Below are 226223 nucleotides of genomic sequence, written 5' to 3'. Positions count from 1 at the left end.
AATTCATTTTTAAATTGTAGCTTTTATTTGACTTAAAATTACGTAAAATTAAAACATATGCATTGTAAGTATTGTGATTCTCAAAATGAGTTTTTTGCCTGGTCTAAATTGCTCGAACGACAGTTCTTGATATTATACAATTGACGCCCCAATGCAATGTCGACCTGAGAAAGGTGAGCATCTACTCAGAGGTTGACAACACGAAATAGAGCATTGTTGATCATCAAAAAGTATAGCCACAATAAACAAAAATGTGGTGTACGACATTGCGGTATGAATGGAAGAAATGTTGTATTTTTGAAAATAATATACAGGATATCCTTGTGAGTATGTATTGCAAATTTCACAAGGACAAAGCCAACCAACGGTCATTATTTTACAGCTGTTTCATGCATTATCAGATTACATTCAACATATATATATATAGTTGCCCTCTGTGTTAGTACCGACCATGTGAACTGTTTCCCCCGAGGCCGTCGGTCGAAGGAAACAGCTGACATGGCAGGCACCAAAACGGAAGGGAAACTATATATTTTGACTTACTTGATAAGACATGAAACAACTGTTTTGTTATATGTAATCATTATGTACAGTGCTGTAGAAATAAACAAGAACATAAACCAACACACGCTTACTCTGTTTATCAAAAGTGTCATTGTATATCATGTCATGGTTTAATTTTGTGGTACAGTATTATCACTGGAATATCCGATATGGAATGGACACTTCAAGATGGCGGTTGTATGACAACAAATAAGGTAGGTGTCGGATAAAAAAAGTAGTTTCTCCAGAAATAAGTAGCGGAGTGTTTCACATTATCGCTTGATTTTGCAGAATGTGGCTGCCATCTTGAAGTATCCACTCCATATCGACCAATACAACGTTGTTATGGAGAATAAATAGTTAGTATCTTACAATACCATATTGATTTTGGTTCGAGATTATAACATTTCCCATTTGTCCGGAATATACCATAGAGATTAATTTCATACATAATGGACATAAATATATAAGGATTGAATACATTTATCGATATTTTCATGGGGTACCACTATAGGTCTTGAGACATATTCATCATGAACTTTGCAGTTTCAAGACATATTGAAGTTTAGACTCCCATATACATATATAAATGCATTCAATCATTTTTATGTGGTCTTAAACTTCTAATTATTGAAAAATGCAAATCTGGTATTATAGGCATTATTTAAAGTAACAAAACAGTTATTTTAAAGCTTTTTGTATTTCTTAACACAAGGAATTGTTAACCTAAATTCACTTATTATACGAATGAGTGAGATCACCTATGGCGATGATTGCCCCATTCGAGAAGGTGATATTTGTTATTTGAGTAGGTTTCATTACTTAATATAATATTAAATGGTAAAACGACGCCTCATGTCATATTGCTACATGAATATGCTGGGCAATGACCACCCGGCTCTGCAATAACAGTCGATTTGTCATACCTATCACTTAATAAGCCATATATTCATATACTGTACTTGACATGCTTAATATCATATTAACATACGAATAAAACTCAAATTGGCTTATCTAAGAATCTAATTCGGTCTAGTTTAATTTACTATTTGGCAAACTGAAATCCTGTGATCCAAGATATGGAACTCGTGACATTTGTGGGTAGTGTATAAAATAGGTAGCTAATATGAACATATTCCGGATCAGTCAACCAAACTAGAACAACATTATGGTGTAAAAAGGTATGAACGGAGTTCGGTCAGAATACATGGAATAACGATTAAATCTCCAGGTAAAACATATTATAAAGCAAAAATCCATAACTGGATCAGCTAGCGAGATGTCGGGTACAGTTCACCAATAATCAACTTCGTAGAAGTAATCAAACCGGTCCATTATGACTCCGGAGCACTGTATTAGATACTAATATCAACACGGATTACGGAGAAATCTTAAAGTTCAATTCATTTTTTTCTTTTGATTAAAGCTAAATTTGACACAACTTTTAATCTATGTTCATGTACCTGTAGTTCTGGGGAGTATTTAGACAATATTAAGAGGCCTTATACAAGCTGTATAGGCAGTTCAGTGGTGCACGGTTAACACCAGTTTTCAGTGCTTTTGTGATCAGGGCATGCCTTCCGTCCTTTTTTCAAATGAAAAAAAAATAGTGAACAAAATAGCGAACATTGACTGATAAAACCAGAAGGGACGAACTGTCTTAGCATCAATTTCTGAGATTGCTGTCGAGATTGAGCTTTGAAAAAGTCATAGAAATGGTTTTATATTAGTTTTAGCTTATGCTTTGTAGCCAATGTAATTTGATGAGACATTCATATGACTATACGGTCAGGCCACCTTAACAATCAAATCGCCGTCTAATTATGACAAAATGAAATAATACGAACTTTTAATCGGATTTTCTATATAATGGATTTTATTTATACTCCGGTCCGGAAAATGTCGGTCCTAGCCAGCCATTACAACATCACCGGAAGTCTTGTGAAGTAGGAACGTGCAGTCACACGTTCTTTGAACACGTGAAATGAGAGAGCTAGTCAGGTAATTAGCTTTCCTATCACATACAGTTAATGTACGCTCGGCTCATGTCCATTCTCTGGCTGACGGTGACTTCCGTTCGCTCAGATCATAGCCATATTAGTCAATGATTGAAATGGATTTCTTTCTAATAGCCAAATTCGATTGGAATATAAGAGCAATGGCGTCATCACTATAAGTGATGGCTACAATATTGATGGAGGTCATTTAGACAAAATGGCTGCGAAATACAGGTCTATTCCAGCTAATAAATTATATATTCACAAAAAAAAACGAAGCATAAAATATATTAGTTATGGAAAAACTGAAAAATAAATAAACACATAAATAAAATGCAATGGCGTCTCGAGAAAAAATACTTTAGCTTTGCTCTGTAGTCTCTAACACAGACTGACAAACCAATCCTTGGCATGTAATTCTAATTTATTGAAATGGTACAGGTAATATGAAATTTGAAGCCTGAACTAAAAAGGCTGTTTAATATCGAGCATTTAATGTTAATTATCAATCAATAATAATGAATAACCACCATAAAATTATATATTGATTAAACTATCTTAAAAGTCTTCTAATTGAACATCTTCGGTGCCAGGAGTTAATGATGTAAAGCGTCCTGATGTTTGTTCACCCCCAGGTACGTACCTAGACCGTATTTGCTGGGTATCGTGAAAATTACATTTGGCCTTCTCATTTAAATCATTTTCAACATTTTATTTCAAAAGTAAATTGAAATAGGATCAAATAACAGGCAATGTCAATATAAGTTCTCTCCTAAGTTACAAAATATATAAGTAAAGAATAGTTTCAGAATAAAGAAGATATAATATATCTCTTGAATCTCTCCTCATTTGATTGGTTCTGCCAGAAGTTTGGTGGGAATCTTGTCCAATCAACAAGACTATTAGAACAGACACCACATTTTGTATGTGCGCGTCCATTTTATTTCTTTTCATATTGTATATTTATACTAGAATATGTTTCAGTGAATAATAGCTCAAAATTGTCCATAATTGCGCAAATCTTAATACATGCAAGAACCGCAGCAAACGGGGCCTATGTACCAATGGCTAAGGTTTTGGCCAAAAGCCTGTAAACTGATATTGCTAATAGGACTCGACTAGTGGGAATAACCTAAATGTCGACTTTTAACAACCAAATTAACCACCTACAGTACCAAATGTTGACAGCTAACACAATTAATACATTTTAATTGTTATAGTCCAATCTGACTGAAATACATATCCTCATTATCACTACGTTTAATTAGAGGATCTGACAACATCCCAGTAGTGGTCACGTTCAAGTGACCTTTTGGATATGACGCTGCCAGAATCTTGTCTGGGGGACGAAACAGTTTCAAAAAACTGTCAGGCTTATTTTCATGTACGTAGTCATCTCGCCAAAAGTGCACAACAAAGCTAATTGTTTACGTATACTGGGACGAAATGGTAATTTGAAGAAAATATATTTGATCTGATGTACAGATGGTATAAAGGTTATCCGAACATGAACCCTTATGGGATGTAGTCAGATCTTCTATTGAAGGGAGTGATTATAAATAATTATAGTCCAAATAATGGTTGGAGATTTCTTGGCTTTAGTATTCTCTTTCCCAAGGTGTAGACAAGGTTCGCTATAGTTTACGTTGGGAAACACATTTTCTGGCATTATTTATAAAAATCACATAGAAAATGGGTCGAATTTGATTAAGAGTTATCAGACTAAAACAATCATCGAATTGTATTTCTTGATATTTTTGCTTGTTATTTGCGTATAGACCTAAAACTAGTTGAATCGCACGATTTGATGTTAATGTGCGAAGGAAACATCTTTCTCGACATTCCATGGGTTACTATCACTGTCGTAAGATCAACAGTGAAAGTAACCCCTGGGATATCGAGAATGAGGATATGATTATCAGAGAAGAATTTCTAATATCAGATGAATTATCACAGAAAATGACAATGTTGACGACACCTTTATTGAATATCTGCGGAAATTAAGCAATGCCAATGAAATGAAAATGAGAATCAATACAAATCTGATGACGTAATTAGCATAATGTCATAACTCGATGACGCACTAGATTCTATATGTTTCGTGTTGACGTCACCAATGCTGCGTACCATTGTTTGAATTATAACATTTTTATTTTACTTTGTTTGAAATTATGTCATGCCAATATCTATATCTTTGAATGCTCTTTGAAAAAAAATCATGTTGGCTTGCCATTTGAAAAACCCATTACATTTCAGAGATTCATAATCCATCAAAATACCTGTTTTGTTGCATGGACTAGTATTTTTCAACGCGTGTTTGTCTCTTAAAAATCATAGGATACATGTTGCTATGGCTACAAGCATTGGAATTTCCCATGATGTTTATATTTGTAATAGGTAAAGGTAAATTAAGTGAAAATGATTAAGCCTTATCAAAATAAACAGAGCTTCGTACTCATAAACCCTTACCTATAATGTACAGACACTAATACTAAACAATCCACAGCAGACTGATGACGTCATCGCAGAATATCACAGACACTGGTAGTATAATGCTATAATCAAAATCACAACCTTCCACGAACGAGAGGCACAGTTAGGTGCTCATAATTATATAATAAATGTGGAATGGCGCCTGGGGGCGGAGTACGTCACAAGTTCTTTGTCCGCTATAGCGCTCCAATTGACTGACCCTCGAGACGACCGGGGCCCTGCTGCAATGGGTGGAGGTGTCAGAGTAGCGCTTGCACGAATGGTCCCTCTCCGTTTGTTGTGTTGCTGATACAGAAGATAATCCGAGTCCGTATTGGACAATATGGATGACGCCGTAGTACTTTTCTTTATTGGAATCTCCATGTCCAATTCACCTGAGGCTACCTTAATAGCTAGTTCTCGTGCACGTGCATCTAGCTGTGCTGCATGCCAGTAATACGCTAGACACACAAATATGACAATACTTACAGCGGCCACGGGACTGGCGATAAGAAGGGGGACAGGGAGGCCATCGTTTTCACCCTCGGGATGAATTATTACGTTCGTCACGTGAGGTCGTGACGTCACAATGACACGCGATTGGTTGTTCACGTTTAATGCGTGTGACAAAATCGTCACGTTCTGTAATGCCGAAGACGTTGATATATTTCTAAACTCTGTGGATACATTTGTCGCTGAAAGCGCTTCGCTCACTGTGAAATTGTCTCCATTCATAGTTTGATCAGCAATCAGCGACTTTGTAAACACCATTTAGAATAAATCCTTCAAATAACGATAGATTCGTAAACCGTTGATGGCAAAACATTCAGCGCTAGATCCAATTAATACAGACTATCTCCTTCAAACATTCAAAATGCGTTAAATCCAAAAGGTCCATCAAATAATGTTAAATTTGTACACAGCTGGCGATAATTCCAAATCCATGCTGATGTTTCAAATAGCGTTAGATTCGTACACAGCTGCTGATAATTCCTTCACACAAACCATTGACGCCAAATTCTACTTATGGCACGATTCATGAACAATTGATGACAAATGATTTTGAAATATTAGTAGTTTCATAAGCCATTGAAGACAACTCCTTCAACTGACGGTAGATTTGTTAATAAATAATGAAATATCCTTCAAATAACGTAGGTTAAATTAGTAAACCATTGATGGGAAATCCTTCAAATAACGTTGACATTTGTTAATGGAATCCTAGCTTCTTATTTTCTGGTAATCTTGAAGAATGATCCTGATTCTGAGACTATACATTTCATTACATACCTTTTAGTCCGATATCCGCCCCTCGTGTTAAAATCACTGTTTGTTGTGCGCGTGAGCCACTGTTGTGTGGACAAGTGACGTCTCAGATGTATGATAATCCAACTTAATATCCATGTGATTAAGCGATACAATCCCGGAAAAAACTATTTACGGAAGAGGTTAAGCACGTGACGATAAATCCTCATGGCAAACACGTGATGATAAAACTAATTATGTGAAAGCCGGTAAAGTGTGATAATGTCTCAATGTTTTTTAGGCACAACTGTATGCTCTGGCGCGTGCATGTTTGTGGTGGGTCTGTTTACCGGAACACGGACATTTCGTTTCACACTGGAATATTAAAGCGCGCAGCACACGGAAATCATCAACCAATCGTACAACGGCCACAAACACCAGTAAAGGTCAGAGTTGAAAGAGGGCGGCAATATCGGACATCATTTACATGAAAAGCTTGACGGAAAATAATCTAAGTGAGCAGATACATATGGTGGTACTTGCTTCAGTAGCTACTGCCCAGCTTCTGTCCCGGGCTGCCGAGATAAGAATTAAAGGCTCGTTAGTTTAGAATAATTAGCTTCACTCACGATAACGACACAGACAGGTAGAGTTACAATGTTTCACACCAATCCGATCGCTGCCATGGCTGTTTTGCTGTCCCAAGCTATGCCAGACTGTTTCCGTGTAGGTAACCGGAGAACTCGGTATATAGCTGCTAACCATTACAAACTACAGTTTATATTGCTTTGATTACAGCCACTACTGATGAGAATAGGTATAATATAAAACTCCTGAACAAACAGGAAAATCAAACGCATTAAGTGCAAGTTGGTCTTAGTTAAAACATTCGAGGTTTACATATATCCCGCTATATCATTATAAGATATAAGTCTCATACATAATATACATGTACCTTTTCGCTGTCAGTTCCTTTGGAGACCTGTTGTCGGGACTGTCATTACGGTACCTACAGCGACTATGGAAAAAAGAAACTTCTTAGCTTAAAATTCTCCATTACATGAGTTCAGAAAAACATTTCAAGTTAAGGAACATTCCTTAATTTCTGCAAAACTTTCCTGAGAATGATATGAAATTGAATATACATGAAACTGGGCCAATTGGTTGTCACAAGCTAACTGCCCGAATACCACTGCCTAACATTAGAAATGTACATTGCACGAATGTAGTTTTTGAACAGTGTATGCAGAAACGGTATATATGTAGTTCATGACCATTAACCTGTTTCCATGTTGTGATACCCACCCCTTTGATAAAGTTGTTTGTTTGTTTGATTAATTAACGTCCTATTAACAGCTATGGTCGTGTAAGGACGGCCTCCCATGTATGTGGTGTGTAGTGTGTATGTTGTGCAAAGTGCATGTTTTAGGAGACTGCGGTATATTCATGTTGTGTCTTCTTGTATAGTGGAACTGTTGCCCTTTTTTTAGTGTTATATCACTGAAGCATGCCGCCGAAGACACCAAGCAACACACCCCACCCGATCACATTATACTGACAACGGGTGAACCAGTCGTCACACTCCCTGTATGCTGAGCGCTAAGCTGGAGCAGAAACTACCACTTTTATAGACTTTGGTGTGTCTCGGCCAGGGGACAGAACCTAGAGCCTTCCTCACAGGGGCGAACGCTCAACTCAAGGCCAAAAGTGAGGCAGTGCCAAGGGAGGTTTTAGGAAAGATAAAGTCAGTTAGGAAGAAGAGAAAAGAAAAGATTCTAAATTTAGTCGCCTTTTACGATCATGCAATAGGGGCAGCAGGTACAATTCTAACGCTTACCTGCAGGGCTGTGATAAAGTTGTCAAACGCCATAAAATCTCTCTAAACTGGAGGCAGAAGTACGGATTAATTAAATTTTCTCAACTTCTGTTCTCGATATGTGTTATCTCGACTTCCGTTCTCGATGTGTGAACTGTTATCTCGACTTCTGTTCTCGATGTAGTGTTATCTCGACTTCTGTTCTCGATGCATGTTATGTCGACTTCTGTTCTCGAAGTATGTAAGCTCGACTTTTCATCTCGATAAATACACAAAATCACATGTTCATACTGTTATCTCGGTTTTTGTTCTCGGCAAACGGACGAAGTGACACTTAAACTGTATCGCTATCTCGATTTTCGTTCTCAAATACCATCTTACTGTACTTAAATTCAATATATGTTCTCTACAAACGGACAAGAATATCGGGTACTGAACGTTACCTCGAATACACCACAAATGTTACACGACATTGTTATTAACACTTTCCAATCTCCATCCTAATTATCGTGATTGCTTACACCTGCGTATGTCAACCACTAAGCCTAGTCTATACGTAGCATTTGCTAAGCATTCCGAAATGTATCAAACAAACATAATTTCATCATCATAAGGAAAGAGATAAGACAGGATATCGAAATAAAGTCTTTAAAAGAAAAAGAGAAGTAAAGAACTTTTTTTTGGAAAAGCATACTAAATAATGATTTTTGCAGAGTCTGAGTAAATAGAAACTGCAGAAATTACAATTTCTGAATTTCACCAGCACGATTTCCCTATACAAACATCTACTGCATATACTGTACCAGGCTCTACTTGTCATTAAGTAGCCTAGAAAATCTGCATCAACAGAGTTTGCTGGCTCTCACACGTTTTAAAGCTGACAATGCAAGTTAAAATTATTAACATGATTTTTTTTAAATAAGTATACTTGTTTTCCAAGAATCGTTTATGAGACATTCCCCGGTTGAGGACAGCCATTTTTGTTTTACATTCCGACGACTCACCGACCCCTATATAAAGCTCGTGAATCGACACACGTGCGCTCATTCATGTACCTATACACCTAGCAGTCCACAGGGTATATCACCTACAAATAGGTAAACAAAACCCTCACCTGTAAAACTATATGGGACTTTTTTTTAGCAAGAAAACATGTCAACTCCTCTAAGTTGTCATGTAGATGTAAGACATGCATGGCGTAGGAAGTTGAAACCTAATGGGGGGGGGGGGGGGGGGGGGGCAATGGTCCTCAATACTTTGTAACCCCCCTGGTGCCCAACGCCCACAGGAGGAGATTAATTCAACACAAATATACTAATTAAATATATATATTTTTTACATATAACATTACATATAATCCTTGTATACATCTAGAGGCAGTGGCGTAACTAACTGGAAATTAATAAATACGGAAATTAGCCAAATTGGCGTGCGAGCGCCGAAGACGCGACATTTTTGGTGTTTGGGGTCTGGAAACCCGGGGAAAATATTAAGATTTATACCGACTGAGAAGAGTTTTACGATGTAATTTGATGATTATGCGAGCGCCGTAGGCGCGAGAAAATCCTGAGTTTGGGGGTTCGGGGGTCTCCCTAGGAAAAAATTACGATTTAGAATGACTGAGATGAGTTTTACGAATCATTTTAATGAATTTGTGAGCGCCGAAGGCGCAATATTTTTGTTGTTTGGGGGTCCGGGGGTCTCCCTACAAACATACGGAGTGGATTACCAGTACACCAACAAACATACGGAGTTGATTACCAGTACACCAACAAACATACGAAGTGGATTACCAGTACACCAACAAACATACGGAGTGGATTACCGGTACATCAACAAACATACGGAGTGGATTACCGGTACATCAGCAAATAAACGGAGTGGATTACCAGTACACCAACAAACATACGGAGTGGATTACCAGTACACCAACAAACATATGGAGTGGATTACCAGTACACCAACAAACATACGGAGTGAATTACCAGTACACCAACAAACATACGGAGTGGATTACCGGTACATCAGCAAATAAACGGAGTGGATTACCAGTACATACAAACATACTGAGTGGATTACCGGTATACACAAACATAAGAGTGAATTACCGGTACACACAAATATGCGGAATGGATTACCGGAACATACAAACATACGGAGTGGATTACCGGTACACACAAACATAAGAGTGAATAACCGGTACACACAAATATGCGGAATGGATTACCGGAAGATACAAATAAACGGATTGGATTACCAGTACACCAACAAACATACTGAGTGGATTACCGGTATACACAAACATAAGAGTGAATTACCGGTACACACAAATATGCGGAATGGATTACCGGAACATACAAACATACGGAGTGGATTACCGGTACACACAAACATAAGAGTGAATAACCGGTACACACAAATAAACGGAGTGGATTACCGGATTATACAGACATACGGAATGGATTACCGGTACATACAATATAAGAGTGAACTACCGGTACACACAAATATGCGGAATGGATTACCGGATTATACAGACATACGGTGTGGATTACCAGAACATACAAATATACGGAGTGGATTATCGGTACAAACAAACATAAAGAGTGAATTACCGGTACACACAAATATGTGGAATGAATTACCGGTACACAAAAACATAAAGAGTGAATTACCGGTACATACAAATATGCGGAATGGATTACCGGAACATACAGACATACGGAACGGATTACCAGAACATACAAATATACGAAGTGGATTATCGGTAAAAACAAACATATTAAGTGGAATACCAGTACGTACAAATATACTGAATGGATTACCGATACACCAACAAACAAACGGAGTGAATTACCGGCGCATAAACAATATACGGAGTGAATTACCGATTAAAACAAACATATGGAGTGGATTACCGGTACATACAAACATAAGGAGTAAATTATCGGTACACCAACAAACATACGGATGAAATTACCGGTACATAAAACATACGGAGTGGATTACTGGTACTGGTGCAAACAACCATATTGTGTGGAATACCGGTGCATAAAAACAAACTGTGTGGATTACCGGTACATACAGACATACAGAGTGGATTACCGGTACATGAAAAAATATGGAGTGGATTACCGTTACATTAAAAAGAATAGGAGTGGATTACTGGTACACAGACAAACGAATGGAGTGGAGCACCTGTACATTAAAGAACAAGCATACGGAGTGGATTATCGGTACACACACAAACATACGAAGTGGATTATTGATGCACAACAAACATAGTGGATTACCGCTACAGAAACAATATACGGAGTGGATTACCGTTCACCAACAAACATACGGAGTGGATTACCAGTGCACCAACAAACATACGGAGTGGATTATCAGTACACCAACAAACATACGGAGTGGATTACCAGTACACCAACAAACATATGGAGTGGATTACCAGTACACCAAAAAACATACGGAGTGAATTTCCAGTACACTAACAAACATACGGAATGGATTACCAGTACACCAACAAACATACGGAGTGGATTACCAGTGCACCAACAAACATACGGAATGGATTACCAGAACATCAACAAACATAAGGAATGGATTACCGTACACCAACAAACATATGGAGTGGATTACCAGTACACCAAAAAACATACGGAGTGAATTACCAGTACATCAACAAACATAAGGAATGGATTACCGTACACCAACAAACATATGGAGTGGATTACCGTACACCAACAAACATACGGAGTGGATTACCAGTACACCAAAAAACATACGGAGTGGATTTCCAGTACACTAACAAACTACGGAGTGGATTACCAGTACACCAACAAACATACGGATTGAATAACAGGTATATAAACAATATACGGAGTGGATTACCGGTACACACACAAAGATATGAAGTTGATTAAGGTATGTTACGGATTCGGTTAATATACGATATATTTCGGTGAAATTAAATTGAATTATTTTTATTAACGCCATAATTTTTTTTTTGTAAAATTGACAACCGCATTTTTGATCATGTCGGTTACAATCGTTGAAGTGGACAAGCAATAAAATATTCTTCTTAAATCAGCTCGTGTGTCAGTGTCATTTTCTTTCAAATTCCATGTCATCACAATGTATTATACTACAGCCCCTATATATGAACTCATTGATGAACATTACGACTGGTACTATATTCACCATTGTAAGAAATAGGGCCCAGAGAAATGATTAAAATATTTCTTGATATATTAAATCGAGCAGCGTTGTCAGGACAATTGAATTCTCGTGAAATCGGCGTCTCAATATGTGACCATACAGAAGAGTTTTAAATGGAATTTATCAAACCATAAATTCAATATGTTACTAATCCTTTCAAAATCAAAGAAGCGAGTAATTCGATAGCTACGAGAGTTAATTAAACACGGAGAAAACCGGTAATCACATTGACGGATGACACACGAACTCCCAATTGTTTATACAGGCCAATCGATATCCCCTTATCCGAGTCTGCTACTTTTTCTTTATTTTATCAATATCAATTAAGTGAACGAAATAAGCGCTTCCCTGGACAACACCGTTTAAAGTTACGTCAGCTACGCGGATTTGAAAACCTAAACGTCAACTAATTAAATTATACAGTGTAATTGTAATTTTTGATGTTGTTTTTTTAATGAATTTATTCTTACAAATCAACCTGGGCGTCGATTATCAATGCATGTTGACGCTCTTGATGCCTCGATCATTGTATGCTGACGTTATTTACGCTTTGATCTTTGCATGTTGGCGATCTTTACGAATTGATCTTTGTGTCTTGGCCCTCTAAATACATTTTGATCTTCGTATCGACGATATTTACGCCTTGATCGTTACATCTTGACGATCTTAACATTTGATCATTGCATCTTGATGATTTTTACGAATTGATCTTTGTATCTTGATGAACTGATTTTTGTATCTTGATAATCTTTCCACTTTGATCGTTGTATTTTGATGATCTTTATGAACCAATTTTTGTTGTATCTTGGCGATCTTTCCACTTTGATTATTGTATTTGACGATCTTTACGAACTGATTTTTGTATCTTGACGATCTTTCCACTTTGATTATTGTATTTGACGATCTTTACGAACTGATATTTGTATCTTGGCGATCTTTCCACTTTGATTATTGTATTTGACGATCTTTACGAACTGATTTTTGTATCTTGACGATCTTTCCACTTTGATTATTGTATTTTGACGATCTTTACGAACTGATATTTGTATCTTGACGATCTTTCCACTTTGATTATTGTATTTTGACGATCTTTACGAACTGATATTTGTATCTTGACGATCTTTCCACTTTGATTATTGTATTTTGACGATCTTTACGAACTGATATTTGTATCTTGACGATCTTTCCACTTTGATTATTGTATTTGACGATCTTTACGAACTGATTTTTGTATCTTGACGATCTTTCCACTTTGATTATTGTATTTGACGATCTTTACGAACTGATTTTTGTATCTTGACGATCTTTCCACTTTGATTATTGTATTTGACGATCTTTACGAACTGATTTTTGTATCTTGACGATCTTTCCACTTTGATTATTGTATTTGACGATCTTTACGAACTGATTTTTGTGTCTTGACGATCTTTCCACTTTGACCGTTGTATTTTTACGATCTTTACGAACTGATTTTTGTATCTTGACGATCTTTCCACTTTGATTATTGTATTTTGGCGATCTTTACGAACTGATTTTTGTGTCTTGACGATCTTTCCACTTTGACCGTTGTATTTTTACGATCTTTACGAACTGATTTTTGTATCTTGACGATCTTTCCACTTTGATTATTGTATTTTGACGATCTTTACGAACTGATATTTGTATCTTGACGATCTTTCCACTTTGATTATTGTATTTTGACGATCTTTACGAACTGATATTTGTATCTTGACGATCTTTCCACTTTGATCGTTGTATTTTGACGATCTTTACGAACTGATTTTTGTATCTTGACTTTCTTTACATTTTGATCTTTGTATCTTGACGCTCTTTAAGCTTTGATCTTTGTATCCTAACTCTCTCTTTACGTTTTGATGTTTGTATCTTGACGATCAAAAAACGATCATTGAACTTTGATCTTCGTATCTTGAATCAATCTATTTACGCTTTGATTATTGCATCATGACTTTCTATACACTTTTAACGCTGTATCTAGACCCTCTTGGCGATCATTACGAACTGATCTTTGTATCTTTACGCTTTGATCATTGTATCACGACACAATTTCCGTTTCGATCATCTTGACGCTTTATACATTTTGGTCATTATATCTTGGCATCCAATAACATGTTCATACTTTTTGAAGAGCTTCAAACCCGAACAAATCAGAAATTAAATTCTGTATAGGAAGAAGATAGGAAAGATTATGTTTAGTTTAAAGATAGTTTTAAGGAATAAATTACACTTTTGAAAGGTATTGGCGACAGACGCTTACAAAAATTACAAACATTTCCACCATTGATTACATTGGTGTCTTTAGTTACAAAATACGACTATTAATGATTCATTTATCTTACTTCTCTCGTGTAAAGTATTTGCTAACGACTTGCCTAGACACACATTAGCCATGACTTGGGTGGATACAGTTAAGTGCTTGTCTCGCTAAAGCTGTACTAATTAGAAACAATGGTAACTAGGCATTGCATTATTATCGAACGAGACACATTCATAATGTCAAACATCAGAATGTACTCCCGGCCGGAACAGTACAGAGCACAGGCGTGATAAAGAATGTGAAATATCGATATCATAATACCGTAGTATCAAAGAGTTATCGCTGTTGTAAACTGTTTTTATAACGAGAGCCTCGATTCTACATGGGAAGGAATTGGTGGAATTAATTGAATGTATCGGGTATTTATTGACAGCGACAATACATCTACAGCTAGTGTACACAATACAGACAAGGTATACGTAATACAGCAAATAGGTACAGAATACAGCAAAGGTATACAACATACAGCAAAGGCGTGCAAAATACAGCAAATGCGTATACACTATATATTAAGCGTACAGTATACAGCAAATGCGTATGCAATATATCTTCGGTGTGTAGATTACAGCAAAGGGGCACACAAGACATCTACGGTATACAAAATAGCACCAACGTTCACACGATGACTTCGACGAATACAAGGTAACAGCGGCGTATAACGATGGTGTTCAGCGATAACGCCAAGTGATCAGCGACGGCGAACACAGGATAGTGACGACGAACACAGGACAGCGACGGCGAACACAGGACAGCGACGGCGAACACAGGACAGCGACGGCGAACACAGGACAGTGACGACTAACACAGGGCAGCAACGACGAACATAGGACAGCGACGGTGAACACAGGACAGCGACGGCGAAAACAGGACAGCGACGGCGAACACAGGATAGCGACGGCGACCACAGGGCAGCGACACAGAACACAGGGCATGCAGCGACACAGAACACAGAACAGCGACACAGAACACAGGACAGCGACACAGAACACAGGACAGGAACGGTGAACACAGGACAGCGACGGCGAACAAAGGACAGCGACGGCGAACACAGGACAGCGACGGCGACCACAGGACAGCGACACAGAACACAGGGCAGCGACGACGAACATAGGACAGCGACGGCGAACACAGGACAGCGACGGCGAACACAGCACAGCGACGACGAACACAGAACACAGACAGCGACGGCGAACACAGCACAGCGACGACGAACACAGAACACAGCACAGCGACGGCGAACACAGAACACAGGCGACCGACGACGAACACAGGACAGCGACGGCGAACACAGAACATAGGACAGCGACGGCGAACACAGGACAGCGAATACAGAACATAGGACAGCGACGGCGAACACAGGACAGTGACGACGTACACAGGGCACCGACGACGAACACAGAAAAGCGACGGCATACACAGGACAGCGACGGCGTACACAATGCAGCGACTGAGAACACAGGCCACCGAAGGCGAACACAGAACAGCGACGGCGTACACAGGCCACCGACGACGAACACAGAACAGCTACGTAGTGTACACAAGGCAGCGACTGCGTATACATGGCAGCGACTGCGTACACAAGGCAGCTACTGCGTATACATGGCAGCGACTGCGTACACAAGACAGCTACTGCGTATACATGGCAGCGACTGCGTACACAAGAAGGTATATATAACGCTATTTGCGTCCAAGATATCGAAGACGTTTTGAAATGATGTGAGTTAACTCTGGTATTGATTTTTTTCCCATTTTGACAAATCAGTGAGCGAAATTCTCAAAATAGAACGAAACACTTACACGTTGTAAATAAAATTTTATGTAGACGTATTTGCTTATCGCCAGGTCCACAGAAAAAAACCCAGAGGAACAACACATGCAGCATCGACCGATCCCGAAATTCTGTTCGCGCATTTGTGCGTAACGCATGTACATGTATACTGTGACGTCATTCAATGCAGATATTTAAGGTTCCCACGAGACGGACTGGTACAGACTTTACCGTCATAATTCAAATCATGATTTCATCACGTGCTATATTCTTTTAAGTGTCTATTTGATAATCAAAAGTAATTCATTTTAAATCAGAAATGTTTAAAAGCATGGTGTAACTCTGACAGCTTTTAATTTCTTTTCCGACTCTGCGCCAAATAATTGTCCCACGATGGAAAACTTTTACATGTCAGCATGTTCACTTGACGAATGATTTGACAATCACGCGCATCATTTGTGTCCATTAAAGATATGTCGAATATATCATCGTGCCCTTCTAGTCGTTAGGAAGCATACATGAAAACAGAATCTGAAAGAATTTGTGTTATTTAAAACAGAGAATACCAACAATGCTCGCTTCAGGTGTTTATTCATTACCGTGAAAGGCCGATACCATCAGATGGCACATACATTTCGGATAATTTTCAAGTTTGGTTTCAAACTATGTTAAATGTATTCGTGTGGTACAGTGCAAAACCTAAACGTTGCCAAGTTTTAAAAAAGAAATCGTTTTAAGTTTTATCATCATAAATGCTCTATATGTTGAGTTGAATGCTTCTTGAGCTAGTTCTTTTGCTGTTATCATCACATATGATTTACATGTCACAGAAGTAATAATCTTAGTACATAACTGTATATAGGTACATAGTAGATGTAAATGTATATGTAATGTATATAAGATGCACGCTGCTGTATATGTGTATATCATTTTAAAAGTAAAAATCAATTACATCGTAAAGTGATTTGCAGATAAGGAAAGGAAAGAAGGAAGGAATTCCGTGACATTAATTGACCCTATCTTCGTTCCTAAATTAAAAGATCCCATTTCTAATTTATGCATTGATATGTTTAACGATATTTTCACTCGAAATACCAACTCACATTATGTAGACCAGTATATACAATGTACCAGGCATGGGGCACCTGTTGCTGTGAACTGTGTATTAGGCCTGTGTAATTCAGCTTAAACATGCTGCCTGGTGATAAGCAATGCTAAATGATATTAAATCAAATCTCGATCACTAATATTTAGTACACGTTTGTGTCTAACAGCGGTAGGGTGTTTGGTGTCTTCGGCGGCATGCTTCAGTGAGATAGCACTATAAAAAGGACAAGAGTTCCTCTATCACAAGAAGACACAACACGAACTTACCGCAGTCTCCCAAAAACATGCACACATCACATCACATACACAGGAGGCCGCCTTCAAATGACCATAGCTGTAAACAGGACTTTATTTTAATAAAAAAAATACCTAACAGCACTTTTGGAATAATCTTTGTAAGCTTATAGCCATTTTACGATAATTTAATCCCGCTAAAGTGTTATTTTCTCGTTTGTTGATAAAATTGCGAAAAAATTGACCCGCGAAAATAACCAGCTACAGTATGCGGTATAAACAGAAATTAAGGAAGAATATTTGGGAATTGATTTATATCCTTTGAGTTTCAAACGTGTGTAGAGCCAATTTTACAGTATCATACATGTACAACATGAGAGTGATCTTACATGGTATCTTCATGAATGCTGCGTTTGGTTAAATGGAATAGCGCGCTGTCGCGCAATAAGAAATGATTGTCACTTAACATGCCGCCATCGACAGGATTAGAGTAACTCTTTCATGTTTCTGAAGCATGTTATGTCCACCACAAAGTACTTAGACGACGCTGTTTAGCCTTTTACATTTTACATGTTTTTTTTCTTTCTTTCAGGTTGTCAGAGAAAGAATTATGAAGCGATATAACAACGCTAAAAAAGTGGATAATGTAATATTATATCAAAGTAAGTGAAAGTGTCATTAGCTTTATTCAAACAACTTCGCTTAATATTCCATTAGCAAGACGCTTTGAATGAAACTAAACTAGACATAGCTGTCGCACAGAGAATAACAGCACTTTGTGTATATACCGGGCTTCGACACGCAAACATGGAATACATAATCTCAGAATAATGATAGAAATAAACAAAGTACCATCAAAATTAAACGACAGGGGTAGTTATCAGGGGTTTGTTACAGTGAGGTTCGGCGTATATTTAATGTAAAAACGTTCCGTACCATCATATTAATAAAGGGTCGTTTACCAACGATTGCCAGTAATTGAAATATATTGACCGCCGCAGACTGTTTCAATTTGCATTAGTTGTAGGTTATATATCAACCAAAAAACTAAAGGTACACTAACCTAGTATCGCCAACCGCCTACCATACAGCCCAACAAATACTGTCTAGTATCGTCTCCACTCTGGTGGTATCTCGTCCTACCATCCAGACAACAAATACTGTCTAGTATCGTCTCCACTCTGGTAGTATCCTCTCCTACCATACAGCCCAACGAATACTGTCTAGTATCGTCCCCACTCTGTTGGTAACCCCTCCTACCATCCAGACAACAAATACTGTCTAGTAACGTCTCCACTCTGGTGGTATCTCCTCCTACCATCCAGACAACAAATACTGTCTAGTATCGTCCCCACTCTGATGGTATCTCCTCCTACCATCCAGACAACAAATACTGTCTAGTATCGTCTCCACTCTGGTGGTATCTCCTCCTACCATCCAGACAACAAATACTGTCTAGTATCGTCCCCACTCTGATGGTATCCCCTCCTACCATCCAGACAACAAATACTGTCTAGTATCGTCTCCACTCTGTTGGTATCCCCTCCTACCATCCAGACAACAAATACTGTCTAGTATCGTCTCCACTCTGTTGGTATCTCCTCCTACCATCCAGACAACAAATACTGTCTAGTATCGTCTCCACTCTGGTGGTATCTCCTCCTACCATCCAGACAACAAATACTGTCTAGTATCGTCTCCACTCTGGTGGTATATCCTTCCTACCATCCAGACAACAAATACTGTCTAGTATCGTCCCCACTCTGTTGGTATCTCCTCCTACCATCCAGACAACAAATACTGTCTAGTATCGTCTCCACTCTGTTGGTATCTCCTCCTACCATCCAGACAACAAATACTGTCTAGTATCGTCCCCACTCTGATGGTATCTCCTCCTACCATCCAGACAACAAATACTGTCTAGTATCGTCCCCACTCTGATGGTATCTCCTCCTACCATCCAGACAACAAATACTGTCTAGTATCGTCCCCACTCTGGTGGTATCTGTTGGTATCTCCTCCTACCATCCAGACAACAAATACTGTCTAGTATCGTCTCCACTCTGTTGGTATCTCCTCCTACCATCCAGACAACAAATACTGTCTAGTATCGTCCCCACTCTGATGGTATCTCCTCCTACCATCCAGACAACAAATACTGTCTAGTATCAACAAATACTGTCTAGTATCATCCCCACTCTGGTAGTATCCGCTCCTACCATCCAGACAACAAATACTTTCTAGTATCGGTTCCACTTTGATGGTATCCCCTTCTACCATCCAGACAACAAATTCTGTCTAAAATTGTTTCCATTCTGGTTAATTTTGGTTCAGGAAAAAAATCTGCAATGCAATAGTGTGATGGAGCCATTATAGCAGAATATAGGACCTACATGTACATAATTAGATTACAGTGAAACCTCCATAATCTGAATACTATCGTATCCTGCCAAACTGTCTAGATAGAGAATTTTCCAGAAGCTGGATTCTGTTTGCTTAGTTAATAATCAAATCCAGTGACTGATCTGGATTTTGAGTTTTCCAGACGATCAGCTTCCATATGATTGCAGATTCATTTTGCAATACATAGTAACTGCAGATCAAGAAGACAATCTAGCTGTTTCTATATCCTGTTAGTGTTCCAAAGTTAACACTAGATCTCCATATTTATTGTGTACTGGTAACATTGGCTAGTCAAGATAAATAACAATCACAAAAGTTATTCAGTTTTCATGATTTTAATGAGTATTTATTCAATATTTGAAATAAATCTGAAGTATGAGCTAAAGAGATTTGTAAACCAATTAACGATATATAATATCACAGGCATTAGATGGGACATCACAAGAAGTAAGAATAGTACAAGACATTAGCATTATGCGCCACAGTCTATACTTCTTATTAAACAATAAAATCATTTATTTTTAGAGTTATCTCCCTTAGACAATTTTCTTTTAGATTCATTTTTCCCCTTGTTTCTTACATTTTCATCAAGTTTGTGATCAAATTCTTTACCATCAGTCATGTCCTTTCCCTGAAGGCTCCTCACAGAATATTTCTTCCTTTCTTTAGAGTTTTTAATTTTTGGTGTAGAGTTTTTGTCAGGTGATTGGCTATATACCAATACATTTTTATTTACAATAACAGGTGTCTTCGGCTCCATTTTAAAGATAAAGGGAATATGGAGTCTATAGCCACCTAGCATTACTATGGTAATGATCAGAATAATGACGATGGCGGCAAACATTATTGGTTGCCAATGAAATGGAATCTCTTTGAAGAAAAGTCCAAAACTCCGACCCACACTTTCAAATATAAGTTCCATGGGATAAATTATACAGCGAGTGACTGTTGATGTTATCACCTGCAAAAAAATTATTTTCACTTGTAAGTTATAATTATATAATTAGGAGATATTGCATTACATGAACAGTCCTAGTCGAAGTCACAATACCCAGTAATGGCAAGTTTCAACTAAATCGCACGAGCAAAATGTTTTCAAGATGGCGGCCATCTTGGATTTCTGATCAACCCAAAAAATATATAAAAACACATTGGTTGGGCACTGTCACCATTTCAGGATCATATCAGGCAAGTTTCAGCTAGATCCCACCGGTTGAACAGAAGTTGAAAATGTGAACAGCTTATTAGGTCTAAAAAGGCAAATAAGTCAAGGATCATCTAAGGATATGTAGCCAACAATATGGAAGAAGAAAGGGAGAAAAAAAAAGCTTTAAAATTTTGAAATCTAAACCAATTACCAACTAAAAAACCTTACCAATACGGGAGACACTTCCCATAAAGGATCTACCATTGCCATCTTGTAGTACTTCTCACATGGGTTGGTCTGCCACGATATTAAACTGACAAGCCAGATACGTATACTCTGTAGAAACGATACTTGCTTGGGCATGCACTCATCAGGAACACCCTGGAGGGAACAAATTTGTTATTATAAACAAAGTCTGAAACTTATTACAATGCACTTATTGAAATTCCACTGCAGAAGTTTCATTATTTTCAGGTGAGGAGGGCGACGGAGGTACAATTGCAATTTCAAGGGGTACTTTTCTTTATTATCTGTATGTTATCTAACGTAATTTAGCCCAAATCAGGTGGTACTACAACCAGGTTTAACTGGCAAAAAGTACTAGGTACCCCCTAATATTGAAAACCCTGCCATTGTCGACCCAATAAGCACCCAGGGCATTTAAAAATGAAGGATCAAATTTGGATAAATTTTTCACAAAATTATTGCCTATGAACAGAGTAAGCCATTAATCAATTTACAAAAGGAACCTAATAAAGAACCAAGTACACAGTTTTCATATATACCCTAAGTCTGTATTTAAGACAATGTAGGTGAAATGGAGGCCTAATAAAGGGAGAGGGGTACCTATAGGGTTGAATACAATTAATAATATTAGTGCTAAATCTTCCTACAAATATATCGTAATATTTTGGAGTACAATCTATTGTGATTGGTAACATATACAGTTGTACAGACTTGATTAAATTGATTTCACAGGCAATTCAAAGGAATGCTAAAATCGCTAAAAATGGTTTTCCAGTGAAATTTAGAAGAAATTAATTCATATTATAGGAATCCTAAAACATCCTCCCGGCTGGCTATATTCGTATGCGTGTCGACATTTCCAAGCAGCCTTGCTTTCATAGAGTTGGACAAATTCATTTTTAGAAATTTGCTAAATCTACACAGGGTTTATTCCATAATTTCAAAATTGGCAGAACTTGACCTTCATTTTGGTAATAAGGACTAGTACATGTACGTTTGTTTAGTTGAAGGCCAATGAACGCAATTAGACCGTTTTCTACATCCGACTATTCATTTTAAAGAATATACACTGGTAGATCTATGTGAATTGTGGGATGTAATTTATTACTAATTCTGTGCTTGATAAAATATTATGGAGGAATAGCTGATGTTATATGTTTTAATAGAAAAATGCTTATCATACATTAAAGGGTAAATCATGTTTCCAATTTTGAATCTCTTTAACTAAATATTCCAAGTTTTGATAATAGAATGAGACATTTTGTAGAAAAAAAGAGATCACTTTCAATTTCATTTACAAACTTTAAATATTTCATACTCCAAAGGCTGGTAATTGTGACCAGTTAAAAAATTGATAAAAAAAATACTTATAAAATGTATACACTTACTTCTTGCAAATTTGCCATTTTCTTAGCAATTTCTATCTGGTACAGTCGAACAAACTCCCATGGTAAGCTCCCTAGGAAAGCAAAAATTACCAGAATTCCAAATATTTTTCTGTTTGTCAAGTTACTGATCTGTGCATATAGTGTAGATCTGTGAGGATCTCGATCACGCTGTTCAAATCTACCGCCATTCCTCTGTATTACTGCCTGGCCTGGAGGACTAGTCTGTACAGTAGTTCTTTCCTGGTTTTTATTTGATGGTTTCCTCGATATTACACAGGTAAATAGTATAAAACCTAACACAATAATACCAGCTACTGCCGAGGTTGTCTCCCTTGGAACGAGAGGACACAGATAAGTAACAAGGAATAAATAGAACACTTGAAGATCTTCGTGGAAAACTTGAAGAAGGTGGCTGGGAAAAGATTGTTGTGGCTGTTGATCCTGTCGGAAACACCCAAATACATTTGTTACTTCAGATAGGACAGACCTAGGTGTCTGCAGCTCTTGATTGCTCTTTACCCAGGCAGCAACTGGAGTCAAAGTGAAATCATTGTTAAATTTAGGTGTTAGACAAAATATCATTTGGTTTTGGCTTCTTTTCTTCTTTGCTATTTCTGAACATCATAAGTACTGTAAAATTCGATTCAGTGGGGTATCCCTACAAAATACTTAAAATGAAATCAAAGATAAAGGGAGATAATCCAAAATATGTCAATTCTATGGTCAAGTGCCCTAAATTCGTCAGGGAACAGTTTTCGTCATGTTTTCAATTTTGCTTATATCTCATGAACTATCGCATGATTTCATAAAGAGTGTCGTCTCAGACTCGTCTGCCAAAGCAGATTTGATTTAAAAGGAAAATTTGTCTTGCTTAAAAAAGGTTGTGTGCTATAACCAAGTGATTTTGTAAAACATATGTAGCAAAAATTAATATACCCCAAAATGAAGGTATTTTCTTAAGTCCATTTTAAATGAAAATTTAAAACCCTACCGTCAGCGTTTGACTGTCCATGTGCACTGATCAGCAGAATGTCAACAATGTACCGGAAATCACTTGTCTGATCATGTGATTCATAACCAAGATTTTGGGTTATTATAAGTTATTTTGGCGAATCAACATACCCGAAATTTTCGGTGCAGTACTGTTGAAAAGAAATTTTCAGCTTAAACACGGTCTCGCAAACGCCTGCTGCTCAACATTTATTTGGAATTACCTGGATTTTCATAATAAGCCAAACAGCCCCCTGACGAAAAACCAAATGTACAATGTAGGTCCCTAGTATTGTGTCGGCCATCACCGAGCGACCGGCAGGTAGAAATAATCCGTATCGCCAATTAGATAAATAACAAATTGATAGACAACTTGTTCTACAAGTAAGACAAAATATTATGTATTCGTGTTTATAAAATTGGTACATTTTATTTCTTGCTGGTTTGTTGATATACAGAAGATTTGATTACCCTGACGAATATTGGTCCTTCCAGGGTATATACTGATATACTTAGCCATATCCCTAAAATGTATGAACGCGCAACAACTTCGCCTACATTATTTGTATTGCATTTCCCTAACAAATGTGCAGCACTTCATGTTAATCTGTTGGTAACGAGTGTGCATGTTGTACTGTGTTAAAACCAGAATCTGCTGTTAGGCCTAACGTTTCTGCAAAACGGACCGGGCTGGATTATTCTAATCATTCAGCTATTTTTGAAAATAACTTTTAATAATGTATTACCTGTCCTTGTGAAACAATACACCGCAATAACGACCAGTGTTATTATCATACACGTACACGTATAAAAATTCCGCCGCTTCCTCGTTTCTGTCGGGTTTCTAATTGCCGCCATTTTGTTGAAGTGATGTCTTGCTTTTAATTTCTATAATGTCATTTTAATATATAAAATTTATTTTCAAACTATCTTATTATATTTTTTGTGTCAAAAATATCACCTAAAATACATTATAAGGTTAACTACATGCATAATATTATTTATTTTGCTCAGATTTTATCAACTTTTAGAATAAATACCGGGACTATTATGTACGAAATCCAAAGTGCAAAATAAAAAGTGAAAGTAAATATTCCACAGGTGACAGGTAAATTTTCCTCACGTGATTTCTTTGCGAAGGTGAGAAAATCTTATTTTTAACAAGGTAATTACGTTATATTGCTATTTTTATCTTTGTTTGTCAACATGAAATTGTTGTTTTACTTCGATTTTAATCTATTAATTGAGACATGTAACCAGAGACGGATTGTCAGTAGTAACGACATGTAGTAACGACATTAGGATTCATTTAGACTAGTGCACAGGTACATGTAGTTACCTGTGTACAGTACATATATATAATCACAACTACTCGAGCGACAATTCGCTGATACTTCGATGATTGCAGCCTCTTTGAAAGCGTAAACACCTATGGGGAGGCATTGATGGTGTATTTAATCTTTGTGGTGATAAGCTTAGGTTTTCCCCCCCTCCTACACCGACTTTTGAGCTCCGGCAGCATGGGTATGGTTACTTATAATGTTATTTACAATTGTTAAAAGTATCACTATTGACAAATTAAGAAAAAAAATGAAAGAAAAAAGAACTCTATCAGCTTAATGAGATTATCTTTATATTCCAGTCATAAGGACTGATTGGATAAGTATCATTTTAAAATATTGATGTCTAATGAATACTGGGTACCCTATGTATGTACATACTAGTTGTTAGCTTTATAGTTACATTATCATATTGATCTAACTATAGGGTTGGATTAATAAAATTAAATTTATTGTGGAACTTGACGTGTTAGAAAAAAATAACATGCGTTTTCTCAAAAGTATGGAGCTACATGTATATATAACCTTAAAGATGCTCCACCGCCGACAGCGCTTAAATAATATTCATCATTTGAACAATTATTGGTGTTTAATCGTGTATAGATATGTCTAATTAACACAAAAAATAATATAAAATAACTGATTTTACCTTTGGTGCATGCGCAATCAGTCCTTCATTCTATATAGGATATAGTGCCATGGATTTTTTTCGGGATGCAAATAATTATTTTTTTATATTTTTAACTGAAAAGTAAAATTAGAAGCTCAAACTTTTCAATGGTGGTAATGGTGTAAAGTAAGTAACTTTTGTAACCGAAGAAAAATACTAAATAGTCTGTTCCTGCTTTTGATAGAGAAAAAATACCTTTTGTCAGCGGTGGAGCATCTTTAAGTCAAGGACGTATATGAGAAGGATAAGTCACACTGAGTTTTGGGCAAAGACAGCGCAGGCGCTTTTGTGTTTGTGCACTGACCGTGACGTTGGGCGACGACTGATTTCCTTTGATATCCGCCGCCGCAGCCTTTGATGTAGCATGGGGGTGCGAGGGTTACCGTCTTACTTTCTGAAGCGTGCTGCCATTTCATGAGCGGTCGTATTTTTTTAACGATAGTTTAAGACATTTCTTCTAAATCTTCCGTCTTTAAAGCAAGTTATAAACGTTGTGAAATTTAATTTACTTTACATTGGCGTTTCGTTTGACTCGATAAGACAAGTATTTGTTGAGAAAAACGGTTTTTATTCCCGGTTCATAAGCGTCTCGCGTGGTGTTTAGTAGTGTAAAGAGACAGACACGAATCCTTCACACTTATAAAGCATCTTTAAGTTAAAAGACGTTTTTTTTGCATTATCTCTAATTTTTACTTACCGTAAGTATAAAACAATATTTTCGACTTTAGCAGAAATCTTTTTAGCTTAAGCTGAAAAAAGTGATATTGCAGGGCTTGAATTTCAGGATGTATTACTTGCATTTTGCAAGTAGACATACCAGAATAGCAAGTGAAAAAAATATGCGCTTAACGATACTTGTTTTAGCTAGTGGACTTTGTCAGGGACAACTGTAAAAATGACATAATAATTGTGAAAAATTGTTCTCATGCAAAATATGGGGATGCAGTTTTTACTATAATGTTGTTGATACAACCATTCACATCTACTATCATTAGAACAGGTTGATTTATTTTTTAAGTAAATCAAAATTTAATTGTGCCTTTTTTTACTTAAAATTGTCCCTATAATATAAAAATGTATTTAGGGATTTCCCTCTTGTTTTAACTTTGGGAGTCCAAGGGACTCTTAGGTTTGAAGTTTGCGAGTCACTTATAAAAACTTTGAAGCCTTTTTTGCTAAAATTTATTGTAGATCTTATAACACTTTCTATGTTGTACCAGAAAATATATCTTGTACTGTAGTTACTGTATATGCTTTTGATAAAAATAGACAATTATTGCTTCTACTTCATCTAATTGACCATCCTTGATACTCCAGGGGTTCCGATCACTAGCGATCTCTACACCCCTGGACTATCTCATAGTGAAATTGAAGGCAGTTCAGCCGAAAACATTTGACCAATCACAGGCCAGCAAAGATTTCCTTTGAAGACTACAGAGAGAGCGATGACTAATATCAAAGCCACACAGTCGACCACAGTGTACCGTTATACGCTCTTTTGATGTACATCAAATGACTAAATTACCTGTTCTATTCTGTTGCCTCCAGTTTTACTATGAGATAGTCCACGGGTGTAGTGATCGTAAGTGATCGGAAGCCCTGGAATATCGAGGATGCTTATTGACCTGTAATTTTCATTTTAAATTCCTTCCACATTGAGTCCAAAGGACTTCCATCATTTAATTTTTCATTTTTGTGTGTCAGAGATGCAGAAAATCTGCATCCAGGAAATCCCTGTGTATTGTATTTATAATAACAACTTATGCAGTAATTATAACATTATAATGTATTGCTTATAACAGTGTATTGTATTACTTAAAAGAATGTAATGAATGTCTTGTATTGCTAGGTACATATATGTAATGGCCAAAGTATTTCTGTAAATTCTGACATTTCTCCTCTTCTCAAGTCATCTCCACAAAGAATTATACATTTATGATGAACTTATCAATTAAATCAATAGGTACAACTACAAAATTTAGTCTACAACAAGCTTATCTACTTGTCTAAATAAGGCATATTGATACATACATTTTAGTGTATTTAGTATATACAAATGTATGTTAATTTGTTTTTAGAATAGTTACGATTACATGTAGATTTCTCTCATAAATAAGTTACATATAAACTGCATGTGTGATGATAACTTTGTTTGCTATTCTAAGTTCACCAAATAAAGGATGTGCTTAATTCCGAATCCCTAAATGTGTCCCAGCACTCATGTAGAGCACTGAGGGAAGTTACAACTATACATGATTTCGATGGGGTATATATAGGTCTATAAGTTCATGTTGAATGATAAATATATATATCAATTTTATTCAAAGTTACATCAAAACCTGACCACTAGTACATGATACCTATAGCTACAAGGCATACACAAATGTCTGGTCAATTATATAATTAACATATGACTACACGCATATGCTGCACTTGTATACATATTTTAAATCTGATCAAATTTCTAAATTTGAACATGTTATGTTACATTTGTGTCCATGTTATAAAATATAACAAATTAGTTATAATTTGGTAATATATTATAAAATTTCTAATTAGAACATTTCAATAGAATACTTCAAGTAATGACATGTATACTTATTAATTTTCTAAATGTATTGAAAAATTCAAGTTTTTATTAATTTATATATGTTGGCACTTTATTAATACAGATTTTAATACAAATATATTAAATTCATGTACAAAATTGTGTTTTAATGTATATTAATATTAGATTTATCATTTTAATAGAATTTTTATTTCAGCCTATATTTTGTTACAAGTTTTGGTCAATGAACTGGTATGTGAGACGTCCCTCCTGTTAAATGACCCTACAAGCTGTGGTTAGTGTACTGGTGAGATGTCCTTCCTGTTATCTGACTCTTCAAGCTATGTGGTCAGTGTACTGGTGAGACGTCCCTCCTGTTATCTGACGCTACAAGCTGTGGTCGGTGTACTGGTGAGACGTCCCTCCTGTTATCTGACCCTACAAGCTATGTGGTCAGTGTACTGGTGAGACGTCCCTCCTGTTATCTGACCATACAAGCTTTGTGGTCAGTGTACTTCTATTACACTGACCACATAAACAGAGTGTTAACTTAAAAAAGTCAATTTTTCCCTGACCCTTATGTTTAAGGAAGTTATTCAGCCTTCAGTCATGGCTAGTTGTATGAATAATACATGTGTATACCTTCCTACTATGAGAGCATGGAGATTGTGACTATGCATATACTCTATAGCTATTCTGATACTGGCCTCGATTGGCTCGTTGTTAGACCAATGCATATACAATGTATGTTCTTACTGCGTTTAGCTGGTGTGTGTGCTGTTGAACAGGTGATTTCTTTTTTTCATTGTTTATTCGAAATAGTGATTGTTTTATGTATATGTTTATGTATTATTTTATTTTTGCAAAGTAATATCTTTGAGTTTGATTTAGTATTTAACATTTAAAGGTTTTATGGTAGATAAATTTCACAATTGTCAATGAAGACTTTTTCTTCATTACTTGTTCAAAAACTTACATTTCAGATGATACAGCATGACATAGGAAAAGTGAAAAACAAAATTCTATTCACCTTGACCTCTGTATCCTGACCTTGACCTTACCAATCCTCATCATGTCCGACCAGATAATGGCAGAAAGTTCTCCAGTTCGGATCCACAACAGTTTTGGCTGACCTGTTTATCTTGGTCGGACTGGACGATAATACGAGCCTCATACCGGTCAATAAAACGGTCAGTATAATTTTAACATTCAGCAGGATTTAAGTTCAATTTAATTCTACAAAGATGTTGTGAGGAGATATTTGTTGATTGTTCTTATCAGCCTTAACTAATGGGAGAAAGTGTTTCCCCTTATGTTGAATATAATTTCAGATTTTATTTTGTATTGAAGACTTATTAAGCAACCCCATGCCCACAAGTGCACTTCCTCTTTGTAGACCCCATTTTCTTCAAATTAAATGCAGAGCCAAATTGACAAATTACAAAATTATTTATGGCTGGCATTGTACAATAATTATTTGATAATCAAATTTCATATTGGTTCTATTAATTAAGCACTCCTTTATTTTTTTCTATTTTTTAAGCACCCTGGTCAAATACGATATACATGTGTATATATATATCTTTTCAACTCATTCACCTCTGAAATTTTTATAATGAACTGTTCTTTCTTTAATTTTGGAATTGTATGTAATTAATTGTATTTGTAAGGGTAAAATGTGATATATTTGGACCCAATTATTAAGTTTATGAACATTTTGTTTCTGCTGCTTAACTCATGATGATATTTATAAATGATGGCTGTGATTAATTATAATGATACCTTACAATTATGATTAGGTTTGACGGGAAATGGTTTCATCTGGATGTCAAAATTGTAATGTTAAGATGTAGTGATTAAAAAAACGAATTTACATTTGATCTTTCAGGTAGTTTATCAATCAACATTTTAAAACTAATTGATAACAATATCATTAATTACGCGGAGTTTACTTGATCACGAAATCTCCCACCCCCATTGCGTAATATTTTGTATTAAAAGACTGAAAGTGTATCTATCGCGAAAATAACGACACAACTGAAGTTTTATACATGCAGATCGCGAAAATAAGCACTTGAGAAAATATTCTTGTTTAACAGTTAGAAAAGAACTGGTATCAAATGATGTCACTTATCGCCTGCCCATCTAAATCCAGTCCTTCTTAAAGAATTAAAGTAATTCTTTGAAAGAAGATACCTTCCTCAAATTTCACATTAAAATTGTCCTTGCTGGGAATAATTTTCCTGATAAAGGTTTTCTAGTGCCTTTGACACAAATAAAATAATAAAGGACACCTAAAGTAGAGTAATGGGAGTCTTTAAGGGCCTTATTGTGAAAGGTAATTAAAATGAAAATTTACATCCATATAAAATGAACTACATGCAACAATTAGCATTTGATTTATTTTAATGCCATTACAGTATAAGATATATATACAGTAACAATAATTTTAGCAATATGAACTCCCAAATATGGAACTTTCAAATTTCAAATCTAGGAGTCCCAGGAACAATCAAAGTCAAAACTAGAGATACCTTGTCCTTGGATCCTAGATGTAGATTATATTTTATGTAATCTAAAACAACATTCCAGGCATACATGTGTAACAGGGCCAGAGTAGTGTGCTGCCATTTTGGAACCAACCAAAACAGCAATATAGCCGATTGTTGGCCACCATCAATATTAACAATTATGGATGTACATGTGTAGTTAGTTTTGTTTTCAAATGTTAAAATGGAAAAGTGAAAGAAGAAAAGGCAGAGGAAAGGACTTGTCTATTAGTTATATTCAGAATAAAAAAATGTTTGTCAAACTTAAGTTCATTGTCAAACTTTGGTTCAAACTTTGGTTGTCAAACTTTGATTGTCAAACTTAGGTTTATTGTCAACAATTTGATGTATGTACTACATGAACAGTTATTTTTGTTGAAGACTAAAATGTCTTTGCGATCTCATTGATAAAATTGTTTTGTTTATCTGAGACAGGATGCTGGGACTAATATAGATTTAGACGAACTCTACACAGAATACTATGAACCACAGGTCCTGACTGCTTTATCAGCCACCACTATGATGCATTTCTTTCCTTTTTCCCTCGCCAAGACATGGAATATCCCTCCATTAACCTACAGGAAGCTTTCTACTGTAGTACTACAGATTCATCATCGCAACAGAGTCGCTTTCTCAAACGAACACAAGGGAAGCAACTCCGGACCCCAATCGGTGACTCCCGCTAATATCACACGCCTCATGTCTATACGTTGGCCCCAAGGTGGAGGCAGGACTGCAGCCAAACAGAAAATCTGCATCCAGGAAATCCCTGTGTATTGTATTTATAATAACAACTTATGCAGTAATTATAACATTATAATGTATTGCTTATAACAGTGTATTGTATTACTTAAAAGAATGTAATGAATGTCTTGTATTGCTAGGTACATATATGTAATGGCCAAAGTATTTCTGAAATTCTGACATTTCTCCTCTTCTCAAGTCATCTCCACAAAGAATTATACATTTATGATGAACTTATCAATTAAATCAATAGGTACAACTACAAAATTTAGTCTACAACAAGCTTATCTACTTGTCTAAATAAGGCATATTGATACATACATTTAGTGTATTTAGTATATACACATGTATGTTAATTTGTTTTTAGAATAGTTACGATTACATGTAGATTTCTCTCATAAATAAGTTACATATAAACTGCATGTGTGATGATAACTTTGTTTGCTATTCTAAGTTCACCAAATAAAGGATGTGCTTAATTCCGAATCCCTAAATGTGTCCCAGCACTCATGTAGAGCACTGAGGGAAGTTACAACTATACATGATTTCGATGGGGTATATATAGGTCTATAAGTTCATGTTGAATGATAAATATATATCAATTTTATTCAAAGTTACATCAAAACCTGACCACTAGTACATGATACCTATAGCTACAAGGCATACACAAATGTCTGGTCAATTATAATTAACATATGACTACACGCATATGCTGCACTTGTATACATATTTTAAATCTGATCAAATTTCTTAATTTGAACATGTTATGTTACATTTGTGTCCATGTTATAAAATATAACAAATTAGTTATAATTTGGTAATATATTATAAAATTTCTAAATTAGAACATTTCAATAGAATACTTCAAGTAATGACATGTATACTTATTAATTTTCTAAATGTATTGAAAAATTCAAGTTTTTATTAATTTATATATGTTGGCACTTTATTAATACAGATTTTAATACAAATATATTAAATTCATGTACAAAATTTGTTTTAAATGTATATTAATATTAGATTTATCATTTTAATAGAATTTTTATTTCAGCCTATATTTTGTTACAAGTTTTGGTCAATGAACTGGTATGTGAGACGTCCCTCCTGTTAAATGACCCTACAAGCTGTGGTTAGTGTACTGGTGAGATGTCCTTCCTGTTATCTGACTCTTCAAGCTATGTGGTCAGTGTACTGGTGAGACGTCCCTCCTGTTATCTGACGCTACAAGCTGTGGTCGGTGTACTGGTGAGACGTCCCTCCTGTTATCTGACCCTACAAGCTATGTGGTCAGTGTACTGGTGAGACGTCCCTCCTGTTATCTGACCATACAAGCTTTGTGGTCAGTGTACTTCTATTACACTGACCACATAAACAGAGTGTTAACTTAAAAAAGTCAATTTTTCCCTGACCCTTATGTTTAAGGAAGTTATTCAGCCTTCAGTCATGGCTAGTTGTATGAATAATACATGTGTATACCTTCCTACTATGAGAGCATGGAGATTGTGACTATGCATATACTCTATAGCTATTCTGATACTGGCCTCGATTGGCTCGTTGTTAGACCAATGCATATATGTTCTTACTGCGTTCAGCTGGTGTGTGTGCTGTTGAACAGGTGATTGCTTTTTTCATTGTTTATTCGAAATTGTGATTGTTTTATGTATATGTTTATGTATTATTTTTTTTTTGCAAAGTAATATCTTTGAGTTGATTTAGTATTTAACACTTAAAGGTTTTATGGTAGATAAATTTCACAATTGTCAATGAAGACTTTTTCTTCATTACTTGTTCAAAACTTACATTTCAGATGATACAGCATGACATAGGAAAAGTGAAAAACAAAATTCTATTCACCTTGACCTCTGTATCCTGACCTTGACCTTACCAATCCTCATCATGTCCGACCAGATAATGGCAGAAAGTTCTCCAGTTCGGATCCACAACAGTTTGGCTGACCTGTTTATCTTGGTCGGACTGGACGATAATACGAGCCTCATACCGGTCAATAAAACGGTCAGTATAATTTTAACATTCAGCAGGATTTAAGTTCAATTTAATTCTACAAAGATGTTGTGAGGAGATATTTGTTGATTGTTCTTATCAGCCTTAACTAATGGGAGAAAGTGTTTCCCCTTATGTTGAATATATTTTCAGATTTTATTTTGTATTGAATACTGTATTCGACCTATTAAGCAACCCCATGTCCACAAGTGCGCTTTCTCTTTGTAGACCCCATTTTCTTCAAATTAAATGCTGAGCCAAATTGACAAATTGCAAAATGATTAATGGCTGACATTGTACAATAATTATTTGAAAAGCTAAATCAAATTTCATATTGGTTCTATTAATTAAGCACTCCTTTATTTTTTTCTTTTTAAACCCTGGTTGCTTATTTGGTCAAATACGATATACATGTGTATATATATATCTTTTCAACTCATTGACCCCTGAAATTTTATAATGAACTGTTCTTTCTTTAATTTTGGAATTGTATGTAATTAATTGTATATGTAAGGGTAAATGTGATATATTTGGACCCAATTATTAAGTTTATGAACATTTTGTTTCTCCTGCTTAACTCATAATGATATTTATAAATGATGGCTGTGATTAATTATAATGATACCTTACAATTATGATTAGGTTTTACGGGAAATGGTTTCATCAGGATGTCAAAATTGTAATGTTAAGATGTAGTGATTAAAAAACGAATTACCATTTGATCTTTCGGGTAGTTATCAATCAACATTTTATAACTAATTGATAACAATATCATTAATTACGCGGAGGTTACTTGATCACGAAAATTTCCCACCCCCTTGCGTAATATTTTGTATTAAAAGACTGAAAGTGTATCTATCGCGAAAATAACGACACAACTGAAGTTTTATACATGCAGATCGCGAAAATAAGCACTTGAGAAAATATTCTTGTTTACAGTTAGAAAAGAACTGGTATTAAAATGATGTCACTTATCGCCTGCCCATCTAAATCCAGTCCTTCTTAAAGAATTAAAGTAATTCTTTGAAAGAAGATACCTTCCTCAAATTTCACATTAAAATTGTCCTTGCTGGGAATAATTTTCCTGATAAAGGTTTTCTAGTGCCTTTGACACAAATAAATAATAAAGGATACCTAAAATAGAGTAATGGGAGTCTTTAAGGGCCTTATTGTGAAAGGTAATTAAAATGAAAATTTACATCCATATAAAATGAACTACATGCAACAATTAGCATTTTGATTTATTTTAATGCCATTACAGTATAAGATATATACAGTAACAATAATTTTAGCAATATGAACTCCCACATATGGAACTTTCAAATTTCAAATCTAGGAGTCCCAGGAACAATCAAAGTCAAAACTAGAGATACCTTGTCCTTGGATCCTAGATGTAGATGATATTTTATGTAATCTAAAACAACATTCCAGGCATACATGTGTAACAGGGCCAGAGTAGCGTGCCGCCATTTTGGAACCAACCCAAACAGCAATATAGCCGATTGTTGGCCACCATCAATATTATTAATCATGGATGTACATGTGTAGTTAGTTTTGTTTTCAAATGTTAAAATGGAAAAGTGAAAGAAGAAAAGGCAGAGGAAAGGACTTGTCTATTTGTCTAGTAGTTATATTCAGAATAAAAAAATGTTTGTCAAACTTAAGTTTATTGTCAAACTTTGGTCAAACTTTGGTTGTCAAACTTTGATTGTCAAGCTTAGGTTTATTGTCAACAATTTGATGTATGTACTACATGAACAGTTATTTTTGTTGAAGACTAAAATGTCTTGCGATCTCATTGATAAAATTGTTTTGTTATCTGAGATAGGATGCTGGGACTAATATAGATTTAGACGAACTCTACACAGAACACTACGAACCGCAGGTCCTGACTGCTCTATCAGCCACCACTATGATGCATTTCTTTCCTTTCCCTCGCCAAGACATGGAATATCCCTCCATTAACCTACAGGAAGCTTTCTACTGTAGTACTACAGATTCATCATCGCAACAGAGTCGCTTTCTCAAACGAACACAAGGGAAGCAACTCCGGACCCAATCGGTGACTCCCGCTAATATCACACGCCTCATGTCTATACGTTGGCCCCAAGGTGGAGGCAGGACTGCCGCCAACAATACTCACAGTCAATTCTCATTTAGTAACTTAGATTTTCCTGTTTCTGAGGAAGTCATCAAGTCCATAACTACATTTTGTTTCCCAGGTAACTATTTAGATAGTGTCCAAAATTTTGGTTACCAAGGTAACTATTACTGTCAAATTTTTTTCGTTACAACTATCAGAATTTTAATTTGTTACTACAGTAAATATTATCTGTCATGGATTTTATTTACCATGGTAACTAATGCTGTCAGAAATTTGGTTACCACTGTAATTATTACTGTCAGAAATTTTGGTTACCATTGTAATTCCTATTGTCAAAAAATTTGGTTACCAAGGTAATTACTGTCAGAAATTTTGAATTTTGGTTGCCAATGTACAATTTATTGTAACTGATACTGTCAGAAATTTTGGTTACCAAGTTAGATACTGTCAAAATTATGAGTTTCTGAGAATTTTTTTTTCCTAGCTAGGTTACTATTTAGATACCATGTTTTCAAAGTATATGTGTTAACACCAATTACACTCAATATTGTTACAGATAATATGAAGATCTATGCGGCTGAACCAGAGAATTTTGCACACTTTTTAGTTCTGACAGACATGTCCGGGGACAAAAGCTACGCTACATGTATGACCTTTTGTCGAACTTTCATCGTAGAAAAGGTAACTTTCAACTGTTTCTGAAGTCTCAAGATTATGTTCTGCATATGTTTAATAGAAGTATTCTGAACAATCAACAATTATCTAACAATTCTCTCACAGTCAATTTCTCAATATGATTGTGCCTAAGATAACTTGCTCGCAGATACTAGCGCTCCTAGCGGCAGTGTATTCACACAACTTTGATTTTACCGGGAATTTTAAATAGCAAATTTTTGATCTATTTTATTGGCGAGGGTTATGGTCGTAGAAATCACTCGAGCGGAACTAATCTCTACCACCTGGCACAGGTAATGCCCACATGATCACTGTTTTTTTAGTGCGATTACTGTTAGTTTTTTTTAACTTTTTACTCAACAAAAAGAGACTTTGCGCACCATCATCAACTTAAACTTCAATCAATATATTCCTCTATGCTGGTATTGCTATTTATGATTAAAATGTTTAATTATATGATATTAGCCTTTTCAGTAATTACTATGTTAATACATTTATTGTTTTCCTTATGTTTTAACAGAATGTCAGCATGCATGTATCATTATCAACTGGAAACAGCCTTTGTGTGAACAAAAGAAGTATTTTTCAACTGTGGAAGGCTTAATATTGTAAATGATTTTCTCCGAAAATAATTACTATCATCATCTTCAAATTCCTAATTCTGAATTAACTGTAATATGAATTCCTGATATTTGTTCATGTACATGCTTGAGATTATCGTTCAAAACACACTCGTGTGAAAATCAATTAAACATTATTTGTATAACACAGGTCTCTTATGTTTCTCCCCCCGCCTTGACTATCAATGTTCCCTGATCACTCTGAAAGTATTGATTTTACCTTTTTTTTGGTCACCACATGAACTGCCTTTAAATCAATCACACCAATGAAACATACATATGTTTCTGCAAGATCAGAATATCTACATGCATGGTAGTATTGAGTGCTCTAGTCACAGCTCTAACCGACTGAACTAACCTGTCATCGATAATCGACCCAGAACAAACACCACAACCGTTGGATTATTTAGTTGGGTGCCAATTCTGAACTGATCCGCAACAAATATTTATCTGGTTATTTTATCTCCCTTCCTTTTTTCATTTAGAAACTTACCTGGTGGAAAAGAATATTTTGTCTTACAAATCTTGATTGTTGCAAGCTAAACTACGTATTTTAATTACTTATTGTGCCAATTTAAGTAAATATATTCTTTATAGATATTTCAGTTTTCAGGTTACGGTGACCAATAAAAGAAAACAAAACACAATGCGGTACTTTTTTTTTGCATTGAAATTGTCACCTTCATACATCGTTTTGGGACTCCCTGGACATTGTTTTCCCCATTTTTGTTGATGTGCAAAATATACTGATATGTAGATTATTATAAGCAAGCCCTAAAAATGATTTACTATTTTGCCAATAACACTGTTATGATATCAGAAATATCTGATGGTCCATGAATTTTAAACAATGATCAGAAAGATAAAAAATGTGATATTCTCAAGACGTAAATGTACAAAATTAGAGCATATCATGTTAGTGGTAGCGTTTTTAAAGTTGGCTGGATAAAGTGGTTCATCTTAAACTTAGATTCACTTGGCGGGTTTGTTGTTGTTGTTATATCCCTCACTGTGGAATCTTCATCTCCAAGTTTCCATACTTCTCCACCACAAAGGACATCCTGTCATTGTAAGTAAATGAGAGAGAAACATTGTATGTAGTTGAATATTACAGAATTATCTGACCTTGCAGGCAGGTATTTTTACACTCTGAGCTTCTCAGTTGTAACTAACCTATAACAGACCTCGGATGACTGATAGGAGAGCGTCCATTGCATAACTATTAAAGGAACTATAGTATAATTTATTTAGAGTGGATGTCTCTGGGACCTGCATATTTGGTCAATATAACCAGGTTTCTGGATTATGCAGGTTTTAATTACTATAAGTTAAGAAGGAAAAAATGTAATACAATTACTCCAGAATATACAGGGAGCTTGATTTGAGAATGGCCAGTTTTGACAATTTTTGGAAGTAATATCATGTGTTTATGACCTCAACATCATATTTTATAAGATTTAAATGATGTGAGGTTTGAGTGTCTATTTCATTACACATTATTTGCATATTTAGGCAACTACATATTACCTCATCCTCTTTGTACTTCTATCTACTGAAGGTGGATGTACTGTATACAACACAATGAGCACTCAGGGCACTTAAAAAATAGAAATGATAAAAAGGTGCTTAATAAAACCAAATTTTTGGCTAACAAAAATTCGCAACATTATTGCATACATTGTGGAGTAAGCATTAATTAATTTGCATTTACTGTATTCCACCCAATAAGCGCCCAGTGCGTTTAAAAAATTGAAAAAAAAATGAAAAAGTGCTAATAAGACACTATTACGTATCTATACGGTTTTGTGTAGTTTTGGTCTTTATTTATGCTTGGGCAATTGAAATTGAGGCATCAAAAAGAGGAAGGGGGCGCTTATAGGGACATGGGGGCTTATAGGATCGAATACGCTATGTGTAAACTTCTCCGCAATATTTACACATTTGCATAAAAATTGTTGAAAACAATTTACGCACTTATACATACCAGTAAACTTCTTCAATATTTAATTTTTGTAAAACTTCTGGAAAATATTTTTTTTCCACAATAGGGGGTGTTATTCAACTCTCATGGTGTCAAATAAATAATGCAGCTATTGATTAACAATTTGTTTTTACCACAGAAAAAGCTTTTACTGCCGAATTTGGTAGATTTAACGAATCTGAAACAGATTTTTTACAGTCTGACCCAGTTATTAGAAATTCCTGGGGACTGTGAAATCCTTTCGTATTATGCAGGTTATGTACTAAGTGGGTTAACGTTTGTACAGCAAGCACAGAAAGTGAAACAATATGAGACTTTGGTCAGTGATATATTGTTTTAATGAATTAATGTTGTTCATCCTCTGTGCGGATTATCTACTCTATATTCATAATTACGGTACATGTGTCAAAAACACACCTGGTTTTACATGTGTCAAAAACACACCTGGTTTTGTCACTTCGCATTACAGTATGTGGGTTTAAAATAACACAAATAGTGCCCAGGGAGCTCGAATATCATTTCGTGTCAGTTTTTGAATTAATTGATTCATACTAAATAATGGGTAATAAAAACAAGGATATTTAATGCAATTTGCAGGGTATTTCGCTTCCATTCATATCAAATAGGATTTTGTACTATTCAAGTTTGAATTAAGTGGGTTTGACTGTAGTTCCTGCATAAAGGTATCTTAAATTTCTATCTACCCTTCTTAATTTACTGACTCCTGTGATCTGTTACAGTTTGGTATCCCTTGTGGATAAAAAGCCGGATGACATGTTGGCCTATATCAAAGAGATCTCACATACTGTAACCTTGACCCCTGTGCCCCCAGCTGGTCCTGTGGCTGTTGTAAGTTTGTTCAAATACCTTATTCAACTGAATTGTCACTTATAATCTTTTGAATTTTACAGAACATTTTCACCAATGTATTATTTTTTAAATGAATGCATAATTACTACTTGGCATGAAAGTGTTTGTGTAAAACTTGAATAAAAAAAACCCGAGGTATTTTGTTGTATTTGCTTGAAATGTCAAGGAGAACAGGTACTTTTTGCCTTTTACACAATGTTTATGTACCACCAATAACGATATTTTACCTGTAAAATAAATGTCACATTTCAGGAAATCCGCCTCCAAGATCAGCAGCCATTTACAATCTATCCTCCGGAGAAAGCAGACAAGCCAGTGATTGATATACCTCTTCATTTAGTATTCATTTGTTTCCATGACGACCAAATACTTCAGGTGCTGGCCGCTCTGTTTATGGAGGAGAGAATTGTTTTTCTATCGTCCAGTTATGCCTTACTGACCACGATATCAGAGGTGAAATTTTATTTCATAATTATAATCAATTCAAAACTACTTTTAATAATAATAATCAATGCCTATGCGAAGTAAAATTGGTCTCTTTTAGACAAGTGGTCTTTATACACAGGTCAAATTGTATGAAAGTGGTCTTCATAAGCAGGTTGTCTTTGTACAGAGGTGGTCACTAAGGCCAGTTTGACTGTATTTTTTTACACTATGTAACAATGTGCAGTATTTTATAATAAACATAAACAATGCCTATGCGAGGGATCGAGCTAGGAACCTCAGGATGTTACTAGTCTTACGCTCAACTGATCGAGCTAAAGGATCAGTTTTCTCATGCTGGGACGTATTTGTGGCTTGTATTCATAAGGGTTACACTATGGTAAAAGAAAATTTATACTTTGGCCACACCAATTTAAAAAATAGTTCTTCGGGATTTCGGGGGAAAAAAGTGGGACGAGAGGGTGATTTTATTTTTTTTTAATTTTCCAAAAAAAATGGGGCGAGCAGTATCAAAAATGAGAATATGATGTATACAAACATAAACTCAAGGTCAAATCCATTATATTTAGTTTCATGTAGGCAAATTCACTATATTTGTGTTTTATGTACATGCAGATTGTAGCATTTTATGTTTTGAGAATCAAAAGAAAAGATATAAATAACATCTTTGGCCTCTGTGCTATTGAATCGTCTGAAAGACTAAATTGTTGTCTGAACAATGTTGTAAAAGTTCATGTGCAAAGATTTAAAGAGAACAAAGGTAAAAACCAATATAATGATAAATAACAACAATAATACCTGATTGACATGCCTTGGCATTAAAAAACAAACAAAATCTTAATTAACAAATTCAAATACATTTATACTGTAAATCAACAGTGTTTTTATTTCTCATCCAGATGGAACTCGAAAAACACTGTTGGAGAATCATGAATATTGATGATCTACAATGTTAGGAACCTGTAAAATTTTGCCACAGCAAATAGAACAAAGGTGTACATTTGCGTACATGAAAATGCTTTTTTTTTTGTGTGTAAATTTACATGCAAATGTAATAATTGGAATGTTTTAGAGTCACACAAAATCAAATGTAAATATATCAATTATTAAAAACCACAGTGTAGATATAGTCCTGACTAGTTATTTGAGCATTATCAGACTTTATCACATGCAAAACTATAGAACCATTCAATATCATCATATTAATTTCAATTGCATTAATTCTTGTTTTAGTTTCTGTGACCTTGCTATCGTTTTTGAACAAAAAATAGACACAAAAAGATTCTAAAGTTGGAAGGAGATTTATTCCATGTATTTCTATTGTTGGCATGATTAATGATGATATGAAGTAAAAGCGCTAAAAAAAATTGATGCCAATATTCAGAAAAAGAAAATAGGTTCGTAATTTTAAGCATTAGAATTATCTATGAAGCATGTAATTTTACGTCTACTACATTGATCACATTTTCGTCATTTGCGTTTATAAAAAATCGAACAAATCTTTAAACGTCTTAGGTACAGCTAGGGAACAACAACATCTCTGTCAAATGTTCTCACAGTTGCAACATAAACACCTGCCGTTTTTTCATTCGTTTTTTCTTAATCTGGTTCCCTTTTGTGCTTAATCTTTCGTTTTCCTACCGATTCAAGCGCTCAAATGATAAGGATTTCAACATATCGAAAGCAAAAACCAAAAAAATTGGCCTTTCATTGGCTGAAATAGGGGCGGGAATTTAAAAAAAAAATTTTTCTAACTTTTGCATTTTAGGGGCGGGAAATCCCGAAGAACTAGGTTTCAAATTGGTGTGGCTTTTGCATCTATATTAGAAAACACTATGACTTATCAAATAAAATCTTTGAGTTAAATTAATCATGACAATGCTAAATTTAATTGAATATCATATTGAATTACTATTAATTAAGAATTCTATATTATAATTATATAACTTATTACTTGTTTAATAACCCACCCATATGACAATGATAAATAGTTTTCATTAACATTGAAATGATGTCCTTACACAATAATAGGGTGTGATACACATTATAACAGTGTATGTTATTGCTCCTAACACTCATTTTTGAGCATCTGTTTGCAGAAAGACATCCATTAATTCCTTAACCAATTGTGTTTGTCTGTTCAGAGTTTTCTCAACTTTTTGTTGCCGTTCCGATGGCGTTTTACCTACGTGCCTGTACTATCTCTCAAAGCTTTGGACCTCCTTGATGCCCCCGGTACATTTATTATGGGATGTCATATTAAACACCGCAGTCTGGTAGAACAGGTACGAAACAATTAATACTATTAGTACCTTAATTATAATGGGATGTCATTTCACTCACCATATTCTCACAGAATAGGTACAAAAAACGTAGTACCGGTAAGGTGTAATGACAAATACCTAGGTACTAACCACATATATTATCTGTAATGCCACAGTGTATCTGGATATTTTTGAAGTTCAAAATTTTTCATGTTTTGAATTAATCCTAGAAAAACCTCTACATGTATGATATCCCACGAAATTAAGACGATATCATATCTGTATTTTCTGGCCATATGATATAATTTATGTGTTGTATATTAATGTAAAGCATTGGATACACATCATGTAAAGAGCTCTCTTCTGTACATTTGTAGAATATCTTTCATTCCCTTTGGCTTGGATGAGAAATGATAGTCAGTCAAAGCTATTGAAAAACACAAGGCTTGTTTGTCTTTTCCTGAGTGATGAGATCTCCGGTCTCGCCCCAAAATCGCTGTTTTATTTAATCCAGGTAGAGGGTCTGGTAGTAGTTAACATAGATGAAGGTACGGTAGTGGTGAACTCTACGACCTCTGACTTTAACCCTATTCCTGCCATCCCTGATGAGCCAGCCAGCTCCTTCAGGAAGGTGTGTAAGAGGGCCAGGGTGTATTTTGAACTAGAAGATGTACAAAGGTAAGTTTCTCTCATATATCTTTCTGTGTCAGACCTATCTCAGTCTAATTGAAATTAGATCTTCTATATATATATGACTCCGTGAAGACCTCCACATCTACAAGTAGACGGTCTGTGCTGAGCGAGATAGGGAATCTAATTTTGATTAGATTGAACCTGTCTAGAGTAATACCATGTATACCTACATAGATATATGCACAGTACAAGTACATTGAAAAAGTGCCTTGGAAATAAAGTCTTGTTTGGGACCGCTCAAAATTGCTGACAGGAAGCCATCTTGGATTTTGACAATGACGTTTGCTATTACCATAAGAATGAACTGTTTTCTTTAGAGTTCTGCTATTGAATGATCAGGAAACAACTGGACTGATAAGCAACCATCTTGAATTTTGACACTTTCACAGAGTATACTGAAGAGGTCTTTCTCAAACATGTGTCTGCATACTAGTATGCATTTTGAAAAATTTCAAATACAACATTGAATTTTTAATAATGGAAGTGTGTCGCTGCATATTATGTAGAAATTTTGTTGAATAACCCGACATGTACAATTTTAACTGTAGTACATTGATGGAAAATACATTTATCGGTTTAAGTTATAGAGATAATTTCTACTGCATGCTAGAGCTTTCTCATTTGTCATAGACCAACATGTCACGATGTTTCTGAGGAGAAGAAAATTCGGGAGACCAGGATTCGCCGACTAAATCGTGTGATAGAAGAAGGTTGTTTGGAACTGATGGTGAATCTGTTCAGGTATGATTTAATGGTGTTCTGATTAATCGAGTTTGTCAAGTATTGTTGGTTTGAGGTGTTTGATCAATTAATCAAGTAAGAAATCTGTAATCGAGTTTGTCGGAATTTTCCGACACCATGATAAAGGAAAGTATTAAGTTAGCAGATCACTAAAATATGCAAAAAAATCATAGCCAACCTGTTAAAATCATTCCCTTCAAATTTTAAGCGTCTAGATGAATTGAAGAGCGCATAAGCTATGTAGTAATGTAAACGTTTAGATGAGCATGATTTGTGAAGAAAATAAGTGAAATGAAAACATGACAGCACAGAGAGGCCTTGCGATCGTAAGCCTATGAAGGAAATTTTTATATGAGACTTGTTTATACATCAAAGAAAAAAATAATCGATTTTAATAGATCATTGATTGGTTTGATAAAACTAATGATCAGCCATGGAATTTCAACAGTAGTATGATTCCTGTTTATAGTTTCTTAATAAATGTTCATGGAAATATGATTAGAAAATTCCATTTCTTTTTTGTATTCTCTGTTTGCCTGAATAACTTAAGTATTTATTGTCCAATTTCAACCAAATTTGGAATATTGCTTTATATTACTGATATCTTGGAGTGGTTTGAACTGGTCAAAATCCATCAATATTTGCAAGAGTTAAGGAACTTGACACCTTCACCTAATTATTAAAAATATATAATGTTTAACTGTAAGTAACTGTTTTTGTGATGCTGTGCAGGCGACACATCCACTTTCATGGAATTCTTGTATCTTAGTATCTTATGCTGCATATTGTGTTCTGAAAATATAATACCGTATTCGGTGTATTCATCACCCCTCCCCCTACAAGCATATGTATGTTTACTGTGACAAATTAATGTGTCAAGAGTACAGAAAGATTTAAAATATGGTTGTCCTTTTTTAGACGTTTTTCATTCCCAACTTACATTATCACTACCTGATAAGCGCCCCCTTTGTAATATTTTTCAAGCACCCTACTTGCAGCATATACGGTAAATTGATTATATATTTCAATCTATTTTCCTAACCAGGGGAGTATTAATAGAGCTGAGGCCGGAACATCAAACCTTTAACAAACAGTTATTCTTGGAATCCCACGGCAAGAGCGAAGAGGACAAATTGTTTTACAGAGAGGTAGGTGCATTACCCAGTTTTAACCAGGCCTCGATAATCTAAACACTTGCAATTGTCTGGATTGCAATTCTTATTCGGTAATCCGTTTGGAATCTGAGACTTCTGGGCTATCAATGTACAGATTATCACAGGTTCACTGTACAGATGTTCACAGAATTTTATACTTCATATACAGACTTATCTATAAATCTCAAATCATATATATATGTGAAATATCTCTGTAACCGTGAGTGTGTTCCATCTCTGTAATCTCTGTAGCCTGTTAAATCTCTGAGTCTTTGATATCTCTGTAACCCTGAGAGTGTTTGATCTCTATATATCTCTATAGCTTGTACATCATATCTCTGAGGGTATTATATTTCTTTAACCCCATTTCTGTATTGCATTGGTGAAATGTGGTCACACAAATTATTTATACACAATGATATGTCTACAAAGAACATATATGTGAAAAAAACTCATTGTTAAAGCCTCAAATTATTTCTTTTCCAGGTTTTGAAGAAAGATATGTTTAAATCATTTCTTGATGATCGTATGAAAGAGAAAACCGACTACTGGACAGAATTTGAAAGGAAGACACGGCAGTTCGTAAAGCAAGCAAGTTTAGGTGACATCCGAGGTTCGAAGGTCCATCCAGCTAGGTAATTATGTTATTTCCCTGAATTATTCAATTTCTCCCCTTGATGATTGACTGAGGTTATTTTCCTTTGATAATTAACTAAGATTATCTCCCCCTGGACAGGTGACTGAGGTTGTCTTACCTACTGTGCGATCCATTTGCAGATTTGTACCAGTTGTATCTCAAATGGAATGCACTGTACCAGCAGAACTGTATCGGTACAAGTTGTTTGTTTTCAGAAGCGTACCACTTGGATCCAAGATGGCAGACCCGAGAATTTTCATTTGTGATCGGAATGTTTTCTTTGTTGAAAAAAAGACAAGGATTGTTTATATACTACAAAACTACATGGATTATTTATTTCAATGCATTCCGAAATTATTTATGTTTTACTTTGATATCCATTTTATTGATAACACCTAAAATACTTGGCTTTTATATTCGAAGCGTACCTTTCATATGGGTGCAGCCATCATGGAAAAATCCAAACACATTCCATTTGGCAGTGCGTATCACTAGTACAACTGGTACAAATCTGCAAATGGAACGCACGGCTAGACAAGTGACTGGGGTATAAATCTCCCTATGATGATTGACTAAGGTTATCTCCCCTTAACTAGTTACTGAGATTTATATCCCATGGGCTAGTGACTGGTTATTTCATTTGACGGATGAGGTTACCTCCCTTGGACCATCGACCAAGCTTAAAGCTATTTTCCATGGACAAGTGACTGAGGTTACCTTTATCAGTTAAATTATTATTTACTTTAGACTAATTAATCACAATACTGAGATTATCACCCAAGCACTATAATGATCAAGGTTTCATCTTTTCTATAGGCCAGATGATCTCCTTCGTCCTGAATTTGACTAAAATTGTTTCTCCTTATTGGTTTCTTACTTAAATGTTAAGACTTTAGACAATTCAAGTTGTAGTCTATTGATTAGCTTTGTAATGCCTGTTTACGTATTATGTTAGTTGTTGTACTGATATGAATTCCAGTTTTGGTCCATGGTGGCCGAGTGGTTAAGATGTACCAATATATTACCACAAGCCCTCTACCCCTGGGTTGCGAGTACAAATCCCAATTGGGGCAGCTACCAGGTACTGACAGCTTATTGGTAGTTTTTCTTTGTGTACTCTGGCATTCCTCCACTAGGAAGCACATCCTTAAATGACCCTGGCTGTTTATAGGACATTAGACTAATAAAACCAAAACCAAGAAATCCAGTTTGAATACAAACCTTAAACCCATCGAACTTTCCAATCCTAATGTTATGTTTTGTTAATTCCAGAAAACCTTTAACCAAACAAGTCTCTTTGTCAAGAAGCCATGAGAATCCTTATGAGCGACCATTGGTGACAATGCGACTTCGACAGAACAATTCTTCGTCTCGGTACCTGACCTCATGTATCACATCCCTTGATTTAACATTGAAGGTGTGTTCATAGCTCATTAATGTGAAGTCTTTTATAAAATTAATTTTTATTTTTGACTTTGCTTGTGAATATAAATCACTTTTGATGGCTCATATACACTAGTAAGTGTGTAAATCATCTGTGTAAGTGACTCCTTACTTTTTCATGGCAGGGAATGAACCCTAGTAGGTTAGTTTAAATGTGAAATTTTTAAACCACTGTGCCTTTCGATCACAATTTAGTTACAGTAGATTCTAACATGTGGAAAATTTCTATTGAAAAAAGTAAAATGTTTAACAGAGCCTTTTAATCGTTGTTGACATCACAATCACCGTTGGGACTAATCAACAGTAAATTGTACCTTACCAACTTCGCGTCATTGCCATATTGCCTAATTCTGTCTCGTTGTTTTATACAGTCATGCATGGACTACCAGGAGCGTGTATCATATCTCTACCTCAGGGCCGTGTTTAAGTTTGCAGAACATGATCATATTGGGGCTCTCACAGACATCATAACACTCGCAGCCATAGACTGGAACCTTTTCCCCAAAAAGTATGTATTACTGTATTGTTCTTAAATTCACTGATGTAAAATTTTGCAATTTATTGTTCGGAAATTATTTTTTTTGGTATTATTTTCACAAATTGATTTTGTAGCCTTTTAAAGTGTAATTTACATGACAAGCTGTAATTTGTTAAACTGTGACTTTGATAAAGGACTATCTATGGTTTGGGTCCTTTTTGGCCCCCAAATTCGTCAAATTTTCAAAACTGTTACCGTATTTTTCCCTAATAAGGGCGCCGGGCCGCGGGTAATTGACTTAGGGGGGCGCCGTTATTTGAGACCATTTTTTTCTGAAACTGCCGTGATTTCATAGGTTGTAAAATCATGAAGAATTGACGACGAAACGTTTATCAAATAAATTGTTAACATAATAACTAGAATATTTACAAGTTATTCCATGCATTTTAAGCGTATTTATTACATTAAATTAAAAAGATTTTAAATGCATCGGCAAGTTTATGCTGCGATTGTCGTGTTGTTTACAATGACAACAAAATGGCCGGACTCGGAATTTACTTTCGTTTTCAGGGCATTATTGACGAGAAAAACACGATTAAACTATTACAAACGATTGAATATCCGCAAATCAGTAACGATCATTGTCAAAATAAAACAAGAATACATCTAACTGGTGCACGCAATGAAAATAATGATGAGTTACAAATGAGTGATAACTTACACTCGTGTGACAGTGAACAGATGCACAGTCGTACTTCCTGTCATTCAATGTTACGATTTCGCCGCAATTCCATGAAAATATTCCTTAAACAAGTTTTTACTCGTTCCATACGATATATATCTGTAAGTATGTATCGAGATTTCGATTTTTATAAGCGCCACAAAGTCGTTAAACATCATTTTATCGAGGTGGCAGTGACACCCTGATTCACTAAACGCGTGACAATCAGGGGAGATAACTTCTAATTTTCACTTTCTTTTCTTTGCAAAGATTTTTTTTCCACAAAAAGTCGAGAGGCGCCCTTATTAGGGGAGGCGCTCTCAATAGGGAAAATACGGTATTTGGTATTTAGATTGTTGTAGTTAACATATTTAGTATATCCCTAATTTAATTGTTAATAGTTTTTAAATTTTGCAGCTGCAGTTGCTATGGTTACCACTCAAAATATGCATAAATAATGACAATGTGGAAATATTGACAATTTTGGCCATTTTTTGAAAGGTTTTTATTTTAGAAACCATAAAGTGCATCCGTGAATAAACTTTGTATTTTTCCATAACATATATGGGAATTATAAAGTGCAGACATATTTTCAGTTAATATTAAGTTTGTTCAGGGATGCGCTCCATAGTTTCAAAGACAAAACTAGCAAAAAATGGCAAAATTTCTCAAAATTTCCACATTTTCATAATATATGCATATTTTGGATGGTTACCAAGGCAACTACATCTGCAAAATTAGAAAACAGTCATTATAGTTGAATCAGGGATATGCTAAATATTTAGTGTACAACATATTATTCATTAAATAAGATGTTTGAAAATTTGAGGGATTTTGGGGCCAAAAAGGGCCCAAACCATAGTCCTTTTGTAAGATATTTAATTTTGAGAATTTGGATGAATTCATGAATTTAGCGAAATTAAATCCTAAAAATATATTTAGAAAGAACATGTTAGCATTAAAAGTATGTTTAGAGATAAGATGTAGACATTTCAGTATGTTTTGAAAGCATATTTTAACAAAAAGCTATTGCAAATTATTATCAATAGCAATATATAGTTGTTTTCCAAGAGTCATTTTGATATATGTAAATCGATTAAGTAAGAAAAACAATTAAAAAACGTTGTAATTCCAGACTAGTACAGGACATTCACAATCTGCTAACAGCTCAAGATAAACTGAATCTCGAAAAGGTCAAAGGTTATGCCAGTATCATCGAATCACTAAAAGAAGAGAGCCAATCATTGGATAGCACAATAAGGCGTTACCATAACCCACAACGATATTATTAATATCCCGGACCACGATTTACGTGAGTTGGTATATCAAACAATCATTGATGTAATTAACATAAATGACCAGGATGTGAGGTGATATTACCGGACCTAGTGCTTACTACTGTATTCGCGGTAATTAGTGTCCAGGGTGCTTAAATAATTGTAACAAGGGGAAGGGGGGGGAAGAGGTTGCTTTTTAATGAACCAAAATGTAAGTTGTGGGCAAAAAAAAGTCAGCCATATGTTAATGTTTCTGGCATTAATCTATGGCATTAATCTGTGTCTAGAGCTGGGGTTGAATTTAGATCCAAGATTGGACAATGTAGATAATTCAGTGTATTTAAAACCCATGAGAAATTCAGCCATGAATGTAAAATGATGGTATTTTAATGATTCAACTTATCAGAATTATAACTGTTTATTTAATGAACTTGACTATTGATAACAACAGAAAAATGCTTCTCGATCATTAGATATTCACCGAAATTAGTCTTTTACAAGTACATAAACAAGCATTGTGTGTTTATATTTGACAGCCTTTGAAATGTTCAGGAAGTATATATCGCTATATGAAATGACGCAGGATTGCGATACGATACTGAGACTGTTCCAAGCATTGACAGGGATGGCTCGAGAAACTCGTAAGTTACAAAAGTTTATTGATTTGTATCTAAAACCCAAGAATTAAATTTTAGCGAATGAAAATTTTGTGATTTAGCTTCAAGGGTACATAAGAATGTATATAATTAAACCAATGCTTATAGTTCACAAATCAAATTTTTATGATCATGATGATGAATCATAAATCACAAAATTATCATAATTTCAAAAATAGCCTTTTAGGGGGACTCTCTGTGATTATAGCACTATGTATTGTGATTTTGATTTCATACTGGATCCTTCATTTACTTGTTCAGATTAACTGTTTTCATTATAGAGTATTTTCAAATTCTTATATTTACTGTTATACATATGTATTGTATTTTCAGAGCAAGTTTTATATTGGTTAGATCAACTGTTTTATAATATTTTTAACTCAATCACTTATGGAATCACTCTTATCTGGTGTTGGTCAAATAAGATTTTGAGAAAGAAGTCATTGTAAAAAACATTTATGGTATATTACCTTTAGGATGTACTCGTCTCGCAGATTTTAATTTTGTGAGCCATCGATTACAAAAATAAAAACTTTGGTGACTTTTTTCATAAAGATCATATATGTATTTTCAGATCTTAGCCATGAGATTTCCCCAGCCTTCTGTTTTTTATTAGGTCACCTGAGACGAAGTTTCAAGTGACCTATTCTAATCGCCTTTTGTCCGTCGTCGTCCGTCGTGCGTCGTCCATCGTGCGTCGTATGTCCGTAAACAATTTACATTTTCGACTTCTTCTCCAAAACTGCTGAAGCAATTTCAATGAAATTTTGCACAAACCTTCTAAGGCATAAGGCCAATCAAAATTGTGAATTATATGGTCCCCACCCCCCAGGGGGCTGTGGGAGGGGCCAAAAGGGGTAAAATTGAGTAAAATTTCAAAAATCTTCTTCTCTTCTCACAGATGTGGTAGAATCAGATACTTTTCATAAATAGAAAGGTCTTAAGGTCCTTTACAAAAATTGTGAATTATATGACCCTGGGGTCTCACGTTTCCGCCCTGGGGAGGGGGTCAAGTTTACTATAGTTTATATAGGGAAAACACATTTATGAGCATGTTTTGCTCAATTTTCATTGGAAACAAGTCAAACTTGGTTAGAATTATTAGCCTGAGATAGCATTTTAATATCATATACACATTGGTCCTGGCTGACCCCCTGGGGGCAGAGGGGCGGGGCAAAAAAAGGGTCAAATAGGCTAAAACTTCAAAATTCTTCTTCTGAAATTCTGGAAATGGTAGAATCAAATACTTTTCATAAATAGAAAGGTCTTAAGGTCCTTTACAAAAATTGTGAATTATATGACCCTGGGGTCTCACGTTTCCCCCTGGGGAGGGGGTCAAGTTTACTATAGTTTATATAGGGAAAACACATTTAACATATTTGTGAACACTATTTGCCCGATTTTCGTAGGAAATTAGTCAAACTTGATTAGAATTATTAGCCTAAGATATAGGTGTTTAACATCCATATCCGTCCTCGATGACGCCCTGGGGGACCAGAGGGGCAGGACCAAACAGGGTCAAAATGATTAAAATTTCAAAAAAATACCTCTAAGTTCACAGGTTGATGGAAGCAAATTACTCTTCATAGTCTAAAAAGTCAAATTTATAAATCACTGACCAACTTCAAGGCCCAGCATATAGTGTTTATATGTCTTTAAGTTATTTCATTATTTGTTTCATTATATATTCTAACTCAGGTGACCGTTAAGGCCCATGGGCCTCTTGTTTTCAGATCCTAGCCATGAGACCTTCCAAGTGTTCTGTTTATATTTTCAGATCTTAGCCATGAGATTTTCCCAGCCTTCTGTTTGTATTTTCAGATCTTAGCCATGAGATTTCCTCAGCCTTCTGTTTTTATTTTCAGATCCTAACCATGAGACCTTCCAAGTGTTCTGTTTATATTTTCAGATCTTAGCCATGAGATTTCCCCAGCCTTCTGTTTGTATTTTCAGATCTTAGCCATGAGATTTCCTCAGCCTTCTGTTTTTATTTTCAGATCCTAGCCATGAGACCTTCCAAGTGTTCTGTTTAAATTTTCAGATCTCAGCCATGAGACCTTCCAAGTCTTCTGTTTGTATTTTCAGATCTCAGCCATGAGACTTTCCAAGCTTTCTGTTTGTGCTGGCAGGAAAACTATGAGCAGTGTATGAAGGTGATGGAGGAGCGAAACTTACAGACAGACGAGTCTGTACTCAAAGTCTCCTCCCTCTGCAAGACAGACTTTGGAACGGGTCGTGTCGTTCTCACGGACAAAAGGTGATGTTTCTCTTCATTTTTAATTAGAAACATTTATTATAAAAACTCCTTAGACACATTTCCTTCTATTCTCTTACAAATGAAAAAACCATACATACATCTAGATCAGTGAGCGAAATGAAAAGATTTAAAATCTTTAAAACTTTGATACCATATCAAAACATAATGTTTGTTAAAATGTACAGTTTTATTTTGTAAAAATTGAAGAATAAAAATATTTGGAACAATTCATTATTTTACAAGGCATATAAATATGTAAACAGTGGCATTAGTATACACAGGGACTTGGCACAAATTTCCAAACAACAGTATAGTATTATTATAATATATATATATTGACTGTTAGTTGGATATTGCCAAGTCCCTGAGGTATTATAGGATAATGTCGAGGAAACACTGTATGTCAAATTTACCTATAAAATAATAAAAAACTGTCATCTTTCTCCAGGTTACTGTTTATGAGGGATGCGTCAAAGAAGTTAAAGGAAATTGTCAAGTTGCGTGACATTCAGAGGTTGGAGAAAGTGCAGCTGCACTCGTTCCTATCTGTGGCCGATGCCTTGAGGATTCATCGACATGTGCCAGGCAAAGGTAGTCGATGATATGGTTATTTACAGCTTCCTAAAGTATGATTTACAGATACAGGTGACTTAGAAATTCTCTTACTCTGACAGTTTTTTAACTCTTAGTTTTTATTCTCATTTTTAACGTATGATGTTTGGATTTAAACAAAAACAAAATGCATGTACAGATTGTTTTTTTTTTCTTTCTGGAACATCTAAACAGGTCATACAAGAGTTTTTTGCAAGGATCATTCAGAAAATATGCTCTGGTAAAAACCGCAGTTTTGAAATAAACAAAAGCATTCAACATAATTATAGTCTTACATGCTCATGACACTTTCAACTATAGGTTACTTATTTGGTTTTTGCATTTTACAGAGTTATCTGCCCTTACGTGTAGGTATTGATTGTGTGACATCATTTGTTTGCAAGCATAATTTCATACACTTAGGAGAAAATTACATGAATTTAGCTCACAAAATAATGATGTCACAATGGATACCTACAGGCAAGAGAGGTTACTTTGTAATATTCAAAGACAGAATAGATGTTTGGAGTGAAAAACGTAAAAACGTTTTTTTTATTCACCAGCTGACCATGACAAGTTTACGGTGTGGTTGAAAGATGAAAGAAACCATTTCACTCTTCTGATTGAAGAGATGTGGGCAGGCAAAGTGATCTCTGAGGCTACTAAAGATATTGTAGTCGTCCAACAAGCTGCACAAAATGTCCTCTTGGTCGACGCCATCATTAGAAGGTCAGTCTCTGTAGCAACACAGCCTCAATTTCATTATCCATTTTTCATCTCCATAGTAACTCAGCCTCATTACCAGTTGTAATATTTAATTTTTCATCTCCTTGGAAACTCAGCCTCAGTTTTCAATATTCAATTTTTATTCAGGAACTATGCATATGGAAATTCCTTTTGATCAAATGCATTATAACAGGAGGGAAGAAAATGAAGTGAACAAATGAAGTTTCGAACCAAGGATCTCTGAGCACTAGCCAGGTGCTCTACCAATTGAACTGTACAGTCAATGATTGATCTTAGACTAGTCAACCTGCTACACTATAGGCGGGTGTTTATTTATTTGAAAAGTGTTTATTAATTTTTGATTTACATGAAAGAGTGCCTGTGTTTTAGGTCATCTGACCCAAAGGGTCAGGATGACCTGTTGTCATCATGCACTGTCCGTCGTCATGTGCCGTCCTCCTTGCGTAATTTTTGCATTTAAATTACTTCTTCTCAATAACTGAAAGGCCAAGGCTATGATATTTGGCCTGTAGCAAGCTGCATGCTGGGATGAAGGGCTACCAAGTTTGTTTGAATGAATGACCTTGATCTCCATTCAAGGTCACAGGGGTCAAAAAGGCTAAAAATTTTAAGCAACTTCTTGTGAATAACTAAGAGGCCTAGAGATAAGATATTGCGCCTGTAGCATGCTCAATCAGATTAAAATACAGATCCTTATTATAACTACGTTTGATATGAGGATCTGACAGCATCCCATAAGGGGTCACGTCTGGATGACCTTTGGAAATGGCTAATCAAATTAGCACTGCCAGAATCTTGACTGGGGACGAACTAGTTTGAAAAAGCTGTCCGAATTATTTTCTTGCACGTAGTCATCTCGCCCAAAGTGCATAACAATGCTAAATGTATATGCTTACTGGGACGAAATAGCGTTATCAATTGACGTAGAAATGTGTAGAAAATGTATTTGATCTGAAGTACACGTGGTAAAAGGTCATCCGAACATGACCCCATATGGGATATTGTCAGATCCTATATTGAACGGAGTGGTTATAAGGATCTGTATTTTAATCAGATTGGTAGCATGCTAGGAAGAAGGGCTAGCAAGTGTTTTTCAAATGAATGACCTTGATCTTCATTCAAGGTCCAGGGGTAAAATAAGCTAAAATCTTTAAACAACTTCTTGTGAATAACTAGAGACATGATATTGGGCCTGTGACATGTTGGGATGAATGGCTACCAAGTTTATTCAAATGAATGACCTTAACCTTCATTTAAGGTTACAGGGGTCAAATAGGCTAAAATCTTTAAGCAACTTCTTATGAATAACTAAGAGCCCTAGAGACATGATATTGGATTTGAAGCATGCATGGTAGCGATCAAGGGACCTTCATTCATGGTCTAATACATCAAATATATCAGAACCTGAACTTCTTATAAAAGATTTATTTTGTATTGCCTTAATTGTTTACCACTACTGAGATGTTGTATTGTACCAGTAGTCAGATGACCTTTAAGGCCCATGGGCCTCTTGTTTTACTTACAATCTCTCCAGATCATCGTATCAGAATGCTATTAATAGATATGTGTTTACTCTCTGGTAACAAAATCTATTTGGATTACAAAATATAGTTATCCTGGAGATATCAAGTATAATGCATGTGTGCTAGTAATAAATATCTTTTCACATAAACCTCAAAACTTGACATGAACTTATTCATTTCTCTGATATCTTGACCTTTCAATGTGTTCAGTTTGTAAAGCACTGATGCTTCAGTGAGATAGCACTATAAAAAAGAACTTAGTTCCACTATTACAAGAAGACACAACACAAATATACTGTAGTCTCCTTAAAGGTGATAAAAACAGAACGGACATGAAAAATGAGATAATACGCTAGAAACATTTGTAATGCCTATCTAAACATATACCAGTTTGATATTTGCTTATATTTTGTCTCTAAATAGTAAAATTAATGAAAGCAATCTTCACATCTTTTCGACGACAGATTTTTTTCTATGACTTACCTCCCTTGAGTTCCGATGAGTTGTGACGTCATCTGAGACAATCAACTACCCGAAGCCGGTGTGCCGATCGCGGAACTGTCAACATGCATGTGTATTTTAGCCACATGTCTTAGTACTTACGGAAATACACACGGAGAAAAATATGTTATATTTCGACTTATTGGGTAGCGTGATTTATCCCCTACATAATGACACATTATTGACGTCATAACCTATGAAATGACGTCACTACATGTAAATAATGATGTCATTAATGTCGCGGGTACATATGTCATGTGGCTTATGGTGTGCCAGGGGTTAAACCAAGAATGAATAAGTAGTTCTTTCCTATTCAGTCCACCCTGGAGTAATACGACTGTGCATGAGGTAGTTTTGAGGAGTTTTGACATAGAATCTACTGGTAATTTTATGTGCGAAATAAGATCGTAGCGAAAATGGACAATTATTGGGGCCCACCTCTTTAGACCTACGTTTTAATAGAAAAATTATCTGTTACAAACATACGGAGACATGAAAAATACATGCAGATTAAAAGAAAAAAATCAATAATTTATAAGTTGTGTCTTTTTGCCCCCCATTTTCCTCGACTGAAATGTTCTCAAAATGCGCATTAAAAATAAAAGAGGTCCTTCTGCACATTTTCCATACTTCATTTTAGGGATTTTCATATTTATTTTGGGTTACACAACAATGTACAAGTGGTGTGAAACCGGTATGTTCAGATCTAGTCCGCTAAACCTGCCTATATTATCAGGCTTTTTTAATTAATTTTTTTTGCCTAATATATAGGGGGGGGGGAAAGCCTAATAATATAGGCAGGTTTAGCGGACTAGTTCAGATCGAGCAGGGTTGCATAATGATATGACGACATTCACAGTTATCATTATTTAATTGCAGGAATTTAAATTCGAAAAATTACCATGTTAAGAACGCTCTAAAGTCATCAAAATACATCGTAAAACTCATCTCAGCAATCGTAAATACATTTAGTAATATTTTTCCTTCTCGGGGGAGACCTTAGGACCCCCAAAAAACAAAATCTCTCGCCTTAAGCCCTCGCAAAATCATCAAAATACATCGTGAAACTCATATCTCAGTCATTCTAAATTGTAATATCTTTATCAGGGTCTCCCCCGAACCCCCAAAACACCACAATGCTCGCAAATTTGGCCAATTTTAGTACTCATTAATTTCCTGTTATATTCTACATAGTACACTTGCGTATATATATGTAGAATGCGAGTTTTACCGATTTTTTTTATTTAGACCCAATAGATCGTCTCATAATGGTCAATAGGTTATCTAGTGTGCTGTGGTCTGTGCGTATACTTTTAAAATTTACTAAGGTCGACAGGTTTTTGATTTCCAAAACTCCGCACGGTTAGAAAATATAATGAAGCGGTCTTGTAAATGATTTGTGGTTTATAAGAAATATATGTTGTTTCATGGTCCTGTGTTAGTTGAACTATTACATGTGTATCTTGTCCACGAGTACATGTCATCCATATTAGGTCATTGTATCTAGTTTCTGTGTTTTGTGTCTCGTCTTTTTTATCGGCCGTGCGTGTATTGTTACTACTGTACATGTTATTTTATTTCGTACACATCCGTAAAACTCATTATAGAACTTTAAGAAAATACATAAGTCTAGCCCTTTCTGTGCGGTGTTCTGAAGGATTAAGCTTCAAATAGGAAATATAGAGGTGTGCAGTACGTACATAAGGCGGGATAGGGGCACGTTTATCGCGGTATGATAGGGTTTTGGATAGGGTATGAAGGATGGCGTTTTTTTTGTTTTTGTTTTTTTTATAAATATGCATTATATGTACATGTATGTGCATGTAGCATGTAGTTTCATTGTAATTTGGGTCCATTTTCTTGTAAAGTTATATTTCTTTTTGTTGGTTTAACTTTAAAGTCTATGTTTTGAGTTTTAAGTTACAGACAAAAGTCAAGCGCAACCCCCTTGAACCTGAGTCAGTGACACACACGTACACGGTGTCAAATGGCTTTCAAAGATGCTCCACCGCCGACAGAGCATAAATGATATTCACCATTGGTACAATAATTGGTGTTTAATCGTGTATATATATGTCTAATTAACACAAACAATAATATAGAATAATTTATTTCGCCTTTGGTGCATGCGCAATCAGTACTTTATTCCATATAGGATATAGTAACACGATTTTTTTCGGGATGCAATTAATTATATTTCATGTTTTTAACTTGAAATAAAATTAGAAGCTCACAAACTTGTTCAATGGTGGTAATGGTGTAAAGTAAGTAACTTTTGTAACTGAAGAAAAATACTAAATCGTCTGCTCCTGTTTTTGATAGTTAAAATTTACCATTTGTCAGCGGTGGAGCATCTTTAACATATGAACATAACAATTTTATAGCCCAGAATATGACGATAAGAATGAGTAAGCTATCGATGCGATCGTTCTAGACAAGGGTCGTTGTGGACTTCGTTTCAAGCACATTTTATGAAAATTACGTCTAATACAACCTGTATTTTTTGTTGGAAATCATAAAGTGCACCACAATAAACAAATATCAACACAAAAATAGCATATTTAAAATCTGTTTTTATCACCTTTAATCTATTTTGGGATTCCAAAACCCCCGTATTTCCTACAGGCAGACAATTGTTTACCAGGAATGTGTAATGACAATTCCATAGTTAATTAAGGTCGCAAACCTAATTTTCCAGGATTAAATGGGCCCCCGTGGAACAAAATTTCTTGAAGCGTACAGCCGTTGCAAGATCTTACCCAATATGTTAATTTGTTTGACTATGTCATAAAAGTTTTTTTGAAAAAATATATACTGAAGAGGAGGGGTTAGTCAAGAAGTCCATGCTTCTGATTTAGGCCTCAAATCACAATCTTTGTTGTATATATTACAGGCGCTGAACGTGAGGAGAATGTTTTGATAACAGACCAAAGGGATGCTTTAAAGATATCGGCATTTGCTGACAAAGTATGATCACTAACTTTGAAATCCAGAGCGAACTTGGTACAAATTTGCCAATTGTTTCCCTGACAATACGATACCGTAAATGTTTTAAAATTAGGTTAAATACATAGCATTATTACAAGTTCGTCCTCCTTGTAGAACCATGTGGAGATTGTCTTTAAGATAGAAATGTAGTGTTTCAAACAACCAAAGCTAACTTTTGGTGCAGCAACGGTATTGACCTTGAACAGACATTAAAAACTTGAAATGTTTTGGCACCCACATTGTCTGACAGACCAATTAAGATTTTAATTCATTTAAAATTGTGTATAACGGCAAAGACCTACCTCACATGGTTACGCTGAAACCTGGTTAAAGATATGGCTCCAACGTAATTCAAAATCTTCTCTTAGATGTCAATCTGAAAATACTTTTAAATTTCTCGCATTTCATACCAGTGCTGTCCTCTAGCTATCGTTGCATTGGTCTGACAGAACATTAAATAATTTAAAAGAAATTGCGATTCCGTTTTTATGTTATAAAATGCGCACAAGGTGCTTAAGGCGATTGTTTCCATTACCTGAATAACCATCTAACACTCCACCTGGGACTTTGTGCATTTAAATTATTCCAATTGACATCTGTATTGAGTCTAACCGAGCCAGTGAAAATGCATGGTCAGGTGTTTTTAAAAGCCTATGACTTTTAGATGGTCTTAGGTATCCACTGGTTGATAACGATCAATTGATTATAACCAATTAACAGGTACTGTCTTAATGGATCAAAATTCCAAGCATTTTGGTAAGCACTTGCTATAATGATTATGACTATGACATATGCATGCGACAAACGAGAAACTTGACTGCTATTGACGTAGTAAGCAACAAATACAGCTGTATGATACCCTGAAAGTCAGACAACTTAACATAATGAGGGCAATGACGGGAAATTGTTTCAGTTAAGATCATTTTCAGTTAAAACTTGTCTCCCCGTATAACGTTGTGGTTGTAACAATCTACCGATTGATGGGTCTTCTTGATCATGTCCCAGGATGAAACGAATGTTCAGTAAATCACTGGATGACTGTTATTTCAAGTTAACAGATTAACGTCAACTGTCAAATTAGCATTCATTTAAAGATTATAGAACGCGAAGGTATTATCATTAATTACTGGCACCACTGAATTGATACTATTAAATCACTGAAGGGATGAACTGTTGAATAATAGACATTTTACCTCTTCAAGGAATGTAAGTTGAAACCAAAATTAAGCCTTTAGAATCGTTAATAACTGTGTTTATCCACGTATATCCCTCTGAAGTAAATTTAGGGCAATTATCTATATGTGGCGTCTGTTAATGACAGCGAATTGTTCAAAAGTAGCTCAAAAACTGAGGCCAATCTTTAAAGCGGTAGTCATTTGATAGATATAAATGGAGTATTTCAAGGAATGAGTCTTTGATTGATGAAGTTTAGACCGTTTATGACAGCCGGTAGTCCAATGTTAATGAGGAGTAAGCTAGGCTATTTCACCTTAATCAGGTCCCCTGTACTGGAGGTCTGTAATCAGTTCTTGAACATTCGTAACTTTCATTGCATTGTACCATTACAGTTTGATAAGCTCACTCCCCTTACCATGGTTTAAAATTTACGTTCGACCCATGCAAATCCACGGTGAACCCTTATCTTCATACCAAATAATGTCTCAGGTTCGTATTTAACTTATGACGTTGAAACCTATGAATTATGTGTGATGTATTTAATAAAAAGCTTTGCCCTTGAACAATGCGCTGTATGGATAAATAGTAAATGGATTTGTGAACTTTATGGCACAAAGAGTGGACAGTTTTTTACACTGTTTCTTAGTATCAAGTATAAGTCGTAAATTTACCTGAAGGTATTATTTCCTGCGTTTGCTGCATACATGGAACTATGCCTAGTAATCGAAAATCGACCGTTGGAAAGTTCCGGAATACTTGAGCTTATGCTTAGAAGTTTCTGTATTTTATCGTAAGTGAAGAGTCTATAACTTTATTAATGTACCTCTCTTTCCCGCCAAAGCTGTATACGCATGTATGAGGAATTTATAAACGGAAGTAATCATGCCGACTTCGTTGTTTGATACTTTGTCCATTTTATAAGTCGTGCATAAACATGGGTGGTAAGTAACTTTAAATATTTTGTACTTGAACTTATAAGGTACATATATTTAAGTGATTAACGACTGTCATTAAAAGCATGAAATGGTCCATTGTGCTTTGAAGGGACAATGAACGGCTTATTTCCCATGTATGTCATCGAAGCAATGGAACCATGATCCATTGAGTTGGAGAATTCTGCAAAAAAATGAATCGGCCATATTGAAATATTTTCATTGCATAACAATTATCAAAGGGTTAACATGTGGCCAGTATAAAACCGTCCCCTAATTGTATTACGATTATTATTTAGACAACGGAAAAACATATAAACGTTGGAACTACTTGTAGTAACCGCGTGGTCATATGTTATTCTGAATATGAAATTTCAATAAGTTTAAGACAGTAAAAACTTTTCAAATACGTAGAAAATGCTAGCGATGACAACCCTGAGGCTAAACTCCGAAGTTGATCTCCCCTTTTTATAAGTGGGAAAAGTCCACCGATTCGATTTGCAAATTGAAACTCGTCCATACGACAAGACTGGGCTCGCCATGTACATCGTTTTTTAAGTCCGAACTTAAAATCACTACTGAAAATTCAGAATAATATTTTGCTGGCACTGGATTTTTGCCAACTTTGAAAATGATAGGTGAGAGTTTAGATTTTACTTATCTGCCTTAAAATGGGACTCGTTCAGAGTTATGTATGTTTAATTTTCTCATTCAGGTCAATTTTGAAACTACGTCCTGTACGAGGTTTGTCTCACATTTCCATCGTAAAAGTTTGACTGTAGAACTCTAGTATACTTGCAATTAAAGTTCTGCTGCTCATATCCTGTGTTCTTTTGATAGGGTTTCATATTATTTAGAAAAACACGTTAATACTAGTAGTTCTTTATTAAATACGATAGTTAACAAGCACATGCTATACTTTTAAATACAATTCATAAATTACCTGAATGCATCGCTAGCTAGTAACAAATAAAATTATTTGATTATTTTCATAATAACATTAGAATGGTAAGGGACGCCACACCAACTCATGAAACTGACGCATGACAGTGCACACACACGTTTACACAATAACATCAGTAGAAAATAACATCATTAATGACTTCATCAATCTTGTGTATTGCTATTTTAACTATATATTGATCATACGTTGCTAGTTATTTTAAAACTACAGAAATTTGACATCTAAGTCATATATTCGTACAGGAAAGCATGCGGTGATGTAAAGTCAATATATATAATAAAGGAGAGATACAGTATATTGTGATAACGTCCTTACATTATAAAATAAAGGTTTTATATGGTGCTACAAATGTTTCTATACACGTGAAAAAAACCGTGGTTCCATTTTCTTAAAGAAATGACCGAATAAAAACAAACCATGTCCCGAAGTTATATTATATTATTTTTTCTTTAAAATTCAAATTTAACTTCAGAATGAAGTGTTTTCGTTCTTGTGAGGAATGTTTCCACTGTAATTTTTGTCAATCGGATTTTATATACAATGATGAGAATTTACATTGTTTATAAAGATCAAGAGTCCATGTTAATGAACAACCGTCACAGGATAGTTTGATTACTAGATAGGTGTCCATAACTATAATTAAGAATAACCGTATTGCGAAGCTGAATATGCTTGGTAATAGAATTTATTTGTCATACTATGGCTAATAAATCGGTTAATCGGATGAAACCCCGGTCATGTTGTGACACATATACTAGTATAACAGGCGGTGTACTTTTATCATTATACGGACTGAACGTCATCAGCATAGGTGGCGATGTTTTTTAGCCAAGCAATGTTCCGTAATTCCTATTGGATAAAAAAACAAAAGTAAAATACTTATTGATTAAAGCCAACATTATAAGGATCGCATAACATTATTATGAATGAATGATACTATATGTAAAATGCAGATATTTACATACGAAAAATACAACGTCCGAATTATGTGATCAATTGATTTGAATATTCGTTATTAGGTCTCTCATGAAAGCTTGGGACAAATTAACCAACTTAGATCATAATTTGATTGCAACAAAACCCATTGTAAACCCGTCAAACATTGTTTTTCTATCTCAAAAAAGCATAATACCCGGTTTTAAGTATTCTTTCAATGTACCTGCTCTACTTGAAAAATTGCAAAACATTACAAAAATTGATTAATAAAATCGCACTTTGACATGGAGTACATCATCACGTAGCATACACATGTTCAAAGTATAATATCAAAAACACGTGTTTAACACAATCTGAATTGAGAGGTGAGTTATGAACGACTGTAAATGGTGTCAGGTGCTAGCATTTGTTTTAGGTATTTACAGTAATTACATATATGTACAGTAATGACCGTAATTTTGCATAGGGAAAATTTGGGTTAAGTTTTGTTCAGGAGTACTAACACACCTTGGCGACAGATGAAAAGCATGACTACTAGGGTACAAAGTGTTAACAATCTAGTATAAGTGTACAGACACAAAGGTGTTGCCTTAAACGAAAAGTTAAATGACATTAACAGGGCAAAGATTTTATTTCATAACTTGAATATCAAAATTCTGATTACCCATAGCCAGGTTGCTGCTCTCCTACGGGGCTCCAAGCACATTTCTACATCGAAGATAATCATTAAACACCTATTGATTGTCATAAATACAAATGATGCGTATTGTTAGAAGAACCTGTTCCCACTCCATAGTCTTATATGGTTATAAAATCCTTGAATGTCTTCGTCCCGTTATGAAAGATCCAGTGTGGCATGATGTCCAGAACAACTTCTAAGTAATCTCGAGAAACGTTTTTAATGCATCCGGGGACTTGGGATTGCATCTACATAAGTATGTAATAGCTTAAACCATTGGTCAGTTATGTTCAGAATATGATTAAGAAATCATAGGTTTAAAAAAATCAAGTTATGATCACCTAGCAGTATCTTAGTCCGTTTTAGAGGGGCCCTGCGGTTGCATCTATATTAACTGAAATGATCGTTGAACTTTTGTGACTATATCCGAAAGTATGACTTATCTACAAATAAAATCTTTGAGTAAAATTAACCATAGACAAATGCTAAATTTTTTTTGAATCTATCATATTGAAATTACTATTGATTATGAATTCTATATAAAATAATTATATTACTTATTACTTGTTTTAAATAAACCCACCCTTATGACAATGATAGATATAGTTTTGATTTAACATTGAAATGATGTCCTTACACAATAATTAGGGTGTGGATACACATTATAACTGCGTATTATGTATTTGCTCCTAACTACTCATTTTGGGCATCTGTTTGCAGAAAGACATCCATTAATTCCTTAACCAATTGTGTTTGTCTGTTCAGAGTTTTCTCAACTTTTTGTTGCCGTTCCGATGGCGTTTTACCTACGTGCCTGTACTATCTCTCAAAGCTTTGGACCTCCTTGATGCCCCCGGTACATTTATTATGGGATGTCATATTAAACACCGCAGTCTGGTAGAACAGGTACGAAACAATTAATACTATTAGTAGCTTAATTATAATGGGATGTCATTTCACTCACCATATTCTCACAGAATAGGTACAAAAAATGTTGTGCCGGTAAGGTATAATGACAAATACCTAGGTACTAACCACATATATTATCTGTAATGCCACAGTGTATCTGGATATTTTTGAAGTTCAAAATTTTTCATGTTTTGAATTAATCCTAGAAAAACCTCTACATGTATGATATCCCACGAAATTAAGACGATATCATATCTGTATTTTCTGGCCATATGATATAATTTATGTGTTGTATATTAATGTACAGCATTGGATACACATCATGTAAAGAGCTCTCTTCTGTACATTTGTAGAATATCTTTCATTCCCTTTGGCTTGGATGAGAAATGATAGTCAGTCAAAGCTATCGAAAAACACAAGGCTTGTTTGTCTTTTCCTGAGTGATGAGATCTCCGGTCTCGCCCCAAAATCGCTGTTTTATTTAATCCAGGTAGAGGGTCTGGTAGTAGTTAACATAGATGAAGGTACGGTAGTAGTGTTAACTCTACGACCTCTGACTTTAACCCTATTCCTGCCATCCCTGATGAGCCAGCCAGCTCCTTCAGGAAGGTGTGTAAGAGGGCCAGGGTGTATTTTGAACTAGAAGATGTACAAAGGTAAGTTTCTCTCATATATCTTTCTGTGTCAGACCTATCTCAATCTAATTGAAATTAGATCTCTTCTATATATATATGACTCCGTGAAGACCTCCACATCTACAAGTAGACGGTCTGTGCTGAGCGAGATAGGGAATCTAATTTTGATTAGATTGAACCTGTCTAGAGTAATACAATGTATACCTACATAGATATATGCACAGTACAAGTACATTGAAAAAGTGCCTTGGAAATAAAGTCTTGTTTGGGACCGCTCAAAAATTGCTGACAGGAAGCCATCTTGGATTTTGACAATGAAGTTTGCTATTACCATAAGAATGAACTGTTTTCTTTAGAGTTCTGCTATTGAATGATCAGGAAACACTGGACTGATAAGCAACCATCTTGAATTTTGACACTTTCACAGAGTATACTGAAGAGGTCTTTCTCAAACATGTGTCTGCATAACTAGTATCCATTTTGAAAAATTTCAAATACAACATTGAATTTTTAATAATGGAAGTGTGTCGCTGCATATTATGTAGAAATTTTGTTGAATAACCCGACGTGTACAATTTTAACTGTAGTACATTGATGGAAAATACATTTATCGGTTTAAGTTATAGAGATAATTTTCTACTGCATGCTAGAGCTTTCTCATTTGTCATAGACCAACATGTCACGATGTTTCTGAGGAGAAGAAAATTCGGGAGACCAGGATTCGCCGACTAAATCGTGTGATAGAAGAAGGTTGTTTGGAACTGATGGTGAATCTGTTCAGGTATGATTTAGGGTGTTCTGATTAATCGAGTTTGTCAAGTATTGTTGGTTTGAGGTGTTTGATCAATTAATCGAGTAAGAAATCTGTAATCGAGTTTGTCGGAATTTTCCGACACCATGATAAAGGAAAGTATTAAGTTAGCAGATCACTAAAACATGCAAAAAAATCATAGCCAACCTGTTAAAATCATTCCCTTCAAATTTTAAGCGTCTAGATGAATTGAAGAGCGCATAAGCTATGTAGTAATGTAAACGTTTAGATGAGCATGATTTGTGAAGAAAATAAGTGAAATGAAAAACATGACAGCACAGAGAGGCCTCGCGATCGTAAGCCTTTGAAGGAAATTTTTATATGAGACTTGTTTATACATCAAAGAAAAAAATAATCGATTTTAATAGATCATTGATTGGTTAGATAAAACTAATGATCAGCCATGGAATTTCAACAGTAGTATGATTCCTGTTTATAGTTTCTTAATAAATGTTCATGGAAATATGATTAGAAAATTCCATTTCTTTTTTGTATTCTCTGTTTGCCTAACTTAAGTATTTATTGTCCAATTTCAACCAAATTTGGAATATTGCTTTATATTACTGATATCTTGGAGTGGTTTGAACCATTCAAAATCCATCAATATTTGCAAGAGTTAAGGAACTTGACACCTTCACCTAATTATTAAAAATATTTTTAACTGTAAGTAACTGTTTTTGTGATGCTGTGCAGGCGACACATCCACTTTCATGGGATTCTTGTATCTTAGTATCTTATGCTGCATATTGTGTTCTGAAAATGTAATACCGTATTCGGTGTATTCATCACCCCCTCCCCCTACAAGCATATGTATGTTTACTGTGACAAATTAATGTGTCAAGAGTACAGAAAGATTTAAAATATGGTTGTCCTTTTTTAGACGTTTTTCATTCCCAACTTACATTATCACTACCTGATAAGCGCCCCCTTTGTAATATTTTTCAAGCACCCTACTTGCAGCATATACGGTAAATTGATTATATATTTCAATCTATTTTCCTAACCAGGGGAGTATTAATAGAGCTGAGGCCGGAACATCAAACCTTTAACAAACAGTTATTCTTGGAATCCCAGGGCAAGAGCGAAGAGGACAAATTGTTTTACAGAGAGGTAGGTGCATTACCCAGTTTTAACCAGGCCTTGATAATCTAAACACTTGCAATTGTCTGGATTGCAATTCTTATTCGGTAATCCGTTTGGATTATGAGACTTCTGGGCTATCATTGTAAGATTATCGCAGGTTCACTGTACAGATGTTCACAGAATTTTATACTTCATATACAGACTTATCTGTAAATCTCAAATCATATATATATGTGAAATATCTCTGTAACCGTGAGTGTGTTCCATCTCTGTAATCTCTGTAGCCTGTTAAATCTCTGAGTGTTTGATATCTCTGTAACCTGAGAGTGTTCGATCTCTATATATCTCTGTAGCTTGTACATCATATCTCTGAGGGTATTATATTTCTTTAACCCCAATTCTGTATTGCATTGGTGAAATGTGGTCACACAAATTATTTATACACAATGATATGTCTACAAAGAACATATATGTGAAAAAAACTCATTGTTAAAGCCTCAAATTATTTCTTTTCCAGGTTTTGAAGAAAGATATGTTTAAATCATTTCTTGATGATCGTATGAAAGAGAAAACCGACTACTGGACAGAATTTGAAAGGAAGACACGGCAGTTTGTAAAGCAAGCAAGTTTAGGTGACATCCGAGGTTCGAAGGTCCATCCAGCTAGGTAATTATGCTATTTCCCTGAATTATTCAATTTCTCCCCTTGATGATTGACTGAGGTTATTTTCTTTGTTAATTAACTAAGATTATCTCCCCCTGGACAGGTGACTAAGGTTGTCTTGCCTACCGTGCGATCCATTTGCAGATTTGTACCAGTTGTATCTCAAATGGAACGCACTGTACCAGCAGAACTGTATCGGTACAAGTGGTTTGTTTTCAGAAGCATACCACTTGGATCCAAGATGGCGGACCCGAGAATTTTCATTTGTGATCGGAATGTTTTCTTTGTTGAAAAAAAGACAAGGATTGTTTATATACTACAAAACTACATGGATTATTTATTTCAATGCATTCCGAAATTATTTATGTTTTATTTTGATATCCATTTTATTGATAACACCTAAAATACTTGGCTTTTATATTTGATGCGTATCTTTCATATGGGTGCCGCCATCATGGAAAAATCCAAACGCATTCCATTTGGCAGTGCGTATCACTTTAGTACAACTGGTACAAATCTGCAAATGGAACGCACGGCTAGACAAGTGACTGGGGTATAAATCTCCCTATGATGATTGACTAAGGTTATCTTCCCTTAACTAGTTACTGAGATTTATATCCCATGGGCTAGTGACTGGTTATTTCATTTGACGGATGAGGTTACCTCCCTTGGACCATCGACCAAGCTTAAAGCTATTTTCCATGGACAAGTGACTGAGGTTACCTTTATCAAATTAAATTATTTACTTTAGACTAATTAATCACAATACTGAGATTATCACCCAAGCACTATAATGATCATGGTTTTATCTTTTCTATCGGCCAGATGATCTCCTTCGTCCTGAATTTGACTAAAAGTGTTTCTCCTTATTGGTTTCTTACTTAAATGTTAAGACTTTAGACAATTCAAGTTGTAGTCTATTGGTTAGCTTTGTAATGCCTGTTTACGTATAATGTTACTTGTTGTACTGATATGAATTCCAGTTTTGGTCCATGGTGGCCGAGTGGTTAAGATGTACCAATATATTACCACAAGCCCTCCACCCCTGGGTTGCGAGTACAAATCCCAATTGGGGCAGCTACCAGGTACTGACAGCTTATTGGTAGTTTTTCTCTGGGTACTCTGACATTCCTCCACTAGGAAGCACATCCTTAAATGACCCTGGCTGTTTATAGGACATTAGACTAATAAAACCAAAACCAAGAAATCCAGTTTGAATACAAACCTGAAACCCATCGAACTTTCCAATCCTAATGTTATGTTTTGTTAATTCCAGAAAACCTTTAACCAAACAAGTCTCTTTGTCAAGAAGCCATGAGAATCCTTATGAGCGACCATTGGTGACAATGCGACTTCGACAGAACAATTCTTCGTCTCGGTACCTGACCTCATGTATCACATCCCTTGATTTAACATTGAAGGTGTGTTCATAGCTCATTAATGTGAAGTCTTTTATAAAATTAATTTTTATTTTTGACTTTGCTTGTGAATATAAATCACTTTTGATGGCTCATATACACTAGTAAGTGTGTAAATCATCTGTGTAAGTGACTCCTTACTTTTTCATGGCAGGGAATGAACCCTAGTAGGTTAGTTTAAATGTGAAATTTTTAAACCACTGTGCCTTTCGATCACAATTTAGTTACAGTAGATTCTAACATGTGGAAAATTTCTATTGAAAAAAGTAAAATGTTTAACAGAGCCTTTTAATTGTTGTTGACATCACAATCACCGTTGGGACTAATCAACAGTAAATTGTACCTTACCAACTTCGCGTCATTGCCATATTGCCTAATTCTGTCTCGTTGTTTTATACAGTCATGCATGGACTACCAGGAGCGTGTATCATATCTCTACCTCAGGGCCGTGTTTAAGTTTGCAGAACATGATCATATTGGGGCTCTCACAGACATCATAACACTCGCAGCCATAGACTGGAACCTTTTCCCCAAAAAGTATGTATTACTGTATTGTTCTTAAATTCACTGATGTAAAATTTTGCAATTTATTGTTCGGAAATTATTTTTTTTGGTATTATTTTCACAAATTGATTTTGTAGCCTTTTAAAGTGTATTTACATGACAAGCTGTAATTTGTTAAACTGTGACTTTGATAAAGGACTATGTATGGTTTGGGTCCTTTTTGGCCCCTAAATTCGTCAAATTTTCAAAGCTGTTATTTAGTATTTAGATTGTTGTAGTTAACATATTTAGTATATCCCTAATTTAATTGTTGATAGTTTTCCGATTTTGCAGCTGCAGTTGCTATGGTAACCACTCAAAATATGCATAAATAATGACAATGTGGAAATATTGACAATTTTGGCCATTTTTTGAAAGGTTTTTATTTTAGAAACCATAAAGTGCATCCGTGAATAAACTTTGTATTTTTCCATAACATATATGGGAATTATAAAGTGCAGACATATTTTCAGTTAATATTAAGTTTGTTCAGGGATGCGCTCCATAGTTTCAAAGACAAAACTAGCAAAAAATGGCAAAATTTCTCAAAATTTCCACATTTTCATAATATATGCATATTTTGGATGGTTACCAAGGCAACTACATCTGCAAAATTAGAAAACAGTCATTATAGTTGAATCAGGGATATGCTAAATATTTAGTGTACAACATATTATTCATTAAATAAGATGTTTGAAAATTTGAGGGATTTTGGGGCCAAAAAGGGCCCAAACCATAGTCCTTTTGTAAGATATTTAATTTTGAGAATTTGGATGAATTCATGAATTTAGCGAAATTAAATCCTAAAAATATATTTAGAAAGAACATGTTAGCATTAAAAGTATGTTTAGAGATAAGATGTAGACATTTCAGTATGTTTTGAAAGCATATTTTAACAAAAAGCTATTGCAAATTATTATCAATAGCAATATATAGTTGTTTTCCAAGAGTCATTTTGATATATGTAAATCGATTAAGTAAGAAAAACAATTAAAAAACGTTGTAATTCCAGACTAGTACAGGACATTCACAATCTGCTAACAGCTCAAGATAAACTGAATCTCGAAAAGGTCAAAGGTTATGCCAGTATCATCGAATCACTAAAAGAAGAGAGCCAATCATTGGATAGCACAATAAGGCGTTACCATAACCACAACGATATTATTAATATCCCGGACCACGATTTACGTGAGTTGGTATATCAAACAACCATTGATGTAATTAACATAAATGACCAGGATGTGAGGTGATATTACCGGACCTAGTGCTTACTACTGTATTTGCGGTAATTAGTGTCCAGGGTGCTTAAATAATTGTAACAAGGGGAAGGGGGGGGGGGGGGGGGAAGAGGTTGCTTTTTAATGAACCAAAATGTAAGTTGTGGGCAAAAAAAGTCAGCCATATTTTAATGTTTCTGTACCCATATGGTACATTAATCAGTGTGTCCAGAGCTGTGGTTGAGTCTAGATCCAAGATTGGACAATGTAGATACTTCATTGTATTTAAAACCCATGAGTAATTCAGCCATAAATGTAAAATGGTATTTTAATGATTCAACTTATCAGAATTATAACTGTTTATTTGATTAACTTGACTATTGATGACAACAGAAAAATGCTTCTCGATCATTAGATATTCACCAAAATTAGTATTTTACAAGTACATAAACAAGCATTGTGTGTTTATATTTGACAGCCTTTGAAATGTTCAGGAAGTATATATCGCTATATGAAATGACGCAGGATTGCGATACGATACTGAGACTGTTCCAAGCATTGACAGGGATGGCTCGAGAAACTCGTAAGTTACAAAAGTTTATTGATTTGTATCTAAAGCCCAAGAATTAAATTTTAGCGAATGAAAATTTTGTGATTAAGCTTCAAGGGTACATACAAATGTATATAATTAAACCAATGCTTATAGTTCACAAATCAAATTTTTATGATCATGATGATGAATCATAAATCATAAAATTATCATAATTTCAAAAATAGCCATTTAGGGGGGACTCTCTGTGATTATAGCACTTTGTATTGTGATTTTGATTTCATACTGGATCCTTCATTTACTTGTTCAGATTAACTGTTTTCATTATAGAGTATTTTCAAATTCTTATATTTACTGTTATACATATGTATTGTATTTTCAGAGCAAGTTTTATATTGGTTAGATCAACTGTTTTATAATATTTTTAACTCAATCACTTATGGAATCACTCTTATCTGGTGTTGGTCAAATAAGATTTTGAGAAAGAAGTCATTGTAAAAAACATTTATGGTATATTATCTTTTGGATGTACTCGTCTCGAAGATTTTAATTTTGTGAGCCATCGTTTACAAAAATAAAAACTTTGGTGACTTTTTTCATAAAGATCATATATGTATTTTCAGATCTTAGCCATGAGATTTCCCCAGCCTTCTGTTTTTATTTTCAGATCCTAGCCATGAGACCTTCCAAGTGTTCTGTTTATATTTTCAGATCTTAGCCATGAGATTTCCTCAGCCTTCTGTTTTTATTTTCAGATCCTAGCCATGAGACCTTCCAAGTGTTCTGTTTATATTTTCAGATCTTAGCCTTGAGATTTTCCCAGCCATCTGTTTGTATTTTCAGATCTTAGCCATGAGATTTTCTCAGCCTTCTGTTTTTATTTTCAGATCTCGGCCATGAGACCTTCCAAGTCTTCTGTTTGTATTTTCAGACCTTAGCCATGAGATTTTCCCAGCCTTCTGTTTTTATTTTCAGATCTCAGCCATGAGACCTTCCAAGTCTTCTGTTTGTATTTTCAGATTTTAGCAATGAGATTTCCCCAGCCTTCTGTTTTTATTTTCAGATCTCAGCCATGAGACCTTCCAAGTGTTCTGTTTATATTTTCAGATCTTAGCCATGAGATTTCCCAGCCTTCTGTTTTTATTTTCAGATCTCAGCCATGAGACCTTCCAAGTTTCTGTTTTATTTTCAGATTTAGCCATGAGATTTCCCCAGCCTTCTGTTTGTATTTTCAGATCTTAGCCATGAGACCTTCCAAGTGTTCTGTTTTTATTTTCAGATCTCAGCCATGAGAGACCTTCCAAGTCTTCTGTTTGTATTTTCAGATCTTAGCCATGAGATTTCCCCAGCCTTCTGTTTTTATTTTCAGATCTCAGCCATGAGAACTTCCTAGTCTTCTGTTTGTATTTTCAGATCTCAGCCATGAGACTTTCCAAGCTTTCTGTTTGTGCTGGCAGGAAAACTATGAGCAGTGTATGAAGGTGATGGAGGAGCGAAACTTACAGACAGACGAGTCTGTACTCAAAGTCTCCTCCCTCTGCAAGACAGACTTTGGAACGGGTCGTGTCGTTCTCACTGACAAAAGGTGATGTTTCTTTTCATTTTTAATTAGAAACATTTATTATAAAAACTCCTAGGACACATTTCCTTCTATTCTCTTACAAATAAAAAAAACATACATACATCTAGATCAGTGAGCGAAATGAAAAGATTTGAAATCTTTAAAACTTTGATACCATATCAAAACATAATGTTTGTAAAAATGTGTAGTTTTATTTTGTAAAAATTGAAGAATAGAAATATTTGGAACAATTCATTATTTTACAAGGCATATAAATATGTAAACAGTGGCGTTAGTATACACAGGGACTTGGCACAAATTTCCAAACAATAGTATAGTATTATTATAATATATATATATTGACTGTTAGTTGGATATTGCCAAGTCCCTGAGGTATTATAGGATAATGTCGAGGAAACACTGTATGTTAAATTTACCTATAAAATAATAAAAAACTGTCATCTTTCTCCAGGTTACTGTTTATGAGGGATGCGTCAAAGAAGTTAAAGGAAATTGTCAAGTTGCGTGATATTCAGAGGTTGGAGAAAGTGCAGCTGCACTCGTTCCTATCTGTGGCCGATGCCTTGAGGATTCATCGACATGTGCCAGGCAAAGGTAGTCGATGATATGGTTATTTACAGCTTCTTAAAGTATGATTTACAGATACAGGCGACTTAGAAATTCTCTTACTCTGACAGTTTTTTAACTCTTAGTTTTCATTCTCATTTTTAACGTATGATGTTTGGATTTAAACAAAAACAAAATGCATGTACTGATTGTTTTTTTCTTTTTTCTTTCTGGAACATCTGAACAGGTCATACAAGACATTGAGTTTTTTGCAAGGATCATTCAGAAAATGTGCTCTGGTAAAAACCGCAGTTTTGAAATAAACAAAAACATTCAACATAATTATGGTCTTACCGGTACATGCTCATGACTCTTTCAACAATAGGTTACTTATTCGGTTTTTGCATTTTACAGAGTTATCTGCCCTTGCATGTAGGTATAGATTGTGACATCATTTGTTTGCAAGCATAATGTCATACATTTAAGAGAAAATGACATGAATTTAGCTCACAAAATAATGATGTCACAATGGATACCTACACGCGAGGGAGGTTACTTTGTAATATTCAAAGACAGAATAGATGTTTGGAGTGAAAAACGTAAAAATGTTTTTTTATTCACCAGCTGACCATGACAAGTTTACGGTGTGGTTGAAAGATGAAAGAAACCATTTCACTCTTCTGATTGAAGAGATGTGGGCAGGCAAAGTGATCTCTGAGGCTACTAAAGATATTGTAGTTGTCCAACAAGCTGCACAAAATGTCCTCTTGGTCGACGCCATCATTAGAAGGTCAGTCTCTGTAGCAACACAGCCTCAATTTCATTATCCATTTTTCATCTCCATAGTAACTCAGCCTCATTACCAGTTGTAATATTTAATTTTTCATCTCCTTTGAAACTCAGCCTCAGTTTCAATATTCAATTTTCATTCAGGAACTATGCATATGGAAATTCCTTTTGATCAAATGCAATATAACAGGAGGGAAGAAAATGAAGTGAACAAATGAAGTTTCGAACCAAGGATCTCTGAGCACTAGCCAGGTGCTCTACCAATTGAACTATACAGTCAATGATTGATCCTAGACTAGTCAACCTGCTACACTATAGGCGGGTGTTTATTTATTTGAAAAGTGTTTATTAATTTTTGATTTACATGAAAGAGTGCCTGTGTTTTAGGTCATCTGACCCAAAGGGTCAGGATGACCTGTTGTCATCATGCACTGTCCGTCGTCATGTGCCGTCCTCCTTGCGTAATTTTTGCATTTAAATTACTTCTTCTCAATAACTGAAGGGCCAAGGCTATGATATTTGGCCTGTAGCAAGCTGCATGCTGGGATGAAGGGCTACCAAGTTTGTTTGAATGAATGACCTTGATCTCCATTCAAGGTCACAGGGGTCAAAAAGGCTAAAAAATTTAAGTAACTTCTTGTGAATAACTAAGAAGCCTAGAGATATGATATTGCGCCTGTAGCATGCTGGGAAGAAGGGCTAGCAAGTGTTTTTCAAATGAATGACCTTGATCTTCATTCAAGGTCCAGGGGTAAAATAAGCTAAAATCTTTAAACAACTTCTTGTGAATAACTAGAGACATGATATTGGGCCTGTGACATGTTGGGATGAATGGCTACCAAGTTTATTCAAATGAATGACCTTGACCTTCATTTAAGGTTACAGGGGTCAAATAGGCTAAAATCTTTAAGCAACTTCTTATGAATAACTAAGAGCCCTAGAGACATGATATTGGATTTGAAGCATGCATGGTAGCGATCAAGGGACCTTCAATGTCCCGCCGAACCACCCAATACACCACAATGCTCGAAAATTTGGGCCAATTGTAGTACTCAATAATTTCCTGTTATATTTTCTAAATAGTACACTTGCATTTTCTTTATTTCCAAAACTCACGTAAATGATTTGTGGTTTTTAAGTATATATGTTGTTTCATGGTCCTGTGTTAGTCATCCATATTAATGCTATTACGTCTTTTTTAGGCCGTTGGGTATACTACTGTGTTACTAACACACTCCGTTTATAACTCTGGAAACAAAATCTATTTGTTCGGTGTTCTGATTAAGCTTTTCAAATAAAATATAGAGGTATAGTACGTATCCTGGAGATATAGGGTATGAAGGTGGCGTTTTTTTTGTTTTTTGTTTTTTTTTTTTTATTATATGCATAATGCATGTGTGCATGTAGTAATTGTAAAATAAATCTTTTTGTTGGTTTCACAGTAAAGTTCAGAAGTCAAAACTTTACCATAAATTACAGATTTTCAAGTCTCAACCAATACGGATGTTTAAAAGATCTCAAAACGATGTGTGTAAAGTACAATTTACCATAAATTAGTCTCACCATACGGTGATTATGACGTCATGAAACTTACGTCAAATCTTGATGTCATAATCACCAGATGGTTGGACTAATCAACGGTAAATAATTTGTACTTTACAGACATCATTTTGGGATCTTGAAACCCCCGTATTCATACAGGCAGTACATTGTGTCCAGGGTAGGTGAACAAACTGTGAATTAAGGACGTTAATCCTAATTTAAAAAAAAAAAAGAAGTTCCAAGCGGAGGACATCTCAAGATCTGCAATATCCTTGTTTGACACTGTATACAAGTTTTTTTGGTTTATTTATAGTGGTGAAGAGGAGGGTTGTTTACACCATGCTACAGTTGAGGCCTCCGCCGACAATCTTTGTTGTTATATTCGGGCAATGGAACGTGAGGAGAATGTGTTGTCGGCAGACACAAAGGACGCTTTACAAAAAAAGTTGGATCCTAACTTTGGTGAACCAGAGCGTATGAGTATACAGGCCTTGCTCTACACCCCTGGAGGTTTGTTTCAAAATATTCTACTTGTTTCTAATACACAGTTGTCTCCCTTGTGTGACCTGTGGAGATTGTTTTTATGTAGACTAGTGTATCAAAAACCATTCTGATTAAAAGTAGTAACTATTGACTTGACAGTGTTATCTTACTGAAATGCAGGGGCCCCAGTGTCTGAGTGGTTAAGATTTCACAAAATATAACTGCAAGCCCTACCTCACGGCCGCAGCTGCAGAGTGGTTAAGATGTCTTGACATATTACCACAAGCCCTCCACCTCTGGCCAGCGGCAGCTGAGTGGTTAAGATGTCTCGAGATATAACCAGAAGCCCTCCACCTCTGGGCCGTGGTGTCTGAGAGGTTAAGATACCCTAACATATAACAAGCCCTCACTACCTCTGGGCAGCGGCAGCTGAGTGGTTTAAGATGCCTCGAGATCATAACCAGAAGCCCTCCACCTCTGGGCAGTGGCAAACTTAGTGGTTAGATGTCTCGAGATATAACCAGAAGCCCTCCACTCTCTAGGCCGTGGTGTCTGAGAGGTTAAGATACCCTAACATATAACAAGCCCTCCGCCTCTGGGCAACAGTGGCCAAGTGGTTAAGATGTCATGACCTATAACCATAAGCTCTCCACCTCTGGGTTGTGAGTTCAAATCCCATGTAGGGCAATTTCCATGCACTGGCTGCTGGTTGGTGTTTTTTCTCATACATCTGTCCTCCACCAATCAATCTGGCACATCCTTAAATGACCTTAGTAGTTAATAGGCCGTTAAACTAAAAGACCAAAACACCATATCATTGAAGCACAATGCTGTTGATGCTTGACTAGACACTCATGCCAAATTGAAAATTGACTGATATTAAGAGGATATATTTTATTGAGTTGAAATGAGGAAAATTGTTATTATGTTTAATGAGGATATATTTTAATGTTTGTAGATGCAGAAAGTCATTTGTCTCCCAAATTGTGGTGTGGCCTGGTCAATGGAAGAGTTCGGGTATTCGATGGTATCACCTGGACCCTCGAGAAGGAATTTGTTCAGGCCAAAAACTCACTGGTAACTCTTCAGTTTCACCTCAGTTTAAATAGGGTATAAAGTTAGCTTTCAACAAATACTGCCAACATGTTCCATCAAATATTGAAACTTTTTAATAATAATTTCAAAGCTATGTAAGGTAAATTCAAAGTTATACAAGCCTTTGAAAATCCTTATACAAATGTTTATGTGTTATATCCTGAAGTAAATGTGAATTATCTCCCTTGCAGTCTTGTCTGACAGCTGTTGGCAGGAAACAAGTATGGGTGGGGTCATACCAGATCTGTATAATTGAGACAGAGACCATACAGAGTAAGCGTATCCTTAGTGACCATGGAGAGTTTGTCATTGACATCATTTCTGTCGAAGACAGCAGGTTAGTCATCGTGTACTGTTCTTTGTCAGCTAGGCTTTTAAAATCACAAGTTGTACTGAGTCACCTTTTTCAGTTCAGCTATTGAATTTATTTATGGTAAGGCCTTGACCTTAGCATTATTTGTATAAGGCTTCCCCTTAATGGTTAATGTATTAGTAACCTTGACCTTGAAATTGTGTGTTTTTTATCAATTTAGTACCAAATAATTCTAGCAGGTATAGATAAATTTTAACTGTGACCTTGAAATGAAAAATTTAGGGTGTTAGTATTTTTATGTGTCTAACTTTGACCTTGAAGGTGTATGTATTTATAAGTTTTTAATTTTGACCTTGAAGGAGTATGTATTTATAAGTCTGTAATTTTGAACTTGAAGGTGTATGTATTTATAAGTCTGTATCTTTGACCTTGAAGGTATAAGTATGTAACTTTGAGCTTAAAGGTGTATGTATTTATCAACACATAATATTAATATAGAAGGTGAGAATTTATAAACTCATGACAATCTTGACTTCGAATGTATGTGAATTTATAAGCATGAAACCATTTCCTTGAATGTAACTAATAATTTGTAAAAGATTTTATAAGTTTTGTACTCTTGAACTTAAAGGTACAATATATTCTATAAAACATGTGAACTTGACATTGGGAGGACATGTTTTTATAAAACTGTTACCTTGAACTTGGGGGTTCATGTATTCATAAGTCTGTTAACCTTGATATTGAAGTTACTGTACTCGGCACAGTGTGTACAGGGGGAAGTCATCTTTAAATGGTATGTGCAAGGGTTATAAACATGTGGCCAGTCGTTATTGCTCTTGTCTACCGGAGAAACTTGTAGGGTTTAGCCCATGGTACCTTGGTGTGGTAATGTCATGAATAAAGACTTTTGTCTATAAGTGGAACTTGTATACGAACTTGATGACAACCCGGCTTAATACGAAGTACTGTTGACGGGTCCTGGGCGAATTTTCCTCTTTATATTTGTTTAAAGAACTCGGGATAATTCGAATACAAGAAAACTGTCCGGATAATAACAAAGTAATTTTGGGTTCCGAAATGACAAAAATCATCATAAAACGTTCGTATAATTTCGAAATGAGATTTTTTTGGACAACAAGTTCGCAGCCTTAGAACAGCGTTTTCAAAAATATATATTCTAGAGTTCTTGTTATAATTTTAGCAACTAGGTGGTTTTGATTGCATCTCGACATGAACCTGTCTATATATGTAATAGGGAATGAACCTATCGTCCGCCTCCATCATAACCCAGATTGACAATAGAAACAACACATTTAATACAGTTAAAAGAGTTTATTAACAAATATAACAAGGCTTCGACAATGTACAGTGTCTCACCACACTACAGGTCAGCCCACTACACCGCGGCTTCACCCTGTACTTACACACACATAAATGACATCAGTTACAGGATAAGTCAGCAGGGACGTCACACCCATCACAAAACGTAAGCGTAATACATTAGCTCAATAACGAGACAAACACACACACATTCTACGCCTCTATGAGTCTGACCAGCTCGCTAGGAGCTTCTACAGGCTAATGAAAATTAGAAGTAGAAACCGTTTGCCTTATAAAGCTAACGGCCCAATGATAGTACAGTTTAGGAAGAACCAATAGAAACACAGGATAGAGATGAAAGTGAAAGTAGAATCTATATATAGTTTTCGTACCCACATGCACGACTTATGACATTATATAATTACTAACATTCTACAATAATCACTTGTCATACACCTCGCAGGCCTATGGTCAACCTACAAATAGATAAAAAATTCCACATATATACCAAGAAAAGAGAGTATTCAGTAGTATGAGAACCGCTTAATTTTTTACAGGTTTGGGAACACTCAGATAACTCACAGTTTTAGAGTTCTTATTAACCGAAGTTCCACTGTATTCCTTCTGATGGTTTTTAAAAGATTCTAACTACCATTGGGTTGTATAAAGATCAAGAATCTATTGATTTTAGTTACCGTACGCAGGTTTTTAGTTTGTGATATTAGATGGTATACCAGTTTAACACTTTTAAGAATAACCCCTACACGAAGCATTTACATACAATTTACAGACTGCTCCATTGGGTTTATCATCTCATAAACTAAAAACATCAAAATTATACTGCTGTCATGTTGATCAATGCACAACAGCCATTCAATAAAGCGTACCGTTGACTGACTGCTTAATTCTGCCCTTTTTTTCCATGAGGTCACAAAAAATAGTTCTGATATTTCAGTCATTTTATTCATGTCAAATAGCGATATATATTTAAAAAATATAAGTGTTTTTTTGTATGTCATGTAGATGTCTTATTTGTAAAGATTGGCATGTGATTTTGTTGAATGTCAAAGGAAGTCCGCCAATGTTTATAGATATTCATATGCACGGAATCGGGTCATGCTCTGCACTCAAGTTATTGGGAAATTAACAAATCTGCCCCATCATAGTTTATTGATACAGAAACAGTGGCAATGGTAAATACTTGCAATTAAAACCTACTGAACTAGCTACCATTTAAATGCTATAAGAGTTTGTGTTACTGTAATTGTTTAGATCATTTGGTCATTTGACCTGAAGGTCAGATAACTTATGGTAAATTTTTAATTAAATGTTTTTTTTCCATGCTATTTTCATCATCACCCATGGTGCTCCGTCTGTTGTGTGTTAAAGTATTTCATTTGAAACCTCCTTAACTTCAAAATGAATTTCTACCAAATTTAACGTGAAGCATTATTTGGAAAAGCCAATCTGGAGACTCAAAAATCTATGAATGAAATGTTTTAAGTAAGCTCCTCATCTCAAAAAGAAGTGAGAGCCCTTCTACCCTTTTGTTTATATTCTTTTTATATATATATCAGGAGTGTGGAGGGGGATTTGGAGGGTGAACAAGACTGGAGAAGTGATAGATAAATTCAGCTTTGACGTTCCTAAACCAGCAGTGTCTGTATCCCCAGTAGAGATGGAATGTTTCTATATCATGGAAAATGGCCAGGTATTAAATATACAAACTTTATTATATTATTTAGGTATTATGAAAACCTGCCTTAGATATTACCTTTGTAAAAAAACACTGTTTATTAAAAACCACTTTTATTGATGGTTTTATAGATAAGGTTTGACTGTGTAATATATATGAGTATTTAAAGATGCTCCACCAGCTGACAAATGGTATTTTTTGACTATGTCTAAAACAGCAGCAGACGATTTATATTTTTCTTCAGTTACAAAGTTACTTACTTTACACATTACAATCGTTGAAACGTTTGAGCTTCTAATTTTACTTCAAGTTTAAAATATCGAAAATAATTAATTGCATCCCGAAAAAATTCCGTTGCACACTATATCCTATATGGGCAATGATGTACTGATTGCGCATGCACCTTAGGCAAAATAAATCATTTTACTATTATATTTGTGTTAACTCATAGACATAATATATACACGATTAAACACCAATTATTGTTCAAATTATGAATACCATTTATGCTCTCTTCGGCGGTGGAGCATCTTTAAGAATAAACAATAAATCAATATCACTGGCAAAACCTGTGCATACCGACCAATTGTTTATAGATTACACCTTTTTTTTTTGTCCCTCGGGTGGTCTTTATAAACAAGATTTAAATGTATATCAACAATAAACAATAAATCTAAACACAATCAAATCTGTGTTAAGATGACATCCCAAATGACTGACAAAAAATTAATTTTGTTTCATAGTGGTTCACAATGTACATATAAAGTCCTCTGTGTCCTCATATATAGCAACTTCCTAGGGCATTTTGTTTTACTCCTGATACTCAGGCTTTTCTTTATACCACCAGAATAAGACAAAACAGTGACTACGAATAAAATTTAAACAAGCCAGATGAAATGCTGAATGATTTAGGATATATACATTATTTTTACAGCTGTGTAAGTTAACTTGTCTAAACCAGATATCACAGTGAACTGCTTATTGGGTCGGTATAGCCAGGTTTCTGGATTATACAGGTTTTGATACTACAGTAAAACAAGATTATAATAAACCACTTTGGACAAACAAAATTGCTTTATTATAAGCATAATTTGTTATATAATATAATAAACATATTTATATTAAAGGGACAATTCAGTCTAAGAAAACATTAAAATTTGTAGATATATATCGGAAAAAAAAAAAAGTTCTTATGGAAATGTGTGTATATATATTTTCAAACTCGCTCGCTGTCCTGCCATTACATATTGTGTTCGAACTTCTTGTATGCCGAACCCTGTCCCTTGCTCGTAGAGTAACTTTTGTCTAGAACTGCTCAAATCGCTCTGACAGTAGTTTGTTTACCTTATTAGGTGAATTATCTTGCCTAAAAACCAGTTTTATAGTTTATTTGTTTAACGTGTGTGACTTTGGCTCGGGTATGGGTACAGCGTCTGTATTGTACCTGCTTAATCGTATTGATCAACAATTTGATATTTCAACGATATTAATTAAAATACTTAATAATGTCGTGGAATTTGTAGAATGTTTTACGTTATATGTTTCATAAGAAATGTAGAACAATACATTTATGCTATATTTTGCTTCTTAGTTATATAAAAGAATTAGCCTGAGTGAATTGTCCCTATAATCTTAACTGAGCACAAACATTATTAGCTCACCTGGCCTGAAGGGCCGGTGAGCTTATGTCATGGCGCGGCGTCCGTCGTCCGTCGTCCGTCCGTCTGTTCCGTCCCGTCAACATTTACCTTTAAATCGCTACTAGTCATAGAGTTCTGCATGGATTGTAACCAAATTTTGGCCACAAGCATCCTTGGGGGAGGGGGAACAGAACTTGTATAAAATTTTGGCTCTAACCCCCGGACGGGATCAGGAGGGGCGGGGCCCAATAGGGGAAATAGAGGTAAATCCTTTAAATCGCTACTTGTCCTAGAGTTCTGCATGGAATGTAACCAAATTTGGCCCACAAGCATCCTTGGGGAGGGGACATAGAACTTGTATAAATTTTGGCTCTGACCCCCCGGGGGCAGGAGGGGCGGGGCCCAAAATAGGGGAAATAGAGGTAAATCCTTTAAATGGCTACTTTTCCTAGAGTTCTGCATGGAATGTAACCAAATTTGGCCACAACCATCCTTGGGGGTGGGGAAACAGAACTTGTATAAAATTTTGGCTTCTAACCCCCACGGGGGCAGGAGGGGCGGGGCTCAATAAGGGAAATAGAGGTAAATCCTTTAATATCGCTACTTGTCCTAGAGTTCTGCATGGAATGTAACCAAATTTGGCCACAAACATCCTTGGGGAGGGGGAACAGAACTTGTATAAATTTTGGCTCTGACCCCCAGGGGGCAGGAGGGGCGGAGCCCAATAGGGGAAATAGAGGTAAATTCTTTAAATCGCTACTTGTCCTAGAGTTCTGCATTGATTGTAACCAAAATTAGCCACAAACATCCGTGGGGGAGGGGGAACAGAACTTGTATAAATTTGGCTCTGACCCCCGAGGGCAGGAGGGGCGGGGCCCCAATAGGGGAAAAATAGAGGTAAATTCTTTAAATCGCTACTTTGTCCTAGAGTTTCAGCAAGGATTGTAACCAAAATTACCCACAAACATCCTTGGGGGAAGGGGAACAGAACTTGTATAAATTTTGACTCTGATCTCCCCAGGGGCAGGAGGGGCGGGGCCCAATAGGGGAAATAGAGGTAAATCCTTTAAATCGCTACTAGTCATAGAGTTCTGAATGGGAATGTAACCAAGTTTGGCCACAAACATCCTTGGGGGAAGGGGAACAGAACTTGTATAAATTTTGGGCTCTGGTCACCCGGGGGCAGGAGGGGCGGGGGCCCAAAGGGGAAATAGAGGTAGAGGTAATGTCCTTTAAATCGCTACAAGTCATAGAGTTCTACATGAATTGTAACCAAATTTGGCCACAAACATCCTTGGGGAAAGGGGAACAGAACTTGTATTTGGCTCTGGCCCCCCGGGGGGGCTGGAGGGATGGGGCCCAATAGGGGAAATAGAGGTAATAATCCTTTAAATCGCTTCTAGTCATAGAGTTCTGCTCGTATTGTAACCAAATTTGGCCACAAACATCCTTGGGGGAAGGGAAACAGAACTTGTAATAAATTTTGGCTCTGATCCCCGGGAGATAGGAGGGGCGGGGCCCAATAGGGGAAATAGAGGTAAATCCTTTAAATCGCTACTAGTCATAGAGTTCTGCACGTATTGTAAACCAAATTTGGCCACAAAACACCCTGGGTGGAAGGGGGACAGTACTTGTATAAATTTTTGCTATGACCCCCTGTTATAAGCGTATTCGTTAAATAAAATCCTATAAATCGCTACTTGTCCATGAGTAATGCTGGAAATCATAGACATCCTTGGGGATTGAGAATTAGACAATTTATACTGTGTATCGATCATGATAATCTTGAATCTTTGTAAGATTTATTTTGTAGTACTTTGTAGATATGGGCTGGGTGTCGGATATGGGCTGGGTGTCGGATGGTAAACATAGCAATCATGGACACAAAAAATGGCGGGAAAGTGATAGACACCATAAAACTGGAATCGCGAGGAATCAGCATCATGGTGAAGATGAAGAACAGGGTAACTATTGGCTCACTTTGTCAAGTGGACACGTATAACTCGACCCAAGTGAAAGATTTTGGCTGGTCAACCCGAGACTAGCCGAAGTTTGGCAGCTAAAATCTTCCATGAGGGTTATATGAGATATCCCTGTTCACTTCAATGACAGACTCATATTTTATTTAATATTCTCCCATTCTTTAAAGAAAAATTCAGATAATTAGAATTATTTTCATAGTGTTGACATCACAGAGATGTTGCAATGCATCCAAATTAATGGATTGATGACGTCAAATCATTGTCAAACACATGTCAGCTCTCTTTTCCCTACCTCAGTAAAAGTCAGGGTCATATCCTCCCTAACAACATTTTTTTACAGCTACTTTTCACAATACTTTTCACAATATTGATTTTATAACAAGTTTGTAGAGATTAATATTTTGCCAAATTAAGATGAATGGCTTTTCCATTCAATATAAGAAAGGTAAGAATATTTTCGAAGAGACAAATTTTCGCGAATTTATTTTGATCACAAAATTTGCCAAAGTATATGTGAGAGAAAGTTAGCTTACAGTAAACCAGTCAAGTATGGGAGAATAAGAAGTCTGTATGATTTGCCTTGAAGTTCAATGTCTGGAAGTATGGCCTGTTTAATGTTAATGTTACTTTTATTAATATGATATATTTTCTTAACAAATATAATGATTATCTTTGTTGGGTGTCAGTTGACTGTATTTTGTTGTTGGATTAACAGATGTGGGTTGGTACAAAGTCGGGAACTGTATGTGTGGTGGATATTGATACCCGTAAAGTTACCAAAAACCTCAAGGCCCATTATGATGCTGTACGAGCCCTCTGTTGTGCGGACGATAGATACATCATCAGTGGTGCTGGGAGTTCGGACGGAAAAATTGCCATCTGGTCTCCGACGGACCTTAGAACAGATTCTGGACGCTACCTACTGGATTAGCAAAACCGTTGGTCATCGTGCTCCGTGCCTAAACTTTTAATTCAAACGACTTCTTCTCAATAACCGAAAGGCCCAGGGTACTGATATTTGGCCTGTAGCATGCTGGGATGAGAAGTACTTCCAAGTTTGTTAAAATGAATTACCTTGACCTTCATTTAAGGTCTTTTGGGTCAAATATACTAAAATCCTTTAAACAACTTCTTGTGAATATCTAAGAGGCCTAGTGACCTGATATTGGTCCCATGACATGCTGGGATGAAGGGGAAGGGCAATTAAATTTTTTATATGAATGACTTTGATCTTCATTCAAGGTCACATGGGTCAAATAGGCTGAAATCTTTAAACTACTTCTTCTCAAGAATGGAAAAGCCCAGGGCTGTCATATTGGTCCTGCAACATGCTGGGAAGAAGGGCTACCAAGTTTGTTCAAATGAATGACCTTGAACTTCGTAAATAGGCTAAAAATTTTAAGCAACTCCAAGAACAGAAAGGTCTAGGAAGCTCATATTAGACCTGCAGCATGCTGAGATGAAGGGCTACCAAGTTTGTTCAAATGAATGACCTTGACTGTCATTCAAGGTCACAGGGGTCAAATAGGCTAAAATCTTTAAACAACTTCTTCTCAAGAACAAAAAGGTCTAGGATGCTCATATTGGAACTGCAGCATGCTTGGATGAATGGCTACCAAATTTGTTCAAATGAATGACCTTGATTTTCAATCAATGTCACAGGGATCAAATAGGCTAAAACCTTTAAAAGATTTCTTGAGAATAACTAAGACTCCTAGAGATCTGATATTGGGCTGTGATTTGCTGGGATGAAGGGCTACCAAGTTTGTTCAAATGAATGACATTGACCTTCATTCAAGGTCACAGGGGTGAAATAGGCTTTAATCTTTGAACAACTTCTCAAGAACCAAAAGGCCCATGATACTCATATTGGAGTTGCAGCATGCTGAGATGAAGGGCTACTTAGTTTGTTTAAATGAATGACCTTGACCTTCAAGGTCACAGGGGTGAATAGGCTAAAATCTTTACACAACTTCTTGAGAATAACTAGGAGGCCTAGAGATCTGATATTGGGGCTGTGACATGCTTTGATGGAGAGCTACCAAGTTCGTTCAAATGAATGACCTTGACCTTCATTCAAGGTCACAGGGGTCAAATAGGCCAAAATCTTGAAATAACTTTTTGTGAATAACTAAGAGGCCTAGAGACCTGATGTTGGGTCTGTGACATGCTGGGATAAAGGGCTAGCATAGTTGCTTTTAAAAAAATGACCTTGATCTTCATTTACAGGGGTCAAATCAGCTAAAATCTTTAAGCGACTATGTTGTATTGTGCCAATAGTCAGATGACCGTAAAGGCCCATGGGCCTCTTGTTGATTTAGAAACCATAGAGTGCATTTTTGAACAAAGTATATATTTCTCCTAAAGAAATATAGGAAGTGCAGACGACATATTCTCAGTAAATATGAAGTTTGTTCAGTCATTATTGTTGAATCAAGGATATACTAAATATTTGAAATACAACAAATTAATCACTAAATAACAGGTTTGAAAATTTGATGGAATTGGGGGCCAAAAAGGGTACAAACCATACATAGTCCTTTCCTTCTGTAAAATCTGATTGTTGTAATTTTTTTCTATACATGATTAGCAACTTGTAATACTGTGAATTAACTTAATTTTGTGACTGAAAATTTACATGTTTTCATTCCTAATTACTTTTTCATTGCAATTTTCACAACAGAATTTACAGTTGAAATGCTCTGTTTTAATTGTTGTTCAATTTTTTATGCAATGATTTATTGTTGTGAATTCTTATGGCCTGCGAACTATACAAAATTGAATTGCATGTGAAATTGTGCTGATTTACAGCCTGAGCATTCCATTAGTACAGATATACTAGTTGCTCTGGTACGGTGCTGTATCTGTATTGGAATGTGCAATACCAGCTGAACCAAGCCATTACAAGTGGTTTGTTTCCAGAAGTGTGCCACTTGGATCCAAAATGGCAGTCATCGAGATTTTACATTCAGAATAGAAATATTTACTTTGTTGTAAACAAGGCAGAAAGTATTACCTTAAGAAATTACGTAGATCATATATATTTCAATGTATGCCTAAACTATAGTCCTAGAGATCTGATATTGGCCTGCAGCATGCTGGGATGAAGGGCTACTAAGTTTGTTCAAATGAATGACCTTGACCTTCAAGGTCACAGAGGTCAAATATGCTAAACACTTTTAACAACTTCTTCTCAAGAACAAAACGGCCTAGGATACTCATATTGGGCCTGCAGCATGCTTTGAAGAAAGGCTACATAGTTTGTTCAAATTAATGACCTTGACTGTCATTCAAGGTCACAGGGGTCAAATAGGTTAATATCTTTGAACGACATCTTGAGAATAACAAGGAGGCCTAGAGATCTGATATCGGGCCAGTGACATGCTTGGATGGAGAGCTAGCAAGTTCATTCAAATGAATGACCTTGACCTTCATCCAAGATCACAGGGGTCAAATAGGCTAAAACCTTGAAATAACTTTTTGTGAATAATTAAGAGACCTAGAGACCTGATATTGGGCCTGTGACATGCTGGGATGAAAGGCTACCATATTTGTTTTTAAAAAAATACCTTGATCTTCATTCACAAGGGTCAAATAGGCAAAAATCTTTAATCGACTATGTTGTATTGTGCTAAAAGTTAGATGACCGTTAAGGCCCATGGGCCTGTTGTTCATTTTTAACCACCGTGAGTGCTTATTTGATTGAATATTGTAAGTGAACCTTTTAGCTTGTTACTGAATTTATTAACTTTTTTAGTACGAGCGTACTCTCGATCTATGTTCATCGGGTATGTGCAGATTCCAACTGCGCACGCGATACCGGAAGTCAGTGTCTCATAGATTTCGCTGTGACACCAACCTTTCAAAAACATCGAGTAAGATATACCTGCCAGCGATGTCCTAGTATAAATTATCAACAGTGACATTACACAGTGCTAAACACATTCGTTTCGTGTAAACATCAAGCGATGTATCATACGAACTCTTGCATCGATGACGATATTCTAAACATCTGATGGACTTTGGAAACTTCCGGATCAGTAAATAAAATTAAGTGACGAAACACATATAGTTTAGTACCGTCCAAAGACATTTACAGCGTTATTACGCAGATTATATTTAATTTGTACGTTGCACTATCGCTTACTAAACCCTTTGACCACAGACCGCATTTCCAGCAGTTCTAATAAATATTTATACAATATTACACAGCATTGCGTAAGAGAGACCATTAAAAAACATTAAAAAGTATCAGTCAGGGTGTCTGAGCTTTAGATCTGATGTATCCCAGCAAGGCATTCAAGCATGACACAGGTAATTAAGTCACCACGTGCACAGAGGCTGGACAGTGCTGTAGCGGACGACTATTTTGAACAGCTAAACTAGTCTATCGTATCAATATGATAATAAACACACCTCTATGTAACAAAGAACATAATTAACAATGTTCAAAGTAATATCACATTTAAAGTTCTGATGAAGCAAAGGAAATTATTTATAACAAAATACAAAGGGTGTAATCCATCTCCTTGCAATAGTCTCAAGGATAATGAGCGAAAGTTCTACGTACACATGTTGCCGAGGATGATTTCTTACTGGAAATTAGGTTAGGAAGTGTAGTTAGCGAGCAATTAATGTCTAACAGACATATTTCTAGTTTTTTATATAGACGGTAAGTGAGTGAGTTTAGTAATGATTTGTTACGTTGGTAACAGTTTTGGAATGTGGTTAACCATATTTTGTTTTAGAGCAGTTTGTTGGGTATCTTTCTTAAAACCTTGAAACTTTTTTTTTATTTTGAGAGCTGTTTTTGAGTGTTGTAATTGAATAATCGGTTGATGGGAACAATTGTTGAGTGTTTTAATAAAAAAAAATGTTATGTTATTTATTGTAGCAATTGATGATTTTTTATTAAATATGTCAACTTAATGTTTCATTAATTTGTATTTAAAAAGTTTCACTTGTATCTAGCATTAATGTTTTAAGAAGAAGTTTTATTATACTTTTCATTGCATTTACTAAAATTATTTTTATACCCCATACTGGCATTGGGTTGTCTGTCTGCCTGCCTGCCTGCCTGCCTGTCTGTCTGTCTGTAGAAACAACATTTCTAACTCAAACCCCTCTTTAACTACTGGACAGATTTTGATAAAATTTGGTACATGGAACCCTGACATAAAGGGGAGTTGAGTAAACTGAGTAAATTGAGTAAATAGGGTTCTGTAATGTCTCCTATTAATAGTGTTATTACTAAATTTGTGCAGCGGGGGTATTAGTCGTCCACTCGGGCAACAATTCTAGTTGATATTTGAAAAATGATTTTTATTTTGTTCAGCACAATAAAAGATAATGGTAGACAATTAAGTATTTCATCTTAAAGTAATCTAGATTAAGTCTCTCAAAGTCAAACTGGAGCCCTTATTTTCTATTTATGGCAGAGAGGCCATGAGTTCAATTCCCTTAGAGCCTGATTGTTAGATAACAAATGTAATTAAGAGATGCGTGCTACATGTAACCGTGTTTGGTCCTCTGCTCTGTTATTCAATGTTTGTACACAAAATTGTTAAGTTTGTATGTTTGATAAATCACATAAGAATCTTAACTGATATTTAGTTGATTGTTATTTATACTGTTTGATAGATTACATTGAACAATTTTTATAATCAATTTTTAATGATTTTTGATAATTACCGCTGTTTTACATAAATTCATATGTACATCATCCATTTTTTATTGATGAACCCTGATAAAATGGGTAAAGGGTTTGAATTTAATTGTTTTGGTGATATTTTCTTGACCACCATTATAGTATTGCATTTCAAAACGAATTTTTAATAGATAAATTCAGCAAATTTTTGCTTTCTTACATTTCTGAAAAAAAAAGTTTTAATCATAGACCTTGCAGAATTGAAAGAATTTTAAAAGTTGATTTGCTTTACAATACACGAATCTTCATACATGTTTGTGTAGATATCTGCATGGTATCGTTTTGTGAAAACGCCATTTTGGTATATACGTATATAAGAGGGAGTCAGTATTATATGGTATACCTGTATATATATGTACAATAAACCAATGTCATGAAACTTTCCATGTTCCACAGGAATGGGTGATATGTTTTCAAAAGTTCTGAACATTGTTTGTATAGTAAATAATGAATTATGCAAATGAGATTGAACCTCTATGCAAATGAGATGAGCTTCATTATCATACAGCCCTGTGATATTCATAACGAGCCTTACATATTAAGTATACAGCGAACATACATTATATATACTGTTATGTTGTACATGTATGCAAATTTTGATAGAATAAAATTGATGAAATAAAGTTAAACATTTCAGTCCGATGTTGAAGAATTAATAAATGAATGATGAAACCAGGATATGCTTTACATCCATCATCCTGATGTTTTTATATCCTTCTCCCATATGAGACCACCTCCATTATAAGACCACTTGATGTCTGTCCCATGGGTGGTCACGTAACAGAGGGACGAATGTAGTAGTTACAGGTATTAAAAAGTCATGGAATATTATTTTTGTCTCATCTAGATGCTAATAGTATGCTGGTTGTCATCAAATACTTCGATTGACTTAGAACTTTAATATGGAGGATGTTTTCAACGACCTCAAGATGACCTGTAACTGTATGAGAGATGTCGTTGATGACCTCGATTTGACCTATAACTGTATGAGGGATGCTGTGAATGACCTCGATGTGACCTACAACTGTATGAGAGATGTCGACAATTTTGGATTTGACCTATAAATATATGAGAGATGTTGTTGACAACTTCGATTTGACCTATAACTGTATGAGAGATGATGTTGACAACCTTGTTTTGAACCATACCTGTTGGAGAGATGTCATAATGACCTCGATTTGACCTATAACTGTATGAGGATGTCGTTGATGACCTTATTTTTACTAAATATAACTGTATGAGGGAGTTGTTGATGACCTCGATTTGACCTATAACTGTATAAGGGATGTTTTCAACGACATAAAGATGACCTATAACTGTATGAGAGATGTTATCAGTGACCTTGATTTGACCAATAACTGTGTGAGGGATGTTGTCAATGACCTCAATTTGACCTATAACTGTACCTCAATTTGACCTATAACTGTATGAGAGATGTTGTTGTCGACATTGATTTCACAAAAATCAACTGGTTAAGGTTTTCTTGCAGGTGTTGAAAAATTATTATCCACAATAATAGACATTGATTTCTTTGTTGTTTTAAGATAATAAGTGTTAATTTTGTGACGAGTATGAACTATCATTTGTTTGGTTTGGATAAATATTTCAAGGATAAAAAATTTTGAATAATGAGATTTTTAAGATACCTAAGGTGCCAATTCCTTCTTGACTTTATTCCACTGACATGGATTTCTGCCTTGATATAAGGGCTTAGGATTACATAATAAAGTAAGGATATGGGCAATCACTTTGTGGGTAAAACATAGGATTTTGGGAATTTCAAGGGGCCGAATGGGTAAACCATGTACTTGCATGATAACCTCCTAGGTCTTTAATGACTGCCAGAGGCGAGCTTTGCTGTTCTTAAACAGCTTTTGTTCGGTTAAATACAGTAACGCAAACACTCCTGAGTTTTACAACAGCCATTTTATGTTGTTTTAGGTACACATTTATAGGATTCTGGGCTAGCTTGTATCATCATTCGTTTGCTGGGAGCCACGGTCGGTTGAAGCACATCAGGAGTTGGTAGTTGTATAGGCTTTATGTTTATTGGGTTAAATTTGTCCAGTTCTGGGAAGTATTTACATTGAAGATCTGGTGCGCAACCACAGTCACCATTCATTTTCATAACGTAAATACACGACTCATTCAGCTGAAGATAGGGACGACATGAAGCTGTAAAGGACAATTTAAAATCAGAACTTTGTATCAGTTAAACAGAGTAACAGGCTAAAATTATGTTTGATGTTAAACATTGTGGGTTGGGAAGTTGAAAATATGCGTAAATGTATTACAGACTATAATATTATGTGTGAGGGACTTCGGTATCTTATATTACTGACAGTTTACAGTCAATACTGGTTGTGTCTTGGATATATTTCAGTGCAGCTTATACGAAAAAGAAAACTGAAAAATCTGTAAAAATGGCCTTTGTACCTTCTACTCAGATATCCAAGATATTTGTTAGCAGAAGATACAAAATTGAATTTAGATTAGGATTTATATATACATAAACCTTATAACTGATTATTTTCGCGGGTAATTGTTGACTTATATAGGAGCTTAATACCATATTTGGAGAATTTTAAAACGATAAATTGCAAAATATTGCTCTGATCGCGATAATTTGATCCCCAAACTTGTAAGAAATTGTTTAATCACTAAAAAAGCTTAATGCCAAATCTTAAAAATTTTCAAAATGACAAAATTCCATTTCCTTGTTTTTATATTAAATCGTGAAAATTTTGACCAGCGAAAAAATAACCGGCTATAAGAGTATTATGTTTCCATTGGTTGAGATAATCCCAAGGCTACAACAGTCACGTACCACTAACATACATGCTGATAGGGGGAGATAACTGTCTTTTCTTGCTCACTATCATAAACCTGGGTATCTTTGAGCAGCACTCGGTGACGCTACACTCGCTGTCCTGATCACACAGGAAAGGGCTAGGGGTCACGGCAGCCGACTGAAGACAGAGATCATCGTTAAAAAGAGATATATACAGAACATAATTATAACAAACCTCTAGGGACCTACGAAATTACCTCGTTATAAACATAGTTCATTATAATTATACACAAATTACAAACATCTTATGGGAACATTAAAAGGGAATGAAAATGACCATACAACCATTTATAACGTACGTACCATAAATTTGTTGTAAACGAATTCATTATAGTATCAATATATCAGTTATATATCAGATATTAATGGTTACTAAAAAGAAAATAGTATGTAAACCAAATAGCTAAAATGGGATACTATATATTACTTACAACACAACCAGCCGCTAAAGCACACAACAAGAAGGAGATTTTCATCATGTTTCCTGTGCTTACAACAATGGTATAAGCTTATCAGTTGGGGATCAGCGGCCTACAGACTAAGGAGTGCCATGGTGACCTTGTGACCTTAGTGCCCTTGACAGGTCAACAGCTTCATGGTTTTACCACGAAATGTGATAAGACAATGGCAAAGCTCGTATTGGTGATTATTGATTAATTATAATCTTTCATTAATTTGTATTTAAAAAGTTTCACTTGTATCTATAATCAATGTTTTAAGAAGAAGTTGTAATATACTTTTCATTGCATTTACTAAAAATTATTTTTATACCCCATACTGGAATTGGGTTGTCTGTCTGCCTGCCCGTCGGTCTGTAGAAACAATTTTGTCCAGCAAACTCCTCTTAAAGTACTGGACAGATTTTGATAAAATTTGGTACACAGAATCCTGACATCAAGGAGAGTTGAGTAAACTGTATAGGGTTATATAATGTCTCCTATTAATAGTGTTATTACTAAATTTGTGCAGCGGGGGTATTAATCGTCCACTCGGGCAACAGTTCTAGTTGATGTTTGAAAAATGATTTTTATATTTTTGTAATGTTGTTCAGCACAATGAGAGATAATGGTAAACAATAAAGTATTTCATCTTATTAAAGTCATCTGGATTAAGTCTCGCAAAGTAAAACTCAATTTGGAGCCCTTATTTTCTCTTTATGGCAGAGAGGCCATGAGTTCATTTCACTTAGAGCCAGATTGTTAGATAACACAGGTGATTAAGAGATGCGTGCTACATGTAACCGTGTTTGGTCCTCTGCTCTGTTATTCAATGTTTGTACACAAAATTGTTAAGTTTGCATGTTTGATAAATCACATACGAATCTTAACTGATATAATCTAGTTGATTGTTATTTATTCCGTCTCTGCATATTATAGAGTAGCTCCCTTGCGGGTAGGTATCGATTGTTACGTCATTATTTTGTGAGTGCAATTCTACGAAGAAAAGTATGACGTTACGCTCACAAACACATGACGTCACAATCAATACCTACCCGCAAAGGCAGATAACTACTCTGTAATATGCAAATACGGAATACTGTTTGATAAATTACATTGAACAATTTTTATAATCAATTTTTAATGATTTTTGATAATTAGTGTTTTACATATGTACATCATCATTTTTAATTGATGAACCTCTTGTTATATTTAATGATGTGATAAAGGGTAATTTTAATTGTTTTGTGATATTTTCTTGACCACCATTATAGTATTGCATTTCAAAACGAATTTTTAATAGATAAATTCAGCAAATTTTGCTTTCTTACATCTCTGGAAAAATAATGTTTTAATCATAGACCTTGCAGAATTGGAAGAATTTTACAAGTTGATTTGCTTTACAATACATGATTCTTCATAGATACCTGCGTGGTATTTTTTTGTGAAAATGTCATTTTGGTTGCATATGAGAAGGAATCAGTATTATATGGTATACCTGTATATATATGTACAATAAACCAATGTCATGAAACTTTTCATGTTCCACAGGATGGGTGATTTGTTTTTAAAAGTTCTAAACATAGTTTGTATCGTAAATAATGAACTTATGCAAATGAGATTGAACGTCTATGCAAATGAGATGAGCTTCATTATCATACAGCCCTGTGATATTCATAACGAGCCTTACATATTAAGTATACAGCAAACATACATTATATATACTGTTATGTTGTACATGTATGCAAATTTTGATAGAATAAAATTGATGAAAAAAAATTAAACATTTCAGTCCGATGTTAAAGAATTAATGAATGAATGATGAAACCAGGATATGCTTTACATCCATCATCCTGTTGGTGGTACAAGTATGTTTATATATCCTCCTCCCATATGAGACCACCTCCATTATAAGACCACTTGATGTCTGTCCCATGGGTGGTCACGTAACGGAGGGACGAATGTAGTAGTTACAGGTATTAAAAAGTCATGGAGTATTATTTTTGTCTCATCTAGATGCTAATAGTATGCTGGTTGTCATCAAATACTTCGATTGACTTAGATCTTATGGAGGATGTTGTTAACGACCTCGATTTGACCTAAAACGGTATGAAGAAAATTGTCAATGACCTTGATTTGACCTAAAACTGTATGTGGGATATTGTCAGTGACCTTGATTTGACCTAAAACTGTATGAGGGATATTTTTAGTGACTTTGATTTGACCTAAAACTGTATGAGAAATATTGTCAATAACCTCGATTTGACCTTAAACTGTATGAGAGATGTCGTTGATGACCTTGATTTAACCTATAACTGTATGAATGATGTTGTCAACGACCTCAATTTGACCTATAACTGTATGAGAGATGTCGTCCATAACCTCGATTTGACCTAAAACTGCATGAAGGATGGCGTTGCTGACCTCGATTTGACCTAAAACTGTATGTATGAGGGATATTGTCAATGACCTTGATGTTGTCAACGACCTCAAGATGACCTATAAATATATGAGAGATATCAATGTTGTCAGTGACCTTGGTTTGACCAATACCTGTGTGAGGGATTTTGTTAACAACCCCTATTTGACCTATAACTGTATGAAGGATGTTGTCAATGAACTTGATTTAAATGTAACATAAACTGTATGAGAGATGTTATTGACAACCTCGATTTGACCTATAACTGTATGAGAGATGTTATTGACAACCTCGATTTGACCTATAACTGTATGAGGGATGTTGTCAACATCAATTTCACCTAAATCATCCGGTTAAGGTTTGGTGCAAGCATTGGAAATTGTTATCTACAACCATAGACATTGTTTTCTTTATTATTTTCAGATAATCAGTGTTAATTTGTGATGAGTATGAACTATCATTTGTTTAGAATGGATAAATATTTCAAGGATGAACATTTTTGAATAATGAGATTTTTAAGATACCTAAGGTGCCAATTTCTACTTGACTTTATTCCACTGACATGGATTTCTGCCTTGATATAAGGGCTTAGGATTACATATGTTATTGATATGGGCAATCACTTTAGGGGTAAAACACAGGATTTTGAAAATTTGAAGAGGCCAAATGGGTAAACATGTACTTGTATGATAAGCTTCTTGGTCTTGAATTGCTGCCAGAGGCAAGCTTTACTGTTTTTAAACAGCTCTTGCTCTATTAAAACGCATTATTACTTGTATGCAGTTATATAACAGAAATACAAACACCCCTGAGGTTTACATCAGCCATTTTATGTTGTTTTAGGTACACATTTATAGGACTCTGGGCTAGCTAGTATCATTCGTTTGCTGGGAGCCACGGTCGGTTGAAGCGCAGGAGGAGTTGGTAGTTGTACAGGCTTTATATTTATTGGGTTAAATTTGTCCAGATCTGGGAAGTATTTACATTGAAGATCTGGTGCGCAACCACAGTCACCATTCATTTTCATAACGTAAATACACGACTCATTCAGCTGAAGATAGGGACGACATGAAGCTGTAAAGGACAATTTAAAATCAGAACTTTGTATCAGTTAAACAGAGTAACAGGCTAAAATTATGTTTGATGTTAAACATTGTGGGTTGGGAAGTTGAAAATCTGAGTAAATGTATTACAGACTATAATTTATTGTGTGAGGGACTTCGGTATCTTATATTACCGACAGTTTACAGTCAGTACTGGTTGTGTCTTGTATATATTTCAGTGCAGCTTGTACGAGAAAGAAAACTAAAAAAAAATTGTAAAAATGGCCTTTGTACCTTCTACTCAGATGCCTAAGATATTTGTTAGCAGCAGTCATATAAAATTGATTTTAGAATAGGATTTATAAATACATAAACCGTATAACTTATTATTTTTGCGGGAATAATATTTTCGCAATGTCGTGGAATATTGCTATTATCTAGAAAATTGGATATGTGAACTTCTAAGAAATTGTTGAATCATATAAAAGCTTAATGTCATATTGCGAGAATTTTAAAACGATAAATTGTGGAATATTACTATGATTGCGATAATTTGATCATCAAAATTTTAAGAAATTGTTGAATGACATAAACTTAATGCCATATCCCGAAATTTTTTAAAACAATAAAAATTTCATTTTCTTGTTTTTAGATTAAAATCGTGGAAATTTTGACGTGCGAAAATAACCGGCTATATTAAAGAGTAATAAGTTTCCATTGATTGATATATTCCTTAGGCTACACAGTCACGTACCACTAACATACATGCTGAGAGGAGGGGGAGTAAACTGCCTTTTCTTGCCCACCACCATGAACCTGGGTATCTTTGAGCAGCACTCGGTGGCACTACACTCGCTGTCCTGATCACACAGGAAGGAGTTAGCGGTGGCGACAGCCGACTGAAGACAGAAATCATCGGATTGTTAAAAAGAGATATGTACAGTACATGACTATAATGAACTTCTTTGGACCTACCAAATAACCTCATTATAAATATAGTTCATTATACACAAAAGGGAATAAGAATGATGTTGTAACCATAAAAGTGTTCATTATAATCGTGTTTTCCTGTACGTTGTTTTATCAATATAACAGTTATATATCAGATATTAATGGTTACCAGTGGTTCGATTGTGTTAATTCAGCCTTAAACTACAATGTTTATCTTATTTCACATTTAAATATAAAGTTTGGCACATTGGTGACTTTTATATGTAATAGGATCAAACTTTCATGTATCAGTACTCAGTTTCCAAACATGAGAAATCAATGTAAAGTTAAAATAGATGTACAATGTATATTGATAAACTATAGGCAAGTTACATATTGGCAAAAATCTGAAAGTATACTTCACTAAAAAGAAAATAATATGTAAACCAAATAGCTAAAATGGGATACTATATATTACTTACAACACAACCAGCTGCTAAAACACACAACAAGAAGGTGATTTTCATCATGTTAGCTGAGCTTACAACAATGGTATAAGCTTATCAGCTGGAGATCATCGGTTTACAGACTAAGGAGTGACCTGGTGACCTTGTGACCTATGTGCCCTGGTGACCTTAGTGCCCTTGACAAGCAACAGCTTCATGGTTTTACCAAGAAATGTGATAAGACAATGGCAAAGCTCGTATTTGGTCTTCTATAGAAATAGGACTGGCTTAAATACTTATTACAGGATATTATAACATATTTGAATAAGGTAACATGTTTGTCTGTCTTTGGGTTCTAAAAAGTTTGGTTTTATCAGTGTAATACTTAAGTAACAGCGAGGGTCATTAATAGGTTTGTTGGTGTATTAAAGCCGGAGTACCAGGAAAAGAACCACCGACCAGCTGTGAGTACTTATCAGATGCCCAACATGGGATTCAAACTCGCAACCCAGAGGTGGAGGGCTTGTGGTAATATGCAGGTCGAATACAGTATGTTATACTGTAATGTAAATGATAAGACTACTAGGTTTGTTTTGTTGGACAATTTTATTGTGTAGCACACTCACACACACATAACAGACACAAGCCATATCATTTTACAAAACATACAAATAAATAGATTTAATTTATATACCACCTTGCTGCAGACACAGGAGGGAATGAATTTGGGTGTAATGGTAGTGACAAAGGTAAATAATGATCGTTATATATGAAAAACAATTTGAATTTGATGGAATTTCATGGTGGAATAATGTTTACAATTATAAGATTAGTTGCAGTCCCTCACTGGGGTACTATACATACATGTACTGTATGAGAACTTTTGCTTAGGTGTATCGGTAGGTAGAGGTGAAGATGTAGGTCATTGAGATCTACAATATGTATATTTTCGACACTTTCCCTCACCACTGGAAGAGGGTGAAATGTAGGTCAATTAGACTTAATATGGTTAAAATTTAGGTCATTGAGACCTAATATGGCTGAAATGTAGGTCAAAGAGACCTATACATGACACTTCGACTAACAAGTGAACCTTTAACAATTAGATTGGAGATTTTTATAAAGATAATCCAAGAGATATGTATTAAAGAGAAAGATAATTTTACTTTAATGTTGGTCAAAGGTCAAAGTGTAAATCATGATAAACTTGAGATGTATGAAAGATAACCTTATAAAGCTTTACTTGAGTGAAGTAAGAAGTTTATGAGATAGCAAAGATATTATGAGAACAAGTGCCAAACTTGTCTATTTATAGAATTTAAAAAATCAACTGGTAAAAGAGTTTTACCTACATACACACAAGCACATACAGATTAACATTGCAGCTTGTTATGGTTGAAGCATGATTATTGTGGAACCCCAGTTCTAGGATCTAATAGAGACCTAATAAATGACTTAATGACCAAGGGGACTGTGGAAAATTGACGTCATTATCTTGATAAGATATAACTAACAAATATATACAACAGTGTCAGCAATATAGTTGTAGTTATCACAAATCTCACCCATAATAGTTACATTGATTATGTTCTACTATCAATCACCACACTGCCATTAAACTGGCAGATCAAATAGTAGTCTGCTAAACCTGCCTATATTATAAGGCTTTCTAATATTTTTTTTTGCCTATATAAAAAGCCTAGTAGTATAAGCAAGTTTAGTGGATTAGGCAAAAAAAATAATAAATAAAAAACCTGATAATATCGGCAGGTTTAGCAGACTAATCAAATAGTACTGTAAACATTGAAAATTACACGAGGGAGACATTTATGCTTAGGTTATGCGAAACATGTTTTAGCACGAAAAGTTCCCCTGTGCCTAATATTTGATATACAGTATGCATGAAACTATGTTGCAAAAATGTTAACAGGTGTATTGGTAGCGAATTTAATAAAATAGCGAAACTTTTATATAAACACTTGCGAAAATATCTAAGTTTACAGTGTAATTCATTCTGACTTCAATCCTAAAGAAAGGATCAGATGTATATTTCCTTGGCACAAAGTAATACAGGCATATACCTCCAGTCTACCGCTAATTAACCTTTAAGATACTGTAAAATTACTCATTTTTGAGCAATCAAATCTTAGGGCAAGTGATGGATTTGCGCAATCAACATATAATGGTTATATAAACATTGTACTGTTTGTGTAATCGCATTTTAGCCCAACAAGAAAAGCACTAAAATATGTATCTTTAGATTATTCCTGGCCAGCACAAGTAAAAGGCCGTTTTCGATTATACGGTTTGACTGGTTGGACCTAGTAGTTCATTTATTGATTAAAGACGGACCTGGTAATTTTACATTATTTTCAGACGAGCTATGGCAAAGCCCTCACAGGCCTGTATCAAAAACTGCAGGTCTGTCAGGATTTATACTTGAAACAATGACTTTAATCAACGCTCGAACTGGTTATTCCGTATAAATGAAAACGACCAACAATTGGTGCTCGATTCATTTAAAACAGCTACTGGTATTATATATTTTAGTATTCAGCTCACATTAGCTTATGAATCTCTTATCTGTTATATAATTTGGAAATAAACTACAGATATTTTGAAATCATTCGTGATATAAGTTCTAAAACAAAAACAATAGGAAGAGCAATTACACGACATAAAGAATTTCTCAGCAACAAGCCATAAAACAATCATTAAAACTTATAAAAAAAATGTAACTAACGTAAAATATAAATATTATGTTAGTGTACCTCAAGTATATCACATCTGGATATTACGATACATGGGCATGTAAATCAGGATCCATGCATGATCATAAGATATCAGTGAAGATTTAAATTAAAGCTTAAATAAATGAGAGAATTAAATTCTAATCATTCTGTTTGGGTAATGATTTATTGAATTTATTCATTCATTGATTCATGATCTGTGGTTCTATGAAATATAATTCACATGAAGTAACAAAAAACCTGGGTTTCATAAGAGTGTGTGCGTTTATACAGTTAAAACGAATATTGTGATCGGATAAATGATCTCATTATACCAACTGATTCTTAGACAGCAAAGCTGTTCTTTGTGATGAAGGGACAAATACTAGCTTGTAATGTATAAAATACAAACTGCAAAATATATAGCTTGTAATTTATAATACACAAATTAAAACAGTTACCGGGACAGAACTGACAAAATGATCACACCAGTGGAATGAATGGCTGGGAACAAATACAGAAATATTCTCAATCTGTTACACATACATCTATACCTACAATAATTTCTTATATACATTGCTTGCACCAAGGTACAGATGTATATTCATGTAGTCAGTGGCATGTAAACTAAAATTCCAAAAAAACTCCACATAAATCCTTTGTTATTTGGAAAATTGTCAATATAAGGGTAAATGATTTTGAAATATAATTAAAACAAGTTTGGTATGCTGAAATATTTCATTTACCATATTTTTTCAAACCTTTTGAAAGATTAGCTCAAGAAGCTTCGGCATTGTAATCAGAATTAGAATATTTCATCCTTTGTGAGATATTACATAACACTAAACACACATGTAATATCAGTTATGATATAGTAGAATACCTCTAGTATGAAAAGCACTGAAATAATAGCATGACCACTATAATTGTACAACATGTCATAGTCAATCAGATCATCCGGATTAAAGTAATACAGGTATTCACAAGGTACACGACTAGAAATTCATAAATCATCTCATGGATATTTTTATTTCATCATTATCCTTTTTGGACTATATAAACTTCTATTTGTCTATAATACATGATTTATGTTGTCAAAAATCAGGGTTACCTACCCTCAAAGATATCTGTATTTTTTACAGAAATATAAAATAATGTTTCAAAACCAATGAACAACAGAAATATGCATGGATATTGATTGATGAAGACTAAACACATGTGTCAGTACATTATTCTTAATTCATTGGAAAAAATTTTAGGATTACAAATTTGCACAACCATCACATCTAAAGAGTCAGTTGTCTCCCCTTGACTAGACAAACATGAGAGAAGGGTGTTGATAAAAAGTTACAAGATTTAACACTAATTGCGTTGACCATTCTAGCAGTACTTTTCCAATATGCAGCAATAGACCTTATAAACATTTTACTCAGAGCTTGTTTCGAGAGAAGTCATGATTTTTTAACACATACAAATTATCATATCTGGAATAAGTTTTACAATATTCTAAATTTCTGTCCATAATTAATAACCCAAAACATAATCATTTGATTCCTCATGGCATTTGAGACTTCACCAAACTAATGTTAATAGTAATTCATTAACAGTTTCAGTTACAGATAAACAGCTATTATCACACCAATAAATGTGTATAGATAATAGAAATAAGAAGAGAATGGAGTCATTATTGTTTGTATCCATGACAACTCTACTGAATATTTATCAAAAAAGTTGTAACTTCATACTAAAGACATTCATTTAGTACAAATTCCTTAACAAAATTTTTACCTTATCTATATGTGTATTCTATTGATAACTACTGGATTGGTATAAACCTTTTTATCACAGACAACAATCTGAGTCAGGGACATCGCCCTCCAAATCCATACTCTGGAGATCACAAATTACAATGAGAATTGGCAATCTAGCCCTCAGAGTCCATACTCTTGAGATAAAAGACAACAATCTTAATGAAAGACTTCGCACTCAGAGTCCATACTCAACTACAATCGGAATCGGTGATCTTGCTCTCAGAGTCCTTATTCTTGAAATCACAAACTACAATCAGAGTCTGCGATCTCGCCCTCAGAGTCCATACTCTCGAGATCCTCCATGTCCTCACTGACTTCGGGTGTGTCCTCATCCAAGAGCTCCCCAGTGAGTGCCACACGAGCGTAGTCATCTGTATCGATGGATTTACAGAAGTGAATGGCGTATTTGAGTTTTTCACGCAGAACAAGTTTGCAGGAGTAGCGTGGCATCTTTAGAAGGAAGAAACAGGTGTAGCTCTCCGGGAGGAAATGGTCAGGGGGACTGTACTTGTCCAAAACCTGGAAAGGGAGACAACTTTTAATGTTAGGCTTCATTCGTTGCTTTGCATTAAGCCTTATCTGTTTGTACACATTTAATTTCACATTGACTATTCGGTATTACAAAAGTTTTGAAAAAATCTGATACTATGATCTCTAAAATCTCTTCAGATGTTTCATATTCACTGTGTATATATATTATATATAATTGTTAAATTTAACATCTGTAAAATTTCTCGTTTTATCGTTTGGAAGTTATTCCAGGTGGTTTATCGTGAATTACATGTTTCTTCATAGCCTTTGAAATCATCATTCTTACAACAGGCTATGATATGTTAAACCATTACTTTAATAAATTTTGCAAATTTGGATGGATCAGCGTTACGCTTGCAAACACATGACATCACTATCAATACACACACAATTATGACCGATGTGCAGACGGCCAATGGTCAGTTAGATAGACAGATGTGCAGACGGCCAGTGGTCGATTAGATAGACAGATGTGCAGACGGCCAATGGTCGATTAGATAGACAGATGTGCAGACGGCCAGTGGTCGATTAGATAGACAGATGTGCAGACGGCCAATGGTCGATTAGATAGACAGATGTGCAGACGGCCAATAGTCGGTTAGATAGACAGATGTGCAGATGGCTTATGGTCGGTTAGATAGACAGATGTGCAGACGGCCAATGGTCGGTTAGATAGACAGACAGAAATAGACAAAATTCTGATGGACAGACAAACAGGCAGAGAAGCTTACTTCTACAGCTACACAAATATTTTACCTGTAAAACAAAATCTCTTCCTCGGAAATCTGCAATGGTACGTGGGAGGCGAGTGCGACCCCAGACAAATCGTAGGAACAAGGAACGTTCTGTGTTGGTGAAATCCTCCATGACTTCCCAGAACCATTGTACCAGGGACGCCGTGGCTTCTATTCCTTTATAGGTCGCTACAGATTTGAGCAGGTTTAAGGGAATGTCAGGACTACCACATACCTTGAAAAAAACAAAGTAGAGCAAAAATTTGCCTGTGAAGTATAAACAGGAACTTGGCCACGATTCAAAGAGAAAAGCTATATAGTGGTAATATGAAAAGTCACTACTTAACAGTTTTAACACAGTCTTCTACCAAAGGGACTAATTCACTTACTACATGATACCTGATAACGTTTGTATGGGACTAGTATCTCCTGTGGTGATGGAGTGTAACTCTTTGTAGTCCTCCTGCTGAAATGACGTTATCCCGCGAAAACTTCATTTGATGCGAAAACTTCATTTGACGTCATTCCATCACCAATAGAAACAACAGTCCCCCATAAACGTTATCGGGTATCACTGGTACGTAAATGAGTCCCATTAGGAATCGAAGGAATCCTGGAATCCAGATATATGTATAGAATTCTTGCTTTCATGCTGCACCAAGTCATTGTATTCAGAGTCCATTTCATATTATGCCCTCTATATATTTCTCTTGACTGTGAGCTGTTTGTTTTAGTCTATCGTTACTTTTCTCTTAGTTGAAGATACAACTTTCAATTTTTCTATCACTGGTGATTAGAGTCTCTAGTTTGTTATTGTTTTCCATAAGACTTTCCTCTAAAGTTCTCTCACCTTTTGATTTATATCCTATTTTTGAAAAGCCCCTATAACCCTCAGGATGCAGAAATTCATATAGAACAAATTCTATAAATAAATAATGCTCCTTAGTCAAGCAGGTCAAACAAGTCAAGCAGGTCAAAATTTTACCCAGAGCAGCTTTCCCCAATGATCAAATTGGTTTACAAGACTATAGCAGGTCAACAATTGACTTACAGTTCAACAAGTCAAGCAGCTCAACAATGTGACTTACCATTGTCTCTAGCTCCAGGCCAGTAAACAGAGAGAGTAAGGCTGCGGGGATCACTTTTGTCATTCCCTCCCGGATCCACTTCACTGCATCATCAAATTCATGAAGTCTGCAAAATTCATATACATATATACACATTAGTACATGGTTATTATCACCATGCTTACGAGTAATTCATGATTATGACATAGTATTTTTAGTCAAATTAGTTGGAAAAAATCTTAAAATTAAAATTTTTTTTTCATTATTTTTTACATCTTTATATGGTCCACCATGCCCTACCGGTAGTTGATGGCTAGTCGGATGAACTCGGCTCGGTTTTCTGCAGTAATACGATTGTGTTTAGAGCTGAGGGTGACTTCCTGACCCGATGAGCTGGGTACACTGAATGGCATCTCAGCAGCAATGAGGGAAGCATTCTCCATCTCTTTAATACACATCAGGCCTGAAAATAAATTGTTAGGGATGAGCGGACACATTGGGATGAGCGGGATATCAATTTAGGGATAAGTGAAACATCAATTGGGCTTAGAAAAAGGTGATAATAGTATCAGAATAGATTCGGTCATAAAACTAAGTAAAAAGCCAAGGGTGTTCACCCTGTCCTTGCATATGCCATGTGAGTCTACCATTTCTAATCAACCATGTGATCCCTTGGAGGGTATGTGATAATATCGTTAACAAGTTGTATTTTACCTGGCACAAAGTCTTTGTCCACTTCTGTAAGATCTGCTATTGTCAGGGCTATTCCCGCTAGCTGCTTCCAGACTGGCTCAGCTATATTTAGACTAAGAGGACTCCCACTTCTGATAGCAATACCAAACAACACACCTGCAATAGCATTCAAACAAAAATCAACCAGCCATAAGGTAGAGAAGAAAACGAGATGTCATCTGCAGTTCGGATTTATTCAGAGGTAAAACGCTTATTTTCAGGAGTGTATTGTATCATATTTCCACAAAATAACAAGATTCCAAAGATAATTAATGGTTATTAGACAACCTTGGCAAAAGTAAAATAGGAAATAAATTTGATATGGTACATGTCATTGGGGCCATCATCGATTAGGAAATGACCCCAAAATAAAGACCAGCTAAGGATCATTTCTGTTTTAACTAAATTTCACTGGTAAAACTTGAGAAGTACAAAATATTCACGGTACATGGCGCATGACGATGTATGTAGCATGATGGCCAAAAGGATAAATAATTCTGAGGTCTGAAGCTATACTTACCAAGAAACCTAAACATGGACATATGTTGAACAGTGTTTAACATGGGGTTGAGTAAGTGACAATCCCTGTTAGCTCCAGATTCATCTCGTCCATTTGGAGTCATAATGAGCAAGGGGAGAGAACCATTCTGAAGTTCATCACACATCTCGGCTATCGATTCACTGTAACCACCTCCACAGTCATCTACACTTTCACCTGTAACGATAGGCAAATACAGAGGTCACACAGGTCATAGGGTCAAAAAGTAGTCACAGAGGTCAAGGTCAGAGATCAGAAAGGTTACACTGATCAAGTAATTTGGTCAGGGCAGTTATTGAGGTCAAATATCAGTCACAGAGGTCAAATAAGTCACAAAAAGTAAAGAGCACAGATCAGAAAGGTCACAAGAATTTAACAACAAGGTCAATGCTGTAAGTCAAAGTCATCAAACACAAAGGTCATGTAAGTCAAGCAGATCAAACACAGAGGTCATGTAAGTCAAGCAGGTCAAACACAGAGGTCATGTAAGTCAAGCAAGTCAAACACAGAGGTCATGTAAGTCAAGCAGGTCAAACACAGAGGTCATGTAAGTCAAGCAGGTCAAACACAAAGGTCATGTAAGTCAAGCAGGTCAAATACAGAGGTCATGTAAGTCAAGCAGGTCAAACACAGAGGTCATGTAAGTCAAGCAGGTCAAACACAGAGGTTATGTAAGTCAAGCAGGTCAAACACAGAGGTCTTGTAAGTCAAGCAGGTCAAACACAGATGTCATGTAAGTCAAGCAGGTCAAATACAGAGGTCATGTAAGTCAAGCAGGTCAAATACTGTGGTCAAAATACTTATACATGCCAAATATAATTCAAACAGGTAACAAGAGATCCCAGAGGGATCTTGGCGCCCACCAAAGAATGATCTATGTCTGACAATGGAAAGAGGGATCTTTTCCCTGCTTTTCAAACGTTTTCCAACATACTTCATATGAAATTTGAGACAAATCACTTCAGTAGTTTCTGAGAAATTGCGGTAACAAACTTCAACGATGAAATCCAATATAGCAGGCGGTTGGCCATCTTGTTGACTGATCAGTCTCAAAAGGCACTATGCACAACTAGGGCCCAAGGGGAACATACATATGGAATTTGAGAGAGACCCTTCAGTAGTTTCGGGGAAATAGCGGTAATTATCAAAATCCAAGATGGCAGCCACTCGGCAATCTTGTTGACTGATCATGCAGTTACAAAATGCAATATGCACAACTAGGGTCACAGGGGAACTTACATATGAAATTTAACAATGATCCCTTTAGTACTTCCTGAGAAATAGCAGTAACAAACTTAAGCTATCAAAATCCAAGATTGCTTCCAGTGGCCCATCTTGTTGACCAATCGGTTCCAAAATGCAATCTGCACAACTAGGTCCCTTGGGGAACCTACATATGAAATTTGAGACCAATCTCTTCAGTACTTTCTGAGAAAGATCGATAAAAAACTTTAACTTTCAAAATCCAAGATGGCCATCTTGTTGACCAAACAGTCCCAAAATGCAATATGCACAACTAGGGCCCTAGGGGAATCTACATATGAAATTTGAGAATGATCCCTTCAGTACTTTCTGAGAAATAGTGATATCAAACTGATGATGGTGGGCTAAAAACATTATATTTGTGAATAGTCAAAGACTATAGGTACCAGCATTCACAAGTCACAGGGAAAGAATGGAGGTCAACGATCAGGTAATTTTCAGGGATTCAATCAGATGTCATGTTGAAATCAGAAATGACCTTACCTACAAATTTGACCTTCCACACCCTATGAGGCAGCATCAGACTGTCTTGACCGAACACGTCCAGTTTACAACTCATCTGACCAAATACAGCCTTCATGCCATCCTGTCCAGCCAGGCCACCTTTACCTCTGGACCGCTTCACCTGAACCAATGTAGGGTTAAAATAGTCATTATGATAAAATACACTTCAAGGGGATAGTAAACAGCATTGGGGCTTTTAACTGTGATGTGGAGACCTCTTACCATTTGCACTTATACAGTAAAGGGACCTTCTTATCATGAAGTTATACAGCGTTGGGGGCCTCCTTACCATGGAATGATAAAGTGTGGGACATCATTACCTTAACGTTGCAGTGTTGGGGCTGTATTTCCTTACCTGTATCCTGTTGAGTTCCACCACTGGGCCGTGCTGTTTGTCCCTGACCATTGTAGCCTGTACGACTTTCCTAAAGGCAGTCTCCTGTTTAACACAATCAAACAAGGTTAAATATTTGGTAGTATATTCTTAATTCTGTGACTGAATCAAAACATAGATGGAGCATAACAACCTTTGATTCAACTGACATAACACAATAATATCCTAGTATTTAAATGTAGATCCATGCCTACATACCTTAGCCGAGGACACAATCACACCCCTTAGACTGTCCAGTCCCCGGACGTTGTCATCTGTCTTCTCACTTCTGTCCTGAAGGTTAAACATAGGAATGGATGGACAGAATAGGTCAGAGAAATGGTGCAGTAGGACCAGTCTGTTCCTTAGGGCTGATATTGGCACTCCCTGTAGATGGTTGTGTTCCATTGGTACCAAAGACGGCAGTTTGCCAGCACTGACTGGCTTGTTGGTAGACCAGGCGAGACTGTGGGCTGAGCCACACGCAACACGATTTATCTTCTTACCTGTACAGAACAATAGGGGATAAAACTGATAAACTGACACAATGATTTCATAGAAAAAAAACAGTGTCCCTCAACAAATTAGGAATTTCATTGATTCAGAATAACATACAAGGATACCTTAGAGAAATCAGAACTTACCCTGAAGGGCTGCCACTAGACGTGGCCTCTGTATGGCATTAGTCGTACCATCCCCGAGTTGTCCTTCGTCATTGTCTCCCCAGGTATAAACCTCACCTAGAAACAAGTTTAAATTTAGATTTTTTCAGAAGCATGTGACAGGACACAACAAAATCTTTGGGTGGATTAATGTAAATTTACTTATTTTAGCGCAGTCAAATAATAGCACAACTGTGAAAAACTGTTAAATGATATATTAAGTATTCAGTTACAAATTAGCTCAACTTTTGATAGCTCAACACTGGAAATACTGTTTTACAATATTTAGCGCTGCACATTATTTGGCGCTTCAAAGACAGCGTGAAAAGCAATAAAATAAAATTACCACTAACATAAGTTTACAGTAATATGACTACTTCATGAAGAAGAGATATCACTGATGTTGTCTCACTAGCTAGTCCTGCTTTTAAATTATTTTCATTCTTAATTTTAATATAATTCATATAACCAAGACGACTTACCTGCATCTGTACAGGCCACACAATGGAGGGAGCCACAAGCCACATCTATAACTTTCTTGCCCTGAAGAGCTGAGACACGACGTGGTCGGCGCACATGGTCATCAGTTCCATGGCCTAGACGATGGTAGTCTCCCTTGCCCCTGGTTAATTAATATTTACATTATACATACTTGCCCTTAGTACAATTTTCATCAACTAGACACTGTAGCTCAGTGGGCAGTGGTGGTCACAATTCAATATTATTCTTCAAACGCTAACTTATTTTTGAGGGGATGATATTTTCATAATTTTGCGGGTCAACATCGTATCATGAAATTTTGATCTGTGAAATATTTAGCATTGGTTGAATTTTATAAACTCTTGAAGAAAAATCATTACAGTAAAATTTAATTTTCATAATTTTTGGTCCAAATCTCTAAAATTTTGCAAAAAATAACTGGCAACACAGTATCCAATTATAAGTACAAAAGGTGTTTAAATGAGATAACCACTATAACATATTAATAGTAACTAGAACTATAGATTTGTTTCCATGGAAACTGTTATTGAAGCATTTGATACCACTGTATACCCTGGTAGCCATTTATTTTTGCATGGATGAGATTTCGTGGGTCATCGCCATGGTTGCATAAAATATGATTCGTGAATATTACAGGATGTTTGAAAATAATATTATCTTGAAGTTAAATTGTAAAATTTTTATTTGCTGAAATTTAATTTACCTAGTTCTTAGTCCAAATTGCGAACATATTTACTCCTACCAACAATTACATGTAGTCTTATAATTACTTACCAGGTATAAACAGCCCCAGATTTAGTGAGAGCCACAGAAAACTGGGAGCCACACTCCACCTTCATCACTCCCAGACCTTGTAGGGAATCAATCTTCATAGGAACCTTACACCCATCACTTCCCCCGCGTCCTATAGCACAAGGATAATCATTTCATGTTTCAAACACTTACTTATCTATTTGTCCAACACAATGCCAAAATGGCCTAGCTATTTCGCTCACCTGATTAGTTCAGAGAATCTTTTTCCTGATGCTGTAAAAGTAGACTGTACATATTTTCACAAATGTGAAAAACTGTAAATATCATGATCTTTAGCACGGATATAATTTAGATAGTTCAATGATATCCAAAACTTAGCACTGTACATCAATAAGCAATTCAAAGACAGCATGAAAAGTTCTAAAATTAAACAATCACTAAAATAAGCATTAATATTTAACGTTACAGTATGAAACTAGAACTGTTGCCAGAGTGGCCGACTAAAACCCTCTGCTGCATAAATTTTGTAATAACTCCATTAATAGGAGACATTACAGAACCCTATATAGTTTACTCAGCTCTCCTTTATGTCAGGGTTCTGTGTACCAAATGTTATCAAAATCTTTCGAGTAGTTTAGAAGGAGTTTGCCGGACTTCATTGTTAGGGGAATCTGCCAGAGCAACTAAAGTTCCAACCGAAAATTTTGAAGAAGGTAACAATGTAAATTGTTGACATGTGGATGGACACCAGGTACTGGATTCTATACCATGTCATAAGCTTACCCAGTTTGCCGTAATCGCCATCTCCCCACGACCACACATTGTCATCATCAGTGATACACAGAGTTTGGGCGTCGCCACTACCACACGCCATGTCAATCACTCGGTGTGTCTTCATTGCCTCAACCTGTCAAACAAACAATGAATCTGATTGGCTCACACAAATTAAGTCCTTATTGGCAGAAAGGAACAAATCAGAGTGTAGTATAGTTAAATGGCAGGTTTTGTATATAAATATACAATGTATACCAATTAGAGGATTGTATATACAAACCAAATAGGTGCAGAATTTGTATATACATTTCGAGTGAGGGGAGGTCATATAATTATACATACCATTTGTATATAATATACATAGCAGTTGTATACTATGTTTTTATTCCAGGGAGAGGGGTATATTTTCCAGTTTAGGGTGGGGAGGGGTGTTACACTTACTTGTTCCAGGACCAGTCAATCTAGCCATAAAAATAGCTGAACCTCAAACTAATTGCAACAGAAGCAACTACGCATTTTTCTTACTCCCTGATATGTAGTAAATGATGTATTAAAATTCCCAAATAATCCCAAACGGGGAAAATTGAAAAATATCAGCTTTTCTAAGACCTATATATAGACGCAGATAAGCACTGTAGATTAAGGGGGTAGGGTAATAAAATTATTCTTTCTGTGAAAGTATTTATATGTACACAGTATATACTTGCAATATCACAATAAAGATAAATTAAACTTTGTTATGATATTTGTTTCTGTAAAAATCATTCTATTATGAAGGTCAAATAAAGGTCAAAACTGACGAATTGGTGAAAAAATGATGAAAAAACCAGCAGTGCTTTCAGATTTTCTCTCTTGTAGGTTTATAATGCATTTATATCACTTATACCATTTCCATCTTTGCACAAAGTTAAAATAAATTCATACACACTACAAAATATAACCATGGCAACTATATAATGTCCCATTACGTTGTTAGCTCGCTACTCGGAGCTTACGGAATCACTTTGGTGTCAGTGTCGGCCTTAGAAATCTCATGTTAAGGTTTTGGTTGTGTGTTGTAATATATACTGCTATTTTTAACAACTGACATTAATTTCTACAATATACTTTGATTAAAATTGTTATAATAAGTATGGACAAGCATTTAAAGAAGGATATGCTGAATTTGGAGAATTTCAAGAGGCCCAATTGGCCGAAGTAGGCAGGTTAAGGTTTTGGTGCAAGTGTTGTAATACTGTCATATGTCAGAACTGACATTTATTTCTGCAATAATTTTGGTTTATAATTGTGGTATATGGACAATGACTTAAAGGGGGAAATGCTGGATTTTGATAATTTCAAAAGGCTCAATGGACCAAAAAGTTAAATTACATAATGACATTGCTATATTTTATACTTTGGCCAAAGGCATTTCTTTGATGAATGTAGTCTAATACCAAGGTTGTATCTTTCCCAGCCTTTCGCACATAAACTTCGAACATTCTTTGTGTTGTCATTGGTTATATAATAGACCTCAGTGGCGTGATAACTAAAGTCACATAAAAATGAACATCAACTACAGAATATCTATTTATTAATTACCATATCCACTGTAATTAGCGCCCATTTTTACTCTTTCCACACTCATGGCACATTAATCTGTCACAGTAAACATACATACGCCTTCTTTCCTTTGATTACGCATTAGTACGTAATGATTCACATGTGGAAGACTCACAAGTTCATGGAATACGATGCCTGTAAGCATCACACAGTTGTACAGTGAACTGCGTTCAAGCGTCCGGAATTGCGTTTTGATCGTTCAAACCACAAATCACATCGTTAAATTCATCGGATGATTGGGGCATTTATATCAACTTCAGCATTAAGGGAGTGGGACGACTGGTTCACCCGTCAGTATAATGTCTTCGGCGGAATGCTTCAGTGATATAGCACTATAAAAAGGCCAAGACTTCCACTATACAACACGAATATACAACAGTCTCCCAAAGCTGCCACCACGCTCTTCATACACACAACACACAGCATACATGGGAGGTCATCCCTACATGATCTTAGGTGTTAATAGGAAGTTAATTTAATCAAACAAACAAGCAAACAAACAAACAAACAGACAAACAAATCAATTCCTCCAGAAGAGGGGAGGGGGCGCCAATTACGGCGAATACAGCATGTATATAAAGAACTAAAATGATTAAGAAGCGGAACCTATATATGACGTCAAATTGTTTAAAATGTAATTAGCGGAGTGATGTGGCAGTATTGTCCTTGTACCAATAGCTTACCTTCAAATAATACAGCCTCATATATGCATGTATATTATGGTTTGTGTCATGGGGATTGGTTGTGGTCTACAACATTATGTTGACGTTGTATAAAGTGATATTCTAAAAAAATAAGAACAGTTTATATTTTTGGCGGGAACCCACTGGTTACATTATACCTTAACTTCCATATGTACATGTGTGTAGAAAAGCGAAGTTCAATTTTCATCTATACTTTTAAATAAACTTTAATCAAATCTAATTACAATCAGACTTGGGACCAGAGGAAATAATTCGTTATAACAGAAATTCTATATAAAGTTTCTCAAACTATAAGTTAATTAAAGTCATAGGCCGATTGCATCCTGAATCAACATAGTTATCAAGCTAACTCACAAATTCCGAAGTCAGCAACAATGTCTTCTTTGACAGATTTTCCATTATCGACAATTAATTGTACACTTGTTTGATCGTATTTGATTTTCTATAAATTAATTCCCTTTTTAAACCCCAAGTTTCACTTTAAAACAAGTTTCACTTTACATCCAATACTTTCTGGGAAAAAATTTGTTATAGAGCAAACATTTTCTTGAAGGGACCACGAAATCACCCCTGTCAAAAGACAATTCGTTATAAGGAAATCCGCTATACGTTTCTCAAAGAAGTATAAAGAGGAGCCATACACCCAAGATTTGAATTTACTTCGTAATAAATAAAAATGCGTATCAAGCAGATTCGTCTTAAGGACGTTTTACTGTACATTGACTTTATTCATCACTCTGTGTATTTACTACTTATTCAGAGCTACATCTAAATGCCCTTTGACATTTGTTTGTTAAAATATTTATTTATTTGCTTGATATTGTTGTTTCTGGTTATTGATAAGAAGATGTAAAAGTATATAACATGATGACTAGTTTTCACTGTAAAGTCATTTTTCAATATGTATCCATAAAGAACATGTAGAAGTTGATTATCATATACATGTATGTACATGTAGTTATAGATTAATTGGAAACATACATACATGTACATCCCCAACCCGGCAAGTTCACTTTTTAATTCTGCTTCTTCCAGTTTATTTCTAAATATTTCCTCAAATATATAAATGCTCTGATTGGACATTGTTTTACCGTCTTAGTGAATTTGGTAACCGAACTCCGCTAAAAGAGTTCATACAAAAGTTTTACCATACAATTAACATTTAATTGTGGTTTAAAGGAGCCCCATAGGTCCATTAAATATCGCAGATTTTAATAAAGCTTTATTAGAGCTTTATGCTCCGTTAACTTTAATTGACGTTTGTGCAACATCATATTTTCTGGAAATGACGTCATCATGTTAATGACGGTTTAATGAAGGTTTAATCCTCGATTAACTTTTGATAGACCTTTGAACAACTGGCCCCAGATAAATAAATACATGGAACTAACTGACCATTAGTATCTGTTATATGTAGAGCTATGACACGTATAGTATTAAGAAATAAAATGGCAATAAAGTAAAATAATTACAAAAATAAAAGAAAATAGTACATATAAAATACACAGTTAAAAACAAAAACAATAATGAGGTCACAAAAATCTAAACCACTGTTCGGAATAAGTATTAAATATTGAATTTTATCAGAAATACAAAATGTATGTGTAAAATGGAAATTTTGATCAATATCGCGCTAGTACAAACAGGCTTCCATACTTTTTTCGTCAATGGAACAGGGTTATCAAAACTGGCAAACTTTTAAAACTTAAATACATCGTAATGACAGAACCATTACTCATTAGAGATAAATTAAGGCATACACCGAGTGTCACTGACAAAATATCGAAATTCAGATATGTTTTATTTAACATAAATACAATATTATGTCGTCGTCAAATTGTACTTCCGTCGGGTAGGTTACCGTCACCGATCGCTAACCATTTCAACACTTATAAACATCTGTGAAGTACATGGTACTATGTATAACATAACTGAAAATAATCATGAACTTAGCTCACACTATCATAAAACCTGCCAATGATGCACGATTGTCAATAATCAGCGCTTTTGTTTATGTGAATTGTCCACTCATGCCAACATTGTAGCTCTTTTCCGCCTCCTTTGTGGAACTCTTCCGATCTACGGCGGCCCATACGGGACACATTTACCGGCGGTGTAGATGGCTTTATCAATAGGTAAAATTAACCACTTTCCCCTTATGGGATTTTTTGGGAATTTTTACCAGTTACTTATAGTCGAAATCTAAAAACATTCCAACAAAAATAATTTCTGTTGCAATTAGTTTGACGTTGAAACCTAGTTTGACTGGACTATTTAGGGCAGGGATGAGGGGTATACAAGTATGGGCGGGGATGGCGATATACTTACCAGTTTTGGGCGTGGCTGGTCCTCACTATCCCCGTGGCCTAGTCGTCCGTATCGGCCCTTCCCCCAGGAGTATAGCTCCCCACTAGATGTTATACAGGCACTGTGGGCCCCACCTGCTGCGATATCTACGACCTCCTTACCCCGCAGGGACTCTATCACACGAGGACGATCACACGGACTAAGGAGAGAAGAAAGCATTAAATCTATATTTAATATAGTGAAAGCTTACATAGTCAAGTAATTCAAGCGAAAAGAAGCATGCTGGCAGTATCTTCAGTATACAAGCCTACCCATTGTCTCAGTGACTTTGAATTTATGAGGTATGACTCACATCCACATACATGTATATATGCAAGTATCATTAATAATGTATACAAAATAATGTATAACAGATCCACTCATAGCAAGATTTTAAGAAATTTAATGTAAATGAAAAATCTCAGTACATGTTTTCTCTAGAAGACATCACATCTAAGAAAGCATACCTCCTATTTCCATGTCCCAGCTTTCCGTCCTCCCCTTCTCCCCACGAGTACACCTCACCCTCAGCAGACAGAGCGAGACAGTGTTTCCCTCCAGAGTTTACTGCCAGTTTCTTGATAAAGACATGTTGTATAGACTCCAGTAGTGTTGGGTTAGCCACAGAATCTGTGCCACCTATACCTAGGCGGCCACCTGCTCCATAACCTGTGGCATACACCTGTTCCAAACATCACAGGACAGTTCATTATAAGATATACTTGGGATAACATACTGTTAATGTATTTATTAACGCTGTCAAATTTCTGTGTAAATGTGAGAAACTGTAAATAATATGGTTTATTAGCGAGGATACAAATTAATTTGATGCTTCAATACTTGACAAATAATTTAAAAAAATTAAGGACTGTACATTGATCAATGATTCAAAGAAAGCACCAAGTGTGCTAATTTGAAAATTTAAAACTACTGCTTAAACAAGTTTGTTTACAGTTAATTAAATGCTGTAAAGAAAACCTTCCATCTTCCTGATACTCCAGGTGTTACTATCATTGTTGTTATATCTATCTCTGATCTTATCATGCCATATTAAAACTGAAAACAGACCGATCACAGGACGACAGAGACTTAAATTCTTTAAATAATATTTCAAAACAATGATACCTAACTTCACAGCCTTTAGATATGAAGTGCATTGTTTTTCATTTCCTTTTGAAATATTTCGGACCAAATAACACAGTCTTATCAAATAGAAAAGTTGTCTCATATAGAGCCTTCAGTTTTAATATAATGACACAGCCAAACGTGGATATAAAGACAGCAATATAGTCACGCCGAACCTGTCACTATCATATCACAAAAATAAAATTTTACCTTTCCTTCAGCTGTAATGGCAAACAGAGTCTGTTCCCCTCCGATCAGCTGTACAGGTCGTAGGTTGGCCAGGGACTCACAACTTATTGGTAACTTGACCTTTGCCCCTTCAACTCCGCCCAGCTGACCTCTGTGATTATGACCCCAGCCTAAAATCTGGCCACTACCTCCCCAGGACAGAGTCCAGTCCTCTGGTTTCCTGAACAACATAAACAGCCAATTAGATGATTTTATTATAGTTATTTACTAGAATACTGACAAATCAGGAAGGGTCTAACTAATTGACTAACTCATTAGAGTATCAGACTCTAACACAAGTAAGACCCCATCACAATGAGCAGCTATTTTGACTCTTGTTAGTCCAAGAAATAACATGATAGTAGATCTAGATGGGGAGGGAAATACCCATATCAAATGATTTCATAACAATACTTACTCCCTTTCATAATATTTGTACAAAACACAAAAACCTGCACAGACAGACAGATAGATAGAGAACCTGATTACTATTGGGGACTCATACCTGGAAGCGAGGCTCTTATAATACAGAAATATGGTGCACATGTTTGTAAGTGGGTTGGATGTTGGGGAGAGAAGCAATTATCCTTTGAGCAATAATTTTTTGATGAAAGTTAAAGGAGTTTTTTTTTCAAATTTCTCACCTGTTTAGCCAGAGAAGTAGTTGTTCATCCATTTCCTGTGTAAAAACGGTATGATCCTCATGGGATTTGGTAAGTTCCTCACCATCACCGGAAATGTCTTTGATCTTTTTACGAACTTCTTCTAGAAACACTGGTGGGAAGCTTGTCCTCTGGACCATCGCTGCGGCAACCCGGGCAGCCGTACAGTATCGACGGAACCATACCCACTTGTGAGCCTCCGTACAACACTGAAGGCTGTCTAATCCAAGGTCACAGGCCAAGGCCACCAGCACCTGTACACAGGTCAAAGGTCAACGTTTAACAAGATTAAATACTCAATAGGTAATATTTAATACATAATCTATAGAAGAAAATATGTTTTTATCTTCAATTCTTTGAAAGATTATTTTTACTATGTAATGTAGATTCTATTGGGCAGTGCACAATTTATTGTATTTCTGAATCTGAAAGGTACTATATCCTTATGTGTATGGCTCAGTTGAATGCACCTTAATCAAAATTTATTTATCATCATAAAAATTCATTTTACTTATCCAGATCTTTGACGAATGTAAACCATCTATCTTTCATGATTACTAAATATCGCAATTTCCATTTCAAACCAAGTCTACATGTAGTGATTGAGTTTTGCGGATAACATTTATTGAATTGAAATTGCTTTCAATATAACGTAAAGAGATATTACTCAGCGGAGATATACCTTCGCAAAATTCACCTTAATCATGAAATACAATATAAATTAGATGCAATAGATGGTTGGTTTACACAACAGTGTATCTTATAATCGATCTCCAACTGTTTTAGAGCATTTATTCTGCCGTCCTCCAAGAGTAAACCTGAAGGAGGTGAAGTAGCAAGGACTAGTTGGAGTCAATACCTTGAAGAAGGGACTGTGCATCAGATGTTTACCACTGCGGACAATTGGGTCCTCATACTCGTACTGACGCTGAAGGGCTTCAGGCAGTCCCTTCACTAAGGAGGCTAGAGAAGATCCACTCAAACACTACAGCAAAACAAATAGGAAGTATCACATACATGTTGTATTTCATTTAAACAATTTTTAAACTGAAATCACCATTTAAGCATAATTTGGCTGTTTCAAGTGGCGCTAGGAAATAATGATGGACTAAGAACAGATGTCATGCCATATAACACGAGATTACTTCACCTGTCGTCTGGGCCAGGTAGAAATTAAATGTAATGACTGATTTCTATTGTATGTGATTAATGACTTTTAAATACACTTTATTGACTTTTAAAGATAAATTCAATTAACAGTGGACCTGCGATGTTGACAGTTCGAAAAAAAAAGCACCATCCGGCGAAAATATATCAGGGAATAGATTTGATTATTGACTAGAGTAGATGGAGTGGGTAGTCCAGAAAATTCAATCCTCACAGTTTGGGCTTGGGACAAATTTTAAGTATTTGAAATCATCGATATTCCATGGTGTACATTATAATGATCTAAGAGATAGTCACCATTGTGAATGGTCTTGGTATTTCCTGATCTGGACTTTCCAAACTAGGACTGGCCAGTAAGGCATTCACATTGATGGACTGCTCTCCTAAGCTGGCCGCCATCAGTTTCCGTAATTTTTGTAGAGCCCACATTCGCTGACTAGCACCTGTAAGAGGATTTCGTCTATTCAGTTGTCTTTATAATTCTTTGAGAACTTTTGTGTAAAGATACACACATCAAAATCAATATCATATCTGCTTATACTAATATAATATAAATAAGTTTCTACACTTTTTATTTATGAAATTGTAACAACAAAATGCAATGTACTGCTGCTACAAATACCTCACAGATGCTATGGAGAAATAATCAAACATGAGTCGAGTGGACAGGGATATCTCAGCCATTTGACTTGTCAACACTAGACAAGCCATGTAAATGTAATTTATCATCAAATGTTTTAAATAGGAATACATAAGAACTAAATATTTACAATTTTTTTTAGATCATTACGTGACATACCTAAGGTACTTAGCTGAGCACAAGCAGCTAGAGCGGCCGCTAACCGTGCTACAATACCCTTATCGAGGCTCATTTGGAGGTTAAAGTCCAACAGACAAGTTACAAGGTCAATAGAAGGTCGTGACAGGATGGTACGGTCAGATAACATGTCCATCGGTGCTGCGGCAGGCATGATGGGATACACGGTAAAACACCATCCCCAGCCATTCACCGAACCGTCACTCGTAAACTTCCATCGTAGCTCATCTCCCATGATCCTTAGCTCCTGAGACCAATCTGACCACTCTCTCCCTGTAACAAAAAGGTATTTGGTGGTAAGGATTAGCAAATTTTGTAATCACTACTTGATGGTTGTTTTTTGTGACAGTGAAACTATGGCATAACAGAACACCTACATGTGCCTTACATATAACCTATAGATAAGGTTTTATTGATCATAAATGATTAATAATTTCTGAGGGAAAAAACCAATAAAAAACCAATACAACTCAGCCTAAGGAAACCTGCTAATTGCCATTTCTTTTTTTTTGGAATGAGAAGCTTTGGAAGCTTGGCCCACAGAAATAATGGGTTTGGAGATAACGTTACATGCTTGCCAACCTCCCCCCACCCCATTTTGGAGACACCTTAATTTGAACCCCATTCTAGGACATTTAAGCAAGTCCAAATATTTAATATTCAAAATGTCACAAATCTGACTATACCATCAGAAAGAACAGATCAAAATATGCAAAAATCAACCTTTAATTTCTTCATAGGGGGTTACTAAGTAGACTTTCTTGAGGTTAAAAGTATAAACATGTTACCTGAGCGAACTGTAACTGTACGACTTGATCCATCCATCACTGTAAGAGGATCGTGTCTTCTCTCTGTAGAACAGCGGCGGTCAAACTCCACCCGCAGTGCTTCAGCACCTTAAACGTATATCAGTTAAAGCTTATTAGAGGTTGAATTCTTATATTCACAATCAAACCCAGAGCTAAAGCACCTAAAACATTTTTCAATTATATCGTATTAGAGGTTATATTCACTGTAACAGTAGCAGTCAAACTCCGAGCTTCAGTACCTGAAACATTTGTCAGTTCTTTTTGGTCAATGTAGCAGTGTGGAAACATACCTGGTATCTTGACATGACCTGTTAGTGACGTATCGTCAATGTAGGGGTGGGGACTCTCCTGGACAATCGGCTGTGCCATGGATCGTCCAGTCTCTCGGTCTGACGCCACGTCCTCAAGTTCAGTAACACACAGTTCCAATAACATCTCAGAGACCTGTAATTATACAACCAATGGAGGAAGCTTGGTTACATTAAATGAACCAATAAGCAGGCATGCTTTATATTCAAGTGAATTCAGTCTAGGTATAATAATTCCTCTATTCTAAACAACTCATGTTTTGGCTTCATGTCTCAAGTCTTAATTACTTACCGTGGGATATGCCCTTCCTAAACATGTTAGAATCTCCGACAGCGTCTCTCGCCCTTTTGTTCCTACTCGCGACCCGACAGATAACTTCAGCAAATCAACAAGTACTCGACAATCATCAGCTGTCAGATGATTGGTGAACTCATCGAGACCAGCAGGGAAGGAAGTGGGTGCTTTCTCTATCGTAGAGGTGACTTGGTCTGTCGAGGTGAACGTCTCTGCCATTATACTAGTGGCGGGAGAGATCTTAGCGGCCAGACTGTGCATACTCGGGAACGAAGGAATCTCCGTGTTAATCTGTGAAAGAACATATAACAATTAGGGATACAACATAAAACTTTTAAGACATGTTTCTGTATAACGAGAAATATTCAGGGATTCTTTCTTTCATAGTTTAGAGTTTTAAAATCATTTCATGGGTGGACATATTCATAATATGAAACAATGATTCCATTTCAGTTCCTATATTAGAGTGGTTAATCAGGACTTGAACTTTTCTTCTACCGAAACATTTGTGAGGCGTCATATTTCAATTACGACGCCAATATTACCTGTGACTTCATAAAAGTGTTATTGCACATATTTATTGCGATATTTATAACATGGATTAACTGGTCAGTTATGTGATAAATAATATTTCTACACATTTCCAATTCAAGGACTTACATCTGAGTGAGTTGATTCTACTATAGATAGAGCTATGTCGGCATGATCTACAGCTTCTGAGTTCTCCATTGGCTGGTTGTTGGTGAGGTCCATAGTCTGGTGGGTCGACGCTGTCATGGAAGTCGACATTGCAGATATCTTAAGATCAGTGGACAATGGTGCAGCAGCAAGCTGTTCCTTGGCCAGAGAATTTACAATCGTGTCCCTGTAACAGTAAACAGTGTGATAACTCAAGTCCTTAGCTTCCGAAGTAAAATCCTAACGAGAGGGACAACTACTAATACATTAAAATCATTAACTGTCCAACAAACTTTCCACAATGGTATATATACTAGGCTTATTATTTGCTGATTACATCATCATGTTTCAAAGCTACACTTTACTTTTGCTCTAGATTTGAAATTCTTCATTTGAATTCAATTTCAGTGGCGGTAAAAGGGCTAACCATATGGTCCTTACCTTGCATATGTGACCTGAAGGGCTTTTAGTTCATGGCCCAGCTACAAGGCCTGATATTTGGCCCGTACCTTTCATATGTGATCTGAAGGCCTGTTAGTACATGGCCCAGGGCCTGCTGTTTGGTCCTTACCTTGCGTATGTAATCTGAATGGCTGTTAATACATAGCCTAGGGCCTGCTGTTTGATCCTTACCTTGCGTATGTAATCTGAATGGCTGTTAATACATAGCCTAGGGCCTGCTGTTTGATCCTTACCTTGCATATGTAATCTGAATGGCTGTTAATACATAGCCCAGGGCCTCCTGTTTTGTCCTTACCTTGCGTATGTGATCTGAAGGGCTGTTAATACATAGCCCAGGGCCTCCTGTTTTGTCCTTACCTTGCGTATGTGATCTGAAGGGCTGTTAATACATAGCCCAGGGCCTCCTGTTTTGTCCTTACCTTGCGTATGTGATCTGAATGGCTGTTAATACATAGCCCAGGGCCTGCTGTTTGGCCCTTACCTTGTGTATGTGATCTGAAGGGCTGTTAATACATAGCCCAGGGCCTGCTGTTTGGCCCTTACCTTGTGTATGTGATCTGAAGGGCTGTTAGTACATGGCCCAAGGCCTGCTGTTTTGCCCTTACCTTGCGTATGTAATCTGAATGGCTGTTAATACATAGCCTAGGGCCTGCTGTTTGTTCCTTACCTTGCGTATGTGATCTGAAAGGCAGTTAATACATGGCCCAGGGCCTGCTGTTTTGCCCTTACCTTGCGTATGTAATCTGAATGGCTGTTAATACATAGCCTAGGGCCTGCTGTTTGTTCCTTACCTTGCGTATGTAATCTGAATGGCTGTTAATACATAGCCTAGGGCCTGCTGTTTTGCCCTTACCTTGCGTATTTAATCTGAAGGGCTGTTAGTTCATTGGGCTGTTTTTATCTGCTGTTTTGCCTTACCTTGTGCATGTGATCTGAAGGGCTGTAAGTACATAACCCAGGGCCTGCTGTTTGGCCCTTACCTTGCATATGTGATCTGAAGGGCTGTAAGTACAAGGCCGGGGCCTGCTGTTTGGCCCTTACCTTGTGTATGTGATCTGAATGGCTGTTAATACATAGCCTAGGGCCTGCTGTTTTGCCCTTACCTTGCATATGTGATCTGAATGGCTGTTAATACAATGCTGTTTTGCCTTACCTTGTGTATGTGATCTGAAGGGCTGTAAGTACATGGCCCGGGGCCTGCTGTTTGGCCCTTACCTTGCGTATGCGATCTAAATGGCTGTTAATACATAGCCCAGGACCTGCTGTTTGGCCCTTACCTTGGGTATGTGATCTTAATGGCTGTTTATACATAGCCCAGGGCCTGCTATTTTGCCCTTACCTTGTGTATTAGATCTGAAGGGTTGTTAGTACATGGCCCAGGTCAAGCTGTTTGGCCTTTAATTACCTTGCATGTGATCTGAAGGGCAGTTAGTACATGGCCCAAGGCCTGCTGTATGGCCCTTACCTTGTGTATGTGATCTGAAGGGCAGTTAGTACATGGCCCAGGCCCTGCTGTATGGCCCTTACCTTGTGTATGTGATCTGAAGGGCAGTTAGTACATGGCCCAAGGCCTGCTGTATGGCCCTTACCTTGCATATGTGATCTGAAGGGCAGTTAGTACATGGCCCAAGGCCTGCTGTATGGCCCTTACCTTGCGTATGTGATCTGAAGGGCAGTTAGTACATGGCCCAGGCCCTGCTGTATGGCCCTTACCTTGCGTATGTGATCTGAAGGGCAGTTAGTACATGGCCCAAGGCCTGCTGTATGGCCCTTACCTTGCGTATGTGATCTGAAGGGCTATTAATACATAGCCCAGGGCCTGCTGTTTGGCCCTTACCTTGGTATGTGATCTGAAGGGCTGTTGGTACATGGCCCAGGGCCTGGTGTTTGGCCCTTACCTTGTGTATGTGATCTGAAGGGCTATAAGTACATGGCCCAAGGCCTACTGTATGGCCCTTACCTTGCGTATGTGATCTGAAGGGCTGTAAGTACAAGGCCCGGGGCCTGCTGTTTGGCCCTTACCTTGTGTATGTGATCTGAATGGCTGTTAATACAATAGCCTAGGGCCTGCTGTTTTGCCCTTACCTTGCATATGTGATCTGAATGGCTGTTAATACAATGCTGTTTTGCCTTACCTTGTGTATGTGATCTGAAGGGCTGTAAGTACATGGCCCGGGGCCTGCTGTTTGGCCCTTACCTTGCGTATGCGATCTAAATGGCTGTTAATACATAGCCCAGGACCTGCTGTTTGGCCCTTACCTTGGGTATGTGATCTTAATGGCTGTTTATACATAGCCCAGGGCCTGCTATTTTGCCCTTACCTTGTGTATTAGATCTGAAGGGTTGTTAGTACATGGCCCAGGTCAAGCTGTTTGGCCTTTAATTACCTTGCATGTGATCTGAAGGGCAGTTAGTACATGGCCCAAGGCCTGCTGTATGGCCCTTACCTTGTGTATGTGATCTGAAGGGCTGTAAGTACATGACCCGGGGCCTGCTGTATGGCCCTTACCTTGTGTATGTGATCTGAAGGGCTGTTAGTACATGGCCCAGGGCCTGCTGTTTTGCCCTTACCTTGCATATGTGATCTGAAGGGCTGTTAGTACATGACCCCGGGCCTGCTGTTTGGCCCTTACCTTGCGTATGTGATCTGAAGGGCTGTTAGTACATGACCCGGGGCCTGCTGTATGGCCCTTACCTTGCGTATGTGATCTGAAGGGCTGTTAGTACATGACCCAGGGCCTGCTGTTTGGCCCTTACCTTGCGTATGTGATCTGAATGGCTATTAATACATAGCCCAGGGCCTGCTGTTTGGCCCTTACCTTGGTATGTGATCTGAAGGGCTGTTAGTACATGACCCAGGGCCTGCTGTTTGGCCCTTACCTTGTGTATGTGATCTGAAGGGCTATAAGCACATGGCCCAAGGCCTGCTGTATGGCCCTTACCTTGCGTATGTGATCTGAAGGGCTATAAGTACATGGCCCAAGGCCTGCTGTATGGCCCTTACCTTGCGTATGTGATCTGAAGGGCTGTTAGTACATAGCCCAGGGCCTCCTGTTTTGTCCTTACCTTGCGTATGTGATCTGAAGGGCTGTTAGTACATGGCCCAGGGCCTCCTGTTTTGTCCTTACCTTGCGTATGTGATCTGAAGGGCTGTTAGTACATGGCCCAGGGCCTGCTGTTTAGCTAGGTCTGTCTCCTGTGAGAGGATAATTTTGGCCAGAGAAGGACGAACGACTTTAGTTGTCTGCGTAGATGGTGCCGGAGCCGAAGAATTAGCGTCATCAGCTACACTCTCATTCATACCTGGTAAAATACATCAAACACTGCCAAGTTATATAAAACAAGATATTAGATTTTAAGAAAACTTCATAACATTGGTATTTGATTTTGTTTCAGATTGCTATATTCTTTCAATGTGTACTTAGATTACAAAATTTAGGATTATTGTTTCCTGGGATCATCCTTTTTTAATTTTTTTAATGATAATAAGCGCAATCCAGTGGTTCAATAGCAGAAAAACGCTTTAATTCACATAATTCAGCGTTGTACATGAATTAGCGCTTAAAAGTACCGCTAAAATCAGTATGTTTACAGTAATTAATTCTCATTTTCAGTTTACTTAAGTTGATTGACTGAGGATAAACACCAAGAAGTGAGGCGCCAAGAGGATCTCTGGACGAGGAGAAGAGGACAGGCTCGTGAGATGTTGGTGTCGACAGATCGGTGGTCGCCCAGGAGATACTATGGGAGGAGCCACAGGCAACCCTCGTGATCTTGTATCCCTCAAGTCCGTGGACCAGGGCAGGCTTTCTGTTCACGGTAGTGGTGCTATTTCCCTGTTGTCCGTGATCATTGTCACCCCACGCATACACCTGTACAAAGAAATATATCCCTACATCTGTACTACTTATACCATGTACAAAACCTGGTAAAATCACCATCAAGAAATCAAGCCCATGGGGATATGGATGACCACCATTGATAAGATGTATATGGTCAAATGAAAAACGAATGTTTTCTCTGCTTTTCTCTCCTTTACTTTTCCATTATATTCAAGAAATTTGACAACAGGGGAAGTCATAAGGCGAAAAGGCCAAAAGTAATAAAACAATTGAAATTGAATAAATAATTTTGTCAAAATTTAGGATTGATGTATTGTTTGTCTTTCTTCTCTTTCATCAGTAACTGAGGTACAAAAAGCTACTAACAAAAGAGATCATTATTCAATCAATTTGATTCCATGGGTACATCTTGAGAATTTGCAGGAACAAATTCAATTGTCATTACCAAAATGTGATACTGTAAACATTGATATTTTCACAAGTGCTGAATTTCGTGATTTGTAACGATTCAACATTTTGTATCAGTGTTACCTTATTGATAGATATGTACTAGCTTCAGGTTTTTGGGAATATATTTTATATATTCACAAGAAAAAAGTGGAAATTTTAGTTGTGAAAACGCCTTTACCTAATTGGCAAACCCCCCTCCGCCCTTCACATAAATTTCCACATTTACACTATGTACAATCGCACATTACACAGTTGTGTGTACAGTATCTGCACATTGTATGCACTCTGTATTTGGTACGTTACTGTAAGGTGTCTTACCTGTCCTGAGTCTGTCACAGCCAGACAATGTAGAGCTCCAACAGCGACGTGGACGATCTTCTTACCCTTGAGGCCTTCCACCAGCTGGGGCTTCCTTACATGGGCATCGCTGCCATGTCCAAGGCGAAAGTAGTCTCCCTTACCCCTGATAACGTAACATGTAAGTACAGCATTAATAGCTAATATGTGATAATTATATCAATAATATTCTGAATTTATCTCCTCACAACCATTACCTCCCCATAATTGAATGTCAAAATAGTTTCAAATGGCACTCTTAGAGTTTATTTAAATGAAAACTTTCCTTTTATGTCAATGCCAATACTATATTATGAAAAGTTATAATGGCATTCAACCACAAGAGAAAACCAAATTCTATATCTTTCATACTTAAGTATGATATATTAGCATTTTCAACTTGTATTATATGTACTATAAATACTATGATTTTAATTGCTTGTGCAACCGGAACTCAATTTCTAGTCGGTGTAGGGAGGGGTTTAAAGACCCCTATCGATCATCGAATGCACGGAGCCCCATTCTGTACAAGTCCATTGACTTTCAATGAGACCAAAAACCTGCGAATTATTTAAATCCATTTTCTGACCATGTATGATTTCTTTGACCAAAGTAATTATTTTAAGTCATTTAATTTTTGCGAAATTCGAAATGTGTATTGAGATGACAGCAGTGACAGTGAAAAGGTTTCAAACAGTGGACAACAACTGATGAAGCATGATGGCTATATGTCATTCTGACCCTAAAAACCTAGAATTGATCTCATACCATGTCCAAACTTGGCCAGTCTTTGTGAGCGCCAGGGAGAACTGAGCTCCACACTCGATTTGACAAACACCCAGACCCCGTAGTCTGTCGATCTCATGAGGGACATTACATCCTTCACTGCCACCACGGCCAAGCTTCCCAAAGTCACCATCTCCCCATGAGTACACTAAACCCTCGTCTGTCAAGGCCAGTGTCTGTGCGTCTCGACTCCCGCAAGCCACCTGCATGACACGCTGGCTGGCAAGAACCTTCACCTGAAATGGACCACAATCAGAGATCAACAACTGGGTACACAATTAAAATCACTGTCATATCTAAAATACTGCAAAAAACAGGAAAATTTCTCACCTGAAATTAACCAATATCAGAAATCAAAATCTTGGTACTTGAAGTCATCATTCATTTAAATTCTATTGCCATTCATGATGGAACAGTCAATAGGATCGAAGAAGCTATTGTTATAATTTGAAATACTAGACCTCTATGAAAATTGATAATATTTTCTTAAAGTTACAAAGAATAGAAATAAATTTGACATTACAGAAAAGGAGAATGAAGTGTATGACCTGTTTGGGTTTAAGTTGTGTAGTATTATCCCCGTGACCTAGACGTCCATACTCTCCAAGACCCCAAGTGTACAGATCTCCATTGGATGTTATCGCTGCGCTATGAGAACTTCCACATGCTATATCACGGACCCGCTTTGACTTCAAGGCCTCTATCAGGCGAGGTTTGTCACAATTCCTGTATATAACACAAGCTTATGAGAATATTGCACCTTTTGACATTTAGCTCTGATTTCTCAAAACAAAAATCACTTACTTAAGTTATAAAAATAAAGTCATTAAAGTTAAAAAAGATTTACGTCTCTAAAACTTTTTACAAGGTATTCGTCCATTTTTCACATCAATTTGTTTTTTTAATAATCGGGGACAAATATGAGTTTTCAGATTTTAATTTTTTTTTAAACATATAACATTGTTATGTCTCTTTTATCATAAATGTAAATTAGACAGATATAAGATGCTGCTCATCAATACTTACCACCTACTGAAGTGACCTAATTTGCCATCATCTCCCTCCCCCCAGGAAAACACTTTCCCATCTGTGGTCAAAGCCAGAGAATGTCGTCCTCCTGTGAAAACATTTAAAGGAATACATGTATTCTGTTAAACAATTCCAAAAATCTCTTTTTCATTCATTGATATATTTTTCTGACAAATTTCCAAGATAACAATCTAATCTCTCTTAAACTCTTTTTCAGGTGTAGACAAAAATTCAAATTTTGTCAAATCAAATAGATTTAACATGGATTGGGCGGTAGGTAAAGCCTACATACGCGTAATGCCTTCTCCAAATTATCAAGTAAAATAGAAGGACAATAGATAAAGGATGCTGGATGATGCCGGACCATTTCATAAGAACAGAAAATATATCAGAGCAAATGCAATTACCTGAATGGACAGCCACCTTTTTGATGACATATTGACTAAGGGAGGTAAGCTGACGGGGAACAGAAATAGTCCCAGAACTGATCCCTAGTCCGAGACGACCATTAGTGGCCTCACCGCAGGCAAACATCTTCCCTTCCTGTGTAACTAGAAAGCAGAACCCACATACGGAAACAGTTAAATATCACATACAGATCATCATGTTAAACAGGTATTTGCGTCAGTTGGTAACAATAGAATACTTCAAATTTTTAAAAACAGCTGAGGGTATTCCATTTACACGACTTTTATATAACAAGGTTCGACTGAATCAACATGATACCAACACTTGGTTTGTTTAGTTTTATGTCCTATTAACAGCCAGGGTCATGTAAGGACGTGCCAGGTTTGTTGGTGGAGGAAAGCCGGAGTACCCGGAGAAAAACCACCGACCAGCGGTCAGTACCTGGCAACTGCCCCACATGGGATTCAAACTCGCATCCCAGAGGTAGAGGGCTTGTGGTAATATGTGGGGACATCTTAACCACTCGGCCACCGCGGCCCCGATACCAACACATACATAACATCACATATATACTAATATTACATAATCTACCAGTAACTTTCAAAGCAAATATATAAAATTTAGTTAAATGAAAAATGTCTATAATGGTCCTTCGACCATGAAGAATTTAAATATTTTCCTTCTCCAGTTAAGCAAAATTACTAGATGACAGCAGGGGCTGTCAGCAGTGACCACGTGATGGGAACACTCACCACAAAACAGGCTTTTGGAACCTCCAGCTATCTGTACACATCTGAGAGCAGACAGAGTTTCATTCAAGCACGGCAGTTTGATCTGAAAAAAACCACATTCAATAAGTAACAAACAATTTTCCCCCAAAGTCAATGATCATACACCTGTTTTCTTGAGGACAGAGATTGAGATCTGTTACTTATCAGTATGCTAAAGGAATATGTATTTTGATTTTAAATATTTGTTTTGTTTTCTGATCGGTGTTGCGTAAATAAACAGGAGGCCCAGACGGCATCTAACACTAATCTAGATGTTGCGATTCGCTTTCTAAAGTGATGCAATGGCTAGAATAGATCATATTGACTCAATGATTCCCCTAGTTACTTTTGACCGTATGATTCCTTATGTGACCTTCAATCTTATGACTCCCTAAGATACCTTTAACCCTTTGACTACCTGAGATAACTTTGACCCTTTGAACCCCTGAGATAACTTGCACCCTTTGAACCCCTTGCTTGCCTTTAACCCTTTGATTTCCAGAGGTTACTTTGACCCATTGAACCCCTGACTTACCTTTGACCCTTTAGGCCCTCCGAGTTGGTCTTTATCGTTGAGTCCCCAGCAGAAAACGTGTGTCTGTATCTCCTTACTCCCGCTGACCTTTGACCTGTGTTTGTTGATGGGAGTTGTTACAGTCTTGTCTTCATCTTCGTCTTCACGATCCGAGGCCAGAAATGTGTAACTGGCGGCCATATCATCTTCATCGGCACGTAAGCGTCCAATCAATGACAGACCATGTACCTTACAATCGATTCCACTGCTTCTGCACTGCTTAATTGAGATCTCCACACACCGAAAGTACTGCAACAAAGTATTACAACATAAATCTCCACACATCGAAAGTACTAAAACATAGCATTACAACATAAATCTCCACAAATAGGAAATGCTGCAACTGAGAATTGAAGAGTACAAAGTATCACCATTAATGCTTCAACGAAAAATAAAATTTTCCAGAAGAAACAGATTATCAGTTAAGCTGTTCCATGTTGGGTTTAGTCAGACATGTTAACCTTCGGTGACCAAAAAGAGGTAGATTTTTTACTCAAAAGCGGTAGCATTGCACGCGGCATTTTTGCGGTGCGTCAGAGATATATAAATATCAAAAATATGCAAAATAATTACAAAAACATATTTTGTTAACAAATTATGTTTTAACTTTGATTATCCCCATAGGCGTTGGTGGCTCATTTTGCATTTTTTTAATGTTAATTGAGGCTTACATTAAATTTAGAAGAGGTAAAATGCCAATAAATATATTATATACTTTTATTTCAATGTATTTATCACCCTTTTTAAATATACATTTTGTCTATTTTTTTTCACTTTATTGAATACATACTGGACTCATTTTCTTTTGATTTATGTAAGAAAAAATACAAATATTTGTTTCTAAAACGTTCACCAATATTCTAGAAAAACAACCCCCCTACGAAAAATTTTTTTTTTTTTTTTTTGTGAATTCCTGAAATTTTATACCAAAATCCGGATCCTTTATTAGAATCACCTCATTCCAAAATGGCGGCCATTACGATTGCAAAGTTTATGACTTTCAGCAGACACTATACACCTATTTTACATTAAAAACGTGAGTAAATCATTTCAATTATAAGCAGTGTTTGTTTTTGAAATGAAGCTATTTAGTTTTTTAGCACAAAATTTATTGAAAGGCCAGATGATTGTTTCCTTACGGTAGGCCTACATAATACACATCTTTACACTCAGACACATGAAATAAGTGACACACCACCAAGCCAAGGTGGAACTAGCCCCAGGCTGTTAATTAGCACCAGTGGGTGTTGGTCAGGGAGTGTTCACACCTCCTTTGTTTACTTAATTATCAAGCCAGTCCCCCTACACTCTCTGGTATGCATTTTGAAGCCACCATGGCAGCCCAACCCGACTATAAAAATTTCAGAAATCGGAAGAAAAAAAATAAAGAAGATGTTTTGCAGAAATCGGAATATTTGGATATTAAAGCGGTAGGCGGAATATCAGCTTCAAAAGCGGTAGACTTCCGCCTGAATCGGTAGAGTTAACATGTCTGGGTTTAGTGAGCAACCACAGCTTCATACATAAAGTCCTCTTTATCAATTTTTATTCTCCGTCATTAAATAACCCTGGCTGTTAGGACAATAATTTCAAACCAAATAAAACAAAATGTTTAGCTTAGTCTGGAGTATCTAGTAGACTTACATCGTTCATGTTTTCCAGCAGGGTAACTAGAGTATCTGTGGGACCAATCGTCACCGTCTTAATATTTTCTTTCATGGTGTTGACAGAGTCGCCAGCACTGAGGACAACCACAGACGGCATGTAGCTGGAGTCGGCTGGATCCACTCTCATATAAAGTCGGTGGATAAGGATGTCCGGTTGAAGTTCCAGGCGAATCCAATGCTATTAAAAACCAAGCAGTTATCCATTTCACAACGATTTTGGTATATGATATTAAAAGTAGATACAATAGAATTTATCTACAAAACAAATAAAGATAAATAAATATGAATACAGGTAGAGTGTTTAAGTGTAGTTTTAACCGTTTGGATATCTAACCCAGCTGGCCATCATGAAGCTGGCACAATATGACATATACCGTCCTCAAATCACAAGCACCTACACAAGTTCTTTCCTAAACACATGTAGTGGCATCCCTAAATAAAATCAACCTTAATAATTTAAGTCATCCCTGATATAATGACCCTCCTCAAATAATATCATCCCTAACACTTGATAACAAATTACTGTAAACCAACTATTTCTTGTCTGCAATTTACTTTTGCAAATTTCGTGATACAAGTAAATTCATGAAAGTTCATAACCGAAAAGTTTCATCTACATGTACAACAATTATATTGATAGGAATTTCATCTTTTTTCAATCCGCGAGTTTTGATTTCAGCTTAATTATTTAAAAATGAAAATCATGAAATCTAAAAGCTGTGAAAGGGTTAGAATGCATAGGATAGCAGACCTTTCCCTGTGAGCCTGAACTCTGCCAGTAGCCGCTGTTTCCCTCTATCAGGCGGAGGGCCTGGTTCTCCCTTGAAGACACCATCAGGCTTTTTACACAACTGTGCCAATCATCGATCATCGAACCAGACAATGGGAAAGATAACTTCTTTTTATGTTTCCCTGGCTTTCCCACCAGGACCGGTTCACTGCCTGAAAATAAAACGTAGAATTCAAAATGACACTGCATACTTCATGGTGTTAAAACATTTTACTGCTCTTAGCTAACAACAGCAGAAATAAAGAAATACTGAAATGTGACTTAAGGTTTGATCTTCAGCATGAAATTATAAGATTTTGTAACAATATTCACTGTAAAATCAGAGGATCAGCCCTAGTCAAACCTGCCTCTGTATAAAGACCACCTACATAATAAGACCATTTTCTCATAGTCCCAAATGGTAAATTTCAACTCAATTTGACCTGTGTATAAAAACCACCAAGTTATAAAGACCATTTTTCTTGGTCCCTTAGGCATTATAGACAGGTTTGGCTGTATTTGTAATTTTTGTGATTTTCTTCTTCTTCAGTTTGTGTTAGCTTTAGAAATCTGATAATCCCAGAAACAAAAGCATGTGTATATATATAGGTTTGCATTTTGGGAATGGATTCGACAATATTGTTTAAAATTCTAATAAGTTGGGACTGACTTTTAAATATATATACAAGAGGAAAGATGGTTAAATGAGGTAAACTCTCAAATCTTACATTCTGAGGATAGAAAGATGTAGCTTTTGATAAGACAGTCAAAGATACCTGGTTCAGAAATTCTGTTGAATGGATGACGATGTTTCTTGGATCGAAAGCAATTTTCACAAAAGTCGAAATCCTCGCACAGTTTACATTTAAACCTGGGGCCTACTATTGGGAAGACCTGGCACTCGTCACAGCTGGAAAATATCATTGATACATTGTTTAGTAGAAACGCATCCAATATCTTACGGATAAAAACATGAAATTGAAAATACTATTTCATCAAAACTCAATCATGTTTTAAATTAAGATTTATATGGCTTGTTAACATGGAAAGAATGCTGTATACATGCTTATTTTAGTGCAGTCAAAAGCTACCCTTTTCCAAAAGTATGTTTACAGTATTACCATTATAGTAGCATAGAAAATGTTGACTGAAAACATAAGGCTTAATTGAGATGTGACTTACCTGACACCAGGATGAGTACTCGGGACGATCTCCATCTCGTCTATAATTCCAGTCCAATGAGCCTGTTGTGGGAAATCCACAGTCAGGTCCCGTCCATTGGGATTTATGGCTGTAAGAATAATATTACCATGGTAACTTTAGGCTGCTAAATGCTGAATGTCCTTCTCCCAGGGATAAATCTCTATGGATTAACCCCAACTCCCCTAACAAGAGCTGTTTGAGAACAGCGAAGCTCGCCTCTGGAATTATGTTGATTAAATTCAGGTTTCTTGCGATTTACCAGTTGCAATGTCATTACATAATTTAACTTTTCAGCCCATTGGGCCTTTTGAAATTCTCAAAATTCATCATTTCCCCGCTTTAAATGATTGTCCATATATCCATTACAACAATTATAATCAACATTATAACCCCCAAAGCCGACGTGATTCCATAAGCCCTCTTCTCTTTGAGAGGCGAGCTAAAAATAGTAACTGATCCCTTCTTCCTCTAGATTTATACCCCCAGAACTAATTCATCCATCTTTAGGCCTGATTAAACCTCATATGAGCAATTCATCTATTATAGTTAATTACCTGTAACTGTCCCAATACTGTGATGCGTGACAGAGCCCCACTTGTACGTCGGCATGGTAACACTTGGCTTCACCCGTACTTTGTCATTAACTTTGATGGGTTGTGATGAACCTGTATGAACAAAAAATTAATTGGGATAAATTAAAACCTTAATAGCAAGACTTAGAAATCACATTTGATTAATGAGCACATCTATTCTGTTTGGCAATTAACATTTCTAGGTACATTTATTGTTCTTATGTTAGTCAAGATTCAATGATTCAAAGTGAATAAATCAATCACTTGGTACTGGACTTAGTTGGTAATTAGGTCAGGGACTTTTATCAATATCTTTATGTGTATTTCAGATAATTATTATCTAGTGAATCAGGGAGTTCTATTTTTCTCCATATTACAGACAGAACACAGTCAGTATCGTCTCCAGTTTATACTCCAATGTTGCTTATATACATGTACGTATGTACAAAAATTTGTGAGGAAAAAAAAAAAAGGCTTTGTAGCTTCCACTTAAAAAGCCTGATTCTTATACCGGAAAATATGGTTTCTTCATTAACTGGATTATTATAAGTATAGTCAAACCTGTCTATAAAGACACTGAAGGGAAAAAGTAAATATGTCCATCATAAACAGATGTCCTTTGTAGAGGTAAATTATATAGTAAATTGTACCAAATAAGGTGGATGAGTATGTTCTTTATAGACATGTGTCCTTTATACAGAGTTGTCCTTTAAATTTATACCAGGTTTGATTGTTGCTTTAACTAATGTAGTTGTAATATGAAATATGAACAAACCTGCTGTGAGGCCCAAGTGTCCCAGAAGTTCCACATGTATATATCTGACCCAGTAGGTACCTTCCTTCCTCTGCCAGTCTGCCTGGATATTGAGGTCATGAAGTCCATCTCTGTCCAACTGAGAATATAAACAGTTAGAATAACATTACAGCAAAGATCTTAGGCCTTAGAAATCAACCATAAACAGTTCACAGTCATACCTGGCATGTGAATTCCTCAAAGGAATATATTAACCAAGAGGCCTAAAGGTCCTCAACAGTAATTTGTCTACCTTTCAATACAAACTTATTCATACAAAACATCATACTGTACAGCATGAAATTTTTGTTCTTGTCATGGTTACTATAAACCACAAATATCAAAAACAATGAATCAGGTTTGATATAATAGAGATAGCATGTTCTATCAGCAAACCGTGAATATTTCTATCCACATAACCGTGAATATTTCTATCCACATAATAATTTAAAAGCTCCATACCACAAAAGAAAGTACACACAAATATTTCATATTATACAGTATAGCTGTCATGTTTAATTTACTTGTTTGGAGATATATTAATCAGGATCATACCTGTAGTCCTACATTACAAGAGTGTAACTGACCTTGACAAATTAGGATTATTCCTGTAGTCCTACATAACGAGAGTGTGACTGACCTTGACCAATTAGGATCATACTTATGATTCTACATAACAAGAGTGTGACTGACCTTGACCAATCAGGATCATTCCTGTGGTCCTACATTACAAGAGTGTGACTGACCTTGACCAATCAGGATCATTCCTGTGGTCCTATATAACAAGAGTGTGACTGACCTTGACCAATCAGGATCATACCTGTGGTCCTACATTACAAGAGTGTGACTGACCTTGACCGACCAGGATCCTTCCTGTGGTCCTACATTACAAGAGTGTGACAAACCTTTACCAATCAGGATCATTCCTGTGGTCCTACATTACAAGAGTGTAACTGACCTTGACCAATCAGGATCATTCCTGTGGTCCTACATTACAAGAGTGTAACTGACCTTGACCAATTAGGATCATTCCTGTGGTCCTACATTACAAGAGTGTAACTGACCTTGACCACCTTTCCAATATCTCCTTCCTGTACCTCCTCGTATGTACGACAACACCTAACAGTCATGCCAGTTTGTATGTTATCCCGGATGTACATGGCGTACTCGTCGTTGCTGAGGAAATCTGTCCGCCTCTTAAATGTCTGCACAGTGCCAGTGGCTCCAAGCTCTGTAGAAATCTGTTAAAAAACAGTTTTAATTATTGTGAATTATTATATGCATGTCAAGCTGGTTATACATTTTCCTGGAGATATTTTTCCAATTTTGCAAGACATTGCTGTAGTTATTAAAACTTGATCTTCTTGATTAGATAATGATGAATAGCATATTACTTTTTTTTTATTAAAATACGAAATTCTATTGTTCTATAGACAAAATGGGACTCACCCCCAGACTACAATTAGGATCATAAGCTAAAATGGGACTCACCCTCAGACTACAATTAGGATCATAAGCTAAAATGGGACTCACCCCAGACTACAATTAGGATCATAAGCTAAAATGGGACTCACCCCAGACTACAATAAGGATCATAAGCTTAAATGGGACTCATCCCCAGACTACAATTAGGATCATAAGCTAAAATGAGACTCACACCGAAACTACAATTAGGATCATAAGCTAAAATGGGACTCACCCCTAGACTAGAATTAGCATCATAAGCTATGTCGAGATCATCAAAGTCCTCAGAGGTTGAGTCTGACTCAGAGTACGAGTCGACTGACGACAGACTCTCGGTATCTGACTCTTCCTGTGTGCTGACCTCGGGATGTTCTATGAGCCAGTTAACCAGAGCCTCGGGGCGAGGACTATCTCCCTCCGCTTGTAGAGATCCTCCAGCTGAACAACAACAAACAGAATTCATTACAAGTACTCGGAGTCTAAGTTACCATGTTCGCAAAGTCCAATAAGATTAGGTAACAAGTAAAAATTTTGCCCTTAGTGACATATTTCAGTTGATGGCTTTTTTATTTCTAAGAAATCAAGGCCAGGTGAGATAAAAATTGAGAAACAGAAATCAATGTGGCATATGTTTTCTTACCCATTGATTTGATAGCCATCTCCACATGCTTCCTTTGAAAGCCCATCTCCATAATCTGCGTAACAACAGCCGTGGGCGGAGGCTGCTGAGAAGTCGCTTTTGATTTCTTGACCTTGGCGGTCCGACTGCTGTTGGTGGTATTAGTCGCAGCTGATGTGAGTGTCTTGTATGGCACTGAAGCTTCATGTTCACTCTCAGAGTCTGATGAGTCTGTCTCGTCCTGGTCCAGGAGACTAGCAGCTGTCAGGTACTGGCAAACAGCCAGAGACGCAGCCTACACAAAGAGGATTATAATTATAATAGTTCCAAAAAAAGAGGCCCAAAGGGCCTTAACGGTCATCTGACTACCTTGGCAATAGTAAAATTAATTATATATGGTGTCACTTTGTCAGGACCATGTCAGGATCATTTTCAATTTCTTTCAACAAATTTTATTTCAAACAAGAGGCACAAGGGCCTTAACATATAGGAAATTAATTAGATATAGTGTCATGGTAGCCATCTTCGATTTGTGATCAACCAGAGATGTAACAATACTTTGTCGGGCCCATGTCAGGATCATTTCATGCAAGTTTCAGCCAAATCGCACCGGTAGAACTTGAGAAGAAGTTCGAAATATGTTTTCAAGATGGCGGCTGTGGCTGCCATCTTGGGTTTTGTATCAACCTAAAAAATAACAACACTTTGTCAGGACCATGTCAGGATCATTTCATGCAAGTTTCAGTCAAACCGCACCGGTTTTCAAGATGGCGGCTGTGGCGGCCATCTTTGATTCAAAGATGGCGGCTGTGGCGGCCATCTTGGATTTCGGATCGACCCGAAAAATAACAACACTTTGTCGGGACCATGTCAGGATCATTTCATGCAAGTTTCAGCCAAATCGCACCGGTAGAACTTGAGAAGAAGTTCAAAATGTGTTTTAAAGATGGCGGCTGTGGCGGCCATCTTGGATTTGGGATCGACCCGAAAAATAACAACACTTTGTCGGGACCATGTCAGGATCATTTCATGCAAGTTTCAGTCAAATTGCACCAGTAGAACTTGAGAAGAAGTTCAAAATGTGTTTTCAAGATGGCGGCTGTGGTGGCCATCTTGGATTTCGGATCGACCCGAAAAATAACAACACTTTGTCGGGACCATGTCAGGATCATTTCATGCAAGTTTCAGCCAAATCGCACCAGTAGAACTTGAGAAGAAGTTCAAAATGTGTTTTCAAGATGGCGGCTATGGCGGCCATCTTGGATTTGGGATCGACCCGAAAAATAACAACACTTTGTCAGGACCATGTCAGGATCATTTCATGCAATTTTCAGCCAAATCGCACCGGTAGAACTTGAGAAGAAGTTCAAAATGTGTTTTCAAGATGGCGGCTGTGGCGGCCATCTTGGATTTCGGATCGACCCGAAAAATAACAACACTTTGTCGGGACCATGTCAGGATCATTTCATGCAAGTTTCAGCCAAATCGCACCAGTAGAACTTGAGAAGAAGTTCAAAATGTGTTTTCAAGATGGCGGCTGTGGCGGCCATCTTGGATTTCGGATCGACCCGAAAAATAACAACACTTTGTCGGGACCATGTCAGGATCATTTCATGCAAGTTTCAGTCAAATCGCACCGGTAGAACTTGAGAAGAAGTTCAAAATGTGTTTTCAAGATGGCGGCTGTGGCGGCCATCTTTGATTTGGGATCGACCCGAAAAAAAACAACACTTTGTCGGGACCATGTCAGGATCATTTCATGCAAGTTTCAGCCAAATTGCACCAGTAGAACTTGAGAAGAAGTTCAAAATGTGTTTTCAAGATGGCGGCTGTGGTGGCCATCTTGGATTTCGGATCGACCCGAAAAATAACAACACTTTGTCGGGACCATGCCAGGATCATTTCATGCAAGTTTCAGCCAAATCGCACCAGTAGAACTTGAGAAGAAGTTCAAAATGTGTTTTCAAGATGGCGGCTATGGCGGCCATCTTGGATTTGGGATCGACCCGAAAAATAACAACACTTTGTCAGGACCATGTCAGGATCATTTCATGCAATTTTCAGCCAAATCGCACCGGTAGAACTTGAGAAGAAGTTCAAAATGTGTTTTCAAGATGGCGACTGTGGCGGCCATCTTGGATTTCGGATCGACCCGAAAAATAACAACACTTTGTCAGGACCATGTCAGGATCATTTCATGCAAGTTTCAGCCAAATCGCACCGGTAGAACTTGAGAAGAAGTTCAAAATGTGTTTTCAAGATGGCGGCTGTGGCGGCCATCTTGGATTTCGGATCGACCCGAAAAATAACAACACTTTGTCGGGACCATGTCAGGATCATTTCATGCAAGTTTCAGTCAAATCGCACCGGTAGAACTTGAGAAGAAGTTCAAAATGTGTTTTCAAGATGGCGGCTGTGGCGGCCATCTTTGATTTGGGATCGACCCGAAAAATAACAACACTTTGTCGGGACCATGTCAGGATTATTTCATGCAAGTTTCAGCCAAATTGCACTGGTAGAACTTGAGAAGAAGTTCAAAATGTGAAAAGTTAACGCACGGCGGACGGCGCACGGCGCACGGCGCACGGCGGACGGCGGACGACGACGGACGAAACATGATGACTATAGGTCATCCTGACCCTTCGGGTCAGATGACCTAAAAAAGGAATATTGGAACAACACTCTCTAATTACATCAAGATTATATAAGGACAACCCCCTCTATCAACCCCTTAAACCTCCAAAGATGAAATGTGATGCAGTATAAGGCAATCCACAATGAACCTACAATAATAACACACACAAAATTCACTTTACAATTGAAAAATAATCATAATGATCCATAATTATCAGGTAAGTATCCATTCTAAACTATAATGTAAACTTTTGGACCTACCTCAAGCTCCTCCCGTGTAAACACAGCTTTAAGTGGGGAAGGCTGTGTAGCGCTGATCATGAGCTGCTGGAATAAAGTAGAGGGTGATTCTTGTACATCACCGAGCTCATCGTCACTACCAGAAAGTTCAAGGTCAGGCGTAGGCGCCGTCTCCTGAATTCCGCGCTGGTTCATAATGAGGCGTAGTTTTTCCTGACGACTAAACAACACTCGACAGGCCTTGATAAGACAAAGACGCAACTGCTGACGTCGCAAGTCTCCAAGGTCAAATGATACAGATGCTGTAACAAAGAACAGAAAACAATGATTACTTGAGTCTTATACAACAGGGCCTAGTTTCAGGAACATTCTATCACCTTAACTTATAATTCCCTATGAAAAAGCATAACAGAAGTTAAAGAATGTTCATGAATCTGGGCCAAGAATGTTCTTATTTTGGATCCCTTTCGGTGGTGATTTTATTTGATTAAAGGCCATTCCTTTATTTCAATTGGTTTCAGTATTTAAAAAATCAAACTTAAGTACATAATTTTCATGCAGAGATGAAAGTAGAATCTTTCTTCTTCTATAAGTTTTACATTGATACACTCTGCTTAATCAAAACTTCTTAAAGAGTCTGCTTAATCAAAACTTCTTAAAGAGTAATTATACAAGTCCACAAAGTCATGATTTAAACCTAGAATATCACAATAACACAACAACGACAACACTTCCTAATACACACACAGTAATGTCCTTTAAAATGTGTCATGATTTATGTCCCTTTACCAATACTTACAGAGAAGTTCTGACTCGACACTGGCCATACTGGCAGCCAGTGGGGCTCGATCCTTAACGAGGTCTTTGTCGGGCTTCGACACAGTACTGGCCAGACCAATTAGGCCTGACCACATACTACAAACACGGTCATTCATTGGTAGTTTATCAACACAGAACTCTAGACTTGGACACTGGAAGATGACAGCAACAAATATTAGTGTTTCACCCAGATACAGAAAATCATGTTAACAACAAGCAGGTTATCTCCCCTTGATATAAATACCTCAAATTTACTTACACAACATTTTACACTAGAATACTTGTAAAAAGATGTATAATAGCTTATATGTTAATAGCATCCTCCTGATACAAATATATAACCTGTCCAATTTTTCTTCGTAGAATTCTCGACTGGCCGACACTGATAAGATATTTGCGTAACAGCAAATGAATGATCTCCCTTTGATAAGCCTTTTGTTTGTTTCAAGAAAATAATGAATTTACTGCAGAAAATAATGACTTATCTGAACTGATATAAATATTTATGTATTTATCTACACATTTATATATAAATACAGATTTTTAAAATATAACACCCAGAAAATTATGCTTTCTGATATTTTCTCCCATGATATGTAATACAATGAGAAACTATGGCTGAACACCAAATGAGTTATCTCCCTTAACATATTTATGGACTGGTTATCTACACAGTGGATACTTTTTATGTACACAGAGAGTTTTCTATTTTGGTAGATCAATGAGAATTCAATATGAAGAAAAACTAAATACATATCTGAGGAAAAGTAAATAACCTACAGCAGATAACTCTGTAAGCCTGCAGGCACGAAGGAAGCCATCATCAAACTGCACATGTATTCTGCCTTTAGGTGTGATGCGAGCGATGGTACCCTGGTGAAATAGATCGTGACAAACCCGGCCACCCAAGTGTGGCCTGTTGTCGATTCCACCAATCAGGGTGAGAGCAGCCATGACACCACGTTGGGGGTCAGACGTCATCCCTACACAAGGGTCCTGTGATATACAATTTTACAGATGACATATTGTTATCAGAGCAAGAAATTTACTGTTAGGTATCTGGTGCACCATTATTTTTTATCTATCTATAAAGCACTGTACAGTTGTTTTTAATCATAAGGGATTGAACTTTGTTGACTTTCAAGACTCACTAATAAAACACAAAAATTCATAGTCTTATCCCGTTTAGAAATTGCCAACAATTGTCCTTGCAAATTCTTATCATAAAGAAAATTGCAAAATTTTCTTCTGACTCGTGAAATTAAAACGCTATATACAGAAATAATTACTAATTAATATGAATAATTAATAATACATTGATTTTATTTCCATTTATACCAGTTTCTTACTAAATGTGTATTTAATGTAAATTTCTCCTTCGATGTGGTCATTAATATTTTATTGCGTATTTCTATTAGCACTGAAATGTTTCCAATTTTAGGAGTGTAATACTTACATCATTGGAAGGCTGAACTTTGTCTGCCATAAGAGTCGAAATATTAGAGAGACGAGAAATGATATAGTCATTGATATGTGCATTCCAGCATTCACATGTGTGAAGCTTCCGAAGAAGTGCAACAAGCTCTTCAGCGATGGTGCTCGTATAGGATGCTGTCAGGGATACAGGGGCTCGTTGTTTGTGTCCCTTCCTAGGGGTGTCCACTGCTCAAAATACAAATATTACAGTAAGATACAGCATAATACAGTTAGGGACGAGTAATATATATAAAAGGATTACAGGGATACAGACGCTCGCTGTTTGTATTGTTTTCTAGAAGTGTCCACTGTTGAGTCAAGGTCAATATAGCTTAATAGAGACTTACTCTGAGGCAGTAGAGTTGGATCAGCCACACACGACATCAGAATACGACCCAGCATCTCAAACAATTGTTCAACAATGGCCTTCACTCTAGATTCCTTCACTGACAGGTCCCACGATGGCAGTACTGCTCTCAGGAACTTTAAAGTCAGAATCTGAATTCAACATCAAAATAGGTTTTATAACAAGTAAATACACACTTATTCAAACATGTTTAGATAATGATTATGAACACTAAGAAAAAGATGATATACTGTTTAACTAGTTATTTTTGTGGGTTTGATTTGTTCGCAATTTTGCAGACCATCACCTTGGTCACGAAATTTTATTATGATCAGTGAAATATCAAGAATCTACTGAATTATGTACATTGTATACACTTCAAGCGAAACCCCAAAATTTTGATCTATTAAATTCTAAATTTCTAGTTTTTTTGTTTCAAATTATGAACATTTTGACCCGTGGAAATAACTGCCTATACAATACTATCATCAAAGTTGTTTTACCTGTCTTGTGACACTTTTGGCGAGTTGTTGAGAATTGTCCACCTCCAACATCTTCAGTAGTAGATCCACCCATCGCTGGGTGCTGAAAGCGTGACATATAGACGTCCCTGTCGCGATAGCTCGCATAAATCCCAGGGTACACCAGCTGTAGTGCTGTTCAAAGGCTACCTGGGCCGATACAGAGTTGGAGTCTACAAATCCAAAATAATTCACTATCAATATTGTAAACCAACATATTGTCAACCCAGTGTCTTAATTTTTGTTCATGTCTAAAAAATTCTCTACATAAGTCTGTATTTAGCTTTTCAGACTTATAAAATTCTGTTTCTGATATACAATGTACTAAAGAGTGTAAGCTGCAGCTGATTATCAAGATTTTAGGGTATAAAGTGTACCCCTGTTTGGCACATTTCTTAATTCTAAGTTCTTCGCAAATTGAATGGAGCTCTAAATTAAGCAGATTTACTGCATTATCTGTAAATAGAATTGTAAGTTGATTGACTTCGTCTTCAGAATGTTATTCAGATGGACCATGGTGTGCTAATTTATTGTTTATTTACGGTACAATTGTGAAATTGTCTGCACAAAGTACTGGTACATTATATCATTGACATATAGCTGTACTAAATACTGTTAATACAAATATATACAGAAGGCTTGCTGCGGCAGACATGATTCACTGAAAACTTTAATCCTTATGATAAGACTTTCTCTTACCTACATGCTAAGAAGTTGTTGCCTTGCAGTGTTGAAAATTAACTCATCCTCAGAAGGATTATCACATTACAGAAAAACCTGCCTTAGCAACCCCCTCTGTATAATGACCAATTTTTAATAAGACCACCTTCATGAAATCCCTAACAATTTAACCTGTGTGTAAAGACCACCTAGTAATAAAGCCAAATCCTTGGGAGGTGTTTTTATACAGGTGTTGGTGTTTATAGACAGGTGTTGGTGTTTTTATACAGGTGTTGGTGTATATAGACAGTTGTTGGTGTTTTTTATACAGGTGTTGGTGTATATAGACAGTTGTTGGTGTTTTTTATACAGGTGTTAGTGTTTATAGACACTTGTTGGTGTTTTTATACAGGTGTTGGTGTATAAAGACAGTTGTTGGGTGTTTTTATACAGGTGTTGGTGTATATAGACAGTTGTTGGTGTTTTTATACAGGTGTTGGTGTTTATAGACAGTTGTTGGTGTTTTTATACAGGTGTTGGTGTATATAATCTACCAAACACTTACTGAGGCCATAGTTACAGCCACTATCCACGATATTTCTCATGAGTCCACACAGCGATCGGACAGCCTCCTTCTGGGAACTCTCGGAGTGAAGAGCGCAGCAGATTGCCAGAGACCTCAGCAGATGTAGTGTAGACCTTCGTAGCAAGGCAGTCGGATGTCGACTTTCTGGCTTGTTGGAGTCTACAGTAGGAAAAATTTAGATGGAAATAATAATATTCTCAGATTTAAATTTTTTTTATAAAAAGCCTTTTAAGAGTATATGTCATTCAACTATTTCTCTTTTTATTTTGCAGATTAAACTTTCACAATCATAGCAATGTCCCATTAAATCACAAAAATATTATCCCCATAAAAATTACTGACTAAACAGTATTTTCACTCCGATACTGACCGATGTCCAGGTCTTCGTCCTCGTCTTCATCGTTATCGGGCATCTCCGGAGGTTCAGCCAGCTTCAGGTCATATTTTCCCTCCTTACCCATCCTATAACTGTTGGTACTGCCCGTGTCCCATTGAACTCGTATCCATCCATCTTCACCCAACTCTCCAATGACACGGCCCATACTGGGAGGGGGGCCGTCCTAAAATAATACTTCATTATACAGAGCTCAGCCATACTGGGAGGGGGCATCCTAAATATACTTCATAATGTAGGTCTCAGCCATACTGGGAGGAGGGCCGTCCTAAAATAATACTTCATAATATAGCTCCCAAGCATACTGCGAAGGAGGGCCATCCTAAAATAATACTTCATAATATCTCAGCCATACTGGAAGGCGATCCTAAAATAATACTTCATAATATAGGTCTCAGCCATACTGCGAGGGGAGGGGGGGCGTGCATCCTAAAATATACTTCATAATATAGGTCTCAGCCATACTAGGAGGAGGGCCGTCCTAAAATAATACTTCATTATACAGAGCTCAGCCATACTGGGAGGGGGCATCCTAAATATACTTCATAATGTAGGTCTCAGCCATACTGGGAGGAGGGCCGTCCTAAAATAATACTTCATAATACAGAGCTCAGCCATACTGGGAGGAGGGCCGTCCTAAAATAATACTTCATAATATAGCTCCCAAGCATACTGCGAAGGAGGGCCATCCTAAAATAATACTTCATAATATCTCAGCCATACTGGAAGGCGATCCTAAAATAATACTTCATAATATAGGTCTCAACCATACTGGGAGGGGGACCATCCTTAAATTATGGCTTTTATACAGTAGCTCAAAAAGGACATATCAGACCACACACCTACATTCTGTATTCCTCTACATACATATAACTAAAGAGAGGATATCTTCCTGATATTATTCTGATCTTTTTGCTCAAAGGGTATCATTTTTTCGCTGAATTACTTTAAACATCAGCAGAGTTATACATCAGATTTTTCATTTATTATCGATTATAGAGATTTCTCTTGCCATCATATCTTCAAGGATAATTTTCTCTTCTCACTATGATCAATCTTGATATCTTAGCTTTCATAGTAGAAAATATATCTCCACACATTTTTATATGACATGATAAAATTGATGTTCTTTGGGAACAGAGATGTGTGATTTGTTAATAAAACAAAAGAAGACAGTAAAATCCAGTACAAAGGGAGACAACTGTGACAACAAAGGGAGACAACTGTGACAACAAAGGGAGATAACCTATATCTTCCATATTTTACATACCTGGTCTCCCCATTTCCAGTCAACACCGCGGACTACTCTCATCCCTATCTTCATCATGGCTGCCAACTCTGGTCCAGAGATGGGTACCGGCTGTGACTGTTTCTTGTGCTTCTGCTCCTCTAAGACGGCACAAATTGAGCTGGAGTTATCTTGTAACATTCTCTCTGGATCAGGACCTACAAAAACATCACAATATCAGTATAAAGCCAACCATTCAAATAACATAATTATCAAAATGAAATTATTCGCAGCATGGAAATTTTCTCAATATAAACAGATCTTAAAATAAAATGTTAAACAAATTTCTTTTGCCCCTTCAAAATTTTGCGATTTCCATTTCAAATTTGCAGATATTAATTTTCGTGGGTCAAAAACCTAAAATTTATTATCAAGGTAAATGATAGTTTGTGGAGATTAACTTTCACTAATTTACATTAATCACAAAATTATACACAAAAAAGAAAGATAGTTTACAGTATATAATTACACTAAAGAATGAACATTACCACACCGCAAACATTTGGAAAGTTGAATATTTTGACTATTTAAATTAAAAATAGCTATACTCTAAAATATCCACAATTACTAATTGAAAGCCCAGTTTGGTTTTGTTCATTACCTGCCAGGCGTAGTAAAGTCTGTGTTAAGCCCAGAATGCCAGAGTTCATGAGGAGGCTGAGACTGTTTGAGTGATGTTCAGACACGAGGATTCCCATTGTGGCTAAAAGGAAGCGTGAGTGTGGCAGAGCACCGAGGCTTAGGGTTTCCTGCAATCATTCACAATTACAGTTACACACACGTTTGAAGCATGTCTATAAATAGAATTGCATAGATCTCAAAAACTTGAGCTAAATGTTCCGTTTTAATAAAACAGGTATCTATAACACTACCGTATTATGTCCCCTAATAAAAAATGAAAAAATATGCCTAACAATTAAATTACCTCTTAAATTGCATAAAAAACTCTTAAGAACAAATTGTAATTTAGATTATTGACCCAATCACCCCTGAACACATTTAGATTCTTCTAATTCAAAGGCTGGACTAGTATATTTTGGAATTTCAGGGGAGAATCAGATAATGAAAATTAAATCACTAAAAATTTACTTTTGCAATAAATAAACCTGTTATTGTTTTCACCATTGTTTTATATATAAGTCAAGTATTACAAGCCGGGAAAATTTTCAGCTGAAACGATTCTCGTGTAATTAATGTAAATTATGCCCTCACATAAATTATCACAATTGCAGTAAGTCAGTTAGATTAATTACATACTGACCTTGCCCGAGTCAGTACCAGGGCAGGCTGGGTTGATACCCCTAGCCTTGAACATCATGTCAGACTGTAGAATGCCATTACGGAGCTCATCGATAGCCCACTTATACAGATGAGAAAAAGCAAGCTCTAATAGGATGCGATCGCAGGGTGGTATCAACTTCACATTGGAGAGGCACTGGGGTACTGGCTCACTGAAAAAGAAGGGATCAGTCAATCTACTGGTAAGTTCAGACAGATGGCATTTCATCATTAAAGTTAACCAGTTTTGTTCATCTATCTGTCTTATCTATTTTTTCACTATTTATAAACTGGAACATGCACAACTAGGGACAAAAAGGAACCTAAATAAGGACATTTTTACCAAGACACTTTCAGTACTTTCTGTAAAATTGCGACAAAAAAGCACAGTTGTCAAAATCCAAAATGGCTGCTTGTTGGCCATGTTGATTTCCAATCAATGCAAAAATGAAATATACACAACTCGGAACCAAAGAGAGCCTACACATGAATAGATTTAGTTGAAATAAGCACAGTTCATAATTTGGCATTCAAAAGTCTTAATTATGTGAGTTTATAACATAAGAATAATCAATATAATCGATTGGGAAACATATCAATAGAACATTTATAGACTTTTTTTGCTCTGGCTGCCACACTTTGTCATTTGATGAATATCATTCTGTAAGAGTATATCATGTGGGTATATTTGATTTTATTGTGTTTTTTGTCTGTGAACTACTTCAAACAGATATTTATGATAAAGAAAGACCAATAATATCTGAGAAAGGATTACAAATTAATGCCAAGTAATGTTCTGGATACAGGTTCATTGTTTCTTTTTTGAAGGAATTTGAATACTTACCTCTAATTCCCCTATTCAGCCCCACCCCTCCTGCCCCAAGGCAGTCAGAGCCAAAATTTATACAAGTTATGTTCCCCTTCTCCCAAGGATGTTTGTGGCCAAATTTGGTCACAATCCCTGCAGAACTCTAGGACAAGTAGCAATTTATAGGATTTACCTCAAATTCCCCTATTGGGCCCCACCCCTCCTGCCCCCGGGAGGTCAGAACCAAAATTTATACAAGTTCTGTTCCTCTTCTCCCAACGATGTTGGTGGGTAAATTTGGTCACAATCCATGCAGAACTCTAGGACAAGTAGCGATTTATAGAGTTTATCTCTATTTCCCCTATTGGGGCCCGCCCCTCCTGCCCCTGGGGGGTCAGAGCCAAAATTTATACAAGTTCTGTTCCCCTTGGGCCCCACCCCTCCTGCCCTTGAGGGGTCAGAGTCAAAAGTTCTGTTCCCTTTCTCCCAAGGATGTTTGCGGCCACATTTGGTCACAATCCATGCAGAACTCTAGGACAAGTAGCGAAATATAAGATTTACCTCTATTTTCCCTATTGGGCCGCCCTCCTGCCCCTGGGGGCTAAGAGCCAAAATTTAGACAAGTTCTATTCCCCTTTCCCCAAGGATGTTTATGGCCAAATTTGGTCACAATCCATGCAGAACTCTAAGACAAGTAGCAATTTATAGGATTTACCTCTATCTCCCCTATTTGGCCCCGCCCCTCCTGGCTCAGAGCCAAAATTTATACAAGTTCTGTTCCCCTTCCCCCAACGATGTTTGTGGCCAAATTTGGTCACAATCCATGCAGAACTCTAGGACAAGTAGCGATTTATAGGATTTACATCTATTTCCCCTATTGGGCCCCGCCCCTCCTGCCCCGGGGCTCAGAGCCAAAATTGATACAAGTTCTGTTCCCCTCTCCCCAAGAATGTTTGTGGCTAAATTTGGTTACAATCCATGCAGAACTCTATGACTAGTATCGATTTAAAGGAAATGTTGACGGACAGACGGGCCAGGTGAGCAATAATATCTCAGAGTGTACTTACCAGGCCATTTTACCAACTGTGAGAAGTCCTTGCCATCCACAAAGGATAGCGTACTTCACAGATGGGATCAGGTGATTCTTGTGGACCAATCCCAGCATGCTCTGTATACCTTTTAGTCGTAGCTGGGCACGCTCCACCTTAGCAACAGAAAGTCATATTACAATATGTACCAACTCCGTTATCTGATTTGATTTACTGCGTATGGTAAATAGCCTACTAGAATGACCGACATTGGTTCTCGGATTTGTTATGGAGTAAACAGTCAACTAGAATAGATACCTGATAATGTAGAGATCGGCGGAGCTTTTCAATGTCAATTGGATGTTCATACAGGACAAACTCTATGATATTGTTGATGAGTGGCATCTCCATCTTACTGCCAGTCAGACGTTGTCGAAGCCAGCTAAACTTCTGGGAACTTGTCAGCGCACCGACAATATGGCTCCAGGAATCAGCCTTCAACAGTATCAAAGAAATAACATTATAGAAGCAACTTTCTGGCCATGAATTGATAGTTTTCTCTCAGGAATGGTGTTGAAAATTTGTCCTGCTTTTCAAAATAAATAATTATATAATCAACCCCAAACATACAAGAGGTATATCAACTACTAACATCTCCATTCCACAAAATGAGATTTTATTTTCAGTACGCGACAAATGAATCACCAAATAAATAAATTGCACAAACCTTTTTATCTGACGCCTCCGATGATGAAATTTCTGTGACAGCAGGTGGCGCTGTACCTTTCGCGAAAACCTTCACTTCATCCCCCTCTACATTTTCCTCTGGCCTTGAGGGGTCGTTTGTTTCTCCTCTGACCCCTCCAGTGGCGCCCTCTGTCTGTGATAGTGACATCGTTAGTATGCTGGTCTCCTTCCTATCTGACTCCTCTATGACGTCTGACAGACCTGGAGATTACAGTAACACATCTCACCTTTACATACCATTACTGTTTTTGCTGTAATTAGGTAGCGCCCCACCCCCTTTAAGCACCCCTCCCCTTTTCTGGAAAAGGGATTGAAGCTATGTCAAGCACCCATCCAATAGATTAAACTATGTTATACAACTTTTTTTATCAATAAAAATAATTGCCATTCTATACAGAGAAAATAAAGTACTGATTTAATATCTTGGACAATAATTTCTCCTACTATAACAATTTTATTGTGTAAACAACATATATATATTGAAAGATTATAATCTTTAGGCCTGCATACCTCTGGCCTTCTTTTTCTCTTCCATGACTTTCGTGACAACCTCCTTCCAGCGTGGAGTACTCTTCAACAACTGTGAGCGTGTGATAGCATTTACTTCATTCCCAACCGCAGGACGCAGTTCATTGAACAGGAAGTGACATCGTTCTAGGACTGGTGCGCAAACTTCCTTGTAAGAACGGGCTTGATCTTGATGAACCTGGGTGAGAAATATGATATGTGTATTTAATTCAATACGATCATAATAGGATGACACCGTTAGAAATGTGTAGGCCCAGTCCTATAGGGCCTGCCACTAAAGAATCCAGCACAGAACCTTTGCTCAAATAAAACATTTACTCTACAACTGATATCTAAAAAACTTTATGCCACAACATTATGATGAGACAATAAATAATTGTAAATACTGTAAAATTTCAAGATCTTACTCTTCGGAACTGTTTTGTGGGGGCTTATTTACGTGAATCATATTAATAGACTTTGAAACATCATTTATATAACAAGCTCTGATATGTAAAACCATGATTTTGATAAATTTTGAAATATTTATTTTTGCATAATTAGATGAGTCCACAAATTAAGTCTAATTAAACCCCCATGTATATCAACAACTATACAATATTACTGACTGACTCAGAAAAACTATACCAGGTAGACTTTGCCCTAGATATGATATATAAATATCAATGACCATATCTCATACATTGTAGCAATGATACCTTGATGAGGTGACGTTTAGCCTGAGCCACAACCTTAAACAACTCCACTATAGACTTTGGAAGGGGATATTTGGTCTGTTCAATCTGGCCGTGCTCAACGAGTGAAAGAGCAACATGTCCGAGGTCATGGTGACGCAGCAACAAGGCGATCAGTAACCTGGAATATATGAGAAAGTGTGATTTTCAACAGTTACAATGACATTAATATATTGACACCACATGGAGACTAATATTGTCTCATTTTAAATTTCACAAATTTTACAGGCGATAAGATTTAGTGAAAAACAATTGCTGCAAAAAGTAAAGACTGATGTGAAGTTGAAGTGTTATAAAAAAGTTGCAAGGCATTTAAATGCAAAATGCAGTTGCTGCTAAAATGAATTAGTTTGAAGTACAGAGTAAAACCTGTCTATAAAGACCATCCAAGAGACATAGGAAAAATGAGGTTACTACAAGGTAGTCTTTATACACAGGTTGAATTGTGATTGTGATGAATTGGTCATTTGGGACCATAGAAAAGTGGTTTTTATTGAAAAGTGGTTTTATTTGGCAGGTAGTCTTTTTACAGAGGTGGTTGCTAACACAGGTTTTACTGTTTACTGTAAAAACATTATAAAATCATATATAACCTGTCCATACATATCAATTGAAAGTTAATTCGTCCAGACCCCTACCTGCCGACTTCTTCGATAGGGTGGTCCTGGTGAAAGTCTATGTGTAACATGTGTTGTTTGAAGTATTTCTCCATGATAGCGAGGAAGGCCCTAGTACAGTGGTCCTGAGTCCGACCCTCAGCCACAGACTGGAGGAATGGCCTGGAGACATCTGCCTGAGAAGCTTGTCGATCGAACAGCTTCTCTTTGTCCTGAACAGGGAAGTGTTGGGGTTCTGACGTTGGTGGGGTACCTGTACATTAAACATTATAGACTTGTTAGGTTTCGTGATACAAATTTTGGTGGTGGGAGAAAAATGGTTTGTTGTTGAATTGTGTGAATTTTATGTGACATAGATTTACATTAAAAGGTTCAAAGACCTGCAAAATTGAAGCACACTTGAAAATTCCATATATTATAAGTAAATGTATTTTTGTGATTCCCTCAAACATTTATAACAATCCTCATATCTAATTCTATTTCCTTTTACTGTCAGCTTCCTCCCCTTTTCTACTTGATAAAAATCTTCAATTCAATATATGGCAACATCCCTTATATCCAATTATAACAAGTTTTAACAGTAAGAGTATTTCTTTGCAAAAATTCAAATACATAAATCATAAACTTTTAGTCCTTAACAAAACAATTAAACAGATCTCATGATAAAACCAATAACATAGTTATAAAGAATAAATAAATGTGCAAAAACTTTTAAATAATAAATGTGCTTTTACTTTTAGAAGTGGATTCACCTGGCGTCGTGTTACAGGAGGGAGTTCGACTTTCGCCCTTTTCTTCCTCAAAACGATTTTTGGGTTGCAGCACCTGAAGGCCGCCCGTGAAGAACGAAGCCTGTAGCCAGTGGTTGTACTCAAGTTCCTCCTGGGACAGAGGAGTACTACATGCCATATAGGCCGCATGTAGGCCCAACAACATGCCTAAGGCTCGCTCAATGTCCATCAGAGGAGACGAGGCCGAGCTCGTATCAGCAGTCTGAACGATATCTTTCTCCGGCTGTGAATACATATTATCAATATGTATACATGTATATGTAAATATAGGCTTCAAAAATAATATTACTTTCATTTGCTCAAAATCTAACAATATTATCAATATGGTATACACAATGTATATGCTTCAAAAATAATTATTTTCATTTGCTCAAAATATCAATATGAACCATATATATGTACAATCAAAGACCACCCAAAGGACCAACAAGTGGTCTTTGTACACAGGTCAAAGTTTGTTATAAATTACCATTGGGGACCCTGCAAACGTGGCCTTATTAAGCAGATGGTCTTTATAAGAGATGGTCTCCAAGACAGGTTCTACTGTAGTAATAATTCTGAAATCTGTTTAAAAGATCATTTATATCTTTTCTTGGAATTCTGTACTTACGTCCACATACTGTCCGACATAGAAATTCTGCATCATTTCCCGTGCATCGTCAGGATGATGGACTGCCTCAAATGCTGACGTGGCATCTCGAGCTGACAAAATATACAGATTAAAGATTTTCTGGTGAAATTTTACAAATTAAAGTATCTTTTATCACAATATATGACTCATTTATTAAATATAAACTTTTTAAAAATCGACCTCTAAATATGATGTAATTATTTTAAATGTCGATTTTGTTCTAGATCTGCTGTTGTAAATACCCCTCAATGAAATTTGTACTGGAAAGGAAAAAAACAAACATATTGAGGTCATCTGATATTGCAAATATTGTGTCAAGATTGTCAAATCTGTATCAACGATGTAAGACCAACGACATGTGCATTTTAGCTTTAATGTATTTTGGATGTCTTTTACCAAAAATAACACACGAAAAGATACCCACCTGCATATTCTCTTAATATTTCACTGCCACATGGGGCCTGTGACTTAAAATCGTGGACGTCATAAACCTTGCCGTGAATGACAATCCACAAGCCTCCGTCCTTGTTGTGATTTTCCAGATCGGGTTTACGTATCATCTGTACATCCTCCGTCGGCTTCTGTAGGTATCTCTCCAGGGTATAGCCTGTAATGGTACAATTTCATATGTTACACTATTACTGTTGGTTAGAGGTATGAGATTATTTTTGCATAGACTGAAAGAATTGTATGTCAAGAGTTATGATGTCATATACAAAATGTTCTGTGTAAAAGTGGCACAATCAATGATCAAATTACATTATTGATTAAGATATAAACTTTTTTGTTGTTGTTTTTTTTGTGAAAATAAGTAAAAGAACGAAAATTTATGCCTAATTAGTACTTAAAATAATCCTTCAAATTAAACCATAAGCATTATTTTCTACATTTTTTGGGGTTTATGAATTCATAGACAAAACCATGACATTATTTTTTATAGTCTATGAAGAATGTCCTTGTGTTTTTTGTACAGTAAGTATTATAAACAGAAGGCAATATAAAGCTGAAACTTACTCCAGACTCCAGGCCATGCTAAATCTTCCTTATCGTCCCGGTCTAGACCTGGTGCGAGTTTGTTATACTGGTTGAGGAGGTCTAACAGGCCCTCTAGGACTGTTACACATCTCGACTGGTAGATCACTAACGGGTTCTTCAGGTGTAGCAGGATCATACAAGTCACCATTTCTGGCAGTAAAACACCTGAAATAAATGGAGTATATGACTTTGAATTAATTTGAATTCCATTTTGTCGATTACCTTAAGAACATGAATGAATCCTGGCCCTGATTTCTCAAGAACAAAAAACATTTATTGAAGTCCGAACTTAAGTAATATTCTTGTGTAGCTTACGTCCTTTCATATGACCTTGAAGATGGGCTTACCTGTCACGTCCTTGCGTATGACCTTGGAGACGATGGAGAAATGTTTGGGACTAGTGTGAGACAGACTAACAGCGACTTGTAAAACGTCCGACACATGGCTACAAAGCAAGCCGACATACTTCCTCAGCAGCTGTCCTGTACCCTGGGCTTCTAGTTCTGAAACAAATCAATCAGACAGTTAGTGGCTGGTATATTTAGCCACAATGTACAACAGTGAATCATGAATATCCCTTCTCATATAATAATCAGACTCTCACTGCGACTTCTTTACTCCATGACAGAAGGAAAAGACAACTGCATTGCTAAAAAATCCATTGGACATTGAGAAACATTGTTAACCAACTTAATTTCATATTTTAGACAGTTATGTGGAGATTTAATATAGCGATTTAGACTTCTGGAGTTCTACTTTGTCCGTATTTTAAACAGTTTCGTAGCGATATGTTTTAATGAATTCTTATCGCTCAGAAAATCTGTGAAATTTAATTGCATGCAAAAATCAGTTGGTTTGCACTATAAAGACCTATTGATACTAAGTTCATGGGTGTTAAACTAACGGTAACGATAAATATGAAAGGATATCAGTCCAGTCTATACCAAGAGCATATTTACCAATATCCATGGCGAATGACTGTTTGTCACGGGGAAATATACGAGCCACCAGAAGGCGCTGCACCTGGAGTAGTAAGTCGAGTGATGGCTCTTTGGAGTCCATATCTTCTATCTTGATTCCACTGTCACGGTCAAGATTGTGTAGCTGGGACAACGAGTGGGTCGAGGAATTTCTATAGAAATAAGAGACACCAGGATTGTTACTTGTACGTGGTAAGCAATGCCAACTCTAACAAGAAATAGTAACAGATGTTGCTAATGTTTCAAAACTTGGTTTGTTTGGTTTAACACCCAGGGTCATTCAAGGACACAGGTTTAGTAAGTGGAAGAAAGCTGGAGTATCCAGAGAAAAACCACAGACCTGTAATTAGTATCTGGCAATTTCTTACATGGGATTCAAACTTCAGACCTGTAGGTGAAGGGCTTGTGCTAATAAATTGGGACACCTTAACCACTCGGTCATTGCAAGGTTGAAAATAAAGGAGGGAAGCAAAGGAACAGTAAACCTCATACAGTAAAACTCAACAAAAAAACGGCGTCAATGAAAACGAATGTCTGATCATTTTTTGTCTATTACTTCATAATTCCCAAAAGATATGGAGAATTATGCTTATAATTTAATGAGGTACTAAATAGGTATGAATTTCCATACTTTTACTTACTTTTACAACATTGAATTCTGACACATTGATATCTTAACCAATAGTTTAGTTGATTGATATCACTTTTAAATTCCCCACAAAAACCTTCTGTGTATATGACATCATAATACTCGACATACAATTCTTTCAGTCTAATGACATATATCCTGATTCTTCTAACCAATAGAAATGACATACAAAATTACATAAATGCATTTTGTATAAAAAGTTTTACTGTAGTACCTTAGTAACTGTTGTATAAGTTGTAACAGTGGAATTGTAGCTCCATATTCGTCCGTATCCCTTTCTGTCTGCATATCTTCTGATTTAGTTTCCTCAGACTTTTCAGAATCAACATCTCCATTTTCTCTTTCTTTTTCCTAAATAAGGATTATTTTTCATCAGACATATTAAAAAATCCATCCGAAAGAAGAAGATTGAATTGTAACCATATGTTACTACAGCAATAAAAACAAACTAATTTTAGGAAAGTAAAGAAATTTTCATTATCTTACTAGAAACTTGCATATTCCTTGATTTTTCAACTTCTATTCAAATCAATTTCCATCACCATAATTACTGAATCATCGTAGACACAAATACTGCAAACCAACTTCCTTTTGTGCAATCTTCATTTTAATATGTTTCTGCCTAGATTAAGTTTTGCTGATTTAAATTGAATGAAGATACCTTTGGATTCAATTGTGGAAGGATTGAAAAGATATTAATTCGAAGAGACAATTTTACATTGATTGCAAAATTCCCGAAAATAAATCGCATTAAAAGAAAGTCGGTTGACAGTATTTGAGTGAAGGACATTGGTATTGCCTGTAGCGATACTCTGAGCACTGCACACCTCTCTTACAGAATTATCATCATGTTACACCTATCTGGTACCTTTTTCTCCTCTATTTCAAGCATTTCCTTCTTCACAGCTGCGTCGAGGGCGGACTGTAGTCCACCGTCAGCCATCAGAGAACTGACAAGTAGATCGGTCATGAATCTCTGTCCTGGACTCATCACCGCCACATCATGCCCTGCAGCTGAAAAACAGGCAAGGATATAAAGACTTTACGGCTGACATAGTAGTCTTAAGTTATGAAGGGGCAAAAAAGAACAACAAAAAAAGCTTCCATTTCTCTCAAGAAAAAAAACCAAAAAACAAACAAGAGGCCCAAATGGCTGTATTGCTCATCTGTTTACTTTAATTTCTTAAATTAATTATGCATACCTATTTTTTACACAGGTAGTCATCTATATATAGTCAAACTGACCCCATTTGGCCCCATCTCTAAGAACCCCAGTTTTGAATGCCTGAGGGTCAGCCCAACCACCTGTACATCTTTGCATCCCCACTCCATAGGGATGCTACTAAAGCAATATGAGAGCTTTAATTAGTTTCAGAGAAGATGTCATTTATATGGAAATAGCTAAATTGACCTCTTTAGGGGGCAGCCTAATCATTTGTATGAGACCCTACCCCAACATGGATACTACAAGTCAAATTTGGTAAAATGCCGACCAGTGATTATTAAGCAGTATTGTACCTTTGGATACCCATAATCTATATTTTATCATAAATCCAAACTGCCATGACTATTTGTTGAATTTGATTAAACCACATACCACCATTTGAGAGCAACGAAGACAGAGCCCTGGCTCTCTCCTCAGCCGTTGGCAAAAGTATGGACCAGCCGCTCTGTAAAGCGTTCTGAGCCGCCATTTGTACTGTATGGATCACCCCGACATTACTGGCAAGGGAAACAACTCTTTGTTTCAGACTTGTCACTAGCGGGCTTCCAGATCCCAGTCCTAATGTCTCCAGATTTTCTGACTGTGATATTGTCGCATGGAGCTATCAGGAAAACAAGAGGCATAAAGGGCTTGACAATAAATATAATATGAACATAGATATGTTAGCAGCAATCATAACTCAACTCTTTTCCTGGAATTTGTCATTGAGATATGGTTGTCCTTTCTACTCTCGTTTTATATTGTGATAAAGCTATTTTGTAATGGTAAAAATTCATTATTACATGTCAGTTCAGGCTAGGATTTTGATACGCTAAATGTGCATCAAACGTTTACAGGTACTAGCATTTAAAACACAATTTTACAGAGAGGTAGTATAGTGGCAAAGAAAATGATACATTTTTTTGAAGATATTGGGCCAGCTGCAAAAATAGCAATCCAAAGATAAGGTAAGTTGCGAATTTAAAACTGAATAGAAGTTAATGAAGTATTGTTTCATACATAAAGAGTAGTATCAAGTGAACCTGTTTTAGATCAAACTAGTAAAAGTATGGTATGTCTGACAGAATGTCAGTAAGTCAAAGTAGTGAGGGCACTTTAGTCTAACAAATCATATCACAGCTTGTTAGTAGGTCAAAGTAGTGAAGGTATACACCTGAAGACAGAGGAGATGCTATACACACCTGAAGATTGAGGAGGTTGAGTGAAGCAACTGCGATACACTCCTTATCTTGTGATGGTGGCCAATCAGTTCTGCCGTCCATTTCCTCACAAACCTCAGACAGGAGTTCCTCTAGTTGATCAAACGTTCCTTTACAGACGTCCACAATAAATGGCACACGGTTACCTACCATCCACTGGCCTCCAGAGGACCACGCAAATGTCTGCAAGAAAGAAGAAAATAACTCTTTATGTTACCATCTGTTCATTTTATTGATAACTCATTCACCCCTGAAATTTCATAATGGACTGGACTAGTCTTTGATTTAGAAGAGCCTAAATGTGTCTTCAGGGGTGAGTTTAATAACTATGCATGATCAAACAAAAAAGTTTGAAAAGACTTTCCAAGGAAGATTAAAAATAGGTCTTATTTGACAGTTTGTCTCTAAATTGAATCACTGTTTTCGGAAACGATTAAATACATGTAACAATATACATGTATAGCTTGAAGGACATGAAGTTTGTTTGAGTCTCAATGTGGAGGCCCCATAACAGTCATTAATTCTACAGTATAAACCATGACGTATAATATTGCCATAAGGTAGCAGTCTACATAATGTCGGGTAATATATGGAGATGACAGTTGTTTACCTGTGAGGGGCCACAGGAGGCCCCGATAATGTTTCTGCCATCGACTCCGGTCAGAAGCGTAGGTTCTGGGATAGTGTTATTGGACGGGTCTCCAATTTGTCCGTGTTCGTTACGACCCCATCCGTAAACCTCGCCATCTTCTGTAAGTGCTACACTGTGCATCGAGCCTATGGCAATATCGATCACTTTCTTGCCAGCCAATGCCTCTATCTGTTTTGGATGACGTACATGGTCCTCTGAACCATGACCCAAACGATGGTTGTCTCCCTTGCCCCTGAAATATGTTGAAAACACCTATATAACATGGTGGTAAAAAATCATGTTAATTTATCAAATGGATATATAATATCACTATTAGCATAACAACGAAAACCTGCAGTAAGAAATACAGTTGAACCTTTTGAACTCTTCACACTCACATTACTTGAAACACTGTTGTAAATATTCTCTTGGGTCTTGCCCAACTTTACACTGAACAGTCCAACACCTGAATTGAATACTTGAACAACCCTGACTATTAAGATGATATCTATGGCAGTTTACAATTATGATACTGAAATCCAGTAACGTCTTGCTGCTCTTTTATACAATCACAAGTGTGAGGCAATAGAATGTCCACTACAGAACAATATGATACAATACTATATAGCACTTTAAATATATTTTGTGGTTTCATATAGAATATATTTGTGGAGCTTCAATCTTATGATTCACTACATTCTAATTTATTCTTAACTATTGTTCATATGAATTCATGAATTAAAAACATATTTCGCTGGTGTTTGATATTCGTGAGTATGACAAAATAAACCACCCGTGAAATTTACCCGGTATACAGTACTGTACCTTTATTAAAACTTACCATGCAAAAACCCCACCGGAGCGTGTCAGAGCAAGGCTAAACTGTGCTCCACAGAACACGCGATATACATCCTGACCAATCAGCCTCTCTATCACCTTCGGTGTTTTACATCCATCGTTACCGCCCCGTCCAAGTTTTCCATAATCTCCATCACCCCAGGAGTACACAGCACCTGCATCAATATTAATCACTAACAATAAAATTTGTTTCTAACGAACACACCAACAAATTCATGGATATAACATAGCACTTTTCATTCCCTGTCAATGTTCCAATTAGATGTTTGTACCAAGTTTTTAACAAACTATGCTAATAACGATGTGATTTTGCTAGTTCCCAGAGGTTCATTTATAACCGTTTTTTACTGTGCAATGATCTATAACAGTACAAACTGACCAGGCAGAAATATATTTAAAATGAAAAACTACACCAAGAGACTTTGAGGACTCTTGGATATTGCAGCGATAGTTTAAAAAAAAATTTACACAGAAAGAAAGTTTTGCTGTGTATCTCCTACGGTGAACCCGCTTTATTCTGCATGCAACGTACTTTCGCAAATTTCGCAATCGAAGTTAATTCACGGAAGATATGTTGTCTTCATGACTAAACAATTACAATAATAACATTGAAAGGCAATTCTGTAAAAGCTGCATTCAGCGAAAGTTAATCTCTGTGAACAAGATCTTGAAAAGTTGCCACAAAATGTCGGTTTACAGAACTTGGATGTAGTACTTAAAGCCAATAGTTGTTAGAATAACTAGTTTTAGATACAGTGACTGACCTGTGTCACTGACTGCGATAGTCTGGGCGTCCCCACTACCACAGGCCATATCCAGAATACGGTGGCCCTTGAGTGTCTTGATGAGGCCTGGGAGACACTGGTCCTCAGTACTACCATGTCCCAATCGTCCGTAGTTTCCTCGGCCCCACGTGTACAATTCCCCATTGACAGTACGAGCAGCACTGTATGTACTCCCACACGATATCTGGACAATCTGTTTACCTGACAAGGCAGATATCAAGGTCGGTTCCTCTCTAGATCTGGAAATAAAATGATGTCTTACTATTTGTCAGGTATACAGATAAATCTGTTTGAACATCCCTCTTTAATGAGCAACCCTCTGTTCTAAGGGACCACTTCAATTCCTAAAAGCATACTCACTGCATTTTTTTCATATTAAATGGTCCTCACACTACATCACCGGCAACCACATAATATCCTGTGGTTGCAAAAACTGTTTTGGCCACCAGTTTAGAAATGGCTTGGTCATACATAGCTTGGACAGAGCTGTACTTTATCAGGAGAGTGTGGTCTATAAACATTTGGTCTCCTGTCATAACACAAATATATTGATATTCCTGATTCCAATCGCTACCTTACTAAAGCAAAGTATTGTCACTGGATCACATAATCCTGGCATGAGGCAAAAGTCGTTCATTAATGATGTATATATACATGTTGTCTCCACCTCTGACACGTCAATCATCACCATTTCCCAAGGAGAATACTTACATGTAGTCTCTGTGTCCGAGACCTCCACCCAGGTTAATACTAACGTGCTGTCTCCATGTCCGAGACGTTCACCAAGGAGAATACTTACATGTTGTCTCCATGTCCGAGACGTACCCAAGAGAATACTTACATGTTGTCTCCATGTCCGAGACGTACACCAAGGAGAATACTTACATGTTGTCTCCATGTCCGAGACGTACACCAAGGAGAATACTTACATGTTGTCTCCATGTCCCAGACGTACACCAAGGAGAATACTTACATGTTGTCTCCATGTCCGAGACGTACACCAAGGAGAATACTTACATGTTGTCTCCATGTCCGAGACGTACACCAAGGAGAATACTTACATGTTGTCTCCATGTCCGAGACGTACACCAAGGAGAATACTTACATGTTGTCTCCATGTCCGAGACGTACACCAAGGAGAATACTTACATGTTGTCTCCATGTCCGAGACGTTCACCAAGGAGAATACTTACATGTTGTCTCCATGTCCGAGACATACACCAAGGAGAATACTTACATGTTGTCATGTCCGAGACGTACACCAAGGAGAATACTTACATGTTGTCTCCATGTCCGAGACGTACACCAAGGAGAATACTTACATGTTGTCTCCATGTCCGAGACGTACACCAAGGAGTATACTTACATGTTGTCTCCATGTCCGAGACGTACACCAAGGAGTATACTTACATGTTGTCTCCATGTCCGAGACGTACACCAAGGAGAATACTAACGTGCTGTCTCTTTTGTCCGAGACGTACACCAAGGAGAATACTTACATGTTGTCTCCATGTCCGAGACGTCCGCCATCACCATTTCCCCAGGAATATACTTCACCATCACTGGACAAAGCAAGGAAATGTTTACCATCTGGATGGGACGAAATCTTAACCACTTCTCGATCACCAAAGCCACTGACTAATTGCAGTCCCTGTGTTGATGTAACACAAAAAAAAATATTATTTAACATCATTTCAATTAATTCACATCATTTCAATTAATTACATCATTTCAATTTCATACAAACTATGTAAGGTTTCAATTATGTAACATTGCAATGGTGGAAATTTCAGTCATTGAAAATATAAATATACATGGTAATAGCCTAATTAAGAAATGCTGAGATCTGATTAATCAATAAAACTCAACCTAACTTTAAATTGTTTGTTACTTTGTACTAAGCTACATTATATTGTAATTGTTTTAATCACATAATCAGGATTTCAGATTTCTGTGAAATACTGTAAACCAACTTTCATTTACATGCTATTAACTTTCGCAATCCAAGTAAATTCACGAAAGTTCATCTCGACAAATAAGTATCTACATCATTTATATTGATCGGAATTATGATTCAATTGTTAAATCCGTGAATATTAATCTCCCCAAACTTGTTTTGAAATGCAAATCGTGAAATTTAATAGCCGCAAAAGAGAGTTGATTTACAGTATAATAATCTTAAACCCTTAAGACTGTTTTATCTATGACTTCACAATTATGAAATCTGTTATTTGACCTCTAACCTACCGGTGTCTCTGTACTGTAATACATGGTATAGAGTTTTCCATTTTTAGCCAACACTAGTATACATCGTTCAGCACACGTTATCTGTAGAATTCCTCCCACATCAGAGAAGAACTCGAGGAGATGTGGACCCTGTTTACTGGCCCCGGTGGCCCAGGCCTGCCAGCCCCAGCTGCAAACTTCCTGTGTCAGGTTGGTCCTTAGGGACTGAAAAATCAAACCTTTATGTTAACTTAATTAGACAAAAAAATGATTAGTTAATTAATATTTTATGGTAATTAGCTATCTAAATAAATATACATCATACATATCATCAATACTATGTTATCTAATTTTAACTAATAAGGTGGCCAGTATGAGGTCAACTTTGTATTTGCCAAACAAAATGCACCTTACCAAATATTATAAGTGTCAAGTATTCCAAATGTTGTCTATAGTGGTTTAAATTTGCTGGCCATTATTTTGCGTTTATTTATACGAGGCATATTTGCAGAGGTTAAATTAGCGGTTCAGAGTCTTAGAATCTTTAAACCATTGTTGATGCATTTTGAAAATATGACAGTAACTTTATTTTTAGTATGATGGATGTGACGTACCTTTTGTGTGTGTGAGGGTGGTAGGTAGGGGCTACAGAATCTGTCTAACTGTGACATAATGACCACTGCTGATTGTCTCAGGTCCACCGGCGTGTTAATGTTGTCAGGGTAAGACAAGTAGTGGAGGAAACAGTCAGTCGGACTCACGCTATAGATCTCCGACTGTAATAGAAACATTCACAAATGTTAAACAAGTTAATCTATAAATAATCAGGAAGGCAAATCTTACACAAATTGAGAAATTTATTTGGCTTTTTCTTTCACTAGATTATCAAACAATAATTCATTTTAAATAAAAAAAATTGTATTATCAATGATACAAAAGTAGATTTTAACAAAATACAATTCAATACATAATCACGTTATTAAAACCAAACACAAGAGAGCCATCGCTCATCTGGTGAATTCAGTAAATATGACACAACCTCATATTTCATACATATACAAACACTAAATCTATATGTGGCTTAATTAGAACTTGACACAGCTGTGTCATGTACTGCAAATATCTAGATTGAATCAACATGAACCTTTCTCATTCAAAAGAAAATCTAAAGCATAATTAACAAGTTGAATATTCATTCATATCATTAAAAAAAGTCTGGCTAAATTTACCCTATCCCTCAGGGCCCCGAGGGGGTCAGCTCAACCATTTGTAAAATTTTGAATCTCAAACCCATAAGGATGCAAAATAGAGGTGGTATCATTCAAAGAACATTTATAGAAATACAGCCCAATTTATCCCTTTTGGCCCTCAGTCCTACAATTTGTACATTTTGAATTTCCAAACTATAAGAATGTTACCAGACTGATTGGTCAAATTTGGTCGCCTTGTTTCTCAAAACAAACTTTAAGTACAAACTGACTTAAGTCTCAAGTTTTCATAGAAGTTAATTATGGAGAAAAACTTAAGATATGACTTAAGTCACACTTTTGTTTCGAGAAAGGTGAGCTATAAAAACAAGTTAAAAATATATAATGTTAATGTGTATACACCTACCTCCTCCCATTTAGGAAGATGACAATGTCTAGATTTCACCATTTGAATGTTTTGAAATCGTTTTAGGAATGGTATGAGTGGAGCACTGTGTAAACTACTGCTGACTCGGTTATCAAAGTCATGTCGACTGTTGTTCCAGAGGTTCAGTAGCAGAAGTACTGAGCTGAGCACATGACTTAACGAGCCTCTCTGTATAGAGAGTTCCAACAGGAGAGACAATGCTGTTTGCTGATCCTGGACTGGGATTTTACTTGGTGTCTTGGAGCCTGCAGTTCCGCTCAGGTCACTGTGACAAATAGATTAAAGAATTTGTGAATATTTAAAAGGTTACCAATATATTATAGGACCTTAAATGAGTGTTCGATCATTTCAGAGAGCTTTTATTTTTCAGAAATTCATATGAAATGAAAGTGACAAGATACTGTTTATCAGATTACAACTGTACAATTGCGTAGATTTAAGTGAATTTAATGTCAAAATGTGTTGCAAAATGAAGTGAAGGCTGACATTTTATTGTTCCTCTTTTCAAATTTTGACGTCATATCATTGTTTCCTGATCACAAGAAGTTTATAAGAATTAACGAAGAAACCTACCCTGCCACCACTAAGTGAAGAAACTTGGAAGCCCTCTCTACGACCTCTAACCACACAGACGACACCGATCCCTCGTCAAAGAGTGTGGCCTCAGGGAGTGATTGTAGTGCCTCCAGGGATTCCTGTAGAAGCTCACTGCATAAATCGGCATCCTCTCCTGATCGCCAGGCACGCCGAAGGAATGCAAAAGCAAAACTCAGGGCTGCCCTGGACCCAACACGTGCTAGACCCATGGTGGCTTTTTCGGCAGGCTTCACAGAACTAGGGGAAAAAAGTCAGAGGTAACCCAAACATATAGCACAATAAGCATAAATTGTCTATATCTGAAGATATCTAAGCAAAATAATCAAACATTTATTATATGCAAAATTATCTAATAGCGTAACCTTTTTGAGTGAGTTTTATTATGGTAAGATGTACTGAATGTATTAAGTAAAGGATGTCCACTTGAACAATCTATATAACATGAACAATATACAAATGGGTCAGTGATGTCTATGGCATATTTAAAAGCCTTGTGACAGGTAAAAGGTATATAAAGACTTACCTTTTCTGCTTGCTGAGGTTTGTCTGGTTTGCCTGACTTTTCTTGGTAGGTGTTCGCCCCTCTGCTGGAGACTGGCGACTGAGAGCTACAAAGTAGCGTTCCATGACTGCAAGTCGCTGCTGTAGCCGAGTCACAGACATTGAACTGCATGCTGCTTCTGTACAAAGCTTCTGATGTTCGTAAAGCTGGGATGTCAGGCACTCCCATAACTGGCTTGAATCTGAAATAATTACACATAAGCCAGTTAGACCCAACAACTAGAGAGTAACAATACATCAAACTATAAATATATTGCAATTTTATGCCCCTCAACTCAATCAAGCGATGGCAAATTCAAAAAGGCGATAACAATCGCCTATAATAGTACCCCAAGCTATCAATAGTTTCAAGTCGGATATTTTTTCTGTAACTTGGACTTAAATGAAGTACTCACAGAGGTTTGATAGAACAACAGACTAACAGTCAAGATAGTCTACACGTCTTTGAGGGGTGGGGAGGGGTTAAGGGTACACAATTAACCTGGCTGTTGTTCCCATGTCTACATGTCTATGAGGGGTTGGGGAGGGGCTAAGGGTACACAATTTACCTGTCTGTTGTCCCCATGTCCACGTGTCTATGAGGGGTGGGGAGGTGTTAAGTGTACACAATTTACCTGGCTGTTGTCCCCATGTCCACGTGTCTATGAGGGGTGGGGGAGGGGTTAAGGGTACACAATTTACCTGGCTGTTGTCCCCATGTCCACGTGTCTATGAGGGGTGGGGAGGGGTTAAGGGTACACAATTTACCTGGCTGTTGTCCCCATGTCCACACGTCTATGAGGGGTGGGGAGGGGTTAAGGGTACACAATTTACCTGGCTGTTGTCCCCATGTCCACGTGTCTATGAGGGGTGGGGAGGGGTTAAGTGTACACAATTTACCTGGCTGTTGTCCCCATGTCCACGTGTCTATGAGGGGTGGGGAGGAGTTAAGTGTACACAATTTACCTGGCTGTTGTCCCCATGTCCACGTGTCTATGAGGGGTGGGGAGGAGTTAAGGGTACACAATTTACCTGGCTGTTATCCCCATGTCCACATGTCTATGAGGGGTGGGGAGGGGTTAAGGGTACACAATTTACCTGGATGTTGTCCCCATGTCCACGTGTCTATGAGGGGTGGGGAGGGGTTAAGGGTACACAATTTACCTGGATGTTGTCCCCATGTCCACGTGTCTATGAGGGGTGGGGAGGAGTTAAGTGTACACAATTTACCTGGCTGTTGTCCCCATGTCCACGTGTCTATGAGGGGTGGGGGAGGGGTTAAGTGTACACAATTTACCTGGCTGTTGTCCCCATGTCCACGCGTCTATGAGGGGTGGGGAGGTGTTAAGTGTACACAATTTACCTGGCTGTTGTTCCCATGTCTACGTGTCTATGAGGGCTGGGGAGGTGTTAAGGGTACACAATTTACCTGGATGTTGTCCCCATGTCCACGCGTCTATGAGGGGTGGGGGAGGGGTTAAGGGTACACAATTTACCTGGCTGTTGTCCCCATGTCCACACGTCTATGAGGGGTGGGGGAGGGGTTAAGGGTACACAATTTACCTGGCTGTTGTCCCCATGTCCACACGTCTATGAGGGGTGGGGTGTTAAGGGTACACAATTTACCTGGCTGTTGTCCCCATGTCCACACGTCTATGAGGGGTGGGGGAGGGGTTAAGGGTACACAATTTACCTGGCTGTTGTCCCCATGTCCACGTGTCTATGAGGGGTGGGGGGGAGGGGCTAAGGGTACACAATTTACCTGGCTGTTGTCCCCATGTCCACACGTCTATGAGGGGTGGGGAGGGGTTAAGGGTACACAATTTACCTGGCTGTTGTCCCCATGTCCACACGTCTATGAGGGGTGGGGAGGGGTTAAGGGTACACAATTTACCTGGATGTTGTCCCCATGTCCACGTGTCTATGAGGGGTGGGGAGGGGTTAAGGGTACACAATTTACCTGGCTGTTGTCCCCATGTCCACGCGTCTATGAGGGGTGGGGGAGGGGTTAAGTGTACACAATTTACCTGGCTGTTGTCCCCATGTCTACGTGTCTATGAGGGGTGGGGGAGGGGTTAAGGGTAAACAATTTACCTGGCTGTTGTCCCCATGTCCACACATCTATGAGGGGTGGGGAGGGGTTAAGGGTACACAATTTACCTGGCTGTTGTCCCCATGTCCACACGTCTATGAGGGGTGGGGTGTAAAGGGTACACAATTTACCTGGCTGTTGTCCCCATGTCTACGTGTCTATGAGGGGTGGGGTGATAAGGGTACACAATTTACCTGGCTGTTGTCCCCATGTCCACGTGTCTATGAGGGGTATAAGGGACACAATTTACCTGGCTGTTGTCCCCATGTCCAGTGTCTATGAGGGGTAGGGAGGAGTTAAGGGTACACAATTTACCTGGCTGTTGTCTCCTTGTCAACACGTCTATGAGGGGTGGGGAGGGGTTAAGGGTACACAATTTACCTGGCTGTTGTCCCCATGTCTACACGTCTATGAGGGGTGGGGAGGGGTTAAGGGTACACAATTTACCTGGCTGTTGTCCCCATGTCCACACGTCTATGAGGGGTGGGGAGGAGTTAAGGGTACACAATTTACCTGGCTGTTGTCCCCATGTCCACACGTCTATGAGGGGTGGGGTGTTTAGGGTACACAATTTACCTGGCTGTTGTCCCCATGTCCACGCGTCTATGAGGGGTGGGGGAGGGGTTAAGGGTACACAATTTACCTGGCTGTTGTCCCCATGTCCACACGTCTATGAGGGGTGGGGGAGGGGCTAAGGGTACACAATTTACCTGGCTGTTGTCCCCATGTCCACACGTCTATGAGGGGTGGGGGAGGGGCTAAGGGTACACAATTTACCTGGCTGTTGTCCCCATGTCCACACGTCTATGAGGGGTGGGGTGTTAAGGGTACACAATTTACCTGGCTGTTGTCCCCATGTCCACACGTCTATGAGGGGTAGGGGAGGGGCTAAGGGCACAATTTTACCTGGCTGTTGTCCCCATGTCCACATGTCTATGAGGGGTGGGGGAGGGGCTAAGGGTACACAATTTACCTGGCTGTTTTCCCCATGTCCACACGTCTATGAGAGGTGGGGAGGGGTTAAGGGTACAAAATTTACCTGGCTGTTGTCTCCTTGTCAACAAGTCTATGAGGGGTGAGAAGGGGTTAAGGGTACACAATTTACCTGGCTGTTGTCCCCATGTCCACACGTCTATGAGGGGTGGGGAGGGGTTAAGGGTACACAATTTACCTGGCTGTTGTCTCCTTGTCAACAAGTCTATGAGGGGTGAGAAGGGGTTAAGGGTACACAATTTACCTGGCTGTTGTCCCCATGTCCACGAGTCTATGAGGGGTGAGGAGGGTTTGGGTCGGTGAGCCTCCTCCTGTTGACGAGCTTCCTCCTCTCGGTCAAGCAGCTGACAGGGGGTACAGTTACATCCATTGTTAGGTCCACAGTGTCCATTACAACATCTGCAGGTCAGTCCCCACATACCACAGTAGTATTTCCCTGTCTCCCCTACAACATGTAAACCATGTACAACTTGTAAACAGTGTTCAACATAGTAAACCATGTACAACATGTAAACCATGTACAACATAATAAACCATGTACAACATGTAAACCATGTACAACATATAAACTACAGTAATACCACATGTAAACCATATACAACATGTAAACCATGTACAACATATAAACCATGTACAACATGTAAACCATGTACAACATGTAAACCATGTACAACATAAAAACCATACAACCATGTACAACATGTAAACCATGTACAACATAAAAACCATACAACCATGTACAACATAGTAAACTGTGTACAACATATAAACCATACAACATATAAACTACAGTAATACCACATGTAAACCATATACAACATGTAAACCATGTACAACATGTAAACCATGTACAACATATAAACCATGTACAACATGTAAACCATGTACAACATGTAAACCATGTACAACATAAAAACCATACAACCATGTACAACATATACAACCATGTACAACATATAAACCATACAACATATAAACTACAGTAATACCACATGTAAACCATATACCACATGTAAACCATATACCACATGTAAACCATGTACAACATGTAAACCATGTACAACATGTAAACCATGTACAACATGTAAACCATGTACAACATAAAAACCATACAACCATGTACAACATAGTAAACTGTGTACAACATATAAACCATACAACATATAAACTATACAACATATAAACTACAATAATACAACAAATCACCAATGGCTAACTTACACCCCACTACCTTCCAATTTAGACCAGGCACACCAAATTACATACTGTTTTTGAAAATAGGACCATTATATTTCTATTTGCTTACAGTTGTAAATGAATTAGACCTAGCTATATATATATATATATAAAGATACTGTAATTGACAATACAAATGGGGCTGTAAGCCCATAGATAATAGCAAAAGTATGGCCTGATCAGAGATAATATGCAAAAGTATGGCCTGTAAGCCCTGCCCCTTTGATGCTGTCAAGGTCCTTTAAATGTAGCCATTTCAGCCCTTTGGCGAACCTTTAAGCCATGTCCTTTTTGGTTCTTTGAGGGGCCTTAAAGCTCTGTCACTTTAGACCCTGGGGTCCTTTAAGCCCTTCCCCCATCAGCCCCTGGAGGTCAGTCTACTTTTATAGTTTTCAAGTCTTACATTGTAGCTGATGTTTTTGTAATTGATATGAATAGATTAATTACAATAACGAAGAAGTTTTTAAATTACTTTCAAGCAAATTGCTTTTTGTTTTACTTGATGCCTCTAATAGGGGAAGTTTTGGACAAAATTGTTAAAAATGTTTTGTTTTGTTTTCCTCTTGTTTGTTCTTCTGGTTAAAGGGGGCAGCTAAACATGATATTTTTTTTATTTATTTATGATTGTTTGTTGGGGGCTGGGTGCTGTTTGGAGGGGTAGGAAGTGATAAACAAACCTCTATCACTGTGCTACACATGGTTTTACTATCATTACTAGGCATGCATATGTTTAGTACATACTGATGAGGTCAATGGAGTTGTTTTTGGCACATGCCAACAAACGCCTACAATGAGCTAAGCCCTGAGGTAGGTATTACCTATAGTAACACAGGAAATGTGTCAAATACTCTTACATGGACTAGATTGAACAGCAGGACAATCCACACCAATTAACTTCATCAATACGTTTTCATAAACATGTATTGAACAAGCGGCCCAGAGGGCCTGTATCGCTCACCTGGTTTGTAATGCCAAGTAATGTTCTGAATACAGGTTCATTGTTTCTTTTCTGAAGGAATTTGAATATTTACCTCTAAATCCCCTATTGGGCCCCGCCCCTCCTGCCCCCTGGGTATCAGAGCCAAAATTTATACAAACTCCGTTCTTATTCCCCCAAGGATGTTTCTGGCCAAATTTGGTTACATTCCATGCAGAACTCTATGACTAGTAGCGATTTAAAAGATTCACCTCTATTTCCCTTATTGGGCCCAACCACTCCTGCCCCCGTGGGGTCAGAGCCAAAATTTATACAAGTTCTGTTCCCTTTCCCCCAAAGATGTTTGATGCCAAATTTGGTTACAATCCATGCAGAACTCTAGGACAAGTAGCGATTTATAGGATTTACCTCTATTTCCCCTTTTGGGCCCCGCCCATTATGCCCCCCGTGGATAAGAGCAAAAATTTATATAAACTCTGTTCTTATTACCCCAAGGATGTTTCTTAATATTTTCGCGGATCAAATTTTCATGATCAATATCATCCCCATGAAAAATAAGCTGCTATACAGTATCATACTGTATTCTGCGAATTCATTGTTGACAATTTCCACAAGTAAAGGAGACGACAAGGTGTGTATCACACACACAGAAAGGAAATATCACTGCCCAGACACTGATGACCTATAGCTAGTAATGAAGAGGTACTTCACCATGCATTGGCGTTCAACAGGTTGGCGTAACGTTATTATGAATCTGTCATACTCAATTTGCATTCCCTGCTGCGTGATTTGACATCAATCCAGAACTATGCTGGGTTTTTTACGAGACCCTTTTTTGCTTTTGTTTGATTTATGCCTGTGTACAAAGTGAGGACACGTAGAGATACAGATATAAGTACCGAGCTATACAACTGTCTGTACATGTGGGGAATTCTGTCATTCATCGGCATTAGAGACCTGATAAGAACAAGCACCTGTTGTCATACACAATATGGCTCAGTCTGATGGACATGCCAAATATTACTCAATCAATGATATATGCCAATAGTGATAACTGTTCTTCTGTTTGCTACGAAATGATACCTGGTATAATTATAAATAGTCAAACTTGTCTATTAGGACCACCCATGGAAACACGTACAGTGATCTTTATAGTCAGCTGGTCTTTATATACACGGCAAATTGTGTTGAAATTGACCATTAAGAACCAATACAGGTTTGAATGTTAATCAGTTATCAAGGTTTGTAAGACCTACAAGGTCACAATAAGTAGAATTGGTATACATAGGTACAATACAAATTGTCCGGATTTTAAAAGTAGCTTTACATTTTCCATCTTCTAGATTTACTGCTAGTATTTTTGGAGTACTTTTTAACAGCCCAAATTTTGTGACTTAAGATGGTTGGTAAAATTACTAAGAAAACAGGTTGGGGGGGTTGTTTCTTGGAGACAGGGAGTTTATTGGTATAAATTTGGTAGATATAGACTGGACATCAGACTCCGACTTGTTGATAAGAATTTCTCAGTTGAGTTCTAATATAAGATTATCTCCCCCTAGTTTGACCCCTACAATCAGACATGTAGTAACAACTAATAGTGATAATTTATATTTCTTAAACATTCCTGGCCAATCTACAGTATACCAATTTAAAGCAGAGAAAGGATATATTTACGATGCAAACCTGTGGCCCTTTAACTGTTATATCATCACAACTTTGTTAATTTACTTCCCCTACTGTGTATTTATATATCAATTTAGCCTCAAGCAGTATCATCTTTGCCTGCAGTTTAGCTCAAGGATTCTTTTTTTATCATTTAATGTAAAAAATGCCAGAGTGTAAACTGTTCTCCATACTCAAAATATCAACAAACAGAGAGGGTGTCTGTTTTCTTTCATACATAAATACGCTGAAATATTCCCAGTATAATCAAAGCCACACACTCACTAGCCGTCTATTGAGGAAGCGCTCTCACTACTACCAACAGATGAATGTGTGTAATTTAAGATCCATGCCAGGGTGTGTGTAAATATAGCTTGTGTATAATTTACTTTTTTTGTTGCTTCCACCAATTGTATGGTTATGAAGCAAAAAGATAGATCAATTATCAGAATACAGAAGTAGATTTTGATCGCCTTTTTACATCTCTCATGACGTAAAAAAGACCCTATACAAATCAAATACCAGTTTTTACTGCTAAATGAAGGATGGTTTGTTTCTTGGTTTGTTTATTGTAACATTCTAGTAACAGACAGGGTCATTTAAGGATTGCCAATTAAGGTTAGCAGGAGATGGAGGGAAGCTGGAGTACCTGAGAAAAACCACCAACCAGCAGCAACTGTAACTGGCAACTGCCACACATGGGTTTCAAACTCGCAAACCAAAGGTGGAGGTGACAATATCTCAAGGCATCATGACCATTTGTCCATAATGGCTTTTACTAATAAAGGGTAAAAAAGTGAATAAAAAATAAAGTTTGGTAAAATCTGTTTTAATCTTTTTGGACGGACGGTTAGAAGGAGGGAAGAGGAAGAAAAACTTGTGTAGAGAAAGAGAACTTAAAGAGGAGACTGATGTGTATTGGGGGTTGGATATTTAGGCAGTAGGACCAGGAGGCGATCTGGTTATGTGAACTCTCCGTCATCACCCTATCTGATGACGTAAGTGAGACTAGCACACGTACTCCTCCCAGATCATTTACACTCTAATATACATAAGTTATCGGGTAAAGTGCAAAGCCCAGCACTAGCTTGTTTTTTTGTTTTGAAATGGATAAAATCTATCTATGTATGTTTGGTGCCAATGGAAAGGCCAGATGGGGCATATATCAACTGGGGCCAGTTTCAAAAATATTCCTGAATTTTAAGAAATTAATTTTCTTTACTTAACATTGATCTCCATACAAAGGCTTTACAGAAGTTATGGAAAGACCTTTAACTTCATACTTTTTTCCTTTACTTCCCTGTAATTTTTTTTTTTTTTTTTTTTATTTATAAGGATACTTTTAACTTAAGCAAGGATTTATAAGAATTCCTTAATTAATGTTAAGGATTTTTTTCTGAAACCCACCACTGGAGTTATTGTTTTTGCCTTGATGCTGACCAACAGAGCACCAAACAGCAGACAAATACCTATACAGGGTATGTAGTCTCCACATGTCCCCTTCACTATAATACTTAGTCTGAAGCAGACTGACTTAAACTCTGATAACTCCCACACAAACCATGTACAAAGCACAAGGACTTTCTCCAGTAGAGAGTACCATAGCACCACAATCATAATATACAATCAGTTTTATGCGAGGTAACAATCTTATTTCCCCTGCTGGAGCTATTTTTAAAGTGATATCATCACTGTTATAAAGACATTATAACCAGCCAAGTTGTTGATAGACGGAACTGATGCCAGTCAGGTTAAAAGGTACAGCTTATTTCTGGATCCTGGCATTATCATGCATTACAATAAAACCATCCTGTGAAGCAGGCTAATTATGGTGTTCAGGTCTCTCGTTCAGATCTTTTATCAATCAGTGATTTTACAACTTATATACTCTGTTCTCCAACAATAGAATACAGAAAATCTGCATAAAAGCACATGAACAATATATATAGAAGCAGGTCCAGGTCCATCTAACTCCCTTCAGTACATGACACTATATACAACACAAAAGCACATGAACAATATATATAGAAACAGGTCTAGGTTCATCTAACTACCTTCAATACCTGACACTATATTCAACACAAAAGCACATGAACAATATATATAGAAACAGGTCTAGGTTCATCTAACTACCTTCAGTACATGACACTATATTCAACACAAAAGCACATGAACAATACATATAGAAACAGGTCCAGGTCCATCTAACTACCTTCAGTACATGACACTATATTCAACACAAAAGCACAGGAACAATATATATAGAAACAGGTCCAGGTCCATCTAACTACCTTCAGTACATGACACTATATTCAACACAAAAGCACAGGAACAATATATATAGAAACAGGTCTAGGTTCATCTAACTACCTTCAGTACATGACACTATATTCAACACAAAAGCACAGGAACAATATATATAGAAGTAGGTCCAGGTTCATCTAACTACCTTCAGTACATGACACTATATTCAACACAAAAGCACAGGAACAATATATATAGAAACAGGTCCAGGTTCATCTAACTACCTTCAGTACATGACACTATATTCAACACAAAAGCACAGGAACAATATATATAGAAACAGGTCTAGGTTCATCTAACTACCTTCAGTACATGACACTAAATACACTTGCTATACCTGGCATAGGCTAGGGTCTTTAGGCTTTGAATTACAACAACTGTTTCTTACTATTTCAAATGCAGTGGTTAAGATGTTTCAACATATTACCACAAGCCCTCCATCCCACAAGTTTGAATCTCATGTGGAGCAGTTGCCAGGTACTGACTGCTGGTCAGCAGTTTTTCTCCAAGTACTCCGGCTTTCCTCCATCAACAAACATGGCACGTCCAGGATGTTAATAGGACGTTAAGCTTATAAAACCCGAACCCATTATTTCAGAGGAGTTTGAGCTAAACCTCTCAGCTGGAACTTAAGAAAGAGTTGAGGTGTGTGGGTGGGTTTATTTGTATTTCTGATTAACACAGGTTCTGTTTCTCTTAGTATGAACAAGATTCTATTTGTCTTGGTATGAACAAGATTCTATTTGTCTAATGAACAATCACATGTTGTCAATAATTGGCAAAAGTAAAACCAATACTTAGTCGTTCCTAATTATATCAGTGTCAGAAGGATTCAGGAAGTAGTCAACTAGGGGTCATATGGGGGTCAACACATCATGTAATGGATCTTCTAATTATGCTTCCTGCAGGTACACTGACCAGTGGTCAGCCTATGTGTCAGTAGACTTTATTATGGTGTTAACATCCACTACAGTACACTGACCAATGACTCAGCCTCTGTTTCCACAATGAACACACTGACCAATGGTCAGTCTCTGTATACCCTATAATTTTACAATACATGCACACACTGGAGTCACTGGGTACATTGACCATTGGTCAGCCTCTGTTTCTATCCATCATGTAGTGCTATATCCACACTAGTACTGGACACACTTGTTTACCAATGGGCAGCATCTGTATCTGTCAACCATTTAGTATTATTCTACACACATTAAGCAGTCTGAATTTAAGTTCATGTGTCTCATAGTGCCAATTAACATTTATTTTCTAAATTCAAAGCAGAGGTCACAGTCACCTAGTTTTAGTATGTGATGCATCATTTCTCCTATAAGTGGATTAACATACCAAATATGAAGCTCCATTTAATTTCCTTATAGCATAAGAGATAGAGCCTGCACAAGCTTTTATCTAAGGTCAAACATCAAAATATAGGTCACAATGACCCGATTCCAATGACACAGTCTCATCTAGGAGGACGTACATACCAAGAATGAAGTTCCAAATCATTATATATAGTATAGGAAATAGAGACCAGACACTGTCAGATGGACAGATAGACCCAAACCTCTAGAAACCCTTGGCTTCCGGTGAGAGACTTATAATCATTCTAAAAATTAAAACCGAGTATCTGGACTTTTGTGTTGTTTTGATTACTAAGTATTTTCACATGACTTAATATAATGATAGACATTTTATTTGTTTTACCAAACAAATATTTTCTGTCCACTACAGTCAAACACACAGTGGTGGAGAATACTTTTCAACACAATGTTTAAGCTATTCTCATTTCAAATACAATTGACTTTGTTTTATCTGAGAACTGTTTTAGAGATTACTGGTAGCGCTAAATGTCACGAGCCCATTAAATTACATAGTAAGAGTCTACTTCTGGTACATATGTCTGCCTGCGTAATCACTTGATATGAACTGATTGAAAAGGACATACATGATGCTTTAACTGTATTCATATACTATAGAAAATAATTGGGGAAGAAGCCTTACCTTTCCTAGCCAGGACGCCGGCACTATTGATCAGACCATCATTGTTACTAGCAGCTATTTCTCCATCCTTTACCAGCTCGTTCCACAACTGGCTCAAGCCATCGCGCTGAAATGCTGCCTGAAGTCAGAAAAGGAAACATTAGGAATAGTATAGAAAATCAAAATTTAAAAACCTTTCTGTGACGATATAAACAATCATCGATCAAGGTTCTGATTTCTCAAAACAAAAATGCAGACTTAAATTGAAGTTGATTTTTTTTGCCTTATGTAACTTATGTGAAAATTTTGACTTATTAAAAAACAGTTTTTTTTTCAATTAACATAAGTTTGTTTCAAAAGATCAAGGCCTAACATAACCACATGAAATTTCTGCAACGTGATTCCTCTTATTTCTGTGTAACTTAAGCTAACAACGTTTACATCTGAGGAGGTTGATTTTCTTTGCAACCTTGGACTCATTTTTACTTTAGGTTTTATCAGTGCATTAATCTATCAGCAAATTAATCTGAAGCAGGCGTTTTGGACTTTCCTCAAGTTATCATTATGAATCACAGCAATAAACCAAAAGTATGCAATGCATGTACTTAAACCGGTATTGAGAAGCTGCCATATTATCATATTCCCATGAATTTTTTTGCAGGACTAAAAATCGGGAAATATCACATTTACCCAATATATATCACTAGTAATCAGGAAAAGTCATGTAGATTTATTAGTTCACATTTAAGAAAGTCATCGTATGGAAAATGCATAAAATATTTTTTTTTCAAAAGAGGGCCATAACTCCAAAAACTATGTTTACTCAAAGCAATAACCCATCTTATTCATCAATCAAGTTACATAAATGCAGTCAACATTTAATTCTTATTAAGACTAGTTATTGGCAGGAAATGACCAAGATTATACAGCGGAACTCGGTTAATATGAACTCGAAGGGACAAAGATAAAACTTCGTGTTATCCAAGTGTTTGAATTAAGCGAGTTCTCATGTCTAATGACAATCCCTTAACTTGGTATATATAGACCAGTTCCATGTCGTAAAATGATGTGAACAAGAGAGATGTCAAAATTGCCGATTGTAGTTGCAAAATTATAACAATAAAACCGAGATATATATTTTGAAATGCTGTTCTACAGATTTATTGGGGGACAAAAATCAGCATTTTCGGCAAACTCGTCCAAAAAATCTCATTTCAAGTTATAAGAACATTTTATGTATGATTTTTGTAATTTGAACCCAAAATTTACTTCGTATTATCCGAGTTTTTATCGAGTTTTCCGAATTCGAATAATCCGAGTTCTTTAAACAAAGATAAAGAGGGAATTCGGCCGGGACCGGCAAATTACTTTGTATTAAGCCGGGTTGTCGAATGATCCGAGTTCGTCTCAACCAAGTTCCACTGTATATATTTTTTTTTTTTTTTTTTTTGGGGAAAATTAAAGGGCCATAACTCCACAGAATGATTTCCACCAAATGTGTGAATCTGATTTAGCTGAGTCATCAATGTATTTTAAAATCTTAATTGATACCACATTTATAAAAAGTTAGCATTCTTTGTGAAAGCAAACACATGGAAACACCAAAAATAACCATCTTAGTCAATTAAGGGGACATAACTTCACCAAATCCTGTATGCCAACAGTGATGATTTAACTTACCTGAGCCCTGAAAACAATGAACCTGAAAACTTGTTCTTTAAAGAAACCTTGTTTACTCTTGTTGCAGCTATCGTAAAGAAATTACGGATGAACAGAAAGACATACAAACAAATTACAACTTTCAGTATAAGCATGTGATATTAAAACCAACTGTGGCTATAATGAGGACCTAACCCCTTCCTCTCCCTCTAAAGGTATCCATAACCTCCCTTAATCTAATAAAGACTTAAGATACTTCAAGTCTCTATACAATCATCATAACAGTATACTGTGAGAGCGATAACTCAATCAATCTATCCCTCCCCAGCCTACAACCATTCACACTAAATCTTTTCCACCCAACCATCGTCTTAAAAAACATTTACTAGCAACCTCTCATTACTTACCCTTAGGCCATGAAAACTCCCCCCTCAGCTAAATCCCCGATTCTGTATGCGTTCTCAATGAAGCCGTCTACCTATCTTATTATATTTACAAGCATGAGCCTAGGCTGTAACACTGCAGTGCTAGAGAGGTCTGCTGGCAGTGATGATAGTATACAGAGAGTGAAGTAATCACTGGTGTATAATGTTATAGTGTGTATCTAAACCCTGAAATACCGGGTAGATACTGTCTAGATATAATATAGCTACTGTCCAGTTAAAGTGTGGTATCTATAGCCTGATGTAGCTACTGTCCAGTTATAGTGTGGTATCTATAGCCTGATGTAGCTACTGTCCAGTTATAGTGTGGTATCTATAGCCTGATGTAGCTACTGTCCAGTTATAGTGTGGGTATCTATAGCCTGATGTAGCTACTGTCCAGTTATAGTGTGGGTATCTATAGCCTGATGTAGCTACTGTCCAGTTATAGTGTGGTATCTATAGCCTGATACACTGTCCGTTATAGTGTATACTGTGAATGGTATCCAGTTATAGTGTGGTATCTATAGCCTGATATAGCTACTGTCTTATAGTGTGGTATAGCTGATGTAGCTACTGTCCAGTTATAGTGTGGGTATCTATAGCCTGATGTAGCTACTGTCCAGTTATAGTGTGTATCTATAGCCTGATGTAGCTACTGTCCAGTTATAGTGTGGGTATCTATAGCCTGATGTAAGCTACTGTCCAGTTATAGTGTGGTATCTATAGCCTGATATAGCTACTGTCCAGTTATAGTGTGGTATCTATAGCCTGATATAGCTACTGTCCAGTTATAGTGTGGTATCTATAGCCTGATGTAGCTACTGTCCAGTTATAGTGTGGGTATCTATAGCCTGATGTAGCTACTGTCCAGTTATAGTGTGGGTATCTATAGCCTGATGTAGCTACTGTCCAGTTATAGTGTGGTGGTATCTATAGGATGTAGCTACTGTCCAGTTTATAGTGTGGGTATCCCTGATATAGCTAACTGTCCAGTTATAGTGTGGTATCTATAGCCTGATTTAGCTACTGTCCAGTTATAAGTGTGGTATCTATAGCCTGATACAAGCTACTGTCCAGTTTATTAGTATAGTGTGGTATCTATAGCCTGATGCTAGCTACTGTCCAGTTATAGTGTGGGTATCTATAGCCTGATATAGCTACTGTCCAGTTATAGTGTGGTATCTATAGCCTGATGTAGCTACTGTCCAGTTATAGTGTGGGTATCTATAGCCTGCTACTGGTCCAGATATGCTCACTGTCCAGGTTATAGTGTGGTATCTATAGCCTGATGTAGCTACTGTCCAGGTTATAGTGTGGTGGGTATCTATAGCCTGATGTAGCTACTGTCCAGTTATAGTGTGGGTATCTATAGCCTGATATAGCTACTGTCCAGTTATACTGTGGTATCTATAGCCCAATGTAAGTACTGTCCAGTTATAGTGTGGTAATCTATAGCCTGATGTAGCTACTGTCCAGTTATATGTGGGTATCTATAGCCGATAGCTACTGTCCAGTTATAGTGTGGGTATCTATAGCCTGATGTAGCTACTGTCCAGTTAAGTGTGGGTATCTATAGCCTGATGTAGCTACTGTCCAGTTGGTTATAGTGTGGGTATCTATAGCCTGAGTGTAGCTACTGTCCAGTTATAGTGTGGGTATCTATAGCCTGATATAGCTACTGTCCAGTTATAGTGTGGGTATCTATAGCCTGATATAGCTACTGTCCAGTTATAGTGTGGTATCTATAGCCTGATGTAGCTACTGTCCAGTTATAGTGTGGTATCTATAGCCTGATGTAGCTACTGTCCAGTTATAGTGTGGGTATCTATAGCCTGATGTAGCTACTGTCCAGTTATAGTGTGGGTATCTATAGCCTGATGTAGCTACTGTCCAGTTATAGTGTGGGTATCTATAGCCTGATGTAGCTACTGTCCAGTTATAGTGTGGGTATCTATAACCTGATATAGCTACTGTCCAGTTATAGTGTGGTATCTATATAGCCTGATGTAGCTACTGTCCAGTTATAGTGTGGTATCTATAGCCTGATGTAGCTACTGTCCAGTTATTAGTGTGGTATTATGATAGTGTGGGTTAAAGTGTATCTATAGACCCGATGTAGCTACTGTCCAGTTATAGTGTGTGGGTATCTATAAGCCTGCTACAACTACTGTCCAGTTATAGTAGCTATAGCTGTCTAGATATGGGTAATCTGTGGGTATTACTGACAGATCTTATAGCCTGTTGGTCTGTATACTGGTATATATAGCCCGATGTAGCTACTATAGCTCTGGTTAGATGTAGCTACTGTCCAGGATAGTGTGGGTATCTATAGCCGATGTAGCTACTGTCCAGATAGTGTGGTATCTATAGCCCGATGTAGCTACTGTCCAGTTTATAGTGTGGATATCTATAGCCCAATGTAGCTACTGTCCGGTTATAGTGTGGGTATCTATAGCCCCGATGTAGCTACTGTCCAGATAGTGTGGTATCTATAGCACAATGTAGCTACTTTCCGGTTATAGTGTGGATATCTATAGCCCGATGTAGCTACTGTCCAGATAGTGTGGTATCTATAGCACAATGTAGCTACTTTCCTGTTATAGTGTGGGTATCTATAGCCCGATGTAGCTAGATGCTAGATGCAAATAGTGTGGGTATTCTGACAGATCTTGCCTGTGGTATCCAGCGTGCCCCATTACGTACAGGTGTACGTGATTCACGCATCAAAAGTAATATGCACGTACACAAATTGGAAGCTGAGGGTACACTGCACGTACGATAAAATAGGTGTAAAAGCTAATAAAATGGGAAAACAGTTGTTATTTATAATTTATATATTAAAACTGTCGGAAGAAATGACGAGACAACATCGTCCTGATCTTTCTGTAAGCTGGTTGCTACTGGCGATTTCCCTGCATTTTGATTGGCTGATCATGACCACCCATCGATCTAGGTTATTTCCTAACCTGAATAATGTTTCGCTATTTGATTATGGGTGCTATCACACACTAAAGATCGTAAGGCGTAACACCAGTGGTGTTAACTAGCGTACGATTAGCGATTTCTTTGCGAGTACTTCTACCACCAAAAGAAAATCCATGAATGAAACATCGTCTGAAAACTTGGAGATCAATGTAAGAAACGAGTAAAAAAAGTTCCAACCCCAGTGTTTATGATGATTTGATTGGAAACACTATTTAAGTTCTTTTAAATCTACAGCTTTGAGCCTTTCAGTGTCATTTTTTGCAGCATGATATCCGATGAATTGGAATTAGAAATGAAAGTAAAATTGCCATTATGTCACCCAAGGAGTGTATAATTGAATAAACTAGATTGTGTCATTGCCTTATGATCAAAGCTTTATGAAATGCTTCATGATTGTTAAAATTTTGCTTGTACCCCCAGATTTATGCTTGTACCCCTCAAATATTCAGAGGAAGGGTACACTTTACCCCTGATGAGAGAAAGTCATGGGGCACGCTGGGTATCTATAGCCCGATGTAGGTACTTTCTGGTTATAGTGTGGGTATCTATAGACCGATGTAGCTACTATCCAGATAGTGTGGGTATTCTGACAGATCTTATCCATTTGTGTGCAACCAAATATGTTACAAATACAAACAGGATGTACATATTGTAGCGAACAACACAGTGTTACTGACACAAGATGTAAACATTGCAACATCATCGGATGTGTCAAACTGTACATTGTACAATATTGTATGATTTATCATATCCACAGAAGCATTGCTCAAAGAGATACGGCAGTAACATAAACAATGTTACTTTCTTCATTTGGATATTTACACACGTACATGTATGTGTGCAAAATTATTTTGATAAATGTTCTTCAGTGGTATAATCGGTACTGAAAACACTAACATTTTCTGATAGGGACCATCATATATATTCATCTGCGTGGCTTCAAATTGCAAGTGACATACTCAGTAGCCTTTGGTTGAAATCAACAAGGTTTATACTATCAATTCACCACTGACTGTAAACATAGTCTGATATAGCTTCATGTCAATATTGTCCTTGTACATTATAACAAATCCTATATACATGCAGTGTTATTATATAATTTGGTGTAACTGTTCATTCCATGTAAAATATCCCATACAGTGGCATAATTCACTGTGTATTTAAATTGTTCCTTAATGTGTAACATATCCCATTATGGCATACAGTCGTACGATTGGTAGTGGCATTAACTCTGTGTAACTGTTCCTACTGTGTAACATATCCCATACAGTGGCATTAACTCTGTGTAACTGTTCCTACTGTGTAACATATCCCATACAGTGGCATTAACTCTGTGTAACTGTTCCTACTGTGTAACATATCCCATACAGTGGCATTAACTCTGTGTAACTGTTCCTACTGTGTAACATATCCCATACAGTGGCATTAACTCTGTGTAACTGTTCCTACTGTGTAACATATCCCATACAGTGGCATTAACTCTGTGTAACTGTTCCTACTGTGTAACATATCCCATACAGTGGCATTAACTCTGTGTAACTGTTCCTACTGTGTAACATATCCCATACAGTGGCATTAACTCTGTGTAACTGTTCCTACTGTGTAACATATCCCATACAGTGGCATTAACTCTGTGTAACTGTTCCTACTGTGTAACATATCCCATACAGTGGCAGTGGTGTAACATTCCATACAGTGCATTAACTCTGTGTAACTGTTCCCAATGTGTAACATATCCCATACAGTGGCATTAACTCTGTGTAACTGTTCCTACTGTGTAACATATCCCATACAGTGGCATTAACTCTGTGTAACTGTTCCTACTGTGTAACATAACCCATACAGTGGCATTAACTCTGTGTAACTGTTCCTACTGTGTAACATATCCCATACAGTGCATTAACTCTGAGTAACTGTTCCTACTGTGTAACATTTCCCATACAGTGGCATTAACTCTGTGTAACTGTTCCTACTGTGTAACATATCCCATACAGTGGCATTAACTCTGTGTAAACTGTTTCTACTTTGTAACATATCCCATACAGTGGCATTAACTCTGTGTAACTGTTCCTACTGTGTAACATATCCCATACAGTGGCAGTAACTCTGTGTAACTGTTCCTACTATGTAACATATCCCATACAGTGGCATTAACTCTGTGTAACTGTTCCTACTATAACATATCCCATACAGTGGCAGTAACTCTGTGTATCTGTTCCTACTGTGTAACATATCCCATACAGTGGATTAACTCTGTGTAACTGTTCCTACTGTGTAACATATCCCATACAGTGGCATTAACTCTGTGTAAACTGTTCCTACTGTGTGTAACATATCCCATACAGTGGTATAAAACACTTAACATGTGGAAGAAAGTCTGTAACGCTGCATGAGCTTATAAACTGCCCGGAATCTAAATATTTACAGTAATTAATATTTTTATAGCTTTGAATACAGATCTTACAGGGAGAGAAAAGTGACTGGATCATAGGAGCAGGTGTACATCGCATGTTCTACTGTTGTATAGTGTCGTGTGCCAATCTGACGTTAAATGCATACCTCCGATACCCTTCGGAGATGGATAAGATTGAAATTTTAAAGAAAGAAACAGAAAAAAAAATTTCAAACAGGTATTCTTGATTTGATCTGATGCAGAATTTTCGACAGATATGAGATGGTATTTAGGATATAATGTACCTGACTGCAGGTGGTGTTACATGTAGATTAAATAGCCAAGACAGCTAGTACACAGTATTATACAGAGGACCCTACAATACCATTTAAGTGAATACACTTTATAATCCATTGATATTAATATCATTTACATGGCCACCCATCTGACCAACCCTAACACCCCTAAACGAAATGGTTTAGGGGGAAATATATCAGTTATGAGATTTTTTTTAAATTACTGAATGGGATATATGTAATGCTTTCTTTTCTTTTCCCAGATAAAACGTCTATAACTTACTTATTATCTATCATAGATTTGACATAAGACTCATGGGCCTTACACCGGACATACAGTAAAGCACGATTATAGCCAGTAAAGCACAGTTATAACCAGTAAAGCATGGTTATAACCAGTAAAGCATGCTTATAACCAGTAAAGCACAGTTATAACCAGTAAAGCATTGTTATAACCAGTAAAGCATGGTTATAACCAGTAAAGCATGGTTATAACCAGTAAAGCACAGAAATAACCAATTAAGCACAGTTATAACCAGTAAAGCACAGTTATAGCCAGTAAAGCACAGTTATAACCAGTAAAGCATGGTTATAACCAGTAAAGTACAGTTATAACCAGTAAAGCATGGTTATAACCAGTAAAGCACGATTATAGCCAGTAAAGCACAGTTATAACCAGTAAAGCACGGTTATAACAAGTAAAGCACAGTTATAACCAGTAAAGCACAGTTATAACCAGTAAAGCATGGTTTTAACCAGTAAAGCAGTTATAACCAGTAAAGCACAGTTTTAACCAGTAAAGCATGGTTATAACCAGTAAAGCACATTTATAACCAGTAAAGCACAGTTATAACCAGTAAAGCACAGTTATAACCAGTAAAGCACAGTTATAACCAGTAAAGCAGTTATAACCAATAAAGCACAGTAATAACCAATTAAGCACAGTTATAACCAGTAAAGCACAGTTATAACCAGTAAAGCACAGTTATAACCAGGAAAGCACAGTTATAATCAGTAAAGCACAGTTATAACCAGTAAAGCACAGTTATAACCAGTAAAGCATTGTTATAACCAGTAAAGCATGGTTATAACCAGTAAAGCACAGTTATAACCAGTAAAGCACAGTTATAACCAGTAAAGCACAGTTATAACCAGTAAAGCACATGGTTATAACCAGTAAAGCATGGTTATAACCAGTAAAGCACAGTTATAACCAGTAAAGCATGGTTATAACCAGTAAAGCATGGTTATAACCAGTAAAGCATGGTTATAAGCAGTAAAGCATGGTTATAACCAGTAAAGCACATTTATAACAAGAGGCCCAGAGGGCCTGTATCGCTCACCTGGTTTTTTGTTAGTAATTATCACAAGACTCTGAGTCTCTGACAATTGGAAAAAATAAGCAAAATTGACTCTCAAAGTTTAATTTTGAATCACAACCATACAATGATGCTATTGATACCATACAAATATGCTATCCAATACATAGGTTCAGAGACAAAGTAATTTATATGAAAGTAGTAGCCTAATTGACCTTTTTGACCTGGCATCTATTGCCGTCTAAGGCCCCGGGGGTCAGCCCTATCATTTGCACAATTTTGAATCCCCACACTATAAGGATGCTACCATTGTATTATGGGTGCTATACCATGCTTAGTTTCAGAGAAGAAGTCGTTTATATGAAAATAGCCAAATTGGCCCCTTTTGACCCTGCCCCTCAGGCCCCCAGGGGGTCAGCCCCATCATTTGCACAATTTGGAATCCCCACCCTATAACGATGCTACCATTGCATTATGGGTGCTATACCACGCTTAGTTGCAGAGAAGTCATTTATATGGAAAAAGCCAAATTGACCCCTTTTGACCCTGCCCCTCAAGCCCCCGGGGGGGGGGTCAGCCCTATCATTTGCACAATTTTGAATCCCCACCCTATAACGATGCTACCATTGCACTATGGGTGCTATACCATGCTTAGTTTCAGAGAAGTAGTGTTTCCCACAGCCCCGATTAGCATGGCGCCGCGCCGTGCCCTTTTTACCTGACGCCATGCCCCTATAACCTAACGCCCTGCTGCCCTGTTTGTCCCCAGTACACTTTTACTAAACTACCAAAATACCAGGCAGTGGCTTGATAATTAAGTAAACAAAAGAGGTGTGACCACTCCCTGACCCTCTGACCAACACCCCAGTGGCCCTAACTAACAGCCTTGGGCTATTTCCACCTTGGCTTGTGGTGTCACTTTCAGGTCTGTGTATTACGTAAGCTGAAGTCAAGCAGCCGATCGGCAGCCTAGAAAACAATCAGCTGGCCTTTCAATAAGTTTTATGACTACAGCTAGTGAGCATTACTTCAAAAACAAATACTGCTTACAATTGTAAATGATTTACTCACGTTTTTAATGTTTAATAGGCCTATCTATATCTGATAGATGTCACAAGCTTTGCAATCGTAATTGCCGCCATTTTGGGTGTATTGTAAAAGTAGATCCGGAGGTATCGAATTTCAGGATTTTTACTAATATTCACGTTTTTAAAAATGAAAAACGGTATTATCTTTTTAGAATTTCCATGTGATTTTTTTTAGAAAATATATATTAATAATAATAAAATTATTAATTGCAAAGTAATTAAAATAAATCAAATTAAAAAGAAATCAACTTTTTTCTCTATCAGATTAAATTAAAATATTTTTAATACTACAGTACTCTAACAATTATCTGTATTTTCTTAATTTAGTGCTTGTAAATTTAGAACATTATTTTAACTAAATATCCAATATTATGAAACATGTTATCTTATTCAATTCAATACAGTATTTTTAATATTTCAATAAAGATATATATTAAAATAAAGGTAATTGGATTGAAATAAAGGAATACATTTTGTATTTTTCCCATATTTTTAATTGATATAAATGAAATTTAGATCTTTCTTGTGAATCCATTATAGTCATGATCATATGATCGGCAGATTATAATTTCCAAAATCATTCTGTTCACTCAGAATAATTAAATAAATGTCCTTATATTACTTAGCAACTCAGAGAGTTTAAAGCATTTAAATGATATTAAGTTGAACCAGAATTAAATAAACAACAAGACAGTTTTAAAGATTTTCCCTTGTATTGGAAGTCGTCGATATAACCTTTGTGCCCCTCTGATGGTTATTTATCGCGGTCAAAGTGCCCTTTTCAAAACCCAGCACCATGCCCTTTTTTTTCCTGTGGGAAACACTAAGAAGAAGTCGTTTATATGGAAATATCCAAATTGGCCCCTTTTGACCCCGCCCCTCAGGCCCCCCAGGGGTCAGCCCCATCATTTGTACAATTTTGAATCCCCACCCTATAACGATACTACCATTGCATTATGAGTGCTATCTCTTGCTTAGTTTCAGAGAAGAATTCGTTTTATGGAAATAGCCAAATTGACCCCATTTGACCCCACCCCTCAGGCCCCCGGAGGGTCAGCCCCATCATTTGTACAATTTTGAATCCCCACCCTATAAGGATGCTACCATTGCATTATGGGTGCTATCCCATGCTTGGTTTCAGAGAAGAAGTCGTTTATATGGAAATAGCCAAATTGACCCCTTTTGGCCCCGCCCCTCAGGCCCCCGGGGAATCAGCCCCATCATTTGTACAATTTTCAGTAAGTAGCCCAACAGGATGCTACCAGTGAAATTTTGTTGAAATCCGACCAGCGGTTATGGAGAAGAAGTCGATTGTTGACGGACGCCGGACGGTATCCCATAAGCTCACCTCGGTCCTTCGGACCAGGTGAGCTAACCAGTAAAGCACAGTTATAACCAGTAATGCATGGTTATAACCAGTAAAGCACGGTTATAACCAGGAAAGCACATTTATAACCAGTAAAGCACAGTTATAACCAGTAGAGCACAGTTATAACCAGTAGAGCACAGTTATAACCAGTAAAGCACAGTTATAACCAGGAAAGCACAGTTATAACCAGTAAAGCATGGTTATAACCAATAAAGCACAGTTATAACCAGTAAAGCAGTTGTAACCAGTAAAGCACAGTTATAACCAGTAAAGCACGGTTATAACCAGGAAAGCACATATATATCCAGTAAAGCACAGTTATAACCAGTAAAGCATGGTTATAACCAGTAAAGCACAGTTATAACCAGTAAAGCACAGTTATAACCAGTAAAGCACAGTTATAACCAGTAAAGCACAGTTATAACCAGTAAAGCATGGTTATAACCAGTAAAGCACAGTTATAACCAGTAAAGCACAGTTATAACCAGTAAAGCACAGTTATAACCAGTAAAGCACAGTTATAACCAGTAAAGCACAGTTATAACCAGTAAAGCACAGTTATAACCAGTAAAGCACATTTATAACAAACCTCAGGGGACCAACACAATTATTTTGTTATAAGCATAGTTCAGGGCTCGCGCTGTCAGTCGCCATAGGCGCCAATGGCGAATTTGAAATGCATTTGGCGATTTAAATACAGCATTGGCGAAAGAAGAATTTTTCATGAACCCATAATTTTCCTCCCACTACAGTGAAATTCGCCAATTCTAGCCATACACCAGACAATGGGGCACTGGCTTGAAAATTAGGTAGACAAAAGAGGTGTGAACACTCCCTGACCACCACCCAGATCCTAATTAGCTGTCTGGGGCTGTTTCCACCTGGGCTTGGTAGTGTCACACGTGTGTATTACAGCTGAAGTTGATCGGCCGATTGGCCACCATTAGAAAACAATTACCTGGCCTTTCAATATATTTTGTGATTACAGCTAGTGAGCATTACATCAGAAACAAACACAGCTTACAACTGTAAATGATTTACTCACATTTTTAATGTTTAATAGGCCTAACAACTGTCCCCCAAGTCACAGAGCTCATTCACAAAGTTTGCAATCGTAATGGCCGCCATTTTGGATAATTGTAATAGTCGGCCCGGACCGGTACAACTTCAGGATTTCATAAAAAATCATTTTTTAAAAAATAGGAAGGGATTTTGTTTCCCAGAATTTTTGTGTACAATTTGAGAAAAAAATACATTATGAAAAAAATATTAATAGTAAATATAAATACATTTTAATGAATTAAATTTTTAAGATATTTTCACTTTTTCTCTCTCAAATTAGATCTATATTTTATTATTTCAACTGATACTGTAACAGGTTTGACACTATTTGTTTTTAATTTAGTACTTCTGTTGTGATGAAAATTAAGTAAATATTTCCATTCAATTATGTCCAGTATTTTTCATATATATATTACAATAAAAGATATATTAAAATTGTCCCTGTATAGAATACCCAGGTAGATCAACACGCGACCCGCAAATTTCAATTGGCGAATCCAATTTTTGGCCCAGAGCTAGCCCAGAATTAGTTTGTTATATACATATTGCAGATATCTTATAATAACCTTGCTGAGGAATGAAATTTCTTCGTTATAACCAGGAATTCATTGTAAGTATGTTGGTAATAAGTGTATTTAACTGTATAATAACAATATCTACTCATCTATGGAGCAGCACATATGCATTTTTAATTATTAAAGTGAAATATAAATATAACGGTTGTGCATAATCCCCTCCCCCCTTAATCCATTCCATAAATTGATTATGTAAATATGCATGAATAGAGTTAATAATTCTGATTTTCAAACTTATCAAATGCCAGATAGATAGATCATATCAATGTAAGACTGCACAAAAACATCACAATTAAAGAATCTTAGTAAGAAATAACTCATAAATCCAAAATGAAATGAAATCAAAATGATTTAACATTGCATTTAAAGTTTGATCAAACATGTTAAATTATTTAAGCATTGATGTCACTATTTTTTTAAATTTTATCGGGGTATGAAAAAACAATTGTTTGCAAACTGTGTACATCCGCGTAGCGGATTCTCACAAAAGTTTGCAAACAATTTTTCTTTTCATACCCCGATAAAATTAAAAAATAGTGACATCAATACTTATAATTAATTTTATACTCTATTCGATTAAATGAAGTATGTTTAAATGTAACATTACAGTGGTTTTTCAAGGGACTCTTTTTTCCGAATCAATACGCAACGTCAATGTCTCTATTGTGACGTCACGATAACGTCGGGGTTTCGCGCCATTCTCGGATTTTTTTTTCATAGTGGTATGCAAAAAAAATATTGGCCAATCAGAAAGCCAGATTTGGTATGAAAACAAAGAAAAATTAATTATAATGATATACGTAGCGATATATAGAACTATTATTAATGGTACAACAATTTAAGACCTGTTTGAAAACAGCTATCAAAGTTTGCCTCTGGTAATCTTTACAAATAAGAGCTTTAATCAAATATCTCCAACACAACACTTTTACTGTACTCCTATATATTCATACAGAAATCAGTGTCGGTTGTTACAGAGTTTCAAAACTTTTAACTCGCACTAAAACCCTATCCTAGTAAATTTTGCCTTTTTGGCCTCTTGGAATTATCAACAATTACATGTCTTCTCTCTTCAAATGATTGTAATTATCCAACAAAACATTTAAAATCCTAAATCAAGGCAGAAATCAATGTCAGTCCATTGTGACTGATAACTATCAAAGAGTCGTGTATCGCATGCTAAATGGCGATACCATTCATATCGCAATACAGGGTTTTAATATACAATGAATGTTTTTTCTATAACTGTGTCCAGGACCTACATCTTATACTATACATGAATGTCCATCATGAGCCGTTTTATGTCGAGATCTAACAGTACATACCTGGGCCCGGCACCATAAAACTATTTTCAGACAGTTTTTTTACTCAAGTTTATGATTTTACATAGACTTGAGTAAAAAATCTGTCTGAGAAAGTTTTATGGTGCCGGGCCCTGGACGTTTGTTTTTACCATGCAAGCTTTGTCCAGGGCCATAATGACCAAATGGTTAAGATGTCCCAACATGTTACAACAATCATGATCACCCATCTCTGGGTTGCAGGTTCAAATTCCATGAAGAGCAGTTGCCAGGTACTGACCGCAAGTCAGCTGTTTTTCTCCAGGTACTCTGGCTTTCCTGCATCAACAAACATCGCACGTCCTTAAATGACCCTGGTTGTTCAGAACTTACAGTACATACCTGGGTCTGTCGTCTTGAACAATTTAATGTCCAGAACTTACATTACATCTGGATATCTGTTTTGAGCCATTTCGTGTCAAGACTTTTTAAAGTACTCACCTGAATGTCTGTCTTGAGCCATTTTGTGTCCAGTCTTTGCTGTGGTCGCAGCCGTGTGTCTGCTGACCAGCTCATGACTGCTCTAAATTTGAGGGTTGAAAATCCTCTGTCATTCTGCAAAGTTCAAATAAGTGTGATATACAAGTAACCACCCAAACAGCACTTAATCCCTACAAACCTATACAATGTATGTCAGTGATATAAATTACTGGAAAATAGCTAAGAATTAATTCTAACAACAAAGATATTTATATACCTACAGTATATTCACCCAATAAGCACCCATGGTGATTAAAAATGGAAAAATAAGGGGGCACTAATTAGAACTAAATTGAAAAGCCTCTCACAAAAACTACTGCACAAAGTTAGTTATCGAATTAATTTGCATTGATTTCATATCGAATTAATTTGCATTGATTTCATATTTTCACTCTGCATTTAATTCAAAGTAAGTGAAATTGAGGTTTCAAATTTAGGAGTGGCACTTTTAGGAATTGCCCTGATGGGGCACTTATAATTGGGTCAAATATGGTATAACAAATGTTAGGCAACCTAGCTATATAGCTGCTCTAACAAATTACCATATTCGACCCAATAAGTATCCATGCAGGACGCTTTAAAAATTTGGGAGTAAAGAAGGTGGCGCTTAATTTCTATTAAGCGCCTCCTTATTTACTTCAATTTTGGACAAATCTCGACTGTACTTTAGATTCATAAAATTATTCTACCAAGTAAGCCAGAAATCAATTTGCAAAAGACATCAGTAGGGAAACCTTGTATACCGTGTTAATGTTTTCAGTCTGCATTTAATTCAAATGAATTTGAGGCTTCAAAAATAAGAAGGGCGCTTTTAAAGATAGGGGGGCTTATTGGGTTAAATACGGTACCTACTCACAAATAATTGACACAGTCCAAGCTTAACTATGGATTGGTAGAAACCTGGGTACTTATTTATGTGAAATAACATTGGCATAAACAATTATCAGATAGCTGAACAGGTCAATAAGATATACTCTGCTGTGAGATAGTTACCGCCCTGTAACAGAAGATTCAAATATACATGTAACTCTTACGTGTAAGGGTTCTAGATTGGGCCAATCACCAACATTCCGATATGTAGCTCTAAAGGTCTCAAGTTCAAACCCCTATAATGTCTGGCTGTGAATTTTTCTGCTTCTCTTAGATTTGATGCCAATTGTGACAATACTATGATGAAGTTTGACTATACATAAACCAATGATTTTACCTGAGCGAATTTAATACTGAGCAAAAAGTATGTTGCTCTGCATTGCACATTATCAACATCAATATTCATCTGTTTTTCATACATTTAAAGATTCCAAACACAACTTCAGAAATGGTCCAACCAGGGATTTTCACAGGATTCATTATGAACATGTCCATATCCATGAACTCAAAACTACTGAGGATTACGCCAATCATCGTAATTGCTTTGGATACTGTATTATTAAGATAATTCATATGTATTTTATATATGCTTGAATTTGAGGTCTGTAAATTGTAAATACAAGTAATAATTAGCTCTGAAACCATAACTCTCAAGTCTTTTTTTCTTAATTTGTATTCTTCTTGTTAATTACAAACCATCAAAAGTGATTTTAGATGGATATGTACATATGGCATTTTTGTTTGCTTGTTTTGCTTTTCATGATGATGATTTAAAAATAGATATATGTATACCTATGGGAGATGAATTAGAATTTGGCAGAGAGGTATGACACAGCGATGGAAGCTTTGAAAGCAACCACTAACGTTCTGTCCACTGAGGCAGCAGATTGAGGGAGTAAATTCCATTGGAAAATAGTGTGGGAATAGAAAGAAAACTTTAGATGTTTGTTATATGAATGCATATTGTTGGAGGCTGATCTAGTTCTGGTTCATCATCTTCCTTCATGAGGTAAAGTTGGTTTTATACTGTTGTACATATCCAAATTGTAACTGTGTTTAAGTAGATTTGCTAGGTTTTGGGATATATTATATTACAAAAGGAGGTCAGTGTGGTGTTTATGTGCATGTGTATATGTACAGCATATGTTACTAAAAGACAGACTCTGTTAATCAGTTGACAGAGCATGCTTCTTTGGCTCAGTTAACAGGTTGGGCACAACCCTGCATATGGGTAACAGTTACCCATTTAAGTAACAGTTTGAGTAATCAATAAGTTACCCAAATGAGGAGTTTTGTGTAAGAAAAATGCATGCAGTTGTTTTAAACTTTTTTATCAAAAAATGGCGTAATAATTTTGACATGGCACCATAACTAACATAACATAGTATATTATTAATCAAAATGGGACAAACTTCATTGTCTCAATTTTGGTAAAAGTCACAAAATAAACCACCTCCATTGCTTACTATGGTGCTAAAAATAGAACACAGGTAAAACTCATTCAACGATGACATTTGCACTAAATTTCCCTGATAGCTATATATACACTGAAGTCAATGGAAAGCACCTAAATTGTCATCTTACAATAAAGTTAGACAACAGAATCTGATATTTCACCCACAGAAACATAGAGTCTTTGATCAGTTGTAAGGCATTCTAAAAATTATGACGCCCTTTTTTGATAATAATTTTTAAAACAACACTATGCGTTTCCTTTTCACATAATTACTCAATTGGGTAACTAATTAATTACTGCAAACAGGCAACTGTTACTCAAATGGGTAACTGTTATCCATATGCAGGGTTGTGCCCAACCTGGTAATAGAGTCTTAGTTTTTCATACTGAAGACCTGGGCCGTTGGAATTATGCGGTTTGACTGGTTAGACCAATTAGTTGTTGGTTTATGAAGATTTTATTTTGTTTTGAGCCCTCATCGACCTGTATCATAAACTGCAGGTCCATCAGGTCGAACCGTTTATTCTGAATAAACAAAAACCGCCCATGGTTTCTGGTCGGGGCACTCGATAGGAATTTGTACAGTTGTATATAAATTACTAGACGTCTAGTCAAAATCATGCTAAACGTTGCATCTTCATCCTGGGCTAGCGTAGTAAGTTCAATTAGCTTAGCATCATCATTTCATATAAAATTATAATCCAATCTGTATATGTACCAGTAACAATGCCAATGAGACAACTCTACATATTGTTACTCTAGTAAGCGACAGAAACATGTTTGTTCCAAAAAAATGTCATATTTATCTGTTTATAATTTAGTTTAACGTTGTCAGTGACAAGAACGCGCTTAGAATGGTACCTTAATGGCAAATAATTTGAAACAATGACACTTCGAATGTACGTATGAAAGTCAGTAAGGCATTACAATAGCGTGCTTTTGGTTATAAGCAAATAAATGTGTAGACTTACCGTATCATTACTTGATTTTCTCCGACTTCCGTTTTAGAAGGCAAAGGGGAGATAACTGTAATGTTAATTCGTCATTCCATGGGGAGATAACTCTAAATACCAAACCGAGCATCTGTCATCAGAGCCGTCGACGATGGCGGAAGGGGGAGTACCACCCCAGCCTCCCGTCAGAAGACCACCGAGACCTTCTCCTGATTCGCCGTCAGTTACATCACTCATTGGTAAACACTTCTTATATTGAAATAGATATCATATTTCATGACAATATCGAAATCTGGATTCAATTGAACCATTCTTATATGTCATACTTCAGTACAGTTAACAAGTTACAGTATTACTTATTAGGCCTAGTAAACAGTTAAGTTACTGTAATTTATCACAGTTGCACGAAGTTGTGTCTTTATTATAATATAATATATCACTCAACTATATATGTTTCTGAATATACATATACTAATATTTTTTTAAATATCATATCGTTATATTTATATATATATTCTTTTAGATCTGTAGAGTCTTGTATTAATATTTTTGTTACAATGAATATATGATACTTATAATATTAATTTGTACATTTTGTATTTATTTTAAAGACAGAACTTCAAGCACCTGTTAGTACACAGTTGCGAATTATGTACAAGCCTTAATCATGAATTAAAGTACTACTAGTAGTGACAACCAGGCCTTAATTGTGATCTATACATGTATATATAGTTTAATCTACATGTATGTAGTATTTATATCAACTGTACATTATTTCAGTCCTACAACATGTATTTTCCACAGTATTTGACTTGTTTTGATTTTCAAGCTTCAAATTTTAATGACAAAAAATGGCATCAAAATACATTTGTACAAAGTCTTATACAGTTACAGTTATCATCATGTACATACACAAACATACAATGTATACACTCTCCACTGTGAATAGTTAAACCTGCATACACATCATCAATCATGTATTATTTTGTATCAAGATAGTTTTATTAAAGAATAATATTAATGATACAGTGTGCAGTTACATATCAAGATTATACCTCCTACATACATCTCCATGTAGTTGTTTTTAGTACATCAAGTACATCGAATGTATAGATAGAATAAAAAAAAGCTTAAATGTAAGCTTGGCGCTTTTACATTATTTGATGGCCCACATTCATCAGCAAAAAAACAATCTACTCCATTAATAATGTTTCTGTTCAAATATTGAATGGCTAATCCCAGTTGAAATTACTCTTTATGGTTTATTTGTATTGTGCATGTATATTTTGACAATTGATAGACTTAAGAGGGGTCTCTTAAATATCCGAAAGAAGTTGAAGCTTGAGTCTCATTTAGTCATTACTTTGTATTTGTACCTCACAAAAATGCTTTTTTAAATAATATTCTATAATATTTTCAGAAACTATAAAATAATTTGTGAGTTTATATTATGGGCATTAGAGTCACAAAAAGTTTATTTGTATTATTATTTTATTTTTTTTCAGATATGGATCCAGCACCTTCTAATTCATCCATCCAAAAGATTCCTTCGCGGCCAGCCCCACCCATCCCAGGGGGAAGGGCACTCCCGAAGCCTCCTGATCCAGGGGGTAGAGTCCCTCCAAGGCCGCCTTTTAAACCACCTGGTAATACACTGAATACTAATTGAATTTCCCTACTAAAATAGCTATTACAAACCAATAGGACAATTTTGTTTCTTGGATTTTATCCTCAATTGATCAAGTTATTTTAGTATCATAATAGCTTTACTTTATCTTTGCGTAACTTACTTCCTTAATTATAAAGCAATTGGAGTAACTATATACTAGACTAGCCTCTGATGATTCAAAAGTTTTGGATGAGAACGTTTTAGCTGATTTTTATTGCTAGGTTATCTCCCCTAGTTTGACACTGGAATCAGACTGTCATTTACAGAGACAAACATTATCAAGCCAAATTTAGAAATATTTTGCAAGGGACAGGTAGTGAATCTAACCAAAAAATAACTTTTAAAAGAAATATTTAGACATGAACTATTTACAGAGACAAACATTATCAAGCCAAATTTAGAGATATTTTGCATATTCTAGGGACAGGTAGTGAATCTAATCAAAATATAACTTTGAAAAAAAATATTGAGACATGAACTTGCAGTACAAATAATTTTTATTTGAAATTAATTAACAAAAGTTCAGAAATTATTAAAAATATTTTGTACTCTATAATAACATTTACAGCCACATCTGTACCCAGGCCTGAATCAAAAAAGGAGAGTAGTACAAGAACTAAGTCAGAACAGACCAAGATCCCTTCCAGGCCTGCTTCTTATTCTGCTGAAAAAACAACAGCAAAAAGGTTTGCTCACATTTATATCAATCATATGCCTCATTCGACAGGCTATTGGCCACTTCCTGTATACTGTCTTTCAAACCAATGCGGTATTCTACAATACTGCTAAACAGAATAAGCATTTGTTAATTTCTAGGTCGATTTAAAAATTTAAAAACACAAAAATATACAGTGGAACCTCCCGAAACCGATCATGGTCGGTGCATATAATTTCGGCCGGTTTAGAGAGGGTTCGGTTTGGAGAAGTGAAACGAATACCGATCATTACGATCTGGATTTAATCAATCTGAAGCTGTTTTTTATACTAGTGTACAGCATGTATGGTTAGTGTTCGTTAAAACAGACCGATATTGATTGTTAATGTGAATGTTATCACAAAAGAGAGAAACATACATTTAAAAGGAATGGATTTCAACAATCTTGACTTTGTTACCGCTTATAAACGTGGTTTAGTTAGTTAGTTGCGTGAATGTTCTTGGGGATGTTCTCATCTGCACTAACCTACATACGGCTTCTGGTTACGTCAAGAATCAAATTATAAGCTTATGGTCTAATTACATGATGATCAGTCGATGCCAGTCATTATATGACATAGTCATTTTCTAAAACAATACATGGCTTCAGCTTCTTCATACAGATAAGTTACGTTATCCGATTTTATGCAGCTAATATGTGTATATGAACAAAATGACCTGTAAGTGATTTGAATAAGACGTTCAAACTTTGACAAACAAAAGTAAATTTCTTTTTATTAATCTAGCTACAGTAAACAATATATAGGCGTAATAACGTGTGGCACATTATTGTAGCCGAAGCTTCGCACGCTTAAATATCTAAAAGTAGCTCAATGTGTTTGAGACATGATTAAATCCTTGGGAATTGATTACTACCTTAGACCATCTCGGGATTGATAATTACCGATGGATGTACAATGTATTTGTGGTGACCTAACTGTATAGCCTTCACATGATTAAATATACATATGCCCCATCAGGACATGGCATCGCGGACAACTATGGTACAGAAAGTACCCCGGTCGGGATATGTGTATTGTTAACGTGTTGAATCATATATAAATATTTTGATCAGACCTCAATGCAATCTATCGGTGTCGCTCAGGTAAGGCCAGTTTTCAGAAGTGTATTTTAGTTACATTTGACTATTCCGATCGCAAAATCGGCCCGTATTCAGAATTTGGAGAGATCGGTTTTGGGAAGTTTTATATACTATTAATAAAGAGGAATTCATTCTGTACATGACATCCATGTTCAGTTTCTAGAGGTGATCGGTTTTGAGAAGGTTCGGTTTTGGGAAGTTACACTGTATTTCTGTAAAATCTACAATATCAGGCATTAAGATCAAGTGGAATAGGAGCATGCATACATCATGTTATTTCTGTATTGTACATACAGATTTTATGAAAATTTTACAGAAAACCATATAGCCGGTTATTTTTGTTTTAAATTTTCATGACTTGATCTAAAAATTAGAAAATCATGTGTAAGCGATTTTAAATTTCCGCAATATGGATTTAAGGGTAGATATCTTTCAACCATTTTTCAATATTTCATGGATCAAATTTTCCCGATCCAAGCAATGTGCCGCAAAGTCAAATTGCAAAAATATTATCCCAGGGAAAAAAGACCAGCTATATAGTGAAATAATTGGAATAAAAATTCAAGCACTCAGCTGTTATTATTTCAGGCGTCCAGAAATTACAATAGTCTGTGCAAGACCAATGAGTGAGGTGGGATTCAGAGACCAGTCAAAGCCGTCTGTTGTTAGCCAATCAAAACCATCCCCAGGTAAAATTGATACAGGGTTCCATCTGACCGAAAATCTCTGCCAGAATACTACATATCTATGTATCATGGATGTTTAAACACATTCAACCCTGAATATTATCTATCCATTTGTCATCCTTTCACATTTTCTGAACTTCTGATAATCTTTACACCAAATTTGAGTTTATACCATGATGCAGTATCAGTGATCTGTCATCTATCAACATTTCCTTTAAATTTCTACAACACATTGATGATGTCATAAAGTACTTAATAGATTTGAGCAAATTTTAGTTATATACATCATAGGTAGAAGGGGAACATTGTTATTATATTTATATTGACTCTGACCACCAAAGTGATTTTGTATTGCAACAATGTCCTGAGCTTTAGAAAGAGTGATTTATGTGAAAATACATGGAAGTCATACACAGATTTTACAACCATTGTTGCCATCATTATACATCGTTATTTTATAGTAAATGATATTTATCATTTTATTTTATTTCAGAGATAAATCTACGCAAATTGCCTGCAGTACCGCCCCGTACTGACAAAACACCTGAAGACCATGGCGCTGATGGAAATCACCCAGCTCCACCTATTAAAACACCTCAGCAGTTACCTAGTCGTGTTCCTCCTTCAGCAACGCACCCACCACCTCCTTCACCACGTCCACGTGTAGCAGCAAGGAATTCATTATCAGTGTCTGATAAAAAAGTTTCTCCTTCAGCTCAAAAGGAATTATCTTCTGTTTCATCAGATAATACATTAAATGTGGACGAACATATTGTGCCATTGAGACCACAGAACTTGCAAACAATCACATCAGGGGCAGCAACTTCTGATGACACCACAACTTCAGTCAAACCGCAATTTAAAAAGCCACTACGTCCAACAATAATTCGACCTCAGAAAAAAACTCCTGTGACTAAGGAGTCGTCTGAAACAAAAGTGATGGCACCATCTGCTGGTGAAAAACATAATGAGAAGGGTGATAACTCAAATGAAAATGCTCTCGATTCGGAAAAATCAAATATGCCAGCTGCAGTGTTAAGACCAAAACCTGTCGCCAGGGAAAGACCAAAGTCTATGTCTATAGCTGACAGTATAAAACAGTTTGAATCTAAGACGAATGATCAAGTCATTGTGCCTAAAATAGCTGGAGACAAACCGCCTCCATTAACCCCCAAACCTAAACCCAATATCCTCCCAAAACCCAGCAAGCCTGGCATTGTTTCACCTGTGGAGTCATCTACATCACCATCTGTCTCCTCTACTCAAACAACATCTACTACATTATCTACCATGACATCATCACTGTCCTCTAACCTGACACCTGTTGTTTCTTCTTCATCGGAGGCTGTATCTTCAGAACATATTACTGAACCTGTGCATGCACCAATAGAAGATACTTCTAAACAGACAACTCAAGCAGCAAAGACTACAAAAAGGCCAACTATAATCCGAGCACCACACAAGCCCAGACGGTCCTCTGGTGATGAAGATGACACAAGTATTGTTAAGGATGATAACAAAGAAACAAAGAGTCCAGAGGTTGAGGTCAGGCGGCGTGTGAAACCATCGACAGATGATTTTCTAGTCAATAAAAACAATAAAGCTCCACCGCTTCCCAAAAAGCGACCAGTGTCTATTGCAGGAATTCCACACAGTTTTAGTTTACCATCTAATGATCAGAACGAGGATAGCCTGGATTTAAACACAGATGATCAGCCCAAGCCAAAACCTAGATCTAACGCTGAAGATAAAAATGGTGATATTGTTCACAGGCCAAAGATAATAGGACGGCCTCCTCCACCTAGTGTGACAAAACCCAGTAGACCTGCGGACACTCGACCAAAGTCTCTAGTCATAGATGATGAATCTCAATTGGATATTCATAATAAACCACATGAACCTCAGAGAAGCCACCCTCCACCCCGACCGACGAGCTTTGATCAGAGACTTGCAGTTACCAAACAAGCAGGTTTATTATCTTTAATGTGAATTTGTAACTGTTCAAAGTAGTAATTTAAGTTCTTTAGTGTTTGTTCAGTGAAAAAGGCACTACAAGCTCTAGAAAAAGTTTCATAAATTCCAATTAAAAAAAATATCCATGAAGAATTATTTTTGCAGATTTTAAAATTGATGAGAGAAACTTAATATAAGCAAGGAAAGAAATTAATTTGCTTTGATGAACTTTTGTGAATTTACTTTGATTGCAAAATTAGTAAAAGAAAGTTTGTTTACAGTATATTACGTGTAATACAGTATATTACGTGTAATACATGTAACTACTACAGTATATTACGTGTAATACAAGTAACCACTACAGTATATTACGTGTAATACATGTAACCACTACAGTATATTACGTGTAATACATGTAACCTCTATGATTCTCTTGTATTCTGCTTGATACAGCATCAAAGCCTCCTGTAGGACGACCGCCACCTCCGACACCCAAAGACAGGTCGACACTTCAGATAGAATCTGAAGGTAGGACTTATAATAAAAATTACCTTCAACTATATCGGAGGCTACACTGATAGGATTATTTAGTTGATTTGTATTAAAACTCCTATCAACACAGGAACATAATTAATGCAAACAGAAATATATTCTCCCTTGCTGGGAGGTATCAAATGTGACCTCATTATTTTGTGAACTCAAATTATGCTATGTTTATTTTTTTAGATATGACATTATGCACACAAATACATGATGTAACAAACAATACCTACCCGCAAGGACAGATAACTCTGTGATAAGCAAATGCAAGCAAGGACTATACTATTAATGTTGAAGAATGTGATGTAGATTATATTTAATGATCTGTTTTAGATACTGAGAAGAAGGACGGACAACCATCCCCGGCCTTAGCTCCAACACGTCCTCCAGCAGTATCTTCTGTTAAAGCAAACTCCAGGTAAGGTCAAATTTGCCCATTTTCATCCATTAACAGACTCCAGGTAAGGTCAAATTTGCCCATTTTCATCCATTAACAGACTTTTCTTCTTCTTGATAACCATGGCAACAACGATCATTTTATTGTGCAAATAACATGCTAGGATGATGGTCTACTAATTAATCATAACAACTGCTAAATATGACATCTATGATGTTGATGCTATCTAGCTGACAGATTTAAATACAGTTGCTATTTTTATTGCCTAATTTTCATGTGTGTGTATTTACAAAAAAAATGTGTTATTGTTAATTAAATTAATGTGTACTGTACAGCTATATGTACCAAGAACATACTGGTCTTAGTCTTTCTTTAAGAAAGTTGAAAACAAGTGTACCCTAATTTGATATGTTTTAAATGTTATTTATAGGAACAAGGATAAACCAGAGAAACAGCAGCCTCCAAGGCCTGCCTCGATCAGACGTACAAGTAAGTATTATATCAGCACTTTGAACAAATGCATAAGTCACTTAAGTGTGTAGAAGTAAGTATTATACACCTAAACTGATAATTAGCGATGCTACAGTTTTTTATATGAAATTAAAACTTGGTCCGAGAAGTCATGTCAATACTGCTTTTAGTACTCATAAGTATTTAAATTCACAATTTTATTTAAAACGAGAGATGCAAAATATTTGGGATCTGGTTAGAAGCGCCTTTACATTGTCTTTCAAAATGGCTGAATTATTTCCTCCCAAAAATAACCTACTATACGGTGTATATATCTACATAGTACATTGTACATATACAGTTTAACTTGTCTAAACCAGATCCTTGTATATTCCAACATAATATTTTCTTAATTTATTAGTCCCTGCCGGTTAAAATGGAGGGGGACTATAGTGTTTGCCCGGTCTGTCTGTCTGTGGTTTCCAGATTTTGGTCAAACTTCACACAATGGTAGCATATGAAACAATAGAACTTGGAATTGAATTTAGGGTCAAAAGGCTACTAAAAAATGGATTGTTTCACAAAAGATTAGTTTCCAGATGAGAACTTGAGAATACATCAAATGAAGTGATTGATTTTGATCAAACTTCACACAATGGTAGCCATATGAGAGAATACAATTTGGGATTTAATTTGGGTTCAAAATGTCAATTGCAAAGGCCACTGTTACTTAAAATATATTTGTTTCACAAATTTTAGTTTCCGGACAATAACTTGAGAACACATTAACAGAATTTGTTCAAACTTTATACAATGATGGCAAAGGACGTGACACAACTTGGGATTCTTTCTATGAGACATCTGGTCATAATTATAACTTGCCATATAGATTAGGAAATGTAATTGATGGCAGGGGACATGTATTGCTTGCAACACTTACTGTAAGCTTGTTTAGTCTGGAAACCTGGCTATACCAACCAAATATGCTGGTCCAGTTGACATCTGGCTTAAACAAGTTTCACTGTATTATGCAGTGTATGCATGTTACATTATATACAGTTAGTTTTTATTTTTACTCAAAGGTTTAACAGAGAGCTCAACACCTCCTGGCCTCCCGCCCCGCCCCACCCCAGGGCACCCTCTCTATCACTACATGGCTGCAGTGCCACATGGTGTAGCAATGCACGATTTTGAAGGAGTACATGATGGCGACTTAGTATTTAAGGTGTGACATCAGACACTTTGGAAACTTAGATTTTCAGAGTTCTGTAAATAATTACGATTAACTTCAAATAATTTTGGAGCAAATGTAATTCATAAAAACAAAATGCCACAAAAAAGTTTCTACTATAGCTATAAATCATGAAAATAGTTTAAATGTTTTTGAATTCAAAAGATACAGGTACACAAAATATGATATTCATGAATATCACTGATGCTGATTTACACTCTTTCTTTTACTTCTGACTTTCACAGGCTGGGGACAGAGTCCTATTAGTCAGTCAACTGGATGAGGCGTGGATGCGAGGAAAGGTTGACGACCAGGAAGGAATTTTCCCCTCTGAGTTTATACAAGTTGTTATACCGCTACCCAACCAGGTTTGTACCAAGGGCTAGAAATACTTTAAACTAAATCTCTTTCGCAGCTTCTAAATATTGTGATTTCCATTTCAAAATAAAATTGCGAAGATTAACATTCACAGATTTAAAATTTTAATGGAATTGTCAGTTAATACCAATGATGTAGATGTTTATTCATGAATTTACTCGGATCACTTAATTCACCAAACTAAATCGCACACGAAAGTGTAAGATTTAATTTCGCGAATTTCACGATCAAAGTAAATTTGCGATAGAATACTCTTACAGAAATATAAGGCCTCTGGCACACAGTTGCAGCAATATTGCAGCAATATAGCAGCAATATTGCTGCAATACATACTTTTCGCATGCAAATGAGTTTGCCGCATGCACTTGCCGCACCATAGCTGCACACACTTGCCGCACCAAAGCAGCACACACTTGCCGCAATAAAGCCGCACATAGTTGCAGCAATATTGCTGCAACACATACTTTTCATATGCACATGAGTTTGCCGCACACACTTGCCGCACCATAGCTGCACAAACTTGCCACACCAAAGCAGCACACACGTTTGCCGCAACAAAGCCGCACATAGTTGTGGCACCATAGCCGTTAGCTTCCTGGTTTATATTTAAATAAGTACAAAGGTATAAATAGAAAAGTTTGAAAAATCACAAGAGTGATTCTTTTGATTCTTCGTACATGCATTATGCAATGACCTTTTGAATTCACTTGGTGATGAAATTAGTCTTAATCTTGAAAAAGAATTACCTTGTCAGCATCAAATGAAAATCATTGTTCCAGGACACATAAATTAAATAAAGCTATAGATACATGCACATTTAAGTGTTTGTGACATAAAATGACCATAAACCAATAAAAACAATTACATTGCTTAAATTTCACCAACAAACCTTATCAAATCAAAAACAATATCAGACTACATCCACTTGTAACTTATCATAAATCCAATGGAAGAAGTTTCTATTACCTCTGTCCTTCATACACCACAACCTCTTGAATCAATGTTTGAATTGAAGGTCAACTGATTTTAACCTTTGCAAAGGATTATGGGAGTACCCATAATTCTTTGTTATACTGCCGCAATATAGCAGCAATATTGCCGCAACCTTCCTAAAGTTTTCTGTGTAGGATGCTTCTAGAACATTTTGCGGCACTATTCCTGCACATAGGTTTTTAAAGAAAAGTTTCTTGCACGAGAGCTGCAATATTGCCACAATATAGCTGCAACAAAGTATTAGTGCGGCAATAGTGCCAGAACGGAGCGGCTAGCCGCACTAACCTGCTCAATTACTGCAGTAACTTGCTGCACACATATCAGTGTGCCGCAATATAGCTGCTATATTGCAGCAATATTGCTGCACACTTAAGCTTTCTGTAAGGGATATCTACGCAGATTAATATTTTAGGCATTTATATTGATCGCTAGGAATTCCAATTTAATCGTGAAATACTCAAATGTTAATATTTGTGAACTTGTTTTGAAATGGAAATATCGCGAAAAATCAGACGCTACGAAGGATGGTTGATTTACAGTAGTTTGGTTTTAATCTGTTCCTGAATCATTTGAAATTATTGCCTGCATTTCATATAACTGTGGATAATTACCTCTCATAATCGTTTATATAGACCAAGTAAGAGAAAGAGTCTGATCCCACACTGGAAAAGTGTTAATAATTCAACTACAATACACTGTCATTATCACTGAGTTTCAGCCTCTCTAGATATCTGGTTTTATTGGCAAGGAATTTATAACCTTCATGTTATGTTGCAGTCTCCAGCCATAGGTCCAGGCAAGATAGCAGAGCCTATTGCTGCCTGGGGAGACGATGAACAAACTCCACAAAAACTGGATACAATTGGTCAAGGTCCCCGGTGCTGTGCTCGATTTGACTTTGAGGGGGAAGGAGAAGATGACCTTCAGTTTGAAGAAGGAGATTATATTCGTTTGCTGGAAAAAATCGGTGATGAGTGGGCGTCAGGCGAAATAAATGGACGAAGAGGGACGTTTCCCTTAGTGTATGTTGAAATTATTGAGGATCTTCCATTGAAAAATATTGAAGAATCACAGCAAATTACTCCTCAAATCTCTGAAACTTTATTATCAGATCATTTAGCAGGCGAATCAAAAGCAGAACCATCATGTGAACTTCCTGTTTCCACGGTTATGTACGATTTTGAATGTTCGGATCAAGGAGACCTTCCTTTGAAGGTAAGTTAATCCATTTCTATTCCTTTTATCGACCCCTTACTTTTACTGAAATGTTCAGTTTGAGTTTGTCCTTCTGTCTGTCTATCTGTCTGTTGTCAAACGTTCCCTCAATAATTGCATCAAATGTAAAACAATAATTTTCTTATAACTTGGTAACAAGATTAAAATTCCTTAAATGCTTGCTGAAAGTAGATTAGCACTTTTGGCAGGAAATTAAGGTAAAGTTATACTTCTTGGTTGACTAGACACAATACATCATTATCTGTTTAAGTGAAATATCTATGAGAATTGGGAATCAATGGGTTTGTTTTGTTGTTGTGTTTCAGGTGGGAGATAAGGTGAAGGTCATCGGATTTGTCAATGACGACTGGTTATATGGACAATGTCAAGAACAGCGGGGGCAATTCCCAGCAAGTTTCATTGATTCAATTCCAAGCAATCTTCCTCCTTTTCAACCAAATATGGAAAAGATATCCCAAAATTCTGATAAGGAGGAAAGTTCCTTAGGACATGAGAGTGACCTGCCCTTATCTGGCACTTTGTACTGTGTTGCTGTCCATGCCTTTAATGGGGAGGGGGATGAGGAGTTGAGTTTTTCTGAGGGTGACAGGATTCAGATCTTAGAGAACATCGGAACAGACTGGTGTAGAGGCAAGCTTCATGACAGATGTGGAATTTTCCCACTGAACTTCGTCAAAAAGGAAGAGGGTAAGATGTCTAGCATTTATATATACACTTACATAAATTTAAACAGCATGATTTTATTAGCTGTTTTTTATTTCATACTTACATAAATTTATTCCAGGACATTTGAGTAAACTTTGAAAAAAAAATTAATTGTCGAAATATAAATGGAAAGATGCAAAGCTGACATATTTAAATTTGTATTAGTTTACCTCACATAAAAATGCTCATTTAATAGTATATAATACAAACTCTTTAATTTTGAAAAGTGTCCATTATGGTCAAATGATAATTACTAGGTGTACTGCTGTCATTTTGCCATTAGCCCTCAACCTGTAGATCAAAAGCCTGGGCACTCTAGGATCTGGTATATCCTTATATGTAAATAACACAGGTTTGTCATAGAAGTAGGAACTCTGACTTATATAAGGTCATAAAAAATTAAACAGAATAAGCCAAGCTTAATATGACATATAATATATTATGTACAAATTGAAATATAATGAACTCTTCCTATTTGAATTGTTTAGCTGTTTCCGAGTCGGATAAGCCCCCAGTAGAGGATAAACTTACAGCTCTTGTTGGAATTGCTTTGTATGACTTTGACACAATGGAGCCAAATGAACTTGCTCTAAAGGTACGTAACTCTATACAAGAGGGGCTACTGTTAGTTACTGTACTAGACTATGTGCTACTGGTACTAAAATGGCTTTCTCAATACTCTTTGGTTTTAACATTCTGCTTTCTGATTGGTTGACGAAATACTTAACACAGCAAATTAGTGTGTTTGTGTACTTAAAGTAGGTCACCGTTTCATTTATCCAACAGTTCCCTTACCAGAATATTAGTTAAAACTTCTGTCTGATTTGATGTTTTACAAGTTTGGGTATAGAGGAGGTGTAATTTGTCCTTTTTCACCTGAGGTTACTTTATGGTTTCTTCTAGCAAACAACTATGAACATTTTATTTGTATAAATTGTATGGATATTTGTTGATTGTAGGTTGGTGATCGTGTTGTGTTGAGCGACTTTGTCAGCGAGGCCTCTGACTGGCGATGGGGAGAACTCAATGGTCGTCGTGGAATGTTTCCAGCAGCATTTGTTGAACCAGAGTCCTAAATTTAATGAACCTCTAAACACATATATCTACAGCAAACTCACTTTCATTTTAATTCACTCACCCCTGTAATATTATAATGAGCTGTTCCAGTTTTAGTTTTAGAAGAGTTCATGTATGTCTGTAGGGGTGAATGAGGAGTAACTATCCATCAATGCATTGGTAATGACAGGGTTATTAAATATTGATTGTTTATTTTCGTATTTATTACGGATTTGAAATCTTCAAATTCTGAGAAAAAGATGTGTCTTATTTAATTATCTAACTTAAACTTTGAGTAATTTATTTTCAGACAAAGCTAACAACTTATCAATAATACTACCCAAGAAAAAACACAAGAAATGAAATGTATTTGCGGAGAATGAGATAGAATTAATTGTAAATATGGGAGATCCCATCTTTATCTTTATGTTAATTATTTAGATATTGTTGCCATTGTATTTACTAATCAACACTCGTCCTTACTGCTATGCAAAATTAATTGTTGTTTTATTAATGTTAAGGCCTACACTACAACCACTCTTGCCTTTATTGTCACACATACTTTGGTTAGTGAGAAATGATAGATTGTAAAATGGTTTCTTTTTCATGATTGTGAAATTGAATAAGATTTGATTACATACATGTAGATTACGTGATAGTAATTGTGTCACCATCACTGATGGCATCCAACTGTCTTAAGAATTATTTTTTTTATTAATCATTTTCTTTTGGTTTAGAAAGTGTTGTTTATATACCTGGTAATGCATGTTTTATGAATTATGAATATTCAGTCGAATACGGTAAATAGACTTACTCATGATTATTCATCAGGGTGTTGTATGAATATTTACCTTTATTAAACTGTTGATACAAATGGATATGGAGCAAATTAAAACTGTGATATTTTGATTTAATTTCTCATCAAGATTTATTACTATCATCTGTCAAAGAACAAGATACTGTATTAATGATATTAGAAATATTCTTTAGAAAATTTTGTATTAATCTTTTGGAATGCAAACATGGAGTTTTTACAAAAACAGGATATAATATAGAAAGGGAACTTTTATACATATGCATATTCATAAAATAGCATCAAAGCTAATACATTGTAACTTATCCGAATGTCATCGGGACCAGCATACTATGCCGGCATTGCTAGCTTTTCCATATTATACAGGTTTTATATATTATGAAATATGGAAGGAAAATGACATAAAATTATGCCAGACGACACTGGGTCCTGATTAGACAGGGACTGGTTTTGACAAATTACACTGTATCTAATGACTAAGACCATTTTCCTTTATTCAGAACAACCTGTTTGACTGTTTGTTATTATTTTACTGTCATTATTTCAAACATAAATCCTCACAGACCAGCAGTTTTTGATAAAGACCTACATGTATGAGAGAGAGAGCTTTGTCAAAGCTCGTCTGAAAACAATGTAAAATCACGATATCCATATTTAATTCATAAGCGAACAACTAGGTCTTGCCAGTCAAACGGTACTAAGTGTAAAGCAAATGTATATGTTACATGTATCAGTAGTGTTTATATCCCGGCCATGAAATGGCAGGTGTGTTGTGTTACCCACGCTGTGTCCTGTCACACTCTGCTTGTACATACTGTATAGAGCTTTACTATACAGCTTGAAATTCGGGGGATTACCTTTGCAATTACTTTTGAGTATAATTGCATAAGAGTGGTAAAACTTCGGATAGATTACACAGTAACTAAAGCCCAGATGATGGTATTATAATGCAGTTATTATTTGCTAGTGTTTTGATTTCACGGATTTCAGTAAAAATACAAGTAAAACGAAAATAACCCACCTTCAAAAATTACCCGATATATAGTATATGGAGGCATAGACATATGTTTTACGGTCCTTTGTAGTTCCATACAAGGATTTTTTCTGTTAAGTTTACTGTGTAATACATTACACAAAAAATGTTGGAATTATTTATGATGTGTTGTAAACAAAATTCTAATTATAATAAGATAATGATTCAATAGTGATGTTTCTAGAGATCTGATATATGTAATAGCAAACTGGGGGTAAATAACTATCATGTTCAAATGAATGACCTTGACCTTTATTCAAATCATTTCTGTTGACATGTATGTTTTACATTGGAATTCATCAAACATACCTGACAATTAAGTTTCCTAAATTGAACCAGAGATTCATGAAATTTGCTGGTGTGAAAAAATTTATGAAAATTCCAACTTTCATGCTAGTATCTTATATCTAATTGGCTTATCATTCAAATACTGGGTATTTTGTTTAACAATGGTATGATTATAACCCCTGCAATGAAGTCTTATTTGCAGACGAGTATAGCCTTATTCTAAAAATTTGTAAAATTATTTGGGGAGTATGTCTTATTTGTGGTGTAATACAGGTTTGGAATCATATACCATAGATGGATGTCATCCCCAAACCTTGTCTGGACAACTACTCCTAAGATACTCAACCAAGATCAAACTTTAAAGTGTAATGTTGGACACCATATTAGATGTACAGGAAGGCTTTATTTTCTAAAAAGTTTTGTTGCCATTGTGTGCTTTGTCAGTGAGAATATTTGTGATTCATTTGACTGAAAATTGCATTTGTTGTGTATTTTTTTGTGAAAAGAGGCCATACACCTGATAACTGTTTAAAATAGATGTATGTATATTCTAATACAACTAACCTAAAATAACACATAGATCATTAGATTGTTCTCCATATAACAAGGTTGTAAAAGATGTATAGGAGTTTTGAAAAACTTTGGTTGGTCAAAATCAGTTTTTGGATCAAATTGATGTTGCATAACTTAATTCTTGTTAAAAATTTTATTAGAAAAGAATCAGTTGAAAATTCATTTTGTTTATACTGTAATAATGTGATATCACAATTTCTACAGATAAGCTAGATTGCCTTAAAGAGTTTGAGGTAGGGGTGGGGGTTAAGTTTAGATGTTGGAAATTAGTGACAGTGTTTACTCCAATGGTGGAGGCCAGTACAAATGTCATGTGATGCCATCAAACCCTGCAAATCACAGATCTCGTGCTGTAGGCCCTTTTGGCCTCTTTATTTTCATATATCATAATCTGGCCACTTCATTGATCTTTTTTCCACTGTACCATTTGTTTTCATCACAGAATAATTGAAAGTCCCAATAATTTTTATATGCCATGAATTAAAAGGCCTTAAAATCTTAACAAATATTTGTTATATTTACTTAAATATACATATGTATGATAAATATACTTGCTGCTTTGTGAAACTTGTTGATAAATAAAAATGATTTTTTATCTTAAATATTTTCATCTGTGATCACAAGATCCAACACATTTGAGACTTGACCTCACAAGATCTCAGCACATCTGATACTTCATCACACAAGATCCCCTTCACATCTGAGACTTGATCACACAAGATCCCCACACCTCTAAGACTTGATAACATGATATCCACACACATTTGTGACTTGATCACAAAAAGATCCCCACACATTTGTGACTAGATCACACAAGATCCCCACACATTAGTGACTTGATCACAAAATATCCACACACATTTGTGACTTGATCACACAAGATCCCCACACATTTGTGACTAGATCACACAAGATCCCCACACATTAGTGAATTGATCACAAAAAAAATTCCCACACAGTTGTGACTTGATCACATAAGATCCCCCTCACATTTGAGACTTGATCACACAAGATCCGCACACATCTTAGATTTGATCACACAAGAACCCCACACATATGTGACTTGATCACATAATATCCACACACATTTGTGACTTGATCACACCAGATCTCCACACATTTGTGACTTGATCACAAAAATATCCCCACACAGTTGTGACTTGATCACACAAGATCCCCACACATTTGTGACTTGATCACAAAAGATCTGCACACATTTGTGACTTGGTCACACAAGATCCATACACATCTGAGACTTGATCACACAAGATCCATACACATCCGAGACTTGATCACACAAGATCTCCACACATCTGTGACTTGATCACAAAAGATCCCCACACATCCGATTTTATCACACAAGATCTCCACATATTTGTGACTTCATCACACAAGATCTCAACACATTTGTGACTTTATCACACCATATCTCCATACATCTGAGACTTGATCACACAAGATTTCTGTACATTTGTGACTTGATCACATAATATCCACACACATTTGTGACTTGATCACACCAGATCCCCACACATTTGTGACTTGATCACAAAAAGATCCCCACACATCTGTGACTTGATCACACAAGATCCATACACATCTGAGACTTGATCACACAAGATCCATACACATCCGAGACTTTATCACACAAGATCTCCACACATCTGTGACTTGATCACAAAAGATCCCCACACATCCGACTTTATCACACAAGATCTCCATACATTTGTGAATTGATCACAAAAAAATTCCCACACAGTTGTGACTTGATCACATAAGATGCCCCTCACATCTGAGACTTGATCACACCATATCTCCATACATCTGAGACTTGATCACACAAGATTTCTGTACATTTGTGACTTGATCACATAATATCCACACACATTTGTGACTTGATCACACCAGATCTCCACACATTTGTGACTTGATCACAAAAATATCCCCACACATTTGTGACTTGATCACAAAAATATCCCCACACAGTTGTGACTTGATCACAAAAGATCTGCACACATTTGTGACTTGGTCACACAAGATCCATACACATCTGAGACTTGATCACACAAGATCCATACACATCCGAGACTTGATCACACAAGATCGCCACACATCTGTGACTTGATCACAAAAGATCCCCACACATCCGATTTTATCACACAAGATCTCCACATATTTGTGACTTCATCACACAAGATCTCAACACATTTGTGACTTTATCACACCATATCTCCATACATCTGAGACTTGATCACACAAGATTTCTGTACATTTGTGACTTGATCACATAATATCCACACACATTTGTGACTTGATCACACCAGATCCCCACACATTTGTGACTTGATCACAAAAAGATCCCCACACAGTTGTGACTTGATCACACAAGATCCATACACATCTGAGACTTGATCACACAAGATCCATACACATCCGAGACTTTATCACACAAGATCTCCACACATCTGTGACTTGATCACAAAAGATCCCCACACATCCGACTTTATCACACAAGATCTCCACATATTTGTGACTTCATCACACAAGATCTCAACACATTTGTGACTTCATCACACAAGATCTCAACACATTTGTGACTTTATCACACCATATCTCCATACATCTGAGACTTGATCACACAAGATTTCTGTACATTTGTGACTTGATCACATAATATCCACACACATTTGTGACTTGATCACACCAGATCTCCACACATTTGTGACTTGATCACAAAAAGATCCCCACACAGTTGTGACTTGATCACACAAGATCCATACACATCTGAGACTTGATCACACAAGATCTCCACACATCTGTGACTTGATCACAAAAGATCCCCACACATCCGATTTTATCACACAAGATCTCCACATATTTGTGACTTCATCACACAAGATCTCAACACATTTGTGACTTTATCACACCATATCTCCATACATCTGAGACTTGATCACACAAGATTTCTGTACATTTGTGACTTGATCACATAATATCCACACACATTTGTGACTTGATCACACCAGATCTCCACACATTTGTGACTTGATCACACACGATCCATACACATCTGAGACTTGATCACACAAGATCCATACACATCTGAGACTTGATCACAAAAGATCTGCACACATTTGTGACTTGATCACACAAGATCCATACACATCTGAGACTTGATCACACAAGATCCATACACATCCGAGACTTGATCACACAAGATCTCAACACATTTGTGACTTTATCACACCAGATCTCCACACATCTGAGACTTGATCACACAAGATTTCCGTGCATTTGTGACTTGATCACAAAAAGATCCCCAAACAGTTGTGACTTGATCACACAAGATCCCCACACATCTGTGACTTGATCACATAATATCCACACACATTTGTGACTAGATCACACAAGATCCCCACACATTAGTGACTTGATCACACAAGATCTCCATACATTTGTGACTTGATCACAAAAAGATCCCCACACAGTTGTGACTTGATCACACAAGATCCCCACACATCCCCACACATTTGTGACTTGATCACAAAAGATCCCCACACATTTGTGACTTGATCACACAAGATCCACACACATTTGTGACTTGATCACACAAGATCCCCACACATTTGTGACTTGATCACACAAGATCTCCACACATCTGTGACTTGATCACAAAAGATCCCCACACATCTGTGACTTTATCAGACAAGATCTCCAGACATTTGTGACTTCATCACAGAGGATCTCCACACATTTGTGACTTTATCACACAAGATCTCCACACATCTGACTTGATCACACCAGATCTCCACACATCTGTGACTTGGTCACACGAAGAGCGTAGGAAGCGGGGGATCAATTACCGTTTTTTATCAAGACCTCTAAAACGTCTAAAATGGTCTAAGGGCACTCTGGTGTTCTGGCATTCTCATATCCCAGTGAATGTAACGTGTTACTGTGTACTAATATATACCAGACTTACATCTACGTTTGTCTATATTATAAGACTCTTTCATATGTGGATATGAAGGATAGGGATATTCTACCCGAGGGTCACAAAATGTAGTAAAACCCGAGGCTTACCGAGGGTTTTGCTACATTTTGTGATTCCGAGGGTAGAATATCCCTATCCTTCATATCCACTTATGAAAGAGTATTTTTCTTTCATACCTCGGATGTTTTATTGCAATTTTACAGCTATAATATCCCGCCATTTTGAAATAAATTCGGAGAAATCGACGACTTGAAGTCAATTTTCCCAGGGGCGGATTCAGGTTTTGAGGTTAGAGGGGGCGTGTGACCAAGCAAATCAGGCGAGGGGTCTGGGGGCCGCCTAGGCCCCCAGAAGCTCTAGAATAAATGGTGCAAAATCCTGCATTCTGAGGATTTCATGAACACATTTTCCAGAAAATAATTTATGGTTTTCGTGTCAAGTGTCATATTTTTTATTTAAAGTTTTGATTTAAATTTTTACTTACAGAATTGCAATATCAAAATCTTAATATTTATATGGACATAAAGCGATGAAGGGTGCGGGTCTGGGGGCCGCCCAGAAGCCCTCGAATAAATGCTAATAAATCCTGCTTTCTGAGGACTTCATGTACACTTTTCCCAAAAAATATTTGAAGCCATGTAAAAATATTCGTTTATTATTTTTGACGTCTAATGTCATATTTTGAATATAAAGTTACAGAATTGCACTGCCTAAAATCTAAATATTTATAGAGGCACGAAGCAAAGAAAAGGATGGGGGTCTGGGGGCCGCCTAGAACGAATATACGTACCCGGCCTACTATGCATTTACATATTATTTTTGGCCAAAACAAACATAAATACCATGCTTACTATCTACCGTACCGCTCATAAAACGTCAAAATCACATTTTGTGAACTTGCCGTATAAATTCCCTTCTGAAAGACCTTCATATGTATAATGTAAACAAATAATGCCTCGATGAGAATTTGATATTTTATGTGGTTCGTTTTTATTGCCTAGTAGGTAAGCTATATCAAACAAGTACGATAAAATGTAAAACAAACGTTTTATAATGGTTTACATAATCATCACTTTGCTCCATTTGCAGTAATAAGGAACAATTGTAGCTCTAAAGAAGACACCATTTTTCAGTCTAAAATACTTTTGAGCTACAATATTGCAGCTAGGGGTCGCCTATTGAAGGTTTTTATAGGACTAATAAAAATGTATGTGAACTTTTTTAACGATATAAGCTTTTACTTTTATACATTATTTGTCGGATTAGATAATTTATTTTCACTAACATACACAATCTTCATAATTCGTGTATTGGACAATGACAGAAAAGTAGGCTAGTGGTCTGTCTATGGCCAGACGCTGCCTGGAATTATTACTATCATCCTGTTTTCTAATAGGGAGCCTTTTGTCATGTGCATTAATTTTTTAACAACGTTTGTCCCATCTTATAACATTATCGGTAAGATATGTTTTTGTTGAAACAAAAAAAGAAGGCATCTGGCCATGGTGTGCACCCAGACCCCTAGAAGCTCTCATTTTCTGTCGCATTTGGTTCTCCATTTGGTTTGATTTTCCACTTTTTTCTTTACACACATTTTCTTAGGACAAATAAAAAGCTTCTAGAAGCATTCGACGTCAGTAAAATCTTGTAACTGGCGTTTTGAAAGTACGCACACATTTGTGAATTGATAGTCGGATTTAATACATGACTTTAATGCTGAATCAAAAATGTGTATTATATCATTAACAACCTGGAAAACGAAGGGCATGACATATAGTCAACCAGCGAAGACTCATGGCCAGCTACAATTCCTTATACCCACCCCCTCCCCCTTTTCTTTTATTTGCTAAGGATATCGAGATATAACCTGTCAATATTGAATATTAATTACAATAAATTATCTAATATATTGGGATTTTATCGTTTTTTTTTAGGAAAAAGTAAACACTTGAAGGAATTTACATTGTACCTTTTAAGCGATGGAGATAAAATCTAATGTTCGTGCATGTATGTACCACAAAGTCGAATACATTTAGATTTTAAAATGATAACATCAAACGGTAAAGGTAGGAAATGGAGCTTTCTGTCTAATTCTCACTCTTTATCTAATTCCTTATTTTTTCCCCTTTTCCTTTCTCCCTCTATTTTTTCTTTCTTCCTTCTTTTCCTTCCCTCCCCTCTTTCTTTTTCCCTTCTTTTTCCCTTTTCTCTTTTTTCTCTCTTCTACATTTTATTTTAGGGGGGCGTACGCCGGGTCCGCCCCCCTATGGATCCGCGCCTGTTTTCCATACATGAAAATTTACGTGATACTTTCATAACAAATTCCGTTGTTTGCATCTTTCATAGTAAAACCAGTCATATTCGTGAAAAAAAACAGTTAAAATTTTGCCGAGGAAATAGAGATTTTGTTGATGCCGTGACATCACGAGGCTTTATTGTACGAGTAGCCATGGCGACATGAGTGTATTGCCCTGGACCAGCCAGTATTACACCCGTAGGTATGAAAAGAAATATATATATATAACCCTCGATGGTTGGTGGATCGGAGGTCCCTAATATGGTATTGTTAAAGTGACTAGTATCTATAGACGGCGATGAGCTTGAAATTTGACAGGTGATGCAGAATCGGTAAGTGAGCTGGGGAGAGTGGAGTAATGGTGTGGAATGAGACAGATAAACTACAGACTGATGGTGCGATTTAAAAGGGAGAGTGAAGGAAGGGTAAATAAGTAGAAAAATACAATCGTACGATGTATGTATTGACTATTTACCACTTTTTCATGTCATAAAATACATATTATATAACATCGATGGATGGAATGATTAATTTTTACTAACGACTTCTGTAGTTCCACTCTTACTTTAATTCATAATTGATAGATCGCATACGATCTCATTGTGCTGGAAATCGCCACGGCAAAAGGTGACGTTTATGATGAAAACAACTTCAACATTTGTACCTCGCAACCATAACGCAAATGAAAGTTGAACGCTATTGTGTTAAAAGCACGGGAAGCAATAAACATCTTTATTCTGTATCAAGGAATAAGACGGAATCTTGGCGGCGAACTATATTGATAATCACTATTTCTACCTTAAAACCTCAAATACCATTAGCAGGAGATTGACGCTAATGGAAAAACGAAGTCAGGGTTAAATATTGTGACCAATCTGATTTGTCGAGGTAGACTATTACATCTAAGACTGACTCAACATGCATGCTTCCTTCGCCGTGTGTCGAGTTAATCTTTGAATCAACTTCCGTTATAAGTTGATGTCTAATAGGTGACGGAGGTACGTTTTACTCAGAACTACAATTATTGTAATCTAGATATTTGTATCCGGTCGCGGCTTTTCGCGCTAAATGGACATGAGTTATACCGTAGATAATAATTATAAATGTCCAATGTAATATCATCGAAGTAAAACCTTATATTATCATGATTTCACATGACAACAGGTTTTCATTCTTTTATACAGTATTTAACGTATATACTGTTAATTAGCCAAATTCGCATGCGATTTAATTTCACAGGCAATATTGGATATCACAAAAAAAAAAAATCTCCGCGAAAATATTTCAAATAGATACAGCAGAATGAACTAGCTAGAACCATAGAAGCTATAGTCTACATCGGTAAACAAAACGTTGAAGCTGTTTAACATAAAACCGCGAAATTAAGTCGGCGCAAAAATTTATTGGTTTACAAAAACACGCATACCGTAAACCGTAATGTACATACAAGTAGAGTATCCTCGATACTCCAGGGGTTACTTTCACTGTCATAACATACACCCCTGGAATGTGTCGTAACGAAACTTTAGGCTATTTGTTCGAGAACAGATGAGCAGGTATTTTGGTCCTTTGGTGTACATTAGATGAATCGAATAACGGTACACTGTGTGGCTTTGAAATTCGGCGTCACTCTCTCTCTAGGAAGTCTCGGAGCAGACCTGTGATTGGTCAATTTTTCTTTCCTGAGCTGCCTCCAGTTTTACCATGAGAAAGGGGTAGAAAACGACGAAATCTTTAATGGCAGTGAAAGTAACCCCTGGAATATCGACGACGATATAGTGTAAATATAGGCGCTACCATAAAATCCAACACACTGCTTACCGGAGTGTCTTAATATACAGCGTCAAATGTTAAAACAAATGACAGCGGCTTTGATCCCCGACATATGTATGGCTGCTATCTGTTGACAATGCCACCGGTAATTACCAATAGAGTGGAGGTAAATGTAATGTAACTGAGAGGTATTTATAGATTAACCAGATCAATGACCACGGCCAGATAAAAGGATGCGTAATTACTGGGATGGATGTTTAAGGACGATGCTGGCCTAGCTATATGTTGATTAGTCTGTGTAAATCTGTGTTTGGTGGGACTATATAGCTACTAGAGTACGACTGATGAACTGGTGAGTATCCAACCGAAGGTTATTTATCAGGTAGATCTTATTTTATGTATCAGTTTATCGTTGAATGACATGTAAATTGATGTTATTTATCAGTTTATCATTGAATGACAGGTATATTGATATTTATCAGTTTGAAGAACAGGTATATTGATGATATTAATCAGTGTATTGTTTAAGAACAGGTATATTGATTCTATTTACCAGTTTATTATTAAAATACGTATATTGATGTCATTTATCAGTTTATCATTGAGGGGCAGGTATATTGATGTTATTTTTCAGTTTATCATTAAAGAACAGGTATATTGATGTTATATTTCAGTTTATCATTGAGGGGCAGGTATATTGATGATATTGATCACTTTATCATTGAAGAACGGGTATATTTGATATTATTTTTCAGTTTATCATTGAGGGACAGGTATATTGATGTTATTTTTCTGTTTATCATTGAGGGGCAGGTATATTGATGATATTGATCAGTTTATCATTGAAGGGCCAGGTATAGTGATGTTATTTATCAGTTTATCATTGAAGGGCCAGGTATAGTGATGTTATTTTTCAGTTTCATCATTGAAGGGCCAGGTATATTGATGTTATTTTGATCAGTTTATCATTGAAGAACAGGTATACTGATGTTATTTGTCAGTTTATCATTGAAGAACAGGTATACTGATGTTATTTATCAGTTTATCATTGAGGGACAGGTATATTGATGTTATTTATCAGTTTATCATTGAGGGGCAGGTATATTTGATGTTATTTTCAGTTTATCATTGGGACAGTTTTTGATCATTGAGGGACAGGTATATTTGATGTTATTTATCAGTTTATCATTGAGGGACAGGTATATTGATGTTATTTATCAGTTTATCATTGAAGGGCCAGGTATAGTGATGTTATTTATCAGTTTATCATTGAAGGGCCAGGTATAGTGATGTTATTTATCAGTTTATCATTGAGGGGCCAGGTATATTGATGATATTGATCAGTTTATCATTGAAGGGCCAGGTATAGTGATGTTATTTATCAGTTTATCATTGAAGGGCCAGGTATAGTGATGTTATTTATCAGTTTATCATTGAAGGGCCAGGTATAGTGATGTTATTTATCAGTTTATCATTGAGGGGCCAGGTATAGTGATGTTATTTTTCAGTTTATCATTGAAGGGCCAGGTATATTGATGTTATTTATCAGTTTATCATTGAAGGGCCAGGTATAGTGATGTTATTTATCAGTTCATCATTGAAGGGCCAGGTATATTGATGTTATTTATCAGTTTATCATTGAGGGGCAGGTATATTGATGTTATTTGTCAGTTTATCATTGAAGGGCCAGGTATATTGATGTTATTGATCACTTTATCATTGAAGGCCAGGTATATTGATGTTATATTTTCAGTTTATCATTGAAGGGCAGGTATATTGATGTTATTTATCAGTTTATCATTGAAGGGCCAGGTATATTGATGTTATTTATCAGTTTCATCATTGAAGGGCCAGGTATATTGATGTTATTTATCAGTTTATCATTGAAGGGCCAGGTATATTGATGTTATTTATCAGTTTATCATTGAAGGCCAGGTATATTGATGTTATTTTTTCAGTTTATCATTGAAGGGCAGGTATATTGATGTTATTTATCAGTTTATCATTGAAGGGCCAGGTATAGTGATGTTATTTGTCAGTTTATCATTGAAGGGCAGGTATATTGATGTTATTTATCAGTTTATCATTGAAGGGCCAGGTATATTGATGTTATTTATCAGTTTATCATTGAAGGGCAGGTATATTGATGTTATTTGTCAGTTTATCATTGAAGGGCCAGGTATATTGATGTTATTTATCAGTTTATCATTGAAGGGCCAGGTATATTGATGTTATTTGTCAGTTTATCATTGAAGGGCCAGGTATAGTGATGTTATTTATCAGTTTATCATTGAAGGGGCCAGGTATATTGATGTTATTTGTCAGTTTATCATTGAAGGGCAGGTATATTGATGTATATTTTATCAGTTCATCATTGAAGGAAGGTATATTGATGTTATTTGTCAGTTTATCATTGAAGGGCCAGGTATAGTGATGTTATTTGTCAGTTTATCATTGAAGGCCAGGTATATTGATGTTATTTGTCAGTTTATCATTGAAGGGCCAGGTATATTGATGTTATTTTATCAGTTTATCATTGAAGGGCCAGGTATATTGATGTTATTTGTCAGTTTATCATTGAAGGCCAGGTATATTGATGTTTATTTGTCAGTTTATCATTGAAGGGCAGGTATATTGATGTTATTTGTCAGTTTATCATTGAAGGGCAGGTATATTGATGTTATTTTTCAGTTTATCATTGAAGGGCCAGGTATATTGATGTTATTTGTCAGTTTATCATTGAAGGGCCAGGTATTAGTGATGTTATTTGTCAGTTTATCATTGAAGGGCCAGGTATAGTGATGTTATTTTTCAGTTTATCATTGAGGGCATAGGATGTATTTTCATTTATCATTGAGGTAGGTATATTTGTCATTTTTATCATTGAAGAACAGGTATATTGATGTTATTTTCAGTTTATCATTGAAGGGCAGGTATATTGATGTTATTTATCAGTTTATCATTGAAGGGCAGGTATAGTGATGTTTTTTATCAGTTTATCATTGAAGGGGCCAGGTATAGTTGATGTTATTTGTCAGTTTATCATTGAGGGCAGGTATAGTGATGTTATTTTATCAGTTCATCATTGAGGGGCATGGTATAGTGATGTTATTTATCAGTTTATCATTGAGGGGCAGGTATATTGATGTTATTTTTCAGTTTATCATTGAGAACAGGTATATTGATGTTATTTTTCAGTTTATCATTGAATAGAACAGTTATATTGATGTTATTTTCAGTTTATCATTGAGGGCAGGTATACTGATGTCATTTATTCAGTTTATCATTGAGGGGCAGATATATTTGATGTTATTATCAGTTTATCATTGAGGGGCAGGTATATTTGATGTTATTTATCAGTTTTATCATTGAGGGACAGGTATATTTGATGTTATTTTTCAGTTTATCATTGAGGGGCAGGTATATTTGATGTTATTTATCAGTTTATTATTGAAGAACAAGGTATATTGATGTTATTTTTCAGTTTATCATTGAAGAACAGGTATATTTGATGTTATTTATCAGTTTATCATTGAGGGACAGGTTATACTGATGTCATTTATATTTTATCAGTTTAGGGGCAGATATATTTGATGTGTTATGTACTAAGGTTTATCATTGAGGCAGGTTAATATTTGATGTTATTTATCAGTTTATCATGAGGACAGGTATATTTGAAGTTATTTTTCAGTTTATCATTGAGGGGCCAGGTATATTTGATGTTATTTATCAGTTATCATTGAAGAACAGGTATATTGATGTATATTTTTCAGTTTATCATTGAAGAACAGGTAATGTTGATGTTATTTTTCCAGTTTATCATTGAAGAACAGGGTATGTTGATGTTATTTGTACATTTATCATTGAACGTGGGCCATATACTGATGCATTGAGGGGCCTGATATATTGATGTTATTGCTTGTTATCAGTTTATCATTGAGGGGCAGGTATATTTTAGATGTATATTTATCAGTTTATCATTGAGGGGCCAGGTATAAGTGATGATATTTGTCCAGTTCGTATATTGAGGGGCAGGTATAGTGTATGTTATTTAACAGTTTATCATTGAGGGGCAGGGTATAGTGATGTTATTATTATCAGTTTATCCATTGAAGGCAGGTATAGTGATGTTATTTATCAGTTTATCATAGTTTAGTGATGTTAATTTTTAAAGAGTTTATCATTGAGGGGCCAGGTATATTGATGTTATTTGTCAGTTTATCATTGAAGGGGAGGTATATTGTTGTTTTTTATCGTTTATACATTGAGGGGCAGGTATATTGATGTTATTTATCAGTTTATCATTGAAGGGACAGGTATAGTGATGTTATTTTTCAGTTTATCATTGAGGGACAGGTATAGTGATGTTATTTATCAGTTTATCATTGAGGGGCCAGGTATATTTAGATGTTATTTATCACTTATTTATCATTGAGGGGCAGGTATATTGATGTTATTTTCAGTTTATCATTGAGGGGCAGGTATAAAGTGATGTTATTTATCATTTTATCATTGAGGGGGCAGGTATATGTTGATGTTATATCAGTTTATCATTGAGGGACAGGTATAGTGATGTTATTTATCAGTTTATCATTGAGGGACAGGTATAGTGATGTTATTTATCAGTTTATCATTGAGGGACAGGTATAGTGATGTTATTTATCAGTTTATCATTGAGGGGCAGGTATAGTGATGTTATTTATCAGTTTATCATTGAGGGACAGGTATAGTGATGTTATTTGTCAGTTTATCATTGAAGAACAGGTATAGTGATGTTATTTATCAGTTTATCATTGAAGAACAGGTATATTTGATGTTATTTATCAGTTTATCATTGAAGAACAGGTATAGTGATGTTATTTATCAGTTTATCATTGAGGGACAGGTATAGTGATGTTATTTATCAGTTTATCATTGAGGGACAGGTATAGTGATGTTATTTATCAGTTTATCATTGAGGGACAGGTATAGTGATGTTATTTGTCAGTTTATCATTGAAGAACAGGTATATTTGTGATGTTATTTATCAGTTTATCATTGAGGGACAGGTATATTTGATGTTATTTATCAGTTTATTATTGAAGAACAGGTATATTGATGTTATTTTTCAGTTTATCATTGAAGAACAGTTATATTTGATGTTATTATACCTTTTCATTTAGAATTTTCACAGGGGATTAAAGAACAGGTATATTTGGAATTGGAAGTCGAGAAATATTTTTCAACATTTTTATTTATACCTCACTTTATATTTAGAATTTTCTGAAAGGTGGCATTAAACTGATCACATGACATTAATAAGTTAAATATGTTTCCCCGGAATTGGAAGGCGGGAGCGCAGCCTGGGGAGAGAAGAGACGTCCGGACTAAGTGGGAAGGGAATTTGTTTATAGCCAGTCTACCAACAATGGGCAAATACGCTGTTGTTTATTTTTTTGTAGCCCCAACGAATTTAAGCAACGTTGTTTGTAAGGAAACTATCATTCAATGGCATTCTTTTAACAGAGATTTTTATATTTTCTTTTGATTTTGTTCGGTACAATAAAATCAAATATATAAGTCCCAATAGTGATCTCGGGATACACACATGAGCTACACGAAATTGTCTCCCTGGACAAAGAAGTTCTATTTTCTTCATCGAAGAGGCCCACGTGAAGACTTGCGCGGACCAAGTGTTTTAATTTTCCTCGAGGTGAGACAGAAGCCCTACAGCAGAAAACTAAGCTCTTCTCCCAGGGAGACAATTCTAGAAAGAAATGTATCCCTCCACAAGACGTCTCCATAATGTCTATAAAGGAGCATACGGAGATGCGTGTTTAATCTTATTTATTGTAGTACCCCAACAAGCGAATTTTAAACAACGCGATTTGATATACGATGGGCAATATACTCTTACAAGGTTTTCTTTAAACAGAGAATCACTTTAATTTTCGCTCTTCTAGAAGAAATAACTCATCTATTCTTCAGCGGAGAACAATTATCTAGCGATGTATCCCACCTCCCACAGAGAGGCGGCCATAGAATGGTATATTATTTTACTGCAGTTTTGATCCATGAGGGAGGGACAGGTAAAATTCAATGTTATTTTTCATTTTAGTCATTTGAAAGGCCCACTACCTTTTCCGGAGCAAAATATCAAAAGATTTCTTAAAGAAACATAATTATCAAAATAATATCAGAGAATAAATATACCGTTGGGCCTAAGAAGAGGTTTTCAACACCAACACATATGTAAGATATTACCGGGGGTACAATATACTGGAAAAGCAATGGGGTAGAGTACAGTTTCGCTGATTATAAATAAACAAACCGTCTGGCCTAGTGAATATTCAACTACCGGCGCCGTTTTAATCGGACGACGGCGGGTAAACATACAGACGAGTCTCCGCGTTGAAGAACATTTTATTTATTTTGATAAACTGTTCATTTGTATATTGATGTATTTATCAGTTTCGTTTTATTCCCCATTTTAAA

The 226223-nt window shown here is 36.5% G+C and overlaps 9 protein-coding genes and 1 long non-coding RNA gene across 14 annotated transcripts; 6 read left to right on the top strand and 4 right to left on the bottom strand.

The window, feature by feature from the left end:
• Positions 1-20466: 20466 nt before the first annotated feature.
• Positions 20467-24779, bottom strand: LOC138328090 (uncharacterized). Of its 2 annotated transcripts, none has more exons than XM_069274702.1 (4): positions 24659-24779; positions 22923-23452; positions 21517-21669; positions 20467-21102 (listed from the first exon to the last, which is right to left on the bottom strand). In XM_069274702.1, exons 1-4 carry the CDS (start codon positions 24768-24770, stop codon positions 20653-20655), a joined length of 1245 nt encoding a protein of 414 aa, XP_069130803.1. In that variant the 5' UTR covers positions 24771-24779; the 3' UTR covers positions 20467-20652. The 2 variants fall into 2 exon arrangements, with proteins under 2 accessions (XP_069130803.1, XP_069130804.1); XM_069274703.1 differs by having other exon boundaries at positions 24716-24779.
• A 201-nt stretch (positions 24780-24980) lies between these two features.
• LOC138328089 (uncharacterized) lies at positions 24981-31745 on the top strand. Its single transcript, XR_011209161.1, has 3 exons — positions 24981-25052; positions 29454-29660; positions 31455-31745. It is a non-coding gene; the product is annotated as an uncharacterized lncRNA (long non-coding RNA).
• Positions 31746-32958: 1213 nt separating this feature from the next.
• LOC138327133 (uncharacterized) lies at positions 32959-37147 on the top strand. Its single transcript, XM_069273117.1, has 5 exons — positions 32959-33378; positions 33571-33776; positions 35593-35986; positions 36425-36549; positions 37064-37147. Exons 2-5 carry the CDS (start codon positions 33660-33662, stop codon positions 37145-37147), a joined length of 720 nt encoding a protein of 239 aa, XP_069129218.1. The 5' UTR covers positions 32959-33378; positions 33571-33659.
• Positions 37148-38164: 1017 nt separating this feature from the next.
• Positions 38165-52748, top strand: LOC138328086 (DENN domain-containing protein 3-like). The gene is made up of 13 exons (XM_069274700.1): positions 38165-38232; positions 39885-39993; positions 40267-40467; positions 42603-42743; positions 43237-43400; positions 44046-44156; positions 45202-45304; positions 45797-45945; positions 47220-47364; positions 47762-47898; positions 49725-49901; positions 50403-50507; positions 52608-52748. Exons 2-11 carry the CDS (start codon positions 39919-39921, stop codon positions 49879-49881), a joined length of 1383 nt encoding a protein of 460 aa, XP_069130801.1. The 5' UTR covers positions 38165-38232; positions 39885-39918; the 3' UTR covers positions 49882-49901; positions 50403-50507; positions 52608-52748.
• Positions 52749-64564: 11816 nt separating this feature from the next.
• LOC138328083 (DENN domain-containing protein 3-like) lies at positions 64565-78198 on the top strand. 2 transcript variants are annotated; one of them, XM_069274696.1, is made up of 15 exons: positions 64565-64722; positions 65216-65381; positions 66031-66141; positions 67179-67281; positions 67772-67920; positions 69194-69338; positions 69736-69872; positions 70891-71066; positions 71574-71678; positions 73059-73230; positions 73679-73821; positions 74398-74563; positions 76418-76614; positions 77546-77664; positions 77874-78197. In XM_069274696.1, exons 3-15 carry the CDS (start codon positions 66125-66127, stop codon positions 78102-78104), a joined length of 1860 nt encoding a protein of 619 aa, XP_069130797.1. In that variant the 5' UTR covers positions 64565-64722; positions 65216-65381; positions 66031-66124; the 3' UTR covers positions 78105-78197. The 2 variants fall into 2 exon arrangements, with proteins under 2 accessions (XP_069130797.1, XP_069130798.1); XM_069274697.1 differs by lacking the exon at positions 64565-64722 and having other exon boundaries at positions 65269-65381; positions 77874-78198.
• A 2481-nt stretch (positions 78199-80679) lies between these two features.
• Positions 80680-90320, top strand: LOC138327132 (DENN domain-containing protein 3-like). Its single transcript, XM_069273116.1, has 4 exons — positions 80680-80689; positions 80851-81029; positions 84478-84618; positions 85352-90320. Exons 1-4 carry the CDS (start codon positions 80680-80682, stop codon positions 85565-85567), a joined length of 546 nt encoding a protein of 181 aa, XP_069129217.1. The 3' UTR covers positions 85568-90320.
• A 1930-nt stretch (positions 90321-92250) lies between these two features.
• LOC138328082 (uncharacterized) lies at positions 92251-93760 on the bottom strand. The gene is made up of 3 exons (XM_069274695.1): positions 93626-93760; positions 93171-93312; positions 92251-92518 (listed from the first exon to the last, which is right to left on the bottom strand). The coding sequence occupies exons 1-3, from the start codon at positions 93671-93673 to the stop codon at positions 92271-92273; spliced, it is 438 nt and encodes a 145-aa protein (XP_069130796.1). The 5' UTR covers positions 93674-93760; the 3' UTR covers positions 92251-92270.
• A 3099-nt stretch (positions 93761-96859) lies between these two features.
• LOC138328081 (uncharacterized) lies at positions 96860-98812 on the bottom strand. Its single transcript, XM_069274693.1, has 3 exons — positions 98506-98812; positions 97848-97992; positions 96860-97124 (listed from the first exon to the last, which is right to left on the bottom strand). Exons 1-3 carry the CDS (start codon positions 98551-98553, stop codon positions 96880-96882), a joined length of 438 nt encoding a protein of 145 aa, XP_069130794.1. The 5' UTR covers positions 98554-98812; the 3' UTR covers positions 96860-96879.
• Positions 98813-99056: 244 nt separating this feature from the next.
• LOC138328078 (E3 ubiquitin-protein ligase HERC2-like) lies at positions 99057-196012 on the bottom strand. Of its 3 annotated transcripts, none has more exons than XM_069274689.1 (82): positions 195907-196012; positions 192571-192684; positions 177641-177758; positions 169742-169942; positions 166396-166615; positions 165849-166109; positions 165255-165540; positions 164255-164416; positions 163662-163865; positions 162914-163065; positions 161394-161653; positions 160613-160784; positions 159751-160024; positions 159123-159323; positions 158314-158542; positions 157585-157730; positions 156931-157067; positions 156047-156219; positions 155435-155590; positions 155067-155252; positions 154477-154659; positions 154032-154123; positions 153365-153644; positions 152652-152883; positions 151978-152134; positions 151262-151457; positions 150732-150952; positions 150323-150499; positions 150044-150180; positions 148152-148341; positions 147492-147639; positions 146873-147048; positions 145579-145768; positions 145188-145367; positions 143945-144135; positions 143443-143593; positions 143076-143281; positions 142400-142615; positions 141600-141771; positions 140822-141102; positions 137948-138221; positions 137543-137745; positions 136908-137084; positions 135826-135943; positions 135033-135143; positions 134458-134566; positions 134052-134185; positions 133258-133448; positions 132484-132684; positions 130801-131088; positions 130248-130329; positions 129495-129638; positions 129085-129175; positions 128607-128784; positions 128041-128294; positions 127255-127399; positions 126264-126516; positions 125773-125947; positions 122165-122369; positions 121502-121795; positions 121192-121345; positions 120881-120988; positions 120075-120365; positions 119573-119718; positions 118968-119093; positions 118091-118362; positions 117429-117627; positions 116561-116775; positions 116076-116253; positions 111451-111574; positions 110689-110818; positions 109896-110035; positions 109396-109491; positions 108971-109257; positions 108734-108817; positions 108358-108499; positions 106594-106788; positions 106056-106190; positions 105642-105804; positions 105363-105468; positions 104297-104509; positions 99057-103528 (listed from the first exon to the last, which is right to left on the bottom strand). In XM_069274689.1, the coding sequence occupies exons 2-82, from the start codon at positions 192643-192645 to the stop codon at positions 103250-103252; spliced, it is 14799 nt and encodes a 4932-aa protein (XP_069130790.1). In that variant the 5' UTR covers positions 192646-192684; positions 195907-196012; the 3' UTR covers positions 99057-103249. The 3 variants fall into 3 exon arrangements, with proteins under 3 accessions (XP_069130790.1, XP_069130792.1, XP_069130791.1); XM_069274691.1 differs by having other exon boundaries at positions 126291-126516; XM_069274690.1 differs by having other exon boundaries at positions 153383-153644.
• Positions 195972-209762, top strand: LOC138328080 (SH3 domain-containing protein 19-like). Its single transcript, XM_069274692.1, has 14 exons — positions 195972-196127; positions 197394-197534; positions 198126-198243; positions 199942-200042; positions 200533-202008; positions 202446-202520; positions 202866-202950; positions 203360-203418; positions 204462-204604; positions 204856-204978; positions 206759-207196; positions 207523-207904; positions 208411-208517; positions 208882-209762. Exons 1-14 carry the CDS (start codon positions 196040-196042, stop codon positions 208996-208998), a joined length of 3453 nt encoding a protein of 1150 aa, XP_069130793.1. The 5' UTR covers positions 195972-196039; the 3' UTR covers positions 208999-209762.
• The last annotated feature ends 16461 nt before the right edge of the window (positions 209763-226223 follow it).

Source organism: Argopecten irradians, chromosome 7, assembly GCF_041381155.1.
Source record: "Argopecten irradians isolate NY chromosome 7, Ai_NY, whole genome shotgun sequence".
Taxonomy (NCBI): domain Eukaryota; kingdom Metazoa; phylum Mollusca; class Bivalvia; order Pectinida; family Pectinidae; genus Argopecten; species Argopecten irradians.
The sequence above is the reverse complement of the archived record's forward strand: the minus strand, read 5'-3'. Positions and strand labels throughout refer to the sequence as shown.

Excerpts from the sequence above, each read along its gene's own strand:
- LOC138328090 (XM_069274702.1), bottom strand. The coding sequence starts at position 24,770 with ATGGCGGCAATTAGAAACCCGACAGAAACGAGGAAGCGGCGGAATTTT. Across the intron at positions 23,453-24,658 it reads GTATTGTTTCACAAGGACAG|TTGCTGCCTGGGTAAAGAGC; the intron begins GTAATACATTAT and ends CTTTGACTCCAG. Across the intron at positions 21,103-21,516 it reads GGGAAGTGTCTCCCGTATTG|GTGATAACATCAACAGTCAC; the intron begins GTAAGGTTTTTT and ends ATTTTTTTGCAG.
- LOC138327133 (XM_069273117.1), top strand. The coding sequence starts at position 33,660 with ATGTCCGACCAGATAATGGCAGAAAGTTCTCCAGTTCGGATCCACAAC. Across the intron at positions 35,987-36,424 it reads AACTACATTTTGTTTCCCAG|ATAATATGAAGATCTATGCG; the intron begins GTAACTATTTAG and ends ATATTGTTACAG. Across the intron at positions 36,550-37,063 it reads GAACTTTCATCGTAGAAAAG|AATGTCAGCATGCATGTATC; the intron begins GTAACTTTCAAC and ends ATGTTTTAACAG.
- LOC138328086 (XM_069274700.1), top strand. The coding sequence starts at position 39,919 with ATGTTGGCCTATATCAAAGAGATCTCACATACTGTAACCTTGACCCCT. Across the intron at positions 47,365-47,761 it reads CCCTTGATTTAACATTGAAG|TCATGCATGGACTACCAGGA; the intron begins GTGTGTTCATAG and ends TGTTTTATACAG. Across the intron at positions 47,899-49,724 it reads TGGAACCTTTTCCCCAAAAA|ACTAGTACAGGACATTCACA; the intron begins GTATGTATTACT and ends TTGTAATTCCAG.
- LOC138328083 (XM_069274697.1), top strand. Across the intron at positions 74,564-76,417 it reads GTCGACGCCATCATTAGAAG|TGGTGAAGAGGAGGGTTGTT; the intron begins GTCAGTCTCTGT and ends GTTTATTTATAG. Across the intron at positions 77,665-77,873 it reads TTCAGGCCAAAAACTCACTG|TCTTGTCTGACAGCTGTTGG; the intron begins GTAACTCTTCAG and ends TCTCCCTTGCAG.
- LOC138327132 (XM_069273116.1), top strand. Across the intron at positions 81,030-84,477 it reads ATATCATGGAAAATGGCCAG|ATATGGGCTGGGTGTCGGAT; the intron begins GTATTAAATATA and ends AGTACTTTGTAG. Across the intron at positions 84,619-85,351 it reads TGGTGAAGATGAAGAACAGG|ATGTGGGTTGGTACAAAGTC; the intron begins GTAACTATTGGC and ends TTGGATTAACAG.
- LOC138328082 (XM_069274695.1), bottom strand. The coding sequence starts at position 93,673 with ATGATGAAAATCTCCTTCTTGTTGTGTGCTTTAGCGGCTGGTTGTGTT. Across the intron at positions 93,313-93,625 it reads CTTTAGCGGCTGGTTGTGTT|TCGGCTGCCGTGACCCCTAG; the intron begins GTAAGTAATATA and ends CTCTGTCTTCAG. Across the intron at positions 92,519-93,170 it reads TATCAGCATGTATGTTAGTG|CTTCATGTCGTCCCTATCTT; the intron begins GTACGTGACTGT and ends TGTCCTTTACAG.
- LOC138328081 (XM_069274693.1), bottom strand. The coding sequence starts at position 98,553 with ATGATGAAAATCACCTTCTTGTTGTGTGTTTTAGCAGCTGGTTGTGTT. Across the intron at positions 97,993-98,505 it reads TTTTAGCAGCTGGTTGTGTT|TCGGCTGTCGCCACCGCTAA; the intron begins GTAAGTAATATA and ends TTCTGTCTTCAG. Across the intron at positions 97,125-97,847 it reads TCTCAGCATGTATGTTAGTG|CTTCATGTCGTCCCTATCTT; the intron begins GTACGTGACTGT and ends TGTCCTTTACAG.
- LOC138328078 (XM_069274689.1), bottom strand. The coding sequence starts at position 192,645 with ATGAGCTGGTCAGCAGACACACGGCTGCGACCACAGCAAAGACTGGAC. Across the intron at positions 150,181-150,322 it reads GCCGATCTCTACATTATCAG|GTGGAGCGTGCCCAGCTACG; the intron begins GTATCTATTCTA and ends TCTGTTGCTAAG. Across the intron at positions 145,368-145,578 it reads GGACGAAGACCTGGACATCG|ACTCCAACAAGCCAGAAAGT; the intron begins GTCAGTATCGGA and ends TTCCTACTGTAG.
- LOC138328080 (XM_069274692.1), top strand. The coding sequence starts at position 196,040 with ATGGCGGAAGGGGGAGTACCACCCCAGCCTCCCGTCAGAAGACCACCG. Across the intron at positions 198,244-199,941 it reads GAAAAAACAACAGCAAAAAG|GCGTCCAGAAATTACAATAG; the intron begins GTTTGCTCACAT and ends TTATTATTTCAG. Across the intron at positions 202,951-203,359 it reads TCTGTTAAAGCAAACTCCAG|GAACAAGGATAAACCAGAGA; the intron begins GTAAGGTCAAAT and ends TGTTATTTATAG.